Here is a 286,883-nt window from a genome sequence, read left to right as displayed (position 1 = left end):
CAAATCCAACTCCTTGGCTATAACCTGTAATGACGGCAGATCTCTGCAGAAAATAAAAAAACATTAAATATCTAGTTGTGTGGATTGACTCTGAACTTACCATTAAACCACATGTTGATCATGTCATAAAAAATGTAAATGTTGGTGTTGGTGTTCTGTATCGCTCCAGACATTGTTTTACATTTACTGTTAGAAAGAGACTTGTTTCACAACTTAAACTGCCAATGACGGACGATGCTGACATTGTTTACCAGATCAAAAACTGATCTTCATCCTCTTAATGTTATTTACAATAGACTCTGTAGATTTATACTTGGATGCTCTTCTTTCACACACCATTGCACAATGTTAGACATACTCAGGTGGCTCCCTCTAGATAAGATGTCAATTTCACTGGTATCAATTTATTTTTAAATGCATTAACATGAACTATCCTTACTGTCTGTTTTTTGTTCCGTATAAGCCAAACTATTTATTAAGAAGTTCTGATCCGATCCTCTGATCCGAAGCTTTTATGTTTCAGGCTCCTTCTGACTGGAATAAACTACCTGTTATTATCCGATCTTTGTCATCATTCCACTTATTCAAAAATGTTTTGTTTTCTCATCTTAAAACAAATTGCCTTTGTTTTCAGTAGTGCCATCACTGCTCCTGCCTCTACTGATTCATTAAAAGATTGATCATTTTTCTTTTTCTTGATGATTATGTCTTATCCAAGTTTGTAACATTTTGTCCTGTTATTTCTTATTGTGCCCTGTACAGTTTGTCTGGGACCCCCTTGAAAATGAGATGATATATCTCAAGGGGTTTATCCTGAAATAAAATTTCTATATATATATAGATTATTCCCTGTAAATTACTTTCACCTTCAAACCAACAGTGAGCTGCTGTAGATGGAAGAAAACAAGTGAACAGAAGGACACTAAAGTCTTGTCAGGAACAATTCATTTACCTGAGCTGTGAGATATAAGGCAGACACTGTAGGAAACTCCTCACTTCACTCTCTTCATCTGAGCAGCCTGTCAGCTCCACTCGTTTCTTCTCTGATTGGAGTTTCAGCACTTCCAGGAGGATGGAGGTCTTTCTCTCTGAGAGGTTTATGGACCAGACTGCAGGAGCTGACTGGAAAACTGACTGTAGTGATGGAAGGACACTCAAGCCTGTTTTAGGGTCATAAGAATAAAGGTCCAGCAGGAAATCACACCATTTCTCTTTCAGGCTGAATGACTCATATGTGCACACTGATGATAACAGCTCCAGTATCTTCTCTCCTGTCTGCTGTTCTCTCTCTGCTGCTGCACAGAACAGATTCCCACAGAACTTGACTCCACTTTTAGACCTGCGAGAGAAACTGGAACAAGAATTAAACATTTTGTTATCACATCTTGTCAACAGTAGAAGAAGAGCCATGCATTACTGATATAGAGTTTAATACTGGACCACAAGTTTTAACATCCAACATTCAGTAACACTCTATGAAACTTCAGAAATACCAGTGCAGTATAATAAGGATTCATAATAGTTAACTCATCACATCCTGCTATGGCAAGCCCTTTTAACATTTAATCAGCAGCAGTAATACCAATTGTAGATATCAACAATTGTTTTTTGAATAGTTTGAATTCCAAACCAACATATCTATATTGTCATTTTGACAAGTTGAAATTCTAATTAAAGATATCTACAACTCAGTTCTCACTAGTCAGATTGTACTGTCATGATATCAACAATTAATTTCTTACTAGTGGAAATGTTCATTGTAGATATCTGTACCTTAATTACAACTAGTCAACTTTTACCACTGATTTCTATTCAAACTCAGTTGCAGATATCTATAATTCAGTTCTGAAAAGTTATAATTCCAAGCCAACATATCTATAAAGTCATACTGACTAGTTCAAATTCCAATTAATGATATCTTTAACTCCATTCTTACTTATCAAAATGTTATTTATTGATAGCAACAATTCAATTTCCACCAGTGGCAATGTTCATTGTAGATATCTACAACTGTTCTTACATTACAGATATCATAAATGGAATACTGAAATCTGAAATGGATTTCGGATATGTCGGACATATCAGAAATGCAATTGTTGATATCTGAAATGAGAAAATGCAATTCCACTAGTCACAATCCTTTTTCAACATGTGGAATTTCAATAATAGATATCAAAAAGGAATTACTGATATCTACAATTAAATTAAAGATATCTGAAAATCAGTTTTGACTAGTCGTAATGTAATTTCTACATCTGAGAATATATTTGTAATATTTTGACATGTCATTTTAACTAGTGAAAACTACGTACAAGTCAGCCCTACTGATTAAATGTTAAAAGGGCTTGCTATATCCTGCTGACATTGTGTTATCAAGTTTGTTTATCATTCTGTTTATTGATCAGTTTTAATTTCAGATCAAATTCTATATTTTAGCTCTTTTGTGTAATTTACTTGTTGTCAGTATGTCTCTGTGTTTTTATGTTTCTGTGTACAAGCTGTACTGTGGCGAAGGTCTCTGTTGCTCACATTGCTGGAGTTTGTTGGATCAAGTTATTATTGCAGAGTCTCTTTAATCCATAGATGGTTGTAATAAAAACTACCTGACATGAACAAACTTGGTTCTCTGTGGAATTAACACGGATCAGATCATAGAACATGATCAGGACCCTGTGGGAGCTTTGTTAGGGGTGTTTTATCTGCTAAGAACTCTGGGTAATTTAGCAATAAACACATTGGGCTGAGTGGAATAGAACAGCATGCCGTCTTTAGAGCTATACACAGCTATGTAACGTTTGAGTGAACGGATTAAGTGAACACATTACCTTCACCTTAAAACCAACAGTGAGCTGCTGTAGATGGAAGAAAACAAGTGAACAGAAGGACACTAAAGTCTTCTCAAGAACAATTCATTTACCTGAGCTGTGAGATATAAGGCAGACACTGTAGGAAACTCCTCACTTCACTCTCTTCATCTGAGCAGCCTGTCAGCTCCACTCGTTTCTTCTCTGATTGGAGTTTCAGCACTTCCAGGAGGATGGAGGTCTTTCTCTCTGAGAGGTTTATGGACCAGACTGCAGGAGCTGACTGGAAAACTGACTGTAGTGATGGAAGGACACTTGAACAGCCTTCACTCTTGAAGTGTTGATAAAAATCAAGAAGGAGGTTTGGCACGTTGGTGTTAACCGAAAACAATGAGCGGAGCTTCTTCACTTCACTGTGAAAGCTCTCTTCTCTGTGAAGTGCTGCTTTCAGGCATAAATCCAGGAACAGCTTCTTTTCTTCCCTCTTAAGTGTCCCTGGGTTTTGCTGTTGTCCTGGACCTTCATTGGCCATCCTGAAGCTTCACAAAAACAAACAGATCAATCAGTGCATGAACTGTAAAACTATTTTGGTTACTTAAGTCGCCTTAAGTTATTAAGTCATCTCTTGAAATTAACCTACTGACTTATTAAACCGACTCACATTTATCACTACACAGTCATTGAGGTTTTTTCTCTCTCCCTTTACACCAAAAAAGGAGGATTTTCATATTTTCATTCTAAAGAGAAATGTTGTATGTGTGTTGGTTTAATAAAATCTACACACCTGAGTGACCTGATGTAGGGCAAAGACTCGAGGAGGGACAGGCACAGACTTTGGCAGACAGGAGTTGCTGTGTTGTCCCAGTGGAGGCAAACATTTACCATCATGGGAAACTTCTGCATGACGTTTACTGCTCTTTCAAACAGCTGTTTTTTACCCTGAACCGGAAGGTGCAGCTGATTTCCATCAAGGCCAAGTAAGCTGATGTCCTCCATCTGTCCTTTACTGAGAAGGACAATCTCCCACAGCTGTTGTGGCAGAGGGTCACACCTGTAATTTAGAGAATCATCAGAGAGGATGTCTTTATCAAAATGTAACAGAGTAGAGAAACATATCACAGTCTGTTCAGTTTGAGAACCTAATATTTTACATCCATTTATAGGGACATTGGGTCAATCTATTTTGTTATCCTCATCAATTTCATAGAAAGTAGTGGTCACACATGAAAAATATGAATTCAATTCTACTTCATTAGACATGCAGTAACAATTTGACATGTTAACACATACCATTGGACGTTATTAAGGCATCCAAATAGCTGTCTCACTCCTTGATCTGTAACAGCTACATCCTCAAGGTTCAGCTGTATTTTCCTTTCCTTTGACTGAGTGACCACGTAGGCCACAGCACAGCACGAGTAGGAGTCAAGAGTATCTCCGCTGAGATCAAGATGGTAGTCCAGTGTTTCAAGAAAGTAAACACATGCGCCAGGACACTGCGACTCATACAAACACTGGAATAAGAACAGTCTGTCCACATCAGGCCAGCTGTCCTCATCAGTTTCATCGTTCTTAGACACATCAGGCAAAAATGTGCTTATCATTTCCTTGAAGAACCAGTTAGATGTATTCTTGAGCTCCTGAGGTGGAATCAGATGCTCCATCAAACTAGGTTTCTTCTCTGTCAACAATCTACACATGAAAGGAATCAGATGTTTCATGTGCTTCCTCTCCTCAGTGAGGCATAGCTGAAAGACATCCTTAATTTTATCTGGATACCTCAAGAGCCACAGTGCTGCAAAAAACTCCTGCACTGTGTAATGGAGAAATGCATATGTGGTTTTTGTCTCGGTGAGGGCCACTTTGATAACAAGTTGTTTCAGGAAGGAAAGGACACAGCTGTCTTCACAGTGCAGATCTGTCAAGTTCACTGTTTTTCCTTCAGTTGCATGAAAAGCAACCTCAGCCAAAGACATTATTTCCACACTCTTATCCTTGATGAAGGAATTAAGATACTTATTTGTTTGGTTGCTGCTCATTTGAAGGCAAAAACGAACAATGTTGATGTATATTTCAGTTATACTGCATGGTCGTGGGGAGGCTTCTGGTGTCTCTGATAAAAGACAGGCAGCCACCATAAGTGCATACATCGGGACATGGCTCAGAGTCAACAACTCCATGTTGCTCAAAACCTTCTGTTTTTCCTCACCAAGGATCGCAGAGAAGTATATTTTAATGGTCTTCTCACTGAAGCCTTTCACTTCCACTCTGAGAAAGTCCCCCGGAAGGAAGTCTTCTTCATCATCTGCTCGGCAGGTTATGATGATCTTGGCATTAGGAAGTAGGTCCTTAGCTACAATTCTCCACACCGCTGAAGAAGAGAAATCTGTGATTCCATCAAAAATAACCGTAACATTGTCAGAGTTCGTCTTTATGTCCTGTAAGACCTCTTCTTTGCTTTCATCTGGTTCACTGTACGCACTGAAAAGGAGATCTTTGAGGCTCATTGCATTTGTGATGTGGGTTGTTTCTCTCATGTCAAAGTAAAACATGTAATCAAGCTCCTGGCTGTCTCTTTCTGCCCAGAGTTTTAAGATTTCGTGGCTGAGTGCTGTCTTTCCAATTCCAGGCTTACCAACCAAGAGTATGTTTTTATTTGTTTTCAGCAGGTCACTGGGGGAAATGTCTGGCTTGTCCTCGGGGATGTACGTCCTGAGCTTTTTGGGGCGACACAGCTTGCTTTTCTTGTTCTTATATTTCTTTATTTTGGATGGGGCTCCACTTCCTTGTGTGTCTAATACAAGGGAGGTGTATGATAGCTCAGGCTTGTAGTGTTCTTTTAACAGATTTTTGTATCTTTTCCAAAATTCATCTGATTTGTTTTGTGCTCTTAACTTCAACTTTGCTTGATATCTGTGGCACACTCTCGGGCCTAAAATAAATAGAACAGTGAGTGAATAAATGCTCCATGGACTTACACTAGATAACAGTTATTTGTACACAGACACATAAAAACTGAAAAATAAATAAATATCAATCATAATTCAGCCTCAGCATACCTTGTAAGCAGTGTGTATACATTTGTGGGTCTTCCTTGAAAGGAAAGCAGCTGATCCAGTAGTCCAGGTCAAACTTATCAGTCCTCATAGAAGTTACAGTGTTTTTCTCAGGGAGAAGAGATATCCTCCCTGAGGTCCTCTTCCTCGTCATATCAATAATCTTGAGGAATTTGTAGCAGGCTGCCTCCCCCTGTCTTGTGACTGAGTCCAGTATTTTTCTTGTTTTATCATAGTCATCTCCTTCTGCCTGTATTTTACCGACATCTTCATCACTGAAAACTTCTTGCTGATACAAGTTCTCCACAATCACTGAGAGATTCTTCAATTCTCCCACAAGATGCCATCTGGCATTCTTGACATAATCAGCGGCAGACTGTGTAGTGCAAGCCATGTGTCCTTGCTTCTGTATGTGCTGCACACAGACCCACCTTCAATGATCTGGAGAACAAGAACAAGGTTACATAACATGTTAATGTGTCTGGGATGTATTAAGTTTAATGTAAGCTCTCTTTAATCTGCAGACTAAAAGAAATGCTTTTGCAGCTGATGACAACATATACCAGTTTAAAGACCCCCTCCAGTGAAAATCAAGTGTTTAACCTTGTAAACATCTCCATGTGGTGTGGTTCATGTGCTACAAGACATATTAAAGACAACATAAGCAGTCATCTCCATGGCTGGGCCTGTCTGCTATTGAACTGCAGTGTACCACGGACAGGCTGAACAACACGTTTTCAGATTGGCAGGGTTTGAGATGTCACAAACCTAAGGAGCCAATCCCGTTAAAGGAGGGGGTGACGCTATGCATATCATTATGTGCAGCCTGTGGCAACCACTTCAGCGACGCGCGAGCCAGCTGTAACAGTCAACATAATTTCTGCAAAGTCACTACTGACTACTAACATTAACGCAGGGGTCTCAAGTCTCACGCAATGGCCGTGAGACTCACGCATTTAAGCCAGTTCTCACCGTCTCACGCCACACATGGTATTTCTCACGCTGAAATGCACAACACAGAATTAAGTGGGGAGTGAGACCTCTGCACTGACTTTATACTATCCCGAGTTAGCGCCCAACTGCCAATCAGAAAACAATACCCCCCCCCTTCACACACGCACTCAAGTATACATACAGACACGTTTCGCGTGGTACCACACACAACTGGATTTACAAATCCTTCCTTACTGTACTTAAGTAGATTTTTCAGGTATCTGTACTTTACTTGAGTATTTATTTTTCTGACGACTTTTTACTTTTACTGCCTACATTTGAACACAAAAATCTGTACTTTCTACTCCTTACATTGTTACAAATAGCTCGTTACTTTTTTTGTATTAGCTAGAGACTCACTGGGTGGCAGGCAGTTTTCTTGGTGAAAAAAATGTTAAAGTTAGTTTTTAAGCTTATATATTTTTATTAGGGCTGTCAACGTTAATGTGTTAACGCACGCGATTAATCCAGAGATCTTAACGCCTTATTTATCTATTAATGCAAATTAATCACATGATCAGAGACATACAGACTTCTCATTACATTACAGCACCGCAATGACTGACAGCATCAGACAGACAGAAAGCTGCGGTCCAGTCAGTCTTCAGCAGCCTTCAGTTTGTTCAGTAACTTCTATCTCCAGTAGAGTCATGTTACCTTCACTGTCTGTTGGATGAAACAGCTCCGTCACCTCTGGCTGCTGCTGCAGGACCGGTCGTCTGCTTAAAGCAGCCTCCTTAAGTGCACTCAAACATTGTAGCAAGTCCTGTTAATTAAAAATAGTAATCCGATGTTGAAATCCGAGTTGAAATCTTCAGAAGAAAAGCTAATTAGCGAACTAAACGAGGTGCCATAAGGTTATGTGTTCAAGGTCGGCTCAGAAAAATGACCATTAGGCGACGGTAAACAAAGAAAGTCATCATGGTGTGTTCAAATGCAAATTCTAGAAAAAGAAAATTTAGGTAGGCAACTAAATATAGTTGTATGGTGCACTTTAATGATAAAATTAAAGCAAATATTTAAACTGATGTAAAACTTAATTTTATACAGTAATAATCAACCTTTTTAATTGAATACTGTTTTCTAGGGGCTCATTTGGGGTCATAGTGTTGTCTGTTCATCTTAAAATGTAATATAAAACAGTTAATCAGCTGATTCAATTTGTCTTATCAAATTAGCCCATTGTTTTCATTCCTATTTGTGCTTGTCAATTATGAACAGTATGAAAAATTTAACTAGTTTTTAAATAGCAAAAATAATTGGGTGGGGCCGAGGGGCCTCTGGGGCGAAACTACAAAATTTTGAGTCACTACGGCCTGAACAGATGAAAACTCACTCTGAGATTTTGATGAAACTTGAGAGGTCTGATTAAAGTCACTACTTATAATTACTCAATTTGCTCGAGCATAATAGTTGTACAGTACAGAAAAATGGAGAAAGATAAACAACTGACCTTTAATTGTGGCGGCAACAATTTCTTTGCTAACTGCCAGACGAATTAAACTAAGCTAACCTTTCAAAGAAAAATTCAATTCAATTCATACAAATACAACACTTACTTTAATGGACATTAATTTAACTTTATCTGAAGAAAGAATACCGCATTCAACTTTCCCATGTCTTCTTAATTTAACATAAATACAATGAGATCCGTATCTAGCCTTACCATTAGCCTTACCTTTTCCGTTGGGCTACTGTAAATGTCAGTTAGTCACTTCCGGATCTGTTTCTTTCAGGAGAAAACCGGAGAAAACAAGTCATCCGTTACAGGAAGTAAGAACGTAAAGTGCCATTATATCAAATACACGGAACACGCAAATTTTTCACTTGTTGTTAAAAAAATAAAAGAAGTATCAGGGCCATTTTACCGCTTTGGTAGTGTATGAGTATTAATTTCAGTTTTTATAACCATTGAAGCTCACAGTACATTTTACTAAAATAGGTCCGAATATGAAATATACTCAAGTGTAAGTATGTAATAAAGCCATGGATGTAGGCTATTAATAACACCTTTAAGGTCAAATTCATCAACTGGTATTTTCTTATAAAGAGAAGGGCAGGACTGGATAGTCTCCCCTCGTCTCTTTCTTTTAATCTACCTTTTAATAACACTGCTGTGCTCTTCTTACATGAACTCACCCGATCGGCACAGGTCCACTGCGTCCACGCATATCCAAAACAGTTTTCCAACCACCAGTGAGGTATATTAGGTTTGTCTCAGAAGCATTTTTTAAAAATCCAACCGTAACGTCTAACACAGGTCAAAGCTGTCTGGCTGTTTTACTTTCACTTTTGCTGTAAACGTCAACATTGTCTGCCACTACTGGGCTCTCTAGCACCACCTGTTGTACATTATAATTACTGCAGCAATATTAAGATTTGTATTATTATTCTTTTAACAATTCTTTGGATCCAAATGCAATGGAAACATTCATTTTTACAACAATTTTTTTTCAATATATATATATATATATATATATATATATATATATATATATATCTACACAATCCATCAATGGTTCATATAAAATCAGCACTTGTGTGAGTCTTCTGAGTGAATTACTTTTATGTCACAATTTGCTGATTTCTGGCTTACAACACTAATACTCATTACCTGTCAGTAACAGGACCAATTTAGAGGCTTGTTTATTTCTAACTTTACAATAATTCCATCTTTAAAAATGTATTTTATTTTATTCTATACATTTGTTATTATGTCCCTGTTTTGCATGTATGCATATTTTGATACTGCCCTATATTTTATCATTGTCAGGTGTTTTTCAAATATTATTTTACGTCTTTTTTTGCTTTTTACTCACTGTTGTACCATTTACTTGAATTTACACAGCACTTTGGTCTATTCTGCTTGTTTTTTTAAGACTTGATTTAGTAAAAGAAAAGATGGAAAGACATGCCATAAAACATAAAGAATCTTATTGAAGATATTCTATGAAAGATTTTGGCCACAGACAACAACCTAGACCTTATCTAACATCTCCATGTGTGCAGATTATTCAGATTATTTCACTATTTTTGCATTTACTGCTTGATAGATTTGAATCTCCATCCCAAATGCAGGATTGGTCATTTCCTCACAGCACAGATTTTTGAAAAGAAATACAACTTTTGGACGCTCCAAAAAGTTCAGAACACTGTGTATACAAGTTTAATATATTGAAAAAGCTTTCCTACAGAATTAAATACAATATTATGCAAAATTGGAAAAGAAACAAGGCTTTACCATGAGAGTGTCTACAATACAGCATGGAAAATGTCCAAACAAGTAAAACCTGTCATTACGTAGCTCCAGGATTCAGCCGTAGTCTGTTAAAGATTCACATTTCAGATAAACGTGGTCGTTGTCGGTCTGATTCGTGGTAGCACTGCTGTGTTGGACACAGAAGGACTGACTGGATCCAGAACGTCCTGTTTGTTCCCTCCTCTGCGGTTGACATTCACTGCGGCGTCATCTTGGCTGCCTCAGCTTTTATTAGTGAGATGAGCTCCAGGTTAATCAGAAACACAAAGCGAAGACCTGCAATCTGAACACACAGGAACAGTATAAAGTAAGGGTCCTGTCTCACTCAGTGCCATCAGATATATAAAAAGCCTGTTCAGTATGAAACATATATAACTCTCCTGACATCCTCCACCCACCTCCACCACTGAGTTGTTGTTGAGTTTCCACTTGTTGCCCGACAGGACCGGTCTGCCATCAATGTAGATGGGTCGTCTACCTTCATTGGCGATGAAGAAGTCTCCATTGTTCTTCAGCTTAATAATTCCTGTAGACAACAATACAAGTAAGAAACATTAATTCAAAACTACATCAAGACGAGTGACTTATAACAATTTACTTTCAAGAATATTGCAGGGAATCAACTGCTGCCACTTGAAAGAATTACAAAGTTTTTACACTAGAATAAATCGGTAAAAAAAACAAACTAATGTAAGATCTGTTGTGTAATCAATACGAATAAATGACATGGCATTTTGAGATACAAACTCCATTAGACAACAATTTATATCTGAGCAAATGTTGGATATTTGTGACCCTTTATGTAACTTGGTATACTTTACTTATGTAACAATGGATTTTGTTTTCTTGTCTGGTTGAGGCCAAAGCAGCAGCTTGTCTGTTATCTTTAAGTTAAAACAAAGCACAACAAATCTATATTTCCCTCCCAGAGCAGAAATCTTTAAAGAACCCAGTCCATAAATAGCACCTTTTTGGGGTCAAACACCACAGCAGAAGAAAAATATAGACTCTGATTCCTATGGCTGAAAAATGCATTTAGGGCAACAGAGTTACTAAAAATGCTCCTGGTTCCTTAGAAGCTATTTTTTGTGAGTCAGTAGCAATGTCTATGGTTACTTTAGATAAGTCTGGATAACTCAAATAATTATATTACAACATTGTTTCAGTATCACGTTACAGCAGGACATTGTGATGTGTGTGCAGTGTTTTTCACCTTGTTTCCTTGATATTTTCCAGGCAGGTCCCTCCAGCGATAGATCTACATCTATAGGTTTGTCCTTGGTCGCCCTGCCCAGCGTGATCTGTGTGAACACGAATAAACACATAACTAGCACCAACTTGAAAAAAAAACAAAAACATCTGCTCAGATTACATTACATCTTCATTCCAAACATTTTCTTTTCACAAACAAACACCTCAAGAAGTTTTGAAAAGATTTCTTACCTCTCGTGACCTCATGAGGTAGCGTACCATTCTTCCTCGTAACGCTGCCAGTGTCTGGTTGTCAAAGTCGGGCATGCTCATCCCTGATGACAAACACAAAAGAGTTCAACCTCAGAACACATGCACGTTTAAAAGCTCTCTTTCCTTTGAGTGAAAGCTTACATACCCGTGATACTGTCCACGAGGACCTGCCAACGAGGCAGCTCCTGCTCTAACTGTCGGATCTCCCTTTTCTGGTGACGATCGGAAATCATCAGCTCTGAAAGGCAGGACAAGAGCAAAACCAGAAGAAAGGACATTTAAGAAATATCAAGGTAATCAAAGATTAGATTTAACTTTTTAATAATCCAGCTTCTTACCATGTTCCAACACCTCATCCCTGCTCTCCCTGTGTGAGAAGAAACACAGCTCGTACCGTCAGAGACACAGTACAGTGAGAAGATGAAAGACACTGCTGCAAAATTAAAGACCGTCTTACTTTAGCTTAACATCATCGACCATCTGCTCGGCATCAGAGAAGTTGAGGACCTGGTCACCTTTAGGGAGAGGCTGGACTGCAACACACAATCAAAGTCAAGATAATGGATACAAACAGAGCTGATGCATTCATGAACTTAATCAACACACAGGGCTTCCCTTAAATATAAGCGGAGTAAGGCTGAACTTTTTCACCTCTAGTCTTTACTTTATATGATTATATATTTTAACCCTCCTGTTGTGTTCGAGTCAAATCTGACCGATTTTCAACTTTCATCAGTCATATTGTGTTTTACATTTGATTGCCTCAAGGTCTTATGATATCCTCCAGACTAGGCATTTGAACATATAAAATTGGTGAGCACCACTTTCATTGATATTTCAGTGGTTTAGTCAACTTTGTAACACCTGGATGATGATGGATTTTGGATTACATTTTCAATGTCTATTCTTTGTATATTCACTGCAGTTATTCATGTCAACCACTAGTCTGAGACATTGTTTACAGCCTAAAAATGAGTTTGGTGATGATTGATGGTTTTTGTGTTAATGTAAGAGCAGTTAAAACAGACAGACAGACAGACAGACATCAAAGTAAGGGGGGAGAAACAAACACCACAGGAGGGTTAAATAAACTCTTATATAAAAATATCAAATGTTATGGATGTAGGTATATTGTGCTGTGTTTTTAATACTCATTATCAAATAAGCCCAGTTGCTAACCATATATTTATAAATCATTTCAAAAAGGATAGTAGATTATCCAAAGGTGCCCTTAGTTTGCTTAACAACTGTGGTAAATTAGGTGTAAAAAGGTAATGTGGAGAAATAAAAAGAGTTAATCGAAGGCATTAAGGCATTGCAAACCTTTTACTGGACTGTACTGACTGGGATGTTTTCAGGACTGCTACCAACAGTCTGTTTGAGTAAACAAAGGCTGTGACTTCATATATCAGCTTCTGTGAGAACTGCTGTATACCATCACGCAGCACCAGCATGAGTTTTAACGACAAAACCCGGTTCAAAGCTAAACTCAGACAGCTACGGTTAAAAGGAACGGGGACAACACTTAAGCGTGGTCAGTCATGAATCTTTAAGTGACAGATTCCCTGCAAAGCAGCCTGACCAGATTTTTTCTCTCCTACTTTCTTCGTAGTACTGCACTAATCAGCTGTATTAGACATTCACAGACAGCTTCAACACCTCACTGTAGACATGCAGTGCGTCAGCCTGTATCAAGTCCTTCACCCTCATCCCTGTCCCCAAAAAAATCAAGGACCACAGGACTAAATAACTTCCGGCAACAGCTGAAAAGAGAGTCTCTTCTGCAAGAAAAGCTCCTTCCAGAGATTCAGAAAGCTATAAAGTAAAACTATAAGGCAACAAGTACCAGCCAATAATGGGAAAAAACATTAAGCATCGCCATATGGTACTCTGCTGCCACTTCTAAGGACAATGGCAGGCTGCAGCACATCATTGGCCCCCCAAAGTAGGTGACCGGCTACAATTTTATATCTCTCCAGGACCGGTATGCCTACAGGATTCTGAGGAGAACAGGGAAGATTTTGGCCGACCCCTCCTCATCCCAGACGCAAACTGGTTAAGGGTCTTCCATCAGGCTGGAGCCTGAAAACCTTACGCCACAAGAACAGTTACCTCCTCCGTCTTTTTACATTTATTGACAATATTCCAACCCAAAGGGACACATTACAGTTTGCTTTGAGGACTCACAATTTACATTTGAATTTGCTCTGCACCAAACCAATTACTTTGTACAATGCCCTAAAGTACTATTTGAAAAAAAAAAAAATGTGTAGAAAACTCAACTCACCACTCTGGTCATCCAGAAGGTAGTATTGTTTTAGCAGCTGCCAGTGCACCAGTAGGCTCTTGGGGCTGCGAGACGGATGAAAGACACCGGGGTGTTTGCTCAGAAGCTCCTGGAACACGTCCAGTTTGGGCTGACTGGTCTGTTAAATGACAAACAAAAAACGCTCAGTACAACGGTCAACAGTCTAAATTTAGTATATTTATATAGTATATAGTTTATAGATTTTAATTACATTAGAACAACGAACCAGACAAAACTGTTCACCAGCTTACTTTTAATTTGCATTAAATTCTCAACCATTTGACTGGTGAATTGATGCTAATCAGTTTCCTTGATATTAAAAGTCATGTTTATGTTTCAGTGAAATGCTCTGAAAAAACACTTTTACTTACTGATCCAATCTTAGCCAGCAGTGCCTCCTCAGCCTGACTGAAAAGAGCTTTGCTTTGGATCGCTGCGATGGCTTCTGGGTGAAGCTGACGCATGGCCTGCCATGCCAGCCTTAACAGAGAGACAAGAGAGAGAATTCAATTACCGTTTGAATAGCAAAATAATGTAGAGACATGTCAGTGAGAGGTAAGGCTACTGCCGGGTAAGTGTCTTACTTTGAGATGACAGGGTCGTACAGGAGAGCGTACCACCTCTCTTTAATTTCCCGCAATGTGAATCGACAGCTGAACTTCACCCCAAGATGAACAGACGTAAGGTCTGTGGTCTAGAGACAAAAACACAGACCCATTAGATTGTAAACTGACTAACTCTCACTAACAAATGACTTCCATTTGTTCCTATAATTACCCATCTTTTAGGGCAATGATTTCAGCTTTTTACTACTCACCTGCAACACTGCATTTATGAGTAGCAGGTCATCTGTGGGTTTCCATCGTCCCAAGTCTTTAGTAATATGTAGAGGCTGCTTGCTTTTCTTTACTCTTTTAGTGATGGGTGCAGGGTTTACAACCATTGTGAGAGGTGGTGTGAGAGCCGTCCCTGACTTTGTCACCTGACACAGTTAAATAAAGGCAAAAAATATATATATACAGTATATCCATGAAACTTATGAAAGATTGTCCTCTTTGGCCTGAGATAGGATCTGTGGTCATATGCACCTTTTTTTTTTCACTAGATGAAGGTTCACTCCCCGAACAGCGGACAGGCTCTATGACGGTAGGGCCTTTGACTCTACTAGATGACTTCACGAGACTGCTCTCCACCAGCTCATCATCAAACTTCTTCCTCTTTATTGACCTTGAAATATTTCGTGGTGAAACATATCCAGCAGTTATTAAATGTTGGAAATGCACCACAGAAAAACAACCAAATATTTGTTGCAGAAAAAACAACAACGGATGTTTACTCTTAATCCCACCAAAAATCATTGACAAGAGTTCAAGCCAAACCTGGAGGAACTCCTGCGTTTGGGGACCCCACTGCCAAACGCTTGTGTTGCTGTCCTTTTCACATCTTTTACTCCAAGTGACTCTTCATCCTCCGACCGACTTTGAGCACCAGCACCTGCCATCGGTGCACCTACCACAGGGTCACTCGCCTGCATCTGTTCAGTCACACAGCGTGAAACACATTAATTAAAAATCCAGACATTTCACAGCTGACAGTAGTAGGATTTAAACATGTATGGTACTTTTTTTTTTGCTTAGGAGCCTAAAGTTCAGCTTGTTTCAGGTCAAATCAATTATTACAGTTGTATGCATCAGTTTAACCTTGTTTAAAGAACAGCTGACAACAAAAGACGGGTTAATTATGAGGTGAACTTCGGAGCATCTTTTCATTTGGTTCTAGTTGATGCTCGTTAAACCACTTAGAAATAAGACGATCTGCTTTCCCCCCGTTTGATATTCATGGTAGTATAAATCTTAAAACATAAATGTGTTAAAGCAATACAGCTTCACGTTTGCTAAACTGGAAACATAATAAACTTGACATTTTGTTATAACCAGATGGACGGATTACATTTAAGATTCACATGTGATTTGCTCACATTATAACTCATAGTTAGTATGTGGGACACATTTAGTAAAGTATGTTATTATTTACAGGAGTCAGGGGGATGGACTGGCTAATTATCTAAGCGATGCCTTTGTTTACATGTAATGTTAGCCAGAGGACTTGTCCTGTTGCCTTCAAAATTTAATATCCAGGGTGAAATTAATGGTCGTGGCGAGTAACACATTATACCCAGACAATATTTTACTATAGTCTGTTTCCTTAACCACCACAATTTGATAAAAAATAATGCTAGTTAATGTTGGCTACCTAGCATTAGCTTACCTATCACAACGTTCTTACGAGTGCTAGCGTCAGTAATCAGCGAGCTAATAAAATAAGCTACGCTGTCTTTAGACTCACCTTTATTCGGAATTTTCCTTCGTTTAAGTATCTGGTCCTTTATATGGAGTCTATATCGTCAATTTATGGCTTTTATTAACACTTTGTTAGCTAGCTACATGGCTAACTGGCTACAGGAATTTGACGTATGCTTGTAGCATTAGCTGCTCTGCTAGTTTGTTTTCTTCCTGCGAGGTTTTAGCGCGGTTGGTAAACAGCTATAGGGTGCACTACCGCCACCATCTGGACAGGAGTGCAGGCGTATGTGTTTATTATGTGAGTGCAGTCTAATGGTTGGCTATGTTACCCATTAGCATCCACATAAAAGATTAACACAAAAAATGTCTTTTAAACTGAAGTGGCTCCTTACGTCCTTAAAGATTTCCAATGTTATGTTATTTTTAGACTAGCTGGAAACCAGTAAGGAAACAATGATGTTTCACCTTAAACTCAAGATGCACTTCAAACAAAAAGGATGTAGTTTAACTTCAAAAGCTCATTCAGAACATGAAAGCAGCTATTTATTTTGGGTACATAACCAGTATAATTTAACATTTTTAGGGGGGCCAATGGAAAAAGTACTTAGAGGTTTTGGATAAAAGTAGACATGATGAGCCAATAGTGGTGGGATTTGGTCCAAATCATTGATTTTCACTTGCTGCACTACAGCTCACATTGCACAGCTAGCCCACATGGTCAAGTCACACAGGAACTTTGACACTCTGTTGTATTTCTTGGAAATTACTGCCTACGTGCGTGTTAGTTGAGCATTGGCATCAAAATTAGACCAATTAGAAACATGTTTGATCAATTAGACCTAATCTGATGCAGCTAATGATGTTTAATCTTATAGTAAATACTGAATTGATGGTACATCTTCAGGGCTTATTCCAATTAAAGAATTTACTATAGTGAAAGAGGGGATTTTATTTCTTTAACACACATGTTGGCATCATATTGGAAATTGAGAAGCAGGTGATATTATGGAATTTAACTGGATTCTCTGGGAAAAAAAAGAGCCAGGAAAAAGTCAAACTTGAAACATTTTAATGATATTTACAGTAACAGTTTCACAATATGTTAAATTATAATAAATAATAAATGGTATATCACTATAGTAGGTATAGATCTGTGAGGGGAAAAAAAGGGACAGATACACTTGCATTGTGCTGCACTCTTGAATCTTGGGATACGTTTACATTTGACGAGATAATATAGACAGGTTGGGATTTTAAATGCATTCTTACACAGGACTAATTTCATCAGCTGCCTTTTGTTTCTCAAGAAACACATCAGGAAACGTTTATCACCACACCTACAATACACTTTTAAAATATACTTGGATGAATATACTGAACATTTTTTGGACAGAGAACTATCACAGTGGCTCAGTTGGAGATATTAAAAAGCAGTGCCCATGTTCCAGCCTGAGACTCGCCTAATATTCTGAATTATTTACTGCAAACTGTGTAGCTCAGACTTAGGGATACATCATGTCATGTTCGTCTTAGCATACTGGAAAAACATATACAGAATGCTCTTGAAATTAAATATTTGCATGTTTGGGACACAGGAAACAGGAAATTGCTGATACAGCTAAAGATCACAGTTCCTAATCAGATTTAGGAAATGCTTTATCACTTTAAGGATAAAATGAGTGAAGTCTGAAAATGGTCTGCTGAAACGTACTGAGGGAGTTCACTGCTCTTGGCCTCTAGTGCAAATAAGTGCTTGATGGTGATTTTATAAAAAACACTAATAAATTTGGAGTAACACCGCTCCCAGTGGACAGCCTCAGTGATGAGCTGTCACTGCTCATCTTTTTACTCAAATGTCCATCTCCACACTTCAGCCTCGGCACGCTGGGTGACAGGTACGGAGGGCTTTGGCCCTTTGTCGCGTGGAGGGTTGAAGGTCCGTTCTATAACACGATCCACTGCGTGCAAACAGCCTCACGGTTCCTGTGAAAACTCCGCCTGCTGCTTCCGGGAGGCTCACATTCTTGTAACAGTTCTGCTCGGGAGAGTGGGTCATCGTTCAATAAACTGGAGGCTAATGACATTTTCAGGAACTAGAAGCGTCCTGGTCATGGGCTTCACGGAAGTCCCCTCTGCGTCCGGCTTCACGTCGAACTCCATGAGGATCTAATGTGAACAGAAAAACAGGTTTTTACTAACAGGAAAATGCTCATCAGGTGCTAAGAGCTGGGTAGTGACTCTTAACTGAAATCCCTGGATAAAGTAATCAAATTAATTCATTAGGAATTAGATTTTGCACAATCGCTTAATAAATAGAGGGAGAAAGAGGATTTGTTAGAAACACTGACAAACTGTATTTGATGGTAAACAATCACAATAATGTCTGACCAATGTGTTACATAATTCAAATAATCTGTTTACATTGTGCATTTAATGCCTGATTTCTTTGTCCACTAAAACTGCTGACTCAGCCTGGATTAAAACCGGATTTGGGTCCTGATATTTTTAAAACAGCTAATCTCTCATGTCAGCAAAAAACAAGTCAACTCACCCTGGCAAGAGCGAGGTAGAGCTCCAGCTCGGCGATACGGCGACCGATGCAGCTGCGCTTTCCCACCCCGAACGGCACAGAGGCGTACGGGTGATGAGTCTGGTCTTTGTTGAGCCATCGATTGGGCTGGAAATCATCTGGATTTGGAAACACTGCCGGATCCCGTGATGTTGCATAGTGGCACAGGGTGATGAGAGTCTGGATGGAAAGAATTCACTGTCAGATATAGTATTTGATACATTTAAAAAACATATATATCAGCACTGTACGGTGCTGCTAACAGTTTCAAACTGGTCTAATTCTTTGCACAAGCTTACATTTTTAGGTATGTGGTAGCCTCCGACCTCGATGTCTCTGTCTGTGATGACTCTTGCATTAGCAGGAATAACAGGATACAACCTGAAAAACAAAAGTTACATAGTGTAAGCAAAATTAAACCTGCAGATTCAAAACCACAAGTCTCTCTAAGTAGTTAACAGACCCTGTAAAGAGTGTTCTACCTGAGCACTTCTTTGACTATGGCCTTCAGGAGAGGCATACGCGCCACATCTGCTGCCACCGGTATCCTCCGACCCCCCAGCACACTCAAAACCTCATCTCGGAGCGCAGCCTGCACCTCAGGGTAACGGGACAGCTCATACAATGACCAGGACATGGTGCTGGAGATCTGAAAAGGCAGAGATACACAAAAATGGTGAATAATCCGCAGGACTGACGACAGAATCGAGCAAAGGAAGGGACAGAGCTATCAATCTTACCGTGTCGACTCCTGCCAGGAGAAGCTCTGTGACGTTGCTGTAGACGGTCTTGATGGGGAGCCCGGTCTGAGACAGGAAGTAGGTGAGGTAGCGACCCTCCACCTTCTCTCCACGAGCAACCTTCTCTGCTTCGGCCCTCAGACGCTGGTCGATGTGACCTTTTGCTGGAGGAACACAGATTAGAGGCTGTTATGGTGGTTTCACATCAAATTATCCTTCTTAGAAAGTGCTTCAAACCGTAAATGAATTCCCTGGTGATTAGAATCTAGACTTGAAACACTTGAAATCTCTGTCTCCTTAATTTGGGGTCAACTTGAAACTTGACACTGAGGTTGATATTAAACTCGGTTTAATCATCACGGCTTCCTGCTCGCAGATGATCTTGTAGTGCGTGAGGGTTAAAGACTTTAATCTCCTGCTTCCTGCTCCAGTTTGCACCAGCTTGATTATTTTAAACATGTTCGATTTTGACGTCTCAGATCGGGATAAGTCTTAATGTACTGCAAGAGTGCCGATAAACCAGTGCTGAGTGGAAACCAGCAGCAGCCAATGAGAACAGAGGAGGGGCAGACAGGAAATAATTACATGGAGTATGTACAGACAAACACTATGTTTGTTTTGATTCCAAGTTAAAATGAAGCGCTAGCTTGTGTCCTGCATCAGCAGCTTGAGCATAATCTAAAACTCCTTATAATATAATCTGCAGTCTTTTTAAATATATATATCAGGTTCTGTTTTTTTTATTATATCTCAAACCATGTTTGTACATTACAGTGTTAAACATAATATAATGACTTTCAGATTACGAAGTAGGCATACCATTTCCAATGCTGACACCCAGCTCTAACACTTTGAGTAGAAATGACCTACCGAAGTCAAACATGTAGTCCCAGCACTGACAGAAGATGTTCCAGGGTTTAGGAAACAGCTGGTGCAACCAGCTGGGCATGGCCATGGTGAGAAGCGTCATCACAAACATGGTGTTGATCGACTGGATGAAACGCTCCGTCTCTTCGGGGACGACCTCATCCAGGCAACCGATTCTGGACTCAAACAACACGGAGGAGATGCCTGTCGAAAACAAAGAAGAGAAATGAGGAGGTGAGAAAAACATGACACAAGGGAGGGAAGAAATGTATGTTTACAATAAAAACCACATCAAAAAGTCTGGTTCAAATGTCCTGCATACTAGGATTTAGTTTTTCAACATGGGTTCAGTGGAGTGCTGTTAAAGGTAATATATGTGTCAGAGACCACAGTCTCAGCCACTCAACAATACATCATTCAGATGACAGAGTTAATGTTTGAAAACCGTGCATGTGACCCCACAGTCACTGGATTGAAACTGTGTTTAGTCTGGGGAAATGTGGGAGAGGAAAAGGAATGAATGCATCTCTCTCTCTCTCTCTCTGCAAAAGTAACAGTTGAAGCGTCGTGGCAGGGACCTACTTTTCCATTTTTCCTGCTGGTGTGTGCATCCTCTCCTCTCTAATTTGCTTTAAAGCTGATCTGTTAAATTAATTAATTATGCAATAAGCTGCATGGCTGAAATGGAAAAAGAAGTCAAACCTGGGATGCTATATATAGTTTGCCACAGAGAAAAGTTACAAATGGCAGTACATTTTCATGAATATTTTACTGGTTATAACTTACTTGTAAATCAGTATTTTTTTATTGCAGATTTGCTTCTTCTATATAAGTTATATAGTCTATATAACATAAGTTATGACCAGCATGTTATGTGTAAAACGTCGCTGTTGTCACATAGCATTGCTTCCTGTAATTGGCTGGCCCTAATTACCAATGTTTACATGGTTAGCTTCCCCCTGCAGTGATGCATGACACACGTGAAATCTTACCCTCCAGGCCGAAGCGGTAGAACTCGCTGGCAATGTCAGTGACGAGGCCTTGAGAGCTCCTGCGAAGCCTGAGTTTGGCGACAAGGTCACTGACCACGCTGTTCAGGGTCTGATCGTACGCTTCGACTGCTTTAGGTCGCAGCATGTGCTTCCCCAGGAGGCTTCTCACTGACTGCCACTCCTGCCCCTCACTGGAAACACACACACAGAGGAGAGATGATAAAACACTTTAGCTTTACATCAGTTGTGCTACTTTAGGGTTTTCAGCTTCATTCACCAAAGAACTTGACACCAAGTTCAATAGATCATTATGGATAAAAATCATGAAATGTATCATCTTTGATTTGAATTAGCAAGTTGTGACTTTATTTTCAGTTCTTATTTCATTGTATCATTAAAGCTGAACGTTAAGAGGAAGTGGTAACACACAAAAACGAAAGGATAGGTGTGAAAGTAGAGGGACACTCACGATGTCAGGAGTCCGTAGTGGTGTCCTCTGAGCTTCCTGTAGTCCTTCCAGGAGGAGAGGTCAGAGCGCATGGGGTGCTGCCCCTCCTGCCTCAGCACCTGCTCGATGAGCACTGGGTCAGCCACATGAACTGTCAGGATGGGGCCGAAGCTCGCCTTCCACATGGGTCCATACCTCTGCACTCCTTCCAGCTGAGAGATGAGAGAGAGAGAGCGAGAGAGAGAGAGACAGAGAGAGGGTTGACCTTGAGAAAAATAAAACCTACTATAACAGGGTTGGCATCATCTGTGGATCCTCTTTAGTTTAAGGAAATGAAGATGCCTTCAGGTTTTTCTTATCATCTTATACTTATCCTACTGTCAAGAAACAAATAAAATATAAAACTATGTAAATAAAATAAAATTAGTGTAATAATAGAGTTATATAGTTTGTGCAGCATGAGAAATATGAGAGTGCAAACTGCAGCAAACTGCTTGAAAAGTGAATTACAGAGATAATGTTCTTTGTATTAAATGTAACGTATAAGTGAGATTTTTTAAAATAACTTATCGTTTGTTTTTAAAAATGTAACATGTTTTGTCTCCTCTTAAACTGTTGAAGTTCATCACTCTACCTGTAGCTCGTGCAGCCGGGACAGCCCCCGCTTGGCGAACAGGTCCCAGGCGAAGCTGGCGACCGACGGTCCGGGCATGTCGTCCAGCGTCTTCGCCGCCTGCCCCTTGGTGGTCCCCCCCTCCGGACCGGTTGACGCGCTCTCAACCCACCTCTCCATCCACTTGACCAGGGGGAAGGCGCTCCGGCCGGACACTCTCAGAGCTTGCTGCAGCATCCTCCTCAAGGTAATGAGCATGAAGCGGTGGCCGGTCGTGGCTCATTTTATTATCCCGGGCTGGAGGCTGTATTTATAACGCGCACGACCTGCTCCTCGAACCCGCGGAGATCAAGCTGTAAATTTTCTTATCCTGGGCCAATCACGGGTGTTAATCTACCGCAGGCCCCGCCCAACATGGACGGGGACTGTGAAGGGCGTGAGCCGAGAGTAGGGTGTGTCCAATCAGAAGGCAGAGTTTAGACCATCCCAGAAAGGAAAGCACACGTGGAGGTCCTGAATAAATACATGACTTCTGTGTTACTCTTTCAGGCTTATCTCTGCTCCCTGTATAGCACTTTGCTCTCTGATAGCGCCGCAGACTGTTAAGAGCTATCATGCACTTGTGGAAATGGTGTCTTGTGTGCTTAAAGGATCACTTACCCTCAAGGCCAATGTTTTATAGATCCCATGAATGTAGGCCAGTCAAAACCTCAGGCAGACAGCTAAATCAACAACCAAAGTGACAATTTGGCCAAAGAATCACAAACAGCCTAATTATGGAGTGAATACGGTTTTTAGGGGCATGTTTTAACAAAAACATCTGAACATTATTTCAAGCTTAACAGGCAGGACAGCCGGTGCTTTTGTCAGACTTACTGATGCTTTGTTTACCCAGCAGTTCTTTTGCTGACTGGGTAAGTTTCCCAGTGAGGGATAAAATCCTGACCTGATTTCATTTGAAGTGGAATTTGTGAAGTAACAACTGGGGCTGTACTCAGAATCTGCTTTCACATTCACTCCTGTTTTCTGTATGGAATTACTAGAAATCTTAGATCATCCAGTTTCACAGTAACACTGAGGATTAACTGGCAACCTCAGCTGTACATACATTAAGCCTGATGAAAGAGTGGTTTACACCTCAGCATTGAATTTACACTTGACTGAAGGTATTTTTCTTAATTATTATGGTACATTTAAACACATCTACAAGATAACACTCTAGAGGCGCATCAACTTATTTCAATAATGGACCAAAACATGACATGTATCTAATCTGTGACAGTAATGCCAGTCAAAGAGCGGGGCTTTGAAGATAAATCCATTTCTGCAGGGACGGAGAGAACCAAGACTCAAAGCGTAACACCTACTGTATTTTACAGAATCAACTTGTCATAATAAAGAGCTCTCAGTGCATGTAACTGAAAGTTTTTTCTTGGGATCAGCTGGCTCTGTGTTTTGTGGCAAAAAGAAAACTATTAAAAAAAAGTGAGTTTTAAACTTTCGTTTTGTAATTGTACATGCTCTGGAATATATCCCACAAGACCTGTATCATTATTAATCATAAATCATGACAGCAATAACAATTAATAAAAGCACTACTGCTCCTAATGCCTATAGGAGCATAAAAATGTGCAGCCTGAAGGGGAAAGAATTACGAGTTGGCGCCAGAAAATGAGACGGGCAGCCAAATACAGGTTGTTCAGAAAATGACACATTAGCGTTTTTTCTATTCGTATAGATGTGCATGACATTTGATCATCATATTACTTATGCAGGTGTATCCAGTACAGTTCTACAGACCTGCTGGCATGTGACGCTCTGACACAGAAACATAAAGAGCAGTGTATGTAGGTAAAAGGATCTCTTCTGACATGATTCATGACATTTTGATATGTAGTTAGCGTTATGGGATCTGGTGCAGAAAAATGTGACTTATTTTGTAGGCCACACTTGTGTCGGCGTTCTACAAAGGTCAAGCAAAGCAAGCGTGATTTATCTGGCTTTGAGCTGGAGGAGGATTCAGGCTCATGAGTATGACCTGATGCTTCTTATATAGATTAGATGTGATCAAATCTAATAGATCAGACTGAAAGTAAAAATGTCAGTCTGTCTAATAAATGTAAATGATGTAAACAACCTTGTAGTGCTTTAGGGTTCTCTATCACAAGATTTACTCAGATCTGGCGCTGTGAATTAATACAGCGATTGGACACAAGCAGGTAAGTGAATACTTGAATAAGCATGACTAAGGTGAAAAGCTACATTAAGTCGATTGTATAACAAAGTCAGATTAAGTAGCACAATGATGATCAGGGACACTAAAGTCGACAAAAATGAACCGCTGATCACACTCACCACTAACCCCTTACACCTCCAGGGTGACTAGGGTTATATTGACCATTTGAAAGCCCCGTAGAAATCATTATATTTGAACTCACTATTTACAGTATTTGACCTGAACATGTGAATCAGACTTGTGCAGCAGAAAACAAACCGTGATGATGTGATGCTGAGTTATTAGGGTAAAAGCGCAGCACGGAGCAAAGATCAAACCTGCCCGGTCAAAAAAACGTCTATACACGAGACAAGTACACACGACTTCCTGAGGGGAGGATGGAGAGTTATCTTCAAGTGTGAGAGATAAACAATGACCTCTGAAATTTACATGAACACATAAACAACTTTCAAACAAGGTCACCAGTGTCTTGATCAGACTTATACAACACACTGCAAACAAATCAAACCAAAGATTTTTTGGCTGAAACTCTGATAAGTATTTGTTTGACGTCTGTCTGTTTAGGACAGCACGTTTGTCTGCTATTAAAATCTAAAATATGTCAAATGTACCGCTTTTTCTTCTTAGCTTCCCAAAGAAAGATACAAGTGTCTTCACATTTTTCTCAGGCGCAGCAGCTCAGGTGCTCATCTTTAGTTTCTTGTTCAGCAGGCTGGGAATTTGAAGACCACACAAGAAGCTGACACAAATTGACCTCTCCCAAAAACCAGACATTTTTAATTAATCTGGCCTTGCCTGAGTAACGGGGGATTAATATTGATTATGAAAAACATAATAAGAAATCCTATGAAAGAATGACTTCTTTGTGCTGCGGTGCGAACTGATGTGGCCCAGTTGTAGATCATGCTATAGAGTGCAGCGGGGATAGCCTGAGAGGTATTTCCCCTTATTGTGTTGGCCCAGTGCCCAGAAAGGAGGCAGCTATATTCCCAGACTAGTGTGTTAAAGTTCATGGCTGCAGTCTGCCTGTCTGGGTGGTATCAGAGTGCCTTTATGTATACACACACACACACACACACACACACACACACACACACACGTATATGTAGCCAGAGGTGCAGCTGAATGGGTGAGTATGTGCCTAGTGGTTGTGTTAGCTGTTTTGCCTCACTCACCACACAGGCTGGTGAGGATGTTTTTTTTATTCCAAGCTTTCTTTTGGTGTTTCAGTGTTTGTTACCTGGTCACTCACACATGCATTAAGTCACTGGTTTTAAATTTGTGTTGTCGCTGTAGCCTATACCCCCACAATCCGATCAGGTCAGTACCCTGTACCAGCACAAAATAGCATATTCTATTAAGTTGTTATAAGCTATATGGGTTATAAACCGGATGTAATTTAAAAAGGTAAATTATAGAAATGTAGTATTACTTCAATTTTCTTTCCCCAACATTGATTTTTTTTTTAATGTTTCTGATGCTTTGGTCAAGTTTACTACCGCTTAGACTTGCAAAAGATGAACCAAATGCATCTTTACTGTTACTTAAGCCTACATACCCATTTCAACTTTTTCGTTACCTTTAGCTAACTATATTTCAACCGTGTTTAGCTTCATTAAAGGTTTTTTTCATAAATGTATCAATTATCTATGAATTCCCTGAAGCTAACTATTTCATATGTATTCAATATTATCTGCTCACCATTTAAACGTATTAATTTCTTGCACCTTTTAACTGATTATTCATTAGCCTACTTTAGCTAAGTATTAGAACATATTCATCAGGCTACTTTTAGCTAACTCCTTTAACTGTTTATTCATTACTTTTGCACAATTTTAACTCATACAGGACTCTCATGCAGGACTCTTAGCTAATTGTTTCAACGGTTTATTTAAAACTTTTAGATATTTCAACTTAGTCAGTACATTTAGCTAACTTTGAGCTGTTAATGCATTACTTTTAGCTAACTCTTTTAACTGTTTAATTCAGTTCTTTGAGACCATTTAAACTTCATCAGTACTGTTAGCTAAACTTTTCAACTGTTTAAAAGTAAAAGAAATCCAGATGGAAAGCCTGGATGTTTTCGTAGTAATCAGAGGGGTCACATAGGTCGCTACTGTACTGCTGCTCTCTCTAAAATGACCCTATATGATAGGAAGCAAGTCCAGTTGGAAAAACAGGAGCCTGCTAGTGAGCTAAGTCACACAAATCTAGGGACAAACCTTGATTCAGAACCAGATCCAACTGTTATGTCTGCCCTGGTGAGTAAGTGTCCAGGAGTGGAAGTGAGAATGGGAGAATTTGTGGTTTTCTCATTGGGGATACTGGGTCCATGGCCACAACCATCACAGAGAGTTTCTTTAACAAACATTTTGGTAACCTCACAGATGCTCAGTTACGTGATTGTGTATGGTTAGATCTCAGGGCAGGAAATGGTCTAAAGCTGCCGTATCTAGGCTATTTAGAGTTGGATGTCACTATACTGGGGAAATGCGTTGCACACAGGGGTGTCCTGGTAGTAAAAGATCCAGAGAACCCTCAAATGCAGCTTAAGAAAAAGCAGACTCCTGGGGTACTGGGAATGAATGTGATAAAAAGTTTCTACTATGAGCTCTTTGTGCAGTACGGCCCCAGCCTCTTTGATGATCCCAGACTAGCAGAGGCCCCAGAATGGCGACGAGCCCTGAGACACTGCCAAGTGGAGGAGACGGCAGCTAACTCCTCTGAGCCTTTCAAAGTGAGAGTAAAAGGTAGGAGCCCACTTTGTGTGGCGGCAGGTACATTAACAATGGTCCCTGTAACATGCCCCAAGGTTCCTTCACAACAGCAAATGGAGTTTTTAGTGGAGCCATTACAGCCAGAAGAGGGTGTACTGCCAGATGGTCTGCTAGTTTCTCCTGCCTTGGCGGTATCTGAAAAAGGGATTGTACATGTTCCAGTTACCAATGTAGGATATTTTGATGTTTGGCTGACCCCACGCAGGATAATAGCTACGGTGAGCAAGGCAATTTTGTTATCAGAGCAAACTCCTCATGTTGAGATCCACAGGGAGGCCAGTAGTAATGAGTGTACAGCATCAGTGTCCTCTCCAGGAGTTGAGGTCAGGGAAGGGGGGGCTGGGGCATGCCTACTTTTGAGGGGCTTGATAGATCTGAGCAACAACAAGCAGAAGCATTGCTCAGTAAGCACCACTCACCAATGGCAAAAGATGAAGCTGACTTGGGTTGCACTAATCTGATCCAGCATGAGATCCCCCTGCACGATGATAGCCCTTAGCCGTATGACTTAGTGAGAGCTCATATAAAACATTTGTTGGACAGCCAGATAATCAGGGAAAGTAGTAGTCCATATGCATCTCTCATCGTACTGATGCAGAAGAAAGATGGTTGAATCAGGTTGTGTGTTGACTATTGTCGCCTGAATGCTGAAACCAGGAAAGATGCTTTCCCTTTACCAAGGATCGAAGAGTCCCAGGATGGACTGGTAGGAGCTGAGTGGTTCTCTACCTTGGATCTAGCCAGTGGTTACGACCAAGTCGAGGTTGCTGAAAAGGACAGAGCAAAGACAGCCTTCTGTACTCCATTCGGACTCTTTGAGTGTAATAGAATGCCATTTGGGCTGTGCAATGCTTCTAGCACTTTCCAGCGCCTTGTGGAGCGTATGTTCGGAGACTGCCGTTACCAATCTGTCTTATTATATCTTGATGATGTGATTGTGTTTTCTTCTTCTGTTTAGCAGCACTTGGAGAGGCTGGAGGAAGTTTTCTCTCGGCTACAAAAGCAGGGGCTCAAGGTCAAATGTTCAAATTTCTTTCAGAGGCAAGTTAAGTATCTGGGCCATGTGATATCAGCTGATGGAGTTGCAACAGACCCAGACAAAAATAGCTGTTGTGCGTGATTGGAAGACCCCCTCGAACCTGGCCGAGCTCAGATCTTTTCTGGGGTTACTAGAGGCGCTTCATAGCAGGATTTGCAAAGATGGCTGCTCCGTGGCACCAGGGGGTGGCACAGCTGAACGCAGGTAGCAGAAAGGAAAAGACTCCTCGGAAGCCCCTGGCCTCAGCATGGACAGAAGTATGTGAGGAAAAGTTAAGCCAGTTGAAGAAGGCACTAGTCTCTGCATCAGTGTTGGCTTATGCTGATTTTCAGAGACCATTTGTGTTAGAGATAGATGCAAGTCATGCAGGTCTGGGGGCTGTGATTTTTCAGGAAGAAGGAGGGAAGCTCAGGCCGATTGCTTATGCCAGCAGGGCTCTCAAACCTACTGAGAGGACCATGCAAAACTATATATATAAAAACAGCAAGGAACCCGCACACCGGCGTGTTTAACAGCAGAACAGCTTCTCTGTGTTTGTCTGAGGTTAACGTTCACAGCTATGGAAACTTCAACGACTGTAGTGATTGTTTTAGTTACATTTCCACTCGCGGATCGTCCTCGCTCTGCTCACCCGGAACTGATAGGCTGCAGGAGCCGAATTTGTAAACAGAGCTGTCAATCATCATTTTGAAACCATCAAATAACTAACTAAAAATAAACTTGTCAGAAAAAGGAGCTTGCTTGCCAGTGGGGACGCCTGAGGGAGGAAGAGAAGGTATTATACCGCGGGTTTAGCTCCCCTGATGGTTACAAGGTGGATTATCAACTTCTACTGCCACAGTGTTTACAGAAAGAGGTTCTCACTCAGCTGCATGATAACCATGGGCATCAGGGGGTGGAATGCACTTTGCAATTAGTGCGTTCCAGGTGCTACTGGCCCAACATGTACAGAGACGTAGAGAGATGGTGTCAGCAGTGTAGAAGGTGCTTTCTAGCCAAAGCTGTGCAGCCAAAAGTCAAACCTTTAATGGGCAGTTTGCAGGCTTCTCGTCCACAAGAAATCCTAGCAATAGATTTCACTGTTTTAGAACCAGCTTCAAATGTTAAGGAAAATGTGCTTGTGTTAAGCCATTCAAACCAAGGACCAGTGGGCCAGTACAGTGGCAGACGTTCTGGTGAAGCATTGGTTCCATTTGTTTGGCCCCCTTCGAACGGCCTCTATTCAGATCAGGGGAGAAATTTTGAGAGTAACTTGATCCTACAGTTATGCAAGGTTTATTAGATCAGGAAGAGCCGCACTTCTCCATACCATACACAGGGAAATGTTCAGTGTGAGCGATTTAATCGTACACTGCATGATTTGCTGCACACATTGTCCCAAGACCAGAAAAGATACTGGCCACGACACCTTCCTCAGGTAACCTATGCATATAACACTACAGTGCATCAGTCGACTGGCATGACTCCTTACTTCTTAATGTTTGGGTGAGAGCCCCGCTTGCCGGTAGATTTTTTGTTAGGGGCTGAGAGAAAAGAGATGGAGAAGGGCCAGAGGGAGGACTGGGTCCAGGAGCACCAGGAGTTACTTGAGGAAGCATACAGCCATGTACGACAGCAGTTGGCTGCAAGAAGGCAGTACAGAGATCAAAAGCATGAGGATCAAGTGAGGGATCAGTCTCTAAGTGAGGGAGACATTGGATATGTCCGGAATCACGGTGTGAAAGGCCGGAACAAGATCCAGGATGTGTGGGACCCAACCCCCTACCGAGTCGTGCAGTGCCCCCCCAGAACGCGGGGTTGTCTACTCAATCAACCCTGCAGTCCAGGGTGGAGCAGTGTGGAAATTGCATCGCACTGAGATGAGAGGTGTTCCCACAGGCAGACTGAGGAGAGAAATGGGCCAGGATTCAGTAGAACAGGTGGAAATAGGAGTAAATGACGAAGCTGATTCTAACTCCCCAGAAGTGTTGGCATTCGAATTCTCTGATGAGGAGTCGATGTTGGAACCTGAGTTCTGTACAGGTGCAGACGTGGTTGTGGGAGAAGACGAGGACTCAGAAACAGAAGGGTCCCCAGCAATGGGGGGGGGCTACGGAAATCTAGTAGAATTACAGCAGGCAGACACACTAATCCTTACCGGTTGCCAAGCTCTGTAGGACAAAATTACGATGCATCAGTATAATAAGGTGCTCTTGGTGTTATTGATTTGAAAATAAATGTTTTTTAAGTGTTTCATTTTTTCTAGAATCTGTACATTGTCGGGGCGCCGATGCATTTTGAGGGGGTAATATGTGGCGGGTGGCACCTAGTGGCGTCTGTAGAATATAAGTCTACCTGTGGCGGGAACACAGGTTGTGATGTTTGATTCAGGTCAGTGGAGTGAGGCAGGTGCACACCTTATTCCACGCGGTTGTGCAGACGCCAGGTCCAGGATTAATTGGTAGAAGTAAAGCTATTTTTATGATTGTATTGTATTGTGTGTCTGGTTTTAACGTATGTCGCATTTGTTGTTTTCATATATTGCAGACCTGCTTCCCTGCTGGGTTGAAGGCGGCTGGCAGTCGGTATGAGATATCGACGTGCCAGGTATTGTAACGTTAACATTAGTTGTGTAGTTTTAACAATTCATTAGTTTTGGTTTTTTGACTAATGCTCTTTTGTTTATTTTAGGTTTTTTTTCTTGTATAGTCTGCCCTGGCAAGTGAGCTAATAGCGGGCAAAAAAAGATATGGGTATTGCTCTAGGGGCGGACTAGTTTTCTTTCTTTTTTTTCGTTTGGTCTGCCCTCACAGTCTTTAAAAGCTAAACATTTTTCTGTAATAAAGCTCTGTAATATCTACCCCCCTCGATTGGTTATTATCTATGCTAATTACCTGTTGTGGGTTGTTTTAGCTAACTATACAAACTGAGTCAGCACTTTTAACTAACTTTTTAAATGGATAATTCATTACTTTTAGCTAACTATTTGAACTTAGTCAGAACATTTAGCTTACTCTTTTGACTGTTCATTCATTACTTTTAGCAAAGTATGAGCTGTTCACAATTAACTATTTAATCTGTTTATTTGTTAAAGCCAGCTATTCAATAATCATCAATCATCAATTACAAAAACTGTTCATAACTTTTAGGTATTTTGACTGTTCATTCATTACATTTAGTGAAATAAAGAATCCTGTAAATAACTCAGTTTGTTCTTCACTTTAAGCTGGGCCTATATGTTGTGTTATGTTATGCTATTTAAACAATTTGTTACTTCAAGTCTTTGTTCATTGCATTTAGCTATTTCAACTGTTATTACTCTAAAACCTTTTCAACAGTTCATTACTCAATGCAACTTTTTGTTGTTGCCTGGCAGCTTACTGGCATAAATATAGTAAACATCAGAAATGTATTGTCCTTATGGCTGTTTCTATTTTCATTCTCTAACACAAATAAGATTGCCTTTACAGAAAATCATACATTGCATTTTTTTTGTTGAGTTCAGATGGGTTTGTTAAGCTTTCACCTAACATTTATAAAAGTATCCTCTGAGGTTAGCAGCCTACCTTTGGGGATCATTGCATTAAGTAATCACTCAAAGTGTGATTGAACTGATACTCTCCTAATCATAAACATGCATTTCCCACCATTTGTACATATTTTTAAAGTTGTTGTTTAAACAGTGTTCACAGTTGCGCATACACAACACTTGTGTTCATGATGGTTTAGACGTGTTCAGACACAACAAGTTAAACATAGCAATAAACTAAAGGGATGAGGTGTGCACACTGTGAGTTACTACATTTGCCAAATGCCCCACAGCTGCTTGTGAGCGCACAGGATATGAGGATGTGGTAATGAAGAATAAAATACAGCAATTAAATTACTGGATAATGATTTTTGTTGCCATACACATTGTAATTGAGTAAGACTGTGCAAAAACACTTTCATGTCTTGAATATAAAATAATGTTTAAAGTGTGGGAAAGGGCATCTGATAGATTAAGAACACATCTGGACACCAAATGTGCTCTGATTATTGCTGTATATGATGTCTGTCCACCACTATGACAGCATAGGCTACATGTGAAAGATTAGCTGTTTTTGTTAATGGGCTGAATGTTACAGGTGCAGACCTGGTGTATATAATGACTGATTAAACAGACAGTTTAATTAATGTACAATAACCCTCTGGTTTTATGTCATGTTTATGTCATTTTGCAGATGTTGACTTGCCTTTACATGTAGAACTTCCAGGGTTGCGGGGGGCTGGAGCCTATGCCAGCTGTCATTGGGCGGGAGGCAGGGTACACCCTAAACTGATCGCCAGTCAATCACAGGGCTGACACACAGAGACAGACAACCATTCACGCTCACATTCACTGCTAACGAGCATGTCTTTGGACTGTGGGAGATTTCTCCCCTCTGAGGCTTGTTTTTACGCAGTCTTATCTCTTATATAGCCTTTTAGCAACTGGAGCATCTCTTTGATCAGCAGTATATAAAACAGAAGTATACATGTATCTAACATGTATATTTATCTTTAAGATACTGTGAGATTTAATTAATCTCGACAAACCAATGTCTATGGTTACTATTTTCAGATTTAGCTGCATTTTTACAAAGCAGCTACAGTTATGGCTTATGTGCTTTAATGGTGGCAGGTAAAATGTCTAAGGGCAACCAAATATTTAAAGAAGTTTAAACACTTGAGAAAAACAGTCACTCATTTTCTGAGAGTGTGATGAGACTGATACCACTCTAATGGCAAAATAAAATCCAAATTTTTTATTTTTTTTTATTTAACCTTTATTTAACCAGGTAGTCCCATTGAGATTAAGAATCTCATTTTCAATGGAGACCTGGCCAAGACAGCAGCAAAAAACTCACAAAGTTGCAGACAGACGCACAAACAGGGACAAATTAAAAAAAGAAAGAGACGCAAATGAGACGCATCTAAAGCTTTAAGGTGGCTGCACACTGCCCAGACAAACGGCAACCAACTCTAACCAACACCAACAGTTGGGTCAGTGTGCACCGACTGTCAGTGTTGGTTGGAGTTGGTTGGATGGAGTTGTTCAAGTTTGATATGTCCAGGCGGGTTTGGTGGAGTCGTGGAAAGTCAGACCAATGTGTGCCTTTTCCCAACAAACCCCAACATTCTGAGAAGGCGTTCCCTTGACAACTAGCCTATACTCGCGTGCAGAACATCAGTACGCACAACCTTCTTCCATGCAAAATAAAGCAAAAACTTAAATAAGAAAAAGTAGGCAAAAAAAGTTAGCCTGCTAGCGACCTGTTGCTAGGTGACAGGAGCGGCGTTTGGTGATGCAAGGGTAGACCAGACTGTCTCATTTTAGTTCGGCTTTAACTGTCTACGCAGGCTATGAATGGGGCATCCTCCGTGGACCGCCTCCTTTCGAAGGCTGCAGCCCGTGGATTGGGACACAGCTAGTGTCTGGGCAGTGTGGAGCTAGCAGTTGGTTTTTTGGAACATTCTAAAGACTTCAACCAGAATCTGCCAACTTCAGAATGTTGAGGTGAGTTGGGCGCTGCGTGGGCAGCGTGCTGTCACCTTTAGAAGAAACAGTTTAGCACCCAAGACAGACAGCACTATCCACTCGTGAGCACTCTGGATTATTATAATGAGGACAAAGAACAGATTCAGCCTAACCTATAACCAGCGTGCAACAGTCTAAACATAATTTGGCACGGTGTCAAAGCTTGGTCATCTGATGCAAGCTGACTTGAATAATGAGCAGTCATGATGTCATGGGAAGCAGGTGTAAACAGTTACAGAGCTGCAGCTGCTCCACACTTCAACATAATTACTGGGTCCATCAGCAGCAAAGCTTACTTTGAGTTTAAACAGATCATATTTCCTGTTTATCACTTACATGAGGTAGTTGGACAAAAACGCACTCACAATAAAGATTACATTACTGTTTCTGTATTCGACATACTGACCATACTGACCATCATTTATAAATACTTTCGATTATTTTCTAAGAGGGTCTGGTTGGTCGCCTGGCTATAAAAATCACATTTGTTTTGATGTAAACATTAAAAAAAAGAGAAAACATTAAATATACAAAATTTGATTTGGGTTAAAAGACTGATGGCCTTTTTTTTTGACGTGAGTTTGAAAACAAAAGACAGAATGAGTTGGGGGCAACTCTTCAGTCTAGACGACAGTAGAAAATGTATCTCAGTCAGAGTGGAGCCGACAGGTTTTGATGATCGTCTGTGGTCGAGGAATGACCCAACTATTTTAGGACTCTGCCACAATGGACATTTTTGGGGGGCTATGAATTCCTACAGGAGGGTAAACATGAGGATATGTTATACAACTTTTCTTTGTTGAGTTAAAAAAGATTCAGTTGGAAACTCAGCTCAGTAGAGGTTTCTATTTAGTCCAAACTAAAGAGTCCCAAGTGAGAAAGGATTTTAAGCTAGCCTGCAGATTTGCGTTGATGTGTCTCTGTAGATTCTCACCATAATTGTCAATGCCGTGGGCAGAGACGAGTCAGGATTTTCTGTGGAAGTTCACCAGCTGAGTTGGGTTAAGGCGGAAGTTGAGGTGGTAGGCAGTCATCCAGCTGGAGATGTTAACCAGGCAGCAGAGATCCACGCCTACACCTGAGGATCAGGAAGGAAAAGCGAGCGCTAAGTGGTGGTGACTTTGCAAAAAGTTGGACATGTTGTGTGATGTGTTGATGGATCTGGAAAGAAGATCAGATCAGATACCTTCCTCATGATAAATGATGAGTTCAGCTGGATGGAACAATGAGTGTAAACACTCAGAGATCCTCTTGTCAACTTGTGTTGGAGGGTGGTGGTTGAAAGGGTATTAAAGGCTTTTCAAAAAGTCTGGGAGAGTGAAGAAAGACTGAGAAAGATGATGTAATTACAAAGTAATAGGTCCCTATTATGCGAAACATACTTATCTACCTTCTTGCTTGTTGATTATAGTCTCATGTTAGTGCAGTAAATGTTAGCAGGCAGCTGATTAGCTTAGCTTAGCAGACACTTGACACCGGCAGACAGCATGCCTGGCTCTATCTAGAAGTTACAAAATTAAGCAAACAACACCTTTAAAGCTAACTAATTAAAATGTCAAATCTTGTTTGTTTTAACTGATTAATAACTAAAGTATAAAAACTAATATGACCACAGGCTCCTGTTAGGGTATTTTGTTACCATGCTAGCTAGCTTTCCCCCTGTTTCCTGTGTTCGTACCAAGTTAGCCAACTTAACAGCCTTCTAGTTGTAGCTTCATATTTACTGTACGGAAAAGGAACTGGTATGAATCTTCTTCATCTAATCCTCAGTACAGGAACATCTCAAAATATCAGACTGTATTGCTTTAACTGTGTGCACTGACAGAAACAAGGTTAGCTTGATGCTAAATCCTTAGCAACTGGTTTACTTGAACAAGTAGACAGTTGAAGTCAATGACCATGATCCGGAGTTTCACGCACTTCACATAGCAGCTGCCTCCATAAGTGTATGTATGTGTGTGAATGGGTGAATCTGTCAAGTAGCGTAAAGAGCTTTGAACGGTCAAAAGATTAAAAGGTGCTATGTAAGTGCCGTCACAGTTACTAAAGTTTCATTAGCTGGGTGTTACAGGTTGTGAAAGTGGACACCTGCTTGTATGAGAGGGGATTCAACTTTGACTTCAAAACAATCTGACGTCCAGATGAAACAAATTTTTCATGTATGAAGCAAAGATAACATCTCATTTCCTTTGCTGGCGTTGCCAAATGCTAATCATTTTGTTTCTGATACTTTGATTTCCCTGCAGCTCTTAATTAAAACTCTTGTGTGATGACCTGATGGCACTAAAATGTTAAATGATGTACTTTGGCTGATTCGTTGCCACATGGCATTGATAAGTGATAACAGAACAGCGGCTCCTCGTCAACATCACAGATATGAAGCACCAGACTGTTTAACATTTTCACACCATAAAACAGTCCGTGAGTACTTCCTGTATTTACCAAAGGAGATGCAGACGTGAGGAAATGAGTCAGAGATTTGAGCTGTATGGTTCATTCTTGACCGTGCAGTTTGGCATCTCACGGTCCTCCTTCCGAATAAATCATTTATCCGTTGAGTACGCAAATTTGCTTTTCGTGTGAACAGATGACCACAGCGAGAGGTTGCTTCACCGTTAAAAAGGTTGAACTATTTCATCATAACTTGGTGCCACATGGACGGAGCAGACACGTTCAGAGTCAAGGGCCTGAGCAAATACTGCTGCATGAGCGAGCTTGTATTTTACATTATATGTTCTCAGACGAACTTTAGCCCTCAAGCACTGAATAACTACATTTAGTACTGTACATTTCATAATACTAAAAGATGGGAAAATTAAACGTACTGTCCTGTCAGCATACTGCAAAATTGCCTGCCAAATGTGGCCGATTGATGGCAGAGAGCCAATGACTTATGCAAAGAATGCAGTGATATATATTTTTTTAATATTTTCTTTTAGTTTATGAGTTCTTCAATTACTCTCTGCCATCATCTCAAGTTTTCCGGTGTCTGGGTTTCTATCATTGAGACATGTGCTGTCCTGTTCTTAATCACCACCCCCTGCAGCAGCACGAGAACTTCAAACCTGCACCGTCCCGTTTCCACACCTCTAACAGACCAACATATAATATACAGCTAAAATCATAAAACCACTGTTTCTGCAGCAGACTCAGTAGGATTTGGCCTTCTTAGGAATCTGATTTAGACACGGCAAGTAGGTGATAAAAAAAAGAAAAATGTCTCTTCTAATATTATGTAAGGCCATGTGGGAGCCACACCAGTAAATTTGTGGTTTTAAATAAGTATATAATATTCAAATTACATTAGTAAGAACTGCTTTTAATCTAAAAATGTCTTTAAACATATAAGTAAACAAGTTTGATTTATTGCTGACTAATCAACTTTCTAACAACTTTGTCAAAAAGGGAGAAGACATTTTAAAACACAATTTGATTTGTGCTGCTTTCACTCCTCACAGGACGAGCTGCAGCATGCAGGTTTATCTTTAAACCAGACAATGACCCACAGCACACACGCAGGATGTAGATTGTTGGCAAACTTTCTCTAATCCATTTCAGAGTCAGCTGCCAATACCACGGATTACCACCATGAAGCCAACACAAAGTTATATCACAGGCTTTAAGTTTTAGACATTTCAAACAGGTTTCACATTATTACTGAACACCAAGGCCCTGCCTTATGAAGCTGAAAAACTGTGCTCAGTCAAACCTCCTTCAAATCTGGGACATGGACTGAAGTCAAGTTGAGGCTGTTCTGTTATTCAGCACTGATCCGGCTAACTCTGTGGTGCTTTTAGTGATAACAGCCCAAAATAACTGCAACACAAAACACAACAAGCAATGAAAAACCCGACACTGACCTTTTGTTTTACTAAAAGAATTACAGGTAAATCAAAACAGCACTTTGGAGGTTTGCAAAAGAAATTTAAGAACATCATTAAAATTTAATTAAGAAAAACAACAAAAAATCAAAATGCTTCTCAAGTGTGGTCTGAATAAAGAGTATGTTTATGATGTTCTTCCCTTTTGCTGTCTTGTGAGCCAGGAGTAAAATATATAGTTGTTTTTTTTAATGATGTAAATATTGGTCCCTTAATACCAGAAAAACTGTTCATCTGCTAGGGAACAAGCCACATTCTCCAGCTTCACAGAGCAGCAACACCCTCTCTATAGACGGCTGCTTCAGACGACTGTTTCAGTTCACTTCATGTCCACACAGCTCGGTGTTAAACTGGATCCTCAATCCTCCGGAAAACCGCCAGGAAATTCTTCCCTCCATTTCTCTGTACTTTCTTTCCTTCCTCTGTGCAGGTACCCAAACGATTTATGATGACATCACCAACCTGTCAAAATCAGATTGAACAGAATTACATTAAGGGTGCAGTTAGGGATAAACTCACTTAGCTAGATTATACATTCATTTTAAAGTGACCACCACCATAGTGCTTATTATTGTATTAAATAGAGGTCAATTTTTTAATATAATGTACAATCTTTTGGGAAATATGTTTAGCGTTAGATGATAACTTTTCCACCACTTTAATGTCTGTGCAGTGAATATGAAGCTACTTGTAGCAGCTAGCCCACCAGCATGGCCACAATTGTTGGCATGCAACCAGCAATGTCTCCTGGAGGTTTCTGGCCGAGGAATCAGTGCAACACAAAACGTCTAAAATGTTGAATTTTCATTATATTATGGTTGTGTTTCCCCATGTTTCCAGTCTTTATGCTAAGCTAAGTTAGCCAGATCCTGGCTGAAGCTGCATACTAAGTGTACAGATAAGTATACTTGGTGTACTGCTTATGATATGTACACACATGAATGTTTAAATGTTGAAGGAGATATAAACTGTGTGTTTGTGTTTTCTTAAGCTTAACAATTGGACAAACCCTTTAAAAATGACCGACCGACCAATTGATTGAGGTTGGAGTAACAGGAGATATCCCTGTTGATCCCGGTTTTCAAAACAATATGTTAATGCAGCATAAGCTAGGCTAATCGGCTGCTGGCTTTAGCTTCAAATTCAGCATACATACACAAGGGTAGTTTTCTTCTCATTATGCACTGTAGTGACAAAAAAACTTATAACAAAGTTAAACTATTCCTTTAAAAGAATTTCAGATCATGAGTTTGGCCTTTGTGATGTCATGACCTGCAAACACAGGCATTAAAAGCTGCATGGCAACGTACCAGTTCTTCATCAGAGACACGTGTGAAGAGTGGATGTTCTGAGAAGTGCTTCACCATCCACAGGTGTACTTCCTCCACATCTGTGATGGTATACACCAAACCCTGACAGGACCAGACAAACACACTGAGGTTATTCTTTAAAAAAAAAAAAGATGATTATCCTTTTTAATTTTTCTTTTTAAACATTTCAGCCTCAGAGTAAAGCCGTTCATTTCATCACCTCTGCAGAGCAATGGTCAAGATAAAAATAACCTTCAGACAGCACAGAGGGTAATCACCTATGTCACTGTAGTTTACTTTGCAGACTGGACAGATAACACTCCTGGAAAAAGGGTTTCTTAGAAAATGGCACAGTGTTCTACGCAGGTGCATGTCGGCACGCATGGGTTTTTTATTCAGAGAAGGCAGGGTGACGCTTCGAGACACTGTGCCTGTTGTCGGTTTCAGGTGTGGTCGACATCAAAAGATATTAAAATAAACAACAGACTTTAATTTCTGTAGGAAACTGCTTCTGTAAATGAACATTTTCTTGACAGCCTCCCCGCCCCCCAGCACAGTGATGGCTCTGTGCCAATGCTAGAGGCCCTTGTAGAGCTTACACACACACACACACACACACACACACACACACACACACGCACATGCATCAATGCACACACCAGAGGAAAAACGATAAAGCCAAATTTAGACACAAGCCTTCCATTGTTCCCAAAAACCTCCATCGGCGTTCACGCCCTGTTGCAGTGTCCCACTGCTGCTCTGACAGGCAGCAGCAGCAGGGTGCGTGCACAAGTCAAACAGTTGCGGGAAACACTGTTTGCTCAATTTCATTTCAGTGAATTTTTGGATTGCTGCACACTGCAATCAATTCGTTAAATGATGAAGAAAAGGCAAGAAGCTGTGCAACCTATAAAAGGTTAGCTAGTGCTATTAAGTCAATAAAAAATGTCTCCTTGAAGATAACAAATCTTAACCATCTTAAAGCATGAGGGTAGTGAAACTCATTTTATTTAATTGTAAATAAATCCAAACTTAAAAACAGAACAGTGTCTTATTTTTCCTAAATCAATTTTGCTTCTTGAAACAAAAACAACCTGCAACTGGTAAGCTGAATACGGCAACTTCTAACAAAGATGAACCATGAAGATAAAAGGTAAATTACAGAAGGCCGGCTTGATTCTTCTGGTGAATGGTTTTAAAGTACAAAATGAATGTTAACTTTTTTTTTTTTGTTGCAAGGATTAAGCCATTTTATGTTGCACCAAAACAAGTTCCCTCCCAACAATATTTGGCAAGAGCACTTGCAAGTTGCATCCTTGGCTTAACAATTCCCAAGACAACTTTAAAGACAGAAAAACAAACCAGCGCGTTCATCCTTCTCATTAATGTGCAATAATAATGATCATGGGTATTACCAAAATGGTCTCCAGCTCTTAAACAACATGTGTAGATAGGTCTGGCAATGATAAAGTCTACTTTAAGTAAGATAATGCAGACCGATGTACTGGTTTTAGTCTTTTTATGGGATTGGTTCACAATGAGTGGTGCAGGTGAAGTGGGAAGAGACGTTTGGTTTACATCTGAGCATCTTTAATTTCAAGCAACAGCACAAACATTTTGAGAAGCACTGCTAAACAGTATAACTGTATGTAATACTGTTTGTGCTTTGTATTTTCTACATAATGTTAATCTTTGTATAGGACATTCTATACACAGTGCATCTAGTTTTTTTGGGAGGGGGGAGTTTTTTTTTTTACGTAATCCGAGTAGAGGGTCTAAGGATGGAAGGTGTCCAGTATCCAGTAATATCCAGTCCAGTATCCAGTAATATCCAGTACAGATTATAAAGCCTCCTGAGGCACATCGTGATTTGTTATTTAGAGCTATGGGGATAAAAAGAGCTGTCCAACAAACAGTCTCAAGCCAAAGGTATTAAATGTAACATGATGATGTATGCTAACATTTAAAAATCAGATGAAAAAAATCTGCAAATGTTTGTGTAATTTTTGATTGATTGTTTTTTTTTGGGGGGGGGGGTTGCCTTTATTTATAGGCTATAGCTGACCTATTAGAGAACAGACTGTGAGGATGACATGCACCAAATGATGGGCAGACTGGGAGTCGAACCTACGATCAGTGCGTCGAGGACTGTAGCCTTTGTACATGGGGCGCTTGCTCTACCAACTGAGCTAAACCTTTCTTGCTGATTCAAAATTGACTGATCAGCTAACAACTTCGACCAGAACACAACATGTGTTATTGACGCACATACCCCAACTCTCAGTGTGTAGGCGTACTCTGCCAACAGAGTGGAGCTGATGATCCTCCATTTGTGTTTGGTCTTCTTAAAGTGAGGGTCAGGGAAGAGGAAGAACATCTTACTGAGCTAAACGACACAAAAAGAAACACAGTAAAGTCAGCACACAATAAAAAACTGTTCTTTTACAGCCTAACCATTACTTCCCGCACAACAGATCAAACTAAAAAGGTTCTATTTTTATCTACTTTGATATTTCAGTGTTAAAATGTATGATTGTCATCACTTAAATGTGGCCCCCATTAGGTTTGTGGTAAGTTTTTAAGCACCGTGGATTGCAAAACTGGAATTTCCCTCCTTGATTTTTCCCCCCACAAAGTTCCCCATGGCTCTGTCTTTGACAAGCGTTCAAGTGAAGGCTCCATTGATATTAGTCTGGCTGATACATTAAAAACCATCCCAGTAACTTTTTATTAGTTAAAATAAATAATGTCAAGTATAGACAGAAAGATGTGGGTTTAATCACTGGGGATTGCCACCGCCTTGGGGGCCGTGTCAGTGCTGAAGGAAGATGGAAAAACCTTCACACTTTGAATTATTTTTGGGTTACAAAACATACTAAGAGGAAGAAAAAAAAAAGAAAGTATATGAGGCCCTCAGAAAATGCTGCTTCAACACTTGAAACACATCATGCATATGAGAAGGATTGAGACGAGATTTCGAGCATTTGTCTGGGTGGTCGCTTTTTATTTTACTGCTTTGAGTAAAGACAGTTTTGTTCTGATCATGAACAAGGGAGACAAGAACAAGTAAAGCAAGCGGGAAAATATCCACCCCTGGTGAATTAATAGAAGTCAAAAGCTGAAATTAAAGCCCCCTAACAGAAAACCAATCTCAGCTTGGCAAGAGGCCTGAACTGTAAAAGAACTTGTCATGACCTGAAACAGCATATTAAAATAAATAAATGTGTATGTTTTTAAATCACACATATATAAAATGTATGTTCCATATGTAAGAGAGTGTTAGTGCAGTTACTCTCCTCTGTTCAGCTCTCAGCTTATACTCACTCGGGGCATTTGAGGTGAAGGTCTTTTATCCAGGGTACCTAAATTTACCCTGGTACACTAAGCCCACTGTGTAATCTAATGCGAGTTTTAACAAGTCATAGATTACCACAGCTAATTGGACCGGATAAATGCACCGCTCTAGACTCAGCTGATGCGATGCCTTGCGTGTCAGTCAATGACCCCATTGTTGGGAAATCCTGGATTTATTGAGCAATCCGTATAAATTAATTCAGTCCATATGTTAAACATGAGGAAAGTAATTACTTTTCAGTCAGAGCTGTTTGGCCTGTTATTCTTACGGCCATGGTCGTGCCAGGACAGCCTGTCAGCTTTCATTGAAGGTTATTACAGGCCACGTCAGATGAGCTGTTATACGACCACAGGCCTTGTTGTTTTTGAGCTGCATTTTATATCCAATTAATATCATATGTGTTATTTCTGCATGTATAGCATGTACTTAAAGGGCCAGTGCACACAAAAACAATGTTCCTCCAGTTGTATTTGACCTAGAAGATATGTTTTTTAAAGATGCTGGTATACTGTTTTTTACTTAAACCAGGATAATAAAAAACATGGTGTTGAAACTCTTTGAGTTTCCAGCCTCTACCCAAATACAACAGAGATAAATGAGTTTAGTCTCTGGTGTTTACAAGACTGAAGAAATTACATACATTTCAGCAGTACAACAGTTTCATAGGTTGTTCCTTAGGCTGCATTATAAAAATGTATTTCATAGTTATCACATTACCAACACAAGCAGAAAACACATTGAAAAGACCACCTGACACACAATGAAAAAGAAAAACCCTTTTAAGCATGCAAACATTTGACCTATCAGACGTCTGGATACATTCCCGAAGCATTCCCACAATAAACTGTTTATATACAGTCTGTGATTCGCAACATTTCACTAAACAGGTAAAGCCCAAACTACCCTCAGAATAATTGGTGTTGATTTGCTGGTGAATGTGATGCCAGCTAGCCTGATGTGAGGAAGAACAGACGAGCGCAGGAACAGTGACTTATGGCAATTATGTACACCTCAAAGTCTTTATTCATCCTGCGTCATACTGTCATCGCACTTTTAACAATGTTATTGCTCATTGCATATTTTCCTCATATCATGCAGGCCTAGTAATTCACAGCACTGATGCTAAAAATAGATGTTACTAGTACGACATACTGTTTTGTAGTTTGTGTGAAACTTTTTTTTTTTTTAACCTAAAGAGCCAATATATATAATACAGTTTCCCTGTAGTCTTATCAGTGAATTCAGCTACTTAATTGTAACATTATACAGTTTGAATATCGTATATAATGGCCAAAGACACATCTCCATTCTGTATGGCTGAAACGTGTTGATTTACTTTAAGTAACCAGACAGTATAACCTGGAGATAGATAAAATAATGCAACATCATAAGCTCGTTAGTGAGCATCCCAACCCTAGAGTCTAATCATCAGGAAGACAAACCATTTGTTTTGCAGCAAAAACAGATGCTAACGTACCTGTCCTTTGGAAAAGAAGTTGGGGAGATACTTCATCGCATTGCTGCGAAGGCAGGCGATGTTCTGGTAGCTTCCTGGCTCCGAGGCCCGCAGTGACTGGATACGATCCTGAACATAATCAGACACTTTCACTCGGATCTCCAGGCCCAGGATGAGCTTGTCTGGGAAAAGTGGAGATAGTTCCACTGAAGGAAGGTGAAGAGAACAAATAAAGAGACATGAGGTCACACAGAGCATAATTATGAATTTGAAAACGTGTGCGGGGGGTCAGAATAGGAACTTTACCTAAAAGTCCCCCATATCCACAGCCAATGTCTGCAAACTCGACTCTTGTGGTCTCTTTCTCAGAGGGGTTTCCAGTGAAGAGGTCTGGATACAGCTCGGACCAGTCCATTTCCTCCGGACACACAGGACTGAGGAGGAAAAAGGGACTAGTTTATAGTTGAAACTTGAAAGCAGATGACAGTTTGTTGTGAGGATTTTACAGACTTTCTAAAAAAGTGTGTAATACAGAGTGATAGGGATTCTGCACAATGATGGCACCACACATTGTTTTACATGCCATCATTATGAGAACCTTCATTGCATTAAGGAGAAGTAAGCGAAATAAAAGACATAAAACAAATATCACAAATCCTAAACTACTAAAACAAACGTTTTTGCATCGCCACTAGGTTGAGCAGCTGCTCCATTTACTACTCAACTTCTACAACTAAACATGCACACAAGGGACTAAAAATCTTTATAGAAAGCTACATGTGCACTTTGTATAAGATCCAGACACATCGACGTCACTCACTAGTCAAATGAATGGTATGCCATCGGGTTTGAATGGGCTCGTTGTCTGTAGTAACGCTTCTGCGGCATTGACGAACTCATGTTGATTAAAATTTACACGATACTTTCGAAAATACTCAAGTGTGTCACGTAGTTATTGAATAAACAAAAATATCTACTTCTAAGCGGCGACTCACAGACAGTCACGCTTGTCTGAAGTTAGTTTACCACCGGTTGTGAGTCGCAGGGTTTTTACGTCATCACTATGCGTGTTCTAATAGCTCGCATGGTTGCCAGGTTTGTTGAAAGTTAGCGGTCTTAAACTATACAGTACATGACAATGGCTAAATATCTCCTCACGTCGTATTTGTTTGCACCTCCATATTGTTAATGCATTATTGTTTTATAGTCCTGCATTTGATCTTTATAAAAATATAAGGCAAATGTAAACACGAATCAGCAGATATGGGCCTACTTAAAGTAGGCTTTTCAAAATAAAAGTACTTACTATCCAGGGTTAAAAGTCAAAACCATACATACTGGTAACTTCAGTCACAAGTTATGTTGTAAGAGTTGTGATTTTTAAGACAGTAATTTTCAATCCTTTATTAGCAGTAGGATTGAATGTCAGAGAAAGCTAATTTTAACGACTTAAGATAAAAGTCTATACTTTTCCCCAAAATATTTAGTGTGTATGCAAACTCAAACTACAGCCACTAGATAAATGTGAGCCTTGCAGAGAAAATACATAATTTCCCTCTATTTTCTGAAGCCACTCAATCACCTTTCTCCTGACATTTTCCGCAGTTAATCATATAAAATCAAGTTTGTTTTGTCTTGTGCAGGATGAAACTTCACCTCATGATTTTCAGTGTCCAAACGGCTACACAGCCAGTGATCATTTTCACTGTGTTGTCTATTAAAGGGAAAAGCTGCAGTTACCTCGGGGTGTCTACTGAGTCAACTCTAATATCCTTCTCAACTCACTCTGTCAAGACTGTGGTGACACATTATATTTCCCTCCTGCTGTAAGGCTGTATGAGACACTTGTTTACATGCACAGAAGACGGCTGCCTGCGAGTTATTTCTTTTCATCCGTATTTAAACTTAGATACAATATTGATACATTTTTAAGATACACCTCTGGAAACATATAAACAAACATGATGTGAATGGATTTTTAGTCAGACCTTGTAATTTTTTTTTTTTTAAAGCTACTGTGAGGAACTTTCGGTTTGTGTCAATTTCGGTGCCCCCTGTGGACAAAGCCGTACCTCTCATCTCTTTGCTGATTTTGTCCTGTACATGCTTAAGTGGTGGTTTTTAACAAAAAATCTCATCCTGCTTTCTTTAACAGTCATACTGTATGTATCACTCACTTAAAATGTTTGCCCTGGAAAATGTAAACAAAGGCAGCGTGCAGTTAACTGCTTCTTCTGACACCGACCCCCCCTATAGAGTAATCTGAATTAACTGAAGTCTGTTTCATAACCAGATAAAAACTCCTCACAGGAGCTTTAAGTTAGCTCGCAGATAGGTGACAGTGAAGAGAGACAGATGGGGAATGACGTGACAAACTAATTAGGATATTTAAACCCAGCATGAGGGTTATTCGATTTTGCATATTTTTTTGTATATTTGTATAACATGTCATTAATTTCTAATTTATGAGGTTTATTTTGTAATCCCAACAGGACAAATCAAATCCCCAAGTGTTCAAAACGTCACATTTGTTTTTGAGCCACCATCTTGTTGTTAAAAAATGAGACAAATCAAAACAAAGAACAAAGTGTTTCTTTAATATCAATAAAGTTTTTATTACAAAACATGAATTGTACTTTAAGGGTTTATTTTTAAGAAACTGTGTTGTGTCTGAACCTTTTAGTATCTGATCCATCAGTGCACAATGAATAAATTAGTGGGACCCATTTATTAAATTAAACTTACATTTTATTGTGAGAGGAAACAAGAAAAAAAAAACTAGATTATACTTTGTAACACTGTTCAGGTGGTAAAAAATTGTTTTTCTTAAAAAAAAGTTTTTTGTTATGTTTTCAGAGTCTTTGTCAAAAAAAACTGCAAAGTTCGCCCCTTGCTCAAATCTCTGTTCTCCCCAAGCGAGTGAGATATGAGATTAGAGGTTAAACGGCAGTGTTAATGTGGCAGATTAGGATTATTTTTTAGTAAATCCCAATCAACACTTTGATCTCCTTCTTTAGCATTAGAACACTTAGTCTGTGTGACCCGGCCTCATACTGTGGTCACCCTCATGACCACCTCTTGGTTGGCACTTCGCAGGTTGTTGGGTCTTAACTGGCTGAGGATGTGCAAAATAGTGTAGCCACAGTGGTGCTGGAGTATAGTCCTGACATGTCGACTCGCTCTCTGTCCGCTGTCTGTGACGCTGTTAGACGAGGTCCTCTCAACACGTCCGGCGCCTTTACTGCTTGAGCTGACGGGGTCACCTAAGTCCTTCGCTTTCTCATAATTCAGCACTTTCCACTGCTGGTTCACCGCCTGCCAGCGCTTAAAGATCCGGTAAACAGACGATCCTTCATGGATTATAAGGCCTGGGCATAAAGGACAAAGGGTGGGAGGAAGCCGGGGCAGGAAGCAGGGTTACATATAGACAAATGCTTGTTTGTTTCAGTGAGAATCAGGAAGTACTGAAAGGTACAAACAGTACAGTTAATGAGAACTATATGTTCTCAGACATAACAAGATTACATCTACAAGCCTTGTTTGTTTGTGTTTTGGACTTTTCAGAGACACGTGTGGATTCAAATCCCTTCAAAAAAAGAGGCAGAAACAAAACAAATACATTTGTGCAAAACAGAAGTATTGTTTCATTTGTGTCGCGCACTAACGATAAACAAATACACACGTGGCTGCATTTAATTAGTTAGCCACTTAGCTGCATGAGCCTGTTTGTACTATTGTTGGTTGGTCCCACACTTTCAACAACTACTGGATGGATTGCCATAAAAAATGTGTGCAGACGTTCAGGGTTTAAGAATGTATTTCACAGACATTTCACTTTTCTATCGGACCACAGGCATCATGACCTTTTGAGAGAAATGTCTTGTCAAATTGATTATTTTGACATTTGGTCGATATGTCAATAATTCCAAAGATAAAGTTGACTAACTTTGACTTCACTTTTAACCGACGCCACCATGAGGGTTCAAATTTCTGTGTTTGAGTGAAGTATTATGAAATCTGGTTAGGATGAATTGTTAAAACTGTGATGATCTCCTGACCTTTCATGCAGTGCCATCATCAGGACTTTGACCTGCAAAACTCTTGACTTTCAAAGCTTTGGGTTCAATGCTTTTTACTGTAGCAAATGTGAGCATGCTAATATACAATGCTAAACCTCAGAATTGTAATTGTGAACATGTTAGCTGACTGACACAAAATCCCTGGCTCAAAGCCTCGCTGTGGCAAAGTTCAGCCTCACAGAGCCGCCTGCCGGGCTGTAGCCTGTTAATCTGGTTAATAAGGTGAGTAAAAGACGTGTTAATTGAAAGCCAAATTGGTAGCACTTTATTTAAGGGCCTTACATTTGGAAATCTAATAATTTCAAGTGCAGAAACTGAAAACTGTAATTAGGTGCTAATTGTTTGGTAAACAGGATTTTATGCCTGCACAGCTAACCTGTTGTGTCCTGACTTGCTCTCTTGACAGCAATTAATTGGAATTAATTAAAGAAAGTACGCCATCCTTATCGTACCAAATGCCAGATTTCTTTCTGGGAAGAGTTTAGATGTGTTAGATCAAAGTGTTAAAATAAACTCCCTCAAAGTAAGACAATAAGACTCACACAACCACCTGTAAAAAGACACAACATGGTCGCCTTAGCGTGTGTGTCTTACCTATACAAACTATGTCCATGAAGCCGTACATGCCGTAGCATATCTGGAAGAGAAGGTCCTGCCGCTGCCATTTGGCTGAAGGGCTGAGCGAGGACCAAACTAACCAAGAGATACTGGCGATGAGGAACAAAGAGCCGAGGATTATGGCTGCGATCTGCACCTTCTCAATCACAGTCAGGGAGATGGCCTGCCACTAGAAAAGACACAGTGAGACACTAAAATGGACTGAAACATTTAATCATGTAACATTTAATATTTACATTTAAATAAAATATCTCCCTGGAGATTGAGTTGTTGCAGGAAAACGAACCTCTAAATAGCCATGTTTATTCTCCACACGCATATATCTAAATTGTTTTCTATAGTGTTAAGAGCGGATAGGTGTGTTTGTGTATCATATTGTATCATACCGTATCTGTCGTACTGTATAGTATACTGTATGTTGTATCATATCTACATCGTAGCGAATCGCAGCGCATCATATCGTATTGTACCGTATCGTACGTTACTGCATTGTATCATACTGTATCGTATCTAACGTACCGTACCGTACCGTATCATATCTGCTGTATCATATCTACCGCATTGTACCGTAACATATCATATTGTATCAGACCGTATCATATCATATTGTATCGTACCGTATCATATCTGTCGTACCATATCATATTGTGCTGTATTGTACTGCATCGTATTGTACTGTATCATACTGCATTGTATCTAACGTACCGTACTGTATCATATTGTATCAGTAGTACTGTAATGTATTGTACTGTATGTCTCACAGGTAATAATCTAGTTTTGGTTATGCAGGTTTGAAACTGAACTTTTGAATAGTCCTGTCTCAATAATGAACTTAAACACACGTCTCTTGCCCTTCTGTTGCATAAAAAATGTTTTCAGGTTAATGTGTATCATGCAGATTGTATCATTGTGAAGCTAAAGTCATGCTCAGTGTGGTTGTTGCAAATAAAACTATATGTACCACGAACATGTCAAGTCTTTACTAAAGCTGCTATCAAGATTCATTCTGTATTTACAGCATTGCCACAAAGTCTGTTTGCTTTTTATAGTTGTGAGCCTGCTCTCACACTGTGTTGGGTTATATTTTATGCAGCTCCCAGTCTGGCATGTGGCATTTATTTGACAGTGTACGTTAAGACTGCTTATGCCTGTTTTTTTATTAAGAAAAGTGCTTTTTATGGCCCCAATTCCCTCTGGCTGTCTGAGTGTGGAGCTCTGCACCTTCAAAGTGATGTAACGACAGCGATATGTCATTGACTAACTATGTGCACTGCAGAGCCTCACTGCGTCTCTGCTGCTTCGGCTCATACACAGGTAATAAAACCTATAATATAGTCAGTTAATGATTTAAGCCATTACATGAAAACTATACCACATCAATCATCCAAAAACAAGTCAAGTCAGTGTTCATTCAGAGACTGTCTTGAAAAAATGAGCAACCGAGGGAATGAACGCATCATCTGAACATGTTCAGATTTGGCCACACTGTCTGTTTGTCTACTGTCCATGTGCTACACTCTTTGGTTAAGTCCTGTGCCAACTCTTAGAAATGTGCAGTTTCAAATAAATGTGTTTCTGGCAAGTCCTCGTCACTTTCTTCCTCTCCATGCGTCCATGTAAAACAGTGTAGATAGCTGTGAAAAGGGCCACTTGCTCTTTATCTGCCAACAGCAAGGAGGAGATAATGAGCTTTCTGTTAGAACTCAGTGCATGTGGACGGGAGAGAAACAGTCGCACATGTCTTAGTAGTTGGTGGTGTTGGTAATGTGGAAATTAACATAAGCCATGGAATTCACCTTTTCATCAATGACCGATAATATGATTCTTTCGCTTTTCTGCCAATGTACATGGCCATAAGTCTGGACATTTTCACAGAGTTCCTTTTAATATTTTTCTACAGTGAACTTTGAAGAAGAAGAACAGAGAGAGAGAGGGAGAGAGAGAGAGAGAGACTGTACCTGCAGGGGGTTTTTGGTGCTGATGGCCAGCACCTGGTACTTGAAGTAGCAGAGCTCACAGCTCCAGGAGCCTCTCTCACTGATCCAGCGGATAAGGCAGGACTGGTGGGTACAGCGTACAGAGCCGTCACAACGACAAGGGCTCAACAGCTCCCCCTGCAGGACACAAAGCAGAGCTGCATAGGACACAGCATTCACAGAGGCTGCTGGATGATCAAACAGCCGTTAAATGTGCCTGGTGCAAGATTTGATTTGATCTGATGACTGCTAAAATAAAGATGAAGATCTTCAACATAATAAGCCTAACTTCAAAACTGCTGTTGTCATGGCAATGGATTATAAAGATAAGTAATAATATTAGCTCTAAAAGCACAGACAGATATAATCGATATAAAACTTCACTCTGTATAGAATATAACAGGAATTAAAAGTTATGAATGGATGACATCATTGCAGCAAAGTCAATCCAAATGAGGGAAATAGTAAAACTCTGAAAGTTAAATATTATTAGGTACGTTTTGTTAGATGGTTATGAAGCTTGGTACTTGGGCTGCTTACAGATTTAGAAACAATAAGTGTCAACATATGCATGTCATTTGTTTGTATAGTTGGTATAGTTGAGTATGACTTAAGTCATTTTTCTATTTATTGACAGTAAATTTGAAATCCTGTCTCAGAGGTGTGATAGGTATATTTGTCAAAGAGAGAAAGGTCTTAAAAGTCACATTAAAGTAATAATCGCGAAGTTCTCACCTTAGGGCGATAAAAGGCAATAATGGGTGCATAAGTCCCAGATAACCATACGCCTACGGTTGGCTCCCTTTGCTCCGGTTGTAACTCTTGATTTTCCTCGCTGATGGTCGCTTTCCTTTTTGGACTGTTTGCTTCATCTGAGCGTCGAGTTTGTTTCTTTTTCTTTGTATTTTCACTTATTTTTGAAGTTGTATCTGTAATCGATCTTTTCTTTGTTTGTTCAGCCATAGTAGATTACTGTTTACAGAGATCGGTAAAGCAGCCGCTTAGCTCCGCCTACCCTCTCTGGCAGACCAACCACTGCTGGCTGATGGAAATCGCGTCACTAACTGGGCGCTGCTTGTGATTTTTTTCCCAATGTCGCACCCTACACCTAGTCCATAAATAATACTATATACTGCAAATGCAAAGGCTTTTCTTCAGTGGGCCATAGGCACAATCACCATTGTGTTACCTCATTCTGCGATAGATAGCGACTTAACAGACATTTATTTACATGAAAATCTTCAAGATTATATCTTTAAATAACAATAAATTATGATAAATTGGAGAGTCACAGTATTTCACATTGGTTTCATCACCTACACTGTATAAAGCTTTCTTGATTCAATCTGTCACTTAAAGACTTTTGGCATCCAAACTGTGAAACAGCTCTTCAATAAATCAGGTTGACACTCCTGTGCCTTTCAGGTTTTCTCTGGAGCTCTGACACCTTCCTTGGGTTGCTAAATATAAACACACGTATATGTTGGTGTTTACAGATCTTCAGTGACGATCACATCTTCATTCATTTAAAATCCAGTCTTGGTTTGTTACAGATAAAGTTATTTCCAGTCACTGTTGTTCCTCTCTGAGCTTTGTGTCTGGTTGTCAACAGAAGCTCGGGTGGTGAGATCAAAGCTCCCACATCTCTGCTACACTTACTGTTCACTTTCATGCCATCTGAGAGCGATTTTTATGGCTCTTTTGAATTCACCGGAACAAACGTGAGTTTTGGTCACACTTTTACAAGAATGTGGGACATCAGTCTGTTTCATGTTGTATAACTGAGATAATACGTCAATATGTGCTAAAATTAGCTCTACAAGTAACTCTTTGATTGTTCTGCTTGGTGCATTACAGTAATATGGAAGAAATCACTCTTGCAAAGTCTGTCATTCATAAATATGCATCATTTTCTGGCTGCATAGGTAGCATAATAGTGTTCATTTTTTCCCATCAGCATTGTGCAGCCATGTATCTCCATCTTCTGTCTGACAGCACCTCTGTAATGGCTGCAATTCCTTCATGGCAGTGAGGAAAGGGTTCAAATCTTGAGCTGCATACGTTAAATACCGGAAACAAAATGTAACAAAGGGAGTACACGCTCTACTTGTTTTGATACAGTTGACAATCTGCTGCTGAAAACCTTCATCTGGATACAATTTTGCCTCTCTTCTGTCACTTTCCTGCAGCCTGAAAAGCAATCACAGGACATCTGGCTCAGGTTTTTGTTGTCAGAGTGAGACTCCCTGAGGCCCTCGGACTGACAACGCTCTCGCACATCTCACTTTATTTCCCGTCTGACTCCAGGTGATGTGCACAGTCTTTAATTAGTTCTGGAGGGGAGGGAAAAAACTTTCTGAGAGGTCCAGCAAAGTCTGGCTCTGAGTGACGAAGACACATGTTGTACTTTGTTTGACCTTCCTGGAACTTAAAATGATCGGAGGTTTGATCCCTATATCAACAGCTCCAACAAAAGAGTCCCTCAGTTAGTTACTGAACTTGTACCGTCTCCGCCTCACTGAAATCCCTCTGAATGGTAATGAGTACAAATGTCTTTTATGTCGAGGAATCATTCTCACAAACTTGTCTTTCTTCCTTTTGTAAATTGGCCTAGTTTTGTGCATCAGATGCTGAATCTGTGACTGCCAGTAGGACTTCACAGGATCACACAGTAAATACAAAGCACCTCCTGCCTCTCCCCAGCCTATTGTTAACAGATGCCCTTCATCTGCTCGCTGCTATTTTAAGACCACTGCTGATAGATTGATTCCTTTTTTTAGTCTTTGTCATTCAGGACTTTTGCTTTACGTCTGATTCAACTTTATGCTCACTTGCAGATATTTGTAACACTTTGGTATTGATGTAAAACAAGACTTCATTCTGACTTTTTAAAAGTGAATTTCTTTTGCAGTCAATCACTTAAAGTTCCCATGAAACCAGATGGATGTAATGGATGACCTACGAGGCAGCTAGCAGTTGTGTCGTCATTGTGTTATTGCTTGGATGTTCTCACATTTAGCGTTACTTGCTGCTGTATATGCCACATTATCTTCCACATCTAGTCCCTCGCTAGCTTCCTGCTTTTAAGAAAACAAATACATAAATATGCAGAATTAGATAGCACTTGGCGAGCTGCTTCATGGGGAATTTAAAGTGGCACTTCCACACGAACATCAGTTTACATTTAATACATTTTATCTACTCACCCTGTGTGTTCTATGACCCTGTGGTAGCTTGATCTAACATGGGAAATAACCTCAATGATGTTATAATGATGTAATCAGGTTCATGACAGCTTAAGCTGAGACACAGCTTCTACACATTTAACTAAAAACCTGCACCAAAAACTGACATGTACAAAGGCGTGAACATTGACAAAGCAGGGACAAACTGAAAAAGATGTTACCTAGTTTGATTAAGGGAAATGTAGGTTCCAGCATTTTATGGAGCATGACCAATACTAAGGGACTCTTAAAGTCTGGTTCTTAAAACTGTTTATTAAACTCTGACGAGTTGACAACAAAGCCTGTATTTGTAGATGTAATGTAAAAATATTTCTTCAGTGGGTAAACGATAATTTACTGAAACACATCTACCTCTTTAAATGTTTCATGGTAGTAGGCATTAGTATGGATGCTCAAACAGTTGTGTAATGAACCTGGCCTGGTGGTGACCTGCTTGAACCGCCTCACCTCAGCTACATACCACGTGTTGTGAAGTCTCATGAATCAGTAAACACCTGAGCTGCTGAGGTGTCTGCAGTTTCCTCATGGGCACCAGGATGCTGTCGAGTAGCTGCCCCCCCTTGTCAAAGCACAGGAACAAACAATAATACCTTCAGCATATAACCATACCTTCTCCGGTCCCTGGAAACAGATCCGGCACTGCGGTGATCGCGTCCCGCACTCTGAAAGACTCGGGAGGGAAGCTGCGTCCAGGCCTCCTCCTCCTTCTGCTCCCTGAGGTTTGGCTCCTTCCTCAAACGCCAGGCTGCGTGGCCGGGTGTCAGAGCCGTAGTACTCCTCCTCATCGTCCCGGTGAGAGCAGCTCAGAGGCGGACATCCACAGCCCCCTATAGCGAGCCCTCTCATCCTGGTCTGCGTGCCCCGGTCTGTGCCTGTGTCAGTCCTCCTGCTGGATCCGGATCGCATCAGTACCAGCACTTTGAGTTCATTGAAAAACATCCGGATCCGATACTTTAACATTCTTTAGCAGCTGTACTACTCAAGCACAACTGCTCCGAGGAACTGCCTTCAGCTTGACTTCTCTATTATCATTATGATGATGATAATTATTATTTTTATGACTATTATTATTGTAATGGCATCTGGACCATGTAGTACTATGTTATATTAAATAAACAGCAGATCTCGGTCAAGAAAGCATGCGAGAAACATGATAGGCTATGAGATCAGCCCATAGCTCTTTGTATATCCTGTTGTTATAGCATGTGCACCGCCGTCCAGCCAATAGGGAGGGATTATTTTTCATGGATAGAGGCGTTTTCTGACGGGATTCAATGGAGGCTGAAAGCCATAAAGTGTGAGGCACCAACATTAAAGTCTCAGGGGTCCAACAGCATCCTGTTTGTAGCTTCTCGAGCTTCAAACTGATGTCTTAAATCAGCGCGAGCGGTCGCGAGCTTTGCTAAAAAAAGGTTGATATTTCTTCTTCGGGCGAAACAGCACAGAGGGTGTCTGAGGAGACGGAGGCTTGACACTAAATCCTTTTAACAACTAATTAAAAGGCGATTTGTGCTCGAGTTTCTCATTTACCTTCACGAAAGGTGAAATAGGTCGAGGTGACAAACGTGTGTCCTTTGGTTTCTCGCGGTGGCATCCACGTATTCCCCAGTTTTGTTTTCTTCTTCTTCGCTTTTTATGCTGGTCGATCAAACGGGATTCGTCCCACACCTTCCCGCCTAAAGCAGGTCCGACAACCCGGTTAAAAAGTTACACTCAAGCAGCATAACGATTTAGAGATGGACAAGAAAGAATGAAAATATCAATTGCAGTTAAAAACATTTATGTCACGACAACTGGCGACGATTCAATTCTCCTTTTCCCGACCATCGTTGCGCCAAAAATCAGGAAGAGGAGGGATGACAGACATGGTCTCCTGCAAACACAAAATGAAGTGACAGCAAAGAGCAACTGTCCCTTTCTCCGGGGTTGTTTAAAACAGCTTCACATCATCAGTCTCATCACGATCATCATCATCATGTCTTCACCAAGGCCCACATGAGTCAGTGGCACAATAAAATGCAACCTCACATGACTGAAGCGATGCGTTCAGGATCTCCAGGATGCTAAAACTTGTTTAGTTGTTATTTAATGCGTGTGAGCTCCAGCACAAACTTCTGTACCTGTATAATACAGGATGTAGTTTTCCATTAAAGCATCCTCCTGTGCAGAGAAGAAATGAGTTCCATCCACAGTCAGAAGCAGCGGAATGACAGAGGCTGCTGTCCAAGGTGCTGATAATCATGTGACGTTGAGGCCACGTGCTGATAAATAGTCATCGGCTGTAAGAAGATCGTGTTTTTGTGTGTGGTTGTGTGTTTTATGTACCATAAGACTTTAATAGACATGCAGAAGTGTTTCAGAGGAGATTAGGCTAACTGTATATGTTTGGTGGCGATCCTGCCAGATTGACGCTGTTCAGTGTCTCTTGCAGAAACCCAAACAACAGAGAGATGATCACATATCTTTCTAACATTGGCTCAAGCTAACAAAGGTGCAGTTAAAGCAGCTATGAAATACAACATGTCCTGTTTGAAGTATACAGATTGTAATGTATGGTTGAGATCATAGGATAAGCTCTACACAGTGGTTTAGGAAGTGTTCAGATCTACAAACACACTCTGTTTTAAGTAAAAGTCCTGCCCAAAGTAACATCTTAATGATTGTCCAAATAAGTGTACAAACCTCAAAATCTGTGGAGTTAACAAAGCTTTCAAACAAGAAAATATAGTATTATACATTAAAAATGCAGCTAAACACAAGAAACAGAAGAGCAACTTCAAGTTACAGGTAACACAAGTTTGTACTTGAATAAATGTAAAGTTCTGCTCCACCACTGGATGTATACAGTTCAGTTAGAAGAGATATGTGTGACTGATAGATGGGGCCAGCAATGCTGCAGAAAAGACTCATTATATTAATCCCAGCTGAGTATAAACACTGATCACAGAACAGGACTGTGGGATGTGTAGTCTGTCATCGTGTATGAAGCGTCGGAGGTTATGAGTGCATTGTTGTAAACATTATTACACAGCCTGAGGCCCATTAATGTCCCAAGTGAGCAGATGTATACAAGTCCCTTAAAGAAATCATCAGTTTAATGAGGATGTAAACACACATGTTAAACACACAGTAATTATCCCACACAGATTAATGATATCAGAAATCTGATTATGCCACTTTTTATCATTTCTTGTCATTTGTGGTGAAAAAAACTGAGATGTTTATTTCTAACATGGTCACGCAAAAAAAAAAAAAAATGTTATTAACAAAACATCAAAGCTGAAATGAGCCTTTTTCACACAAGACATGTTGAAGAGTCAGAGTAGTTAAAGAACGGATGTACCAGTTTGTAACACAATTAAATGTGGCCGAATTCCATTTAGCTGCTTCAGTTTTAGGGTCCTGTTGTTGTGAATGTAGGCTCACTCTTTCATTGTTATGACCAACTGGGATACTTGAATAGAACAGAACCATTGCTGATCTCCTCGGCTCAGACTTTTTGTCCCAGCCTCTGTCACAGTCTGCATGCCACTGTCGCTGAACTGCATCCACGTTTCCTGTAACAAGTGAGATTGTGAAACAAGTCCTTCATTGTGCAGGACAACAGAACTCATAAAGTGTGAGTGACCAGCGAGGGTTTTATTTATAGACCACGACAAGTCCACTATTCATGTTTTCCTGCTGTTACACGCTGTTTCCACGGCAGACAGACATTGTGCAGCTAGTTTCAACCTTAACTGAATGCCTTATGTGAACGGATTCAGTCCATTTGTCCCTTTTTCTGGTTTTGACTTTTTTAAGCTTTTACTCCAGCACCTAAAACACCCAGGAGTCTTTTTCTGGTGTCTGGTGCTCGATCCTGTGACGCTGGAGGTCATCAGGCTGGCTGTGCACTAGAGAGCAGTATAACCTAATAATAGTTCATGATGATTGATTACAAGGTTATAAAATCATATTCATGGTTAACATGAATCATTAGCCAACAGAGTAGCGACATTAACAATGGATAAGTGTTGTTTTTATTTCTTTAACTGATTTACTAATAAAAAATATATGTGTTTTTAATGATTTAAATACATTCTGCAGCTTTTATGGAAGTTGTTCTCTTCTTTCTCTTCTCTTTTTCTCAGATATCTGCCAGGCCTAAAAGCATTTATCCAAAGTGAGATGAAGTAGCTCCATTCATATTCATTACACTTTATTCTCACTTATATTGTTTTTATACTAATAAATGTTTTTTGGAATAAATACATGATTTAAAAATAAAAGAAATGTACAACATTTAGAAGTAATGAAACCTTTTTTCTTTCACAGTTGCAGTGGATGAATTGGATTTGTGCAAATGCTCAAAGATGCACATATATACAAAATCTTCCTTAAATCAGCAGCTCTCTCTACAGGTCATGGCCAGCCCAATCCAGATCTGAACCCCATGTGATTTGTGAACTCTTCCCGAGTTAAAAGATTAGTATTCTGTTGTTTAAATATGAATAAGAACTTGTTTTCTTTGCATTATTCGAAGTCTGAAAAACATATTTTCTGTATCTTTTTGTTATCTTAACCAGTTATCATTTTCTGCAAATAAAAGTCCTGAATGAGAATATTTTATTTGGAAGTAGTGAGAAATGTTGTATACAATGAAACAAAAGTTAATTTTACTGAAACACAATGCAATAAATAAAAGAAGCACAGAAAAACATATTTTTGCAGTGGTCTCTTCATATTTTCCAGAGGTGCTCTACACATGGATAATACAAGATGTCACATGTGAATGTGTCATAAGGGTAGCTATTGTTTTATTCTTTCCTCGTTGATGAAGTTATATTTTAGGTGTTTTTGTTTTATTTCTTATATAGTGAGATTTTTTTTAATAAGCCTCTTTGTTCGTTTCTAATCTCACTTTAACAATCCTTTTCACTCCCCTAAAATATTGTGCTTTCATATTCTGTTACTTTTTAAAACAAAAATAAACTACTAAACATTTTGTGTGTTATGCTTAATTTCATGTGTCCCATATACCGTATAAAAATGTACACTCTGAGTAAAAGTTTTCTAGCCTTTACTCTCGTGTTACCACTCTTTTCTCAAGGCAGAGAAATGTCTTTTTCTTTCTTTCTTTAACTAGAATTTTCGTAACCACAGGTGGTGCACTATTACACTTACAACTTTAAATATAAGACAACTTTGAAGTTATGAACCCACCAGAGACATAATACTAACTGTTAATGATAACCGTTAAAAAAACATCTGGCACAGATGAAAGAAATTGAGCAGTGTGTAGTCAGCTGGTGACTACATTTATGGCAAACATTTGTCAATTTTTGGTGTTGTATAAAATACCAAAAATAGACAAATATTTCCCCATTTTTCAAATATATTTCCAAAGTTTGATACTTAAATTTACATTGTGGCTTTCTTTCTCTGAACAGCTGCAATAACTGCCTGTGATAGGTAACTTTATTCATGTTTTTTAGTTAAATGTTTATCTTACTGATGATTTCTTGTATTTTCCTCTGTATGTTGTGCTAACAGTTTTTCGTTCTTGAAAGATAAATAACTTTAATGTCTGATGTTATTCTTTTAGGCCTATTTCCTTTTTGCTGAGATGTCTTCATGAGCCCATTTTCTTTGGTGTGTTTTTATGACACACCAGACAAAACCTTTGAATTCCCTTAAAATAAATCTATTTACATTTTTTGTTACAACGAATAAATAAACAAAATTAAACTAAGAAATAATTGGATAATCTGGCATACAGTTTTAGGCCTATTGTCTGTACTTTTGGTAAAAATCTACAGGCACAAAGCATTTGTCTCTCTTTGTAAAAGAAGTGCATATATCAAAAAATAAAAAACAATAATTCAATTTATTCTGAATAAAATGTTTACTGTGACTTTCAGCAGAGTTTCACACATCAGCGTACTGATGTGTGAGCTGATTTTAGCCCCGCCCCCTCCTGAGTTGCTAGAAGCAACAGGAAGCGACAACCCCAAAACTAGTGCGGGCAGGCTGCAAGAAAAAACAGAGGAGGCCGAAATCAAATCATCTGAAACTTGGCCTCTTCGCATCAGATCCACTGCTGGGCTGTAGAAAGCTCAGACTGGACCCGAGCTGCCCCTCCTGACCCGGTTCTGAGGGAGTCAATACGTGGCAGATTCATGAGCATGTCCTCCTCATAAAGCTGAAGAAAGCTTCACCTGCCGCGAAGAAGAAACAGACGAGGTGAGTACAGTATGTAAACTGTGTGTTACATGAAACTGACTGTGATTCGTGCGTTACACTTTACAGTTTATGCAATGTGGCACCAGATGTGGAAACGCAAGTTGTCTGGCGGTGATTCGTCTCATCCGCTCCTGCTCTACTTTTTTGACTCTTTATCCTCCGCGCGGTCAGTTAACGTGTCGGAAAAGGGGGAGAAAGTTGTTGCTTTACTTTGTTGAGCCATTTTGATTAACAAAGGAGCGCTATGGAGGAGCACCACGTGTTACAGAGGGCTTTCCTTTCCGTCTGCACTGGCCTGGTTGTCTCTGCCTCCGCCCACCCGGCCTCCACCATGTCCGGCTACATCTGCCCTGATAAAGAAATGCATGACATGTGGGGGAGAAATGTGAGCTTCAGTTTGTCTGAAAATCAGTGCTGACAGGTGATCAACAGGTGGTCAGGGTAATGACCTCAGTGGGAGACAGTAGGGAAACTCCCAGGTGCTAAAAATCTGTCCTCCCCTCCTCTGCTTGTGTAAGAGTCACATCTTGTAACACTCAAAAATGTTGAATGTTTTAAGAATCTCCTGAAATATCTTCAGTGTAATTTTAGACAGTATACTGTAGCTGTCAGAATCAGTATGAGCTCTATTAGGAATAAAAAAGGTCTGAACTCCCTTCAGGCCTGGTTATTCTCCCTGTTCACCAGGCCTCTCTGCCTTGTCAGGTTTTTATCTGTAATTCTTAAACTTGTTACATTTTTGTGGCTTTGCTGCCTCCCACAGCTTGTTGCCACACAGTCCTGTTTTCCAAGAGGAAGGTTGCACACATACATGGATTGAGCGATGGATGTTAAACTCCTGTGTCATTCAACATCTGGGCATTGTGTACTATTAATATATCATAGTTTTAAAGGCTTTCTGAAATAATGAAAATTAGAACATGAAATTGGCATTTAGTAGTTTTTTTTAAAAGAAACATATCAAACATTATTTTTAGATTACCATTGTTCATAATCAGATTATTATTAGTTATTAATGTAATTAATTTAAAATGATCTTAATCTCAATGTCAGACAGAATGTTTAGTCGTCTGTAGCTCAGTATTTGGTCACTTGAAAGGCACATTTAGTTCTGTATAAATTCTCTATTTTATTTAATTTAAAACCATACTATACTATACATAACTATACTAATATTAATTTATTTATGCGACTAAAATTAACCAGTGTGTTTTGCGTATTAATAAATAGGGATTTACCAAATATGATATGATGTTTAATAAAGCAGAAAAAATGCAATGGAGACAGATATTTCTTCTATATTCTAAGTTTCTTGTTATTATTGCGCAGAAAAAAAAACAGTTTGAGGATATAAAAATATATTTTATAATAAATTATGTGTCTATCATATTAATGTGATGGTTTAAAAACACAACAGTTTCATTGCCAATTATTTTTGGGGTTAAAAAATGCAAAATTTGCCCAAATTAATGTGACTTCTGTTGTAAACCACGCCCATTTCCTGTCCTCTATCCAGATACAGAGATTGATGATTTTGTTGGTTGAACAGATGCAGATAAAGATAATGACGTCCCTGCACATCTCTTCCAATAACAGCCTCACTGTAAAATTAAATAATGTAACAAATAATGTAAAACCGTATGTGGATGTTTTATTTCAAGTATTTTAAACTCAGCTCCCCGCCGTTTTAACAAAAGCTTATCAAACAAATAAATCTTAATCTTCATTTAATGTTTTTACTCTTAACGTCACCGGTTTAGTTGCAGTTAACTGGTTGGATTTGGTTTTTTTTGTATAAAATAGATAAAATATCTGTGAAGAGCAAACTCACAAGAGTTAATTTTCTGTTGAAGTATTTGTGATACATTTAAAAATCAGCTGCTAATTAATTAAACTCAATTTGAGCTTTTTTATGGAAGCATCATAAAAATAATGTCTGAAAATAAAACATGCAAGACAGGCATTATTTATTATATTATTATTATATTATAAGATCATTTTTTGGGTTTTATTTTTTAGGTTTTATTCACCGTTTATTTCTCTGTTCAGTTCTAATCTGAATATTTTTTTAGGAATGTGTATTTCTTGCAGATTCACAGCATTGCAGGCGGCTCTTGTCCGCAGACGCTGACTCGACGGTCTTTGCGTAAGAGGAGGAAATGTGGTGTCTTCAACATGAATAATGCAACTTTTCTTCCTCTTATTATCAAAAGTTAATATTGACCACTTCAATATTTGTGGTTTTGGCTGCGTGTGAAAATTTAAACCCTAGTTACATTTATGAGTTGTATGTCTGTTAATTTCATGTTCACTCCAACCCCAGTATTTTATATATATAATATCTTAAAGTATAATCAATCCTATAGTCAATAATTATCCCAGTGTGAACAATCAGTGAAATATGGTCTCAATCACTGGTTTTTACCAGTTCAGATTCAGAACATAAACATGTTTAGTTTGTTCACATATATTAAATTGAAAAATAAAATATTAAAAAGGCATTAAATGATCATATTTGAGAAACTTTTCTGACATATATTTTACCGTCAGTTGGCGTCTAAACTAATAAGGTCATTGTTAGAGATTTACTCAAGTACATTATGTCTGGTTGCAGTATTAGTTTGCTGAAAGACACTAACAAGCCCCTAAATATGAATTATAAAAGGTTGAAGGTATCAGTTAAAAGTAGGTTAAAAATTAGTGTTGAAACTGCATTTTAAGGCACATGTTTATTATTTCACATAGGGGAAAAATGATCTCATCTTAACATCAACAGCAGGGGTGGGGGGCTCTTGGTAACACCGTACGATACGTGGCCCACGATAACGACAATATCACGATACAGTGATTCTGCCGTAATTGATATATTGCAACACAATCATATAATGATATCTGATTAACTGAAGAATATATAATGCCCTTAAAAGGTGAAGTTCAGGATTAATGTATTTATTCACTGCAATTTGGTGTCCGTTTCACAGAATTTGACATAAACTATGATGAAACAATGTACGTGTTTCAATCTGTAAATTCAATTTACAGAACTGTAGAACAAATTAGGACTTTGGACCACCGCGAGGAGTCATGAAGTAGTGACGCGGTGAGTCAAAATCACAAGGAAATCTGTTTAGAGTGCCAAATATTTTTAAATTGAAATATCGATATTTGGCGCCAGCATAGCGATAATTATGTTGCACGAGTCAGGATGACGATATATTGCTGTCGATGTTTTGTCCCACCCCTAATCATCAGCAAGATTATAAAATATGAGACACAAAATCAGGTGCAATGTTTTTTTGAGAGGAGGGGTGGAGTTGATAAGAATAGAGATCACTGATGATATAAACTGCACGTTCTGATCCCATCAACTGTTCATGAAACAAAGCAGCAGGAGAAGGAGGAAGCATTTATGACTTTAAAGTGTCAGGTATGAGAACGGTTTTAATATGGAGTAAGGGAAAGGGCGAGCTAAAGATGGAGAGGGAGAAGCAGTGGGGACAGGAAGTGTACCAAACTGATTAAAGGCTGAGAATTGAAGGGAGGGATGTAAGGAGTGGGCTGATGCTCTCGCTGGTTGCCTGCTGACAGGCCGGGGATGGATGGAGCTGAAGAGGCCAGAGGAACGCTCTCTGGTTAAACGTGCTTCCTGTGCTCCCAGAGCGGCTGCCAAAAGTCCTGCGTGAACTGTTTGCTTCAAAATGGCGTCTCATTCAGTGAGTCATTGACCTTACTCATGAGCTCAGGTACCCGTTGCTCGTTGATTATAAAACATTTTGGCAAATGCAATAGAGTTGATGAATTCCTCATTGAATAAAAATATGTCACAAATTTCAGCACTTTGCACCCAAAGTACCTGAAGAGCTGTTAAGAGGGTGCACTGTAATAGAGGCCAACACATCCAGCCAAAAATGTTGTGCACTTAGCTCCAAGCACAGTTAACTCCTGCTGCTAGAAAGCTTAAAATATACTGAGGAGTGTTATTTATTCATCACCTCTATTATAAATAAGCTGCACCTTCAATATTTTTATATTAACAATCAGATAGACGACTCTGTAATGTGAAAGGTGCGCTTGAAGTGATGAACCAACAAAGAGTTAGTGCTCTACAATGCAGCTCCCAACAGCTCGACAAAGCTAACTTCATTAGCATGATAAAATAGCATTAGCTTGGTCATGGTAAAAACAGTATTTATAGTGCCTCTCTAGTCTTCTGCACTCTCAAAGCGCTACATGCCTTCACAGCATTCATACAGACACACAAACACCGAAGACTACACCTTTGGGAGCTATTGGGGGTTCATCATCTTGCCAAAGGGACCCTTGAAATGTCACTAGAGAGCTAGGAATTTAACCGCCCTTGTCCATCCCATACCTCCTGAGCCACAGCTGTCCCAACATGAAGGAGCATTTATCTGTCACAGAGTAAGATAGATCCTTCAGGAGTTGGTGGAGACCAAAACAGAGCTACAAGAAGAGCGAATATCAAACTTACATCCACCATGTGGAAAGAAGCACGACTGTGTCTGCTGGATGTGTAAATAAGCAACATTTAGCTTTTCTGTTTGCTCTGTTTAAAGATGTCTGTCTTCAGTATAATGTCTGCTTACAGCAGCGTGTGTTGAAGGTTCACCTCCTGGTGATGATGAGCTGAATTTACTGGCCCAGAGAGCCAATTTAAACCACCTTTGGCTTTATTTAAAATAGAAAGCAAATTATTGTCTGTTGTATATAAGGTGATGATCATATATAGAAATAATAAAAATGTATTTGGTTTTTATACTTAGGTTACTAAAGATTATCTGTAGATCTATTATCTGTGTAGTGTAGTGGTTAGCGTTGTCGACTCACAGCTTGAAGGTTCCTGGTTCGAATCCCGGTTCACTTTCTGTGTGGAGTGCATGCTCTCCCCGTGCACGCGTGCGTTCTCTCCGGGTATTCCGGCTTCCTCCCACAGGCCAAAGAAATGCTTGTTAGGTGACTCTCAAATTGTCCATAGGTTGTGAGTGTGAAAGGTTGTCTGTCTCAATTACGCCTTTCCCATTGTCAGTGAAGTATCCTCCTGTCGGTCTCTTTTCTGCTGCGTCACCGTCTGACGTCACAAACGCGCATGAAACAGGGTTAGTAAACAGTGAAGATGTTACGGTGGTTAGGTCTTTATTGTATCTATTACTCATTCAGTCTATTTATCAAACTCGGCGCCGACAAATTTGGAACGATGTTTGACCGCTACTTGTAGCTGAGATGATAAGGAGTCGCAGAAGTTACAGACGGAGCATAGCATCACGGCGGAAAGGGGGCGGAGATTAGTGTGCCGACACGGGTTTTGTGTTCCCATCAATGCCGATCAGAGCCGAGGCAATAATTACCCGGGTCTACTGCAGAGTCATTTGACCCGTGTAAGCGGTATAGATAATGTTGTTAGTTTAATTTTGGAGGATTTGCAGTAGTCATACATCAAATTATGAAATAGCTCATTCTTTATTTATAGCTGTAATTCATTGAAAATGTTGCACATTCAGCACAGAACCAAAGTGGTCCAGTCAGCTCTTTGCCACACGTACCAGGTTCCCCCTCTTTAGTGCAGTAAACAGCAGCCCTGTAATACACCTGAAGCAGTCCGTCTCACAAATGGACTTACTGAAGTAGAAAAACAGCCCTTGTCCCGCTTATTGAGTTCAGTGTTACAACAGCTTGTCTTGTTGTTACATTGTACGTGAAATACTGCTGCTGAGAACTTACATGACAGATGAGGGTCAGTGGTTTACTGATCCATACATCACAAACATGCCGCTGTAACTGATCGCTAAATGGAGCTCTACTCCACACTCATGCACTTCTTCTTCCTCCTCCTACTCCTTATCCATCTCCTCCTCCTCCTTTCACTGATCCTGATCCTTGCAGCCGAGGTGTCACTGGAGAGATCCTTGAATGGCAACTCTTAGCTAACGAGCTGATGTAATTTAGATGCAAAAAATGAAATGGAAAAAAATTGTTGTTCTGGAGTTGACAGTAAACACATCTCAAGGAATTTACACTGTAAACTTCCATGTGCAGAGCTCATGAGGACATTGATATTGAAGCACATAAATAGCTGTTAATTAGACCATCTTCTGCAATGTGTTTTTATTGGCCTGAGCACAGTTCTATTTAAATTTACAAAGCTGTGCTATTGGCCTGTTGGTTGTTCCACCAGTTTGTTTCAGACTTAAATATCTCAACAACTATTTGATGGATTGCCATGAAAAATATTTTACAAATAGTGGTCTCTAGATGATGCATTCTGAGAACTTAACTAATCCTACTACTACAACAACTACTATGCAATGAAGTTATGCCCCCTCAGGATGAAGCATCATAACTTAGGTGGCCTGACTTTTCATCTAGCACCAATCATGAGGTCAAATTTGTAACATTTCTGTCAGCCTCACCTGTATTCTGTGTTAGGTACACATACACATGTTAGCATGCTAACACGCTTAACTAAACGGTTACCCTTGTAAACGAGACCATGTGTTAGCATTGTCACTGTTACTACGTTAGCGTGCTGACATTAGTACAGTATAGCCTCAAAGATCTTTTATGCCTACAGGTGTAATAATAAGAAATGACACATATCAAAAGACATTGAAACTTAAATAAAACGTTATATGTAAAAGGGAGTTTTTTTTGTCCTAAATGTTTAAGCTTAAAGCTCCTGTGAGGAGTTTTTCGCTGGTCATGAAATTAATTCTGATGACTCTATATGACCCACAAAAGCAAACCAGACCATCAGTGACAGAATTGATGATTTCTAAATGGTTATTTCTATTGCCTGAAACCACTGGCGGGGGGGTAGGTGTCAGACGAAGCGATTAACTGCACGCTGCCTTTGTTTACATTTTCCAGGGCAAAAATGTAAAGTGAGTGATACATATGACTGAGAAAGAAAGCAGGATGAGATTTTTTGTTAAAAATCGGCTTTGTCCACAGGGGGCGCCAAAATCGACACAAACTGAAAGTTCCTCACAGGAGCTTTAACTTTTGTGATTATTGTAGTTGAATGTTTTTCAGTTGTTTTTTTTGTGCCTGTTTTTTAATGTATGTTACTGGGTGTTGATGTATCTCTTTTATGATAGAACAATAGGCTTTTTCAACTTAACTTATTCTATATTATTTGTAAATAGAAGATGCCCTTTTGTGTTGTTTCAAAATGGTGGTTAAAAAGACGCATACAAAAGTATGCTGTTAAGAATGACACAAGTCTTATATAAACTCTCTCTACAAACAAATATGACCTTTCATCGTCTCATTATTCTAAATAAAAGCATTTATGGCTTTTTCTTCTGCTCCGTCTCTCAGTCTGTTTGATCTTGGCCATGGCCCACGCCACCAGTATCCAGTATGAGCCGGTGGCAGAGATCGGAGGAGGCGCTTACGGGACGGTTTATAAAGCCCGAGACACGGAGAGCGGACAGTTCGTGGCTCTGAAGAGCGTGCGTGTCCAGACGGACCAAAACGGCCTCCCCCTCTCCACAGTCAGAGAGGTGGCTCTGCTGAGAAGACTCGAGCAGTTCGACCACCCGAATGTGGTCAGGTAAGACGGCTATCTATGTGTTATGTTGTTCAACTTGTGTTGTCTACAATTTGTTTGAATACCTCTCACAGAAGTCACTGTGTTCTTGTACGTGACAGGTTAATGGACGTATGTGCCACCCAGAGGTCGGACCAGGAGACTAAAGTCACTCTGGTGTTCGAGCATGTGGACCAAGACCTGAAGACGTACCTGGAGAGAGCTCCAGCTGCAGGATTATCCCCTACACACATTAAAGTGAGAACTAACGATAGCTACACTAAACAACATTTTTACTATTTTCTTTTAACTGTGTTTTAAAACATGTCTTTTTTAGAATATTTAGTCTAAAGTGTGTTTTTGCAGGACCTGATGAGGCAGTTGCTGTGCGGTCTTGCATTCCTGCACTCTAACCGTGTGATGCATCGAGACCTGAAACCAGAGAATATTCTGGTGACCAGTAAGGGCCAAGTCAAGCTGGCTGACTTTGGACTGGCCCGCATCTACAGCTGCCACATGGCCCTCACTCCTGTGGTAAGAACTCACCTGGAACAAACGTCTTTTTTTTGGTTTCAGCTCAACTTTACATTAACCCCCAGCCTCTGAAAATGTAGTTTCCCTAATGTTATCCTTGTGAATACAAGACACTATGAACCTCGCATAACCATTCATTTTAAACTAATGTCCATGCTAGAATGTGATGGTTTTTTTTCACTAGCTCACAGTTGAATCCTTGAATTCATACTCACAGTTTTAAAAAGACTTATGGCTCCACAGCCATGCTCACTTCTCTAAGAGGCAGCATCTCAGCTACATGCTAATCTCAGAAAGCTAACTTGCTAACAATGACAATGCTAAAATGCCTACATTCAGGTGGTATTACTAACCAGCTTCTCAATCATCCGTAGCATGTTAAGAATCACTAATTAGCTCCCAACAAACATTATTTAATTTGAAGAATTGGACCGATGTATGGAAACCTATCAGATGTCTTCCTATTTACTGTACATCACTGTGTGGTGGTGTGTATGTTCCCTGGTGCTATGATCTCCAGTTTAAATACTTTTATCTCCTCATATGTCGATGTCATAACTCCAAACGTCCAGCTCTTTATTCTTTTACAATACGGTCTCCACAAAGAACGCGTCACTGCAGGTTTTTATTAGTTCCGTATTTTTGCTTTCCTTTACTTGTGTCTAAATGATTTAGTCCTGTCCCTGTTGATGGACTCCATGTTTGTGTCTCCCAGGTGGTCACGCTGTGGTACCGGCCCCCTGAGGTTCTGCTGCAGTCCAGTTATGCCACACCTGTGGACATGTGGAGCACCGGCTGCATCTTTGCCGAGATGTTCAGACGCAAGTGAGTCAGCAGAAAAATGTCCAAACAAAGACGACTAAATTTATGATAATATATTCGTTATGATCAAGAGGTTATAATGTGATACAGTACTATGTGTATGCCGGAGTCAGTGATTACAATCAGTTTAGAAAAACACATTTGTCTTGCAGAAAAGTAACTAGGACAGATTTTGATGTAGTTTTGCGGGAACTATTTTTAGCTGGATTATTGGATTTCTTTTCATTCCAAAAAGTGTGGCATCTTTATTCTGGACATAGATCATAGGTAGGGCGGATAGGGCATACCAAGCACATGACTGAGGTCAATGTTCAGCCTCTTATTTATTGTTATGGTTTCCTTACTAAAACACTTGAATATGGTCAGACAAAGATTGTGGCTTTGGTTTAATATTGACAAAAGTCTCTGTGACTTCTTTGAAGTGAACCAAAATAAGATCTTTCCCTAGCCATAACTTAGTATTTTCTGTGTTATACAGTTTATGTTACCATAAAAAAGGTGCTTATTAGTGCTTAAGTTGACAGGATGTGGTAGAGAAAACAAAGGAAATGCACTGACATTTAACAGGTTGAAGATACGCACAAATGATCCCTTGTGTCAGAGCAGCTGTGATGAGTTTGCTAACAGTTCAGGCGGGTTCAGATCGTATCTGTAACTTGATCACATTATGAGGTTATCTTTGGCTCAGGAGAAACCTCAGTTACGCCCGCCTTTAACCCCGTCTACAGAAATTTACTCCAAACATGCTGAAATCAATAGTGGACGCCATGAATTTTAGATTTGATCTGGAAGTGAAGTGCATGATGGTAAAGCTAAGTGTCATCAGCACCAAAACTTCTTTGAAGTTAGCATAACAAACTGTTTCTGCTAACAAGAAGCATAATGTCTGAATGTAAGTCTGTTTATTCTGCTTGGACACCGTGAACATTTCCAGATCAGCTGAGAACGCTGCAGTGACCCACACAGCGGCTCCATCTAGTGGAAAAAATTACATATTGAATGAAGATAATGGTAACTTAAAGAGATTCATGCCATGGAAGCAGTTAGTATAATGGTCAATGTATTCTGGTATTCTAGTATCATGAACCTTTAACAGGTTGATCGGGGTGAAATGCTGCAAACTTGAACAAACAGTAGAAACATCGAGCTTGCCCTTCGTGCCAAACTGCTAGTCTGCTTCTAAAGCACATCAGGTTCCTGTTTGCCCTCCTGCACAAACAGGAAATTAAGAGTCATGTGAACTAATAAAACACTATCTGCTTCAATCTATTGACTCTGTGTCTGACAGACCTTTGTTCTGCGGAGAATCAGAAGTGGACCAACTTGGGAAAATTTTCGAGTGAGTAACAAACAGTTTTTTATCACATTTCCCTGATTATAAGATGTATTTGTTGATGACTCATATGAAACCTTTTTCATTGGAATTGTTCTGTCAATTCAGAGTAATCGGCTTGGCACCAGAGGAGGAATGGCCGACTGATGTTACACTCTCTAGGAAGAACTTCCCCCCTCTCTTACCTCGACCAATCACTGACTTTGTTCCCGAGATAAATGAGCAGGGGGCACAACTATTGCTGGTAAGATTTCACCATGAATTAAAAATTGTTGCAGTCCATCCTGCATCGTAAATGAGTCATTCTTAGCTGTTTACAGAGTTAAAAGCAGGCTGGTAAAAGATAAGTAACCTCAGACTCCAGAAGAATTTTGTACACTCATAGTCTGCTGATGTCCAACAAAAGCCACAAGAATTTAACTGATGCAGTGTGGGAAATTCCTGTGACTTATGTGGCTGAACCAGGTGGTTAAAGTAGAGGAGAGAGCAGTTTGAAGAATAGTAATCTCTCTGTGTTTAGATTCACAGGGCTGCTAAAACTGAAAATATATCCTAATATACAACTTTTCAGTGGATTAGTCTGTATTCTAACTTTTCTATATGATGTTATTATTCGCAATATAAGAAACAGGATTTGAAAGTTGACAAAAAATTACCCCCAAAAAACATCCAACTAAATCCATGTGAATAAAGAAAGCCAATCACTTATACAAGTTAGTTTAAACTGACTTTCCTCTGCCCTTGTTGAAATAATAAAGAAAAGGATATTACTCAAAAACATTTTCAATTCGGTGTTTTTAAACCTGGGCCCTATTTTTACAAATGTGTGTCGAAAAATACAAAAACTTTTGGAATCGGTCCAGTCGATCGGTCCTCCACTGTAGCCACGATAGAGTCATGATTCAAGATTCAAGATGTTTATTGTCACTCCGGTTATACAAGTACAATCGTGTGAAATACTTATGCTGATTAGAAAGGGTAAAATATTAAATATAGAGACATTAAATAGAATAAAAATAATAATAATAAAATAAGGAAGCAGTAACGAAACAGTAACATAAAATAAAAGTAATAATAATAATAATAAGGATATTTGAGAAATATTTAAATTTTTCTAGTATATACATTATAAGACAAAAACTACACACACGTAAGGCAGAGGACTATACACAAACGACTATATACCTAGGATACGGCCGCAATGGCTGCAACATAATCCCCTGGGGAAACTGCACCCGATCAAAGTACGTCCACTAGAAGTGCTTGTTATTGACAGAGTCAGATTTTTACCCCAGGTGTCCGACAACACTACGGAAATGATGCCTGTGAAGATCGTCCTTTTTTTAAAGAGTAACGTCCTTTTTCTGTAACCAGAAACAGAAGTCTCGCTCTGAAATCTCGCGGGTGGTGAGATGTTACCTGAACAGGGCGGTGGAAACGTGAGTTAGAGTTGGACGTATGGAGAGGAATGCCAGCAAGAATATATTTCAAAAGCCATGGCTGAATATTTACCTGAATTGGATGATGAAGATGAGGCATTTGAATTCAATGGCCCTCCCTTTTTATTTCAGCCAGAGTTCACGGATGAAGAGCTCATAGAAAGTGAAGAGAGAACAAGGAGAGAGAGAGAGGGGCAACAGGAACCTACGCTTTCTGTACACCAACACAGCAATCCCTACCAAAATCTCTCCCCAACTCTAACTCAGGTTTCCACCGACCTGCGAGATTTCAGAGCGAGACTTCTCCTTGAGCGAGACTTCTGTTTCTGGTTGCATTTGTAGTCCGAGTAGTATTGACCAATCACATATCAGCAGACTTCGTTTGCATGCAGGAAAAACATTGCATTTAGAGAGCGAAAGGGGCGGAATACAAACCGCCGTAATGTCATCACGGCTCCCGTCTGCATCTGGCGACAACTTAGTTTTTTATTAATCTCTATAAACAGAAATCTGCATGCAAGTGCAGCTAACTGTCTGTTCTTCGACGTCATATCTTAACTCCATTCTCGCTTCTTAAGTAATTAGCTGTTGCTCCCAGAGGCGTCATCGTCAGATGTCGTCTGTTTCCTGTCTTGATGCTAAGCTAAGCTAAGCTAACCTGCTGTATGCAGTTTCATATGTGCTGAACAGACATGAGAGTGGTATAAACCTCCTCACCTCACTCCTGTTAAGTAAGCAGTAAATACTTTTTCTGAAAAATGAAGCTGTACCTTTAAGACCTGACAGTGACGCAGTGCTAATATCCTGCTTTTCTTTCTCTCACAGGAAATGCTGACCTTTGACCCCTTTAAGCGAATATCTGCCCTGAATGCCCTAGAACACACATATTTCCGAGACGAGGAGACATTGACTCAGACAAAAAGCTGAAAAGATGCAGTGAAACATGCAGCAAGAGGTAACAGTGTCTAAGTTTAGACCTGGCCTAACCATAAAGGAATTAAGTTTCATTCAGTGCCTTTCAAGATGTCTGGGTTATGCTTTGGGATATTTTTTTGTCACTCCTGCATCAAAAAAAGGATTAAGAAAAGAAGAGGAGGGGGCTTAAGGATCACTGGCCTGCTTCCCAACATGTAAATGTCACTATTTAGGATGTTAACATGTCACGTCTCAAAGGACAGTACCAGTGTTTTTGATGTTTGGTTTCTGTATCGGCCTCAGAAACGCCTGTCATCTCCTCTGAAATGTTGCTCTTGTTATTTTTGTACAGAGTTTAGACGTCAAGATGTCATCTTCTCCTGTAATAGGCTGAACAAAGTCTGGCAGATGACACCTCGGGGTTAGAAGAGCCAGTTGTTAGTGATTTTACTGTATTTGTGTAAATATTTAACAGCAGAGGCCTTTGACAGCCTTTTAGCTGTACGAAAAATCCTGAGAAAAAGAGGATATAGCCTGAATAGAAAAAAAGATAAACGCACAACAAAGACACACGTCAGAAATCCTGGTATTGCCCTCACATACTCTCGTAAAGTGAAAGAAATGGTCTTCGTGGACGACTGTCGGGTTGGACTTCATTTCATGTTTAACATTTTTTGCTTAAACCATCTGAAATCGACCAGCACTGCAACAACGAGTAAATAAACAACAGTTTTAATCACAATCAGACTTCTTTGTGTATTATTATGAAGATGGCAGTTGACAAATAACTGATAAATGTGTAATATGATAACTGAAATATTTTGTCATAAAAAAACAAAAAAACAAATACTAACCAATTTAAAACATGTCGCCTCACTTTACTGTTCTTCCTCTTATAGTGACCAAAAATACTGAATTTGTGTGTCTTCTATTTTGGTTTCTGCAGGTGAATTATTATGGTGTGAACTTTTATAACTGCTCTTCAAAAGCTCCCTTCAAATAGTTTAAAACAATATAAAATTAAAGGGCGCTAGTTTAGCTCAGCGGTTAAATCATGCGTCCAACATAGGCCATAGCCCTTGATGTGACGGCCCTGTGTTCGACTCCCACTCACTTGCCGCGTGTCATCTCTAATCTCTCTTGCCCTGTTTCTGACACTAGCCACTGTCCTCCCTCATAAATAAAGGCATGAATAAAACAATATAAACCTAACAATCTGATGAATTATCTTTTAAAATAACTGGAATATTCCTAAATATAAAAGAATGTCATGTTAAATTGCTAACATTTACTACCCAGTTATTAGCTAGCATTGATACACAGTGACGACTTAATGGATACTAGAAAGTTAAAGAAGAAGTTCAACATTAGGTGAAATATTCTTACTCGCTTTCAAGCTGAGAGTTTTATAAGAATATTGATACAATTTTTAGCCTGTATAGTAAATTGGTCCGTCTCTGTTCAAAGGTAGAATAATCCACATTCTTGTACCGCTAAAGCTAGCTAGCATGCTATATCTCATTTGTGTAATCCACAACAAAACCAACGTTTAAAAACCAAAAGTTGTTCACCCATATCCTTTAAAAGCTTGTCAATGAATGAATTATGTGATACATGTTTGTTAATGAGCGTTAGAGGTGCCTATAGGCAAAACCTTTTACAACATATGGACAGAGCGAGGCTAGCTGTTTCTGCCTCCAGCTACATATTTAGCTTCTACATAAAACAGTATCTTCTCTTCCACACATCTCGGCAGGAAAGCAAACCACTGCATAACCCAAAATGTTGAACTCCAGCTCCAGCAGCGTTGTATGTTACACCGTTTTCCAAATAGACAATTCGTTTTCAAAGTAAAATCCGTCAACTGATCAAATGTGTCTATGAAAATAAAATGAATGGTGCAAACTGAATCTTCCCCCTGATGAGCTGCAAATCTTCACATCTAAAATCTTATTCTTTCATGTTTCTGACCTAAATAGGACTCCAGTTTTCACTTAAAATCTAATAGCGTTGCAGTGTAAAATATTCATGTGCACACATAATCTTTATCCATTTTGTAGATATTCACATCGTCTATTTTTGCAAAGCGTCTCCACCCTCTGAGGTTTAGTCTAATCTTGTTTGATGTGGTTTGATTGCTCCAAATATTCATTCGAAAAGGATGCAGCAACTCAAGTTTAGCTGAGGAACAAAAAATGCTAATTAACTTACATTTTCAAGCATTTTTTTAGACAGGTTAATGACGGGGAAGCGAGCAGAGATGGAAGAGACGTGGTTTGGTAGTGAAAAGAGATATTCTGTGCATGTTTTATTTGTAAGGAAATGTTTTCCTTCCCTCTTGTATGCTGCATTTTCACCTGCAAACACAACATTTTAACTACAGTTTTCTTTCCACGTAATTTGATTACATGCTTCTTAATACAGTGCCCCTTCTAAACATATTTATCCTCTTTTACATCCATCCTTTTTTCTCTCCTGTAACAATGACCCATAGACGTCCAGATTTCTCCTCCCTGCTCACCCTCTCCCTCAGAGGGGACAGGAGGCAGGAGGAGGAAGCTGGAGCTGCTCATAAATCGTTTTTGAAAAGGAGAGAGGGGCGAGCTGGAGACGGAGCAGATGCATTGGCAGCAGAGGCTCTCTCCCTCCTGTCTCTTTTGTTGTGTCGGCACAGATAAAAATCTGATGAGCATGTGCAAGGACCACCACCAGCACCAGCATCACCACCTCTTTACCGCGAGTGTCTCATCCCCAGTCTGGATCCAGTGAGGAGCTGGTTGTGAGACAGGCTAACGGCGGCGGGCTAGCGGGGGGGCTGCAAGGCTCTGTGGCAACGAGAAGAGGAGGAAAAAAAAGGAGGAGGAGGGGCTGTAGTGAGCTGGTGGGCTTCCTCTGCCTCACAGACACATTTTATTGACTTGCTAATTGGATGAGGCACTCGGAGGAGAGGATGCGGTGAACGAGAGGAGCTGCTCCCCAGAGGAAGGATACAGGCACAAGGAAGCGTTGAAATCCGGCTACTTTATCTCTTTTTATTTCAAATGTTTGGAGACGTAACAACAGATGTTTTTTCCTGCATCTCCCAGTGACCCTCGCACCGTGCATACATAATTTTATGCATGACATTGTCGAACGGAGGCTCCAGCTGCTAGACGCTTCGTGACAAGTGAATGATTTTCATTTTGGTCTCTTTTGCTCCCTGTTCCCTTTCACCTGTTTTTTTCCCCCCCTCATCAGCTGGTGCTCTTTTTTTCCCCCCTCAGCCTGGTTTGATATGAATGATATTCTGGTGGCGAGATAATCTTCATCACATCAAATATACAAGGACCTGTGCGATGGATATTCTTCTGGAAAAATGAAGGTACGATATGAGCCACAGCCAAGACACACAGTGGAGTAAGGTGGGATTAATCTGCCAATATTCATTGTAGTCGTCAAGAAATGGATCAAGCGAATGTATTGACTGTTGCATAATTCCAGCCTGACATCGCCACAGAAATGTCTGCTTATAACTAGCCGTGTGTGTGCATGTCAGATTTAAACAGAATAAATGAGTTTAGAGGGAAAGCAGAGCAAAGAGAGGGGAGGATCATGAATGAATCGGTGGTAAAGAGCAGTAGTAGCGGTGTGCATTGAGGAGGATTAATGGAGGCATTAAAAAAATCAGTCTAGACTTGTTCCATCACTGGGTCAGCCTTTTTGAATGTATTCTTCAAATTTGCAACCCAAGGCATCTCTCTTTTATCACTGACTCTTCGTGTTTTTATTTTGAAAGGACACTGGGATTCCTGTCAAGTGCACAGGCCTGATGTGAGACACCGTCATCTACCCAAGGTTTGAGCAACAGATTTTCTCTCTCCTCTTCTTCAGCCTTCGCTCCATGTTGCCGTGACTGACATGTGCAGGTCTGGCTAGAGTCAGAGAGCAGGTGTCACAAGTCTGCCGTCCCAATGAGCAAGGAAGGCAACCCACAGAGACGCACCACCTACCTCATCTCCCTCACTCTGGTGAAGGTTGAGGCTGTGCCAGAGGATGTAGCTGAGAACCAGACTGAGGCTCTTCCAGAGGGGGAAGGGAGCCCTAAGAAGGAGGAGGAGGAGAATGAGGAGGAGAATGAGAAGGATGCCCCTGAAAAGGAGGAAGGACCTGTGTGTACACAAGTGAGGGAGAAAGAGCCCACACAGGTAGAGGAAGAAGAAGTGGAACAGGTGCCAGTCAAGTTTGGCAGCCCTGTTGAGAGCTGGGGGAAGCCTGAGAGGAGGGAAACTCACGGACAACAGAAGGACGTTGTGTCAGTTGGGAAAAGCAAAGACACTTTTTTTGTGCACCCACCTGTCAGGCAGATGGTCAAAGTATACGGGGGAACTACCTCTGAGGGCCCTGTGCGCAGGGAGGGGCCTCGTTCGGAGGCCATGCGCCCTAAGACGGAGCTCTACAGAGAGCCCCCCATGCTGTACCTAAAGGGGGAAAACGGAGCAGACCTGAACAGCCGCTCCCGTTGCAGCCTCCCCTTCTCCGTCCCCCCACCGCCGGTCAGTCAGCGCCCTGAAGTCCTCATGAGGTCACATACAGGAGCAGGAGGAAACTCTGCCTGCTGGAGGGATCTCAGAGAGGCCAACACAGGCCTGTATCACTCTGCAAAGACTCTGGATCGAAGGGATAACCGCTTCGGGGACCAGTCCCCCCTTATGGCAGCTACAGCTCTTGGGCCTTACAGGGCATCCTGGGCGGACAGCGATGGCAGGGGGACCCTCATCCGCCCCGGAGCCCCAATGAGCGGGGGGTTTTCTGGGATCATGACCAGGGACAGCCCTCAGTCTGAGAGATTTAAGACAGTTTCTGTTTCCTTCCCTGCACCTCCTGCCACTGATGCACCCAGGCTTCAGAAGAAAGGTACAAGTCGTACTCTGGATAACAGCGACCTACATTCCCCCTCCGACGACCTGAGGAAGGGGAAGGATGCGCAGGGAGGAACGATCCAGCGAGCTCCTCCCCGAGACCGGAAGATGCTCAAGTTCATCAGTGGCATTTTCACCAAAAGTACAGCTGCACCTCCCAGCGCCAACGCTGCACCTCCTCTCTATCCGGCCGTGGAGAGGGGCTCGAGTGAGGAGGAAGGTAAGGCCACTGCAAGCATCTGAGCCTGTGTCTGCACAGAGTACTTGATGACAGGCTTTTAATGTGAAAACTTATGGTTGTTAGAATATTTTTAACATTCCTATCACATTATTTCATACAGTTTTTGCTTTATTGATTTGGTGCTCCACAGTTTTGCACATACTAAACAAGGGGAACAGTGATTCAGGGAGCACTAGGCTACATGAACCAACATGACAGCATTCATACAACCCGGTGGATAAGAGAGAAAACCACTCTTTTTTTAGAATTTGGAAAGAAAAACAGTTGAAATAAGCACCTAAGAAGACCATTTTGGTTGATATGATTACATAATAGCACATATTCATTGCCACGTTCATTGCCCCCTGGAGTTGTGTGCTTCCTCTTGGCCACGATAAGGTCCTAATGCTCATATTATTTCAAGTTAATCGGAGTTTGGCTTCAGCACATAAATATATGATATACCTTCTGCGACTGTTTTCAGTTATAATAAGATGTTATGGACAGCAGTCATAAATGAGATGAGTCTCTTTTTAGGAAGATGCATTCATAAACATGGACACCGATTAATGGCATCAGTGTTTACAACATGTTATGAAAGCATGTTTAAACTCCAGCAGCTGATGAGACTGAGGCCGGTCTCAGATCAGGTGCAGGTAACCTCTCACGTCTTTGAGAGATTCTGCGAAACTATTTTGCTATTTCATCTCTTATCAGACATCTGAAACTAATTATTAAGGCTTTATATAACGATTTAAATATTTTACAATCTTATCTAACAATCAGGTGCTCCTTTGAAATGTAACACAGGGAGCGACAGAGGGAGCAACAAAGCACACTTTTAAACAAAATCACATGTTTTTATTCAGCTTATTTGTAAGACAGCTAACAGGTTTCATGAAAGAGCCACATGTTTGAACAGCTATCTGTATTTTAACGTGGTTATAAGTTTCACTCTATCATGGCTCTAATGGATGAGCCATAACTCCGGTTTATAAACGATCGGGAAACAATTAGTTAATGATTATTTTGGCAAATTAATTCACTGTTATCATAATCCATTAATTATTAAAGTCATTTTTCAAACAAAAATAACACACAGTTTGTCATTTTGGCTTTGGCCTATGTGTTAGTTCTCAGTATTTTAGGGTTGTATGAACAAAATAAGCTCTTTGAAGCTGTCACAGTGGACTTCAGGACCCTGTCATGGGCATCTTATAATAAGGAAAATCAATGCAGCAATATCATGATCTCTACATTTACAATAAAGATGGGTCTAAATGCATCGAAATGTTAAGTTAAGCATCTACCTTCACACATTGCTGGATCTATTTCCAATGATCTTACAGGCCTCTAAGACGTCTGAGTCTTGCATGAGACATGCAACTAAACTTAAACAAATAATATTCTAACCTCATAAATGTTGCAGTGTTTTAAATGTAAGTACAGCTTGTACTTTCTCAGCCTCACTGAACATTTTAAGAGTGTGAAGGGTTAAAATGCTGTCAGCACCAAAAGTAAAATGTTATTATGATGTTTCAGTAATTTGACTAATGAACTCAATGTTTCTGAGCTCTTTGACAAGGAATTCTCCAAACTCTGACACTGAAAACAAACAGAAATGAGTCCAGTTTAAAAAATCATGAAAGACACTTTATGAAATATTAAAATCGCTCTCTTTGAAATAAAGGAAATGATGCAACATGATCAATCTTTAATCTTTATTGATATACAAATAAAATCGTCTTTGACAGAGAGTGTGGTATCGGAGTACGCTTTGAATAATTTGTCAGGAGTAAGTGGGACATGAATAATTAAGGTTGGGGATACACAGAGCTGTGTTCATGCTGAGGAGAGTGGGACCGGGCTACTTCCTGCTCTGTGCATGGAGTTAATCAGCCTTCAAATGGAGCCTATTCATTCATCAAAGCTGTGTTGTGTTTAAGCGTTTATAAGCAGCAGAGTCAATATTGAGCCATGTTGTAGCGGTGATGTTACAAGTAAATTATTAAATAATATGTAGAAAATATTTGTCCACAGTGTCAGAATGTCAGGGACATTTTTCCACCATCATCTGTGCACAGGTGGACATCGTGTCTCGGTGCCGCTCACACCCGTCGCTGTATCCGTGAGAGACCATTTATTGTATAGAGACCCCGGCTAGAGGCTTCTGGAAAATGGAGTTGCCATGGCAACAGCAAGCCGTGAGAGATGCTATTTGGTCTGTGGTGTGACGCTGTTGATGGAGGGAGGGAGGTGAGGGGCGTGGGGATCGCCCAAAGATGGGGATTTTTTTTAAAGTTAGAATGTGTGTCCCCACAGAGCGAGCCGACACCGTGGCTCCGCCCGAGCGCAACGTGACCCAGCAGCTTCAGAGTGTGTGTGTGTGTGTGTGTGTGTGTGCAAGAAAACAGTGTGCGTGTTGTCAGGATTTCTACACAGATTTTACATTTCTTTCTTTTATCCAGAGTATGTTTGAGTCTATTTGTCCACACTGGCAGTCATTTATCTTGTTCTGTTCATCCTCATATCTGCAGATGTGTGTGTGGTGTCCTTCAAGGCTGTGTGTGTGTGTGTGTGTGTGTATGTGTGTGTGTGTGTGTGTGTGTGTGTGTGTGTGCGTTTTATTGAATCTCCATTCACAGAGGCCGCTCAGCTGCAATTCTACTGAGGTTAGAGCTGAGGCACTCAAAGCAGAATGTTAAGTGCAGCCTCAATACAAAGATTTTCTCAGCAAGTCTTCAATAAACCTTTAAAAAGTAAAACATATCTGATTGTAGCAGAAAGTGTTGCAAATAATTTGATACATTCTTTTACTTGTTTAAAGGTTGTCTTCGTCTGTAAGCTTATCCGTATTATTTCACCTCGTCTTACTCTATACCACCCTGAAACTAGAGAAGATATTTGAGCATAATGTCCTCTTTCCCTTTGCAGTACGTAGCTCAGGATTGATATTGTCTGTAGAGAGTGAAGCTGACATCCATCCATGACCTCAGAATTAAATTCAACCGTGAGCTAAGTAAAAGTAATAAAAATAAGAATAAATTCAAGCCGTTGCTGTCAAGCTTTAACTCCCACACTGACTCCAGTAAAAACTGCATAAATGCAGCTAACCTTGCTGTATTCATTATTTAAGTGTATCAGCACCAAATCTGATAAAGCATGACTTTCCACACCTTCTACACAACAAACACGCACAGCTTGGGGATCGTTGTGATCACAGTACAGCACTGAGCAGTAGATATATTTGGTCTTAATGTTGCAACTATTTGTCATTGTGACACTGGGAACACAACGCAGGTTTTTAATATTAACACTCAGTCATCATATTGTCACTGCCAAGTGTAAGTCCTTATCGCTACAACCAGAACAAACACAAACACAGCACTATTATTATTGGGCTTTATACTTTCAGTATATTTTTAAAGATCATCTTAGCGACGTAGGCGCTCAAATACGATGAGATGAGGGGGATTGTGTTTTCACAGGGAGTTCATTTACATCCGAAACACTTCTCTGTGTTTGAAAAAAAGCTTTGTCTTGATAGCGCTGTTTTATATCTCAGTAAGTGATCAGATTTAGTAAAATGATGCAAATGAAAGCCATAAAGACTTCACAGAGGAATGAGTTTTTCTAATCTCTGGAGAGACTAACGTCTGCCTCAATGATGCTGTATCACCAGATGAGTCTCTAGACATCATTTATTTTCAATCATTTCTGAAGGAGTCTTTTCATTGTTGTCAGATATAACACAAAGTTTCACATTAAAGTAACAGAAATCCAGCTGCTGATCGTCAACTATACATACATACAGCTTAGTAAGTCATATCTGTATAAGCACATCATTTTTATTTGTACCTAATTTAACCTTTGTGTGGCGCAAATCTGCTCCTTTCTGAATCAGATTTCACCTTTTTAAGTAGCATATTTGTTCATTTACTAAAACTAACTTCTATAAAATATAATTTCTATAATGAGGGAAACTGATCTGGGAACAAGACGAATGATCTCACCACAGCTGACTGAGTCCTTGTTTTACATATTAAATGACTTGCTCGGATGCTACCATAATAACAGCCAAAAACGTGGCGTGTCTAGCAATGTTAGGTTAAACTTTCAAGATATCAGGGTGCTGGTTTAGCTCAGTTGGTAGAGCAGGCGCCCCATATGCAGAGGCTACAGTCCTCAACGCACTGATCACAGGTTCAACTCCCGTTCTGCCGATCTGTTTGGTGCATGTCAACCCCCACTCTCCACCCCCACGTTTCCTGTCTCGCTTCATCTGTCCTATCTAATAAAGACAAAAGCCAAAAAAATAATCTTTAAAAAAAACAAAAAAACAAACTTTCAAGATATCCAGCATGCTCATTAACTCATGAAGACTCACACATTTTTTCGCTTGAATGAATTCTCTGGGTGTTCAGTCTCACTGCTCCCTGACTCACTGTGCCCACTGACAGTCAGACCAAACCTGGCTAGCAGTCTCGATGCTACTCTTTAGGAACGCCACCAACATTTTGTGGAAATAAGGTATTATTCATAGACTGCATAAATAAGGTAGTATTTAATGTCACGAAAGTTAGACAAGGAGTCCAGTAGCAACCTTTTCTTTGTTAATTAACAGAAAGATGTCTGGGTCTTGTTAAGCTTAGCTTAACACAAAGACTTGGAGCAGGGAGCACACTTAGCCCAGTTAGCTAGAAAAATGCAGACCAGTTTCGACCGGGTTAGCATTTAATTCTTAGATATTGATGTTTTCTTACTAGAGATGCTCTGATTCAATAAAGGTATTTTTAATTAAATCCTTGGCTCGGTGTGAGTGTGCCTGAAGAAAGCCCAATGGCGTCCCTCCCTCGATAGCCCAGTTAGCTTTTCTAAACCAGTGACCAGAGGTAGTCCCCTCATTGTGAAGGTGCCTACATACACTCTCAATATGGAGTCACAGGTGTGTTTTTGTCTAATTTGGATGCTAACAACAATACATCATGTACGTAAATTTAAAGTTAAGTTGTATTTTTAGCTTTTAATGGAGGTAAACCACCTTAATTGTCTTGCTTACAGTGAGATAAGAAGGAAAAGTAAGATTATTCCAATACGTCAATGGACATAGAGAGTCATACAGTCCAGCTTAGCTGTTTGTATCCTGTTGTCTTTTTATATAGCAAGTTAAAAATGAATTAAGTCATTACAGACTGAGCTATTTCTTAAGTTTTTATGACTAAATCCTTTCTTCCCCTCTTTTACTGTCAATTTCCTTCCCTGCAGCTGTGTGCACGAGCACTCAAGAATGGACCATGAGCCAAACAATACAAGAGCTTCACCTGGTGAGCGCTAGGAAAAGATATAGTTTTTACAATCAAATGCTATTTAATGTTAAGTTAATATTTTCTGTGTGTGCGCCTTTGTGTTTGTTTTCTGCAGGGTGTTTTGGGAGGTCTGTGCAGTGGCAAGTCTGCTCTGGTCCACAGACACTTAACAGGAAGTTACCTGCAGTTGGAGAACGCTGAAGGTTTGTTTCTTATGTTCTCACCTACAATCTTTTTATTCTTTTACATTGTCAGTACACAACTGTCAAGTACCATTTTCACAGGGTGGCCATTTTTCTCCTTGCTTTAGGTTTGAAGCTCAAATGCTGTTATAATTTTGTACAGAGTGTGTTTCAGGTTTTCATATTCTATCAATGTAGAGGAATATGACAACTAACGTTAAGCTAACGTTAGCATTAACTAATTCCTAGCAAACATTTCAGTTAGCTAGCTAATGTGAGTGTTAGCTAGGAGTTCTTTCTGCTCCTAATGTATCGTGTTATACTTTCTAACTGTAATGTTAGCCAGGAAGTTGTTGCATGCTAACATTAGCTGTTGTCCATCTGTAGCTAATGAGTTGTCAAATATGTTGTTTCGACTTGAAATGTGGTACTTTGTCCCTCTGGTTTTAAAGGGTCAGAAACAGTGAAATGATAACCATAGGTCAGATTCCCAGATGTTCTTAAAACCAATAAGAAATGATGATGATGAATGAAATGATTAGAATTTGTCACCAGGCAGTTCTTCATTAAAAAAGGCATTTGAGCTTCCCAAGCTTGACTTTAGAAGAGAATGGGCGCTAGGGATTAGTCACTGCAGACATTTTTCTACTTTTCATAAACTGGTGTATCTAATATTTTTTACACTGGCTTCAAGATTATGTTACTAGTTACAACTCATACTTGTATATTTCGACTGTACTTGCAGGGCGCCAGTACATTAAGGACGTCCTGGTTGATGGGCAGAGCCACCTGATGCTGATCAGAGAAGAGACAGAACTCCCAGATGCTCAGGTTGGTTAGGAACTAATGTGAAAATGTGAAAAAGTCCTTCCGTTCGCCCTACGACTGTGTATTTTGAGTGCTACTCTCCTCCTTTTTTCGCTTCTCCTCAGTTTGCAAGTTGGGTGGATGCAGTGATCCTGGTCTTCAGTTTGGAAAATGAGGCCAGCTTCCAGGAAGTTTACAAAATCTACCACCAGCTTGCCGTCCACCGGCCTGTATCTGAGATAGCTTTCATAGTAGTTGGCACCCAAGGTAAGAGGCTAACACACAACATGTGCTTTGATTCAAATGACAGCAGAGGTGGACTTGTGTTGTATTTGTGTATTTTTCTAGACAAGATCAGCAGCACCAACCCCAGAGTAATCGATGATGCCAGGGCCAGACAGCTGTGCTCAGACGTGCGGCGCTGCACCTACTACGAGACCTGTGCGACGTATGGACTTAATGTGAACAGAGTCTTCACTGATGGTGTGTGTCAGGATTCTGCTGCAGAAGATACAGACATGAGAAGGATATCTGCCTGCTAATGTTTGGTTTTTTGTTCCACAGCTGCTCAGAAGATCATGGCAGCCAAGAAACAAGCTGCTCTGCTGGCTTCCTGTAAATCTCTTCCTAACTCTCCCAGTCACTCTGGAGGCTCCACCCCAGTGTCCGGTGTGTTTCCAGGACAGGTAAAACACTTCCACACTCTTTGAAAAATTGGCACTAAGCTGCACCATTTACATGTGTTGAGTGTACTGTAATTTCAGGGTTATTTTCGAGCGTACTGTTGTAACAAACTCAATTATCTCCCTTTTCTGCTCAATTATCTCTTCATCGCCCCCGCCTCCTCCTGCTCCGGCTCCTTCCTCTCTTCAGGCCAGCAACGGTGGTCAGAGCAGTGATTACTCCTCATCACTTCCCTCCACTCCTGTGATCAGCCATAAAGAGATTGGCAAGGCGGCCAGAGGAGAAAAACAGGAAGGTGCCACGCCTGGGTCAGTCCGCAGCGCCACACGGAGACGCACCCCCAGATTTGCGGTAAATAATAATAAGTCAAGTGTATTTTGGATGCTCAGGCCGTCATGCTTATGAACATATGTTATAGATTTTTCTTTTTTTGTTTTGACCTGGCATGTTACCATCTTCCGATTTAAAAAAACTAATGAAACTTGGAACAAGATTATTGGCACTAAAAGACAAACCAAGGCCCAGCCCCTGTGTAGCACTGTAGTCACGGGGTGAAATGTTCCATACAATTTATCTGTCCCTTTCCTTTAATCATGATATTTCTCTGGTTTTTATTTGTTAAAACAAAAAACATTCTCACCTAGGAAAAAATTAGTCACCAAGGTTTTGTCACCTTTCAAGTTTAGATTAATAAAATAAAATTAAAATGTAATGTTTAAAAACCAAAACCACCTTAATCAGCTGTATGTAAAACAAAATAACAGATTGGAAAATTTTAAATTGAATCTCTGTTCAGACGTAGGGGGCCTTTCTGGGTGGAGTTTGCATGTTCTCCCCGGGTGCTCCGGCTTCCTCCCACAGTCAAAAGACTAAGTGAATCTAAGTCTAAAATTGGCTATAGGTGCAAGTGGGAAAGGTTGTCTCTCTGTGAGTCAGCCCTGTGATTGACAGGTGTCCAGGGTGTACCCGCCCCTCGCCCAATGACAGCTGGGATAGTCTCCAGCCCCCCCGCGACCCTAAACAGGATAAGTGGTATAGATAATGGATGGATGGATGGATGGACTATAACTTGATTTGGGTTTTAACTTTAAAACTGGCTGACGTCAGGGGACTACTGGTAATCAATACATATTTATTAGTGCAGCTTTAAAGTTAGGCTGAATTTCTCTGAACTCCTGGAGACATTGCTTACATTATAAGCCAGCTTTTGCAGACAGTAAAAACACAGTAAATACTTTCAATGGTTTTTAAATAAAAGTACCTAAATGCATAGATTTAATGCATTTAATGCATAGCACCTAAATTACAGTTTGAAGCCAATTACCCCGTTCTTAATGCAGTCGTTGTGTCTCGTGTTCTTTTTCTAGGGTCGCAGAGGCAGTGACTCAAACAGACGGAGCGCAGACTTTAAAGGAGATCTTGGCAGTGGACGCTGTATTCCCATCAAACAGGTAGGTTGCAGGTGTGCAATTGATGCAGAAACAAATATGATATCTGTAATGACCCTGCGCAGAGGACATCACACCAGCAGTCACTTGAAATCAAATTTGTGAAGGCAGTTTCATCATGTGGAGAGATGAAGTGTTGCGATCTCCCATATTGGCCTGATGAAAAGGAGAGTGGGTGTTTTTTGGCAGCCGGCAGTCATCATGCTGCTGAAATGTGCAAGATGAACACACAAGACATTTGCAATAAATTCTCACTCCTCGGTTCTTTCATCTCCATCAGGGCATCTTGCTGAAGCGCAGTGGAAACTCGCTCAATAAAGAGTGGAAGAAGAAGTATGTGACGCTGTCCAACGACGGCATCCTGTCCTATCACTCCAGTGTCCACGTGAGTCAGTGTGTTAACACAGAGATCTGAAGCACAATGCTGCTGGGAGCACCTCTGATGGAGAGGTTGATGGTAATGGCTGTGGTTTTTCTTGGCAGGACTACATGCTGAATGCTCCGGGGAAAGAGATGGACCTGCTGCGAGTGACTGTGAAGGTGCCAGGGAAGAGGCCGCCTCGTGCCGTTCCTGCCCCACCTGCCTGTGGCCTTCCACCCGGGCTTAACGGGCGCGTCAAAGATGTACCAGGACCTGAGGGTGTCAGCCCAGGTCAGAGAATAAACATTTGTTTTTTTAATTTAAACTTGGATTCATCAAAAATGAATACTTAGCTAAACCTACCCCTTAATCTGTGCATGAAACAACAACAGAAAATACATTTTAAGTAGTATTTAGTATCTAGAAGTATTTTCCAACTTTCAGAGGAAGAGTACTAAAAAGTTCTGCAGTTATTTCTCTGTTTCTTGAATTTAAGGCTTTCTCTCGAACAGAGGTCAAGTATCCACGGTAGGAGGGGAAAAAAGTGCAAGTGTAGCAAAGTCTTTGCGAAAGAACAAAAGAGCTCACAAGGGATTTTTACTCGACTTCAGGACTTCTTCAGTCAGACGCTGTATCTTTAATTTCCTCTGGGGTTCATGCAGAATCAGTGTTAGATTTCTGTACTTCTCTCTTAAAGTTGATGTTTGTCTATTATTAACTACATGCTTGCATTCACTTATTTAGTCCCTGTCAGCGCCAGCAGCCTCCTGCAGGTGGAGGAGATGGAGGGGCTGGGAGGTGCACTGTTTCTGAGGAGTAACAGAGGCGTGCAGCGATGCCCCTCCAATCTGTCCAACCACGCTCAAAGTGTTGGTGAGCAAAGGACCTTCATTTGTGCATTTAATTAGCTTAAAACCCTTGCAGGTTTTGCCGCAGATACATTTAAGGTAATTCATTCTGTGTTTGTGTTGCCAGACTCTGCAGTCGAGGGTGTCTCCAGCTCCTCCTCCACCAAAGACTTCGGCTCCTCCTCCCCGGTGACGGACAGGAAGAAGCATCGCAGAAAGAAGAGCATGAACATGAAAGGAGATGCGACTCTTGGCCAAGCAGACGGTAAACGTTCAGAACTTCATGTGTTTTTAAATGTTAAAGGAAGAAATTATTGCTAACTTTATGTTAAGTTAGATGATAGTTTAACATTTTTATTTCCTCTCTCTCTTGTTGGCTGTTCTGTGACGCTTTCTGTCTTCTCTTGCAGCCAAGCGCAAAATGTGGAAACTTAAAAGCTTTGGTAGCTTAAGAAACGTAAGCAAGACAGGTAATGTTAATCCGTCAGGTTGCATCTTATTAAACTCTGTCTGACCCTCTGATACTGCCTGCTAGTGCTGCTGTTATTGTGCTTCCCCGTAGGACACTACATTATGTCAAGCATTTGTTGTAGAATGGCTTAAATTACAACTTTTCTAAATGTTTTATTGTCATACACCTGAATCTTACTAATACTGGATGTTTAAGTGCTGTGTTTCTTACAAACCATGTTAATACTAACATTAAGTAATATTGCTGAAATGTCTATATCTCTGTGACTGCTTTAACTTTCTACAGGAGCAGAAAATTATCTGATAAAAAATCTCTTGAATTCATGTTTCTCTGCGTCAGATGAGGACAACTTTGACTTCCTGGTCGTGTCGAGCACCGGCCAGACGTGGCACTTTGAAGCCCAGAGTGTGGAGGAGAGGGACTCCTGGGTCCAAGCCATCGAGAGCCAGATCCTGGCCAGCCTGCAGCTGTGTGAGAGCAACAAAAACAAGGCAAGAACAAAAGCCACACAGTATTGTATCTACACAGTATTCAGCAATTTAAATTCTTTTTCCACCTTAATTTCAATTAATTAACTTGATTCATTATGTCTGGTTTTGTGACGCCCTGAAACGTCATGATTTAGCAGTTGTTGTTGTTATTGTTGTAATCTAAAGAAAACATCATCAAAAAAATCAAATTTTTACGATGAGGCCCTGTTGACATTTTGCCCCATAAAAGGCAGGAGAGATGTGCTACACTAAATAAGATTTAAAAAAAGCAATCCAGTTAGATTGTAACATTTCACTTAATATAATATGTGGCTGCCGTTGGTCCCGTTTTCTCCACATCCCCTCCAGCACTTAGGGACGCAGATGAATCATAGTTAGCATATTTATCTGGTGTAATAAAATGCTGCATCTGTATCCAGGCATATTCGCTCCACAAGTGTGAAGCTATTGTGTTTTGGCCCCTCTACAGCGACGACTTAACTGACAAATGACAAAATATTATGAATATTGAGATGAAGTGTTGTCTCACTTCATCTCGGAGAACATAACAGGCTCTTTTACAGCCACAAAGCGAGCTCAAATACAGCTGCTTTTTCTGTACAGATGTGCCTTTGTTAGTCTAACATGGCCCAGAATGTACCTGCTCGCATTGAGGAGGGTAGCTGATACACCTGAGGGTGTGTTTATGCAGATCATGTAATGTAGCACAATACTAGCAGCCATATGGGCATGAAATTGTGTCTATGTTTCCATCTGCTCAGACAACCTCTGAGTGCACGTCGACAGAACAGTTCTTTAGGCTTTTGTTCGCAGAGGATCAGAGCTAAAAACATAAAGGCGATGCAGTGAAATCTCTGTGTAGTACAGAGTTGTGTGGAGGACAGGTGTCTGCAGGATGAGCGGAGCTATTAAAGATTTAAGCAAAACTCCAAACACAGTTTTATATCTTTAAGGCTTTTAAGCTGCTTAAACTAACTCTTGCTTTACTCAAAGTTTTATAGTAGAGGCGTCATTTTACATATTAAAATGTATCCAACTGTGACTACTAGAAGGCAACCTTACCTATCTTGTGGAGCTGCCATTACTGCGATGGCAACTGTTGCTGCCTGTCACAGCAGCATAGTTAGTTGTATTAAAGATGTTAGACGGCTGCCTCTCGTTACTGATGAAGGTACCTTAATCAGGCGATCTTACCATAATCTAGATTTACATATTAGACATCGGTTACAACAGCCAGATTACATAATGGAGAAATAGAGCCATCCGGCATGATGAAGTGCTGTTTAATATAACATTATTGTACTCGCTAGTTAGCTTAATCATTTACAGCTGCATTTAATCATCACAAACTAGTTGCATTGTCAAATATTTTAATGTTTTTAATAGATATTCATTCAGCACATATTTTCTATGTTTCTGCTCGTGCAGCTGCTCGTGCAGCTGCTCTGTAATGATTACATGCAGCTCTTACTTGGTTATGCTAACTAGCTAGTAGAGGAATGTTATACTAGATCATTTAGATAATCGCCTGGCGATGAACAACAAAATGCGTCTACAGGCCAGTCAGAGAGAGCAAAAATGACTGTAATAATAATATAATAATTATAATATTCTCCTCTGCGTCACCAGTGAATCTATGGAGACTGTCCGGTCTCATACAGGGGCACTCTTCATGACGTTAAAGCTTGTGTATTGTGCACCTTTTTTTTTCCAAAGCTAAAGTTTGTCACGATTGTTAGAGCAGCTGATTAACTCCACAGGTTCTTCCCAATGTCCTTACATCGTTGAAAGTGAAGTTACACAGAAAGTAGCGGTAAATGTAGAAACATGTTCACGTCTGAGGACAGCTTGCATTCAAACGCACTGATGTTGTAGGGAGACGCGGCTTGTCGACTTCCGGTTATTCCCCAGATTAGTGTATAGGCAACAGATTGTAGTTCACATTTAAAAGGGACATTAGCTTCCTTCAGAAGTACATTTAGAGGGCGGTATAATCAGTGTGATGTGTATTTGCACCTTGGGATCCTGTATAGAACAGTTTTCTCTTAGGGGAAGTTAACCTTGACTCTCTTCTCATCCTCTTAAGATACTGTTACAGCTGCTGCTTTAAAAAAGACATGAAGGCAGCTAATTAGACCGCCAAAACCTGCCCCTACACCACCCTGTACTGCCCAGACTGTCCACTAATAGGCTGTGCTGGTTTCTGTTCATGAATGCATCCTGGTGTGGAATTAGTCCAATCATCTCCAAAAATCATCATTTCCATTTATACTATGATTCTGAATGATTACTTAAATCCCACAATGCATTGCTCTATTAGTGTTATGAGAATTGTGTGTCCTAGAGGCCCAAGCCAATAATTTTAAAGCTTTTAATGGTCATAATAATGATTATAGCCCTCAACCACAGCCTGTTCACTTGAATTATATAATTACTATTGTAATGAGAGCAGCTGGCAGAGCTAATATCACAGAGGGTTAGTATGCTGGTGTTTCTCTTCTTCTAACCGTACACGATCTGTGTTTTCAGGCTCGCAGGAACAGCCAGAGCGAGGCGGTGGTTCTGCAGGCGATCCGTAACGCGAAGGGCAACAACTTCTGTGTGGACTGCGACGCTCCGAGTCAGTGACACACATTCAAAGCTTCTTCTCCTCTTTGTGCATGTTCAGATCTGAGTCTGGTGCAGGCTGATTACTCATCTCGTCTCATTTCAGCCCTGTGCGTGTGTCATCAGTCCTCCCACGCACACTTGTCATTTGCTCCTCGCCTTTGTGTTCCATTTCAAAGTCTGTGATGTCGAAATAATGATCAACCAGGTTTTCCACAATGACTAAGTTGCATTGTGTTAGGATACTTTATGAGGGGGGCAAGAAACAGCAGAATGTGGAGTTAACCGCATTTGAAGCTCTGCATATGATCACACTATTCTGTATCTCCCACGATTATAACATCTAAAGGGGGCTTTCCATATCGTAAACAGTCCAAGGAAGACAACTTACAGTATAATGACACTTAACATATTGTTTTATAAAATACAGCAGCATTGGTTCAGATGTTTGATAGATTTATTACATGCAGAACACAAAATAGTGTAACTTTTGAATGTTATTGTTTACATACTGTTAGTGTTGACATTTTGATAAGATAAGGTAGAGCTTTATTAATCTTGAAGGATCTTATAGTGCCAGATAGCTCCAAAAATATGTCTGCCAGACAACTTCTGCTTTGTAAATTGCAAACCAAATTAACCAGTTACAGAAGTTCAGACATATTGAGCAATGGGCTGCAAAGCAAAATAATAATGGACCTTTGTTTTTAGAAAACTAGTCAGCAGAAATTCACTAATATTCCCTATGATTAAGACCTGCTTCTTTGATATTTCCAAACCAAAGAAATACAAATGAAATGCTGAATATTGCTTCTCATGTTGGAACATATTCAGACTTTCAGGGGAACTCTTCTGTGGCATGACTTGGCCAAACTGGCCTATTTAAAGGGAGGTATTACGCTAATTTCGAGCTTCATATTTCTCTCTTTGACAGCTGTGGAGTAGCTTAGCATAATTTACAGTTTAAAAAAAACTCATACAGCCTCTGCCTGAAACGACTCAGGCAGCTCTGTCACTTTAAGAAACCCCGCCCCTACAAGCACACTTTCTTCTGATTGGCCAGCTCTCCAAAGCTGAGGCTGCGTTTTGTGACGTCACAAAGTGCAGCGTGTAGAAAAAACTGTGTGAAACCTGGCGTTCACAGCAGGCTGCAGAGTGAGCAGAGAAGCCTGGGGATTACACCAACATACTTTTACCTACAGATTTGAATCTTCAGCCACATTTAGTCTGGACATTGTAACATTATAAACTGTATGTGTCTTAAAATGTGAAACAGCATAATACCCCCTGTTTAAATACCAAGTAACAAATTAAAATTTAAAAAATCTAACAACTATGTTTGTCGTGTTCTGATCTAAGATCCCACCTGGGCCAGTCTGAACCTGGGCGCTCTTATATGCATCGAGTGTTCAGGGATCCACAGAAACTTGGGGACCCACCTGTCGCGTGTCCGCTCGCTGGACCTTGATGATCTGCCACGGGAGCTCACGCTGGTTCTCAGCGCCATCGGGAACCACATGGTGAACAGTATATGGGAGGCGCGCACGCTGGGCCGCCGTAAACCAGCACCTGATGCTACACGGTAAAGACTTTTGATGTGACAAAAGGCTGCACTCCTTTACTTGAGCAGTATGTAGGTATGAGCTGGATAGTTCTGAAGTGTGTGTTTTGAAGTTTCAGGAGAAAGACTTGAAATGTTTCACTGCATATTCATCGTGTCTCTGCTTTCTGTGCTCCTGCAGTGAGGAGCGGGAGTCATGGATCAGGGCCAAATATGAGCAGAAACTGTTTGTGGCACCGTTGCCTCCTCCCACTCCTGGCGAGGGCCCCGACATCACGCTCTCTGGTCGCCTTCTCCTGGCAGTGATGGAGCACAACCTCCCCAAGCTGCTGCTCCTTTTGGCCCACTGCACTAAGGAGGACATGAACGCCCCCCTCAGCCTGGCCATCTCCTCTCGGTCGCTCATGGCGCTGCGCCTGCCCGGCTCTGCCCTGCACGCCGCCTGTCAGCAGGGTGACGTGGTGATGACGCAGCTTCTTGTTTGGGTGCGTTTCATCCTCTCGTAGGACTTAACCAAACTTTTTTTATGGAAGGCCCGTTTCGTGTCAACCAATAAGTGCAATGCAAAGGAAGAGAGACAGAGTACAGAGCAGGTACAGCTCTGATAAGGTGTGAAATTAATTTAAAGATTTTCAGCATCATTTTTACTTATGCAGGACTTGCAATGTAATAAATGTCGCCCTTCAAGAAACTCTAAGTGATTCCCTCAGCAAAAACAAAAGGTGTTAAAAAGTGACGACGCAGCAGACCACTCAAGGGTGATCTATAAGTGTGAAAGGCACTAAAGCTCACTGAGTCGCACCTTGTTGGGATAATTTCAAACAGTCTTTTTAGGTCAAAGTTGCATTTTTCTTCACTTTTGATGAAACTTTCTTGAAATGTAACTAACAGGACGGTCTAATCTGTTTTTATGTCTCTTCAGTACGGCTGTGACGTTCGATACCGGGACGCTCAGGGCCAGACCGCGCTGGTTCAGGCCCGCAGTGCGGGCAGCCAGGAGTGTGTCGACATCTTGCTCCAGTACGGGTGCCCTAATGAACTGTCCCCATCCGTCGCCTCTGCAGTCAGCTTCGCAGCAGCCGCGACATCCAGCTTCCCTGTTGCGATGACGCCGAGCCTGACAGTCGCCACCACGCTGAGGATCTCGCACAAGAGCGGCGGCACCAGCCTGAGCTACAGCACCACCAGAAGAGCAGTGTCATAATGGAAATGTGCTGTGGTTTTGTGTGTGTGTTTGTGTGTGTGTGTGTGTGAGTCTGCTACAATGATTGAACCAAAACGAAAGTTTTCCTGACTATACTTTCTACGCAGACGCTGAGAGGAAGAACATTACAGACGGACGCCTCTGCGTTCAGATTTAAAAGGAATGTATTGCACTGTATACCAGCCGGTATGAGTCATATTTCATCATGCAGTCGATGTTCTACTTGAGTCTCAACTCAATTAAGAACGGGAATTTGCCTTCGGCCTCAAACAGCATAGCTGAGCATCTCGAGGCCAGAAGTAAAGAACTGCAATAAGTTTACAACTTTCAAGTCCGTCTATATCTGCTGAAAATCCACAAACAAATCCACACTTCTTAACTTTATTGACAGCGAATGTCAGTTTTCAATTCAGAGTGCTTACACTGTGTTACGTTCAACACAGCCGGTCGTTCAGTGCTTAAATAATGTTGTGTATGTTGAAAAAAAAAAACCTTTACCGTGGCTGAAAAAGAGGGGCTGTTTTAAAGATAATCAAAATAACTGTATAGAAATGCATTGATAAAATAATATAATTATAAAAATGCTTCATTTGAAAGATTGTTATTGTATGATTTGTACAGTTGGGTCTGTGTATAAAAGTCAAAGAGTTGCTCTTAAGCTGATCAGAGATTTCCTGTGCAGCGTCTTGGTTTCCTTTAACTGATTAACTCTTTGACGTCCCAGACTGAGATTTCTATGTTCTGTTTGTATCACTGTGTGCGACAGAAACACTGTACATGACCTGTGCATTACAACTCCAGCAGCAGCAGCTCATTATCGAGGCGAGTGTAATACTAGATGTATAACCGAACAAGCGAAATGCCTTGATTTTGATTGAATGTATACAAAAACAGATGAGTTCAAAAACTAGCATTTGTTTTACACTTGATACTGTTTTAGTGGGCTGTCAGGGCGTTTTAACTTTTATTTAACTAATTTAACTCCTTCTGTGACTAATTGAATAGTTTGGTTTAGTAGATTTAAACAAAGGCTCTAATATATAAAACTGGGACTTTGAAAGTGGCTGAAAAATCGACATGAGATAGAGGAATGTTGCCTGATTTCATACTTTAAAAGAAGGCATAAAAAACAACCCTCCTGCAGTACTGTATGTATTTTGTGTTATCTAAAGACTCCGCTGAGTGTACATGTCTGTGATGTAAGCATCTCTCTCATTTGTATTTTTTTACTCATGCGATGATTCATAGAGCATTCATCATCAATACACTGAGGCTACTGCCCAAGCTGTGCTGTTCTGAGCTGTGTCTTTTTCTGTGTCTGGATTCATGGAACAACTTATCTCAAACTGATGCTACAACAGTTAATGAAGGTGAGCTAGACTTCAGCAGGTAGAACACAGCACCATCACACATGCTGGTGCGCAGAGGGCTCGTGTTTTAAACCAAGCTGAGAGCAGGGGGAACGGGCACTCAGTGGTATCACTTAACACTCGACGAGCGTACAAACCGGAGATCTTCTGGATCAAACCGGTTCCTGTTAAAGGCCACTACTGGCTTTGACCTACTTCTTTCTAGGTCGAAGTCATAGACTCCTCATTTTTATATCATTGAACCATTTCTGTGGTGGCTACAGTTCATGGATTCACACTTAGGAAGTGATTTTTTTTAGAGGGACTAAAGAATAATTAAACGGCTACTTAAAAATTGATTCCAGTACTGACTTTTTGAGATTTAAAATGTTTATGTTTCCAAACAGAATTTTTCATACGTTCAATCTTATGATGGAAATATTTGCTGGATAAAATAAACATAGTTAATATGTATCATAGTAATAAATCAAAGATTTTCATTTAAATAAATGTCTGTTAAGTCACTATCGCCAAATGAGGTAACACAATGGTGATTGAGCCTATGGCCCACTGATGAAAGCCTTTGCATTTGCAGTATATAATATTGTCTGTTAAGGTTCTCAGTCATCTAGTAATTCTAAACTTAATCCAAAAGGGGAGTAAACAGTAATCTACTATGGCTGAACAAACAAAGAAAAGATGGATGACTACAGATACAAGTTCAAAAATAAGTGAAAATCCAAAGAAAAAGAAACAAATTCGACGCTCAGATGAAGCAAACAGTCTGAAAAGTGAGGCGAGGAAACTCAAGAGTTACAACCGGAGCCAACTGTGGACGTCACGCAAGCGACTGGATATCTGGGAAGTTTGCTCCCGCAATTACTGTTTATCATCACAGGTGCCGCCAAAGAGAACTCACTGAGACCTTTGAGATTACCACTTTAAGTGCCCTTCCAGTGAAGAAAACACCATACAGTGCCACAGAGGCCAGAAAATGCTCTGCAGGCTGGGGCCCACCAGCATGTAGCTGGTGCCCTTTTGTTTACTGTTTGCCCCTCAGATAGCCTCAGTTCATCAGGGCTTGGGACCCTGGGAATGCGTACCTGGGGAACATAGATTTGCTACACTTGCTAATAACCCATTAAGAGGGATGAGAAGAAGAATTGAATCGTCAATGTTAATCTTGAAGATTATAATCACTTCTCACAAAAATAGATTCATATGAATCTCATCAGGATTGTTTAATCCATAATTTATGCTATCTGAGTGGAGGTGCAAAACTGCCATGATACACGACTGCCGACCCTGGTGACCTCATGTAGGCCTCTTTACAAATCAACAGTCTGAACATCTTTGACCAGTCCTGGACTCTAACAGATGTATATTAAAACAAAAAGATATATAAACATATTAGCAAATTAAAAGTGCTACTTAAAGGGTAATTAATCAACATTTGTTATAGTCCACACAATATAAAAAACAAAGCACAAATGCTGTGCTCTTTCTCTCCACGTCTGATTTATCCAGTTTCATACAATCTATGAAATATTAAAAGGCATTTTGTACTTGATTTACAAACACTCCTGTTTCTTTGTCCACTCAGACATTAAAAGTAAAATCTTCAAGATAATCTCAGAGGGACATTCAGGAATGTGTGCCAGGAGAGCTGGGATAAAGGAGAGGGACTAAATAAGGACAAAGCACTGAGGACATGTTGTAGAGAAACACATGTGCTGTTAGATCAGGGATACCATGACTCACATTTTGCTTTGCATCACATTAAACTTGATGATACCTTTGATTCAGTGTGCATAATGTTAGTAGAAATTTGGTTCCATTCAAGGAAATAAGCCAGATACAACATGTGGTTTGGTCCGTGCTGAAACATTCACCATAAAAGCTCTTTGATCAGGTCACTGTTTAATATTTAGTCTGCTTTGTTGCCTTCCAGATGATGCAAGCTGGTGTAGCATCCACTGAAGCTAACAAAGCAATGCTAAATGTGGCACAATAAATACTGAGCACTGCTCTGAGAGGGGCGGTGGCTTTCAATACTAAGGGAACAAACAGAAGTGTTCAGTTTCTGGCTTTTCAAAACACAAACAAAATTGACAATTTTACTTTGATATTTACAGTAAAGGCAAATGTGCATCTCTGTCTCCAGAAGCAGAGCAGCCTCTAATGAAAAAGCAGACTCGTTTATTGTGTAGTCTTTGTGAAAATAGGTTTTAATAGTATATAATTATAATTTAAGAACTGACAAAACATTCAGTTAAAAAACATATTTGCAATGGTTTTACTTATTCATGTGTAATTACATTTTCATTCTAAATTTCAGTCTAATTTTCATTCTAAAACACAAATTAAGGCCATCAGTATGGAGGCAGTATTTAACAGCTGGTACTCATTTAAATTGTTTAATTTGTGCTGCTAATTTTAAATCTGCTAATGACCAGATTTTTCAGGAGATCGTGCACTGGTGAAAGGAGAAAAGAAGATTGTATTTTTGCTCATTAAGAAGCTGTACTTTGCCCTCCAGAAATATGTTTCTTGTGCCAAGTGCTGTCACTTGTAGGAGAAGAGGGAGACAATATATTCAGAGGTGTTACATCTTCTGTCTTTTTTTTTTAGCATCCTGTGTCTCGTGTTTCGACTCAAAGTCAAAGCAGTGTTGCCAAAGTTTGAAGCGAAAACAAAAGAAAACTCATTAATAACACGGGTCCCTCCCTCGTCTGCAAATTCCAGTTCTTCCAAAATAAGTGCATCCTTCATTTATAAATATAATGATTTCAAGTGCTTGTTTTTTGTTGACGTGACAGGACATCAGTATTGCATAGCGAGAATTAAAATGATAACCATGGACTAAATCCTTCAGCTAGGCAAAGATCTTGGTGATGAACTCCAGGAAACGTTTGGCATACTGCTCTGGATGAACCGTTGAGATTTCTGCTCCTGCCTGCAAAGCACACACACACACACAGTCGATCAGAGATAACTGAATGGAAAATGAAAGCATCCCCTCACACTTTGAACATTACAGATCTAAAGACAGCATATGCTAACCGATCCCTCTAAAGAGCGCTGGGCTCTCACCCCGTGTTTGACAGCCTTGGCAGCGTGAGCAGCTTTCTTCTTGGTGTCGTACTGCGTCAGCACGTCAATCAGACCCATAAAATACACCTCCCTGTGGGGGGCACCTGGAGGGATTCACAGCATTTGGTGAGTGATATTGATCTGGGCGTGTGATGTAATCTGCAGCATCCAAGCATGGCATGAAGTTTGGGTTGTTTTACAGCACAGGACTCACCTACAGCGCTCTGGATAGCGTACACGTCCACGTAAGGGTCGAACTCCCCGGGGCCCATTGGTTTAAAGGAGTTCATGTATCCGCTGATCCCCTCAGGTGAGACGGAGCCCGGAGTGGGAGCAAGGCCGTTTTCATCCTCTTCTTCCTCTTCGTCAGTCGACTCCATCTCCTCTTCTTCTTCCTCCCTCTCCGCCCGCTCGACGTCGTGGATGCCCAGCAGAAGGCTGTAGTCCATGATCCTCATACGCACCAGAAACTGCAGCGAGAAGACACTCAATTTATGTCAGAGAAACAATGGCTGCATGTTTCTTATGTTTTTTTCTCACCTCTATATCTCTGTTGAGCTTGTCCATGATCTTCTCCTTCTCCTCATCGCTCACATAAACCTTCTGCATGTTATTCCTGAAGTCTACGTCTTTGAATGTGGGCAGCTCCTTCACCTGGAAACACAGAGTAAAGGTCAACATGTCACGCTTCAAATTACAATATCTGGCAGAATTAGAATAGTAGAAGAATTAAAACACATCAGAATCCTTTCCAGTGACACAGAAAGTCAAATAATATCGTCCCCAAATGTTGTTTTTATAAAAAGATAAACACAGTTGGATTGATCAAAGGTTTCCACAGCTCTGCTATTCTTCAGTCTATCGAGGTCAGAGCAACAACGTGGGTTCTGATGTTATTTAAAGTCTATTTATGAGTGCTTTGTTTCTGTCACTGTTCTGAAGATGTAAATTTGTCACAATCCAGAAACAACAACATTTAAATACACTATAGGAAATGTGATTCGATGAGAACAGCATGAATTTCCATCCACACCTTCAGACAGACTGGCGGCACAGCTGCAGCCAATCAAGCTCGTTAAGTCGCCTCGATATGCAAACAGCACAGAGTTACAAGCTGCGTTCAGGGAACATAAACTCCGCTCAGTTAAAGAAACGTCCCTTGACAAAATTCCTGTACTCAAAAACATATAGCAACTAAAACATACACTATTCCACTAATACACTTGTGAATAAATGTGATTTAATTTATTAGAGAGATTAATATGATGCACATTATTTACAGATTAACTAATGTCAGCTGGTACGATTTAAAGTTATTATCGTCAAAAATCCATATGATGTAGACCTTTATAATTCTGATGTGGTGCACAAAATGAATGAATAATAACAGTTAAAAATGCTGAGGTGCAATGACTGATAGGTAATCCCGTGTGTTCTTCCCTACTCAGTTTTCCAGTTTGTGATCATACTTTGAATAACTGAGAACCTCATGCAGTCCACTTTTCAGGGGAAACAAGGACATCAGAGTGCACCTTAAGACTTTATTTCACTTTTCTCAATTTACTCTCATTATAAATATTTTTATTTAACAGGGTTTTAAAGTTTTTAAATGTTGTTTTTAGAATTCAAAAGCATCCAACCCTTTCAGCGGTTATTAGAGCTGCACAGACTGTTATATCTATCAGGTGGTATATCTTCACATACTGTACTGCACTAAATACTTACCTCAATATTTTACTGCACTATTTTATACTATTATAATAATTACTAGTCACTGTTATATATGCTGTTATATATATCACTGTTAGCAATAAAGTTATTGTTATTGTCACTGTTATATAGTATATTATATAGTGTATTATGTTGTAGTTTTCTATATGTATGTGTTCATAATGTATATAATTATATTATTACTATACCATACTGTATACTATATTATTGCTATTTTTACCATTGTATTACTTTTATACTGCACCTTATATTGTACCATATCGTTAACCTTTGACCTCAGACCATACTGCATTATCTCATCCTGCATATCATGTCACTTTAACTTGTCACTTTATCTTGTCACTTACTCCTACTTGTATAACAGCTGTATGTACCTCGTATTTTTATTTATTGTATCTATTCTTATTTTTTATACTGTATTTACTGACTGGCTATTTTGTCTTTGTGCTGCTGCAACACCTGAATTTCCCCCCTGGTGATCAGTAAAGGATTATCTTATCCTATTCCAACAATTTTGAATAAGATTAGAGAGTGACATTGGTCTTAATCTTAACCAGAAATAATGAAATCAGCTGGTGAAAGCAACTGACATGTAACTTCTGTGGCTATGGAGGAGTTTTCTAACGTCTGAGGTGGAGCTAAGTTATCAGGAATGTTGGATTCAACATCTGTGGAGACGTGCAGCAGAAATCACTGACGTGGCCCTTGAAAATTGCGAACCAAAAAAACGGCTTTAGAGGTCTAAGAAAACGTGAAGTAATAGTATGCTTAAATGATACTCGGCTGTGCATCCAGGATCGAATTCATCACCTTTTTGAGAAGACATATTACATCAAAAAGAACAGGTAAATGTGAATGGTTAATGAATATCTTTGCAGCATCCATTGCCAACTGCCTTTTTAACTCTTTTAGACAACACTCCTGAAAACAAATGTGACTGCAGACACTCAGGAAGAAAGTAGAGTTAAAGCTTGAGCTTGTTATACCTTTTTATTATCTCACCTTCTCTTTAAAACTTGCTTCACGAGACACCCGGGACCCCTGAGGAAAGAAAAGACCAACAGAGTCACTAATAGGTCACCAAAATACAACAGAAACTGTATTTATAGTTTCACAAAACTGGCTAATGTATTTCAAATACAGTCTCCTTTAAGTCATTGTCTCCATGCATGATACATCCAAAAGTCCTATTGCTACTTGGGTAGTTTTGGGTTAGGCATCACTTAAACTCCCAACCATTTAGGCCTTATATGAAGAATTATGTGATGGAATTGAACTGTCTTTCCAGTTGGGGAATAAGCATGCCTCATTTTGCTTTAACTAATTCTTGTGGACAGCATTTTCTTTTAATTAATTTTTGTGGACAGCATTTTCTTTTAATTAATTTTTGTGGACAGCATTTTCTTTTCACAAAACTCAAAAATGTATGAAGCCTCACGCCTCCTGCATGTTTTACCTTGAGGTCGTACTTCCTGTGTACATGCAGTCTGTGGCTGAACATGTTCCTCATCACTAACAGGTAGGTGTCCTCGCTCTCCACCGTGACTCTGTACATCGCCAGGAACTGAGGGAGCATCGTGTTGCCGTGGCAGGTGACGATATGCTAGAAGGAAACAGCAGATAACAGACAATGAATGATGGGATATGAAGACGCTTCAGCCCAGAGGCAATTAAAATGTCTTTGGTTACATGCTCAAACCTGGACTTGTTTTTTGTCTCTCATTAACTCGGCTCTGTTGCTGTCTACATAAGTCAGACGGTGCTCTTAACTGGTTGGTAAGTAAGCTTGTCATTGTCATTGTTTTGACCACTAGTAGCACCATGAGGAGATGTTTGGAGGAAGTGCGCACGCCTTTAATTTCTTGACGCAATTAACAGCCTCGCCATTGGTCTGACATTGTTCAGTAGGTGGCAGTAATGAGCGCAAAGGTGCAACAATTTGCCAGAAAAAATACAGGGAAGAAAAGGACTGCTAGCAAGTAAACATGGAAGTGCTGGATCCAACCTTCTTATAAACAGCTTTGTAGGTGTTTTATGTTTAACTGCATTCAGGCCTTTTGATTGACTGCAAGAATATGAACGTGTTTTGGTGAGTAGAACTGAATTAAGCAACATTTCACAACAGACTTTTTGTCAAATATTGTATGTTATGGGAAAGGCTTTGTTCGTGCTTTAAATTAGGGATGCACGATATCATTGCAGATATGTAATTTTTCTGCCGATAAAACAACACTTTAATTATGCCTAAATGCTCAATGATTCCCTAAAAAAAGAAAAGAAAATGTTACATACAAATAAATATGGCATTTTATACATTTTCTTAAATTTCCCAGTGAATGTGTTGATTTTAAAAAGCACTGTATTATATTATTTCTGCATCTGCCAGTGGGCCTCTACAATAGGAGTAGGCATGATATCAATTCCACTACAGGGGAGACTTGATGTTCTCTGCAATTAGGTGGAAAAAAACATGTGCCTAATATATCGCAAAAAAACCCAATATGGTGCATCCCTACTTTAAATACAAAGAGTTTTACTTGACCTTTTTCATAGAAGATATTTTAACATGTAACAGTAGTAGAAGCACAGGTTCACAACATAAAATGAATGAGGGCTGGATTCCATTTAGCTGCAGGTCCTGGTATTGAGCATAATGACTGAGTATCACGGCTTATAGGGACACCATCGTTAGTGTTATTAGTATCAAATGTGCATTTCCCACTATGGCAAGTCTTTGATGTTATAAAACCTTTGCCATGGCAACCAGGGTTACTACCAAAAGAGCAAATTTCTCTCCCAATACACAAAAGGCACAGGACAAAAAGGAAAATGCGTGACTAATGGGATGAATGCTTGAAGGCTACGGTAATAAATAACAAGAAAACAGATGAAATCTCAACGCAATATTTTAGTCACTGTAAAAGGACATTTAAACCTCCTACTTGAAATAAGCTTGCACCCTGTTTGTCCTACCTCATGATACTCAGAGAGGATGTTGTGCATTTCCTCCACCTCCTCACTGGAGATTTCTTTAATCACCAAGGTGCGGTCGTATGATATCAGCAGCAGCCCCACACACTGGCCGTCCTCGTCTTTGAACAGAGGACTGCGGGCCAGAGACACCTGTTGGCGAGAGAGAGGACGGCATGTCTGAGCAACATGTGGCAACCTCCTATACCATTACACTGGTGTCACGTTTTAAACAATTTCAACTGGAAAACAGTTTATAATGCAAACACACAGGAAATCTAGAGGATATATTTGTGTCAATATTATGACACTTGAACACATAAAGCTGCATTTTGTCCTGATGCACTCAATGCTTCAAGACATTTCTTTTGGCTCTTAATTGTGCAGACATAAAACTTTTATTAGCACAAATGTGCACATGCACTCCGCCTCCCACACAGTAATTGTGTGCTAAGCAAATGTGCACAGACCAGAGCGGATGATGACTTTGTTGGCCACCTGGCACATGCAAATATTACACAAAGAAATGCAAATTTAGATGGGAGCAGATCAATTCATGCAGACACGTGTCTGGCTTTTATAAAAGAAAACAAACTGAAAAATCTTGGACATTCTGCGTTTGTGAAAGTCTGTATCTTGTTCTATCCATCCCTTTATACAAAGGATGTGTTTTCTTTGTGCACATCAAGGTTACTTTGCTTGAGAGTTCATATAATCATACCTGGAAATCCTGGTCCTCGATTCCAAAGCGCTCCCGCAGGTTTCTGAACACCTGCGGACAGTAGTCTTTGAATTTGAACTGTCCTGGAAGATTCTCCCTGAGGAACAAAGAAGAACAGATTGATTTATTGCAGTGTTTTTTAAACAGCTTGTAATCAGCAGCTGTGCCTGCCTACTTCAGATAATTTAATGTGAAATATGCATCACTAAAGGTAAAGGTAACATGTTCAAATGATGTAAAAGGATAACATTATTAAAAGCCTGCTGCTCTGTCGAGTCCAACAGATATATCTGTTGAGCGATATTATCAGGCCAATATATCGGCCTACTGCTATGTATCCTTGTATACTGTATATTCTCCAATATGTGTTATAGTTATGTTATAGAACATATAAGACAGAGAACAACACTCTTTACAACACTACTAGTTTACTCTATTGGTTTCAAAAGTACCATGTGCTTATGAGCTTGACTGTTTTGCAGCTGTTTCTGGTATACTGAATCAAAATGAATAAAATAATTACAGTAATAGTAACCACTTGTAACAAATAAAGTTTATCAATTAACATTATGAATGTGTGTATTCTAATATACAACTAACACACAAATTCATGTGTGATTAATGGTACAATGTTGTCAAGTCTGCCAGTTGTTTAACAGCCAAAATAGACACCAGCATCATTAGTTATGTTTAACATCCTGCTGTTACGTTTGAGTTGTTTTCACATCGAGCGACATGAAAAACACTCGAGTATAACCTCTCCAAGGTAACAGCACTCTAACGTGAGAAAACATATTTTATTGTTCTGCCCACCTCTGTTTATAAGTCCCTACACGACCTGGATTCCTGAATGGATTAAAGGATTATTGAGAGCACTCAAGTTTTCTAGACTCCATCTGTATAGAAAATGAACCTTCAAGGCAAACAGAGTTTTTTCAGAAATAATTATTAAATCTTTCAAACACTCTGTCTGAATGAACCCTGTTTCAATCAACTATTTTCTCTTTTTTTGTCAGAAACAACTCGTGAAAATCATGCTGCATTCTAAACTCTGGTATCAACTTTTACATGGCCTTGACAATAGTGCTGTAGCTATTATCACTGTTTCTTTGATCTCTTTGACTAGCTTCACTGTTGTTTCGAAGTAAAGGCTGTGTTGTTTTTAATGGTGGCTATTGTTTGGGTGAAAAAGTGTTCTCTAAAGGGGTCTGCAATTTCTGATAAGCCGAGGCAGACAAATAAATCCTAAGAGCCACAATACAATGTGTGTAAATGACAGGCAGCGGCAGCATGAAGGTCCCAGCAGGTTAGCAGAGAGGAGCACAGTACTTGTTGAAGAGGTGGTTGTTCACTTTGATCTTGGTACTGGCTTTGAAGTCGTCTGGCAGTAGCATGACAGGTACGGGCACCTGGCTCAGGTCGTTAATCTGCGCATGATCAATGGATAAATAGTTGATGAAGATATTCACAGAAGGACCAATAGAAACACGATCGACTCATCGAGCAGCACACATACCCACCGAATGATTGACTCCCCACATCAACACGCTCAGCACGGGGTCACTGGCTCGGAAAACCTCCACTTTCTGCTGCACAAAGTGCTTCTTCTTCGTCTTCCTTTTACGCGCAAGGATGCTCAGAGGGTTAGAGGTGGCACTGGGGGAAGACATGGCACTTTTCACGCGTGTCCGTGACTCAGGGTTCTGGTTGTCATCGGTGGCGTCCTCCTGTGTATGTAAAGTAGCCTGGAGTCCGCCGTGTGGAGTCTCTGCCGCAGCAACACCTCCTCCTGCTCCACAGAGTCTTTGGAGGTTTTACGTCGATAAAACGCAACAACAATGAAATCCAACAGGTGCAGCAGAGCCCTGAAAGCAACACCGACAACCTCGGGACAAAATCTGCATTACAGTCATATGATGAAACAACAGGCTGCAATAATCTGTACTCATCCCAGGCATGTGATGTGTGACTGAGTTTTAACTAGAGATGAAGTGCACATTCACATTACACTAATGATAATAGTTAAGAGACAAGACTGCCTTTCGATTAATGATACTTTTGCAAAAGTGTGTTGTTTTTTTAATGACATTCAAGGCACCATTTTCCAACTGTTTAGCTATTGAAGGAGCATCTGCCCCTCATCACAGGTAATGTATGGCCTTAATGTGGACTTGAGTAATGAGAAGTTCAACCATGGCAAATTTTCTTTCTATTTTTGAGGCCTTATATTATCTTTACTGCCCCAAAGATTTATCCTATTTACCAAATTCACACAGCAGCCATTTTCCTCGGACCAGGGGCGGATCCAGACCTTTTCTGGTATGTGTCCACACAAACAGACACATGAATGAATAGCATTTATTTACCCTTTCTATCTCCACTTGCACTGAGTGGCAACATATACATCTTTTAAGCTTAAGTCTTTAAGGACTCAAAAAGAAGTTGTATGTCCAGTGTAACAATTTAAAGTACTATCAAAAGGAAAAGTGCCACAATGAAATGCAAAAAAAGATACTAGCAGCCTGTTGCAACACAGCCCAAATAGTTGATTTTACGCCCCTGACAAGGAAAATAGACAATCAGAGTTAAGGATTTTGGAGTGGCACCAGGTATGGCCAATCAGATTTCGAGGGGTGCCCATGCCACCCCTGGCCACCCCTCTGGATCCACCCCAGGTCGGACATCATGCTCAGGGTGGGAAGCTGAAATTCTGTTATAATGTGGTACTTCCATGTTCAGCCACTGAAAAGACAATCGATAGTGACTATCTGGAGGGGTATCAAACCATATTTCAAGTTAAACAACATATTTGACAATAAATAACGTTAGCATTCAGCCACTAGGTAACATTACTGTTTGAGAGTGTTGCCTGATAAAGGCGAATATTTCTTATTGGTAATGTTAGCTAATAGTGTTAGCGGTAATGTTAGCTAGGCTTTGGTTGAACGCTAACATCAGCTGTAGTGACTGAGCACAATAAGTATTTATTCATTTATTTAACCTTAACCAGCTGCTGATATTTCACACTAAAACAACATGATAACTCATTACATACCAACAGCTAAGTCGAAACTGCTTACGTTAGCATTCAACCTTCCCTACAAATATTACCGTAAGCTAGCTAAAAACATGTTATCTTTTAACACAATTAAACAGTAATGTAAGATGGAAGTGTTGAATACCTACGTTAGCTAAAGGTAGATAACAGCTAGCACTGAACTGTTGTGGTTTGTTATCCTCATAATTTACCTGAAATCTGTTTTTTATTGCCGCTTTAAAACAGCCATAATATTTTTGTTGCTGCATGAACTACTGTTTTGGATAAAAGTATTAAGTCATTTTTAAATCATTGTATTCGATCGATGCACTGACTCGCCGTACTAGTGATACCTGGTGCTGTGTTTTGGGCCGTGTTGTAGGCCTTTCTGATACTGGTATCAGTGTCCTTTTACTATAAGCAGGCAATGAACTGTCATAGTGGTTCTACTGAAGCCAAGTTCAATCACTCGCTATGCTTAAACCTGTCCTACAAAAATGTCATACAAGATGGGTAGAGCAATCAAAAGCATGCTGATACTTGAGTGTACTGAGTTGGATCTCAAAATAGTTTTAATCTGCTTTCTGTTTTTACAGGAATAGTTTTCTATTTGTTTTCTTTGCTGTAATTCTAATTCTATTCTTGTTTTTTCATGTTATCTATTACTCTACAACCCTTCAACTAAGTGACCACACACTGTATGAAGGTGAGATTGTGCTCCAAAGAAATGATCTGTCTTCACCTTTTTCTTACTCTCGTCATCTGTAATATTTCCTTTCAAAATCATGGAATCAATTAATTTAAATCTTTTTTATTTTAAAAAAGTACAAAAAATATTTAAATGCACAAATTCTACAAAGCATACACTATAAATCAGTGTGAACCTTTCTGTAACACAACTCATCTTATGGTTCAAGCGGCACATTTTCCCACCCATAATATAAGAACAATAATGCCCCCTCTGCTTCTGCTTTAGAAATTCAGGTTTTTAAAAATAATACCTCAGGTGCCTGCTTTAATCAGCAAACAATGATAAATTACTTAATTCAAATTATCATCAATATTAGCATAAATATAATACATTATCAAAGTAGCATAAATAGGATTACAAGAGATTATGTACAGCAATTATAGTAATACAATTACAGTGGTTAAAAAATACTGAGAATAGTCCCTTTAATACAATACAATGATTTGAACCTTTCTGTTCTTGAAATCTGGTTGATGACATGAAATATTATTTCTGAGTTAAAATGTTGTGAATGTGTCTCAAACTAATGGTACAATTTAAGTTATACATTTGTAATAACTCTCCATCTTACATAAGTAGATGTGAAGGAAATGCTAAACTAATACAGTCCTAATATGTTCAGTAGAGGGCGCAAGGAGACAAAGTTACACCTGGTTTCAGAGCAGCTTCTCATTGGTGGAGAGCTGCTACTGGCTGCTGGAGAATAACGTTTGAGACAGTGCTGAAGTCCTTAAAACTCTGCATGTTGTTCCTTCATCTGTATCTCATGTCGATCACAGAGCATCCTCTGCTTTGGTCCAGGCTCTGTGCTTTTCAACAGGTCAGGTGGCCCTTCTGTCTGGTGCCTGAGGTGACAGGCATGCCGTTCTGGTTCACACACCAGCACTTGCCGCGCTGCTTGCCTCGAGACGACCAGCACTGCACACACAGAACAAGCGCATTCACAAACGCGTAAGAACACATAACTTGACTTACTGCAAATCATTTCCTGCAACTCAAACTCACCTGCTTCTTCCTGAAGAAACCACGCTTGTCACAGTTGGGCATGTAGATGTCGTTTTGTGAGTTAAACAAATGGGCATTGAGACCTTTGATGAGTGTGGTTAGAAGTTTACGACACGGAGCCTGCAGAGAGAGACAGAGATCAACAGATACTTGTAAGAGAGAGCATGCTTTCGTGTCATCCATGTACAGTTTCTTATTAGATGAAGAGGGTGTTACCTCATTTGGATCCTCAGTCGGTGCTGGGTCTAAAATCAGATAAAGACAAAAACATTTAGAATGTCTTACTGATTATTGTGTGAATACATGTTTAAATATTCATTTTGATCTGAGGAAAATTCCAGATATTCTTGATTGTGGACTCATAAAACTTTCATGCTGAGGTAATAATAAAAGCAGTAAGAGATGCCTTAAAGAACCCATCTTGAAAAAGACATCACTTGTTTTACTGTGGTCACTGAGCCATTTAAACATGTTCATGCAACCTGATGTGATTTTTACACCATTGTCTCCTCATACTAATGTTATTATGTTCAGCTTCTCTGACCTGACTAAGCAGTTAGGTGTTAAAAAAAGAAACTGTGACTCTTTGTTAAACGCATGCTCACATTACAGGATGAATGATGGAACGTTTAGGTGTCGATAAAAAGTGGAGAATGTGAGGAATTAATCTGACAGAAAAACAGCATTTTGTGAGCGTTGATGTTAAATATCCATACATCAAAGCCTGAATGACTCTCCTGGCTTCATTCACATGCACAAAGTGTGATTCTTACCTGATGTGGGGATCTTCTCAGTCGGGTTGATGCTGCTGGCGTTGCTGCAGACTCCCCTGCCCTCCAGCAGGGCACGGAGGGGCCTGGGCTCATCCTCTGGAGGTGCGCAGCGTAGACCATTGGCACAGCTCAGAGTGTAGACCCCACATGGTTCTCCAGCAGCCAGGGCGGTGGTGTTTGAATCCACAGGCGGTTGACTCAGTGTGGTTGATTTACAGGTGGGACATCCTCTGGATGGCGTGGTCTGTGGTCTTGGGGTTGACAGAGCCGGCTGCAGGAGGATCAGCACCAGGATGTTTAAGTGTAGAAGCATCTCACTCTGAAAGTTGTCAGATGGCAGCAATCAAGTCTTCAACACCTGCTTTTTTGATCTCCTATGGGGACTTTTGCTCTTAGATCCACCTACTGCAGTGTGCAAGTATGTCAAAAGGTGGATGGTGTTGCCCTCAAGCCAGAACAGAGTGATAATTTGGCTGACAGACACAACTGGCAGCAGCTTTTAAAGAGCCCAAACCAGTGGGGAAAGGTATGGGAGGGTACGTGATGAAGACTATTTGTTTTCCCCGCTCATTTCCACACATCCGAGCACACCCCGTCCCCACACACACACACACACACACACACACACACACACACACAGTCACGCATGCTCATACCATTTGTTGTCTGTCATCTTGGTTGCAGGTTGGTAATGTTTTCTACACACAGTCTGACAGAAGTGATCGCTGCTCCATTGCTCTGCCTTTTTCCCCACTGAGAGGGTCATTTATTTACAGAGGTGACACTTTCATGTAACCAACCAATCGTGGCTCGGCACACACAAATCTCTCCATGTTAGGTTTAATAATCACTACTGTTCCCCATGGAAAAGAAACATTCATTTAAAGTTTCAGGTTTGTCCTACTATCAGTCATCAGGAGTCGTAGCTGCAAATTAAAAAGACCAACTCAAGGAGAGGGCAAAATCAATCCAGTGTTGTTTTTTTAAAGTACAGACAGGACACTTTTACTCCACTGTACTGTACCTGACACTTACATGTTAAGTTATTACACTTAAACTTGGCTCCACCTCAACCAAATACAACATTTGAATGCTTTAAGACAGGAAATTGCTCTATAATAAACAACATATAAATGCAGTAATAAAAAAAAGTATTATCATGCAAGTACTGTGAAAGAAGTAGATATTTACAGTAACAGGAATAAAAGTGGTTGATTAGTTTGACCTCTTTGTCCTTGTTTTTGTCATTGCTATGACTATTCTTTAAATAGCAACCACTAAACAAAAACTTCACTGAGCGTGTTTTCACAGTCTGTAACTGCAGGGCTAAAGATTCAGAGGAAACGGCCGACACGGAGAGGCTGAAGGAGTGCCACTCAAGGTTGGATGACTAAGACATTAATAGCCATGAGCAAAGAGTCCCACCCTGCAAATTCCACCATCTGTGAGTCACAAACAGATTAAATTAGAAGACAGGATCTCAAAAATCGGACAGCCTGTCCTCTAACATGATGTATTAATATCATGCTTGTGGCCCCTTTATCTTACATACAAATACAGTATAGTTATGAAGGCAGAGTATGTTAGTGTACTCCTACAGTGATACAGAAATGTAGATACCTGACTTAAATATCGATTTAGCAAAGTTAAGATCTATTTTTTGGTGAGGAACCCAACAATCCATGTATCTATTTTACTTTAATGCTTCCTACAGGTTTACTACCCCAGAGAAGAAATGTGCAAAGTGCACTTAAATGGACTATCCTTCTTAGTGTGACTATGAAGCACACTAGCTTATCTGTGACCCTTGCCTTTCCAAAAGTAAAACAAAACTTATATCTAATATGTCAAATATCACAATGAAGTATATATAATTTATATCCAATAACGTCTCCCCCTATAGGTTTAAACACCGTAGGCCTATATTATTTTAATATAGGCTACATTTAAATAAAACAAGGTGACAAGGTTTCTTTCCTTACAGGGTGATGAAGTCTTTTTTTGTAAGGTGATGATATGTGTACCCCTCATGTAAACGTGGAAAAAAAAACATGAAAATGTAAAAAGGTACCGTAACGACTGTAAAACGAAAGAAAAAACAAACTTTTCAGACACGCACACGGTCACACACACGGCAGTGCACAGGTTAAAGAGTACACGCTGTATTTATCCTGCGATCTGATTGGCTGAAAGGGCGGGACTTCCGGTAGCGCAGGTTGGACATAAAGTGTCAGACTTCACCTCCTTAAAATTGGAAGAAAACCCGAAGGACGACGCGATACAAGTTTTAAAACAGTAAGGAAACAGAAAGAGACAAATAGACGTTTGGTAATTTGTCAATAACCTGGGGTGTAGTCATGTTTACAGTACAGTTTAAACTACACAGCGCGATAATGTTGTGTCGCTGAAAGCAGCTAGCCGGCCAACCGAGTCCTGTCTGTAGTTTGGTAAATTTCATGTTGCGTTTAGAGTAGGCTCGTAAATAGGTAAATCAGAGAAACTAAACGCGGAACAAACTAGAATATGAAGTGTAGCGTACCTGTTGGTTTGGTTTGTCAAAACGTAAGAACATTTTGATCCTTTACTCTTTATTCTGTTGTTGTTGAGCTGAAAAATAAGTTATCACTTTAGGAAAAAATTGCTAATAACTTCCTGTCACTGTTGATGACTAAAGAGGAACAGAAAACATCAGGGTTTTTCCAATGAAACTCTTTAACTCCTACGCTAGTCTGTCTAATCCTACAGGCGGGTGTAAAATACAGTAGTCAAACAGTAAAGTACATTTGTATAAAGTTATGAATGGCCTACTAACACCTGGATTAAGTTTAAGAAAAGGTGCGTTCACCTGATTCACCCTGGCTGGGATTACATAACCTTAAAATCACATTAGATCATATGTGGTGCACCAGAGTTGAACTAATACGAATAATCGATGAATGCAGTATAAAAAAATAACGTGAAACTATCTTAATAAAAGATTAATTGTCAAAATCATTCATTAAGCAAACATTCTTTAGCTCCTGTGTTCAATGTTTCAAATTAGCTGTTTGAGCAAAACAAGCAACTTAATGACTCAACTTTGGTTATTATTACGTTGATCTGACATTTTACAGACTATACAATTGCTTGGCTGATATATCAGTCATAGAAATAATAATTGCTCTCAGCCCTACACCAGTGAGACATTGACTTCAAATGTTGCCATTAAGGGTTGCAGGTAGAGAAATACCAGACACACATCTGAATCTGGGTGTCTCTTACACAGAAGAGCCAACCCTTTCTTGAGTCAATCTTAGGTCAAGTTGGGTGGAGGACACCCAAGGGACACACCTGACCCTCACGGGACTAACACGAACGGGGGACTCACGTTAATGCCTGCCGGCGGTGTACAGTCACTGTCCAGGCCTTTGCTTGTCTTTGGAATGTGGGATTGAACGTAAATGGAAAAACACAAACCTACGCAGCAACTCCTTCACAGGAAGGGTTTGGCTTCAAAGCCGGGTCCGTCTTGTTGTCAGGCAACAGTGGTAAACATGTTGAGGTCAAAGATGTTTGCTGTGTTTTTAAGAAGGATCCGTGCTCTTACTGCCAAGGTCCTGTTAGGGTGTCCCTCCTCCAAACAGCTGTTATGACTATTATAACAATGGAGACATTTGTTTGAATATTTAATTGGGAAAAAACATCAGGCACAAGTTATAAACATAAGTACATATAAAAAAACAGATACCCATTTATAATGATAACATTATAAATCATTTTGATTTGTTTCCCTCTTCTAGATTGTGATGATTTTCAGACATGGAAGACATAAACCTTCATTATCGCTTTCTGAACTGGAGGAGGCGAATTCGAGAAATTCGTGAAGTGCGAGCAGTAAGATATCGGGAGCGGCTAAAAAAGATGCTGAGAGACGGCGACATACTCAGGTAACAGAGACGAACAGTGCAAACAAAAGGGTTTGAACTGGACATTTTATTTTAAAAGAGCCCTTCCTTCAAGTTCCAATTCCAATAAGTGCCGTCCACTGGCGATGACAGCACACGTCCTGATTTAACCGTCTACGGCTGGCTTCCTTTGTCATGCTTCTGACTCTTGATTTTCCTTGCTTTTGTTTGTAGATTGTTGGACTTAATCTCAGTGTCGAATTTGTTTCTTTTTCTTTGGATTTTCACTTATTTTTGAAGTTGTATCTGCAGTCATCGATCTTTTCTCTGTTTGTTCAGCCATAGTAGATTACTGTTTACTCACAATGCTTACAGAAACCGGAAGTGCAGCCACTTAGCGCCGCCTACCCTCTCTGACAGATATACTGCAAATGCAAAGGCTTTCATCAGTGGGCCATAGGCTCAATCACCATTGTGTTAACTCATTCGGTGATAGATAGTGACTTAACAGACATTTATTTACATGACAAAGTTTGAGATTGTTTCTTTTAACTGCTAAATCAGCCTTTTGCTGTCATTCATCAGAAGTGATGATTATAGTAATATTCTGTTTCTCTTCTTGCAGGTATCACGGGAACTCAGATGAAGTTGGGTGTTTTGTGGCGGCCAGGCCATTGTCAAAAAGAAATCGCTATTATGAAGTAAGAGTTCATTGCTTTTTTTTTTTTAAGTTATGACTGAAAACAACTCGTGACATCAGTCTAATGATGCAGCCTGGTTCACAATAACTATTTTTGTCATTTAATGATGAACCCAAACTAAACTCTAACTCTAACCTGAGCTGACAGACAAACAAGTTACAATTTGTGGTATTGAATCACACTTTATAATCCAACCTCAGTCACTAGAAAACCAACCTTATGTTGGTTTTCTAGTGACTGAGGTTTCAGCTCAGATACAGCTCAGAAAACAAACCAAAAATCTTAGAGTATTTGTTATGGATCTAGGACACAGCACTTTTCCTGTGTTGTTGAGAGCAGACTTGGCAGACTGTGTCTGACTTCTCGCCTTCATGTAGTTGGGTCGTAATGAAAAATAAATCATGACACTTCCTGGGACCAGTACTAAGATGTTTCAGCTTGGAAAAACATTTGTTAAATACTTGGCAGCTCTTTTTACATTGTGTGACTGCACTGAGCGAACAGAAACCGCTGCAGCTGATGCTGATCCTCTAAGTCAGATATGCCGAAATCATCTAACACAAAAGTCAGAAGCAGCGTCCGTAATTAAGTGTTGCTATTAAAACAGATTCATGTCTGCATGCTGCTTTGATATTGCCCCAGAATTACACACCGTTCAATTAACTGACAAAGGTCATTAGGGTTAAGAGAATATATATGATGTGTTGTGATCATGAAACTCTTTTGTAAAGCATTTGTGATTACGAAATGGACAAAAATATCTTTAAATCTGAAGAGAAACCGAGTAGGAAGAGTTTTATTCTAGAAACTCACTTCATGCAGTCACAAGGACCACAAACATGTCCTCTAGCCTTTCTGCAGGAAATCTGCACTATTAACACTGAACACTGAACACTGTAAACAAACAGTGTTTTAAGTTACTGTTGCTAAGCTGTCCAGCCTTCCATTGTAGCATGGATCACACGTGTGGCTGCAGGGCATCAGGTGCAGAGGCGCCCTAGTGGGTACCTTATTAGGTTTTCCACTGTAAAGTCCATTTGCCCCCCTGCCTCCACTAGAGCACAACTTTGATATTGATAAGGAAGGCAGATTTTAAAACCGCAACCCTTCATTTTTTAAAAACAGTGAGTCTCTGATTTCAGAGTAAGACCAAAGCAGACTTTACATATCTGAGCTCCCTGCTATCACAGCTGTAGCTGGCTGTAGCCGTGCTTGTTTGAAAACGTTGGACATTGTAGCTGACCTTTAATTCGGAAGCCCTACAAAAATATACGCTAGCACGACTTCTCACTTGTTTTTTTTACCTCATGAAACATCTTCCTAATGAGCTTATTGTCTCAAACATTAGTCTACTTCAGAACATCACGATGTCCATTTGGAAATCATGTTAGAGTTAAATGGACGTTAAAGCAGGGTATGCGACAACGGTGACCGGGATAAGAGTGTAACAAAAGCATCCACCCTCTCATGCAAATATGGTCACGAACACGGTGATGAGATTTCAAAGCAGTAGTCCACATGTACAGCCTGATACAAGTAAGAAGCCTCGACTAGCACCCAGTAAAACTGACTGACTACACACAGTAACATTAATGAGAAAATGGATGTACTGGCTGGATCTGAATCAGGGGCTTATCCTCTCTCAGCCTGACAAATCGGTTTCACAGAGCCAAATCAGTCACAGCCCAGAACAGATCATGTGTTGGTTTGTTTTTTCTCTGTTCCTGTTAATCTAGACACTGTAGAGCACAAACAACCCAAGACTGTGAGTGTTATTCAGAATAAACCGTGTTCAAACCTGCCTGAAACACACATCCTGCCCGGGTCTGACGTGTAGTGAAACGGTAACCAACCCTCTGAACCTTGACGCTTGCGTGTGCTTCATTGTTGTGACTCACTTTGTGGGAGACACGTAGGAGGAGGGAGGAAGCCGTTTGCGTAAATGGACACAAAAGCTCTGAAATGATAGGAAAGGGGATACTGAATGTAGATTTTAGGGTTCATCTGCATGTTTTACTCTATCGCAGAAAAAGGGAACTATTACTTCTCACTCTCAGGAGACCAGAGTTGAGGTCATGGGAAAGGACTTAAAAGTTTCCTCTCCTTCTTGTCCTGGATTTGGCAGCAGTGCTCCGATTTCAGTAGGTCCATGTAGGGCTCCCCAGGGATGATGTCATATGGTCAGAATTCAGTTATGATAACAATGGTGAAGGCACGCTCTTTACTCAAGGGTTTCACTTCCAACCAACATGCAGTGCACTACAAAGACACTCTGTACAGTTTCAGGTCGGTGTTGAGATTTCCTGCAGTAGAAAGAGAAGCAGTGTCCACCTTTTTCAAGCGAAATGTAACAGCATGTAATAATCTAGGGTGGAGGTGGAGGGAGTGGATAAACCAGCAGCACTCAAGTGGGCAGTTTGAACCCTTTTATGTCACCTCGTAGGATTTTACTACCATAAAATCTGTCAAACACTTTGACCAAAATATATCAACAGCTCTTTGATGGTTTGCCATTGACTGGTGATTCATTGACCTCTGAAGCAAGTATCAAACGATATATGGATCCCCTGGAAAAAGCCACTGTCAGTCAAAGCTGGTGTTCTCTGTAATCAATAGTAGCCATTATATTTTAAATTGTTGCCATAGCTGTGGAGAAAGTCGTACAGACAGCTCGTGGTTTCGCACATTCTACAGTCCTACAACACCCAGCGTGCATTGCGCCCCTCCCTCTGAAAGGAGCGGCCCAGCGAAATATCGATACGGCAATATATCGTCATCTTGACCCGTGCAATACAACTATCGTTCGGCTGGTGCCAAATATCGATGTTATAATTGACAAATATACGGCGCTCTGAACAGATTTCCCCGCTTCACTACTTCATGACTCCTCGCGGTGGCGTTTATGACATGAATTGGCCGAAGAAAAAAAATCCGATATCGTGATGCATCATTCTATTATTGTCTTGCAATATATAAATTATTGCAGACTTGCTGTATCATAATATTATCGTATCGTGAGGAATCTGCGATTCCCACCCCTAATCAGCCTCCTTACACACTAAACAACAAACATTATACCTGCTAATCATCGGCATGGTAGCCTTGTCATATGAGCATTTTCCAATGCTAGCATTAGCCTTTAGCGAGCTTCACAGAGCAGCTAGCATGGCTGCAACTCTTTTTCATTGAATTATGATGCAGTGTTAGCTTGATGAGCATCTCTCTGGCTTTAATCACCTTTGTCTGACAACAAAAGAAAAGAAAAGCCATATGTCTGTGTCTTTCATCCTCACTGCACCGCTCTCATACTCCTCCACTTCCTCTGTCTCAAGTTTTTTCAGCTTATGCTGTCTCGCAGTATAAAAGCCTCCCACACATGAAATGAGTAGTTCATGACTGGTTGCTATAAATGTCATGACAGCACTTTTTAATGTTCTGGGTTGACATCCAAAGATGTTTCAGAGGAAGAATACCATCTTGTATTATTTAGAGGAAACAGAAATATCTAAAGCTACCGGCTTTATTTATGATACTCACATCCCTGAGAATCAGGTTGTTTCGAGGATGTGATGACACCGTTTCAATTAAAAATATGTATTCGGTGAAATATCTGAAAATTCTGTTTTTGCAGCCTTTTGATAGTAAAAAAAATATACCACAGTGATACTCTTGTCTCTTGTTGTGGGTGATATTCATGTTTGGGTGTTTGCAGGTGACCATCATCGACACAGGAGTGAGGGGAATGATTGCTGTTGGTTTGGTGCCGCAGTTCTACAAGCTGGACCACCAGCCGGGCTGGCTCCCACAGTCTGTGGCTTTCCATGCCGATGATGGCAAGTATGTAATGATTTTTCTTTACATATACTGCAGACTAAACACGACATGTAGCTGTGTGAACGTTTGGACCGGTTCTGCTCGTTGTCTTGACTCCTCCTGTCCATACTGGTCTCTCAATGAGCTCTCATCATCGTTAGTGAAGAGATACCCTTAGATAAGAAACCTGCATGTTTCACAGAAACTGTTACTACTTTAAGAAAGAGATGCGTTAGTCATTGTGAGAGTAAAATATTTGGTCTGACATTTCAGGTTAGAGAAGCTTCCCCTTAAGTTGGACTGGCCATTAAGAATAGCTGTTGTGAGGTTTTGTCATGTAATGTCTCCGCTCTGTTTCCTGTTTTTATATTGCTCTAATACTCTACCCAAACATTGTAACTCATACACTTAAAAAAAGCCAGTCTGACAGCACACAAGAACCACCAGTGCTTCATGACAAAAACATGAGCTTATTTAAGGCGTCATTAGAGCTGTGACAGGAGAGAGGATAGGAGATGATGGGAGAGAAAAAGGAAACAACACAGCAACAATCGTTATTTTAGAAAAGTTCAGTTCAACATAAACTGTAACTTTCAGTGCATACACCAGCAGGTATAAATAATTATGGTATAATATTCCTTCATTTTCTATTACTGTACTTTCAGACACATTAAAAGGAAAGAAATGCAAATGAGCCTCTGATTATGTGCAATTTTTACTTTCACTTTCTTTTTAAGAGAAGCCTTTTTCTTGTGATGTTTCTCTGGGAACGTGCGAAACCTAAAAAATAATGAGCCTTAATGATGAACCAGTAAACCTCTCCTACTCGTCTTCCCTCAGGCTGTATAATGGAAACACTGTAGGACAGCAGTTTGGTCCAAAATGCTGCAGAGGCGACAGAATTGGATGTGGAATATCTCTGGACTCTGAAGACGGACAGTTAACAGTGTTTTTCACCAAGAATGGCAAAGAAGTAAGTTCTCCATACATCACTTAACCTGAGACTGAGAATGTGTTCAGTGTGATTTAGCAAGTACATTTATCCACAGCCAACTTTTCCCTAAACACCTCTGTATGTGTGCCAGGTGGGCAGTGTGGAAGTCCCAGGCCCTCCTGACAGTCTGTACCCCGCTGTGGGGATGCACTCCCTCGGGGAAGAGGTGCTGCTGGACCTGAACGCTGAATGGGGGATGGACGAGGACGATGGACAGATGATAGTGGATAGTCATGAAGAGGACTGGAGCCGTCTCCATGACGTCAAGGTGACTGGCACGGTAAGAAAATTATATATTTGACATATATTTACTGTGAGCAGGTGTGTCAGTCGGCCCCATTGAAGGTAAATATAAAACAGTTTTCCTCATCAAGGATCTTGCAGTGTAATAAATGGGTGGGAGAATTTGTGTACACCAGATTATTGGTCTGGAAAAATCACCTGTAGACATTAGCCATTAAACTCAGTCATATTGGGGGCGCTGGTTTAGCTCTGTTGGTAGAGCAGGCGCCCCACGTACAGAGGCCACAGTCTTTGACGCACTCATCGCAGACTCGACTCCCTGTCTGCCGGTCACTTGGTGCATGTCATCCCCCACTCTCTACTCCCCACATTTCCTGTCTCTCTTGAGCTGCACAATAAAGGCAAAACAAGCTAAAAAAAAACAACGTAATACTGAGCATTTAAAAGTATTAGAAATTTGTTTCAATCAAGTTACCCACATAAAGTACATAAACTGTTCCAGATTTCAACAAGGAAGATGAATGAACATGTACAGTATATATGATAGCAAATATGATATCTCAGATTCTCCTGCATTGATTTTGTTATTTTTTAAACCATCAATAGTGTCAATATTCAGACAACGTTATAGGAGTACCATGCTAACTTAGTTTAGTGTCAAATCCATATTGGAGATCAATAAGTCAAAGGTCAAAGTGTTAGAGTCCTAAACCAAGTCTCTGATAGAAAACATTTCAGAAATCCTCAAGTAAATATTTGCTTTAGCTAATTATCTAATAAGAAGAGACAAACAGTGCTCCCTGACCTCTCGTCTCTCACCGTGTTTGGGTCTCCACCCTCCCTGTGATGGCGGGGCTGCAGTGTTTGTGTCTGACTCAGGCGTTCATACACACAAAACCCTGAACTGAAGAGGATGGGCGGAGATCGCAGCTGACTATCCCTCAGGCAGGAGCGTAACCTGTGTGCCACCCGCACATCTAATTATCCTTTATTCCAACAAATATAGCCCTGTCCTGTGTGAACGCCGGGCCCACAAACCACCGTGTGATCTTCCTGAGACTCATCATCATCATCATGTCTTAACACTACATGAAAGTGGTCAGCACAAACACATGTTGCAAAGTTATAGCGGTGCTTCTCTGTGGGAGTTTAATGCTCACGATGGGTAGGAAAATGTTTGTTGTTTTGGATAACAATGTTTGTGACATCCACTCATGTTGTCTATTTGACCTGTTTTAGCCTCATTAGCAGGTTAAACTCATCGAAAATATATAATTGATAGTTGCATACTGAGTTTGGCTGACTCTTGTGATTGCGTGTTAGGTTTAAAATGTTGCCATGCGGTTTTGTTAAACACTCATTTATTATGACAGACAAAAATCCAAAATTGCCTACAAATAAACGGACACTGGCACAGCTGTTTAGAGATTAGTGAGTGATTTACGATCAACTTTCATCGCAAATGAGGTCAGCTGCAGTTACAGCGCGGGAGCGGCTGTTTACCTCGTGTGCTTGAGATTACATACCGACAAACGAGGAAGAGAAGGAGAAGAGGTGTGTTTTGTCGAGAAAAGCTCTCCAGATATGAATCAGTCTTAAAGAGCTGAAGGATGAGAATGGTTGAAATAGATTAAAGCGAGTAAAACAACATCCTGTTATTGATGCGGAAGGGACAAGGGTTAGTTTCACACTTTATCTCATGCAACCTGCTGTTGCTCAATAAAAGAGTACATTGGACACTGGGCGACACACTCATGTACAGTAGTATACCTCTTTGATTCCACTGATGAAGTTATCTTCAGACACTTTTTTTGTTGCCCCGTGTGCTCATTCACTCTGCTGACAGTCAGCAATGACTCTCTCAGTATCCAGCTTTGGTTGTGTTGATTCCCTGTGCTGCACGTTGTAAACACTTTTGTGTTCTCTCTGCTGCTGTCGCTTCGCTTTTAGTACCCAATTAGTTCTGTACAGGGCTGACAAATTCAAATCCTGCCCTATTTTTCACAGAGAGAAAGAATTGCATGACGTTGCAACCTAATTTTTCATCTCATTATCGAACATCCCTTACAGCACACTGTGTGAATAAATCATGCCCTCTCATCTTATTTAACTCCGGTCTCTACCGTACTTACCTGAGACGGGAGCAGAGAAAAACAGAGCGGAGTTTGGAGAGTTTTTGAGTCATTTTTAGAATTTTTAAATAAACTTTTCCATCACTTTTGTGTTCAAGCCTGAACATAGAGTCGGTCTAACAACCTGCTCGACAACATCAAGGTATTGTTATTCATTCAAGTAATACAAGACACCACTGATTATGATGTTTAGATAATAAAGCATGATTTTAAATGAATTTGCATGGTATAGCATAGGACAATCAAAACACTGTGCTGTTTAATAAAACTAAACAGTGACAGTATTGCATTGTGCTTATTCAGGTCAGTGGAACAGGGCTGTACTTCTGCTCTCTATTCAGGACAGATATGAGGTGTAAGGGGAGCTTATCTCACTCTTCGTACAGCAGCAACTGCAGCCATAAGAGACATTTACAAGATAGTGTTACACGCTAAAGAAATATTGAACAATAATTTAATTAGACTAGGGTCATAAAGATAAGATAAACTTTATTGATCCCCCACTGGAGGACATTTACTTGTTGCAGCAGCTCAAGAGTGAGAGTAAAGGAGACTCCATAAAGTCAGCCTCCTGACGTAGGTGCTAGATAGGTCATTACTAAGTCAGCAAACATTTGCCTGGTACATGACCTGGTATGGTAAAACCACAGTGTGTATGAAATTGATCATCTTTAAGACTATTGCCCCAAGGTAGCACACCACAGTGATATATTATCACCTTACAAAGTTGTGGCAAATGTGAAGACAAGGGCAACATCTGTTGGTAATAATCCCCGGGCAGAAATTTGGGCGTTACAGCTGCTCTGACACAGAGAGAGGCATGGAGAAATATATGGCATAAAATAGAAGAAAGAACAATGTCAAATATGTGCGTCATATATATATATATAATAACATAAGCAATAAAGATTAAATATGGATCTACGGTGGTTTAAATATGAATGCCATAATTATATATAATTGTCAGAATAAAGTTAAATACAAAATAAGAGTTATGGCAGTATTTATGCCAACGTATTGCAGTGAAGTATCTGTCCTGCTCGCCAGCTAGTTGCTTCATTTGTCTGGGCAGGTAACTTACAGTAGATTTATTGGCTTTTTTCTCTGCTGAAAATAGCTGCCTGCTGGGCAAGAAAAAAAGATTTATTTGCATGGACTTTGCGCACTGAAACAGAGAATATACAAGGAACGATCATTTGATCCATTGTTATTAAGTGCTGCGTCTTGAACGTAGCTGAAATAGGTGTTTAATCACTAAGGCAGCCTGTAGAAGCTAAATAAAGGGATTCAGTTTCAATGTTCAATACACCTCTCTGCGTTGTTTTCACAGCTGCTGGAGTACGTGGGTAAAGGGAAGAGCATCAGGGACGTGGGCTTGGCTCAGGCCCGTCGACCTCTCAACACCCGCTTCCACTACTACGAGCTGGAGATCACAGACGCAGGAGAGAAGTGTTACATCGCCCTGGGGCTGGCACGCAGGGTAAGAGGGTAGTCATCACCATAATGATCCCGGGCCATTATCATTGACACAAAGTGTAACTCTTAGTGAACACACTGTGTGGTTATTTGTCAGTAAAGAACCCCCCCCCCCCAATTACCCTCCTCACACCTCGTCATGGCTCGCCGTCATACGCACCGCTGATCACTGTTTCCAGTCTGAGTGATTGATGACCGACAGAGGAAAAGCTAACAACAAAATAAATATTGTCTCACTGTACCCCCACATCTGCTTTCCCATAGAGAGCAGCTTTTTCCATTTACATGCAAATCTACCACGTTAACTGGAGTAATGCAGTAAAGAACATGTTAAAGTATGATGTGATAAGATGAGTCTTATTTGTCTCATTTTCTTTCTGTCTGCTTCATTTAACTTCCTCTTTCCATAGAGCCAGGCAGCGAACGCAAGGGCAAATAAATAGGAAAGAATTAAAAGTATGCAGGACTTCCTCAGGCTAAACAATTTAGAGTTAATATCCTAATTAATTTGGCTCGATTAGGTGCTTTTAATCTGAAATGATGACAGCAAGTGATGATCAGTATTTTGGAAATAAGGGCGTGAGTGACGACTTGTTGAATGTTTACACATCACAGATACAATCGGCTGCCATTGGCCTTATTGGGAGCTAATTGATTGCTGATCACTCTGCTGTTTTTCCAGCTGTGTTGGCGCTCACAGCCTGGGAGGTGATGGATCATCCTGTACTGGTCCTTGACATTAAAACTCCCCCCCCCCTTTACTCCTCTGCCGTTAGTTCCTGCGTGCGGGCACTCTGCGCCCTGGGGTCAGACTGTTAGGAGAATACATGTCTGTCATTTTGCTGATCGTTTTCCAGGAATTGTTTTTCCCAACGTGTCTGCGGTTTGAGTGCAGCATTATAAATCTATCAAACGGTCATTCCTGAGGTTTTCTTCCTTCCCCGTCATCTCCTGCAAGACGCTTCAGCCTGCTGTTGCAAAGCTTTACAGAAATTCAAACAAAGATTTCTCTCTCTGTCTCGGGTAACACATGCTGAGCAGTTACTGGTTGCTCAATGGTTGTTTATTTTGGATAAATGAGCAATTGTTTATGGTGAATTCCTTTTCTCTTTTGTTGCTGCAGGGAAAAGTCATTTTGTTTTCTACGCACTAGTCATTACAGAAACCTTATCTCCGTCAGTCTGTGGTTTTCCTCGCTCTCATGGTCTGATTTTTTTAATGCTTTCTCTTTTCACAGCCTAGTTGTCCTGCTCCCAACATGACAACAGTGAACTTAAAACTTCCCTGAAACAATAACAAATGCAATTAAAGGATACCTTCCTGTTTAGACACCTGAGGGTTGAGGTGATTCAGCTTAGCGTACAGCTTGTTGTAAGATGGTCTTGGCCAGCTGTTTTTTAAACATAAAAACTGTGTTAGAAAAATTAAAGGGCCAGTTCCTGATTTTTAACCTCAGTCCTATCATGCTATTAAGGGGAGCTAATGCCGTTATGGAAGGAAAAAAAAGCAATTTGGCTCTGAGCTTTTGGAGGACGCTATCCGCTTCTCCAATGGGCCCTGGAAAACCTCCACCAGACTACGTAAAACACGTCATCTGGCAGAGGCCAGGAACTCGCTAAACTACACTTCCTCAATCTAGGACGCCCGCCTCCGATGTCATGTCTTGTTCAAAATCGTCAGGTTTGAAATGCAGATTGCAGACCTGAAGATGTTTTAGACGATCCACCGGTATATTCTCGTCGTATTTCGGATTCTGTACCGCTCTGAGCCATCGCCCTCAACGATCAATGTCCTGAAAACGGTAGTATTTCACTCCAGCATCTCTCGCTGGGTCGCTCCTTTCAGAGGGAGGGGCGCAATGCACGCTGGGTGTTGTAGGATTGAGAATGGGCCAAACCACGAGCTGTTTGAACAACTTTCTCCACAGCTATGGCGCCAATGTCAAATATTATTGCTTCTATCGAAAACAGAGAACACCAGCTTTGACTGACAGCGGCTTTTTCCAGGGGAGAACGGCTCCTTTAAGGGAGCTTACAGCTTGATAGAAAATGTGTGTATATACATTTAAAAAAGCCAATAAATTAGTTACATGCTTAAATCTAATTACACTTCATGTACTTATCCTCTCAATTCATTGTTGATTAAGTGATAAGACATTATAATAGATAATAAGACATTTATAATGTCAGTATTTTATTTCCTGCAGCTTTTCAGTTTTTATGATGTGCAAACCCAAATTCAATAAATGGAAATCTTTTCAAAAAACATGCGGTTATATGTTATACTCATAGTTACGTATACTTATGTCACAATATCCTGCTAAATCTAATCTATTAGTTTTTTTTATGAATGGAAAATCACACAACCTTATATAACAGGCTGTTTATGTTCCTTCTTCACCTGTTTGAGATCCTTCAGATGCTTGGATTTACATCTCTGATGCCAAAGGCTACAAACAGTGTTTGTAATACTGAGCATGGAGCAGATCTTTGCACGAAACCTGAGTCAGTTTTCTGTGGTCAAAACAGAGTTTCAGAGTGACTTCACGCAAACTCACTGTAAAATAAAAAGGAATAGATGAAGACAGTTTTCAGACAAGTTGATGTGCTAATGAGGTCACTGTCTCTTTTGTGTCACAGGACTACCCCAAGTACAGACATCCCGGTTGGAGCAGAGGGTCCATAGCTTATCACGCAGGTGAGGATCACATGATCATCTGTCAAAGAACATGTGTTATCAGGTGAAATCCATACCTCTGCCATTATAAGCAGAGCCAGTGAGTTTGTGCTGTACACATTTATAATGTCATGAGATTAGTCCACATTGTTCTCCATGTTTCTTGCAATGATAGAACATATAATTGTGTATTGTTTAAAATAAGTACCAATAAAGTTGCAAGTATTGCTCTTGCACCTTTAATATTTAATATGCCGGTTGCTCTGGTTTCCTAAATCCAAATCCTGTAAATCAGGTGAATTGGAAACTTTAAGTTGCCTGTAGTTGGGGGAGGGGATTGTCATGTATGTGTCACACAGCACTGATCAGCCTCCCTGTTTTTCTGTGTAGACGATGGAAAGTTGTTCCAGGGCAGCGGGGTCGGGGACCCGTTTGGACCACGCTGCTTTGAAGGCGACATTATGGGCTGTGGGATCATGTTTCCACGGGACTACAGCCTCGATGCTGGAGGTGAACGTCTTTTAAAATGCAAACTGCACTGTGCATCATCATGTACAATCATCCTCTTTCTTTCTCTTGTGTCTGGGTTATCGCTCTAGATGACGTGGATGACTGGGATTTTGAGGTGTGTCCCAAGCCCAGCGAGGTGCAGAATGACCTGTATGCAAGCAATGATGATGAGGAGGATGAGGGAGAAGATATGGAGGGGAGGAAAGTCACGGTGAGATGCTGTCAAAAACGTCGGACTATAAAACCAGCCACTCTTTAACCTTCAGCTTAAATATTCTCCTCCTCTTCTTTCTGTGTGCTCTTGTGTGTGAGCAGGTTTTCTTCACCAGAAATGGGAAGGTCGTGGGCCGTAGGGAAGTGTCCTTACCTGACGGAGGCTTGTACCCCACCATCGGCATGATGAGCACGGGGGAGAAGGTGAGGGTGGACCTGCGCCCCCTCAGTGGCTGACAAGAGAAGAGGTAATGAAAACCAGGGGGTGAAATCAGAGCGAGGACTTATGATTGGGCTCTGGCCCATTTTGGAAGCTGGGCAATAAGTCATACCTCCGAATCATCAGGCTGCAAGATACTACTTGAAAATTCACTCCAGTGACGAGGGTGAAAGTGGCTCCTTCATGTTGTAATAATGATCAGACATTACGGCCAACATTTTTAACATGATTGATCAAAATAATGTATTAAATCCTGCATGTGTGCCTCTAAAGGAGTGCTTTATAATGACATGGTTTTACAGAAAACTTTTTTAAAGGGGTTTGTAAGGGTTAACACTATTTTTACAACTTCATTACATAAAATGGCAAAAAAAAAAAGGGGGTCTCACCAGGATAATGAATGTAAAAGTCTCAGTTAGAGCAGACCCCAGCTGACCAGTGGACCATCTCATCAGCAGAGATAAACAGTATGTCAGCAGATACACAGCTGTAGCGCTGCGACTGAGCTCGCTCCCTGAGCTAAGCAGCGCTGACTTGAAAGATGGTGTGTTACTGACACTCAGTGGTGAGAGGGATCATGTGAAAACGACGTAAAAAAAACTACATTATTGAGTGAGGAGTGTGAAGGAAGGTCAGCAGAGGTAGCTGTGTTACTGCTGTGGTTCTGTACGAGTGTGGCTGCCTTCTCTGACATGGAGTCACATTTTGTACAAGCAGCGTACGTCAGGAATTATGGGACATTTAAGTATAATCCAAACCATCGTTATGAGTTTTGAAGTGTGTGATTCCAAATCAGGGTCTTTATATCAAAAAGCTTTTCGTCCTATTTAATCGGTTATGATTTTGACCTCTTTGTAGATGATGTGCTGTCATTAAAAACGTGCGGGTTATAAGCACTCAATCATCTTTGGGGTCAACATCTGCTCTCAAAGATGTAACAGTAAAACCAAAATCATGTCAGAGGAGGAACCCCAAACAGATTGAGACCAAAACATTTGAAGCAACAGTAAGGTGAGATACACTGCCTGGCCCAACAAAAAAAAAAGTCACACACTGCCTGTAGCTTTGATGACGGCATGCATTCGCTGTGGCATCATTTTGAAAAGCTTATGCGATGTCACATTTATTTCCATCCAGAGTTCTTGTATTGAGGATGGGAGAGTCGGGCCGCTGCGTAAAGTCCTCTCGAGCACATCCCAAAGAGTCTCAGTGGGGTTAAGTCCTGCACTCGGTGGTGGCCAATCCGTGTGTGAAAATGATGTCTCATGCTCCCTGAACCACTTTCACAATTTGAGCCCAATGAATCGAGGCATTGTCATCTTGGAATATGCTCGTGCCATCAGGGAAGAGAAAAACCATTGAATAAAAAAACCTGGTCATTAGTCAGCTGACCAAATTTTTTGGGCACATAACGTTTCTGAACCTCGACCTGACCGACTGAAGCAACCACAGATTATAACACTGCCCCCACAGGCGTGTACGGTAGGCACTAGGCATGATGGCTGTTTTACGATTTAATTTCACCAAACGTTTAAGCGATCGCCGCTTTTCTGACCCCATTTCTTCCTCGAAGATTATAGTTCACCTCTATCCTTTCAGGTTTTAATGTGTTGGACAGTTCTTAACCCAATTTAGTAGTTTCAGCATCTCCTTAGTTGTTTTGCTTGATGCAGACCAACAATTTGACACATATTCTCCACGACCACACGATATGTCGCCTGACATGTCTGTTTAAGAAATGAGAAGCTACTCACTGCATCAGTTAGGGTTAAATAACTTGTTGCCAGCTGACGCATATTAATCACTGCAGTCATTTTCCATTTGAGGCTCTTACCTATTTGCTTAGTTAAATCCAGGTGGTGACTTTTTTTTGGCCAAGCGGTGTATATCGGTTATCACATTGTTCCACTTCAAAGAAGATACAGTAGTGTGCAAGTGTGACTGCAGTCCTGTTCTTCAGGCTTTTATCTCACAGTTTGCTTTATGCACACAACAAAACAACAAAGAAAATAACTGATCTCTTTCTTAAGATTAATGACAATAATGCCAAAGCTCAGCGGGGCCTTTGTATAACAAAGAAAAGACATTTGAAGTGATTCGTTTTTCCCGTGGATTCTCAGGACATTTGGATCAAAAAGAGTCCAAATGTCTCAAAAAGGGAAAAAATCAAGCCCTGCCAGGACAGGAACAACTGAGGACTAAACATGGTATCGTAGTCATTTTTTACTAGTTCAGCATTTGAATATGTTGTTAAAGATCTGAATGTTAAAGAATGAAGCCATACTGTAACTAATATGTGTTGCTCTCAGGTGTATTTGAACGTCCTTGTCTTTTGTAGGGTTATTTTTGTGTTATTGCTGTTTCTTAAAGTCCACCGTTGATGGTCACAAAGCCGTAATGCTGTTTAAATGTTTCCTGTTTAGCCTCACAAACGGTTTCCTAATGAATCCATCTTTTTCATTTGATTGTCAAAGTAGAAGACTGTACTCTTTGGTCAGAGGTAAGTTAAATAGGAAAGAATTGATACAACACTTACTATGCCTTTGATCCAATGTTAGAGGTAAGAGCTTCATTGTCCACTTGTGACTGATCATTCATAAAGTTCTGACAGTAGGCCGCGGGGGACACCTGCAACTTTTAAACTTTGATCTGCAATACTGTATTTTATTGTTTTCCTTTTTTTAATCTGACGTTAACAGAAAGTAGTACCTGATGATGTTGTAATGAGACTTTACAACCACACAAGTGCCTGTGTGATCTGGATCCTGTACTGAAATACACCTGGGGACTATACTACGAAGCAAGTTCAACATACCAAGGGTCTCTTCTTCGATCTGGCTTCTCTTAACCTGAAGGAGATCGCGCTAAACTGTCACACAACCCTGGTTATCAACTCAAACAGAGTTTCTATGAGCTCGTTCACATTAAAGGGGCTTTGTCTGGAGCAAATGACCAGTCTAAAGACGAGCAAGTCTGCCGTCAGCTGATCCGCATATTTTACAAACTCAGAGCAAATTATGATTTTAGACAGATATGAAGAAGTTACACATAATCCAGACTGAAATCAACTCAGCTGCAGCTGCTGAATGCAGGAAGGACAAATAGCAAAGAAACGCACACTGTGTGAATGTGCAAATATAATAACTGTATTATAACACTTGTGTGTTACATTAGATTAATACGCTGCACAGATGTATTTTTATTGCATTTACGACAGATTTAGAATTATTCTCTCAGCCGTATCAAACTATGGAGCAAATAAAAATAAATATAAAACCACAAATTAGAGCAGTACGAATGCTTACTTTCATATCATTAAAGTACAAAAGTACTCCAGGCTTCATTGTTTTTATCAGTCTCTGTTGTAGATGTACATCAGTGAAGCTCGATGAATATCTTTCATGATTATCTTTCATGAATATCAGATGGTAAAGAGGAAGTGTTTGACCGCTCTCTCTCTCACGATCTGCTCACACAGCTCCTAAATCAAGAGACCTGATTGGTCAGTGGGTCGTGTGTAGTTCAGGTTGATCTCATATCTCGGACATAACCTGCTCCGGAGCAGGTTAGGTGTTCAGCATAAGTTACCATGGTGATCCACCCTGGTAAGGAGTGAACCACCTTCATAGTACTGAAAACTCAGAGTTATCCCTGAAGTTGCTTCGATAGCTGCAAATCCTGCTTCGTAGTGTACCCCCCCTGGTGGTAGGATCCAGGTGTTTGTTTTGGTCATTGGTTCCACATTCATGCTATAAAACCTCTATTTACGCCTCATCCCAAAGGTGCCACATGTCTGTAGTCTCTTCAGGACCTTAGAAACCTTAATTAGGAGGAATGTTTTTAAAATGTTTATTTGCATCCATGAAGTGTCTCCTGAGTCAGCAACAAATGTTAAAGACCGTGGTGTTCATGTGATGCTAACTGTGCTGCTAATTATGTGCAGAGGAAACACTCTGCACGCCATCACACCAGCCTGTACTGTAGACAGGATGTACTGCCACACTCTTTTTATATTGAACCTTCTTTTTGATGTAATTAGAATGAAGTTGAAAACAATCAGGACGTCTTTCAGTCTCCATCAGTCCGGCCCTTGTGTACATCCTGTTATGTTTATCTTCTTTTTGTCACTTTTCACTTAAAGCAATCAGATAAACATGCCAAAAATAATGTAAGTAAAATAAATATTTACTTTCACTGCTTCACTGTTTCTGCTCTTTTCTTTTGCATCATCATGAAACACTCTCACAGCTCTCTGCTGACTTTAATGCTAATGAGATCCTCTTTTTTTAAAATGCAGAACTTAGATTTAAAACCCTAAATTATGCATGTATAATGAATATTCTCCTCCAGTAGAATTTGGAGAAAAAATAGTCATGCCTTTTTAAAAAAAAGTATAATTTGATGTAGAAACTTTTCTAGTTCACAGAGGCTGTTAAGAGAAGCATATAAATGAAGACATTACTTATTAAGGTTGCAGACATATTGTGTTAATGTCTGAAATCTATTAAAATATGTTGAACTGTGCTTCAGTGTCGCTCCAAATCACCAGAAACTGAACAAAGGCAGTAATGAGGATACATCATGACAGAGGCGGGGTCGGCTTTGTGCAAATATTTCTTTTTGATACCTTTTAATTGTGTTTTGACAACAGACAAAACGACTGTAAAGCCCATTGTGTCATCATACAAATAATTAGAAAATATCCTGCAGTGCAAACATATAATCCAAAGCGCATTTTAAAATACAAAGTGATTTTCATACCATAAAAAATGGTTCACATTTAAAAAATGTTACACACATCCAGAAGGCCAGACGAGATGAAAGGATAGTTGTCAATTATATATCTGATTAATTATATTTTTAAACTGTTGATTTTGTTGAAATTTGCAACAAAAATAATCCCTTAAAAGTTTGTCCTCACTGCACAGCTGTAGTTGTAGTTTACCAATTCTGCAGCGCCCCCTGCAGGAGAGTGTTATTAATGCTTACTTCAGTTAGGAGCTGGAAGAAGGCGAAACCTCTTAACATCAAACCATGCAATCTATTCTCAGCTGTATCATTACAGTAGGGGGGTTTCTGTTAACCTTAACACGTCTAAGAGCGGATTATTACAAAAGTCCAATAAGAAAAGATTCAGTACCAAGGCAGCTGGACACGTCTGAGTGCCGACGCTTCATCCCTGAGAGAAGACGGACAGGAGGTTCGCGAAAAACCTCATCCAGCTCATTCTCATTTAGCTTGTGTTTTCTTTTCTGTAACTTACAATCAAATTAATACAAAAAATAGGAACATCTTACAAAGAGAGTTTTGTTAAGATATTAAGGTGTTTCTGCGTTATAGGAAAGGGCACAAATGAGCATAATAACGGCTGTTCTTGATGCAGAAGGGTAATGGCTGTCATTAAGAAGCACTTAAAATGCAGCATAAAGGATAATGGATTTTGGACACACTACCTGCAAATAAAACACCCCTGATGGTGCTTGTAGAGATGAGCTTCGGCTTTATGGAGGCCAAACTTCCAGTAAATTCAGGAGTCATATAAAAGCTGTATCAGATATTTTCAACAGTATATAATTCAAATTAAAAAACATATTTGAACTTAATAAAAGGCAAGTATTAAAACGTATACGCACATACATTATAAATGTTGCATCTCCTCTATCAACTATAAAATGCTGCAAAGCTATATTTGAGATCTACTTAAAACTGAGATGAGAAACTGACTGAAAGTGGAGAGTGGTGGATGGCCGTGACTTTTAGAGTTCCTATGAGTCAGAGTCATCCTCCTCATAGTAGCGGTTCCTCTTGATTATATCCTCTGCGCTCAGCTCCTCGGTGTCACTTCCTTCTTTGTCCTCCTCCCAGAAGCCCACATCCTGGGAGGCGCGGTTCTGTTTTGGCTGCACAGGTGGAGAGGGGGACGAGATATCTGGGGAGATGCTTCTCAGAGAGCTCTCTTCTGCTGCTGCTTTTCCTCTCTCTGCTTGTTCTTCCAGTCTCGGAGTCTCCACGTCCTCTTCTGAGATGGTCTCCTTCGCCCTCGCCGCATCTTCACTCGGCTCTTTCTTTTCCTGCTGTTTAACCTGCTGAACTTCCGGCTTGTTTTCCTTGGCGGCTTCTTCATTTGATTGTTTCTCCTCGAATGACGCTCTCCACTCCAGCAGGGATTTGAGCGGCCGGCGAGGTTCCCTGGTTCCTTGGTTGGTTGTGGTGCTGGGTCTGACTGCGATGGTAAAAGGCCGAGAGCGCTCCTTTAGAGAGGAGCTCCTCCTCAGGCTTTTCAGCTCGGCCCGCTCTGTGCTCTGGAAGGAAGATGGCACCTCGTCCTCCGGGGGCCACTTGGATCTCCAGGGTCGGGTTGAAGAAGCTCCCTCTGTGACCGGACTGAGCATTGCTGCCCCGGTTTGGCCCTCGCCGGCCGGGGGAGGCCAGGCAATCCTCAGCCTGCGTTTCTCAGCTGGCCTCTCTGCAGGTTTCTCCCCGGAGGAGGTGTGACTCTGCACGCGCGTCTCCAGTGCAGCAGTCAGGTCTGTGACCTTCACCTGCGGGGATTCTTCCTCAGTTGGGCTGAGCGGTTTGTCTGAGATACTCTCAGTTGGACTAGTCACAGCTGCTGGTTTCTCTTGTTCTTTTGGCTTCACCCCTTCCTCACCTTCTTCTCCCTCAGCCCGAGGCTCCCAGAGCTCCTTGTGGGGTCGTTTGCCAAAGCCCTCATCGTAGTTTCCTTTAGCTTTAAACAGCTGGTTGAAATGGGGCTTGCAGTACACATTACCATGCAGGGAGGCGTAGTTCCCAAGACTAGAAACACAGAGAAGCAGAGATTAGATTTCCTTGCTTGGTTTTGGTTCTGTGACAGTCACTGAGGAGACATGAAGAATGTCCCAACTTAGAAAAATAAGAAAGCACAATTATTCTATCATGTGAGACTGACCTGAGCTTGGCGCTGCAGTGCACACAGCGGAAGCAGCTTTTGTGGTAGACGTGCTGCAGAGCCACCAGTCTCTCCAGAGGATACACCGTCTTCAAACACGCGACGCACGTCTCCTTCACCGGAGGGCAGAACTTCTAAACACACAACAGTCACATATATATTTATAATAAACAAGGGGTGAAATTGGATTTCCTTTGATGATTCATGCGTGTTTCCTGCTTGTCGTGATGTCTTACTCACCCTCGATGCTTTGGGTTGCTCGCTGCTCTCCCCTGAAACAGACAAAACACACAAAATGTTCATCTGTACTTCAGAAGCTGATCAAAGCAAACTGTGTTGTGTGATAATATATTTATCTTCTAGTTATGTTACAGATAATACTGTATCCATAGCATTTATGTGGGAATGTGTCCTTGTAGTAGGACTCACCATTGCACTCAGGAGCAGGACTGTGTTTCTGATTTACGGGTGCAGATGTTTTTGGAGCAGGCACCTCCGTGGCCACACCCTGCAGGAAACACAAAGTGAAAGAAAAGAGGAAAACAAACACTTGTGTTAACTGGCTGTTACATAATTTACTGTTGGGTATTTTTGTTAATTCTGGTTTGGGCAGGAAGGAAGGAAAACAGCAAACAATGTACATAATTTAACAGACGGCAGAGCTGCAGAGAAAGACCCATAAATCACCGAAGTACAATGTGGAGTCCATAACGGCTATATGTTCAAAGGGGTGTACTACGAAGCGAGATTAGAGGCTTAACCCGAAGCTGGCTCTCTTTTTACCTGGCTAAATCACCATGGTAACTTACTCTGCAAAGCTTACCTGGCCGGTACCAGGTTATGTTCAGAATTTCAGCTTATAATCGGCTGTAAAGTGCCGCCCTGTCATTAGTAATGTTCTGACGATGTTCACCGCTGGTGATATAGATCCTCAGCTGAGGTTATATGTATTCTGTGTACTTCTGGAGCGCATGTTACGCATGTAGGCTAAAGACACAGAACTAAGCCGTGCATTCAGCAAGTGATGAATATGATATGCCCCCCCAGTCTCCCTCTTCTAGTTTTTACCTGTTTGCTTTGGGTGAAATTCCAGCGGATCATCCAAACAGTAAAGAACAATGGAGACACAGCATCTAAGGACACTGGATAAAGTGTTTTTGTTTGGTCCTAATTTCCTGCCAAGTCCGTTTTACACGGCAGGTTTTGCAGCTAAAATGCAAATAATACAATTGATGAGTCTGTAGGTATTTATCACAGATTAAATCAAATAAATTCATTAATATGAATTATATTTGGACAAATACTGAAGTTGTTTCCTTGCCTGTATGAAGTGAAAGTATCTGATCTAAACTGCCTTTCCTGACCGAAATCATATGTATCATTGTTACAGTGTAAGAGTTTACTTTGTGTAGTTAAATAAACAGGAGGCACTGAGGGCGTTTCGTGAGGTAAAATAAATTCATTAATTTATGTAAATTAAAAATAAACATTTCTGTAGCATTCCTTTCGTGCCTTCAGTGTTGGTTTTTACCGTAATAACTTTAACTTTCTCATTTAAACAGTCTGACTGAAGCGGACAGCCGATGATCGCTCCGTTTTGTGTGGTGTCAAATGACGCGTAAAAAACGCCCCTTTTTCTGTGAGCGTGCACAGAGCCTGAAGCACAAACCCGGGGTTAACAGAGAGAGGTCATAACCACCTTCATGATACCTGTTATCTCTAACTGGTGCTTCAGGCTTTGTTGAGCAAGCTTACACAAAGAAAGTCTGGGTATGTTGAACTTGCTTCGTAGTAAACCCCTCTGGGCTCAGTGTTTTAAAATCTAGTAAAGAAGAATTGACTTCTGAAATAGTCTTAAATAAAAAAGCATCATAACTAACTGTGGCTTGGCAAACTTCAGCAATCTGGAAAACACTATAATAAAGACTGAGTTATGATCAATCCTCTAATATGATTACATGTTTATTTATGTTCTTATTTGCACAATAATTGTGGCTCATTTGATTTTTTTATTCCCATTTAAATTAAAGTTATTTCAAAATAAATGTTTCTTAATAGAGAAAAACAGGCTGAAAATTGATGTGTGAAAACGATGTCAATAAGACTTTAAAAGCAGAATATTGTTACAAAAACGTAAACTTTTCACAGTAAAACAGGTTTGATATTTGATTTATATTCTGAACATGTCTCCTTGTGCATGAACTCACAGAGCGAGAGGTGCTTTGTTTGGAAACAGAGGCCTGGTACTTGGCGAGCTTCTCCTTCATGGATTCCACCGCTCGTTTAGACACAGAGGAACCTAAAGCAGGACACGAACACTTTAACAGCAAACTCACATGAAACGTGTGGATGTATTTCACTTAAACAACAATGTTGCTCTGCAGTAGTATTGTTCTGGTTGTGGCACACAGTGCTGTGTTGTCTAACTCAACACTACCATCCCACATCACACAGGACAAAGAATTGAAATAAGTGTGTTTAAGGGTAAATATCTGTGTATTGTATCAACTCCTGTTACATGTGCAAAATCTCAGTTAATTAATTCAAAGGACTGTGTCTATTTGTTTGTGTGTTTGTCTTTACCTCCATGTTGGTCCATGTCCTCAGATGAAGTACTGCGCAGTGTCGTCCTGCCTCCCTGTGAGAGTAAAATGATGACGTTAAAGCAGAGGTCCAGCTCACAAAACCAAAGCTGTGAAGTTGTACATGCACCAACCCAAGCCCGTTTCCTCTTCTAACTACAGTACATCTGTGTATCTGCCTTCCTGCCTTTCAGCCACACAAACATCACCATAAATCTTTTATTATCATTTAACACAGACCTTAGCTTTAAGCTTTTTTTATCTGATCTTTTTTTGTGAACATGATTTAGCTCGGTTTAAACACCAGAAGCACAAATTAAAAAAATCTTTGAACATTTAGATTGTGATGGTGCTGCAACGTGTCCATAACAGATTTAAGCAGGACTAAATAACAAATGTATTATTACAGAAACAACATATGGTAAAAGCGGTTCACTTTGTGTGTGTAAGGTATTCAAATATAACTGGTTGGTAAAAGTTTCACTGCCTGTAATGAATATACAAGTAAAAGCATCCCACACAGGTAAGCACCGTTTTGAAGAACAGGGTTAGAGCGTGACGCGTCATTGTCGAACAGGTAAAACATATGAAGTGGTTGCATTCAAACAAAAATAGGGATTATCCGACGGCCAAAAAGAGTGCAGAGTGCTCACACACACAGCGGAGAGGAGAAAAAGTTCATTTCTTTGCAAATTTTATTTAACTTTGTTTTATTTACTTAATAGAACTTCAGGAAGTTATTTATTTATTTGTTTAAATTTTCAATTAACTTTATAAGAGATGCTGCTGACCCTGGGAACTCCCTGCGCTTTATGTTTGTTTGTTTAATACACATATGCTTAAAGGCATCTAAACAAAGTTAAGTGTTGGAGTTTGTAATATTCAAAATTTTGACGCCAATATTTTCACTTTTACTGCAAATGAATATCGGCTCCAAATATCGGTTATCGGCCTCCTTGACTTCTAATATTCGGTATCGGTATCGGCCCTGAAAAAACCATATCGGTCTATCTCTAAACAAAAGTATCAAAATAAAGCTAAAACTCTACATTTCCAAACTAACTTGGAATACCTTCCGTGTTTCGGTATTGTCCCTAATTATTCCTGACAGATGTGCTGCTCTAAATGAAAGCCTTCAGGGTTGCTCGAGCTCAGTTCTGTCCCCTGTTTGACCTTTCCTGATCAGATGAAAGCCTTTGACACATCTTTGTCATAAGAATGTTGTTTGAACATACTTCCCAAACACCAAACTACAGGCTCCATCTCAGCAGGGCTGCAATAATGACAGCAAAATGTCAGGTATCTGCACGGACAGACACCAACATGCCCCTGACCTGAAGACCAGTGAACCAAAACCGTTCCATTGTGCTGTGCGTCACCTACACTAACGGCTGAACCGGAGTTTATCCCAGCAGTTATTCTGCACCGTGGAAAACATCCTGACCAATTAATAGAGATTTTTTTCCTCAGGATGCTTCAGCTGAACTTGTTGACAGCTTTATTAACCTGCAGTACTTGTGTTCACTGAAGTAGAAGATATCTAACCTCCTCAGGCAGTGTTGACTCCATGTAACAATACTCCACCACAAACCTTTCACTTCCTCTTGGTGATGCAATTGCGTAATATGATAAAGTATTTCTAAAATGGCGAAAATCGCACAAATTTTGCATAAAAAGTGGAACTCCACAAATGACGCAGGACTGTTGGAAAAAAAACTAAACTCTGTGCCTAAAGTGAAAAGTGCGACAAAGAGTGTTTGCTCCTCAGAGGTGACTCTGTGAAGAATGAAACAGCCCTAAGGTCAGGAATGTTCCTGCATTCCTCAGCTGAGGAAGGTGAAGAGTGGAGGGCTTGTTGTTTTGGGCTCAGAGGGAGAGAGACGCAAGAGAGAGTGAGGGGGGAGGACAGAGACGGGTGGGGGAGCGACGGCAGAATTCAGGTGGAAAAAAGAAGAAATGATGTGAGGGTTTTAAACATGCCATTGTTCTTTGCGCCGATTATTTCTGCGAAGACGACAGATCAAAGAGCGGAGCTTGGCTTTAAATATAAGGCAGTAGTGCTGCATAGTAAAAGTTATCATTATAGTCAGTTACAGGTGACCTCTTGTGTCTCTTTCTCATGTGTAAACTCATTACAAAGGCCTGTATTCTCAACAGAAATAACACTAATTATTGTGTTTTGTTTGGTTTCATGTATTTATGATTGGCTGTATGGCTGGATAATAAGAAGATAAACCTTGTAAGCACTGCAAATTCTGGAGATCAAAGATGCAAATTTATTGTGGACGCAAAAGCAGCTTCTGCTTATGCAACACAGAGTTAGCCACATGTGAAAACACTCTGCCTTTTGACCGTGATCAGTACAGTAAATCCCACTCATCAACATTGTGGTTACAGTCTAAGCCTGGGAGACATGGCCAGTGGGTGCACAGCTGTCTAAGCTGTCAGTAAAAAGGAGACTTAGAGAGGAATCGAGCACAAATAGAGAACTTTTGCTGGTACTTAAATAAAGATTAAAGGGGATGTCCTACATTTAGATAAAGTGCTAATTCCTGTGTATCAAAGCAGAAACTGATGCTCTTCTGCAGTGTATGTGTTTATATCTACCTTGCCCGCGGCGTCCTCTCCCCTCTCAAACTTCATCTTCAGGTTGTTCAGTGGCACTCTGGGTTTCTCATAGGAGGCACGGGGGCTGGTTGGAACTTGCTCGTCGAGCTTTTCAGGTCTGTCACTGTGTGTCAGCTCATCCCTGTCCATGCCTCTCTGCTCTTCACCTCTGCTGTCTTTTGGAGCCGCGAGTTGACCTCCCTGATCAGTCGGCACAGCGGGGCTCTTTAATGGAGGAGGCTGCTCGGTGATAGAAGGAGGTCTGGCCAGAGCAGGGGGCCTGCGGCGGATGCTGGACTGGATTGGAGGCGGGACTGGAGAAGACGTGTCCTTATCGTTGCTCCCTCTCTGCTCCCAGCGCTTCTTCAGAGAGCTCAGGTTGGCTGACCGCAGGGAGGGCGTCACACTCTCAGAGGCCTGTGAGGAAGATTTAAAGCAGTTTTAATATGAGGGCCAAAAGTAAAGTGAAAATACAAAAGTATGCAGCCTGTTCTCCTTCTGCTGGTGCCACTCTAGAATTAGAAGTATTTCCTTTTGGCAACAAAGCATGCAGCTCAGCACCGTGGAAGAAAGGAAATGCCGGGATCTGAACTTGGCTCATGACAGATGAGGTGAACAGCTGTTCAAAGCTGGACCAGGAAGTAGCTGTTTTGCTGCGGCTGCAGAAGGAAAATGACTGGCTCGAGATGGACATAGCAGGGCTCAGCATGCTTTTTTCTCTTCAGCTGCATTCCTTTCCACACTACAACTTCACCTTTTCCAAAAAAAACACACTAAAGAGGGCTCTCTTCTCCGTCAGCCATTCATGTCCACTGAACACGTGGAGCCGTAAACAGCACAACAGAACAACAGGAGGCGCACTGCTGCTGTGTGACCTCCACAAACTTCCTTAATTATAAAAAGAGGAATGACACGTTGAAGAAAGAGGATGTGGACATGCGGATAAATCAAAGTCATACAAGTAAAATAACCACTGATAAATCTTTAAAAAACAACTTGAGGTTGGCTGAGGTCACGACAGTGGAATTTAGGAATGGTTACAATGAAAAACTACAAACACTCAAAAAACTACAAATTAATTTATCTTAATTTTGAGATATTAACAAACAAAAACCCACATTTAGTCTCCAAAAGACGTGACTACCTTAAGGCAAATAAGTTTCATGAACATGCACAGACTGACAGACAAACTGAAGGAAAGAACATGTAGAAAAAGAAAGAAGAATATTGGAGTAAACGACTGAACAATAGGAACAAGAAAAACCAAAGTGGACAAAAAACAGACGCACAATTACTGTCTTTGTGAGGAAAGTCCGGATGAATGGAGAGAACTGCACAGTGGCAAGATTGTTCCTGTTTTTAAAGAAAAAAAGCGAAAAAAAAGACAGAAAGAAACCTCGGCTGTGAATGCGTTGGAGTGGCCAGATGAGGAGAGAGACAGCGAGGAAAGCGAGGGTCCTTTGCTTGTTTCTTCTCTACAGGTTCAGAGAGCTGACAGACAGCGAGAGGCAGAGCTCGAACAGATGTTAGCAGCTAGTCAAAAAGTGCTCATGAGGGCGAGTCCAGCCCCTTTAACAGCAGGAAAGTGAATGAGAGGGAGAGAGACTCAGATACCCAGGAAACCAGAGCAGGAAATGATACATTCAGGGAAAAGTTAACTCTTTGTTCACTGTGTCGCTGACAGTTGTCCACTCACGATGAATTGGGAAGATAACAGCCCCACTTCATAGTGCTTATCTTTACAACACAGGATTGTTTTGACATTGAATAATTATTTACAACACTCATCACATATTAGCAGGAGTCGTAAACGTAGTACTTTTAGTACTCAAACAACAAGCACTAATAAGAGAGGCTCAGTCCATTCTGTTTGTGTCTACATCAGGGCACCGTCACTCAATATTAAGTCAGATGCTTGCAATTTAATTTGTGGAGCCAGAGATTCCTGAGCTTTAAAATAATAAAATAGAAATTCCTGCAACTGCATCCTGTTCAAGCTAAGCTAATGACACTAAGCTAATGCTAATCATGTTAGCATAAAAGAGATAAAGCACACTGTAAAAGTTTGCATGCTCCGTGCAAATCACTTATTGATAAAGGTGCCTTGATTTTCCTGAAATCAGAGCAGCTTATTCTTTACTGAGCACACTGATGAACCGAAGCTGAAGAGACTATTGCACCAAACTCATCTTGTAGTTTAATTCACTGCTTCAATATGTGGCGATAGATGAGCTTGTCTTAGGGCGCTGGAAGACTGAGCAGAGTTATTAGCTCCACTAGCTGCACCGCCTGAAATCATGAAGAGAGATGAAGACTCACCGAAACTTTGTGGCCGTAACTGGACTTAATAAAAGTATAAGCAGACAATATGGATAAAACTATTTATCAATAACATTTATCAATAAATCTGGTTATATGCTGACCAGTAATCTCCCACAGTAAAGTTAAAGAATGTAATAATCCATCATATCAAACCGATAAAAGCAGCAAATCTTTATATCTAAATATATGGTTGATATTTTTAACAACTATCTGTCATGTATCTTTTTAATCTATGTAATTGACTAATGGTTTCGTTGTTGTATAACAACCCCCCCTTACCCACCCAACTCCCGCTCACACACACACACACACACACACACACATGCACAGACAGACAGATGGTCTTTTTACTCCACTCATTCAAATGTGCCTCAGACTCATCGGGGCATGGTTGTTATCCTCATGAATCTTAACTAGACTTCCGTATTGCTATAATAATGCCACCAGCTCTTGTCCACACATATGATTGGTTCCTGAAAAGTTTAACTATTATGACTCAACAAAAAATGTAAATTACAACCTGCACTTGCAGACAGAAATTTGCCTGCAGAGCATCTTTTAAATTCAGTTCATTGCACCTTACTAAATATTGCAGGAAATACATTCATACATCGTTGCTACAGGATAAAAACAAAGCCTCCTTGTCAGTGTCATTACTGGGCAGATCCCTAAACAAAGACTACAGAAGCTATCAAGCATTTACTCACACACTTAAACAATCCTCACATTTCATGCAGTTCATCCAAAGAAAATTACCTTGTATTTGCTCATGGTATTAGCCGATCAGTCACTCATATAATCTCAGTCCTGCTTTGTTTATAAGTGTTTCAGAGTGACAATGAAGGGAAGTACAGGGGGATTATACTGTAGTAGGATTATGGGTTTGATAGCCTGCCCATCGCAACAAGTGGCCAATGAGAGGTCAGCGTAGACAAGACATGTGGCCCAGACAGTGTGTTGGCATGGTGAGTGTGTGCGCGTGTGTGTGTTCCCCTCTTCTCAACATGCAACAATTACTTCAGCACCAGCAGCAGCCACTGAGCAAATGAAGCAAGACATGCAGCAAACACACACTTCATTTAATCATGTGGTGTGTTAGGAGAGGATTATCAACATGCTGTAAACAAGATGGACTGTGATTTCAGACTGTGACAAACAATTTAAGCTGTGACCTACTGTTTCATAAATAAGGATTTACTTTACACCTTACGATTTAAAAACAAACTCTCAAACATCTTACACATACTTACTCCTTTTTTCCTCTCAGCATTGGACTCCTCAGCAGCTCTCTGGTACCTGAGAGAGAGACAGAAACAACACTGACCTCTGCTGACTCAAACAAAAAAAAGACTCAAACAACAGTCAGTTCTTCTTTCAAGAACCTTGCAAGGTATATACACTTGTTTTGGGGATTTTAGTTTAAGCTCAATTTAGTTTCATTTATTATTTCTTACAGTTTTAGGGTTTAATATTATGAGATAAAGTATTCTTAATCTTTCTTAAAGCTACGGTAGCAAACCACAGACGTCTTCGACAAGCTAACAATCTACTCACCTAAATTTTCCTGCACTTATAGTCAGGCAGAGTACGTATATGTTAAGGGTGGGAGAAATAATCAATAATAGTTGTAATCAGGATTCTTCCTTTTGTGATTCTGCATCGCAATAATCGCTTTTCTTTGTCCACTTTTCTGGGCTTTGAATCTGTTAATTTAGCTGCCATCGTGTGTCAATTTAAACCCTCTAACAGTCAGTAACTGAAGTTAATTCAGTTAACTAGTTTTTAACAATGAGGTGTAACTACAATACTTAGCAATGTAACATGAACTGGTTAAAAAATAATTCAGATCACCATGTATTGAAAGGGATCGAATAAAAGATTGTGATGCACCGAGAAGCGTTTAATAATCAAATCACAGCCCTGATAATCGTAATTGCATTAAATCGTGAGGTGATGATTCCCAGCCCTAGTATACGTGTTGCCTTGAGTGGTTTTAGTATTTCTTTGTTTGGCTACCTTGCTTGTTTCTCTAAAGTTTAAACAAGCACCATGCAATTTAAACTAATATATTTATAGGTTTTATTAGCATTTATTTTCAATGCATCATCAGCTTAGTGAAATGGACTTAAGAACTGTTTGAAGTAGCTCAATGCAGTCCCAAATATAACTCTTTCATTTGGCTCCAAGTATTTGTAAATTATTTACATAAAACCATGGAACTAGAAATGTTGTTGATGGTGGCATTATCTACAAATGTATCGAACACTCATTTCGTCTGTTACAAATGTATAACCTTTCTAGAACGTCAGGTGTTACTCACTTGGAGAAGCGTTCAGCGATAGCATTGTTTTTCCCTCGACCACTCAGTGAGATCTCCTTTGCCGTGACACGCAGCGACTGTGTCGCCCAGGACCGTCGACTGAAGGGACCGCTTTCCATCTCTGGTAGCTTTATGGATACCTAAAATACAAACATAACCACCGTTAGCTGTGTTCAGTGCGACACCTCTGTAACTCTGCACTTCTCTCATACCATTATTATCAAATCATTCATGATACTTGATTTGTTCATTAGTCTTCCATGTCGTGGCTGTGCTGCATGGCAACATCAGAGTTGATTTCCATACACAAAACAGCTGTTTTAAATGGATAAACACAAATAAAATCTAACTTGACTTGTACAGACTCTTCAGAGTTCTCCTGCCAGAGTCCAGGTGTGTGCATGCAGAGGAACTATGTGCTGTCTGAGATCATTGTTTTGCAAGTTTGTACCATCCTCTCCATCAGTTTATCTCCTGTCCCACCCCCCACTGCCTGACAGGGGCTACATACCGAAGAGAGCATGCACATATGTATGCTCATACAGTGAAGCATTCAAACAAACAAGGCGGCGTGTTCAAACTTGAACTCGGGCTTCTGCCGCTTGATCGCCAAGATGGAAACTCAAACTACGAGCTTACCTCAGCGGGAGCACATTATCATTATGAGAGGAGGGAGGCATTTCAGAGAGGACCAGAGGAGCCGCACTGCGTGACACACACACACACAATGTTTCTTTCACTTCCCTCCAACAAACACACACCTAAGAAATAATAGCCACAGACGGATGACTGGCCTCTGATACAGCCTGTAGATGTCCTAATATCAGGCCTTGGCTCCCTCTTTCAGTGCTCAGACATTATGTTACAACCATATGTAATCACCACTGGTGATAAACTCAATAAGCTGTAACTGTCTGGGCTTTTTCACCCGGGTGCACCTGTTACATCACCCCCCAGATGAAAGTAACACTGGCAGCATGTAGGGAGAGGACTTTGGACTGAATTTCAACACAATTTCGAAACACTCGAAAACAATCAAACGCAACTATCATTCTGACTGTACCGCCGACAGAGCAACCAATTGAGATAAATACAATATCTAAGTATATAAATACATTACATAGTTATAATTCTATATAATTATATGTGATTACTCCTATCTATCGTCAGTGAAGTGATACTAGATGGGCAGAGGTAAAGATTGACAGACTGCTTAGGTGCTTTAACTTGGTGTCTCATATCTGAATAGCTTGGGGCTGTTTACAGTTACTACAGGTTTTAAGTCCTGATTGGCGAGTTAGTTTACACGGTCTATTGATTAGCTGTGAGACATGCACTGGTTACAGATACTATTGAAATTGTGCCTTGGTTTAAGAACAAAAAGAAAAACTAAAAACTAATCTTGCAGTTAGTCCTTTAGCAGGACATAGGACGGCTAAATGCTGCACCAGCATGCACAGCAAGAAATATAGGGACACGCCCCACAAAGATCACCCGTCCATCCTAAGGACAACAAAGGTGAACTAAGTTTAGACTCGCCAGTCCACCTCATTTGCATATCCTTTAACTGTTGAACTAAGCCAGCAACTTAGAAAAACAGGAACAAAAAATTGAGCTCCCACAAAAGCAACAAGGGTTGGGAGTCAAACCCAAGTTCTTCTCCTTGTAAATACACAAAGAGAACAGCCGAGCTGAACCGAGCTGTGAAATTCAATACACAGCAGGAAATGTTTCTGATTCAAATACAGAATAGGGTGAGGCCATAGCACGCTTTTCCTGTATGAGAAAACAGCCTTAATGCCTTACATGCTGCCTGTCTTGTATTAACTGGATTGGAAGCCTGACAGTAAAGAAACTAAAATGTTGAACTTTGCAGACCACCCTGCTTTACTTCTCTGGATCTAAAGAACACTGACTTCATTTTTAGTGATCAGAGGTAAAACAGGCAACAGAATGTAAAGAAAGCCATTGCAAAAGTGTTCCTGTTTAAGCAAAGAGGAGCCTTGAAACCATTGCAGGATATCTGATATGAGCTTTTGAAACCTGATAATAAGCTTCATCCCCATCACACATTATCAGTGAAAGGTGGATACTGACCTTTAACCCTTGCTTATATCGCCAAGTTCTCCTTAACAACAAGCTACCACAACACAGTCGTATACAGTATGACTCATGGGTAAGGAGGAGCCTGCCTTTCTCAACACATGATTGACCTGAGAAGCAATTATTACTTAAAACAAAACAAAAGCACATATGTTATTCATATGGAGATAATTGAGTTCAACCTGAAGAAGCAGTACTGAGGCGATGTAATAAGACATGACTCATGTTAAAGATTGGCAGCCCTGCTCACAGCTCACCATGTTATTAGAAGAGCTGTAATGTCAGGTTAGTTAAACTGTAAGCTCCTTGTAGACAACGTTTGTGACTTCTGGTTAAAATAGAGAAACTATATGGCTATATACAAATATAGTTTGAATATATTTTAATATATATACTCTTGGTGAGTGAGTTCTTAATTAGACTGAGGAGTATAAAGAGACAACAAAGCCTAGAGTACAGACTCAGCAGCTGGACTGGTTTGGCATCGATTTTCCCCAAAGACAGTGAGCTCTTTATGAGCAGGGCTGAATGTGCACGTGCGTAGTTATACAGATCAAAGCCAAAATCTAAACACTCACGCGCTCATTCTACTTTTCAACATACATAGGCCTACTTTTGATAATTTTACAATAGCACTAGCTCAAGTTATTAACATGTTTTCCCGTCCCTGCTTGGAGCTTTGTCTTACCTGTGCGAACTTCCGTTGACTCACTCTTTTTGTGAAACCTGGAGAGACACCTGACACTTGCTGCTGCGACTGCGTCACCGCCCGGTGTGTGCCCGCCAGAGGTGGAGTGAACAGAAAGGTGTCATGGGAGTGGAAGAGCTGGGTCATGTGGTTTTTATACACCAATGACCTTGGGTATTGCATTACCCCTACCTGGTACATTTATGTGTGTGTGAGCGCGTGCGCTCACCTAGCATGCATACCACTCACCCAAAAATTCCTGAGAACTGCAAGCATTACTCGCTCATTTTTCATGCGAAGAGAAAGCCAGAGGAGAGACAGGAGAGAAAGAAAGCTGACATACTGAACTGCTCAGGTTTCTTACCGTAGAGCAGCTTTTGATTCCTCAGGGCTGGCAATGCATTGATGTAGACTTTGACAGTTTGTGTGAACACTGCTTATTTATTGAGGTTAATTAAAAGATGATTTGAATTGCTTTGAAAAAGGATCGTAGTTTTAATTTGAAGACCTCAGATGATGCTCCAGTGATTGCAAGCATCCAGGATGCTCAACAGACCATGAGCAAGGCACAGTAATCTTTAGCCCAGGGGTAGGCCTATTGTTTGGAAGCAGATTTTTGAGTTTAAGGTTTTACTCTTAAGCCAACTAAATGAACACAATTCTCTATAACAATGCCTTTTGGCCAAATATCTAAACTTAGATAAAAGTCTTTTACACTTTCTTACTATTATTAGCAATACTATAATTACAGCCTAATGATAGTATAATAATGGGCCCATGTCACAAACCCCATACTACCACTTTTATACGTATCATCTGATTTTTCATTTTTCTGTAGATTAAAAAATATAGACTATAAAAATGCTACTTTTATTTTTTTTCCCACTGGTTTAGCAATAGTGTTCTGATGATTTAATGCAAGTAGTTTAATGTTGAAATGCTCACAGTTCAGTGTTATTAAAAAACGTGTATTTTGTTCCAGGTGAATGTACAAACCAACAACGAAAAGGAAGAAGGGTACATTCTGTGAACGAGATCAATTGTGACACGATTAATGATGACGCCATCGCCCGTTAAATTGCTTTTTGGGAGGAGCTTTCCTTTCATATGAATTTCCCTATTAAATTACAGGATTAAGCGATGACAATAATAGATGTCAGTAGCTTCATACATGTTATTTGTTTGGTCAGAGACACTTCAGCCCTACAGGGCAGAGCAAACCAGTACATGTCTGTACAGTGTCCACTCCTTCCTCTTCATCTGCGTCTTGTCTTTTCAGTCGTCGTCTGAAGCGCCTCCTAACCAATGACTGTCTATGCTCCTAACCAAGAGGCCAGCTCCAGCACAACAACATATACCGTTAAGAAAGCGTCAAATATCCACCACAGTATCAAATGAATTACTAAACAGATTTTGTGCGCACTTTGAGACCCTGCTCTCTGTTTACGGGGAGTTGAGAAGAAGATGAATCTTGTCTCTCCGGTGGAGGAGGCTGTGCTGCTGCTGTGTGGGGGAGTGGGTCACATCCTGTGGCGTTTCCTGTGTTTGTAAACTAGACGCTCCTGAAAACGTCGGGTGAGTGAGGCCAAAAGGTAGATAAATACATTTTTATTTTCTTCGATGCTCGGTGGATTTAGACTGTGCATGAAGTATCCTGCTGTTTGACTTGTAAATATTCATGCTCGGAAATGGCAGCAGATGGATTTACCTAATATTTCAGCGTCAATGTAAGCGACTGCTAGCTCGCTAACAAACGTTAGCTTAATCATCGGGAGGGGGAGGCAGCGACGGCCATCACGACTGTCTTTATCGTTCAATCTTGTCTTCAACGAGTGAAGCGTGCGTCTTCTAGTATTAAAAGAGTAAAAAGATTTATTGGCCCAGTCTGCAAAGTAGATACTGTTGTACAGCTAGTGTATCAAACCGATGACCAGGTGGGCTAAGAAATGCTCTATTTTCCAACATTAAAGTGGGCGAGGGCGCCAGCGAGCAGCTAGCTGCTGGCTAGCTGATGTTAGCATCAGCAAAACTAACGTTAGGTTGGGCTGTAGTAAGAAGGCCATGTCAGTTAGAGCTGAAAAATGTCATAATTTTTAAAACAACTTAATGTTACGATGTTGGCATTTCCCCTGCTTGCAGCTAACATGACGACAGCCAATGAAACGCAACTAACACTATACAACCTTACATTGTAGTGTTTTAATTAGCGTTAGCCAATGTTAGCTTTACGCTAGCTGTCTATTTTCATAGCAACATTAGCCTAGCAACGGGAATGAAAAGCACTGTAGCGTATAAGTATATCTCTGCCTCCATCGGGCTACCGTTAACTTATATGATTGCACACAAGTATAATAGTTAACTTTCGGCACAGCTCGAGAAAAGAGCAAACGATAAAAATGCAGCTTTAAACCTCAAAGAGTCATCACAAGACAGGGCAGTGTTTCTTTGAGCACATTCACGGCCTCCTCGTAACATAACGTTACTTGTTATAACACCATGTCTAAATGCAAAACCTACGATGTAATTTAAAAGGTAAAGAGGGGTTGGACCAAAATCTCTGCTTAATGGTGTATAACTATGTTTTTACAGTCCACGCACTAAATGTTAGCTTTGGCAGTCCCCTTCAACAATGTAGAAAAATAAACACTCCCACCCATAGAAAACGTTATTCCACGTTAGTAAGGCTAATACCTCTGAATGTGTTCCCATTAATCCAAACAGAGGGAAAAAAATATGAAATGTAACAATTTCTTACAATTTGTCCAGTAAATATTAATGGTTTATACACATTATTATGAGGAATGGGATACGGTTACTTCCACAAAAACAACAGGAACAGACGAAAAGCAGACAATGTTTTATACCTCCTACCTCACCATATTTACTTTTTTACACTTGTTCACAATTTAGTAATATTCAGTATGCTTTCAAAACCGCTGTACACATGCAGGAGTACAGCAACAGCTATACAGCAACAGATGTAGACGTATGAATCAAACCAATTTTACATTGCTCTGGATTTCACTTTAACACATTAATACAGGCTAAGTGATTTCAGATTTTGTCTTACCAACAATACTCTGAAAAGTGTTGATGTTTTGTAGTCTGTAGTCTGGCTGTGCAGTAGTGATTTTTCTCCTGATACTTTTCTCATTTTTACTTTCTCTCAGACCAAACTTGTCTTCAGCATCTTTCTACTTGTTTTCTTAATTACATACAACAGATAAAATGTTAGTTTACTGATGGCTAACTGGTGAGGTAACTTGGATTAAGCGTTAAGATAGGTAACTAATGTAGCAATTGTATGTTGTAGGGCTACTTATATCTGGATCTGAATCTTGAAACTGGGTCGTAAATTTATAATCATTCAATCTCAGAAAGCAAAGTTTTATTGTACTTCCATCTGCTTCAGTGGTTCTGCATTTAGTACATGAAGTGCACACTTCAGAGCTGGGACACAAAACTTTAGATGGACTCCACAAGTAATTTAGTATTACATGTCACTATGATTGTGTTTTTATTGTTTTTTTTAAATGTGACAAATAGACTTGATTGAACGTAATGCAGCAAAGTTTTATTAATGTGTGATTTCACATTAAATCTGCAGTCCAATGTGCTAAACAGTACCTAGACAGGCTTTTTTCCATACCTAACATTATGATCTTATTAATGTTTATGGAAGGGGATCCTTTGCCCATTGTTGTTTTTATTTTAATTGAATATATTTTCTTCAGTGTTTCACCCAGCCCTGAAATATGTAGGATGTTCAGCTGTAGTCCAAACAAAAACTTTATTTTGGACAGCTTTTTTTATGTGTAGGGGTTTTTCAGAAGCAGATATTTGTGAAAGTCCGTCCGTTGCTTCCAGTGGTGTAGCCACATCAGCGCCATTAAACAATCATATTTGTGTGTATCATGTTTTGAGATGTTTAAGTGTCATTTTGAAAGATTACCATCCTAACTGGAGTGGAAAATGTGATGATTAAGACAGCGAGTGATGCTGTGGTAATTTTAATGTTTGTCTGTTTCATCCACATCCTCCTCTTCCTCAGTTTTAATGCTAGATGAGTGAGGTGGGTGTGGCTTCCCACCAGCCCGACCATCCTGACTGACGGATCTCTGGATGACCTTGTCCCCACCCCTGTCCCTGCGCTCACATACACCACAGCAATGTCACATCTGCCCAGCAGCTCAGTCCGCGACCATATGAAATGGGTTTGTTTTTTTTGAGACCACCAAAGTGGTTACAAATAACTTTACTTGCAGTCTTGTGTCACTCAGGATGTTGTCGTTGAAGACTAGCTTGGCACATGCCATGTTGTCTGAGATGCAGATAGTTTCACATTGTTGACTGTTTTTCTATCTTGGGTATGGTTGGTGAAGTGTTGCTCTTTATTCTCTTTCTTCCCAGGCGGGGCTGCTCGGCTGCGAAGCGGTCCTCTCCAGCATGGCCCTGATGCAGGCCAGCTCCATGGCTGCTCCACCCAAAAAAATGATGGCTCCACTTGGCCATGGACCACCGCAGAGAGAGGGCCCTGACCGTGCTCCACAGAGTCACATGATCCTCCCATCAGGAATGAGCTGTCCGCCCCTGGTTAGGACCCTGAACCTGTCATCATGATTTATTACACTTTACACCCAACATGACTCGTTTTAGTATTTTCAACTTATAAATATGAATAAGAGTCCAAAGCTCCTTTAACACATGAACTCCTGACAATCTCAAGGCTGTTTTAGGACAGTTAGGTTCTGACATTTTCAGGAATTGCAGTGTTATTGAATTGAGTGTCAGGTTATATGTAAGGGCAAGTAATGTAAGCATATTCTTGTGTATAAAAAACATTTTAGATGGAAAACCCTTGCCCTAACAGGACAGTGTATTCATTATATATATCTTCCATCAACATTATTAATATTGTTTAAAATTCTGGTGGTTTTATTGAATTGAGAAGCACAATTTAAAAATGCACACAATTTAAGATGGCTTTCTTCCACAATCAAAAAATACATAAAATAAGTTCAAATTATTAATTAGAGTCATGTTCAGATTATCTTTTTTAGGTGTAAAGGTTAATAAAATTAAGAAATAATTGACTTTTTCTTGCTCGGCAGCTTATCCGGAAGGAAGGTGAATTCCAAGCTCCCCGCCTGCTGGACGAGAAGGACATGAGGGCCAATGAGGACATGCAGCAGAAAAAAAAGAACAGGAAATCAGTAACGCCCTGTAAAGTGAGAGAACAAGAGGGAAGGGGAGGGAAGGTCAGTGGCTGTGGTCGCTAAAAAGGGATTGGTCTCTGCTGTGCATGTTAATTTTTTTCCCCCTCTTTTAATTTTTTTTCAAAAAAAACATTTTTGCTCGTTACAAAAAAATGAGTTACAAGCGGCTTCCACACGTTTTTGTAAAAACACTTAACTTTATTCAAGTGCGCCTGACTTGGAGCTTTCATGTGTGCACTTTTTGTTTGTGTGGGGGTGGGGGGAGGAGTTGAGGGAAGATGTGGAGGGGGTGGAGGATCTCTAGAGAGGAAAGAGGGGGAGGGGAGCAGAGTGAAGCGGAGCACAATAACTGCAGTTGTGTGCATAACAGGGGGAGCAGTAACATGAGGGCATTAGGCCATCGGAAGGGATTGTGCGGTATTTTCTCAATTCAAATGTTAATTACATGTAGTAAAAAAAAAAACAAGCTTTTATTCCTTGTGTGTCCACACGGAAGAGAAAAAACACGTAAAAATATGCATGAAAATTTGGATAGACGCTTAATGCTTTACATTTCCTGAACTTTGACATGAATTCTAGATTTTCATCAGGTTTCATCAGCAGTTGTGGGTGGGTATGTTTGACAGACTGCACCATTGTTTCTTGATCAAATACATTATATCATCGTCTTCTATTATTGCACTGTTAGTGTGGCATTGGAAACCAATTTTAAACTTTTATTCTCTATTATCCTCATCAGGGCACAGGTGGAGATGAGAATGGCCCATCATCCAAAGTGCAGAAAAACTTTATTTGTGATCACTGTTATGGAGCATTTAGGAGCGGGTACCACCTGAAGAGACATATCCTCATTCACACAGGTATGGGTCACGCTTGGAACAACTCGCTCTTACAGATATACCATGTTTTTATGCCTGATTACTTGAATCATATGTTGATAGAGGCCCTGAAAGCTTGAGTTGGACTGAATCTAGGAGTGTGCAGCAACTGTAAGGTTTTGCAATGGCCTTCTTAAAAACCTTGTTTGGTAATAGCTTTTGCCTCACAGCTAATTGGTGGTATCTGTGGGGACTTGAACTAAAACTGGTGCTCTTCGGTTTAGGGGAGAAGCCGTATGCTTGTGCCGTATGTGACATGAGGTTTATTCAGCGTTACCACCTGGAGAGACACAGCCTCATTCACACGGGTATGCGTCCTTTAACCGTACCCATATTACATAAATGGGACTACGTCTGTAGTCCGTCACTTGGATCAATGGACAGATGCTTAGGGTTCATTTTGTCTGTGGACAGTAATTTCCAACAAAGCCACCCCCAAAAATCTGTTCACCCCTAAAATACAGCACAGTATTTGTCTTTTACATATTGGTCCTTAAACACCAGGAAATTTTACGGAGGATGATGTACAGTGGGGTCCAATGGTCCTGAGTCCACTATTAAAAACTGTTGTTAATCATTTTAAGATGGAAAAAATGTTTTTCCATTTTAAATATCCGCTTTTAGCCTTAACGATAGCTTACATATTACTGACATCAGCTGTAGGAATGTTGGGTTGAGGTCTTTCTTCAGCTGTGATACTTGGACATTGTTTGGTCCCTGCTGCTTTTGGGGGCTTATTGTTTGAGCTGCTTGGTTGTTAAAAGGTTTTAACAAGTCAAATGGGATGCTCTCTGTCGATTTGAATTTGCCTCGTTGATGCAAATGCTGTTCTGTCTTGTAAGAAGCTTGATACACTGAACCTCACAGGGTGTGGTTACTCAGAAGAGTAATTTACACTTGGGCTTATAATCCTGTGTGTTCTGCCATCTAGCAGTTGCTGCATGTTCTGTTACAAATTGCGCAGTAAAACACCTCACACTGCACAATAAGACAATGCTATATAACAGCTGGATATGTGCACAAGTACAACAGACTACATGTGATCACCCACGCTGATCGACCATTCAAAAGCATGTCTGTTTATGCACACTGGCTGCTTTATGATTTGAACTGCCCTTGTTTGGATGATTTGACTTGAGAGAATCTCTCCAGTAGAGTTGTTCCGATACATACCGATTAAATGTGGCATCAGGTGTTGGCGAGTATGCCAGTCAATGCTCTCATCCAATAACCAATTAGCCCCCAAAATCAACTGGTTTCAGGTAAATGATCGCGTGATAACAACAAACAAGAACAGTGTGGTGCTAGCAGAGAGCATAATGTTAGTCAAAGCTAGCAAAACCACAGCCATCAGTGTTTATTCCCTCCAATATTATGTCCATGTTTTAGTATCAGAGGGAAACTTTGTATCGGTCAATACTCAAAAATGGTATCGGAACATCTCCACTCACCGGCATTCAGCTCCTATAAAACCCTTTATTTTAGACGCAGATTAATGCTGGGAAACTTTCACACTACTCACAACACCAGTGTTGGTTTACACAAAGCATGTTTTCTTTTGAAAGACTGTCCTGTGACTTTTCATTCAGAATTTCTGTGATCTAAAAAGAATATAAAATAGAATATATTTTGTCAGTGGTAAATAAGATATATTTAAAACAGCTTAGAAAAACTAATATAATCTTTCTTAAGATTACAACCAGTCATTCTTGAAACAAGCCTTTTTGATAGTGGACTTGAAAGTGGACTCAAACTTGTGGACCCCAGTGTGCGTATGTAAAAGCCTCCAAACACAGGCTGCAAAAACAGGATTTGTTTTTTTTATTAAACTAATGTTTGTATGTAATTGTTACTTTATCAGTGGAATAACTGCATGGACATCAAAGGACTATGTTATTAATTGATTGGTATGAAGGGAGATTTTAGTTAAGAACATGTGTGTTGCACCCTTTCACACAAACTCTTTGTTTTTCATTGTTTAAGAAGTATGCTGTGGGTAAGTCAACTTCCAGCCTAACTTTTCCCAGTCAGTGACACCGTCCAGGTATTCACCAAACGATGAACATGCAGCATATATACATAGATTAAGTATAAGATGTTGCTCTTTGTAGCAACACTGCATCTGTTCTATTTTCAAAGTAATACATTTTGTGATTTTTGTCCTCCACGTTTTATTTAATAGACTGAATAGCTAATAATGTTATGCTCTGTGTGTGTAGGAGTGAAGCCGTACGCTTGTTCCATGTGTGACATGAGGTTTTTCCAGCGTTACCACCTGGAGAGACACAGACTCACTCATACGGGTATGCGTCCTTTTACCGTACCCTGTTCAAGTTAAAAACTCTTATAAGTAAGGTAGTTTCATGGACATTATTAATTTCTTATTCAAGTAAAGCTTCAGAACAAACATGTTGGACTGAATGGTTTTAATAAGTGTTCAACAGAATGTTTAAAGCAGGTGTGTAGGTTTACTACCCCATAACAAGCCATCATTTCTAAAAGATCAGTTCAGAGGGAACAAAAACCCACCGCTTATTGATACAGAGGTTTGACAGCAAGAGTTCGTACCTAAAACATTGTTTTCGGTTATATAGATATGGCCCCAGATCCCCTTAATCTTGTTTGTCCTTTAAAAAATGTAACCGTATAGAAATTGTCAGACACTGTGGTTATATTCACAATATCATGTAACCAGTATAATGCAGAGTGAGACAAAAGCCCTTCAATAAGAAATAAAAACCCTTTTGTTTAATGGGTTGACAAACTATTGCAACATTTGTCAAATAATCAACTTATTTATTGTGATTAACTGTTTGAATAGATGTAAGTAAACATAAACTCAAATAGCTTCTGTGGACCCCTCAAAGTGTATTATCCCTCTTGTACCATTGCTGCTCAACAGCATTTCTCTGGCACTATATTTTCTAAAGTCTCTGTTGTAGTTTCTGATGCTTTATCACTCTAGCAGTGTGGACAAGCTAAAGCTAGCTTTTAAGCTATCACACAGGCTTCTAGGTTATGTATGTCTACACATTTTTCGTTACCGTCCTGTATTAAATTAGATTACATTTTTTTAAAACCATTTTTTAAGAAGACTAGCTAATTTAGGTGTTTATAAAATCTGCTTGTGCACATCTTTACTGAAAGTTAATATTAGCATTAATTAAATGTTCTTCAGTGGGTAAAAGTCTGTGTTAATGCGCTCCTCCCTGATGCAGCCATATTGAAGTTGCTGTAGGCCATGGTATATTATGGGAATAGTCCTTTGATGTCCACACCTAACTTACATTCGGAGTAATGGCTGCCCAGCTCAGATGTCTTAGCTTTAATCGTCTGGCTTTTTTAAATTTGGTATTTCATTATATTGTTGCACAGTTGCTTATAAAGATGTAAAGCTGTAAGTGTATGGCGGAGATCAGATTGGAAGCTTTTGGAAGTTGAGGCAGATCTTCAGTTTAGAAGCCTGTTAACACCTCAAAGCAACATGCAGTTTCATGCTCATTAAATTGATGATTAAAATGGAATGAAGTTAAAACGCATATGCTCAACACAATGCAAAAACATGTTGTTGAGAATTGACATAATGAAGGCTGGAGAAGTGTGCCAATGTTTCCGCTTCAGCTGGCCAGTGTGATCGCCGTCATAGACGTTTCTTTGCCATTGCTGCTGACTTTTTACACATGCCTGGCTTGTGTCTTGCTGCTGCTTTTGTTTGATGTTCTTGATTATTTAAAACTGCTCTACATGAAAAAAAAAGACACATTTGCTCATAAGAAGTAAAACAAATCACCCACTGGCATGAAGCTTGATTGGAATGTGTAATGTTTGCCAGGTCCCAGTGATAAAATGTCTGTGAATCATGCTTTCCTTTGATGCCTGAGGAACGTCTTAGCTAATATGTTGATACTTTGTGTATGTAGGGGTGAAGCCGTACGCTTGCTCCATGTGTGACATGAGGTTCTTCCAACGTTACCATCTGGCAAGACACAGCCTCACTCATACTGGTATGCATCTGATTACCCGAGCTCATTAGGTGGTGGTGTTTTAAAGTGCGATGACCTTCCTACTCATAGCAGTGTAAACAGAGATTGAGGGAATCCAAAAGGACTACCAGATTTAAATATTTTAATTCAGAAACCTAAAGATGTATCCAGACATGTATTAGGATGATTACATATAAAACATGATTCTTAGCTCTTGAAGTACATTCATGCATACATATAGGGCCACTTTAATATACATGACTTCAGCTGAATGCTGAATGATCTTTGTTCTGTGCACATCACCTTTAATTTTTTGATGATTGATAATCTGGTAGTAGTAAAAGAAGAGCTATCACAAGGGAAGAGTTATGTGTTAAATTTGTTTTCCTGTTTCTAGCTTATATTTACGTACTTTTTATGTGTGTAGGGGTGAAGCCATACGCTTGCTCCATGTGTGACATGAGATTTTTCCAACGCTACCACTTGGCGAGACACAGCCTCACTCACACGGGTATGGGTTCCCCCTTCTTTGCTCCATTTGAGCCCAATTACCCAGTTTCCCTTGTTTGTAATGCTACTTTGACCTGGTTTGTAAAATATTGATAAGCATCAAACATTGTTAACAGTTAGGGCATGCTAGAGGAGAACATTTCAGTTGGTACTTAAGGCATTCTGTTATTATATAGTACCTCCATTGGTACTTCAATGTAGTGCCTTTAAATTGCACCTTAACTGTCTTAAGACTTGTTTTTAGCATCTCCAACAAACGTAGGCATTAAAATCGACACAAAACAAGATGAAATGTAGTGTTAGGTGATACTCGTGCTTCTGCTTCTTGGCATGTCTGGATACATGATATAAGTGAGTGTGTCCTGTTCAGTTTATTGTGTTGTTTTTACAAAATATTTTGCTCTGTGTGTGCAGGGGTGAAGCCATATGCTTGCTCCATGTGTGACATGAGATTTTTCCAGAGATACCACCTGGCAAGACACACTCTCACCCATACGGGTATAACTTTTAATTATCCCTCTCACTTAACAGCATCAGGGGTTGTACGTGTTTGCCCTTGTGTGTAGGCAAAGCCTACCTGTGAGAGTACTCTGATACAACCAAATGTATTACTTGTTCTACTCAGTCCATATTCTTGACTGTGAACGGTTAAATTTCAGGCACTATTTTCTTTTCTCTTCTGGTATACTCATTGTATTTGCTAACTGCTTTTAGGGTTGAAATGTTGTTTGCATAGACAAAATATAACACTGACTGCTGTATGTACAATGACATAATTGTGTTTAAATAGTTCATGAGAACACTTTTCTAAAGTTTGGTACTGTATGCGTTTAGGGGTGAAGCCATACGCTTGCTCCATGTGTGACATGAGGTTCTTCCAGCGTTACCATTTGGCAAGACACAGCCTCACTCATACTGGTATGCTTGAATTCATTGTTCCCCTTTTCCTGTGAAACGTTCCATATAGACACCCTTCACATGATTTTTTTTAAATTGATAAGTCCTTCTATATACACCATGATAAAACCATTGTTGGTAAACAAATTTCCCCTTCTAAAATGTTCAATAGAATTTGTAGGCTTTGTTGGAAAACTGTCCACTGAAAAAGTGACTCTCTGTCAGTTATCTTGTTTTGTGTTTAGCATTGTGAAGGTACTATGCATGTGTGTTGTTAATACTATGTTGAATATTCTATAAAAGGCACATTACACAAAAAGCGGTTGAAACGCAGACGCTTATAGTCTGATATGTAGAGAAATGAGGCTTATTTGTTAGTTATGTTTGGCCCGACTAAAAGGTTAAATGGTGCACATTGAACTGTGTCTCCTGATTTGATGATGCACCTTAACATGTGCAGGTTTTCAGACCCTTCTTGTGTAATGTCTCTAATAGATTCTTTTTTCTAAAGCATGCTTAAATGACCAACCTTAAAATCTTAATGTACTATTGTTCATCTGTGTATTGAAATGCATCTAACACTGTTGCGCTCTGTTTAGGGGTGAAGCCGTATGCTTGTACCATGTGTGACATGAGGTTCATACAGCGATACCAGCTGGAGAGACACAGTCTTACTCATACGGGTACGTCCTCTTCTTTTGAACTTTGACCCTCTCTTTCCCTGACTTGGGTCGTGCATGCGCTCCACATAATGTTTCTATGGCTGCTTCAAACTCGAGTTTGTCTTGCTTTCTGTCACTTTATTGAGAAGTGCTAATGTTAAACGTGTTATCTACAAGGAGCTTCAAAAGTGCTGGCATAGAAACACTTCCGCCGATACTTTGCATATGAAATGACAACTTAGCTAAAAGTAGAAATTGTCAGGACAAAAGCTAGATGCAATAAAGAATCTGTCTTGTGAAAAGGTTTGGATGACTTTTACACATTTATTTTGGTACACAAACATGACTAGATGTAAAATTCTCACATACTTTTTCATAAATAGTTACATTCCATAATAGCTGAGAAGTGCACAAGAAAGATTTCATAGGCATTAAAATCTCAAGTTTAGCAGAGTTTTTGGCTGTCAGACTCAAAGTGTTAGAAATCAAATTGAGCAGGACAGTTGAAAAGTATTCATAAAGTCTCATTATTATACACATGAGAGCCGAGCGAGGAAAGATTGTCACATAGATTTCAGAAATGCTAAAATAAATATGTTGGTGTTACTATGAAGCAGCTTTATGTTGTGGCGCTGAGACCTGTAGGGTCTTAGTTGATTTAATGGCGCATCATTCATAACAAGGCTAAAATTGCCACCGTCATTTATTGAGCTGACCGCTCACACTGTGTAGACGTGTCATTTCACATTCAAAGTAATGGTGAGGAAATAACATGTGATCCTCTGTTAGGAATAGTTTAGTCTCATTCTAAAACAGGTTTTATGGAAAAGCTTAAAACACAAGCTAGGTTCTGTGTGATGATTGTCAGAGCAGTTTTCTTTGTTAGCAGATAACTCACAAAAGTTGCTGTGCAAACAAATGTCCAATCTTCATGTGCTGTACAAAGTTGTTTCCCCAACTGCCTAAAATTGTCTGACTTCTGCAATCAGCGTGACAAAAATACAGTCGTAAGCTTGAAAACCTCGCCTGGAAATCGGTTTGCATTATGTTGAAATTAAATGAGGACGAGCACCTATTGGCATAGCGTGAAATATTTTATAAAGCTAGTTGCCCAAAAAGGATTTTCGCCTTAATTGTCTGGATGTTTGGTAGTTTGTAGGTTTGATGATAAGTTAATTTAGCTGTCTACACAATGTATATTTATTACCCCTCAATTCTTCTAATTGAATCTTTAGCCTTAGACCTTCAGAAGTTCACTTCACAGACGTAAAACATCACTTCCAATTGGAATAGCAGATTTTCTTGAAGCATGCTGGAATTTCCAGTGCAAACAAAGCGCTGATGAGTGCAACCAAACTTTACTAAGCAATTAGTAAAGTTTAACATCGATCATTTTTGGCAGTTGAGTGTTTTGTGCTAAAGTTGGTACTTTGTGTGTATAGGGGTGAAGCCGTACGCTTGCACCATGTGTGACAAGAGGTTTTTTCAGCGCTACCACCTGGCGAGACACAGCCTCACTCATATGGGTATGCGTCTGCCAATCTTAACCCAGTCTTAAGATTAGGTTGCTGCAACATCTGTATGCTTGATCTAGTCAAAAACATCTGTATTTTTACACATATTATTCAAGTGTGATACAAATAGATGACATCATCATCTCATGTGTTGTGTTGTGTAAGTGGATTTTAGATCCCATCTGTGAATTAGGTAATTTGAAACAAGCATATTATTATATCATATTGTGCCCTTTTTTACATTTAGGGTATGACATTGGTTATTAACCACAGATATCAATTTAGTCCAGATCAGTACGCTTAATTATAAATTACAGATTTGTCTGTTTTCTCTTGGTGGCAGAGACACAAAAATAATTGTCTTGATGCTCTGCGTTTAGGTGTGAAACCTTACGCTTGCACCATGTGTGACATGAAGTTTTTTCAGCGTTACCACCTGGCGAGACACAGCCTCACTCATACGGGTATGGGTCCGTGCACCGAGCCCATGACATTCAGTGTTAGAAATCAGTGTGCACATTTAACCTCAGACATAAACGTGTGTTACATGTAAAAGAAATGTCACTTTGGACACCTAGTCTACTTCTGTTAAGCATTATCAGATGAACAGGATAAATGTAATTCACTATTTTGTTTTTGTATGTTTGTAACCACAACACAACAAAATGGATATATGTAGTCTTTATAAAAAATGATTTGGGAAAAAGTTTTGTGTTTTTGCATGAATTGGCGATTGTGTGGTTAATAACCAATTGAGTAGATTTTAATTATCTAAATTTGAAAGTAATTGAAAGTGAGGCAATAAGGTAATATAATATTGCTACTTTGCATTTAGGTGTGAAACCTTATGCTTGCACCATGTGTGACAAGAGGTTTTTTCAGCGCTACCACCTGGCGAGACACAGCCTCACTCATATGGGTATGCGCCCGCCCACCGTACCCATGTCACTGAGATCAGACTGTACTGACATATTATATCAGAGCAAACAACCTAAGCTAGTTTTCAGTATTCTCTCAAACTGATCAATGGAACCCAACCTACATTATGTGTGTAAATACATATTCCATTAAAGCAAATGTTAATGTGTAAAGAAACACAGGACTGCAACATCATCAGCTCATGTGATGTGTTAAGTTGTGGATTTGAGATTTGGTTCACACAGTTGGATGTATACTGCATTGGATCTTGACATAAACAACCATTAGTCCAATGATTCATTTCCCCAAAGAAGGACAAATCCAAACAGTAGAATAAAGTGGTTAACAACCCATCAATTCTGAATAGACTGTGTATTACATTGCTTATTGATGGATTGTGAACACAAACAAACGTCTGAAAATAATACCTCAATGCTCTGCGTTTAGGTGTGAAACCTTTTGCTTGTACCATGTGTGACATGAGGTTTGTTCAGCGTTACCACCTGGCGAGACACAGCCTCACTCATACGGGTACGCGTCAGTGCACCTGCCCTTCTCACATTGTGTAGTTCATTATCCCATAGTCTTGTGGTAATTTGAGCAGCCTTTAACACAGATATCTTTGATCCCAAATGGTCAGAATGGTAGCTATACACCAGGGGTGGCCAACCCTGCTCCTGGAGAGCTACCTTCCTGCATGTTTTAGGTTTCTCCGCACCGCACACCTGATTTAAATGATCTGCTCGTTATCAACCAACTGAAGCGTCTCAGGGGATTGGTAACGAGCGAAACATTCGAATCAGGTGTGTTAGAGTACGGAGAAACCTAAAACATGCAGGAGGGTAGCTCTCCAGGAGCAGGGTTGGCCACCCCTGGTATATAATGTTTTTATATTCCTCTTATCTTCATTCTCATTATATTAAGGCACTTAGAAGAATAATAAAAGATGCCTCTGGGACATGTGTCCTTATAATGAGAATAAGCTGAAAGAATAAGGCACTTAAAATCAGAGTCATAAGCCCGTCTCTAAAAGGCATGATCACAAGTGGTTAAAGGCTCAATTACTTAAAGGTATAATGAGTAGGATTTTTCCTTGCATTTTGTCAACAACACATTCAAACTGGGCCCCTCCTCCTGGGCTCTTCGTCACCAGAAGCTCACTCTCACTCTCTCTCTCTCTTGCGAGAACACGCCCACCCCGCCGAGCTAACACCTACAGCATCACGGTTACCGTTGCGCTAGCATGCTAACCGCATGTTACCGTTGCGCTAGTATGCGAACCGCCGGTTACCGTTGCGCTAGTTTACTAACCGCTGGTTACAGTTGCGCTAGCATGCTAATCGCCGGTTAGCTTGTCCTATCCGTTTAAGGCCAACTCTGCATCGCTCTTTCGCCATGTTCGCCATCTGAATGGGGCCCAGTTGCTAATTTGAACTCCCACACTCACCTATACGCTACCTATTGGCTCATGGAAAACAACAGCGCCCCTCCTGAAAACATCCCGTGCAAAGCAAAACAACAGAATAGACGCAGAGGGAAGGGTCTCACAAGGGTCTGCACACACTCTCACCAACACACATGTATAGAGGCCCATAAGTATATATATTATATTATATTTGTAAAAGTCTATATTTAATTTTTCTAGGAAAATCCTACTTATTATACCTTTTAAGAGGGACTTTTTAAGGGCACAGGCAAATCAAAATACTTTAAAGAGGGGGTATCATGCTGTTTTACATTTAAACATATATATATAATGTTACAATGTTGGATGTCCATACTAAACGTGGGTGAAGTTTCAAAGACGTCACAAAGTTCAGCCTCAGCAGGCTTCGGAGAGCTGGCCAATCAGAAGAAAGTGGGCTAGTAGGGGCGGGGTTTCTTAAAGGGACAGAGCTGACTGAGTCGTTTCAGGCAGAGGCTGTATGAATAAATTATGCTAAGCTACTGCACAGGTATCACAGAGTGAAATATGCTTTAGATTAGCATCATACCCCCCCTTTAATGTTAGCATAACTCAACTTGGCTATTAACATGAGGCACTCAAAAGTAAATGTATGTTTGCTATACTCCCTAACTGAAACTGTTACTGTAACAATAATAATGGCTACTCATTTTGATTGGTGATTTAGCTAAACAGCCTGTTATGTAGTTCTATTTTCTGATTTAAAAAAAAAAGACAACATTTGACACATCTTGTTTTTGCATGAATTGGCAATGTGTGGTTAATAACCAATAGCTTAGGTTTATTTCTTTAAAGAAATTATAGGAAAAGTAATATAATATTGCTACTTTGCATTTAGGTGTGAAACCTTATGCTTGCACCATGTGTGACAAGAGGTTTTTTCAGCGCTACCACCTGGCGAGACACAGCCTCACTCATATGGGTATGCGCCCGCCCACCGTACCCATGTCACTGAGATCAGACTGTACTGACATTATGCTAGATTCAGGGTCTGTTCTGTGAGGCAGCTGTTCTGTACATGTAACATTTTCTTTATTAAGCTAGTCTGTATTATGAGGGTAAATGTCACATTAAAGCAAGTCTTTACATGTAAATGAATACAGGACTGTGACATCATCAGCTCATGTGATGTGTTAAGTTGTGGATCTGAAATTGGATCGATACAGTTTGATGTATTTAAAATTGGATTTTTAAAAACTAACATAGCAAGAGAAAAGTGGTTAACAACCCATCAATTCCAACTAGATGTTTAAAGTACATTACTGATGATAAGATTGTGACGCAGAAATGAATAGTCCTGAAAATAATGTAATGATGCTCTGCGTTTAGGTGTGAAACCTTTTGCTTGCACCATGTGTGACATGAGGTTTGTTCAGCGTTACCACCTGGCGAGACACAGCCTCACTCATACGGGTATGGGTCCGTGCACCTGCCCTTTCACATTACATAGATCTTTATACATACGTTGGTGTTTTTACCATTATTATCATCACGTACGCTGTTGTAGGTGCTCCGGTTAGCTGCTGTTGGCTGTTAGTTTAATTACTAGTGTTTACTCTTTATGTCAAGTTTTTGTTATTCAAAACTAGGTGAGGTTATTTAGCAGACATGAAATCTTGCCCTCCAGAATTGTTGGCAGTGTGTGTGAAGATTTGACGTTTACACCTCCACTGGTAAAAAATATAATCTAACATTTGCACATTAGACCTATGAAATATATCAAGTTTTTAGTTCCGTTATTCTGTCATTTTAATCAATGTAATTGTGTGTTTAGTTTGGTCTCTTGTGTTCACGTTAGCTAACGTATATTTAGCTAGTTCTCTTAATAGAACGCGGTGACGTAAAGTGGAAAAATGTGACTGAACATAAAGTGAATAAAACATTACCTCATCCATGAACATGATTTTTGTGTTAGTCACGTCAAAAAGTTTCTCATCAGCATTGGTGCTTGTTTAGCAATGAAGACAACTCCCAAGATCCCGTGCTACCTCAGGACATCGTCAAACTACATCTGTTATCATTTGGATTGTTAAACCCCTGGCGAGGGACATCATCCTCAAGAGATTTTTTTAAATGATGTGTAAAAAAATAAATGAAATGTAATGCCCTTTAGGCCAATATTGTGGTTTATACTCTGTAACGTTAGATTCAGTTCTTTGTTGAGCAAGTGTCAGGTCTAAAGTCTGCAAAGGCTTTTTTTTTTGTTTTTCACTGGTAGTTTGAAGTTGTTTTAGTGTTTAATTCTGGAGGGCAATTCAAGAACCGGTAAAACAAGTAAGAAATGAAGCGGGGGGGAAAAAACAAGTACATTAAAGGCAAAAAAAAAACACCTTTTCAGCCTGTTTGCTCATGTAACTTTGGGACTGCATATTCTGTCTTTTGTTTCATGCACACAAAAGTGCAATAACTAATAGGCAAAAAGTGAATAGGCATAACTGAAAAGCACAAAACTAAACGGGTGCACAATCCTTCTACTTTTAAAACAAAAACAGCTTCTTTAAAACCAACATCTACGACAGTGATTCTGAATCTGAATGGGCTATTACATTTTATCTGCAGATCAACACAGAACTCCCAAATAACACCATAAATACCCTCATTTTGTGGATGATTGAAGCGTTACATATTTTATCTTTATACAGGATTTTGACAGGGGGGAAATAAATTATTATTCAGTAATTACATGTCAAATTCAAAATTAAAGATTTGCAATGACGTCTGTTTTAAAATGAAAATTAATGATTTGTCTTTTGTGATGTAAATCTAGTGAGAGGATGCTGAAATGGTCTCGTTTTGCTGCGTACAGTGAGGATGTTAATGATGTACATTTAGACACAAATACAGTGATTAAATCACACACAGCACATCTCACAGATCCTGGTAATTCAGCAAAACATTTAGCTCCAAATTGTGTTAATATCTCACAGAACTTTACTCACAGTTACACTTGTGGTTGCATGACAACATTACAACATATTTTCTAAAAAAGCACATTATAGACTAAGACATGATGAGCTTTTCTCTCTGCCAGGATGTCAGTGTTAGCTTGAGCTTGTAATTTGTGTTTCTTGTACTTGTGGGTGGCAGGGCTAATATATTGCTCTGTGTGTGTAGGGGTGAAGCCGTATGCTTGTTCCATGTGTGACATGAGGTTTATTCAGCGTAACCACCTGGAGAGACACAGCCTCACTCATACGGGTATGCGCTCCTTTATTACTGCGTACCCTTGTTACTGAAGGAGGCTCTGGCGCTTGCCGCAGAACGGGGTCACAACAAACTCGAGTTTGGATTGTCAAGTCATTTGATGGGATGTTGAACCAGCCTCAAAATACTCGCCCCAGTTTTTTGGGGTCACTATGCTTCGTAGATCTGGGCCACGAAAACAAGAAATTCCACTCTGATCTGCACATAATGAGTTGATGACGAGGCCTTTTAGAACATCAATTTACACTGTTTAAATCTACTGATAGGGCAGTTTTTTTTCCAACTGTTTGTAAGTGTTGGAAATATAGTTTGCAAATTATGATAAGTCAATAAATATTGCACTCAGTATGTTTGTACAAGACGCTAAAATTGATGCATTGACTGTGTATTTGTGTGCTCTTTTAGGAGAGAAGCCATTTGCTTGTGACATGTGTGATATGAGGTTTATCCAGCGCTACCACCTGGAGAGACACAAGCGTGTCCACAGTGGGGAGAAGCCTTACCAGTGTGAACGGTGCCAGCAGGTATGTATCAATGTGAACAAATCAAGGGGACCATAATAAAATACTTGTGTATTATTTAAAGGGGACTATAATGCCTTTCTTTATGCTGTGCTAGAAGCCTCTCAAATTACAGTATTCTCTGCTATTAAAGAAACAGGAGCTATAAAGGCTTGTTTTGCTTGCTTGATCAACCATAAAGGGCCAGTATAAGATACAGCAATTATAAATAATGCACATGTAGTCTTGTGGAGTCCAAGGAATAGGTCATCTTTGAATGTTGCATTTGGATGTAAAGCTACAGAACACATTGAATTCACATCATGTCCAATTTGTGTTCAAAGAACTTTTCACGGACAGACCGGCTGTTGCGGCATCGGCGGTTGTGCCAGGGTCGCAGCGTAGCCAAAGTAGAGAACCAGCCGTGCTGCGAACCACGCCCATACCCCCAAGAACCCCCACCCGCACCCCCAACCTGGAGTCCCCTGCACCCCCCTCCGGGCCGGCTGGCGGTCTGACATTCCACCTTCCCTTCATCCACAACGCCGCCGGAGACGGGACGAGCCACAGGGTTTCTTCTTCTCAGCTCTGTGCGGAGTGACGCCACACTCTAGCGCAGGCTGAGCTCGCAGCTCCGCTCTCGGGATTTACTAATGACAGAGGGACATTTGTGTTCTTGTTTTGTTGACTTTTTACTGTGTTTACTTTTTCTCCCAGTTTTTTTAAAGACGAGACTTTTCTGTGATGAACAGTGGTCCTGTTTTGTACTTAATCTATTTGATTTTTGCAAAAAAAAAAAAAAGAAGTTTTTATTGTTGTTCAGATATATCTCCATTCGGTGGTACTCGGGAGGGGCAGTGGGTATTGTTTATCCTGATGTGTTGGCAACAAAATGGGACGAAGTGGTGAGAAAAACGTACTTGAGCTTGTTTCTAATTGTTTTCTGAGGTGGCCCATTTTGACTCTAAAGGATTGTCACTTACTTTCATGTTTAACAGAGAAACCACTCTATGAACGTCTCACGTGGACCAGATGTTGCTTTCATTTGAAGCTAACAGCGTCGAGCTTTCTTAGACTTGACTTACAGAATCTGGTCTTTATACGAATTCAAACAACGAGGTTTCTCTGACTTCATCACGGGACATACAGTCAGTGATTATTGTCTGTAAATAACTCAAAATGTTTATAATTTTTGCGACTTGAGTGGTGATTTTTTTTATGTACAAAATGGGCTAAAAGGAAACATATAATTAGAAATGCTTTCAGATACGGTTTCTTGCCACTGTTCCGGTTACATCCAGAGGAAACCTGAGTGACTTTGTGTGTTTATTAAAAAAGACTAATATCAAACTGTAAACCAGGACTTCCAGGAAGTGGATGATGAGAACCCGCAGTAGAGTGGCTCCGTGTCGGACATGAAGGTTTGAGCCGCAGGAGCATCACCTGTGCGTCTCACCTTCTGTGTTGTGTGTGACACGCTGAGGACTCAGGAAAAGGTACAGGACGGCTGCAGAGCAAGTCGTCCTCCCACACGTACTGAGAGTCAAGCTAATCAGCTGTGTGTATAAATGCAGTTTACACACACACACACCTCCTGTACTCTGTCCACACATCCTGGTCTAAAGCAGTGCAGGTTGGCCTCTTTGTGTTGTTCCCATTATGTTGTTTGTACAGATTCTCACATTCTGTGTGAGATTAGTGGGGGTATACAAAATCTTGTGGCCTTAGTGTGTTTTTTTTTGTTGTATTTCATTTGCCTTTTTCTCAACTGTTTATTCTTGTGGATCAAAAGTATTTACTAAGACGAGACAGCCTTTCATCATCATGGTTACTTTTTTTAATATCCGAACGCTGTCATGGTTACAGAATGTGGACGGCTTCAGTTAAAACAGACTAATACGGTTGTTTTGATGAAAATGCATAATCTGGGTCGTTGTTACTGATCACAGTGTGACACAGTTATAGAGTCCTTAAAGGAGGCCCCGGGAGTTCGACGGTCCTTGTGAGAAGTCGGTCGTGTTAAACCGCTTCTCACTGCAGAGCTCTGGCTGATCACCGCAGCCACGGCAGAATCAACACGCTTGACTCTACTACACACTAACAAATGCCTTTTTATCCAGATATTATGTGGTTGGTGTGTAATAATGGATGTCTGTCATGTCATTGGGTTTAGCCTTAAGTGAGTGCGGATACACAAATAATCATTGTAGTACTAAATGATATTGTAACGAACGATTTCTTTTACCTATGATGAACTTTGGTCGTACTGTGTGAAAGTCTTTTGACGGTCAGAGCCGGTTGATCAGGGCCACTTCGCTGCCCGCCGGGACATTTCTCAAACTTGATCCTTTGTGTGACTGGTGAGGTAGTGATGCTCCGTCAGTGCTGGGTGAGAGGATTAGTAAAGTGTATATATCAAGTTCTTTGCTACAGCAACTAAAGATGGCTGAAACCATCATGTTTTTTTTGTTTTTTTTAAAGGTCTAGATAAGCTTCAGACTCAATGTGGAGACGGAATATCTGATTTCTGATGGACATTTGTTTGTGTTTGATACAAAAAAAGCAGCTAATTTCTGAGTTATGTGATATTTTACCTAAAGTGTTACTGGGAAGAATTCTTTTTATGGTCCATTGATATCAAAGCAAAGTTACGGTTCAAGCGTGTACAGAGTTAGGGTTCATTTTGAACTGACGTGATGAAATCGAGTCAGACCCAGCCGCAGCCAAAGGGCCAAGTTTGAGAAACGTGTCAATTAGCTCTGGAGACATTATTTCTAATCTGTGGAAGGGAAGCTGCGGGCACGAGTACATACTGAAAAGGCTAAAGGGCAATACAGTATATAGATAACGTCACTTGTTAATACATTTTTGTCATTTATTGTTTTTTAGTATTATCAATCTCATTGTTTAAATGCAATAGAATCCTTGAGTCTCAGATCATTTGTTTATAAGATTGAGGTTTAATTTTTTCAGACAGATCCGAGGATTACTTTGTCTGGGAAATTTTCTCATCACATTTTGATGATTGTTTCAAGGACCTTTTTTATTCTGATGAAATTGTAAACACTGGAGTGAAAGGAAAGAAAGACAAAAAAAGACAGATGGATATTTTTTTTCCTTCAGACTGTACTAGATTTTAGGTTTTAGACAAAGCCTATTTCTCCTCAACTTGACACGGAAGGCGAACAGAACAATTTGGATCAGTACAGTCGAGAGCCCGCCATGTTTGGTAATTTTGACATTAGAGGCAGTAGTACCACAAGGAAAAAGTTTTCTTTCTTCTACGAAGTCCCTGGTATTTGTAGTAAATTATATTGATAATGGTATTAGATGAACAACAGCATAACAGTAGCTATCACAGATTAGTTGTTTTCTTTATTAGTCTTGCATGCAGAGTTATGGTCCTCAGTTAAGATAGGATCTTGATATTGATTATTTTGTGTAGGAAAATGAGTGCATAAGAATAACTTCCTAAAAAAATGTTACAATGATTATTGTAAAATGGGCTAACTAATATGTACCCTTGTGATCCAATTAGTTTCAAGTATATGAAAATCAGAGGAGAGGCTTCTTATTATGCTGAAATAAAAACATTTGTAAAGGACTTCTCTGTTCGACGGCTGGATGTGTTGACTTCATTTCATTTTGTAAGATCCTGCTTCACCAGTTGCAGCTTGAAAAAAGTTGACTTATAACTTCATTTATTCAAGAAATTGTGTTTAAAGCTGCTGTGAGGAACTTTCAGTTTGTGTTGATTTTTTTGTGACCCCTGTGGACAAAGCCGTACCTCTTATCTCTTTGCTGATTTTGTCCTTATTCTGAAAAATCTCATCCTGCTTTCTTTAACATTCATACGTATCACTCACTTTAAATGTTTACCCTGGAGAATGTAAACAAAAGGCAACATGCAGTTAATCACTTCTCCTGAAACCTTCCCCCCCGCCAGCAGTTTCAGGCATTAAAAATAACTATATAGAAATAATCAATCTTGTCACTGATGATGGTCTGGTTTGCTTAGGACAAATAAAGTAATCAGAATTATTTCAGTCTGTTTCATAACCAGCAAAAAATTCTCACAGGAGCTTTAAAAAAATACCAATAACAGTTGATACAAATGCATTTTGCACTGTGGCAGCAACTTCAACAGTCTTGTGTCTCCATCGGAGTAAATGGGACACAAATAAGACTCATAAGCATGATCACTCGTGTTCATACGCTGAGAAAACATTTAGGATTATGATATCGGTTTATTATTATTATTAACGGTTTATACTTAAGTTTCATTCTACCCCCCCTCCCAGAAATCTCCTGCGTGGTGGTTAATAGTTTTTAATAGTACTGAATGCTTGTGTGGGTAGATGTCAGTTTTGTGATGGTCTGTCTGCAGTCTTGCATTTCATCACACCATCTGTATTTTGCAGTTGTATTCCAAAATTACCATTCTTGTATCTATTGTTAGTTACATCATCAAATATTTAGAATTATATAGTTTCATAAAGATACTCTGACAATACTCATAATAAATTAAGGTAAGATAGCGCTTTGTGTATGAAGAGTTATATATGAAACATATATAAAGCTATGTGACCAAAATACCCGTTATTGTGTTACTTATTTTCAGTGAATACGTTCAATGATATTTCAGGTTATTTCGGGGACAAGCTGCTCACAACTTTCATTAATTTTCTATTTATACTTTTTGTTTGACAGCTGTGTCCAGCTGTAATGACACCTGTGATGCTGTAGAGGGCAGCAGACGCTTTAATGCGGCTAGAGGAGAGGGATTCACAGGAAGGAGCAGAGGAAGACAATACTTTGGTGGTTCATAACACGAGACTCTCCAGAAAGCTACCAACTTAGTATTTTGTCACTATTTAAGCGTAAGGGAAGCTTCATAGAGTTAAGTGAAGGCGTTTTGATCAGACAAAGCTGCCATCATTGAACAAACTGACAGCCAAACATGTCAGATGACGGTGCAGCCAAATCTGGTGAGCTCGCCAGTGGAGATAATGGGCAGGACCCTTTGTGTGACTCTGTGCAGCGGGGCTGTAAACCCGCGGACCCGGAGCTCAACCTGACCCCTTCCTCCAGGTTTCTGCAGGCTGAACTGGAGCTGAACGCCCACCTCCGCCAGCTCTCCTTCAGCGAGCCCGTCCGATACATCTACAACCCGCTGGAGTACGCCTGGGAGACACACCGCTGCTTCGTGGACAAGTACTGTCAAGCCGGACAAAAGGTCCTGTTTCTGGGGATGAATCCAGGACCTTTCGGCATGGCACAGACTGGGGTAAGCTCAACATTCACATACATGTATATTTTATTTTATTTAGCGTGTTTATAATCACAAAAGCTTGGAAAACACTTGGGAAATTGACTACGCACCGATGGTCTTCGCTCATTGGCTACTAATGCGGAAGTGAAACCAAACAATAACAAACCTAACCTCATGCAGTTTGCTGTATAATCTGTAATTAAGAAATAGAGACTACCAATAACAATCTGGTGTGATGTATACAATTGGCTAGTATTTAATTGCATTTTATGATAACAACCCATGGGTCAGTTGTTTGTGATATTACTCAGAAATTACTTTGAAATAACAAAGCCTCCAGAAAGCCCCACATTCTGTGTGTTAGTTGGTGGGTGAAATTGAAATATCCACCACTGTAGGAGGTGTGCTGGTAACTTTATTACAAAGTATCATTTCTGAGTTTGATGTGTTCACAAAAGTTGAAATAATTAACATTTCCTGGCACAGGTCCCCTTTGGAGAAATCAGAGCTGTTGTTGATTGGCTGAAGATCACAGGGGAGGTGGGACATCCTCCAGACGAGCATCCAAAGCGACAGATCACAGGACTCGCCTGCACTCAGAGTGAAGTGAGTGGCGCTCGTTTCTGGGGCTTCTTCAAGAAGCTGTGTGGTGAACCAGAAGTGTTCTTTAAGCACTGCTTTGTGCACAATCTGTGCCCGCTCATCTTCATGAATGCCAATGGGAAGAATTTAACCCCTCCTGAGCTGCCTGCAGGCGAGCGGGAGAAGCTCCTCGCCCTGTGTGACATCTTACTGTGCCAGGTGGTGAAGGCGCTTGATGTCTCCATGGTGATCGGGGTTGGGAGGGTGGCGGAGCAGCGGGCGCGGCGAGCTCTGACTGCTGCAGATATCAGTGTGAAGGTGGAGGGCATCATGCATCCGTCACCCAGAAACCCAAAGGCCAATAAGGGCTGGGAGGAAGTAGTCAAAGCCAAACTGATAGAACTTAAAGTCATGTCGCTGCTGAACGAGAAGTAAGCCAAACAAGCTTCAATGGCACGTCCCTTATCAACCACAGCATGAAGTCACTCACTCTGACAATGGATCATGATGTGAGGGGTTGAAGGAAGAGACTGTGTGCTTTCACGATTAGATCAACGCTTTAACGTGCTGCTAAAAAAGGACAGGCTCAGAATCATCCTCACAGTTCAGTCTGTGTGTCTTTTGTTGTCAGCCTCAGTGACAACAGAAGACAACCCCAAAGACTCCACTTCAGCCTTACTAATGCTGTAAACACTTAGTTTCAGCTGATGCACGTGTTCTGGTTCTTCAAAGATCTGTCTTCCTTTCATTTTGAGATGGGAATACTTTACGAATAATAGCATTAAGGGAAAATTACATCAATACACTAACTTAAGTACATGATACTTGGATAAGTGAATACTACAAACATAAGCTCAGGGTGATTGTAAAAACATTTTATTTTACTTTTTTCGGTGGGAAAGCCAGATACTTAAAATGAGTCTGTTTGAGTTAATAATGATACATGCTGGGACGCACATTCAACTCTAAACAAAGCTATGAAAAGATCATTCAAAATGCATCATAGTGTATGCACATATTAAAATTTTAATTTACTTTAAAGGTATAGATTACCTTATTAGGTCAATTGTCAGAGTAACTGTTCTGCATTATACAAACAAGGTTACAGTTAAAAGAACACTTTACGGACCTGCTGCAGGTTTTGCATTGCAGTGTTCAGAAATATTCTGATACTACAAAAAGCCTTTTAAAAACAAGCTTTATGTAATTGTCATGCCTTCGCTCTTCTTCATGAATTGCTTTTTAATTGTCTTTTTTTGTAAATGTGTTTTATTTGTTTAGGCACTGACTTTATCTCAAATGTTCACATTCTTTTATGTTTCAATAAACATTTTAGTAATGATATATTTACATGATCTTCTTCTACTGGTGTTACAAAGATGAAGGCTTACTGACAAGTAATGCTAACATTGAGCATTTCAACATGGTATATTAATATACCAACATTTAACATGTTACTAACGCATGCTAACATGCTGGAAAGGTACGACTTTCAAGAACAAAAAGGAATGTCTCGTTGCCTACCCTGATAGTCTTTAGAGCTTATTGTTTTGGATTTATTTCAACCTTGTGAATCCCTCATATGCACCAACACCACCACCGTTTAAACTACACTGCCATCATGTGTTCACACATGGCACCACAGTTATTTCGCAATCACAGGCGGTGCGAGAGTTAGTCTTTTTTCAGAGCAATTTGAAAAGAAACATTCAAATATTAAATAGGTCACATATTAAATAAATAAGTTTGTAACACATTGTGGCTGTTTAGGGCCTTTTTACTTCGTTACTTTGTTTTAATAAAGTTGTTATTAAGGGTGATGTTTAGCCTTGAGCCCAGTGCCCCCTCCTCACCTTACCTCAGCCCCTCCTCTGCCACTACTAAGAACTGTGATGTGCAAAAACCACCAGCAGCAGATCCTGTTTCCTCTAACAGTAGCTTGTAATGGGAGTTGAAGTCTGCAACACCACTCTGCCTTCTGACAACCTGTGTGCTCCTGAACTACATCTCCCATGAGTCACCCAGCATCACTAACTTTACTTTACTGAACCACATGGTTCAGGATAAGTTGTGAAACTGTTGCACCTGACAGGACTGCTCATCACTTTCTACAGACTGATGCACAGCTCTGTCCTGCAGAAGGAAGCAGAAAACAACTCTGTCATCTCTTGGTGGAATAAGGTAAGAAAACAACCCTGATCTTAAGTCATTTAATAAATCGCAGTTTACAATTATTAGCTGTTCTTAGAAAGCTACTTCATCATAGCAGAGAGGGATTCGAATTAAAAAAGGCAACATGTATCTCTTAACTTAAACAATGTAGAGGCCTTCTGATGTAAATATATATTTAAAGTCGTTTTGTTTCAGTATTGGAATATAAAGCAGAACTTTTACTTTGAAAATCTTATATCATAACTGATTCTAGAAACTGTTATATTACAATTTTGATAAAATGTATGCTGCAGGCTGAGTAGGTTGATAATATTTATTATTGAAATAAAATAAAAGTATAGCAAACAGTGTAAGTGTTCAGAGCCACAAGCAGTCCTCTCAGTATCTTAGGTTTATGACTGATTACATGGTGTAACCTCAGAGCTCATTAGGTATACTATCTTGTTGTTGATGAACATATTGCAGGCCCATAGGCGGCCAGTGTTATTATGACCGGAGCTGCATTCCTGGACTGACTCTGCTATCACCTTTCATCAGCTGTTCTCCTCCAGACTGAAAGTGGAGCACATTTTCACAGGATCCACATATGTTTTCATCCTAAACAGCACAGCTTCCTCTTACCATGGATAAACAGCCGGCAGTGGAGTTTCGAAATGTGGGGCAGCTTTACTTCCCCCAAACCAGAGTGGAGTGTCACTACAGCCTGACCTCTGAGCACCAGTGGAGCAGCGGTGACTGGATAGGCATTTTTCAGGTAGATTCACACAGTTTAGTAACATTCCTCTACAATCAACTGGAAACAACATTGTTTTAAAAAAACTTCTGGTAGTGATGTGACAAATATTTGTTATCATGTCACAGGTGGACTGGACTTCAGTGAAACAGTATTACACATACACGTGGGCCCTTGTTCCTGAAGGCTACACTGAGGGCACCAATGTCAACTTCTGCGCACTTTTCCATGGTGAGAATCAAGCCGAACATTTAAAACAATGACGGTTTATAATTCAATAAGTATAATTAAGGTCATACTTATCTGACAGATCTCACTTTCTTCTAAACAACAACCATTCATCAGACCACAAAAAAGTCAATTATGGTGTACCTCAGGGATCTGTGCTCGGTCCTATTCTATTCAGTATTTACATGCTGCAACTTGGTACAATTATCAATAACTACAAACTTGGTTCTCATTTCTATGCAGACGATACTCAACTTTACATCTCCATTAAACCCGATGCCTGTCATTAGCTCGTGAAACTCGAACTGGCTCAACAATTTCACAAAGTTCCTGTATTAGAAATATCCGTGTCCTATTTGATCCAAATCTCTCATTTGAAGAACATAACAACAATATCACAAAGACTGCATATTTCCACCTACGAAACCACTTCCAAGATCTGTCACATTCTCTCCATGTCTGATGATACATGCTAGATCTGACTTCAAGATTTTACTGTTAACTTCAAAATATTATACGAACTTACTCCATCATACTTATCACCTCTAGTCACTCCTTATATACCTGCCAGGGCTCTATGATCTGAAAATGCCAGTCTCCTGATAATTCCAACAAGAAATAAAACATCAGTAGGTGGTAGGGCTGTCTCATACCAAGCCCCTCTCCTTTGGAATCGTCTTCTTACCCAAATTCGAGAGGCTAGCTCAGTCGACTCTTTTAAAGGTAATCTAAAAACACATCTTTTTGCATCAGCATTTAACCTCACTTAGTCCTCCCTATCAACCCTTTTCTAACACCACTCATTAGTGCTTTATTGTTTGTATTGTGCGTGTTTAACATGCCATGTTTACTGCTATGTGTGCTAATGTTGTTTTTATGATTTGAACAGCCCTTTGAGGTATGCTTTGTGATATTTGGCTATAAGAAACTGTGACTTGACTTGACCTTCAATTTGAGTGTATGAACATATGATAACCCATGAGCTAGCATTAGCATTCAACCACTTACTAGCTAGCATTGCAGTCATAGTGCTGTACAACACAATAGGAGAGGAAAGGTATTAATACCTTGCTAACGGTAATGTTAGGTAGCTAGAAGTAGTGTAATGCTACAGTTATGTTAGCTGGGACTTTTTTTTTCAATGCTAATTCTAGCTGTGTTGAATTAACTCTCAGAAGCTAATTGTCTGTTCAGTTTCTGATCATTCAGGAAGCGGTAACATGATAATGGTTTGTCAGATTTTCTAAGATTTTTACTTACAAACTTAAAATACAGCAATAAAACAGAATTTAAGCTCACCCTGAGCATGATGTCAAAAGAAAATGGCTACCAGGTGAATATTGTGAACGAGCTGCATCATTTATGGTTGAGTGTGGTCAGTTTGTCTGTAGTACATGTAACCACACCCAACAATGATGTCACAGTGAACGGATGCATCCTGGAGTACACTGTGACATCACTTAAGCTGTGAGAGGGTGAAACCACCAGAGGTCAGCAAAAGTCAGATTTTCTTTGAGCAACTGTTGATTAATTTATCAAAAACGTGAAAGTGTAACTTTCAGAAACAAGGAAACAACAAATTTAGATATGTTTGTGTCTACTTGATGCAGCGTTCTACCTGCCCCGCCCCAGTACTGTGGAGTATCAGTTTGTATATGTGGGTAAGGATGGAGAGGTGTGTGCCCGCAGTCGGTCCTTCACTTTCTGTGCTCCGAAGCCGCTGGACGAGCTGGAGACTCTGAAAGAGGAGCGAGACGAGGAGGACGGAGAGGAGGAGCTGCTCCTCGTCATCCCGAGGGCTCAATTGCTGCAGGTGGGAATAAAACATCTCAACACCATCCACTAACATGATAATTTAACAGCTTCACATTAAAATGTTAGGGGGGAAAAATAATCTCTCCACGTGTTGTGAACAGAGTCAGCTGGATGAATGCTTAAAAAAACAAGCAGATATACAGCACGCTCTGGAGGTGGCAAAAGAGGAGACCGAACACGAGAAAGAGAACAGCAAAATAGCGAGGATGGAGTGGGAGCTCGAGAGAGAAGCGATGAAGGAGGAGATCTCAGAGCTCAGAGACAACCTGAGACACAACAGTGACACGCTGAAGAAGATAGAGGGCAAACACAAGGTACAGACATCACACCAGATCTCACCACTTTTTACCTCAAAAATATTTCACTGATACAATAATACGTTTCAATTCAAACATACAGATTTTAAAGAGTATATATAATCTTTTTCTTCTCCCCACATTATTAAAAGGATGTGAAATACAGTCAGGAAAATCTTACCTATGAGCTGAGTAAACTACTGACTGAAAAAGCAGAGAGTCAGCAGCGAGTCAACGACCTGGAGGAGGACATGAAGGTCCTGAGTGACCAAGAGAAAGAGGGAAACATGGAACTGGAGAGGCAAGTGTTTGCAATAGTTTCTCACTTAAACATTTGCCTTTGTATCATTTTTTCCCCTGGGCCTAAAACCTTTTTTTTTGTCCCACAGACTGAAGGAGCGAGTGAAGAAAATGTCCATTCAAATGAAACACGACGAGGAAAAGAAAAAGTCTCTGCAGGTAATACACAATATTCATAAGGTTTCCTATGATGTCACTTAGGGTGGGAAGCTAAAAGGCTGTAATAATGTTGTTTATATTTTTTGTAGTATTAAAGTAAGGAATCTGACAAATAAAATCTAGATTTATCAGCACCTAAAAATACAACAGAGGTAAGAATGAAATAAAAGCATTCAACCACTTCCTAATTAACATTACTATTAGCTACTTTTTTTTGTATAGTTCAACACTACTATGTTGGGATTCATTCACTTCCTAGCTAACTGAAATAAGTGCTAGTAAGTGGCTGAAGGCTAATTCAGCTAATGTAAGCATTCAGTCACTTGTATTTACACCCTTTTAATTATATTGTATAACACTATCAAATAGTAATGTTAGCATTTAGTCACCTCCAAGCTAACGGCATCATAAGCTGGTAAGTAACAGAATGCTAATTCAGCTAATGTAAGCATTCAGTCACTTTTATTCAGTAGTGTTAGCATTTCGTCACCTGCTAGCTAACAGTGACAATAGCTAGCTAGTAAGTGGCTGAAAGCTAATTCAGCTAATGTAAGCATTCAGTTACTTTTATTCAGTAATGTTAGCACTCACTTTCGGTAACGGTAGCAATAGCTTGTAAGTGGCTGAATGCTTACACTATCTGTTGATTGACTGTAGCAAACAGGTTATCAAACACATTGTTTTCACTTGGACTATGGCCCAATGTCTCTTTGGATTTTCTCTATGAATTGAACTATCTAAATCTGGAAGCGTTGAAATAATAATGATTTGCCAGATTCCCTAAGTTTACACCACTTACAACTTTGAACACAACAGCGTGAAATAATGTCGTTTTAGCTTCCCACCCTGAGTATGATGGCAGATAAAAATAGCTGCATAGATAATATGGTAAATTTTTTTGTGCTTCTTCTTCTATGATAGTTAACACAGATGGAGGAAAACCTTAAATAAAACAAATCAGGAGTAAACATGACATGTTTTTGTTGCATTTCCCCTCTGCAGGTGGAGAATGAGGCGGCTCTGGTGGAGGTTAGAGGCCTGCAGGAGCGTCTGGAGGCTGCTGAGCATGTCGCAGAGAGCCTGCGCAGGGAGCTGAGGGAGCTGGGCACCCGTCAGGGCCACGTCAACACTGAGCTGCACCAAGCCCGGCTGCAGGTGGCCCAGCTCACCCTGCAGCTGTCCGAGGAGGACCTGATCCTCAGGGAGGAGCGCGCCAACTGGGCCCTTGAAAGAGAAGCATGCAAACATGTAGCAGAGGTAAGGATACAGTAGAGCCTGACACTGCACTGGCATAAAGTAAGTGTCATCATGACATTATTGTATGTTTTTTTTATGCAGGGTGATGTAAAGAAAATACAAGAACTGAGCTGTGAGGTGCAGCAGAAGGAGGAGTGGCTCCAGGAGGAGAGGATGGAGAGGGAGAAACTAGAAGTAGAGCTTGGGAGAGAGAGAGACTGCTATCGAGTAAGTCAATCAAAATATATTGCAACACTATTATCAGCCACACAAACACATTCAGGCATCGGAAATAACCGCTCGCGTGCCACAAATCTGCATCATCAGTCGCTCATGTTACATTTTGGAAACTGGAGAACGATGGCAAAGTTCAGCTCCGTTCTTTAATAACTCGCACACAGGCGCAAATAGAAAGGCTTCCATGAACTCTGAGTAAACATTTCTTCTCACTCTAATGTGAGCCACCGCAGGACAGAGGACAAGCCAGGTCACATGTGTGGGTGTTCAGATGGTGTGAGTATACTGTGCTGCCCCCTGCAGGTGCTGCTGGGTGATGCAAAGCAGGAGCTGCAGGAGGTGAAGGCCAGTCTGAGGAGAGCCCAGAGAGAGAGAGAGGAGATGCAGGAGGACAAACAGGCAAGGGTCTTCTTATGTTACAATATGTATATTTATAAGATTGGTCTTTTAGCCGACTGTGTTAAATCCTTTCAGTTCACATTCTTTGTTTCGTCCTTTTCTTCAAACCTCCTCTGGGTTCAATCTCTGACCCTCACAGGACCTGCTGACTTACATTCGTCAGTTGGAGCGGAGGTTGGAGTTTGTGTCAGTAAATAAATCGAATGGAGAAAACCTTAAATGCATCTGTGAGTTATGAAGTCTCTTTACAGCATCACTATTTCACTGCAGTATAATAAGCACCAAAGTAAAGAGTCTGTACTGATTCAAACAGCTCCTGAATCTTCCTCTGAGGATGCCGAGAAAGCTCCCTCAGCGTCCTCCAGATCAGTGTGTTCTCCTCTTTTCCTGTCTGCTCACCTGGAACGACCCGACAGAGCCGAGATCCCGGCTGAGACACAAGACCAGAGCAGAGAGGACACAGCCACATCTGACACTCAGGTATGCCATCCTATTCAAAGCTAAACAAGGTGAACTAACACCTGCAGAGGGCAAATATTTGACTAGCTTCCCTATAGCGTCTCAAAGCCCCCTCCCTCATCCTGCAAGATTTAATGCTGACAGAAACCATGACAGTTTATTTGCTCTGACTGGATTTAAAGAAGGACACATGGAAGATGAATAACAATCACAAGAAGGTGGTTTTGTTATCTCTTCAGTCATCTATTAGTGATTTCATTATTTTGGCCATTATTTATACTTTGGTTTCATGATGTCAAAGCACACAAACTGTAGTAAAAAATAGGGTTATAGATTATAGATTATGGATGTAAACTTTAGATAAAGGTTGCAAACTACAAATAAGGTTCAATAGGCTATAGAGCAGGGCCACAGACTTTACATTAGGGTTACAGACTACAGATTAGGGTCATAGATTTCAGCATGGAGTAATAAACTATAGATTAAGGTTATATATAATATATATTACAATTACAGACAGTTTGCCTTAATTAACAGTCTTGTTACAGGCTAAAAAAAAGTTTAAACTGCAGTGTACCAAGGACAGGCTGAACAACACGTTTTCACATTGGTAGGTTTGAGACGTCACAAACCTAAGGAGCCAATCCCGTTAAAGGACGGGGTGACGCCATGCATATCAGTATGTGTAACCTATGGCAACCACTTCGGTGATGCACGAGCCAGCTGTATCCGTCATCGTAATTTCCGCAAACTCACTAATGACTACTAACGTTAATGTTACTACTACTAATTACTTCATTTCAAGCTAGCTACGTTTCAACAAGTTGCCACTAAATGACGGCAGAGACGTGTTTTGTTCTCGGCTGTAATTTTACGAACGGAGACACGTAGTGCATAGTAGGTGGGGACCGTGCAGATTAGAGAATTTTTAATGAGGGAGAAGGAGGAGATGCCTTGGGAGGATTTTTACAAGGTAATTAAACGTAATTTTCAGAAAAAAAGCAGAGCATTTTATCTGTCTGAAAACATGACTGGAGCTGTTCTTTAACATGATGAGCCGCACTTTATTTTGAAATCTGTTACTGGTTATATTTGGAGGTATGACGTTTAGATGCTAATACAAGCACTGCAGTTCTATTATAGATGTTACATTTAAAATCAACACACACTAATCAGCATTTTGAATGTTTAATTAGGACGTGATGAAGCAACACTGTGATCCCCGAGCCGATGTAGGGAAACAGCTGGTCCTCTTCAACCCCATCCTGAGGTGACTATTCTGGCTTCCTTCCAGGTCACAAAGTGCAAAACCTGTTTTCTCCCTCCGTGACTGGAAGCACCACTCCCAAAATATAATGAGATGACTTCACTCACACTCTGGCAGACTGGTTTAATATAGCCGTCGTTCCACTTGCTTTGCACTTTCTCTTCTTGTTGGAAAGAGTCATGAGAAGCTCTAGAGTGTCAAAATAAAAGCGTAATAAAGCTATGAGAGTAAAAATAGCAGCAATAAAACAAGCGATACATCAACAGGAGTACAGACGTTTGATTTATTGTTGTTATTAATTATTCTGTTCTCTTTTTCTGTGCAGTGAGCTGGCTGACGCCCCCATGTGGTAACACAGGGAAGGATGGACGTCAATGCAGGACAGAGGAAAACCTTGTAGCGTTTTGTGATTATTATATTGTTCTTTTGTAGCGTTTGTGTAGAAATTAGCCTTTAAAAAGGTGAAAACCTCTTACCTAATGATGCCTAATGCCTGTATTCAAAGAAATCATGGTGCCAAGTCTTAAATTTAGATCGTTTAATAAGGTTGTGTGATGGTTTTATTACTGCTTTAGGATTAGACTTTCATACACAGACGTGTATTTAACACTCTGTAACTTTCATATTGTAGCCTTTAGCTCGTTAAAATGTGGTTTGGTAACAATTGTTTTAAGGAAAGTGTCAAATGATGCCTCTCAAGGATGCAGCGAATAACTTGACTTTCATACATTACATCTTGTTTTGCAGCCTTGTAACCTCTGCATGCGAGTGTGAATCCTGAAACCCAGTCAAGCGCGTGGGCGTGTGTGTAACAGACGAGTGCGAAATGTTCTGCTGCAGCCTGTTGAGGACAGTGTCAGGCTGTTAATTTATGATGCCTTTGTGTGTTGATCTGAGCTTCTGCTGGAGAGACGGGGCTCTTTAATAAAATGTGATGATGAATATGTGCTCGCGGTGTTCTGTTTTCGAAGAGGAAGTTGTGTCTCCATCCTGAGAAAGAAAAAGACACGGAGGACGTGAGGTCAAAAAGCGCCTTTATCAAAATACAAGAAAGACAACAACGTATAACAAATAAGCAAACAATAAGCAACAAATGAAAATGTAACAAGAACAATATCAGCCCAGTCTTTGTTTTAACATGTGTATCAGAGCTATTTTGGTACATTTGAAATGAAACTCATGAGGTGTCCGAATCCCTGAACATGAAGAAAAGTTACTACAAAGATTGTAAATATAAAAAGTCAAAAAACAACAACAAATGTAACAACGATGGTTCCAGCTTCAAAGGTACAGAGAGCACGAACTCTCCCATTATACAAAGATAATATATTTCACATGGATGAAGTCATTTTATCAGTTTTATTATTGTTCCTTGATGTGACTTTAGATCTGTCTTTGGTCTTTTTGTGTTTTCTCATGCTGACACACAGAGCGGAGGCCAGAGACCCCCAACATGGCTTTTCTATTGCACCAGCTCCAATTCAAGAAATATACATTATTATGAGATATCATGGTAATGACAAGTAGAGACGTCATTAAATACTAAACATAATAGTAAATAGAGTTGGCTGTCTGTGCAAAATATTGACTGAGTGTGTGTGTGTGTGAGTGTATGGAAGAAACAGAGCGAGGACACTCTGAATAAAACAGCTGTTTTTCCACTTAGTAATGTGGTTGTTAAATTTCCATCCAGTCATATCAAATCACAATTTAACAGTCTGAAAAACATCATTTTGGTGCCTTTGTTAGTTATTTAAATCCACCTTTGTGTTCTTGCTGGTTTTGCATCTGGAACCAAAGACCTTTCTAACTTGTAACTTCGCTTCGTACGATCAGCCGATCATCTTTCTCTGCTTTATTAAGGAAGTGAACGTCTCCATATATGACTATCAGAATGAAACATGGCGTCTCATTTAATCCCTCCTTTGGACATTAAAAATATGCCATGAAGGACGACATGCTGATGGAGAATCTTTATCCTTACAACTATCACGCCGTTCAGTAAGACTCACGATGTCTCTCATTACACAAATAATGACAATCTTATACATCTCGCATTAAAAAAAAAGAAAGCTGTATGACTTCAATGAAAACAAATTATAGGTATTTATTTTACAAATTCCTCGTCTGCATCACACATGTACACGAATCATTTTAAACTATCCTCCTGTGATTCAGGAGGCAGATGTAAGCTTTTGTTTTTTATTCTGTTGGACGGCTGCAAACTCATTCTTGTCTTTTGTTGAGCGACTTCTTCCAGATTAAATTTGTTGCATTTTCTTTTTGGCTGCAAAACCTATTTTATGTGCATCTAATAATTGGAGTTGTGCATAAAGGCTTTCTGTGGATTATGGCAGTAATGACAGAAACACAATTCTACAACATCACTCCTTGTAATGATAAATGCTCTCAGTTACACGCTCATGCACTCACACACACACAAACAAACACACCTGAGGTTTCCTGTGAAGTAAACTGCTTTTATGTTTGGATGATTCTTTGCTTACTAAGATAAAATATTATGGCTTTCCTGTACCTGGTTCCTGTACCGCGGGGGCGTACAGCATGGTCAAAAGTCAAGCTTTAAATCATTTCTTCTGCTCGGTGTAAGGAGGAAGTTTGGGCACGTGCAGGCACACCAACATGTGTCTCAAAATACTGTCTGACAATCAACCTGAGATTTTGGGACATTGACATTAAATCTACCCTGCAGATTCTTTGTCTTTGTATTTTAAAATTATTGTAAGTGTTTATATTTGTTGAGATCTGTTGCTGCATTTGTTTTGCATTCTTTGTTGGAGTCTCATTTGGATCACAAGCACCAGATTTCCCTACCTCCGCACCACGCACACTGAGTTTGAGTCCTGCTCATGCCCTGGTGTCTCTTTGCTATTGCTGACTGTGTTTACTATTGCTTATCTTTTGTCCAATAAAGCATAACAATTAAAGACAAACACATATGTCCAGTAAAAATGTGAGAAGGACTGAGTGAAAAATATACAAAATAAGCAACAAACAGGCGTAAAGAAAGAACAGAAATGTGTACATGCTAACAAAAACCATACAATAACAAAAATAAGTAGCATATCTCTGAATGGTAATAAAAGGAATTCTGCGAAGACACATGGAGTTCTGTTGCTGCAATGTATTTTTACCATCAATTTTATACAAAGCATAGCCCTTATAGATAGCGGAGGAGTGCATTTTCTTCAGTCCACCTCTTGTTCCTCTTCAGGTGGACGAAACACGTGAAATATCTTTTAGTCAGTCTCATTTTGGCACAGTGATTTTTCATGGTGCTCTCCTCGGCCCACTGACATTTAGTGCTTTTTCTTCTCCTGCTCTTTGCTTCCTATATTTCCTGTCAGTCGACACATATAACATTGTCGTACAAGAGCCGTGTTCTATCGGGTTCGTAGGAGGTGATATTGCTGGGTGACTTATCAGAGGAAGCAGCATCATCTTGTCTCTCTCACTGTGGTTTCCCAGTCGCACCTTTCTTCTGCCCGCCCGCTGCAGCCTCCCCCAACACCTCCGCGTCACTGTCCGCCCCTCTCTCCTTCTCCTCGTCCCAGTAGTCGTCCTCTTCCTCCTCCTCTTCCTCCTCGACGGGCGACTCGTATGTTGCCTTCTCCTCTTGTTTGATGGCTTGGATGGCGGGCGGAGCGGCTGCTGTGCTGTCCCCTGAGTCACTGCTGTCCTCGAAGGCCTCGGGGTTTTCCAGCATCTCCCTGATGAGCGGAGGCATGGGGCCGGGGATCTCTGTCTTTAATGTGACAGCTCTTTCAGCACCTGAAGGCACAAATAAACATGTAGTGTTTAGTTCATGGATAACCTCTTACACAATGTCTACACCGTAATGCACTTTTTAAAGAATTAACAGGTTGCATCTCATTTCAGGAAAACAGTGCCTTTCTTCACTTCCATGTTCTCCCTATATGCAGATGATGTTATACTCTCTCTGACAGAGCTGTTTCGTAAAGTATGGGTTCAAAATTAACTGCTACCAAATAGTACTATGGTTTGAAACAACGCCATTCTTCTAATGCTAGGTTCTGATATGTAAAACTTCAGCTGACCTTTGGTGCTGATTCCTCGGAGGTCCGTGACTTTCATCAGCATGCGAGGAAACATGTGAGGCTTGTTGGGGCGTCTGCGGCGGGTGTAGATCTTCAAAGCCTCTAGTAGCGGCTCCTGCAGCTTGTCCACCTTCTGTGGCTCCTCCAGGTCCATGCGATCTGAAACAAAGAGAGGTAAGGAAGAGTTAGCAACATTTTTTTAAAGACTTTGAGCTAATGCTAGCATTCTGGTTAGCACAGTCTTACCTCCGCAGATGAGGCAGATGGCACTGAGTAGACCCGTCTCTGTGTCGTCCATCTCCAAAGGCAGCAGCTGGCCGGCGAAGGCAAACACCAGGTCTGTGAGCGGGCCGAAGCCGGCGTTATGCATCTGGGTCCTGTTGAGAGTCAGGCCATCTGAGAAGGTCATCGTGTCCTGTTCTGGGGTGTAGCGGGTGCATATCCTCAGCATCTAAAAATAATGAAAGAAAACAGCCATCAAATTCCGCCCGGATGAATTCATGGAAGCTGTTCAGAATCAAATGTCTACAAGTGAAGCAGCGTGACAAATGAGAAAGCGTTAGGGAGGTGGACGAGGAAGAAGGGGTTGAGGGTTAAAGAGGAGGAGTTATAGGAACATGTGGCAGGTACCAGGATGTCCAGACATGCAGATTTGAGGAGGGTGATCTGGTCAGCGATGGTGAGCGTAGTGAAGCCTGGTAGCCGCTTTGCAAACTCCACAATCTTTATAATGCACTTAGTGGACAGCTCACTGAACTTATCCCACAGGCCCAAGTCCAGCTGCACTCTGTGGTCGGCACTCGAATTCTGGGAGAGAGAAAGAGGGACACTTTAAACTGTGTGGCTCTGCAGAGAAGCGGTGAGCTAGTGTTTGGGTGGAGTGTTTAGGAAGTGAAAAAAACTCACTGTGGTGTATTTTCCTAGTTGGCACAGAGATGGGAAGGTCTCTTGGTGAGCTTTGCTGACTTTATTAACCAGCTCCTCCAGCTCTCCACTCAGCTCGTAGTTCTCCGGCAGCACCACCTCCTCCTTCACGTCCTTCTTCTTTTTGTTCCTGTCGTTACGCACCGCTACAAAGAAACACACGCAGTTAGTTTAGACCAAAACCCTTATTTGCTTTTCTTCCTTTGAGATCATTACATGTTATTGTACAAAGAAATCACTGTAGCCAAAATATTCTTCTCACCTTCTTTGGACATGCCGACCTCAAAGCATTTCTGCAGCCGGCAGTACTGGCAGCGGTTGCGGGTCACTTTGTTGATCTGACAGTTCTTGTCTCGGTGGCAGGTATACACCATGTTCTTCTGGATGCTGCGCCGAAAGAAACCCTGAAAGCCATCAAATAAGATGCTCACAATAAATAAGAACGTTTTTGTAGCATTGATGGCAACATTTTTCTAGCGTTACTTTGGCCTTTATAAAACCTGCAATCATACAAGACCTCTACTGAATAATCCACATTTGTATGTCTTCATTTGAAGCTCTAAATCTGGACTTTAACAACAGTTGTATTCAATAGGAGGAAGTAACCACTCACTGCTCACATAGAGCGCCTTCTTTAGCTCTCTTTCTTTAGCTATGTGCAGTGTTAGTTTGGATACTCTAGAGGGCAGCTCCACAGAAGCAAACACCACACACATGCAGTGCCGACATCTGTCAGGCTGCAGCTGAACATCAGGTTCTCACTCTGCTCTGCTTTTGGTGGACGTCAGCTGTTCATTTAACACACGTCCTGTAAACTCTTCATGTGTCTCCGGCTTCATTTACCTTGCAGCCCTCACAGGAGCTCACTCCATAGTGATAACCAGATGACTTGTCCTGGCACACAAAGCACGGCTTGTAGACCCGAGGAGGAGGAGGAGGGGAAGGGGAGCTGGGCACCATCTCCTCTGAGCTGGTGCTCTGCGTCTCCACCGCTGTAAGAGAGAGAGAGAGAGAGAAACATTTAGGGTGCTTTATTATATCAGGGCATCTTGTTTACACGAGTTCTTAAAGTCTTTGAAACTCTGATGAAAGCTAATACAAGCACTGATTAGGAGAGAGTGGTCAACAAACAACCCCCAACCCCATGCAGGCCACCCCTCGGAGCCAGAAGGCAAGCTCAAAGGCAGACATTTTTAAGAGAAAAGGGAGGAGGAGGGGGCTCTGCTGATTGACAGGGACTTAAAAGAGACACAATTAGCTGATGGCCAGATGGCCCTGCTGATAAAATGCTGATTGGCAGCTGAGATTTGATTGGCTTCTCCATTTACTGGCGAGTTGGGGGGAGCGGGCATACCTCTGTCGACTTTTTGACTGACATCTGAATTTTTGCATCTGTGTGTGTGTTTGTGTGCACGCACACGCGCGCTGGGTTCACATTTTTATTTGAAAGGCCGTCCAACCAGAGCTGCCTATATACCCCGAGCCCCATGTGAACAAACAGAGGTGGGATGTTTATGAGAGCGGGCTGTCTCCCTCTGTGCCTTCTCACAGCCTCGCTAAAGAAAATGGCACACTGTGTAACACCATTTGCTGGCCACAGGCAAAGTCATTCAACTGCTGCTGGTGAAAAACGTACGAAGCAAACAATGCAGAAGAGACGCAGTGACAAACACAGTCCAAAAAGTGTGGTTCCTGAAGTCGGATTAAAGCGGAGAGAGTGAACTAGTGAGACGCCTGGTGCACATTCGAAGGTGATGACTAAAGAACAACCGGATTCCTGCGAACATGCCTTTCAACTTTCACCTTCAGTCACCCCAACTTCACCTCCCTCTGCCCACTCCCACCCCCACTCCCTTGTTTCCTGGCCCTAAATTCCTCAGTGCAGGCTGGACAGGGTTTAATAGTTGGCCAGGCTCATAAGCGGCCCTATAAAGGTTGTGTCTGGGATGGGAAGGAGGCCCCCCGGCCAGGCTGACGGCCTCTTTATTGGGATCCAGTCACCTTGGGCAGCTATTCACATCAACAGCTTCATCCTTGGATCCCTTCCTTGTAAAAATAAAGAATCCAGGGGTCAAAAACCCCAAAGTCACAGCCCCTCCTGTCACCTTCAATGGAAAGCACAGGACTGAACCAAATGTGCCCCCCCTCCACCCTCCTCCAGCCCTACTGCAGCAACCCCAACCTGAACCCGCAGCTTGTCATTAACAAGAGTGGTAAGGTTTCAAAAAACAGAGAGGCAAAGGCACAAAGGAATAATGTAATAAAAACAGAGAGGGAGAAATGAAAAGAGAAAGAAAGGGAGAAGAGGAGGTGAGTCCGAGGACACAAACTTCCCAGTGGCCGAGAGGTGAAATAAAATCCTGACCATTTAACTTTGACCTTGACTGGAGAAGGCCATTACTAACTCCACGAGCAGCAGCTCGCCTTAGAGTTCAAAATGAGCTCAGATACGACCAAACATTCAGAAAGTCACAACTCACTTCATCATCACGCTCTGATCCTATAAAAACATTTAAACAAATTAAAAAATAAAACCTTGTTTTTCCCTGATGTTATATCCGACATTGACCTTAACTGGCTCCGCTGGTTCGGACTCCGTGATATGTAAGTGAGTCATTCTTAAACAGGAGTGTGTATTAATCTTTGGGGAGGCTGCAGCTCTCAGTGAGAACAATCTGAAACCTCAAGCAGGGATCACAGCTCACTGCTGGCCGTCTATTCTTTAATGACATGTGCGTATAACCTTTCAGATTTCTGTTGTTGTGAAGTCCCACAGAGAGCTTTAACAGCCTTGACGACATTTTTATGTTTTATACTAAAAAATATTCTTAACACACTGTAACTCAAAACCCCGATCTGATGCAGAGACGCGGCTTAAACGAGTTCGGCTTCTTCATATTAAAGTAAACAACAGTCAGTCTGCGCTCAGCTGCTGTTACACTGTTTAAAGCGACCACACTCTGTGCTGCTAAGCTCTTCATTTATAACTTAAAGTTACAGCATTTTTTGTGACTGATATCTATCGCACTTTCAAAAAGATACATTCTAAGAAATGGTAGATAGTCTTATATATAGTGTTTTCCCAACCACTCTTTACACTACATGTCACATTCACCCATTCACACACACATCACACACTGATGGCAGAGGCCTAGTGCCAACCTCCACTCAGGATCCATCCATTCATACTAGGGATAGACCGATTATCGGCGCCAATATTCGGCATTTTGACGCATATCGGCATCGGCCTTTTTTTCCCCCTTTTTTTTTTTTTTTTATCCGACGGCCAATAAATTTAAAACTGGGTTATTTTGGCTCTGATGCAGCCGCGCCTCTCTGTCTGCAGTCACTACTCTGTCTCCAGCATTGTCCCACCCACAGCACTGATTGGTTACACGCAGAGCCATGGCACGGGTAACAGCCAATCAGCAGTGAAAGCTGTGCATGCAGAGTGCTCACACACACGGCGGAGAGGAGAAAAAGTTCATTTCTTTGCAAATTTTATTTAACTTTGTTTTATTTACTTATTTAAAATTTCAGGAAGTTATTTATTTATTTATTTAAATTTTCTGTTAACTTTATAAGACCTGGGGAACCTGAGCACTTTTTGTTTGTTTGTTTAATAAACATATGCTTAAAGGCATTTAAACAAAGTTAAGTGTTGGAGTTTGTATTATTCAAAATTTTGAAGCCAATATTTTCACTTTAACTGCAAATGAATATCGGCTCCAAATATCGGTTATCGGTCTCCTTGACTACTAATAATCGGTATCGGCCCTGAAAAAAACATATTGGTCTATCTCTAATCCATGCACCAATCTGGCCCGTTTGGGGTTCAGCGCCTTGCCCAAGGACACTTCCACATGTGACTGTAGCAATCGGGCATTGAACCCCAAACCTTCTGATAGAGAGACGACCGACGCCACAGCCGTGAAATAATGCAAAAACATCACTTTGACAAAAACAGAGCCAGCAGCTCTTCCGATGTAAACACTCGTTTCCATTTGTATTTGTTGTATCTGCTGTGTGACTCCTCCAGTGGCCCCTTAGGAGGATTTCTTCGTCCACTGTAAGCATCAATTACAAATATTTGAGTTTTAAGAGTTAATTGTTGACAGGATATAGGGCTCAAGGGCAGTGTCAATATTTTTAAACTGTCATGTACCTGTCAGCCTACAGGGCAAAAAACCCTGAATGTAATTCCCATGTTTGGTCGGACAGAACCGGATTCAAATCAGGATTTCTGCAAACTTTTTCCAGAAAAAGCTTTAAATCACTTCAGCATGTTTGAACAATACATGACTTTAAATAATTCTCATTATGCTGAGACAGTGTCGTGTTTCACAGTGTAGTTTAAGAGTAAACAAAGAGCTGCCTGTGACACAGCAGGTAAATACTGCAGCTTGGAGGCCTTAGAGGCCAGGTACGTGTAGGAGGTGGAAGTGAATGATGGCGGCTGTAACCTGAACACTGTTTTCTGTTTATACAGAAACACTGACAATGTAAAAGTGGGAAAATAGCTCCCATTGAAACAGAGACGCTGCATCTGGCGCCAGCAGAGAGCCAGTGACTGACACCGTCTGAAGGTGCTGTGAGCGGGCGAGGAGGGGAAACGTGACAGGGAGAGACAGGGTGAGAGACGCTGGGCTGAAGGCAGCGAGCGAGGGGGAGGGGGCAGGGGGAGGAGGTGGGGACTTTACCTGCCGTGGAGAAAGAAGGAGAGGAGCCAAAACCTGTCAGCGGCTGTCATCACCCTGAACTGAGCTCAGCCTCACAGCGTCGGTTTGAAAAAAAGAAAAGAAAAACCCTCTCTCTTCTTAACCTGCGAGTCACCCCTCAGCGTGTCACAACATCAATCAGCACACCTCTGCAGGATGCACAGGAGACAAGACGACTCTGGATCAGTCTCATCAGATACCTGGAAACACGGACTATTCAGAGCTTCACATGCAAACAGCAAACTGTAAAAACAAGCTGTCACTGCAGGGCGATGATGAAGAACGTACTTCACTGTACAATAGTGCCCCTAAATGTTCCTTCACCTGTGATTGTGTGTGTTTCCCACCTTCCTCTCTCCCATTGACTAAGTGTTTGTTGTCAGATCAACACATCCCTGTTTAGACAACAGAAGCTCTCTGAAAGCAGACACCTTCTTATCAGCGCTGAAGCCGAGACAAGCCTGACAGACCTGAAGGAGTCGGGAACAAACACCCCGCCCACAGCGGTGCTTTGTCCTGAATCTACACTCCGTATAAATGTTACACAGACTGAAACGTATGATTTTTAAGTATTCATTCACGCAGTTAGTAGACGAGCAATCAACGTAGTAAACTAGTTCATACAAACAGAATATAATACTTCTTACCCAGAGCGACAACGCTATTTAACAACCATCAACTATGTGTTTTCAGCTGTGTTCAATTTCCAGTTTGAGTAGTCTATAAAAGGGGTGCGACAAAATATCGATATCGCAATATATCGTCGTCCCGACTGGTGTGATACAACAAATATATTTTAATTTTAAAAAAATCAGCCCTTTAAACAGATCTGCCAATTTGAGTCACCGCCTCATCATTCATCTCAGTTTGTGTCCAAATCTGTGAAACTGACACCCGATTGCAGTGAATAAAACATATATCCTCCACATTTTGTGTTCTTCAGTAAATCAGATGTCCTGATGTTTCATTATATAATTGTTTTGCAATATATCAATTATCGCAGAATCGCTGTATCGTGATATTATACTGTCACTCTCAGCAAAGGAGAGAAATAAATGACTCTGAGAGAAACCTGCATAAAGATACAAGTTCAGTCAGTGTGTGAGAGGTTCAAGGAAAGTAGGAATTAACAGCTTTGCATGCCCTGCTACCTAATCAAAGTAATAATACAGGCCATATTAAAGCAAATGAAATAATAAGAGAGTAAAAAACAAACATTATAATGTTTTCAAATACAGTTTGGACTGGTTTACTATTAGGTTGTATGTGTTCAGTAAAACGCTCGACACTCTTTAATTCCATAGATGTATTTTGACACGATCACATATTTTATAAAGGATAACAATCTGAAACGCAACGTTCTAACTGTGATCTGAAAATGTCATTTGCGTCAAACACATTTGCACAAACTTGAATTCTGATACAATTCTATTCTTAAAACCTGCTTAAAAAAACGAACGTAATCGTTTACATTTCTTTAAGCTGATTACTTACTTTAAACTCCATGACTGTACTGACCTGCATTTCCTTGTGAAACCTGATGATTTCATGACTTGCCTGTTTTATTCTGCTGTCTTTGTGAGGCACTTTGAAACTTTAATTTTGAGCTTTAAATAAAGATTATTATAATATTACTAAACTAAAGCTCTGCTGTGGTTAGGGTTAACTCAATATGTGGCATCTTCATCCATCTTGTTATGTATTTCTTGTTTCTGTGGGTGGGTAGTTTCTGCTTTCTAAAGCCGGAGCCTCTCTTTGCTTGTCTGTTCTGACACTGATGATCTCCACTCATCTGTGAGCTGTGAGGACGCTGATCTGTCACTCTGTAGCTACAAGCAGTACTAAAAACTAAGCATAGACCAATTATCGGCCGGGCCAATTATCGGCTGAGATATTCGGCATTTTGACGCATATCGGCATTGGCCTTTTTTTTTAATCCGACGGCCGATATGAGATCAATTTAAAACTGGGTTATTTTGGTTATTTTGATTTGAGACTCACATTTCTTTGCAAATTTTATTTAACTTTGTTTTATTTTCTTTATAAAACTTCAGGAAGTTATTTATTTATTTATTTAAATTTTCAGTTAACTTTATAAGAGATGCTGCTGACCCTGGGAACTCCCTGCTCTTTTTGTTTGTTTGTTTAATAAACATATGCTTAAAGGCATTTAAACAAAGTTAAGTGTTGGAGTTTGTATTATTCAAAATTTTGACGCCAATATTTTCACTTTTACTGCAAATGAATATGTTTTTTATACGTTGATATCAAACGTGTTTCCCTCCTCTCTGAGGGGCTGCGTGGTCGACACAGTGTGACATATGGTCTGTAGGCCTGCAGCCTGATGCAAGCTGCCAACATCACACATCTCATTGAACGAGAGTTTGGCCTGAGGGCTGCAAAACAAAACTTACCCCGGGGAGACGTGGAGGGAAAAGATGACCGTGGTATCATTACAAAGAGTTAAAAAAAAGTGTAGCTGTAATTATTTTTAATCAGTCACTTTCATGACTCGGGCACCAAAAGAGCAGTTTTTAATCAGTCACTTTAAGTCCTAAACATTTGTATTTGTATTACAAACTCAGTTTTTACATAACCTCTCGCCTCACAAAGTGTTCAGCAGCACACTGAGGAATGTGCGTGAACATGTGAATGTGTGTGTGTGTGTGTGGGCCGCCGCGCAGGGCCACAGGTCAGCTGGACTGTGTGTGAGGGGCTGCAGAGCCACAACAGAGGGAGGAAAACAGTGGAAGAAAAATCATTTATTACTGAGAAGTTATGTTTGAAATATCTCTGTCAAGTTGATTTCAAAGGGCCGAGTTATTGCGACTTGTAAATTAAATTCTCTTTCCTGCATTATAATGTGTGTGTGTGTGATTAAAATGACTGTATTGTAATGTACTTATATTGTAATTCATGAGCAGATAACCAGCGGGGGGGGGGAGCTACAACCTCAAATATGCTGAGTGAGTAATTACCACGACAGCAGGGAGGAGATGGGGGAGATCTGACTCACAATCCCTTTCATCAGCTGTTCTAAGTTCAATACCAGCGTCCCCCGTCCTCACCCCCCAGCTCGGCCCTCGCTAATAACCCTCTTCCCCCCTCTGTCCTCTCCTGCCTTCCTGCCCGGGCGGGAGGAGGAGTCCTTCCTGTCATTGGCAGCGCCTTGTAAAGGAAAGGCTGTGAAAACCAGGCTACTGTCCAGGAGATGGCTCAATAAAAGCAGCAGCAAACACTTAAAAAAGGGACGCAGACACACAAACACACACGCAGACAAACAACAGCGCACAAAGGCACGCACACACATTTGGAGAAGCTCACTTAGAATAACAGAGATCCCGGACATTTCCTCAAAGCTGGGATCTCTTACACACATTTAAACCTTAAATTTTGGAGGAAAAAAAAATCTAAATCTTCATGAAGTCAGACTTTAAATTTAGTTGAGCTCGACGATGTTTAATTAAAGATAAAGTTTAAGATTTTGGTATGAAAATAAGGCGTCTTGTAGCTTGTAGGGAATTTCACACATAATTTAGCGGACGCATAAGACGGGATAATAACTCTGATTCATCAGAGGTTTAATCTCAGCCAAAGTAAACGCGATGTCGAAGCAGCGACGCCGCAACCAGAGACGAGTTTGAACACGACTCAGTGAACCTCACAAGACGTTCGAGAGGTCTCAGTCAGGGAAACAAGAGCTGGAAATGTAAAAAAAAATATTCCCTTCAATCTACATTTCTGAACACAGCCTTAAACGGGATTTGATTAAGAAATTCAGTCTTGTGTGCAATCCCAACAGATGAGTCTGGAAGCATTCAGGGTCAAAGGTAACTGTCGTCTGTTAACACGCAAACTACAACCAGAGTACTGTGAAGAATCAGATCAGAGTAATAATTTGATCACATGATTCACAGGAACTTTAATATTCCGACATGAGTTTGTTTACGACCAGAGAGAGGGGAGAGAAAGATGTTATTGATGCCACGAAGGAGAGCAAAGAAGAGAGTTAGAACATGTTGAGACTGTTTTGTGTGTTGATGAATCCTCAGAGCACTTTGGGTCAGATTCTCTAACTTGCAGTGTTGGCTGTAACCTGAAACCTTCTCTTTTCTGACCACAGAGGCTCTGCTCTGTTTGCGTGCTGAAAATCTGCTTTGTCCTTTTAAACTTTAACCGTGACTTCTGTGGCTCAGTCTCAGAGACACCAGAGGAAATCAGACTAAGATGTGAAAACGAACTTGCTATCACATGTGCGTGACTTTAAATCTCGGCATGTCAGTCTCGATCTGTTTATCCTCTTGTTTAAAGTAAGATAACCCGGTGAGTGATATGATAACAATGTTGCAGCACTCTTTCCTGGTTTTCTAATTGAATCAGAATTGATTTTAAGTTAGTGCAAATGTGTTTGACGCAAATGACATTTTCAGATCACAGTTATAACGTTGCGTTTCAGATTGTTATCCTTTATAAAATATGTGATCGTGTCAAAATACATCTATGGAATTAAAGAGTGTCGAGCGTTTTACTGAACACATACAACCTAACAGTAAACCAGTCCAAACTGTATTTGAAAACATTATAATGTTTGTTTTTTAATTATTATTTAATTTGCTTTGATATGGCCAGTATTATTACTTTTATTACGTAGCCGGGCATGTAAAGCTGTTAATTCCTACTTTCCTTGAACCTCTCACACACTGACTGAACTTGTATCTTGCAGGTTTTCAGAGGTTTCTCAGGCCTCTCAGAGTCATTTATTTCTCCCCTTTGCTGAGAGTGACAGCAGAGAGAGAGGGCATCAAGAGGACAAAACTTTCATGACCCAGTGACACAGATTTAAATGTATTTATTTAAGGACGAGTGTTACTGCTGCAAGAAGCGCCAAAATGATGATCAGAGTCTATTTTAGTCCCAGAAATCAACAAACATACACGCCGATGTTTAGGCACATATCTTCTGTCTTTATCAGCTCCCTGCAGTAAAAGCACCACTACTGTATCTTTAGTTGGCCCCGTCCCTCCTTTGTGATGATCAGATGAAGAGCAGTATTGTTAAAGCAGCTTTGAAGAGCTCATTTAAAGAGAAGAGGGTGCCACAGAAAATGGAGATTATCACTGAATGAAGAGGAGAGCATTTCCCCTCCAGGCCCGAAACACCGACACACACAAAGAGTTAAAGGGGGGGGTTTAATCCCAAATCCAACTTCAGCCCTCTACTCTTCTACCCGCCCGAGCCCCCGCACAGAGCCTAATCTCTTAATTGAGTCTTTGTAATTGTAATTGAATCATTAAAAGCTCTCGGTTACCCAACACAAGGCGTGTAAGCCGAGCCATGTGTGAGCAAAGAACACACACACACACACACACACACACACACACTGAAGCTACACTACTGGAAGGGAAGATCAAGTGTAGAGAGAGGGGATCTTCAAAAGAGGAGAAAAACAAATGTCACCCCCACACTGCACGAGGAGCAGTGACAGAGAGCGGACAGACTTTGGCATGCCCCTCCCCGCTCGCTTTAATGCCTCCTGACGTTGAAACAAAGGAAGGCAGAGAGGTGCTGAACTGCCTCACATAAAAACACAGGAAAAGATGACCCCCCCCTTTAACACACACACACACACACACACACTTTACAAACACACACACACAGAGGAGAGAAAGCTGGTGTCAAAAAGACACAGAGGCCAAAATGTCCTCAGGAATTTATAGCCAAAGTGTCCGACCAAAAGCACATTTGTATTCACTTTCTAGTGATGGCTGCCGATAATCTGAGAGGCATTTCATGGGATAAAGATCAACGAGGTGTTTATTTATTAATGACAGACGTCAAATGTTCAAAGAAACGTGGTGAAGTAGGTTTTGTATGTGACAAATGGCAAAGACACAAGAGGTTAACCACGATGTTGTCAGACTAATATAACATGACATCTTAATAAAAGAGTTCAATCTTCATGTATTTTTATATAACAGACAACAAGTGAGCCAGAACATATTAATGCAGCAAAGTCAATGCAATAATTAGGGCAGTAACTATTATTTACCAATAACCAATTATTCGGTTGATAAAATAACCGATTAATCGTTTGATCGGTAAAACGAGAAAAACAAATAGTGTATAAAAATGCAGTTTTACGGAGCCAATCTTAATCAATCTTGTTTTGTTCAATTAACCGTCCAAAAGTGGGAAATGTTTATCATTAATGACTCGCTGTCACTGATATAAAACAGTACAATCACTCTAATGATCAAAGTCGTCACTTTTTACTGTCGATCGATTTGATTAATGAATGGACAGATCATTGAGGCTGTGCTTTAGAGCTGTGACATCTTCAGAGAGAGATCGGCTGAGTTTAAAGGTTGCACATGTGTTTGATGAAAAAAATAAAGGAATAAATATCAGAGGTGAGCAGAGAGGATCTGAACCCCCCTCAGATGTCCTGTGATCCCTTCCTCCAGTCCAAAGCAGAAAAGACTTCTGCACACACGCAGTCTCTCTGCTGATACCGGACCTGCCACCTTCACAGCTAACAATAGAGACTAACTCTATTTAATACAAATAAGAGATGATTAATGAACACTTGTGGACGTTTGTCTGTCAGGCTGGCATCTGGCGTGGCTCCTTAGCGAGTCGGAGCAGGCCCTGCTGTGGAGTTTGTCATCCTGACTGCTCATCCATCATCATTAGCAGCACTGAGGAGCTGACAGCGCCTGATGCCCCGGTATCTAAATAATGACCGAGGATGAATAGACCCAAAGGTGCTCAGAGGGGATGGAAATATTTTCAAAATAAAACCCTGTGAATAGACTTCAGCAGGTCAGTTTCTACAGACAGAGAGTCAATGTTTGATTTTCCGAGCCACAGAGTCGAGCGTAATCAGAGAGTGCGAAGTGGACTCCATGGCGATAACAAAAGGTCGGATTATTCTCGTATTTTCCACCTTTATCTTTGCGGTGTTTGTCTGTGTGACTGTTCCTGTTTTACTTCACACTGTATCATGATATCTGATGCAATCTGTGCTTTGTCTGCTCAGGTCTTTACAGGAGCTGTTTCATAATGTGAAACCTCAGGAGTTTCGAAACAGAGCGTGAATCAAACTCTTTAAAAACTGACATGTCATCATTGCAGCTTTTCTGTTGTGAAATTTTGCTAAGAGAAATTTAAGCTTTGGGAAATGTCCTCCAAATTGCATGCACACTTGATTAAAAACTAGGCAGGGATAAAAGCTTGTTCCTCTAAGTGTCTCGTGTGATTTTAAGGCCCATTTGCCTCCAATCTGTCAGCACTGTTTCAGCTTGGACGTTGGCCCTTGTTGTTGTTTTCTGGACGAATCGACCGGGGTCAGGTCCCCGAATTGTTTGACCGAGCTGTCAATCACGTGAAGTCATTCATAAAGAAAACAAACACGATGATGTATAAATATGCACTCCCCGGCTCACTCACTCACTCTCACAAAGCACGCTAAGCGCATAAACAAACACAACGCCGGGTGAGAATGGGTACACAGAATCGAAAGGAATCTGACTCTTCCTGTGGAGAGAGCTCAATGATAACAAAACCAGGACTCTGATAAGAACACACACACACACACACACACACAGCTGCTCTTTTCCAGTCTGATGGACAGGACGGAGTACTCACACTGAATGCTGCCGGCCCAGGCGAACGGGTCCAGGCCGGAGAAGTAAGGGGTGGCCTTGCCGAGCATGCAGGAGCCTTGCGCGGACACATCGAAGAGGGGCCGCGGGGCCAGACCGAGGGCCTCCATGCAGTCAAACATGCTCGTCTTAAAAATCGCACTACTTTTGTTCTGCAGACAAGCTGAGAGAGTCGAGCTGTGCAACTGAGACAAAGCTTCCTGTGAGTGAAGGTAACTTAATGCCCCGCTTGGTCCAGGTGTTCCCTGTCTGTCTGTCTGTCTGTCTGTCTCTCTCTCTCCCCTGTCTGCCTCTCCTGTCTCTAAACTAAGCTCTCTGAATGGATAAAATTCCTCCTGTCTTACCCTGTTTCTGCTCTACAACCCACTTTTAACCTCTCTGATCACTTGCACTCCTGCTGTAACTGATCTCAGCTCCCCTCTCTGCAGCTCTCTGGGCCTCTCACACTTCACCACAGACTCTCCAACTATCTGCATGCTCCCTCAGCACAGAGGAAAAAGGAGGCGGGGTCGGGGAAGAGGACATGGGCGGGACGTAGCGCCTGAGTGGGTGTGAACCGGCTTCCTGATTGGTTGTGCACCAAACTTCCTCTCCCTCCTTGTTTTTTTTTTCCCTCCTTCAAGTTTTCCAACTCGCTTCTTCATATTTCATATTCTGCAAATGAAAACAAACACTCCTCACCTCCCTCCTCTCTTTCTCCCTCTTTCTCTCCTTTTGTCTCAACACAGCGGGGAACGCTGCCTCTCTTACAAACAGAACAGCTCTGCCACTTTTAAGTCGAATAAAAAAAAGTCTGTTCGGGGTGAGCATGAAAGGTGCAGAGAGAGAGGCATTCTCTAATTGTCTCAGCTTTCACTTTTCACCAGCGCTCTCCTTTTAGTTTCTGTTCAGGGACATACGATTTAGAGCTTCTCTGAGGTCAGTTCCTGCACTTTCCCATATATCACAAGCCTATCAATGAGTATTGTCTTGTATTTTTTTAACTATGATTTGCATCTATTTGTATTGAGATAAGTGTAAATCACATTAATAAATCAGTTTAGTAAAACATCAGAGGAACAGAAGAAACAAATTACATATAACAAGAAAAAGAGACGAATAATGTTTAAATTTATTATTTCATAATTTGTTAAGAAGTTAGTCATCTTTTATTTCACTCCTACTAAGCGCCGCAGGATGGACCCAAATAGTCTATGTCGGAAATGTCAGACAGAAGCAGGAACATTTTTACACACAGTTCGGGAGAAAGTATTAGAATACATGTGGAAATGCAGAATATATCACAATATGACTCTGCAGTGATAAAGGTAACGGTCGTCACGGCTGCACGAGTGATCCTCAGATTATAGAAAAGTACATCCTTAAACATGGATGGAATATATGTTAGAATAATATCATGAACAGCTGCAATCACTGATGAAGACCTTTAAGAGGAGCGTCTTCTCTCTCATAGCGTCCCTGCGACTCTGTGAGGATCTGGTTGAGGATCTGGTTGAAGAGCTGTAATCGCTTAATGTTTGTTTATTTTGGCTTTAAATTCTTCACGGCCTTTGAATATTTTGTAACTCAAAGTTAGGACACTGTCGGGCTGTATATCTCTAAATAAATAAAAACCATGATAACAGAAATCTTACATGAGTCAAATTCCTTCATTATGTGCAATGATACTTTTCTGTATTATATTTATGGAATGCATAATCATGTGCGATACTTCCGCTTATTTATTAGTACAATGTGCAGAATCAGGAGCAATATAATCGCTTCTTAATTATTGTCAGTTTAACTGGCACCATTACTTCCTGCCTACTTTGTAGATAACTATTGTAATACTGTTTTATTTTAGACACAGCCTCTTTTGCATTAACCCATACACTCTATATTTTCACTTATATTTGAGTTGTTTTTTGTATTTCTCTAATATTATACTGTAGTTTTGGAGCTATAATTTCCTTTGGGATTAATAAAGTTCTATCTTTTCTTATCAAATATAAAAAATATATATTGTAAGCCAAATAAACATTCATTATTATGGCAATCTTCATGATTTGTTTGTGAAGCTGCATGCATGTATTTAAACACATTTCTAATTTTTGCATGTTTTTCTGACCTGCTGTGCACAGGCATTTAAAAGTATTATTATCTGTGTTATATATTATATATATATTATTATATTGTATTATCTCTATAACACTGTCTGTATTTACAGTGATATCAAGGACATGTCCTGAATTATATATTATACATATTATATTAATATAGAAGAAAGACAGGGCGCCTTATTATGTTTGAAATAAAAGCTAATTTAATCTGTTCTTTGACGAGGTGTCATTATGTCACCTCTCAAGAAGTATTTTTGCAATGTGGGCTGAAAAGTTATGACCTAGTTTTCGGGTGTTACATTATTCGGCCTCTACATCGGGGTGTCTTTCTCTTTCTTAAAACTCATCCATCTTCTCGCCTCTCTCTCGTGGAGTTTACTTCTGTCTTCCTCTCTCTGTGCGTTTGTTCTCAGCATGTGCACAAACTGAATTCAATCCTTTCACTTCACTTTAAGTGGATTCAGTTATTTTCCCTCCTGGAGCTTGTTGGATACTTCAGTCACAGTGAAGTGTGACTCCGCTGCAGGCCGACCACACGGGCCTCGAGTCTGGATAGTTTGTGTACAAGACAGCCTCCCCCACCTCCCTCCTCCTCCTCCCTTTCCTTCCCTCGTTCAAGAGGGATGAACTCTGGAAGAAACCCCCACTGGGGCTCTAACACCCCCCTTCACACACACACACACACACACACACTGACTTCCCAAACAGTCCTGCCTGTGGCTTCGCGTGTTTCTTCTGCTCTCGTGTGTTCAAATTTTCTTTGTTTTTATCCTGTTTTCTGTCTGTTTGTTTTCGATTTCTCCCCTGAATCCTTTTCTCTCGTTTTCTTTCACCGTTCTGCAGCTAATAAGATGCACCCTCTCCTCTTCACTTTTATTATTCATTTCACAAGCACTCTTTTAGTTAGCCCCTCTTCTTCTTCTTCTAGTGGGAGGACTTTTTTTTTTTACCTGTCTTTCAGCATCACAGCCAGGAGCCACACACACAAACACACTCTCACACGCGGCACAATGACGCCCTGCAGGGAGCACAGTTGCACAGTATCAGCCTGCTGAGCTCCATCCACACCTTGAGACAATTACCCTCCCCGCCTCGCAGCACCCTGCCCCCTGTTGAGGAGAGAGACACACAAATGCACGGCCAACGTGAAAATAAAGGGAAAAAAGTTTTATCACTTTTAACAAACTTCATGTTCAAGCCGTTGAATCTGCAGCTCTCTGCCTCCCTCGAACACACGATTTATAAGAGGAGCGCCACATTACAAGCATTCACAATCAGGTTCTTCATGTCAGACAAACACACACACAGAACAATGGCCTCCCTCTCTCTCTCTCTCTCTCTCTCTGTGTTTCAGCTCCTCCAGCTCGGCCGCAGATATTTGCACAAAGTCTCGCTGCGGTCATCGGCGAGCGCACAAATATAGTCACAAATGTGAAGCGAGGAGCGCGAGACTGCTGGTTTGTGAGATTCATGGGTGTTGGAATGTGCAGCCTACAGCGCGGCAGTGGAAATGTGTGTGTGTGTGTGTGGATGCATGAACAATTATATGTGTGTGTGCCTAAACAGAGTGCCTGTGATGAAGGACACAAAGAGCAACACACAAGCAGCGCTCTGTGCCTTTAGGTTCGAGTAACTAATATCACACACACACAAACACACACATCTCAAAGAACAAGATGTGACTAGTAGAGAAATTACGAGAGGACATTGTGTTCATTTTGGAAGAACATCTTTTCCTCATGATCAGTCAGACATCTTTACTTTAGCAACTTAAAATAGGATTCACATGTCGGCATGATTCTGATTCTATTGTCACCAGATAAGAGAAATGACATCGTTCCAAAACACTCAAATATTTACTTATTCCTGAGAAAATCCAGAGATGCTCTCGTGTATTTAATCCAGGAAGCAGCGAGCAGAAAAGGCTGAAGGAGTTCCGTGTGTGTTCTTGCTAATTCCCTGCTCCCCGGTGCTTTGAGAACAAAAGTGAACTCACTGTATGATTGAGCGCTCAGCAGGGAGCGTCTGATGTGCGTATCCTCTAATTTCAAGTCCAGAGACGTTTTGAGTTTCATCTCGTTAGGGAACAGAGTCCAGGCTTCCCCTCACGCTGATTAGGAGCTGGTTTGAATTCATCTGAAAATCCCACTTAAGGCTTGACTGTAATTTTGTATCATTTCGTTCACTTATTCTAATGAGAGTTAAGTCGTTTTATCCTTTAGTTTCACTTTACGCTGGAGACTGGGCTCATTATTTGCCTAGTTAGTGGTCCTCCTTGAAAATAATCAGAACTGAAAACCCGTGTTGGCTAACGGCCACAACAAACTATCAGTTTACAGAAGGCATGTCTGCAGAGTGAGCGAAATAACTTCTGAAAACGCAGCTGATGGAGAAATGTGTCCAGAACACGATGAACAAACTACCTTATTTCTAAGCGGGTGGCTCGGCCACTGGAGAAAGCCTGGGGTCTTAAACAGAAGTGTCTATGCACTGATCCATTACTACCATTCATTAGCAGTGGCGTACTCAGGCTGTTTGAGGGGCACGGGCAAATAAAAAGGGCACCAGTTGTACGCCATGGGGCACTAGTGTACAGAAAGTTGTGATGCAAATCAACAACAGGGGCAACTGGGGTCAACTGTAGGCATCCCATAAGGGGACATTGTCTCACGCATAGTAGGTGCGGAGTAGGGATGCACGATATTGGATTTTTTGCCGATATCCGATATGCCGATATGCCGATATTTTACAACTCATTTAGCCGATTACCGATACCGATATTTTTTCCCCGCACACCTTATTGCAGAGATCATCAACTCTCTTCTGTATTGGAATTAGCGTACAGTATACTGGTGATACTCTTATCATATTTGTCACAACGGTCGGGGTGACGGGTCTTGAGATGGTTAATCAAGTTTGTGGTGTTGAAAGACTTTGCCTTGGCTCCTCCTCGCATCACCGAAGCTGAGCAGTCATTGCAAATAGCAGTTTTGCTTTCTATTTCGGACACTTTGAAAAACTTCCACACCACGGACATTTTGGCTTCTAACTCTCTCATGCTGCAGGTAGACACACGTGACGTCATCACGCTGCGCCGCGCAGGTCTTCTTCGCGCCGGGGACATTGTGCCGAGGTCGGGCATTTAATCAAGTATGCAGCAGCCCATTATTTTATCGGTTAATTATATCGGCGGATATCGGCGTGTTGGCCGATTTTTAAGCCAATATCATCCCTAGTGCGGAGGCTGAGTAATTTTCCAACATGTATCAATTATCCACTGGAAGGGCACCCAATTGAATTGTATCCATTGGAAGGACACCTGAGAGGGCACTTTATCATTTTTACCTACTACCGGGGCATCCATGAGGGCACTTCTGCTGCATTTTTTCAAACATGGAGGCACCAAGGGGGGCGATTGCCCCCTCTGCCCCCCTTCTGAGTACACCACTGCTCATTAACCTTGTTATAAAAATCTACTTGTTTAACCAGAAATTAATTCTACGTCCTAAACTGCCACTGTAGAATTACTATAACGGTTTCCATCGACAAATGCCATCGTTTGAAAGATGCAAAGGAGAACTGGGTTCAGGTAATATATCACATGAAGATAGCAAAGAACAACAGCGTGGTGTTAGAGAGGTCGATGCTAGTCAGAGCTAGCAAAACATCAGCAATTTGGCAGGATTTTACACTGGGAAATCCCACCAGTGAAACAGTGATTAGCACGCAACGCTTCAGTTTCGAGGGGTGGCATTATTGTGTCCAAAGGGGTTAGTAATATAGGCGTACAGCTGTTAGATGAAAGGTTCAGTTATCAGAATAGGTAGCTTTAAGGGAAATATAACATTGGGACATTTCTGCCGGCATGTACGGCAGGTTTCGTGTGTGACCTACATGAATAATGCCATCAGAGACTTTCAGTTTCTGTTCGTCTGTACAGTGAGACTCATTGTGAATAATAAGGATGTCTTGCTCTGTTTTGGGTTCCGCCTTTTGGAGGTTTCACCAAATACAGAGGAGATGAATCATCAACGGGTATGAATCTCTGCTGAGTAAGTGGCGTGACTATAAAGGGAACAACTCAACTGAGATGGCGAGAGCGATAATCTACTGGTAGGACTGGTAGGTAGATGTTCCAGCTGTACTCCAAGGAAAAGGTCACTAATATTTTCACACCCAGCGTTTCACACAGCCGATTGATGGCAATCTGGACCCACAGACAGCACTAAAAATAGTTGTAAACATCCAGACTCACTTTAGATGAGTATGGCAGCGACTCTCGTCTCTTGTATGTTTTGTGTCTGCTCAGGTGACCTGCAGTAGTTAACCATGGGGCAGATAGTCGTCCAGGTGTGTGGACTTGTGCGAATGTGAGCTCCAAAAACTGTTTAAGATGGAAGCTACAGATTTGTACATCTTGTTTTCAATGATCAGGATTTGGTTGGGCAGAACTGACTCATGTCCACCACCGTTCTGAGTTCCTGTTTCTGTTCCTTAAATCTGACAGTCGCCCTGCTGAGCAAACAGTTATGACAAAGAATTTCATACTAGAAATGTGTCTTTTAACTCCTGCTATTTTTAACAGAGATAAAGTGACTGGACTTGACTTGAATAATCTGTGTGAACCTCGTTCTTTCTGAGCTTGTGTGTTAGCAGGTTTTTTGACCAGTGGGGAAGCTAGCTAGGTGGAGAGGCTTTTTTTTCCGCCTTAATGCCTTTATTACAAAGATACGATTTACTGTCCTGATAACAATCTAAATGTTGTGAAACAAAAACAATATTATGTAATCATAACACTCATGAATAAACCTGAAACTTACCACTTACATGTGTTATTCCAATACATGCTCAACATATATTACCAACATGCCCATGTGAAGGCAAGGAACGTCAGTGAAGACAATATCTACATGTTAATCATTAAATAAAGGTTATTCTGAAGTCTCCCTACTACAAGTTTAACAAATCCATCATGCCAGACTGTCAACTATCAAATGAAGCACAAATGAAGCAGATAAAAGTGCCTGGTTCAGACGTCCTGAATGTACCTGACAGGTTCCTCTGCTTTCTGTTTTGTCACATGTCTCTCCTGTCTGACACACAGCGGCCCCCTCATATCTCTCCATCTTTCTGTGTGTGTGTATAAAAGCCCCAGAGGCAACATGTCAGAGGTGTAATGACATTCTGCGTGCTACTAGCCCAGATGTCGGCCCGGCTCTGCAGAAAGAGACTGGAGATAAACAGATAACTGCTGCTCACTGAACACATCACTGTGTGCGCACAATGACACAGTGGGACTGACAGCAGTGTTCAGCAGGTATTTCTGCACCTGTAGACTTACAGGAAGACAGATACTCATCAAACATGTCTCTGTGTCAGGAGTGTGATTACGACAGCACAGTTTACAGAGTACTGATATATAAATGGATTTATATGGATGTGAAGGTTCTCAGTCATCCAGGTCAGATCCAAAACACAACTGGACTTTGTTGAAGTCAATGAAGACTAAAATTATTAATAAGATTAATATGGGATTCAACATTTTTGCAGCAATAACATTTAGAAAACTCGATTATCTTCAAGTTATAAGTAATTTCATTGTGTTTCAGCTGCAGGTCACTGCATGTATTTGTTCTGAAAATGTTAAAGTTGCACTGGACAGGAAGTACAGAAAATCCAGATATATGAAGCAAACTAAAACAGCTGCCTGTTAAGTTAAGAATGGGAAAAGAATGGGAATTTATCTATTGTCATCACGTCAAACTGCTGCCTTTGTTCCACTTGATATCGTTCTCTTTTTAACGCTCATGTTACTGAAGCAATTTTGTACATTACAATTCCACCACAGTGCCGTAAACGAAGCTCCGCTGTCGCACCGCCTTTGTCATTTTACATAGAACAACGTAAAGCCGCCCCAGTGCATGTTTTATTACATAGCGTTCTGACGTTGCTCAAGCAAAATGGGCGCAAGGTGTGTTCTGTTACTACTTCCGATACCGGCTCAGAGGAGGAATGACTTCGCCCCACCATTCCGCCTCTGTGCGTTTTACACAGAAGACGAAACGTAACAGAGGTCTAATAATCCAGCCTTGAACTGGCAGCGTAAAAGAGGATACAGTTTTGGAGAGTGAATCAAAGTAAGTATTTACACCAAAAAACATAATGTATAACTCTTTCATTGTTTCTATTTTAGAACATAAATTACTATAAATAAAGCTTTACACATGCAGTCCTTCTGATCATTTTAACTCTTTAACTTAAGAGTGAATATTTGTCTCTTGAGCTAAGAGTGTGGAGTGTGAGGGTCAGAGCTGTATTAACTCAAGGTAGATTTAATGACATGAACGCATGTCTATGTGTCAGAAAAAAAGTAACAAAGAAATAAGAAAATATTCAGGAAAAACTACATTAGAGCAATTAAAGGACAAAGTGTCCATCCCTCCTCAAACCAACTGATACTGTCTTTGTTTAAAACCTTGCAGTGACTCTCTCTGCGGTCCTGCTCAGTCTTAGTTGCTGTGAAGTGCAACAGCGCCCCCTGTGACTCAAAACTGTCTCTATCCAGCACAGCTGAAATAAGCAGCTCATTCATCTGCACCAACCCTGTTTCTCATTTAAGAAAAATGCAGTTTCTCTCTGTTTAGAAGTTTTAGAGTCTATGGAAAGCAGCAAATTACTCAAAGGGCAAAGTAATGTTTGCTGTTTCTTTCCAGGCTGCCCTCTCTGCCATCCGCCTGGTTTACCACACGGAAAAACCCTCCTCTCTCCTCCCTTATGTTCTGCTCCCTTCCTCTCCTCTTCCTTTCTCGATGCATGATTTAAAGCCTGATTAAAATCTCAAATTGGCCCTGAAGGCTTTTCCAGAATTGTGGCGAGTCCCCGCTGTTTTACATGAAACAGGACAGGATGCGAACATTTGGCCCAGTATGTTGTCATGTGCAAGGGTGTCAGATTAGGATTTCCTGCCTACTAACTGAACCTCGGGCGAGCTGGAACTCATGATTACATTTAATAGTTATAAACTAGTTTTGTCTGAAATCTTTCATGCTTAATTTGTCATTGAAGCTTGTAGGAGCTTCATTGTGCCTGATATGAGTTCAAGTGAGGTAACCCACTGACCTCAATACATTTCTTTTTATGCAATAGACTTATGAGTTGGACCAAATGGAAACTGAATGTTCAACAACTCTCCGATTTAAGTTGTGTAAATAAACACTAAACATCTTGTATTACTCACACAAAGCAGCCATCTCTTTAGGAAGGTCCGCCCCAAACCGGCCGAAGAGGTGGCTACTGGCCAGCAGGTCGAAGGGCGAGTGGCTCCGCATGGAGTTAAAGGTGAACGGGTACATGGCACGAGGGAAGCCGGTCATGTGACGCACTTGGTGCTCCCTGTTGGTTGCCATCTTTAAAAGTGCTGCTGGTGGTTCAGGTGACTTCTGTCTGGCTGTCTTCTCTAGTCTCCTCTTCCTGCTTCGTCCTGGTTAGGGGGCGACGGTGAGTTTGAAATGTGCCGGTGCCATTCAGCCCCTCTCAGCTGCTGTCGGGCTGCAGGGGTGAGACGGATGCTGAGGAGGAGGACGAAGAGCTGACCAGGTCCAGACTCTGTAGAAAATGAGGGAGGAGAAGACAAGAGGGGTTAGATTGGACATTCGTTTTCTGTTACCAAAACTAAACCTGAAATGACGTAAAGGCAGACCTCTAAAAATGATGAAGAGGAGAACAAAAATAGAGACAGAGTGGTGAGAAAGAGTTGACAGAGCAGAGACAAGACCTGTCTTGAGAGGGTGTACAAGACCTTTTGTCCGTCTTCAAAGTAGTGCAATGATTTCAGGCAGTGCCATATGATTTCAATCAGCAGCACTGTATTATAAAAGGAGCTCTCTGTTCCCTCTGCCAGCCTGACTCCAGCCAGCCTGCCAGAGAACAGCCAGTCACAACATGGGCACAATTAACCCTTTACAACTACGCACACATAACGTACTCATTCCCTCTGTACCCCCCACCGTAAACCAGAAGGTTCCTGTGTGGAAGCACACACACACCCGCCACTGAAGGCTTGACAGTGTCTCACCTTCTGTGTCTGTGGCTCTGTGACGCTGTCAATAAGTTAAATGAGGTCAGTCCTCATCTCTCTAGTTTCAGTATAACCTACTCATCCCCTTCAGTGATTTCATGAGTGGGCGGGGCTTAACTCTGTGTGGTGGAGCTGTGGTAAATACAGCTCAGCCAAAGAATGTCTTGTTGTTTTGGGCCTGCTTCGGCACGGGGATCAAACACCCAGGGTGGGTAAGAGACAAAGAGAGGGAAACTTATGAATTCAAATTACTACGATAAATATATACAGATGCAGCTGAGATACACAGTGAGAATAAAACAACTACAAAAATGCAGCATTATACACATAAATATTCATATACAGTCAAGCATGCTAATTTCCTACTTCAAGGTTTGCCCCAAACCTGATTTAAAGTAAACTCCACATATGGAGGTAAACATACTCTCTAGAAGAGACACCCTTTACAGGACAGACACACAAATGCACACACACACTTATACATACACAGTTCTAAATTATGTAAGATGACATTTTACACCTTGCATCATTAAGCGTCACTCAAATGACTTCGTTATGCATTTTATCTTTAGCCATGCAGCAATACAGATATCTTCTTCTGTGCCTCTAACCCAAAACAATAGAGAGACTTTTAGTGGTAAAAACAATCTCTCCCTGTTGATAATTCATAGACTTTTTTGTGAACAGTTTTAATGGGGACTATTTCTTTGTTAGAAATGGTTCCAATTAAAGTATTTAACCTCCATTGTATTAAACTGACATCTCAAGACCTGGACGAATAAATCTGAAACTGTTTGGATGGCTCCATACCTCTAACTAAATGACAAAATCTGTTTGGTGTGATAAAAAACATGCTTACAGATATAATGTTGAAGATTTCCATTTAAATACATTTGTGTTAAGTCTCTATCTATCGCTGAATGAGGAAACACAATGGTGACTGAGCCTATCTCCCACTGATGAAAGCCTTTGCATTTGCAGTATATAGTATTATTACAGACTGGGTGTCTGTGGCGACATTCGTGGAAAAAATCACAAGCGGCGCCCAGTTAGTGACGCGTTTTCAATCAGCCGGCAGTGGTTGGTCGGCCAGAGAGGGTAGGCGGAGCTAAGCAGCTGCTTTTCCGGTCTCTGCAAGCGTTGCGAGTAAACAGTAATCTACTATGGCTGATCAGACAAAGAAAAGATCGATGACTACAGATACAACTTCAAAAATAAGTGAATCCGTCTGGTTATCTGGGACGTATGTGCCCGCGACTTTAAGTTGCTGTGCCGTTTTTAAAATTGAATCATTAAAGATTTTTTGATTAAAGATTAGATGAAAAATTATTTGTTTTTTTCCAAATTGGATGATGTAACCATTTAAATACCTGCTAGTTCAAAGTTCATAATATATATTTGATGATCAATGTGTTATCTTCTTTTTTTTGTACCCTCGTGCAAATTAGTTATGCACACATTTTGTCTTTAGTTATCAGAGTATTTTAGAGCATACAGACAATAAATATCCTAAAATATCCACATAGTTGGCAGTTTATTGGGAACCCTTGTGCTAAAAGTAACAGAACTTTAATAAATCCATTCTGGAGAGTAAAATGTCCAGTTTTGTTCAAACAGTGGAACAAGGATAAAGGCCTCTGTGCTTCTATTATTAGAGTGAAACTCTTCTACATCCTTTTGTAGTCACAGCAGCCGTTTCTTCCCACACACACACACACGTGTGTACAGTACATACTACACATTCACACACAAAGCCGCAGTGAGTGTTGTTTTTAAAGTCATATTTCCCATATTGACATTTTTTCTGGAGCTGCTTGGCTCTGCTGCGGTTTTTCTTCACTGCGAGGGCCAGTCAGGGAGAGTCCCTGCAACTATTTTCACAAAGACCTTTTGTATTTGACGATCAAAGACTGTCAAACACATGTTGGACAAAGTGCGCAGTGATTATAAAAGCGATTACATACGTGGTGTGGAATGGTCACATTTTGCAAAAACATATGCATGCACATGCCTCTGCAAAAGCAGAACACAGAAACGCACAAGCACGGACATGCAGGGCGCAGAAGGGAACATACACAGATGTTCTGTGACTTTAATCACGTTCATGGGCAAGCAATCAGTGGAAAACGCACTGCGTTCACACATGCTGAAGCTCCATTGAAGGCTGCAATTGACCTTGAAGAATGAAGGAGTAAATACAGGACGGAGGATCCTTCCACAGACGCAGCTTTTGAGTCGTTCAAGTTGACTTTTTAACCAATCACGTTCAAAGAGTGAAAGGAAGACTATGAAAGCCAGATGTATAAAAGGATTGGGATGGAGAAAAAAATAACGTGTTGAAAGCCGAAAAAAAAGATGGAAAAAGACAGAGGGAAACAGAGGAAAAGAAAGGGAGGGGGAGCTCATGTGAAGGAGTTTCAAGCATCTGGCAGGCCATGTGTAAGAAGTGAACAGAGTCCTATTAATTAGAGGCGAACTCGAAACTGGATTAATAAGAGAAAGAACGGACCGTCGTAAAACAGCATGGGAGGAGGGTGAAAAAAACGGGCCGAATGGTTGCAAAAAACACACATAAAAACAGAGAAACGGTTTTATTTCCACTAATAAACTATGAAATAATGTGCGCCCAGGCCAGAGGAATGGTTTCTTTCTCTCTAATGAGTAACACCCCCCGCCCCCTCGCTCTCCCTCCAGGGGGAATACACCTTGGGTAGGGCAACAAAAGCAGTGCTGTGTCTCTGGGCCTCCAGGCCTCCAGGCCTCAATGCTGCTTTTATGAGACCTGGCTGGGTCAGGTCAGACTGGGTCACCTGGTGCTGTTCCTGCTGACAGACCAACACACACGCTCACACACCACACACAACTGATGCTCCTTTTTTCCCAGACTCACAATTAAAAACAGCTTTGGTGCATAAACGACGGGGCTTTCCATGTGTCTGTCTCCTCCAACAAGCCGCTGCAAACTGTTAACTTTGCTATTTTTCAATCAACTTCCATCAAACGACACTCCGGGGAGCAACGTCATTGTGTTCAGCGCATTGTTGCAACAGTTGTAAACAAGGGTTAGCTGTAAACAGATGAAATGACAAAAACAATTTTTTTTTTAAGTGCTTATTAGGAGCATCATCTGGTTCTGGTTATCCTGGGTGTAAATGTGACTGAACTTTATGGTTTTTCCAGCCCATATCAACGTGAGGTTACAGTTCTGAAAATATACACACAGACAGGGAAGGTCACTACTGAGAGAGTCAACGTAAAGCCGGTTAATGAAAACATCATTTTCATGCCCATTTCACCAACATGCAACCTGCATGATATCATCCCTTTTTCTTTTAATTGGACAGGTTTAGCCAATCACAACAAACGGCACACTTGAAAACCCTGCACGAGCTTTTGAAAGCCCCGTAGGACTCACAATCTGTGGGCAACAATCATTAGTGAAAGGTGACACTGCCATCATTTGTGTTCGGCATGTAAGCAGTACCTGAAAAGCCGCCCTAGGTTGTTTTCATAAGGATCACAACCAACTGGAAAGCTAAAGCTGAATCTCTTTCTTTTCATCCTGTTTTTGTCAGCAAATAGCACAACTGTCACGGCCCACATCTGGTCAGAAGGGGGACAGACAAAACCGATTACTCTGCTGCGTCCCAGCTGGTTAGACCAACATTCTGTCCCCTCCTGTTCGAGTACAGCCAGACTCATGATAGTTATAATTAACAAATATTTCTGTTTCTATCGTTAGACAAGCGAATGTACAAAAACGAATGATTTCTTCATAACTCCTTAATGCTACTGCTAAAGGTTGCTTTTTTCGTCATACAGTGCCAAGAGGGTGCAACACTAGCTAACGCCACAAACAACTGGTACCGACCACAACACACAGACCAACACAAAGCAAAGGGAATGTGACTGACATTGAGGAAAAACTATAGTGTCAGCATCAGGGCATTTGATTCATTCGTAAGCTTGATCGCTAATGTGGCCCAAGAGCTACCTAGCTAATGTAGCAAAATACTTACTACTAAGTGGATGACATCAGGTAATTCGTTCAGACTCCTAAACATGATCTGATAATATGTTTTTATTTCTAAGTTACTTCATAAGCTAATGTAACGAAGCGACCAACAACAAATCCATGCAGCGTGATGTTGTTACAGCCAGCTTGCTTGCTAGCTTACTTTAGCTAATAAAATAGCCTACTATCTGATTATTTTGGTTGGCTAGCTTGCCAAATTACTCCACCAGCTAATGCGATCCATGATACTTATGTATGTATTTATGTATTAGGCAAATATTCAACGCAAGTGTGTAAAAAGTATTTAAGGCCAGGGGCTGTCGATCGTGTACAATGTTTTGGACGATGCACAGGATGCTTGCTCGCACAGCAGCAGGATGCTAACTGCAGTTCACTTAATGGACACCATTTTGGTAAATAACAGTATCTTTAATGAACAAGCAACCAATACAGAGCACATCTATCCTGAGCAGGGCCCTCACAACTCTCTATGACTCTAACTGTTTTGCTGTATAGTGAATTGATGAACCATTTCTCTTTGTTGTAGTCACCCTTCTAACTCTGTAACTAATTTGTATATACATACACTATATACATAATTAAAGCTTGCAGGACAAACTCATTTGTGAGAAATCCATCACATCTCTGGCACATTTAGTGTTTTGGTTACATTGGTTTTCCGGCGCATTATGAAAAAATGTCCTGTTGGTGTGGCGATAACGTGGTGCAGCATTTTCAGGGAAATAAATGACTGGAGGATTACAGCCAATCTTCAGTTTCATAGTATAATGAGTTCACTCTTAAGGCAGAGAAATGTGCGGTCATATGGAGCTTTAGTGTCTTTCAGTGTAAGGTAATGAACAAAACCAGTTTCAGTAAAAAGTAAAAAGTGTTTTGAATATGGGGACTTAAACTAAACATTTTCACTCAAGGTATAAGACTGTAGTTAAAGGCCAATCTGGAATGGAGAATGCAGAATGGATGCAGATTGATAAAAGCATGTTAGCATTTAATCATGAAGACATGAGTTATTCCCAGCTCGCTGTATCCACGTGAGAGGACTAATAGCTCTGAGTTCCCTGCCCTGCTCTTACTGTTTGAACAGCGGCAACAAAAACTGTTGTGTTGCCCGTTGACTCTTGCATGGTGGCCGTCACGTCTGCACATGTCTGTTTTAACTAGTATTTGCTTTGGCCTTAAACAAGAGAAGTCAAATATTTGATTACACAAATAGCTCATTAAACATTCAGAGTTTATCTGTCTGTATTTTTACGGACTTCCCCTTATTCAGTCTTAAACAGTGTTCTACACTGAATCTGAAAGGAGAGAGTCTATAACATTTGAGGTGCAGGTATAGATTATTATTACACAGCGGTGTTAAATACTTGATTGTGATTGGTTAATAACGGCATTCAGAGGTCTGTTATTTCTTGATAACAGACCGTTGCTATGGATTCAGCTCTCACAATCTGGAGGACTAACTGTAAGCATATCAATCCGCTGAAATAAGTCCGGTTAATTCAGTCCTGCTCATTCCATTCTGCGATAACAACCTGCTCACAATACCTTATTCCTTACTGGGTTCTACTTTGACTTGTGTTTATGGCTTGACTTTGTGTCTGCGTCCGACCGACCGACCAACCGTCTGTCCAACCGACCAACCGACCAATTGATTTGTGTGAACTAAACCGGTTTAGTTTTGTTTAGTGTGTTTTGAGTATAATGTGCTGTCAATAATGCCATTGTGTTGTTTGCATTATTGTGTCCCTCTGTAGATAGTAGGAAAAAACAAGTGACATGCAGCAACCGATGACGAGCTTATTATCTGGAATAAATTCAAAACTACAACCAATCTCTAATTTTTCGTAGGGTCTCATTAGTTCTTTCTCAATAAAACCTGCAACCGTTGGACCACTGACAGCTAACATGGTATTTTTATGGTGAAGCATCATTGGAAAAATGTGGCATTTCTAAGAAGCACACTTCAGGTCAGAAACCATTCGGTACAGAGAAGCATGGAAGAAATGAAACAGCTCAAAAAGGAAATGTTAACATTTTCCATTCATCTGAAACAGTGTCAATTAAGTGTTTTCAAACTGGAACCAGAAGGTACAAATGCTGTGCTCCACGTCACATAATGATGTCCTTTGTTTTCTTTAATCATGTGGATGATTACTCCTCACTGTTAGCATATCAGATGGTTTACATGGTGATTTCTTTTGGTCTGTTTTCGGCCCAAGTGAGAGTGAGAAAAGAAAGAGTCTGATAATAAACAAACTTTGATCTTTTGACTGAAAAAAGAGTAAAATCTGTTTAATTTTAACTTTCTGCACATTTTCACCTGCCAGTAATTAGAAAGTATTTGTGTCTATTTAGTCATGTTTCTGCTTCCAAACTTCCAGTGTGTGGGTTTATTCTTAAGCCATGTGAGTCAGCTGGAAAACAGGCGGGTATTAACGGAAAACTGGTACGAGCTTGTCGTTTTGTGTTTGTTAGTTTCATTAACTGGTGTGTATGAGCTCCTTTTTGTACCTGCTGTTCATTTGTTCTGAAATCTATCTGCAATTGTCAGCGTTATAATAAATTAATAATCAATCTTTTACAGACATTTTTAACTTGTATAAAAGACAGAAAGTTTTTGGTTTTGTTCTGCTTGTGAGTGTATCTATGGAGACATTAGCATGTAATAGAGGGAAGAAAATGGAGAGGATAAAGTTGAATAGAATCTTTGTGTTTGAAACCACAAAGTTTCTGTGCGTAGAGCAAACTAAGAGGCAGAGCCTGAGTGGAAAGGCTAAAAACTCCCCGAAAAACAGCCAAATGCTAGGAAAAACATGCCTTCAGCGGGGACAATTAGCAGCAAACCATAAAACCCACAATCAAATCTGGCCTATTCTGAAAGAAGGCAGCCAAAGATGAGCTGTTCTGAACACACCGAGAGGAAAATGCACACATTGACACAGTAAAAACCCTTACAGAGGAGAAAAAACACATGCACCATCACACACAAACAACATAATTAGATTTTCCAACAAATTACAGTACTGTACTATATTTTATGTCAAACTGACATGTAAAAATGTGTTTTGAGGAATAAAATTATTGCTGGGCTGAAAACCCTCGGTGTCTGACAGCCATCATGTAACCGCAAAATGTTTCTGGCTGTGGCAAACACATAGTTTCAATTTATGCAAGCTATTATGTCTTTAGCCTGTCAATAATGTACACGCAGATGTATATAGGAGGCCTCACAACGACATTTGATATCTATTTTTCAAGCAGTATTACTCAGAAAAACATCCTTCAGAATGATTGCCCGGCCTTCATTTCAATAACATCATCCAGTAAACAGGATCTGATCCGCTCGCTCATTCGTAGAGGCTAAAAAACACAAGTAACTTAAGTTTAAGAAGGAAGTAGAAGTTCATCTCTTTGTGACATCTAAACCTGAAGGCAATAGTTTCATATTTTCATTAACTTATCTTTTTTGCGTTTCCGGAGAGAAGATTGACACCCATATCACGTCGCAACGGTAAAAATTAAGCCACAGCTTCCAGTTAGCTTAGCTTATATGGCTAACAGCTAGACTGGCTCTCTCAGAATCAGGAAGTCACTGCGTCTGGGCAAAGAATATACGCTAAACATAACACCACATATAAACCACATTTAAAAAATAGATATTATGCTAGCTGTAGAAGTGGGTGTATTTTGTTACCTTGTCAGAGCCAGGCTAGCTGTTTCAATCCTTATTCTAAGCTAGTTTTTTAGCATACACTCTAAAAGTGACATCAATTTAAAGCCAATAAGCTTACATAGATTTATTGTGCTGATAATAAAGGCTTTCCTTTCATCACAAAGAAATGTTTGTGTTACTGTCTAACTTGTCCTAGTTTTTGTCCTTGCTTTAAGTGTAGCATGTCTATTTGTTTGTCTGTTCATTGAGAGTAATTTAAAACTGGAGTCATATTCTGTGTATACATACGTGCCCACATACTCGGCTCCTAAAACTGATTCTGATTTCGATTTATGGAAACAGTGAATGGAAAAATTTACAAAAGCTTTTTTTTTGCATTATTTTGAGTTGATAAAACTACATGTTAATGTTGTTTCGTGGTATAGAAGGGTTAGAGCCTTATTAATAAAGCTAATAAGTGGGGATGCACGATATTGGATTTGTTGTTTTCAACCCTTTTTGCCGATTTCGATACCGATACATATAAGGCACATGTTTTTTCCCAGCTAATTGCAGAGAACCTGAAGTCTCCCCTGTAGTGGAATTGATATCAGGCCTACTCTTATTGTAGTGGTCCACTGGCAGATGCAGAAATAACATAATAAAGTGCTTTTTAAAATGAACACATTCACTGGGCAATATAAGAAAACTACTTAAGGTTAGGTTACGTACAAAATGCCATTTTTATTTATATGTTACATTTCTTTTCTTTTTTTCAGGGAATCATTGAGGATTAGACACAATTAAAGCGTTGTTTTATCAGCGGAAAATATCAGCATGCCAATATGTCATTTTTAAGCCATAATCTGCCGTTACCGATAACGTGCCGATAATTTCGTGCATCCCTAAAAATATGTTTTCAAATCATTACGTACATGCTCATTGTTATTACGTTCTTCTTGTGTTTTTTTGTTACTCAATTTGTTATTTGTCTTTGGCCATCTGGAATAATGTTATATAAGTGAAATGTATGTAAGAGAAACTTATTCACTGAAGTGATCAAAAACATTGATAGTTGATTTATCATTTAGCATATTTTTTATGAACTTACTGAAATGCCAAACATCCAATGGTTTCAACTTCTTCAACATGTCTTTGTTTTAAAAAAAAATGTCTTATAGTGTAGTTGATATTGAATGAAATTAAAAATGATTATTATTAACTTGGACTTTTAATGTTCTATTATCTTATTTATGTTCACCATTTTATTCTGCTATTTTGAGTCTTAACATTTGAATCGTACCTCCAGTGTTTCCTCCTGATGAATTTGTGACAGCGTTTCCTCAGTTTCATCAGTTCCTGTTTTTATTGAGCTCTTTGTTTACATGTTTTTATTTAGGCTTGTGCATGAATTGGAGGGGTGCTGACTGTTTAGTTTTTAGCATTTGAAATGTATGAAAAGTGCTGTACAAATAAAGTTTGATTGATGTACTAGTTGTTGCCTTTGCAGGAACTTTGCTTCCTTTGGTCAATTATCAAAAAATCCAGTATAATCAACACATATTCAAAGTATACTAAAGTACATGACAGAGTGACAGCATGTATTAAACCATCTTCAAGCGCCCAATGTAACTCTCCGCCTTGTTCATTCTTTACAACAAACCTTCGTTCAGCCAACTGAAACTTCACTCCTGTGCAGAGTTTTATACTGTTCCAACATACTTACTATAATACACTGTGACTCCTGTGTTAGCAGAGCTAATGGTAATGATGTTGATGATAGTAATGTTTCATAAAACACACAATGTTGTCATTATGTGGAGCCACCCCTGTGGGCTGCCGGGGGTCTCCAGGTCGGAGCCGGGGTCAGCCCCTGTCGCTCCAGGCTCAGCAGCGTGGCCACGGGTCAGGCTTAATTGAGGCCTTTGGTAGGCAGCTTTTCATTTAGTATTAAAGTGAAAAGTGACTCTAAAGACTGCCCGAAACCCCCACTACCTGTCTCACACACAGACACACACACACATGCAGAATCTGTGCCTGGTTGTTCCTCCACAGAGGGGATCAGAAGTGTGTTTAAAGGGCCTTGTAAAAGAGCAGCCCCTGGCCAGGATTAAACACACTCTGATACATTCAGAAGTTTGAAAGAGTGCAGCGAGAGCAACAATGAATGTTGCAAGTGACATCCAAAACTCTGAAGCCAATTGGGCATGTCAGGCAGAACCACAATCAGTCGGAGGCTCGCACCAAAATCTCTCAAAATAACTCTGCGGACAAAAAGCAGCTCTGCACAACAGGAAAACATTTGTGTCTTTGCCGCTCAAAAACAAGTGGCAAACGCTTCTTTGTTTTGGACGTTCCACAAGTTTCCATTTATATGAGAGGACCATGACAACAACCCTGTACAAAATCAAACTCAGCTGACACGTTCCAGCGAAGAGGATTTTTTTTTTTTTTCATATTGAGGAAATAAAGAAGAAAGAAGTCTGTGAGACAGAGAGAGAAAGAGGGAGAGGAGCCAGACGGCCTCCTCAGCCTGAGGGGCTGCCATTCTTGAAAAGTGTAGCGAACAAAGATGAGATTGCAATGCAGTTGAAGATGTCGAATGCAACCCATAAAAACACACACACACACACACACTCTTTTTCTAGAAGTTTCTCTTCCAAATGATGAAGGAAGAAAAATACGACTTAACCAAAAACAGATGCATCCACCCTAAATGTTGCATTTTAAACGCTTAGAAAAAACTGACCTGGGATCAGAGTGACAGAGCTCAGTCAGGAGCAGAGACTCTGTGGACGTCCACTGACAGAGAAAATGAGCAAGTGATGAAAATCATGTTGAAGTCAAACCCGATCACGAGAGCAGAAAACAAAGAAGAAGTTATATTTAGCAGGTCCGTCTCATTTCTAATCTACTGTGACTTGTTTACACTCAGCTGTTTATAGCCCTGCTTATAGACTTGTCCTGAGGTGCCGATGAACATTCCTCCAGACATTAAGGAAAATTAATCTGGAATAGATTTGTCGAGTGTTTGCTAGAAAGGCATTTGAGTGCATATCATAGAGAGCGGCCAGGTCGGCAGCGTGGTGTTAGCGGACGGATGCAGCCACCTCGGATCAGCTGGGAGAAACACTTGGCAGATAAATATCGCGACCATTAATCACGCAATGCATCTGTGTTTATTTAGCACGTGTCGCACAAATGATGCTATTTAAGCTGATTCACAGACTCTATAAAAAGGGCTTGTGTTTAAATATGAGGGGTCAGTAAGTTTATTCACACACACAATGCAAAGCAGCAGTGATTAGACACAGTGCAGGCTGTCTTGTGATATCCGGAGAAGCCTATTTCAGTGTTTCCATCCCGCTTATGTAATTGTGTGGATGGAAACCTGTTTACATAACCCTCAGGGGGGGGGACTGAGTGTGTACATACTCAGGTAGACCAGACCTACTCAGCCATTTGTGATGTTGATGGAGTGATCCATCAAGTCTGACAGCCCGTCTGTTGGCTGAGAGCCTGCAGGCTAAAGCAGCCACTCTGTCTGCTGCTGGAAAATGGCCCGAGATGGTGACTGAGCTCACCTGAAAGACCAGCAGTGGTATATGAAACAATAGAGAACAGTTGGTAGTGCGTTATTGTGCCATAACGTACCCCCCCCCTTTTCTTTTCTTTCTACTTGACCTCATAATCTTTCAGCAACCATGAATCACAGTTTATGAAGTCAGAAACAACCAGATGTGCATCAATCAACAATGAGGACACACGCACTCACACACACACATTAACACATATGTCCACAAGCGTTCTTGTCCTCACACGGAGCGGCCTCGGAGCACATGCAAGTGGCGATCAGCTTTCATTCCCCTCCTTTGCCGTTTCTGTTGTTCTTTCTCCCTCTCTCGAAAATCTCTGTTCTCAATTAAAGCTGTCCTCAGGAAACTCAAACTCCGCTCAAGCTGTCCCAGAAACACACACACACACACACACACACGCAAAGAGGGAGAGAGAGAGACAAGGGAAACACACATCTCACTCATGCTCTGACATGTCCTCCTCTGTCTGTCTTCTTTTCTCACAAACACACCGAAGAAGAAGTTATGAGGAAAAGAAGATCGTGGAAACGGGAAAACTTACCGGAGCTGGTGAGTTTTTGAAACGCGGCACACACTCGGGATGTTAGTGAGGAGCGGAGAAGGAGCGTAGTAGTTGTGTTTGTCAGTCAGAAGTCCCTCTCGCAGCGACGATAGAGCTCAGCCTGTTGCATTCCGCCTCCCTCTTCTTTTCCCGTCTCTCTCTCTCTCACTAACACACACCCTCTCTCCCTCTCTCTCTCTCTCCTCCTGGAATCATTGTGTACTTTGATTCACAAACCCTGCCTTTGTCACGTGATCCAACACTTCAAATATACAGCACATTTTTTACCAGCCACAGAATGCCCGAAGGAAGGGAAAACAGGGTCCAGAAAGCTTAGGTTTCAACTCGCTGCCCCCTCCCTCCCTCCCTCCCTCCAGCCCTCCCCTCTCTCTCTCTCTCTCTCTCTCTCTCTTTCTCTCTCTTCCTTTGTCTCATGCTCTCTCTCTCTTTACCTCCACTCCTTCTAAACTGTGCTGTCAGTCAACACTCTTTTGTTGGATTTCTAAATTTGTTCCTCCTCTGCTCACCGTCCAAAGATAGGCGACACTCACACTAATGAAACAGTCATTAAGGCGCAGACATACACAAACACACATGCTGCGGGGGGGGCAGGGGGGGGGGGGGGGGGGGGGGGGGGGGGCTGCTGCACACCTTTGGGGATATCAGTATCAGCTCTTGGCCTGCACTCTGTGTTTACAATGCCGTGACTTTGGGACCAGGGCCAGCCAATGTGGGAGTCCGGGAGCCTGGGGCCAATCAAGGGCCACTCGGTGCTTTATTGTGACTACATATCCCTGATGGGGAAGAAATACACCCGGTTAACATCAGTTTCCTTATGACGCAATACAATAGAACAATGACTTTTAAAGTGGATATGCAATGTCAGTTTAAATACTTGGATTAATGTCCAAAAATAATTGTCCAATTAAACAAAATTAATAAAAGCAGTAGCGACCCAATTTAATCTTTTCTTAACCTGTGTCTGTGCGCGAAGCAAAGTCAATTATAATTACTATTAAATGTACTGTATGTTCCATCTGTTAACATTAAGAACAGTGTACACAACAGACCTACAGTAAAGATATCTACTGTTAAAATCATACAGAGCCTGTTATATATGTTAGATGACCTCATTACTGCTCCAAAATGCAAACTAGCTATGAGCTGTTTTCCAGCCTGAGAAGTACAAAGGGCCTTTCTCCTTACAGTTTCCGCACCTTTAAATCAGTTCAAGTGAAACTCTTCTCCTCCTACAGGATTTTCCTAAGCAAATCAGCCCAGTGGTTTTCTGGTAAGGAAGCATTTAATGGAGATACATTTGATCCGTGATGAGATCAAACCTGGCCGCTCGGCCCCCGAGGGGCAGAGCGACCTGCCTCTTCATGTCAGAGATAAAACTGTCTGCTACCGTCTGACTGAGCGGACTGAGAGGAGGGTCAGAGCAATACGCTGCCTTTTAAATGTTTTTATATTTATCCTTGAGTGTCATTAGGAAAAAGAACGACACTAAATGCTTTAAACTATTTCCTAATTACTTATGAAGGACTACAATACAACATTACATAAATTTATACTTCCTGACACATGAAGGGCCGATACAGACGCCACATTATCACCCCACAATTAATCCCACTAATTGTGAAATGCACATTTTGATACTTTTTATTACATATTTTTCACCATCACCATCATACCATTGAGATGCTCCTGTGTTCCTCTCACACATGACGGGCTAACAAAAGATCAAAGCCACATGCTAGAGCTGGAATTTATAAATAAAATAAAAATGTGTGTTTTCAATAGTAGAACAAAAGAATTATCTGGAAAGTATTTTGTTAGTTTGGGACTTAATAAACAAATAAAAGACAGATTTTTTTTTTTGCCTACCTCAGGACTTTTGTAGGTTTTTTTGTACTACAGGGTGAAATGAATGTCATCGCTAATGATGCATACAGAGTGGCAACTGTTATAAAATGATTTTGTATATTATCATAAACACAGCGTTACATAATAAAACCTTTGCTTTTTTTTGCTCACTTTGTCCCCCAGCTCCACTGCTTTAACATCTGTGTTTCTGCCACACTTCTCACTAACAGTGTCAGCGCGGGGGGTGAAAGGTTAGTGCTGTTTGTGTTTCTGTGTCACTGAAATGCGCTAAGAGGAGGGGAGTGTGCGAGGCCTGGCTGAGTGTGAAAGAAGCGTTTGTGTATTTCTGACTGTAAATCTACGAGGCACTATTAAGCACATGCGTCCACGTGCTGATACACGCACAAGCACACTCTCACACACGTTTACAGACAGTCTCATCCTCCCCACACCTTTGCTCTTGTTTAGTGTCAGTGAGTGTCAAAGCAGATTGACTCGGAAAGAAGATTAGGAACACGAGAAGGGTTCGGGTGAGGCCTGCAGGTAGGTCAGTGAGGCCTTGGAATAAAAACAGAGTCAAGATGCACAGAGAGGAGAAAGAACAAAGAAACGAAAGAGGGGAAAAAGTGAGGAGGAAAAAAGAGGGGAGCTTATAACTTTCTGCAGAGCTCGAAATGGGGCCCTTTTTGGCAGTGAGCAGCGGAGAAAACCGCAGAATGGTGCGACTGTGGAGTTTTTAGGGGTGGAGGAGGCATACGAGGGGGGGTGGGGGGGGGCAAGCAAAGGACAAGGAAGCAGGAGAGAGCGGAGAAGAAAAGAAAGGGTGAAAGAGGAGGAGGAGGAGGGTGCAGACGGCAGGTTTTAATCAGCAACAGGCTGTTGGTAATGAGATCACTATCCCACTGCTCTCAGATTGATGTCATGTGAAGCTCTGCGGTGCATGGAGAGGCATGCAGAGGATGACAGGCATGCATGACAAGCTTCACAAACATACAAGCATACATGCAGGACGGCAAAGACGGGGTTACGCTCATATTACTGCTGACCAGTGCCCACGGACCAATAAACACTGGCACCGAGAGAAAAAAAACACACAAGACACAAAGAGGCTTTAATACGCTACAACTCCCTGCTGTTAATTTTCTGCAAGCAAGAGAAAGAGCTGACACAAATATAATCACACCCACACATACACCATAAACACGTTTCGGGTCCCCGAGGCTCCTTTATGTCTTTTCTGTCTCTCCAAAAAACAGCTAAACATGCACACAAAGAACATACTGTACCAGGGCTGAGGGTTGGCTGTGGACTTACGGGCAGAAAAAGAGGGAGAGAAAACGAGGACTCGGGGGGGGGAAGAAAAAGAGCGAGAGAAAGCGAGAAAAAGAGTGACACTCTGGGTAGCAGTTGTCAGTTTGGGGTTATAAAGTTTAACGCACAACCTGAGGGATGAGGGGAGCGTATTTATGTGAGCACGGGCAAAGTGTGGGGAAACCATATGCGTACACAAGTTCACGACACCGCGGGCGAAAATTAATTTGAAAGTGCCATCGCTGATTTGCATATTTGGTGTTGCTGGCGAGGATTAGGGTTTGTGGCCAAGTGGAGAAAGCAGAAAAGAAAGAGGGAAAGAAAGAAAGAAGGAGGTCGGGGGTGTACATGTGCATCCAATGAACAGCGATAGTTTTTCCTATATAAATGTTCCCTAAAATTCAACCATGATGTCACCATGAACCTGTTGTGAACCCAACTCTGTCAACTACCATTACCGTCTTATTCCCTCTCCGTTCCCCTACCGCTGCCTCTCCATCTCCCTCCACTCTGTCCTCATCTTGTTCCTTTGGAGCTTCCACTCTTTATCTTTCGCCATATGATGTTGTCTGGCAGCATTTTTCTTTTCAACACAAACTGCTTCATGCCTCCTCCTCCAAACCCAACCCCCCAAACACACACACAAACTGCTCACAGCCATTTGGAAAGTCTCTGGTATAACAAGGACAGTTTTAATCAGAACAAGCTGGCATATTTTGGCCAAGACCTGCACTTATGGTAATTCAATCAGAAAGAGAGAGGGGGAAAAGAAGGGGGGGGGGGGGGGGGGGGAAGCGAAAAGGGGCACACGGAGGGTAGTAGAGTGTGAGACGGGGAAATAAGAAAAACAGAGGGAGGAAAAAGGAGACAGTGGGCGGATGGGAGGGTGAGGTAGGGGTTGAGTGGTTGAAGCAGTTTGATCCACATGTGGGAATGATTGTCTAATTACAGCAGATATGTATAAGTGTTACTGCCTGCAGGACGCATGGTGATTGGAGGGCTCAGCAGGAAGAGAATGAAATGATTGGACGAGGGAGAAATCACGACAAGTAATTGGAGGAGGAGGAGGACAACAAGACGGAGAAAACCGTCATGGAGCCTCTCCTGCATCATCTCCCCTGCCTTCCTGTTTTTTTGGCCTCAAACTATATCTTTCCCAATTCACCGGCTGCCCATCAAAACAGCTCCTTCAGTGGAGCTGAAGGCTAAATGAGGCCTTTACAACGTCCCCAAGTGACACTGTCCACAAAGACATGCTCCTCATAAGCCCACACTGTCAGACAATGTGTACATTATCAGAACATATTGCCCTCAAAGTCCTGGCAGAGAGTAAACATCTGACTTAAAGGAATAGTTTGACATTTTGGGACATTTTGGTCGTGATCTTAGTAAATAAATAAGACGGTTAGCTTATAGACAAAAACTGGTAACAGCTAGCATGGCCCACCATTTAAGCATTTATAAAGCCTTTTAACATGTAATAAATGGTTTATAACACACTGTAATGTGTTTATAAAAGTATTTATTATCTCATACTTCATGTGGAAATTGAGGCTGCTGTATAAACAGATGATGAATAATAATACAGAAAAATACTGTTGTCATAATATATAATAGTTGACCTATACTACACATTAATAAACACTTAAAATATCCTTCTATCTGTGTAAGACCACCTTAGAGTGTGTTTTTTTAATTTTTATATTTTATTTCTTCTTTAGGTAATGCTTTATATTAAGGTCCCTGTAATAAGCATTAGTTAATAGTTAATAAGACCTGTATAAGTCCTTCTTAGATGCTAATTAACAATAAATATATGTTAATAAGACTATATAAGTCCATAATAAATGGTTTATCAACCTAAATAAGGGATTGTTCTCGCTTTAGATCAAGTAGCTGCAAAAAAGCATAAATAACTGTTTATAAGTGCATAGTTAATTACTGCATTATAAAGTATGTATTAATCCTAATAAAGCAGCTGTAAAGCTTAGTAAAAGCTTAACAATGGCATAAAAGGTAAGTGAGTAAGACTCAATGAATGAGTTTGTAATGCTATTATAAACACTTATAAGAAACTTAGGCTTTTATTAACGCTCTTAAGCCGTCTCAAGTTTCTTATAAGTGCAGCAAATGTGATCAATATCTGCACCATCCAACTTGGACAAAGGACATCAACACATATCAATAACTGCCATTTGCATTATATATCACGTTCATAAATAAGGTAACTTAATTTTTTTTTTTACCAGATTTCATGATACTCATAGATAAGAAACTGCACTTCATACATAGACTCCATGTGTTCATGTCTTTATCAATGACTGACAACCACCTGAGCACAAACAGTTTTAACACCACAGATTACATGAAGTAAAAAGACCTTTTAATGTTTCATCCGGCCTGCGAGACTTATCATGAATCTCTCATTTCCATCACTCTGTCTCCGATTCCATCACTGCACCATAACAAAAGTAAACACACTGCAGAGCTAAAGTAGGGTACAGCAGTGATGGAGGTGTCCATCTGTAGGATAACCGCAGCATATCTCAGCAGACATTGGCTGTGTCGTCTGTCTGCCTGTCAGAAAATGTAAAAGCCCTCTGACTGGAGGTAAAAAAGGGAAAAGAAGCCGACACAGGTCCTTGTATTGAATCTATGAGTCTCCTGAAAACAAAACAAAGTTTGTTTGGTATTATGATTAGTTATAAACAGAAATATGGCCTCTGAATGTTGCTTAGTGTCTTTGTGACCCGCAGACCTTCATGAAACCAGCAGTACAATATTAGTTTGTTTTTTCCATTTTATTGTGACCAGCTGTTCTCTACATACCCATCAAACCTGCCCCCAGGCTCCAGTGAAGGCCAATACTGCTGTGAACTTGAACCACTTTCTGCACAAATCCCTATAGTGCAGGGAAAATGTATTACTCAGCATAAGCACTGCACATAATCTAAATATGGTTGAAGGCTAAATGGGCATTTCTAGTGTTGACGCTAAGCTGACTGGACTTTTTGTCTCTAATTTCAATCACAACTTTGAAAATTAAATCAATAACATAAAGCCATTTAAGGAAATGCATATGTAATAAATATTGCATACACACCGTCCTATCTTCAGCTCTCCTCTGTTGTCATCTGAACGCATCTTCTAACGTGTTGAGAAGATTTTATCCTGGTTTTGCATTAATTCAATCTCATGTTGCAGGTCAAACTCATAGATTTTTTCACTCAAGCAAGTCACACAAACGTTTGAGTCTCTCCTACCGCCCTACCTGTACCCCTGAGGATACCACACTGGATCTGTCTTTAACTAGACAAAAACATCTGGCCTGTCATCATAGCAGTCCTCAGCTACAAGGGGAAAGTTCTACTGCAAAACGTCACATATACGCACAAACAGGCAGGTGTTTAGAGGCTAATTTGCCATTGCCAACCTCACCCATGGAGTCACTTTTTCCAACACTACACAGCAAGTCTGCTGCCTCTGGAATCACTACCGACCAACTTTTTTTAACTCTTCAATTTATACTCTCTGTTTCTGTCTGGAGGCTAATTTCAGCCTTTCAGACAGTAGCGCCTGGAAGATTTGTTTTTGAATAGAAATCTAGTCACTTAGTACATCCTTCTTTGTATTAATTGTCAATCACATTGTAGGCGCATTTTGGTACTGTTTGGGCTCACCTCTCCCGGCATGCAGGGTAGATAAATCTGCCTCCCTGATGGGTCACATCACCACGATAATGGTCAAAAAGCACTTCCTCTTCAGCCACCACATGGGAGAAAGCAGGGCAGTGGAGGTGTTTCTGCATGTCAGCTGTCAAAGGAAGGTGAGAGAAGGCTTAATATTACTAATCAAAGTGAATTAGAATACATATTATTAATGACGGCATTTATAATGTCACTACAATGTCACTGCAATTTAAATATTTAATCCAGTCCAATCCATTTTATTTATATAGCACGATTTTAACAAACACAGGGTTCCCAAAGTGCTGCACAGCAAGATAAAAAACACAATAAATAACACAACAGAAGCACAATAAAACGATGGACACAAAAGGGTAAAAGTAATAAAATAAGATAAAAACATAAGATCAACACGCTACATGGTATTAAAAGCCAGAGAAAAGAGGTGGGATTTAAGAATAGATTTAAAATGCGACAGTGAAGAGGCCTGTCTGATGTGGAGTGGCAGTTCATTCCACAGTTTTGGAGCTGCAACCGCAAAAGCTCGTTCACCTCTGAGCTTAAGCCGAGCTTTAGGGACTGTCAGGAGCAGCTGGTCAGCTGACCTGAGAGAGCGGCTGGGAGTGTAAGGGTGCAGCAACTCAGAGAGGTAAAGTGGGGCAAGGCCATTCAAGGCTTTAAAAATGATATGAGTGATATTCATACAACAAGATCTGATCCAAACAGAAGTTAAAGAACTGGTTGCCATCAAAACAGAGCAACGCTGCAGCACTTCCACAGAGTCACAAATGACAAAGACGCTGGTGCCAAAAACTTTCCATGTACAGTAGCTTAAAAAAGTAAGTGAAAAAAATACTTGCTGACATGAATTTTCCACTAAACAAACAAAAAATTTCAAAAAATGACAATGAGCAATATTAATGTAATGTATCAGTCAGTACTGGACGTGTCATGGAGGATTTGGAAGGTGATGGATGATAGCCCCGGGCGGAGCTGTACTCATTCTCTCAGGAGTCACTTGGAGCTTGAACAACATCGTAATAAGACAAAGAGAAACTGGTAAATTCCATAAGTCACAATATGTTTTCACAACCCTAAGCACAGTGCGTGCATACACTACAAACAGTTACAGAGGATTGTGTGTTCTAATTTTGATGGTTCTTTAACTTTAATTAAAGTACTAGTGCTAATGAATATATGTTTGATTTTGTCCTTTCTGTATATTTGCTGTTACACACCTATGATAAAGTGAGGCAAACATAACCCTTAACAGGCCCCCTTCCTCATATTCTTTTTCCTTTACAAAGACTGCCACCCAGTGGAAATAGTCCTGCAATTCACACCGGTGGCTCTGAAATCTGGAGGAGTCCTTCCTTGATGTTGCTTAAAACAGGGGCCATCATACAAGCCAAAATAATGATTCAATTTTCTGCATTTAGATATATATTTGAACACAACTGGAGGGAATATTTTAAGAATTCAGCAAATCTGTTTCTGTAGTTCAGTAGTTTCCAACTTTAAATTGGGGATAAAATGTAACTAGTTTTATTAACTGTTTTATCAGCCGTGAAAAGTAATGAATACAGTAATACATCAATAATTATAAGTACTTTTAAAAGTATATATGATGTCAATACTTTTGCACAATTAATTCAAGTTTTGAATGCAGGACTTTTACTTGTATTTTGATTATTTTTCAATATGAGATATTATTACTTTTACTCAAGTAATGTTCTTGATATTTCTTTACCTATTGAAATCACATTTTCCATGAAGAAAAAAGCCACTTAATCTTATCTCACCAAAGATAACCTTCATCTTCCACTATCAACCTGCTCCTGACTGAGGACGGGACTGGGGGGAGAGATTTTCCTCTGCATCCTTACCTGGAGATGGCAAGGAAATGACATTCAGTGTTTAATGGTAAAAACAGCTCAGTGACTCACTGTAAAAAAATTCACGCAGCTCTGGGCTCTCATTTTCAACATTATATTGGATGTTATATATGCTATCACAAGTCACAGTTAACGTTAGCTAGCTAGAAAGAGGACTTAACCACCTGGATGAGTGATGGCTAGTAAGTGTAACTGGCACAAAAGTGACATAAAACTAATTGTGCTTAATATTCACACAGTGAAAAGGGTTTTGAAGATATACTGACCACTTCAGGCACACAAAAGCTAAGTAGTCCGTGGCGACCCCTCCTGTGTGCGTGGCTGTGAACCGGCGTCATCTCAAACTTATGGCGGAAACCAACCATTTGGGGGAGGGGGGTTGGGGTTTTTTAAGTTGAGAATTAGAAGAATATGTTTGACTTATAACATAAAACGATTGCTACATGTTATAAATATAAGTATATATATATAAAATACATATTTTAAAAACAAAAGTCAGATATTTAAAATCTAGTTTACTTGTGCCCCCACCAGTTGGAATGGGCCTGACCCGTCTAACCTAAATAGTTGATGGTCACGGTGAAAGACGCTAAAGCTCCACAGAATGACGTTTCTGATAAACAGGGACTTTCTTCCAGTAAATAAATTGATAAGTATTAGTAGATGTACTAGTACTTCATGCTTCAAAAAACGTTTCCTGTGCAGATGACCTCAGTTTTCTTTCGTGGGTTCAAGTGATCCAAAAGACGCATCTGTCTCATCCACCAGAGATGTTCTGAACAGCCGATTTAAACCACAGGGAGGCGCCATTTAATCACTTAATACATCCACTGTTGGCGTTTCTCAGATTCAAGATCATGTTTGAGTTGAGGATCCCTGTTCTCTTGTGGAATCCCTGTAGGGCTTTAGATAAAATCTGTTCATTTATTTATTCCACTAAGAAATGTTGGGTGTATTCAGGTAAGGGACAAAAGATGGCCTATATAGAACGTTTTTAGACGACTGCTTATATTTCCTCACAAGATATAAGCTGGTGCAAATTTGTGGAAAGGGTTTTATCTAAACAAATTAATACATTTGGATGAATAATGTTGATTCATTTTTTACATATCATTCATAATTTGTTGAATTTCACCTATTAGTAAAAAATAAAAAAAAGTGCAGCATTTCATTGCAACAATAGCACAGATAAAATCAATTTTTGATGATCTATCTTTCACCTACAAAGACAATCTTATCTGGAGGATTTATGTCCAAGATAAGCTTGACTTTATTAAGTTGTTGAACAGGTTTCAAAAGATAAATATATTCATGTCAGAGGACTTGTCATGTGACATGAAACGTGACATGAAAACACTACTGTGTTTTAAAAGAGAAATAAGTCAGAAAGCCCATTATGACCTCTCTGAGAGTACAGCACATCTCTGTATGGTAGAGAAACCTGCTAGCATGTTTTAAGTCACTGGTAGTGTTACACTCAGTATTTAATGCCAAAATAATGTAGCCTACAAGATTGCCTTCATAAAAAATATTTGTTTTAATACTAGATTAAAAAGTGGTTAAAGTATCTCCACTGGTGAAAGAATTGCGTCAAAGGAGCAATACCACAAAATATTCAATTACAGGACAATGACCTGTTTGGTTAAGCAGAAAGAGACCTTAGAAGTTTTAGCAAACAAAATGTTCTTCAAGTATCAAATTACTTGCCCCCTGTTATAGTTAGAATAGTATCAGTATTTTCATTCATGAGTTAATATGTAAGCAGCTGTCTTATGTTGTAGTTATTTGAGGTGGAGCTTCCTATACTGCTTTGTAGTATAATCTCTTTCATAAACTGGTCCTATGTTTATTTTTGTAAACTCTTTATCTTTACCTGAAATTAACTAGTAAGATAGGAAAAAAGATAGGATCACTCAGCAACACTTGACAATAAAACACTAAATCATGAGTAGTTACCTGGAAAAAAATATGAATAATACAAAGGATCTTATTACTTCCAGACTGCTGGTTAATGAGTAAACCCTAATAAAATGTTATGAAGTAGCTAATGATAAGTTAATAATTTACTGATTTTGGAAACACATGTCAGAAACTCCAGTTATGGCCAACACTTCCGGCTCCACCTCTGTGCAGCCTCTGAAGGAAGAGAAAACAAACAAGTTAACACAGAACAAAAGTAAAAAAGCAAATATGACGTGTGGCTGCGGCAAGTTAGCACATGTCTGTATATTACTCCTATCTGAGCCAATTAAAGCCAATGGCACATTTTAAACTCAATCACAATATGTTAAAAGTAATCCGTGCAGAATGAAAACATTATAGAACCATTGCATGGATCTGACAGTATTTCAAAATGACTCGTAGCGGAGTATTAGCCTGCAAGCTAACTTAACTTTCTGTTCAGTGGAAAAGTAACAGCTTATAAGTAAACTACAGCCTGGCATGCACATCAGAAATGTAATAGTGGATAGTTGTCATGTCATCCTATGTCAGCAGAAGTTCAATTAAATCTCCCAAAACCACACAGGACACACACACACACCAGCTTGCTCACCATGTCTACTTGACTGCCAGAAGTCAAAGGTCATACAAGAGGCAACAATTGGTGCACTTCAGTGCTCCAGAGTTAAAAATACTTTGGCATGAGCAAGTCAAGTTCTTTTTCAACATATCTGGATATTTATGTTGAACCATAAATACATTTACATATGATTTATCTTATATTCAGGTTCTTACATTCAGCTTTGGATTGCTTTCTGTTTGTGAAAGTGATAATTTTTTCTTCCCTCTTCTAGTTCAACTTTATTCTCAACATTTTGACTTTTTTCTCAAAATCCAAAATAAAAAATATCTTCCTCCTCTCGTTATTGTTTTCCGCAGGCCCTCATACTCTTACGTAATCCAAACACATAACATAAAAGGACCATTGTAAGTCATACGGTAGTAGTTTAAGAGCTTTTCTTAATGGTGGTTCAATACTTCATGTATTTGTTTAATGAAGAAACACCCTGCAGCCTGCTTCAGAAATGTAAACTGTCAATTCTCATAAAAGAGGCTGAGTGGGAAACTTTAACACAAGAGTTGTGTTGTTTAATGCAGACAGCAGAAAGTCCCCGGTGTTGATGCGAATGACGCAACAACGGGGTTTATCTTGTGTCCCCGATTTCAAAGTATTTGCTGCGATAGATGCTTCTTGCATTTTTTTTTCATGACTATATTAACATCAGGTGAATCCCTTACACTTTACAAAAAGGTACACATGACTCTGAGCAGTAGCCAACTAATCATTACCTAATGATTAATAAAGGATCATCCAGTCTGTTGGTTAGTAACTCATCACTATAAAGTCCTCCAATAGGAATTATAGGAGAATTCAAGTCATCATAACTCAGGTAGTTCCCTATTAGCATTTCACTTGCTTACGAAAATACTAATATTTAACATTATTTTCTTATTATACATTTAATTATAGGTTATTCATTAACTAATAGTTCTCTAGTAAGTAGTTCCTTAATTGTTCCTCATTTGTTCCCTGGCATGTACTCAAAATGATGTGTACCTTGTTGTTAAGTGTTACCAAACACTCAAGTAAAGTACTGGTACCTAAAAATGTACTTAACTACAGTAATGTAGTATAGGTCGCCTACTTTCCACCACCAAGTGACCCTATTACCAAGTCACTGTCACTGTTGTATAACCAAACTTTGTTGGCTCAGTGCTGAGTCCAAATTTGGAGTAATGTTATAATAAAAATGTTAAAGCAACATTGCTGTAGGTCCATGAAAAGATAATGTTCCTCTTTCATTGGATCCCTGGCTGAAATTGAAACTGATACCTGGCTCGCTAGCAGGTGACACTGAAATCCAAAGCAGGTGATGAGTTTTATATGAAACACGTGGTGACCCCTTAGCCTAATTCCCCACAAGTTGAAGGCTGCAGTGAGGAGTTTCTCATTCAGGTCACCTATCGAGGAGAACGAACGGTTTTGAATAAAAACATCCCACCCAAACCCCACGGTTCAGTTACGTGACCTAAATATAATTCTCTATGTGCCTGCCAGCAACAGGCGGTCTTCTGAGTGCTCTCTGTAAGGACACTGCGGTTTCAGGCACATTTGGGCTATTTTACGATGCTCATGTTTGCACAAGCAGCTCCTGACCTACATTCACTCTGTCCCAGCCAATCTGCAGCGATATTTTGGCTTTCAGCAAACACAATCTGTGGAGAGAAAGGAAACGTGATGGTGAGTAGGAGGGGTTGTGGGAGTCACGGTGAGCACCGCCCTGTCCACACGTGCCAGCTTTTCCTCGAAAAGATCGTCTATGTGTAAGAAGACAGCCACACACGTTCTCAAAAGACGGCACCAGTTTCCGGTTGAATAGAGTGGGCGTTAGCTTTGGCACATGCGCTATGCTCATGCAGTTTACTCTGAGCGGGGAAGGCACGTGGACAGGCATTGACACAGTCACCTCACATGGTTGTATAGTGTTTTGTTTTCTTACTTTCTCTGCATTTGCTTTGTTAATTTAAAAGACTTTTTTTCTTATGTCGTTAGCGTATTTCTCTTCTAAAAGAAATAATTTCAAGGTACAGAAAGTAAGAAAATACAACATTCATACCATGTGAGGTGAGTGTGTCACAGCCTGTCCACGTGCCTTCCCCCTCTTGACAATACATAGCTGAATTAGGCGTATCGAATTGTCATTCTATTGCTCATAGGTCTACATGTGATACACATGAACCAGCATAGAATGATGCACTGTATAGCTTTATAAGTTTAATTTATTTATAATTTCCAATTGTTATACAATTATTTCGACTTTTTTTTAAATTTTTGTACTGCCTTCACTGATCAATTTTTTGTGTTGTTGTAATGTTGAATTTGTCTCCTGAGGACCAATAAAGCATAGTCATATCTTATCTTTTGAATAAATAATTAATTATTGAGTAATTATTTTTAAAATACAATTATTATTCATAGTTATTTAATTGTTTACTTTTTAACATTTCTCCCACTAAAGCCATCCTATCCATAAAATGTACATCAAAATGAAAATGTAAATGTTATAAAAGAAGACACATTAACACATGATTCTCTTAACCGGTAAAATATCAGCAAAAGGTCTGAAAATAAAACATATGAAACGGAATGATTGATTTGACAGAATGAACAATTTTCTCAGCTGAACAACAACTGTTTAATCGTTAGAGGTGTGTCAAAAATCTAAAAGTATCCCCCTAACTTGATAATTTCCTAGAAAATCTGAAGAAAGAAGTGGATTCGTCTCTTTGGTTGTGATTGCACAACCCGCCTTCTAAAAACACTGGTAAATTATTGCTAATCAATCGGTGGCGTGATTACCCAAAAACAGTTTCTCTCGTGGCATTAAAGCTTATTCTTGCCTGTCTTTACAAAACAACAAATCTGTAAGCGAACACAGGAAACGAGGGAGGAGTGAGACTTCTCGCGCTCTTCCCCGCTCTCTTCCTCGTTTTCTTATCGCCGAGCCCAGGCAGCTCATTAGCATAAAATGTGTGTCAGTAGGGCAGCGGGAGCTCACATGCCATGCGCACATGCTGTAGAGCTTTAACCAGCATTCCAATGTCGAACTAGTCCAATGTGCCGTCTCCACGCGGGGCTCTCGGCCAATGAAAAAGTGAGAAAGAGTAAAAAGAGTGGGGGCATGAAGAGAGGAGGTGGGTGAAATGTTTTCAGAGAGCGTGACAGAAAGAGAGAAGGAGGGGGGAGTAAGAGAGAGAGAGAGAGAGAGATCCCTGATACACATCAACAAACAGGCGGTTGACGGGGCACACAAAAAGAGAGCAGAAAAAACTGGTCACATTTCTCAGGCACCTGAAAACGTGCTGGTTATTTTAAGACTCGTGTTGCTTATTGATGAGTAGGGGAGTGTTTAAACTACTTCCAGTCCGGTCATGTTTTAATAGTGACTGTACATGGCAAGCAGCTAAATGCTTTGAGACCTCGGTCATCTAGACAACTCCTGTTCAGTGATATTCTACCACTTGGCATCATAGGTGATCAGACGGAGAGCCGAGCAGTCCTGTGCTTCTACTCACCTTGGAAGATACTTGGATCATTACGAGATCTGTTCTGATTTCCTTTAAAAAAGTGTTTTATTTTTTCTTCGCTGACGGGGTTTTCTCATCCCCAATACCCTGTGCACACTCCGGTTGGTCTGAGCTTTTGGATACACTCTCTATGCCTTGGCAGTTTATGACTCTTTCACCTATATCAACGAAACTCCTCGGTGGCAAGCAAAGGCACTCAGTCCAGCTTTAAGCGTCTACACGGAACAACAGAACCACAACGATCAACTGGGAATCATGGAGAATAGTAATAGCCCTGGTGGTAAGTAAGCTTTATACTGTACTCATTTTAATGTTGAAATCAACTTGTAATGTTTTTTAAATAGCGATAATATAAAGATGCAGACAATGGTGAATTATACGAGTAGATACCATTGCACTTCTCTACATCAGTATTTAGGCAATAGACAGGATATTAATTTGTTAATTCTATTGAGGATTTATCAACGCTGTCCATGTATAATTACAGAAATTAACATCTTCACCAACCAACTTGTTATAGACATATTCTCATTCATGCTCCTTGGCATGAAATGTTTCATTTCTGAAGAGCTGAATGGGCTGTACTTTCAACATGTGCAGCTTTTGGGGACCTTGCTGTAATTCACTTGCTCAGACATGGTATATAATTTGGGGTAGAAAATTGCATGGTTTTAGGTGTAATTCAGCTGTGTAACATATGGCATGATGCCAAGTGCCTCTGGGCTGTAGACAGGGGAGAGTTTTGAGTGAGTGAGCTGAGCATGGGGAGGGAAGTCCTCTCTCGTCAATCTTTGGGGTGGACTTCCGATTCTCTGCATGTAAACAAACTCACGCGCAACCCTAAATGCCTACCTTACCGGGGACGTTTTCGAGCGGCACAATCAACTATTCCACTTTACGTATCTTTTATTTTGGTTATTCTCATGTAACTGAATCTCACTTACTACATTATGTGCTTAAATTTAGAAGCAGCTGCCGTAGTTCCCTCGTATCTTAGCGGATGATGCATTTACGGGTAGTGGTAGAGTGTCGGTTATTTTTTACAGTGTGTGAGTCATTTAACTAGGCTGTTTATAATATAGTTGGCTGAAGTGCAACTTTCCCCCAAACACATGTGAGTATGTCAAGGAGCAGTCACGCCCACTGGGTCAAAACAAGTAACCAGTGCCAAGTTTTCCATCCATGTACTGGCCATGACCGGAAGAACAGTGCTGGAAGTGAACGTCCAGTTCAAGTCCAGTTACCAGAACCGGAAACGCACCTTTCAGGCTGAAACAAGCGAACACTTTCCCGTACATTTCGTGGCACGAAAACATATTTTAACTGTGGCTTACGGATATGACAGTTAATATTAACGTCTCCAGTAATACAGTATTTTTGGCAATATATACTAGGCTACTATACAGTCTGAGAGCGATTAAAAATTGAAATAGATATTATATTATAGTAAGGCATTTGGTGCAATAGACACCGATATAGAAATGTCATGTATATAGGGGCCACCATGAATAATTATCAAATTTCTAATATAAATCATATAGCCTATCTAGGTTTACTACTCAGACATTAAAACGTCCTTGAACAGCGAAAGACTGTTGTCGCTGTCATGTCTTTCCAAATGTTCGCCCAGTGCACCCTGGGTAGTAACCGTCGAGATGATATTCAGAATCATGCGCCTGATTTTTAATACGCAGTTACCCCGCCTCGGGCTGATAGCACGTGTATACAGCCTCAATATCCACGTGCAGCGCTTGATTCCCAAGCAACCCGCCCCTCTCGGTCGCTCCCCTCCAACGCGTGCACCCTGCTCGCTCTCTGCTCGCACGGGGATTCCTCTTCATCTGCGGATAGCTTGGTCAGTGGGTCAGAGAGGTTTAACAGTATTTTCTCTCGTACTGGTTACTGTAACTGGTTTTAAATGTTTTTAAGTAATTACAGTGGGCCATATTTAATGCGGATTATGACTATTAAGTGTGTGAAGGACACATTAACCTACATCTGGCTTCATTCAACCTGGGTTAAGGGTGACATGACTAACCACTTGTTGGTTTCATTTCACATTGTTATAAACACAGATTTTACATTTAACAAAGCTGAGGAGAAAAGAACCAGTGTGTTTTTGTAGGACTCAATGAAGATATAACATTGTTAAAATAAATGTAAATGTATTATCATTTACTCTTGCACATATTTATTTTGAAAGATAGGCTAAGGATTTTGTAGACTGCGATCAGTAACCTAGTCCTAGATGTGTGGCATAATCAATATAATGTTGCTTAAAAACAAAAGGGAGGGCAAAGGGCATAACAGAACAATTTCAAAATGGTTTCGAAATAATGAAAATAACAGCAGCATAAACATGATTCACTACCTGTTATTGGTTTTTAAGTGCAGGGCTGCTGCTCAGTCTATTCCTCATGTTGTTTTACTGATCTCATGTTATTTTATTGAGCCTGTTTTTGCACATATTTGGACTATTTTGAGTCATAGTAGTTTCAGCCACGTGCATTGTGTCCTGATTCATGGAGTGGGACTAATTGATGTCCCCTGTTAATGTAACCTCTAGTGCTCAGTGACCTTGTGACCTAAAGGTATGATTATGGCCTGACTGAAACCAGACTGACTGAAACCTGATTCCCTTTGATTGTCAGTGTGACAGACGGTCACACACCTAGCTAATTCATATTAAAAGCTGATCTTGATCCAATGACAGATCAAGTTTCTATTCAAGTATTCACTACAACCTTCTTTTAGTCTATCACTTATGAACGGCATAACCCAAAAGAACCCACAAGTAAAAGTCTGTTAAGCTTTGAAACACAATTCCAAAGTAGAAAAACATACAATGGAATCATAAATGTTTAGCAATAACGGAGGTTCATGTGACATAAAAGAATAATTTGCCCCGTTGCCGTCAGAGAAACACCCTCCTTCAAAAGTACTTCATAAATAGGCCCATGACATGAGGCCAGCTGTTTCACGTGTAGTGAGGCTTACTGCCCATGCACAGTTTTGTATGTTCACATGAGGACAGACTAGCTGGGGTTGAGAGGGTGTCTCCGCCCCAGACATTATAGGAACGTGGTGTCCATGCATGCATGCCCAGACATGAGAGAGGAAGTCATGGTAAAAAAAAGAAAAAAAGGGGGGGGCGGTGGAGCGTTTTGTTTATGCTGTAGCCCATATGGCTCTGTGTGTATCCACAGGTCACATGTTGTAACCTGTGCAGGGATGATATTCCCAGAGCTCGTTCTGGCACCCAGTCAAACCAGATTCCAGGAAATGCTTACGAGGAGAAAGAATATGGAATGTTTTTATGCCGTGGGGGCGGAGAATGTCAATGTAGAAGGTGGGTGTGGAGTTCATGTGTCAGTGGGGTGTGACCCGGTCCTCTGCAGGTGATACACATGACCATAAAGCTTTATCTTCCTCCCACAAACAAACCAGCATCCTGCACATGCAACATTTGTGTGTGAAGTGAGGTCACTGTCTGACACCACAGCTGCCACCACACACAGGCCGTCAGGCTCAGGGTACCTTGCATTCAGTGCTGACACGTGTGAGCAGTGGAATTAAGGAGGCACTTAGAGCAGAAATGCAGCACGTGTTGTCTCAAGGAGAGAAAGCACCCGAGCCGGGGGAGGCTTTTTTCTCAGATGAGTCAAGGTCCTTGAGAGGAAATGTGCACAGAATGAGTAAGAAGTCCAAGGATATTGTTGGAGATAGCACTGCCACTAGAGTTAGACAAACCCTTTACTTTACTCCACTGCAGCTCTGTAACCAAGGCTGCTAGTTCAAAGAATATATATTTATCTGTCCAATAGTAACCCAGGAGGTGAAATCGTGATGATCATGATATGAGGCCAGATTCTGAATGAAGATTGTGTTGCATGTAAATTCTGCACACGGGCAACATTTTAGCTGGCAGGATGATATGCTCCAGTATTTAGATACCTGACACAGTGATCTAATAGCAAATAAAAAGGAGGGCAAACCCTGATGTGAAGACGAGGGGAGCCTGAATGAGCAGAAATATATTAATTCTTGTCTAATGTGGCATCCTTACAAGAGGGTAAATTAGTCTTGATGGGTTTTATTTTGTGGTATAAATACATAAAATGCTCACTATAAATAACTAAAACCCTCAAGCAAATAATTTTAATGTGTAAAAAAATAACGGCCCTGAACAACGTGACTGTAACCCTCTGCTCAGTTCCTAGTGGAATGCAGAGGTAACTGTGCCCTGCTCGCTTCCCTCTGCGTCTGTAGTCACAGCATTAAAGCAGCTCTCTATTCCAAACGTGATCAGCCCCAGCTCTTGTTATTGTGCTGCTGCTGTTGTCTACACGGGACTGCGCAAAGAGCCTTGTGAGCCGGGCGGGAACTGTGTCAAGAGTCCATGTGAGCTCTCGGTCAGGTGGCTGGCGGATAGATGGGTCTGCAGGCCCGCAGCCAGTGAGGGGAGGGGAGGGGAGGGAGGCGGAGGTGGGAGGGGAGGAGGATAGAGAAGAAGGGGAGGAGGGAGAGGAGGAAAGGCTCGATGCTGAAAGCAAGCAGGCAGCTGGCTGGCTCAGCCTGCACGTGAGGGGCAGTCTTTCATTTTGAAGGGAAGAATACTGTCTTCAAAACAAGGGAGGCGGGCGGGTGGTGGGTTGAGGGGTAATAGGGCATTTCCGACTTGATGTGACAGCACCAAACAAAGGCTTGTTTATCGCCTGTTTATGGCACTAATTGTAAATGACTGTCATAATTTGATTTGATTTTATGGTATTGCACGTAGATTTGCTGTATTTAATATAATTAAATAAAAATACTTTTTGCTACACTGTGATACAATTTTAGCTTTTGTATTACAGATTAATAATTGTGGACATCCTCTCTTATCAGACTATAAAATTCATACTAACCTCAGTGTGGGTGCTGGTTCAAGCAGCAGATACTTGTATTTTTCTTGCCTGGTCTTTGTGTATTTAGCTTTTTTATTCACCTAACACTCTCCAACTGGCAACCCGCCCACTGGCATACAAAGCCTTCGTTCAGATATCCAGGTCAGAGTTATTGTTTCTCTAGCTGACATTTTTTTCTAAATAATTCATCAGATCAAATATCTGCCTTCCAAACATGATCAGGGTTGTGTGTAAGGTTGTTAAAGTCTGCCAAGTAAGCTCACTGAATCAAAGTGGAGCATTGCTCAACACTCCCATTCACATGAGAACTGTGACCTAGATGAAGATGATTGAACCGTGTTCTTGCCCCTCTCTGTTCCTCCAGGTGGTGTTATCTTGTATGCTGGCTCGACCGGCAGTGCAAGCCCCAGCCCTGGCAGCCCTTCAAGTGGATACCAGACCCAGTCACCCTCCTCCCACTCGCAACCTTCATCGCCAGAGAGCAGCTCCTTTCAGGAGATCGGGCCCGTGAAGCAGAGAGGGGAACAAGGGGGAAGAAGTCCTTCCAGGAGAATGGTCTTCCAGTTTCCTGAAGTAAACAATGCTCCGGTGGCCCACATAACGACCGTATCATCGGCCACCTACAGCCACCCCACAGTGGCCAAGAGACCTTGTGGTTTCACTGGCACATTCACCAGTAAGTACCCCTCACTCCCATCCCTCCTGTTCTTCTTCATGTTATTCTGCAGGCACTTTGTTATTGTACTTCTCTCTCTAATCATGGATGTGTGCCTCTTTTATAGAGACCGGAGGTATGGTGCTTCTGTGTAAGGTGTGTGGAGACATCGCATCTGGGTTCCATTACGGTGTGCACGCCTGTGAAGGCTGCAAGGTGAGCTTGAACAAAGATACTGTATTATGTCATGTCTTTGTATGCAGCAGGTTCAAGCACTTACACATTAACGCAAAAGACACTCCTCACACTCTTTTTCCTTTTGTGACTTCTCCAGGGTTTCTTCAGACGCAGCATTCAGCAGAATATCCACTACAAGATGTGTGTGAAGAACGAGAAGTGTCTCATCATGCGCATGAACCGAAACCGGTGCCAGCACTGCCGCTTTAAGAAGTGTCTCTCCGTGGGCATGTCCAGAGATGGTGAGAGACTCTTAATATCCTAAAAGAACATATTTACACATATGGCAAGTAAAACTCAGTGGATTTAGCTTTTAAGTGTAGAAAAGGGGATTGTAGAGATTCAGGTATACACAGTTGGATCAGGTGCTTGAATTTGTTACATTTAATTCCTAATTTAAAACGGGTCACACTCCCCAGCAAGAAATGTCTTTTCTTCGTCATCTTCTTCTCTCTCTTTTCTCCCCTCCTTTCCTCTTTTGTTCCCTCCTGTCTTCCTCTCTCCTTGCCCTGCTGTCTGATTTATGGCAAGAGGAACTCTGAGTCCCAGCAGTCATCAGTCACAGAGAAACTGTGCCAAATTTAGTTTGTTTTTGGAAATTGGGGCACAAAGTTGTTGATTACCCAGTTTGATGTAAAGCCTAACCCTTTCAATATTTTTCAACACTGACATTTACAAACAATAATGTAATTCTGTCATGTTAATCACCAAAACATACAGTGCTCGAGTTGAAATTTAAATATTATGGCTATGCTTCATCTGCTCGACTGCATTAGTTCACCGCAGGACTCTGATCTCTCGGGATGTGACTAAACTAGGTGATAATAAATCATGGTTTTAATGGAGCAAACATTTTTAGCTGACCCAAAAAAGCCAAATGCGAGAGTGAAAAATCACCTGCTAATTCCTCTGATCTCAGCAGACCTACTTTATCCTTTACGACCATGCTTTACATTTTGCCTATTTATTTAAATAGGCACACAAATTTAAGTTAAAAAAATGTAATTTCCACAAAGCCACTATTCATTTTCACATCAGGTCTTTGACTTGACAACATGAGAATCGCAGATACATTTTTGATCACTAATTCTGTCCCCTCCTCTCTACTTGTCCTACCTGCCTCTTTTCTTCTTGACCTTTCCACTTCTCACTCTGTTACTTTGCTAATGACATCATGTTCAACGCGGTCGCCCCAGTGACCTACTTCCACTGAAAAAAGAGAGTGCGAGCGCTTAACATCAAGACAGAGAGGGAGAGAGACGGGGGGAGGTGGTGTTGCATACAGCGAGCTATAAATAGGGCTGTCAGTGGAGGTGCGGTATTGAAAAGGGGGAAGGGAGGATTGTAATGGCTGGAGAGGAAGATGAGGCCATCAGATGAGATGAAGGCTTAAGTGTCTGTATTGGGGTGAAACAGCTGTGATGGACAGAGAATAGTCAGAGACAGTATAGTATCTCTGGATTAGTAATCCTCATAGAGATTACAGATCCTGCGTCAGATGTAGTATCCATATTAAAACAAGAGGTGGTTGTTTCTCTGCATTGTTTGAATGTGTAAATACTTTTAAAAGCCTGAGTGTTCTGCTGTATCTCTGCCAATAAGAACCTGGCAGCGATATTAATGCTCCATGCCAGTAATTGCTAACAGAGGATGCTCTCTTCTTGTTGTCCTCAGCTGTGCGTTTTGGGCGTATTCCCAAACGGGAGAAGCAGAGATTATTGGATGAGATGCAGAGCTACATGAACAGCCTCAACGAATCAGCTTCCATGGAAATGGAGGTGTCGCCTCCTCCTAACGCCCCCTGCAGTCCACAGAACGAGACAAATGAAGGAGCCGGCTCCATATCACAGTCTTACTGCAGCAACTTGATTGACGTGAAACCCCCCAAGATGGCTGCCAGCAATGGCAACATCGGCAATTCCTCTTTCAACAGTTCAGTGCAAGAAGCTTCCCTGTCACACTCAGCGACCCAGACGCAGCACACAGCTCGGGTGGAGCAGGCGAACCTCACATCCAACTACCACGTCCCCAACACCTGCCCCGTCGCCCCAAACAACAACGTAAACTCCACTTACGCTAACGTCGATAATGCCAAGTACAACTTCTCCAATCAGAATCAGTGCCCCTTCAGTGGCAGTCAATCATCTCAGTCCTACTCAGCCAATCAGTGCAGCTACACAGCAAGAGATTCCCAGAACCAGAGTCCTTGCCCCTGGAAGCTAAATGGAGGAGCCAAAGTGCTGGTAAGACCTTTTTTCATATCCAGTATCTCTATATACATCAATTAATGTCAATTAAAAGTCCATAACACTTCCTTTCCTACCTTCTCTCTGCCTCTCCTGCAGGCTTGTCCACTTAATTCCTGTCCTGTGGCTCCAGCAAGTCGTTCCAGTCAGGAGGTTTGGGAGTCCTTCTCTCAGTGCTTCACTCCTGCTGTTAAAGAAGTGGTGGAGTTTGCAAAGAGCATCCCAGGCTTCCAGAGTCTCAGCCAGCATGATCAGGTCATGCTGCTCAAATCTGGCACTTTCCAGGTAAATCCAGTTAAATTTGTTGGAGGGAATGTGGGAGATTTTCTGTAAAATTTTTCCTAACCTTGATAGTGTTTTCTCTTGCTTACCTGGTCTTTTTGTGTCGACAGGTTCTGATGGTGAGGTTCTGTTCACTGTTTGATCCCAAGGAGAGGACGGTGACCTTCCTCAATGGGCAGACGTACTCTCTGGCATCACTGAGGGCTCTTGGCATGGGCTCCTTACTGGACGCCATGTTTGAGTTCAGTGAGAAGCTAGGATCTATGGGTCTGGAGCCAGATGAGATGGCACTTTTCATGGCTGTTGTGCTGGTTTCTGCCGGTAAGACACATACTCATATATGTGACACTCACCTACTGTGTACATATATATACAAGCAAATATTGTTAGCTCAGTTTGCCTTGTGTCTAACCTGAATTTCCCCTTCCTTTTGTATTTCCAGATCGCTCTGGCATAGTGGAGGTGGGAGCAGTTGAGCAGCTGCAGGAGAATCTTATAAAAGCTCTGCGCTCTCTCATCACCAGTCGCCGCCCAGATGACAGCACCCTTTTCCCAAAGTTGCTGCTACGTCTGCCAGACCTGCGCACCTTGAACAACCACCACTCTGACAAGCTTTTAGCTTTCCGCATAGATCCATGAACTCAAAGAGCTAAAGCTAACTGAGGTGTCTGCTTTGGGGAGCCTCCCTTCTCTCCATGCGAGCCTGGCCTGCAACATACAGCACACTGGCCGATGCATGATGGACAGTTGTTGCGGGAGCTGTGCCAAGTCCGATGCTGTGAGACAGCAAACTTGGAAAAGAAATCAGTCAAGGACGTAGGCACAGCAGGAGGTGGAGGCTCCTGATCTCAAACTGATTCCTCCTCCAGTTGTTTCCAGGATTTCTAAACAAAAACCTGGACTGTGTTCTTCCTTGGGTTTGTCAAGTAAACATGAGACCACAAAGTCATCACCTCTCCCTCCCGGAGTTTGTCAGAGTTTTTGTTCTGAAGACCAAAAAGAAGAGCCGGCTGTTCCTCACTAGACTTTATCCTTTTCTGCCTCACAAAGCTAGCAAGAGGGAAGCACAAACTCCTGCCTAGAGAAACAGAAACATGTACAAACATTCACCAACAATGATTTTATAAAACTACATTCATGCTATCATGTGTAAAAGGGCACTTTCCATACATTGAGAAGACCTCTGAAATCAATATATAACATAGCAATAGAAATGTCTGATAAGCAGTTGGGAGGATGGTTTGTGTACGCCCTGTTGAAATGAAATAAGCTATTTTCACAAAATGTCACCATGTGGGGAAATCTTTAAGAAGATCATCCGTGATTGAAAAATGTGTAACATTTTTAAGAAATGAGAGTAAGACGCATTGTATTCTAATGCAGAAATCAGGGAGAAATTATTGGTCATTTTAGACCACGTATGATGGGTTATATGTTAAGGTGTTTTATTGTAAATTTTGTACATAACTTTTATTCTTGGTTCTTGTTAGTTTGCAGATTATCGGATATGTAAATGAAGTTAGTGTTGAATTATTGTATGATGTCACAGATAATAGATTGCTCTATAGACTGCAAAGAGAAAGCAGCATTTGAATTGTGCAGAGTATAAACTTTTTATTTGAAGATATATAATTGAAATAAATGTATTGTCAACTGACTGCATCACCTTGTGAATATTTTGTAAATGTTTTATGGCTACACCATAGAGTACCATTATTAAATAACATTATAAAGCATTTCTCTTGTGCTCAGTTGTTTCATTTCTCTCTTTAAAGTGATGATATCTGTAGTATTTCCAAGACGGCATACCATGGAGCTGTAGCTTAGCAACAGAAGCAATGAGCCAATCATGCTCCAGGTCGGAGAGCCATGGGAGAAACACCACTTGATTTTTGAGTGTGTGATAAATAAACAAGGAGCATTAGACTGCAAGTTATATTCTTTGCCACTATCAGAGAAAGATTCTGTTCAGTGACATAAATAAATATATATATAAATATATATATATATATATATATATATAATATAATGTGTCAGTGAAATCACACATAGACTGAAGGTTAATTCAGGACACGCGAAATGCTCTGGAGGTGAATAGTCAGGGTGCCAGACAGGAGAAGCCCCCTCCACTGCCATCACTACAGTCTACTGGAGGCTGTGGGTAAAAATAAACATAGCCTTAATGTTTGGGAACATTTGACACAGACAGCAACTCTGACCTTCGTAAGTCTCCATATTGTCTTAACATGTTTTTAATCATATTGCCGGAAGACCTTTATTTACTGCCATTATCAGACAAACACATACAGAAGAATAGTGAGGATGCATGCTAAAAATGAATACTCTTTCTGAGGTAGTAATGATTGACAGCTCTCCTTCCATTTTTTTCAAATTAGCCAACTTTTATTCTTAATGCAGCATCAGAAAAAAAAGGTCTGCTGCAGCTTAGACAACCAGTGTTCTAGATATTTCTATGGAACAGTAGAGGTCTTCAAGTGCCACCTGCTGGACAGAACGATAACAACAAGAACTAAGTTTGGCCATGACTTTAGAGTATAAGGACAAAGCTCTATTTTAATCAATGATAATATTACCTATTAGTACACAAAAACACAGACAAATGCAACACCAGAGGTGTATTTACTATTACACAGTGACAAGTCGGCATCTCTGTGGTTTATCAAAGTGCATCTCAAAAAGACATGGACAAGAAACAGTAGTCCTAAAAATTTGAATCAACTTTTGACAAAACCAGTGTAACCCGTTATAGCTTGTGTATACATCACATCAACTTAATGAGCAGATGGGTTAACACTACTTTAGTCTACTTTGTAAAAACTGTTGGATTAGAATTACCTACCTCACTGTCTAATATGTGTCTAGCAAGTTCCTTCTCTTCGAATAATATTCTAAGTAATATATTCTTATGCAATGACCCCACCTGGTGGTTGCAGGTATGAAGCACACACTGAGGTAAGTAACTAAAGGTTTACCTGGAATATAGATTTATTGCATCCTTAATATGACTCTGGCTTTAATGTTTTTGTCTGTTTTCAAGCAGTATACCATTTACTGTTGTCTTCCCTATTGTTTTGTATGGCCTGTATTATTTAACCTAGAAACATATTTTATAATTACAAAATCTCATGAATATTATGATCAGTGTTGTGACGTTTGCAAACGATCCGATTCTTTTGAATGCCTCTTTGGTGCGAACATTGGGAACCGAGACATAGGTGAGAGCCGATCTTTTCATAGTCGTGTCCAAATTTTACCCTGCCCGAGATCCACTCCCCTTTATGCTGAATTACCTGAGGTAACCAAACGAGTCTGACCACTCACTACCTTGTAGCTTTGTGACGTTTGCGAACGATTAACTGTTCTTTTGAACAGCTCAGGAAAAGGACCACAAGATCCTGCTCCCTTCGAAGAGCCATAATTCCCGACACTAATTATGATTATGTAAATAATTGAGAAGCTCCTAAGTGACTAACTGACATTCAACATAGGAGAGAGGATGTTCTGGGGACCTTATGTGACATTCCCTTAAAACTGCTGAGAGGAACATTCGGTTTGTGTTGATTTTGGCGCCCCATGTGGACAAAGCCGTACCTCTTATCTCATTGCTGATTTTGTCCTGTACATGCTTCAGTGATGGTTTTTAACATAAAATCTCATCCTGCTCTCTTCATTTGGCATTTGTATCACTCACTTTAAATTTTCTACCCTGGAAAATGTAAACAAAGGCAGCGTGCAGTTAATCGCTTCCTCTGACACCTACCCCCCACCAGCAGTTTCAGGCATTAAAAATATCTATATAGAAATAATCAGTCTTGATGATGGTCTGGTTTGCTTTTGATCAGAATTAATTTGAGTCTGTTTCATAATTGGTGAAAAACTCCTCACAGGAGCTTTAAAGTTCTCTAAAAGTATCGAGCATGGCAAACCTTTAAAGATCATTGATCATAATCATAAATTGTCCTTTTCTCTAGGTCAACATCCATATTTGACTTGTGGAGGACTTGGTGGAGACTCATATGGTTGCATATGAACATTACAAAGAGTACATTTGGGATATAACCACGACGTTGTCATATAGTTCCCCTTCTGGTCATAAAAGAACTTGTTGTCTAGACTTAGACTTAGACTCAACTTTATTGATCCCTTTGGGATGACTCCCTCTGGGAAATTCAGTCTCCAGCAGCTTATACAGTACAATACAATAGGAAAGAATCAGCACACAGAGGGTAAAAAAAAAAAAGAAGGACTTAATCCAAACGTTATTATATGGATCTGTGTTGTTTATAAAATAATTTCCATGTATGGCTTTTTGGTATGAGTTAAATTTTGATTATTTTAGGACCTCCCAGTGCAACAACAGACTGTTAAAAAAAAATGCACGTTGTCACTGTGACGTCACTGCCGTTAACAAGGCTCGACTTTGGCATTTCGGCCGTCGACATTTCGTTATTTTGGAGCCAAAAGTAACTATATTTGTACGAGAGGCTGGCACCGGACAGAGGCGGGGGTTGGCAAACCTCAAGTTATTACAGAAACCATACCCGTGGGTGGGTAATTTATTAGCTAGCGAATTAGCTTTTTAACCGTCCGTCGACTCAAAGCTAACAAGCCAGGTAAGGTGAACGCAGACAACACGGAAAGTAGCAGACAGGAATACTAATGCTAAACGGAATGCTAATGAAGTGCTACCACACCTCACCGAAAAAGCTTGAGCACAGACTTCTTCGACGGCATGGTAGTACAATGGACTGCATAGTGTGCCATTATTTGTTTGATATTGACATTAAAAAATATCCTAAGGGCATCAACGGCCAAGAGGTCAAGTTACAAAATTATCTGAGATAACACTGAGCAGAGAGCTAGCAGCACCCACCTGTCTCGCAGGGTGCCTGCGGGGTCTTAAAATTACTGGTCAGTCGTATGATTAACTGAATACTGTAACATCGTATATAACTTTTAAATGCTTAAAATGTTCTGTGTCCGTGAGCAACCTAACTGTTTGGCTTGACCGACTTGGATGTTACGACAGTTCAGGTACTGTTTATGTCAGTGTATCGTTTTACGCTCTTGGCAGTTGAGTTTGCGCGAGCCCTGGCGCGAATCCTTCTCTACAATATATACTACCAACGTTAGCTCCTCGCCTCAGGATGGGTATCTGTCGGTCTGGGATACCTGCCGCGAGCATTACTGTGTCCAGTTTCATTCAGACCTCAATGAGCTAACCAGCTAATGAACTAACTTTATGGACAGTGTTTCAAGAGGAGTCAACCTTAGCCACCATCTACAGAAAGTGGTTCAGTAGCATCAGCGGTCATTACCCGCATTACCCCTTGTTTCAAGTAAGTGAATAGGGCAGTAGCGGTGAGTTAGTCAGGTGACTTTGGATTGCTGTAAGGTAAGCAGTGTCATCCTCAGTTAACTTGTGTGTCCATATTTTTATTTTGTTTTATTCGTTTATTTAACAGGCACATTGTAGAGCTTCTTTACTGTACCAGAGTTATATATAAGCTAATTTGCATCTGTAGTCCCTGGGCAGGAAACAAAGAACAATTACAAGTAAAAAGAATAAAAAACACAATTACCAGACAGTACATATTCACTATACAACAACAACATTTCACAAGATTAAAACACAAAAGCTGTTTGCGTTTATGTGTGATGGGTACATTATTGGGTTGATTTTAGCCATGATTTCATCTTACATTTAAAATCATTAAAACTGCAGCACTCTCTAATATAATTTAGTACTTTGGTATAGCATTTTTTTGTGTGTTCCAGTGGTTTTCCCATGTGTATCCTAACTTTATTATCCATATCTTTAGTGGACAAAATTGGTATTAGAATACAAGATTTCTTTAGAGTCCTATATCAGGTTGTTTCCGGGTGGCCTCTTGTTCCCACAGAGAACGTTTAAATGAATTTGTAAAAGTAGATCAAAGGTGGGTGCTGCTGGTAAATCTCATTATTTAAGCTTATGTGTGTGCTCCACAATGTTCTTGAGTTTAATCTCATTAGTCTGATTTGCCTGTTACTAAACCAGTGTCGTACACAAAAAAAAACATGATGTCATATATTTGTCAGATTACTGGAGTCAAATTATATAATACAAATAGATACAAGGTATATATATTTTTTTATACAAATAGAAGTGCATAAAGGCAAACATTTGATGACAATGAGGACATTTAAGTAGTTCAAAAGTCATGCATCATAAGTTCTTATAAGACTAGATACTAACATTGTCAGTCAACATGTTAGTTTATTGGTTTTATTTTCAGATTTTATTCCTGTACAATATGATTTAATTAATTTAATGATTCAACATTATCAAATATACCAAAATAGTTGTGTAATGCACATGTAGTTCAGATATGTAAGTCCTATGAGTCATCCTGGTGGGCACGGGGGTGATTAAATGTCCTGAAACAATGTTGAAGGGATTTTTGCTTGTGTAAAGAGACATAAACGGCACCCCTGTTTAGCTACTGTAGTGGTACGGTCTGGCTTCATCTCAGTGTTTTGGACTACCTGGACTTTGCTAGAGTGTCCTCTTCAGACCGTTGATAGGGGTGGCATGGGATCAGGGTTAGCAAGAGATTAACCACATGCAGGCCTTTAAAGCTTCGGTGTAATCCGCACGCTGGAGATAAATTCAGAGCAACAACTCTTCTACAGACATTTCTGTTCGCGGCTTGCAGTGTTTCTGGCCACGCAAACTCTGTGAAACAAGTGAAGAGAAACTGGGACTTTTCTAGAAATACGTACTGGATTTACAGGACTACTATCAAGGAAACAATATTTGACCTGTGTCTTAAGAAGAGTCTTCCTCAACATCTGCTAAACAAACGAGCTTAAAGGAAAAAATCATGAAAAAGGGAAAGGTATGTTTTTTTCTGCCTTTATGGTTCCACAAAAAATATTGGAGCACATTTTGACTTCTCAAGATCCATAACATGTTAAATTATTGAGTCTGTTCTTTAATCCTTTATTATCAAATGAAAGCCAGGCAGATTCATCAACCAATAGATGAGATAAAATTGTATTTTTTATGTATTGTAGAGATTAACTAAACATAGTTTTTTCTGTACTTACAATATATTGCTATCTATAATTGCTACAAAAAATGGAGGTCCATCACATCATCCTAATCCTTTGAAGTAATCAAACATGGATGTTTTTTTAAGAACAATCTGTCGTGAAAATTTGTCTGCAGACGCTGCAAAACTTTGTGAATGGAAAATGCGTAATGTGTTAGATCTTGGGATTTATAGTTTACGCTATGTCTTTTTAAATTTGCTAAAGGAATGTAAAGATAGTTGTGCTTTTTATACATCTGATCAAATACTGTAAAAACCCTACTAACCGTACTTGTATCCCAGCAGGTGATTGATGACAAAGAGCCCCCTACCTACCAGGAGGCAACAGGAGGTAAAAAAACACATTTATTTTTGGTTTACTGTATTACTACTACTATAGTTCACTTAAAAACATACAAATGGGGGCTTTTATTTCTTCAAGTTCTTACTGCATAAACCATATGCTTGTTTCATCATGTTTTAAAGTACTAGGTAAAAATAGATCATTTTCTTATGTTACGATGGAATGCTTTTTTTTATTGCACTATGCAATCTTCATTATTATTCATAATAACATTGCCCTTTGATCAAGTTTAAAATGTGTGCCTTGATATCACAGGTTAGTACCAGTTAAGCCTGTCCCCGTATGGTGACCTAATGGGTCTGAATAATGCTGCAGCATCATAATAAGATTTATTCTAACGTCTCCTCCCTTCATATTTCTCCAGGCTACGATGAGATGGAGGCCCAGTTCGCCTGGGACGACAAGACCATCAGGCGGACCTTCATCAGGAAGGTACGAATGATTACATGGCAGAGAAGTGACACTCATACAAAAACACCATAATAGTTACACTTAGTGCACTTAGTAATAGTTCGATTTCTCTGACACTGTGTCCTCCTGCAGGTCTACGCTATTCTCATGGTCCAGCTGCTTGTGACTGTGGGAATTGTGGCTCTATTCTCATTTTGGTAACTACTGTGGCCTATCCCATCACCATTTGTTATACACATTTTGTTTTTACAGCTTTGAATCAAACATGAATTTGATGCATTTCTTTTTTGTGTCTACAGCGCACCTGTAAGGTTTTTTATTCAGACGCATCCTGGCTTGTACATGGCTTCTTAGTAAGTCAAAACATAAACAAAGTCACATTATATTGTGACCATTTTCTGTTACTTTTATTTGTTAAATTTAGTATCGTCACTCTCCCCTTTTCCACAGTTTAATGTTCTTTGCCACCTACATAGCACTGTCCTGCTGTGGAGAGCTGAGGTGAGCTTTCTTCACAATGTCAATAAACATAAATATTTATTCTTTCAATGATGTGCAGATGAAAATGTTTTGTTTATTTTTATTTACCTATACAGGAGGCAGTTTCCTTGGAATATCATTTTGTTAGTTCTTTTTGTAAGTATTCCTCACCATGAAAATGGCACATTTTGATAGAATACTTTATGCTCTGGTCTCATACACTCAACATACAAGCTAACCGTGGTAACGTGTCTTCATTTCTCCCATCAGACCTTGAGCATGGCCTTCATGATGGGATTTGTGTCAAGGTAAATAGCTGTAGTGATGCCAACATGTGTTATTGTGTTTTTTCTGAGTCATCCAAGCTTTTCAGATTTAAAGCCTCTGCCATGAATGTGACGAATGTCTTCTTTTCCTCCAGCTTTTACAACACCAAGTCTGTGGTTCTGTGTCTGGGGATCACCGCTGTGGTGTGTCTTTCTGTCACCATCTTCAGCTTCCAGAGCAAGGTGAGAAGAGCTGCTTAAACCAAACTTAAATCAGATTTCAAAACAGAAATGTAAGTGAGTAAAGTTTTATTTATAGAGCACTTTTTAAAACACCAGGTTACAAAGTGTTTCAGAAACAGGAATAAAAAGCATATAAACAAAAGGCAAAAATGAAATCCCATTTCCCCTTTCTTATTGCAGATTGATGTCACATCCTGTCAAGGCGTCCTGTTTTCTTTGTGCATGGTCATGCTGCTCTGTGCAATCACCATGTCTATTGTTGTCCCATTTGGATACGTAAGTTCCCACCCCCCCCATCCCATTCAGCATACACCCAGACCTTTCTAGAAGCAGCCTAAAGCAGTTAGCTAAACAGCATTTGCAGGTTAATGCCTCAGGTGCTGTTGGCTGTATTTGGATGTGCGAGGAGGGATTAGCCTTACAGATTATCTAGAAGAGTTCTGTAACGTTTCTGCAATTAGTAACTTGCTATCCCTCTTACAGTGTTTTATAATGTGTTTGTTTTGCACCACAGGTTCCATGGTTACATGCTATTTATGCTGTGATAGGAGCCATCCTCTTTACTCTGGTGAGAATAAGTCAAAGAATATGTCATCAACAATTTCTTTCAATATGTTTATTTTTTTACTACATTACTGATTTACTTTTTTCCCCCTCTTATGTCTCTCTCTCTCTGCCACAGTTCCTGGCATTTGACACTCAGTTGCTTCTCGGGAACAAGCGCTACACTATAAGTCCAGAGGAATATATTTTTGCTACCCTCAGCCTTTACCTGGACATTATCTACCTGTTCAGCTTCCTGCTACAGATCATGGGAGGAGGCCGTGATTAATACTTGTAGATCTGTCCTTGAGCTGCACTATCTGGACTCTTAGAAACTCAACTTGGATTAATACCCTCATAAACAAAACGACATCAGGGCTATATGGTTTACTGAATCATTATTTTGTGAGTGAGAGCAACCTGTTTGATGTTTGGTTAGGTAATCATACCCATTTAATCCTTCTGCTGTGCCCTGACATAGCCTACATACCTTACTGTAAGTGTTCACTTTACTCTGGCCATCCTTGTTCATCGGTTTTTATATTGTGGTGACCATGCCACCCATCAGCGTATTTTTTAAACACTCATTAGCCTCATTAGTGGATAACACCAAAAACACAATTGATGTATGAAAGAATTTATCAGTTTTCCTTTGTTGAACTACAATGTTTATCCATCACTGAGCCAAAAATGTGAAGATTCAAGAAATCTGAACGTTTAACTTCAGCAGGGACTGTTTGACAAAGTATGTAGAGAAGATTAAGTTTGTTATATAATTGCTTTTAATACATGTCATCATAGATGACACTTTAATATTTTACTGTATTTGTGTAAGATATTTTCATGCTAAAAGCTCTGTTTTAGTATGGGTGTGTTTTGTGAAACCTGAGCTAAGGTCAAGACACTTGAATACAAGATACAACCCCACCCACATAAGGAAAATAGCAACCATACTTTAACAACATACTTTAGTTATTAGAAATCTGTTGCAATTTTATTGTGACTTTAATGTGGCCTTTGGGATGTGATAGAAAATTATTGTTACTAGAAATGTACTTGCTATGTTGTGACTAGAAACACAATAGCATGTTACCTTTTTGTAAAGACAGAGCTGTGTCTATTTGATTCTTAATCAGTAAAAATATGAAGAAAATAAACTAACACAAGAAATACACTGTCTTTAATGTATAAGGTATTAAATGATTATCGTTATTATTAAAGTATTTAATTACTTACACATTTTGAACACAATTATTTTGCATTAGTTAAGCTCCTCTTCTCATTGTTTACCTGTGGATTAGCTCGTAATGGAGTTTTGACCTGTACAGGAGGAACCCTCCACTTCCCTGTTGCCAACTGGGATACATCCCATCAAGGGAGTGGGTTTTACATTAAGAAAAACACATCATGAAAGCAGGCTTTTCAAATTATTGGTTTTACAAAAACAAATTGATAAAGAAATTATATCTTAAGGTATCTTTTATGGAACATAAGAAAAAGAGAATATTGACTGTAAAAAATGTTTCTCACCAGTAAGTTAAAGAGTAACTTTACAGGATGTTTTGACAGTTAGGGTCATGCAGTCCCAGTTATAATTTCACCCTTGGACCTTGGTTCCCCACAACTTTAAACAGTGATCATCACTACATCTAAAGCAACAAGAGCGAACTCTGTCACCATAACACAGACAATTAAAAACAAAGTTCACCCGTTCATTGAAACAAGGCTTTTATTAAAAAAAGAAAAATTGACATATTCAAATTCAAAGAAAAAACCAAGAAAGAAAGAAAATCTTATCTCAATCAATAAAAAAAACAAGTTACAGACAATTTAGCATCTCTGGCACAGGAAGACAAAAGTAGCCAAGTGGCTTTGCAAAATAACCAAATATCAAAACCTCTTTCCTCTAACAAAACTGTACAAAATGAGTTCTTGTATAAATAAGAAAACTGTTCACAAGCAGGAAGTGAGACGAGCCCGTCGGATTTCCAAAATGTCTGGGATTCACAAACTTGGGTGCATACAGTTAGGTTTTCAGCATTTCATAAAAATGTCCTAACAAGTATTTAAACTGCAAGTTAACAAAATAATAGGTCACTTATTTCTGTATATTATTAACATGACGTTACCGAAAACAAACAACTCATGGATACAATGTATAAACCAATTTAAATGTAATGGGCACATTTTGAAAACCCAGACTGGGCAACATCAAACCGCCTGTTTGGAAATCCTGTTTTAGCAGCAAAACATTTTGAATCTATGAAACAAGCCATCAAATCGACATTATTGACAAAAATAGCATTTTCAGATTAGTGTTGACTAAAAAATAATAAGTGCAAGCAGTTGTGTGCTGTCTATAGAGCACACTATTGATCTTTGCAGTCCTAAAATAATGTTATTTAAGATTCTATGATTTTCATGATGCTAATTCAATTTGGAGCATCAATATTTCCTGTAATATAATCTATTTGTAAAAAAAACCAAAACAAAATAAATAAACATTGTAACAAGTGGTCATTTCATAGTTTCAAAATCCTGTTTGTATTAAAATTGATGGCTAATACATGGAATATCATTTCTATGAACATATAAACAATATCCATGACATTTTCCTTCATGGTGCACTGAATCTGAAAAACTTGCTTATCACTGTGTTATCTGGACAGGCCTTACATCATAAAAAAATCACAAAAACACACAAGAAGAAACAAACACAAATGGTGTGAAGAGGAAGTAAAAGGAGAGAAAAAAACACTATTTACAAAATTAGCTCTCGTGTCTGAACGTATGAGGGAAACTCAACATGTTTCATTAACATGTTCTCAAAACCAGATCCCTTATCGAGATGTTTGTTTTGGAAATCAGCTGAAATGTTTGGATCAGGTTGTGTTTTTATTACAGCAGTGCCAAAAAACAAGTTAAATGTAGTCTTAAAGAGGAATAGTTTATGCACATTACCAACCATCTGAACCAGAAAACTGCATTTCATTCAGTAACAGAGAGCTAAAAGATGGGTGGCTACAACATCTTTGGTTGTGGAAATGAACGATAGAAACACACAGCAAAACGTGAATAAAAAAAACTGAAGACAAAACAGAATCATCAAACTGCGAGCCTTGAGAAAGACATTATTACGCTCTCACTGGATTCAAACATGGATGGTCGAGGAGCGGGAAGGAAAGCTCCTCTCGACCCTACAGCTAACTCGACTGACACGACTAACTCAATGGCATTCAAACAAGCCTGTTGTCACTTCTGTAGTATATACAACTTAGTGTCAATCCTATGAGAGACGAGGCAGTTCATCCAGAGAGAAAACATTAAGGCTTAGCTTCAAATAGTTTTTGCAGAATTTTGGATCACTCACAAATTCATTCAGACGAGCTGTCTCACTAAAGGCTATAAGAATCGTCTTTAATGGCACTTCCATGGTCTAGTGAGCAGTCCTTTGTAAAACCATGATTTCTATTATCTACATATCTACAGTTTATGATGTCTGTATAAATTAAACTTCAACATATTTGGATGTACTGTTGAAACATACTCGGGCTTGCACGTACAAAGCCTCCCACTGATGCAGCATCAGCATGAATCTCTTGGATCAGCACTAAATGAAGTCATTGTTTGGTTTAGCTCTCCACTCGGAAACAGGCCGAACACAATATGAGGACAGAAGACGCGAGGTTAAGAATGGGAATTTGTGTGAAAACAAAACACGAGAAAAATCAATGTGCACGAGAAAACAGCGTCAATCCCTACACGGAGAAAAAAAACTAACATCTACTCTATAAAAAGCTAATCTCTACAGCTAAAATCCAATCTACTTCAAAGATAAATTCATCAAAAATAAGGCAAAAAAGGGTTTCAAGTGACAGACAAAAGACAAAAAAAATAGAACATAACATTTTCTACAAACTAAAAATCACGGACAGAGAATCAAACTCAGGTGACAACAGCAGCATTGGAAAAAAAAAAGACTTACCGCTCCCTTTCCTTTCAAACAACTTTTTCTCAGGGATTATGTTAGTCTTCTATTTGATTTCCCTCATTGCTTTTTGCTTAACTACATCTTAATTTAGTAACTGCATTGCTCTTTATACAATTAATCTTTCAGTAACTTATCAAATATGAAGCATGTTCTCTTTATTCCTACGGCAGAGGATGAATTCAATGATACCTGAAGGTTTGCCACAATAAAACCGCTTAAAACCACTTCTCATGGACACAACAGTCACATTAAAACAAAACAAGATGAATGTTGGTATGAAACAGTGTCTTCTGATGTCATTTTCATGAGCCAAATATAAGGACATAATTAATGTTGGGTACAGATCCACCATGTCTTTATAGACTTCAGTATTAAATAACGTCTTCTCTATAAATGTATGTTTCAATGATCTAAAAACTCTAAAAAATAGAACTATAATTCAATATAAATAGAAATAATTGATTGTCTTTTGTTCACTTATGGAAGAATGGTTTAAAGTAAAAAAAATAATTTGACTAAACTATAAACAACGTTAATATCATCTGTGCGTGAGTAGAAATCTCTGCAGCAGTTACAGGAAGAAGTAGCTTTAAACGGTTAATGACTCGACACATCAGACCACCAAAGTGTGTGTAAGTTCTGAAATCTGTACAAAGTGTTGCCCCCGCTGCTGCAAAAAGAACGTCAAACAACAGACATCAGGAAATAAAAATCAAGTTTGCATATTTTACAAAAAAATAAAAGACACTTTGTGTTTCAACTCTTCCTTGAATCACCCTGAAACGTCCAGAATGCTTTTTTAAAAATAAGAATTTGCTATATTACGTGCACAAAAATAATGCTCTGTGTCTTTTCCTCCTCTCTTAAATTTTTTTCTTTTTTTTTTCAGCTTCTTGTTATATTCCTTTTTTTCAGTAATCAAAATAGATCTTAGCTTCTGTGAGGAAGATTCCCAACCTTTGGTTGATCAACTCTTGAGGATGTGAGCAGAAAAGTCCAATGATAAGAGTGTTGTCCTTTTTCTGAAAAAAAAAAAAAAAAATACAGACATACACACACATACACACACACACACACACACATACAAACACACACACATGTTCCTTTTGTTATCCATGTTCAAGTCCGGGTGCTTGGTGATGGTATGGAGCACAGGTCTCTTCCAGCTGAATCCTGTTTGGTTGGATTCATCTCGTGCCCTCGGCCCCACCCTGTTGGGAGCTAGAAAATATGCACACACACACACACACACACACACACACACACACACACACACACAGCTCAGTATGGTATGGTGGTAGGATGAGAAGGTAAATGCCCCTCCCCTATCCGTCTCTTCAAAATGAAGCTGCACACAATTGGTCAATCATATGTTGTTGGGCTTCAGACTAATGATACCAGGTTTTGATGCAACAGTATCCTAATTACGTTTCAACATGAAGGTAAAAAAGTCAACTGTGAGAAGGGAATTATAGCTTTTCCAATTTACATTAGTCGTAAGATACAATTTTGTAACTAAAATTAGTTTTAAGTAACCATAAACAGCAGAAATAGAGTGCTATTTAATTCTGCATGTGTTTTCTTTAAAAAAAAGAAAAGTTGGGAAAGGGCTTTCCATGGATATTGATATCAATCGTTTACAATAGTTAAGCATTAAATCTGAGAACATTCACACAAAACAGTGATGGAAACCCATCGCAGACATCTCTTTACATGCAGGTTAAGCTCCTTTTGATTAACTCCCATTCAGACTAGTATATTTCCTAAATTGTTGAGCAAATAAACATAGTTTATATTAAATATGATCAATCGCATAATACGTTTTTTTTAATTAATATATGAATGGCTGTACCAGCATGCAGTTCATTGATTTGCAGGAGAGAGCAGAGAAACTTTCACTGTCCTACCTTAGTTTCACTTGTTGTGTTGGTACGAGTAGTTTGTGTGTTCGGCTGGGGTCTCCATTGCAACCTGTTGCTGTTGACCACCATTCTCCTGAAAAAGATGACGGATTAAAGACTGTTGTACTTGATAATTATTGAAAATATGTGAAAGTCAAAGCAGATTTTATTAAAGGTACAAAGAAGAATACAGCCTGTATTTTCCCACTGCCCTCCCCATCAAACAGATATGATTCACCTTTGAGCGGATAAACCAAAGAAAAGTCCCATTTTACAGGTTAAATTTGTTGACTGCAGGACGTATTTACTAAGAGGTTTTTTTTAAAAATGAAAAGGTGGCTGAAGTCCTCAAACTCTTAACTCTGCTTCCACATTTCCTTCTCAAACCTCCTTTCTTGATCTCATTCAACCAATCACAGCCTGAGTTCCTGGTTTACTTTTACTGTGCCTCTCCCCATTCATAAACCTGTCCTATTTTTTCTCAATCACTGTCTTGCTCATCATGCTGGCTCCCACCACTATCAACGAGCTCCACCTTCCAACAAATGACTCAAGACTCCCTGCAGGCTCGCACGGTCTGTTGCAGAGCGCACAGCTAGGATCTGATACAATACAGGAGTCTCACTGTGTCTTTGGACAGCACATAAGATGGAAATAAAATGGGAAAACATATAATATACTGTGTATTCAAACATTTATTTAGTAATAAGCAGCCCTCATTAATTAGTTTTTTTTTTAAAAAGAATGTGGGAATGACCCTGAGAAATCCCTTCTTAAGACAATTTCATTTAGCATATTTTCAAACTGTTAAATGTAAAAAAAAAAAAAAAGGTTGAAATTAAGTTACCATAAAACTCGGTGTATAAGAGAAACTTTTAAAACATTTTTGCCATCTAAAAAGTGGGCTGCGTCCTATATACCAGTGCGACCAATATACCAGTATAAAATGCAGAGAGAGGTATGTTATTGTGTTCCAGTATTTAACCACGACCATGGCGCTGTCCAGTTGTTAAGTGGTGATATCACACCTCCACATTAGACTGTTACCAGGTCCAAGCCGCTACAACGTCTCCTATTTTCAATATGCCGCAGTGCTGTTTTAAGCGATAGTTGTTAACCCTTTGTCACAGACATGCATTGTCATGATCGCAATTTCAGCCGCCACCCTCACAACAATCAACATTACCGTAGGCTGCCAGCTACCTCTAGCTACAGCCCCGGTAGCTAGCAGGATTGCTGGCGAAAACAGATTTGGCTGTAGGCTGTAATTTGTGTGTTTTCAATGTGTTTTAAATGAAAATAAATTTAAATAGTGTTGAAATAACCTGTATACACGTTTTTAAAATAAATATATATAGAAAACTCTTTGTCCCTCTGGGTGCAACTTGTATTCCGGATTTTACGGTAATTGAATATTTTCCCAGACCTCTGGTTTCTGCTTATGTAGTAATGTACTAATGAGTAGCTTATCAGGGCTTGCCAGTAACATTCCACATCTTCCAATAGCTAGTTGCAAGCAATGCTTTTGCTACAGATATTGAACATAGAGCCAGACTGGAATTTTAGCCCAAATTTCACATATGGGCCGATATGATTTGTTTTTGGGGGTTTTTTTCACTAAACATCTAAAGAAGGCTTTGTGTTATTTACAAATGTTGTCATCATGCAGTTTGTCCCGCAGAGTGTGGTGCAACTACACAGTTTAAATAACTCATACTCTGTGCAGCACATGTAGCAGGTAAATAACAGCTGGCCCAGTTAACTGGGTGGTATAATAATATTACATTTTCTTTAATAAAGATTAAAATATGTTTTAGACTACCTTTGCATAGTAATATTAGTGCAAAAATGGTGCACAATCCACAAAGAGGCAACTGTATTAACCACTATATTAATTGTTAAAATTTTCTTTTCTAAAAATAGTATTCTTCTCACAAATCCCATCTCTGTCAGTCTCTACTCTAACATTTTAGTAAGAGCTGTATTCACTGCCTGTTTAGACTAAAATGCTAATTTTATTTTAATGATGTCATTGTTTAAGAAACACTGAATATATGAACAAGTGTTGAATCAGAGGTTCATGCTCATTAACTAAACAACAACAAAAAGAAAATAGGGAAATAAGCCATCATTTCCGATGTTCAAGCTGCGGCAAAGACAAATTCAGAAAAGGCGTAACTTGTGTCTGTCTGTCTTTTTTCATTAATTTTTCCAAAGTAGGGCATGGATTGATTCTGTTTTTACACCACATTCTGGCATTAAAAATCTTTGATGAAATCTTTTTTTCTTGTATTTATAGAACACTGCAGAAACAATGAAAGCCAATACGCCTGCTTTTACTTGTCAGAAAATACCACAACACCTTTCAGGCACATAGCTCAGTAAATCAGTCAGCTGGGCTATAAGCAGCAGCTCTTCTTGAGCACTTTTATGCCTCGTGTTTTAGTAAATACGTCCCTATGAGAGTTCCAATCATTACTCTTCCTCTTCAAGGAAATATTAAATGTAAGCAGCTGAGGTTGAGACTAACTTCATACCTCGACTGCGACACTGGAGGGAGGCACTGGGGTGTACTGGGGGATGTAGGTCCCCTGCATAGATGTGTTGGCCGGAATATACTGTAGGGAAGGCAGAGAGGAAAACACAAATTGTGTGTAGAATTTGACAAGAATGATTAATCTTTCAGGACAGTTATCTACGGGGACAGTTTTCTTCCTTAAGCATTGTGTGTGTCCGTTTGTATCTGTGTGTGTGTGTGTGTCTGAGTGTGTGTGATTGGTACTGACTGTGCCCGTGCTGCCCAGGGACAGGTGGCTTAGCTGCTGGGTGAGAGGTCCCATCATGGACGTGGGCTGGATGGACATGGCGTGATCCATTGTTGGGGTAAGAACTGTACCCTGGGAGTGTATAGAAACACACACAAACATTTATTCCAGAGTTTGACAACTAATGAAATCAGAAATGTGTTTAAATTCAGCACTGTGAGCAAAACATACAAAACATGCTGTTGATTACATTTAAACTAAAGGGAATGCCACTGCTACTTTGGCTGGGATGCCTCCAACGGATTCCAATTTCGTCTCAGAGGCATCTTGCTTGCATTTACACTCGGCTTCTTTGCTATCGGATAACTATTCAATCTATACATGGCTCATTAAGTGGCTGGGTGTAAATGTGGTAAATGGGGGGAGGAGAAGGTGATGAAGGAGAGATACTCACAGCTGGCTGCATGAGGTATGACTGATGGTGCATCCAGGACGGGCTGTGTACCTATAGAGAAAAAACATATCATGAAACTTGTTTCTGTGTTATCTGTTGATTTTAAAGTCCTCTCAGAACGATATTTTGGTCTGCAAGCTATAAATGGCTTTGTTGGAATCCAATCCTATGTCAGCAGTGACATGCATGAAAAAAAGCTAAATATCAAATAGTCTGTTCTTCCTGATTTGCTTTTTTGTATGTATGTATTTGTCATACAGGGCATCAGCATTAGTTACAGTCTGTTTCATAACCAAATAAAAACTCCAAACAGAATATTTAAATAACATGGAAATATTGAGGGATTTGGCACAGAAAAGTAACAGATGTTAAAGTTGAGACTAAAATTGAATTTGAATCGTAAGTCCTACCTGGTAGGATGAGACAGGAGAATGCATGTAGGGTGAGAGGGAAGTCTGGGCGATCATTCGGTTTGGAGCCAGACTGTAGGGCGAGGAGTAGAAGCTGGCGAACAGACAGAGCAAAGTAAGAGAAAATATTTAGACAGCAGCACCATGTCAACAATCTGTCAACATTTTTGTGTTCCTACAATGCCCAGCAGAGGGCAGCACCTCCCCACAGTTTAAATACTACACTTATTTTCCTGGGGGGTTGGGACTGTTTTCAGTCAGTCCGTGCATACCACTCACCCATTTTGTAAGGCTGTGGGGTCATACGCAAGCGTCATTCCTCCCTGGGAAAACAATACACAGGATTCAGAACCAGTGAGGTCATGCAAACACCGGTGCAGTCTGTGCTGAAACAGTCAGCCAGCACACAGTCAGAATGATCACATTTAAAACTTTTTAACTAGTTCTTGTTATAATTTCCAACAAGGAGTCGAACGAGTTGGCTTGAAGTTCATTTGAGAATCACGTGTTCAAAATGGCCATCTTACCGTATCGCCATCTCTAGCCCAGGGCCTCCCATTCTGGAGATATTTCCCCTGGTTCTGCCTCTTCTTCTGACCTCCGTCTGCAAACTTACATAATAAGGGCTCTGTGGGCACTGTGAAAGCAACAGATCAAACATAAAAAGTGAACTCTGTGATCACAGCTCCAAGGAACAAAAACACTGAGCTCAGATACATCTAGCAACAATATCAGGTTCCTATAATACAAAACAAACATTCCACGCACCAGGCACTCCAGGTGGAGTCTTGATGAATTTGCCATTGAAATGCTGAATTATGGCCTCGCACTTCTCAGTGGACTCCATTCTGAAACACGAATCAAATTTAAGGCCAGGCATTTTATTTATAGCCGAATAATCCACCACCATGGAGTAATGATTATGTCAAGGTGTTACAGTCTTACCTGGCAAATCCCACTCCGCGGCTGGTCCCGTTAGCATCCCGCAGGATGCGTGTGGAGATGACCTGGCCAAAGGACTTGAGCATGCTCTCCAGCTCCTGCTCATCCATAGATACTGGCAGGTTGGAGATGTAGAGGTTGGTGGGGTCCTGCTCTTGTTGCTTTAAAGTTGAAAGACATTAAAGTATGTTTAGATCTTTTTGAGATCTCTAAGAGATTCTTTAAATTATATTCATTGCCAATATGTGCTTGGTTTGCTTTATTGGAACCTTTCAGGTGTCTCACTGGAGGATGTAAGCCCAAAGTACATCATAAAAAGGCATTTATTTTAGCAGAACACTTTCAAACATCTCTGCGAATGCATTTGCATTTGCAAATGGAAAATTTTCTTGTCACTTTCAAAATCTTTTTCACACTGCAGAAATTCCTGTGTAGGCTGCAGCATGACCTGTCTTTCCATCAACACCTGCCATCACTCCTGCCAGCACATTAATGCTTCATCATATCCGTGCACCATGTCAAGCATCGTATTTAATAGGATAGGATACGGATAAAATGTTTTTAGGTAATTAGTGCCTGACGAAGAAACTGAGAGCCTGAATAATCTGTCATCGTGTGGTGCATGTGTCGCTGCCTCAACTAAGGCGGTCTTCTTTTTAAATCTCTATGCACGCATGAATTAACTGACACATGCTAATATGAATTTGTAGGCAAAGATTAAGTCGCATATTTATAAGGAATGTCTTCTAATTAAGAGATCTTGATAGATGCAAGTAAATTAAAGCGGAGAAAGATTATTCAGAGACTTATTTTGTAGCGCTAGCTTGACAGTGAAACCTTGTGTGACTGTGCTGGAGCAGACAGGAAGCCAGGCATGAAGTTAAAGAGTACAGAGAGCAACAGGAGCCTGGCAACCAGGAGGAAAGAGGCCGGGCTTAAAAGAGGGTAAGGGAAAACAAGAGAGCGAAAGAAGAGCAGAGGGAGGGTGGGAGAAATGAGCAGCTTAAAAGGCTGATATTTTGTACAGAAGGAGGGAACTGACATGATAGGAAGTGGTGGGAGTCTTGAGTAATTTGGGTAATGAAAGAGGAGGATGACAGAGAACGAGCAAAGAAGGAAAAGGGGATAAATGAGTGCCTGCTGATTAACAGGCTCTTCTCCTTCATCGAAATATCTTTCATCTCTTTCATTTTGTCCCATCTTCCTAACACTTAGCGCTGTCAGATACATCTGCAGCCTCATGTTTGTGGCTTTTTTCCCCCCCAAGTTTTTCACTGTATTGACCAACACATCAAACAAAAGAGAACAGTCGGTATCCAGATGCTACAGACGATGAGACAGATTTGACAGGTGTACAGTGAGTTCGTTGATCTGTGAAAAAAAGATTGAGGCTGTCATTATTGATGATTTACTCCTGGAATGAGTAGCCTTTGTTCTTAGCTTTCATTCACCTGACGTAGAGGTAACCTATTTTCTGTGACTGTCGTCATTCAGGGTGCGGCAATACGACCATTATGTAACCCAGTGGCACCCTGCAGATAAGACTAATAGAGTTCAAGTCATAATGAGGAATAAAAAAAATACCTCTCTTTTTATCCTTATATTAACCCTGGACCTCCTCTTGTGCATACAATATTTAATATCATATTCAAACAAATAATCACCCTGCTGCAGTTATAAAAGGGCAGTTGGACTCAGGCCAGGCACATGTAAATGGGATTTGCTAAAACGTCAGTGCATTTTTTTCTGCGCCCGGCCCTAGGTGAGCCCTGTCTGATGAGGTGTGTCTCTGTGTGTTTGCCTGCTTGTGTGTCGAGGAGCGCGTGCGAGCTGACGTCTAACTTTGAACAGGGAGGAGCTAGGATACAAGAATGGGATCTATTTTTAACTCTGCCATGGTTCCCCTGCCCCTATGCACGCTGCGCCTCTGGGCCCGCAGTCTGGGGGCCGGGGTGGCCCACTCAGGGACCGAGCGTACTCTGAGGATGGCAAGTACAAGGTGTGGCTCGTTGTGTTTGTGAACAACAGCGTGCGGCAGCCATGGTGAAAGTGCAAACAGGTGAAACTGGCCTTAAGGGTTTGAAATTAAGCTGATTTTAGACTACAGCTAGTTTTTTCTGACCTGAGGTAACCCAGTGACTCTGAAGCAGCCGTGTATATTTAGGTTTTTATAGTGGCTATCAACACCTCTGACTGAGCACATTCTGTCTGGGTGAGTCAAGTCTTGGTGTCCAGTTGCACTTGTCGGGTATTGAGATACGCAGGATTGTGTGGCACTCTTACAGAGGAGGTGCGGTGAACTTAGACTCCGGGTTTAGTTGCACCGGACTGGTTCAGGTCAGCTGGCAGCGTAGATCTGTTACAGTTTTCCAGGGCCGGGTTGAGGGAGACCCTGGTGTTACATTGCAGTGGGTCTGTTTGGGTGCATGACAAGGGGGAGGGGGGCAGGGGGACACTGGGGTGGAGTGTATTAAGTGCTGGTGTCAGCCCCAGGCCTGGGCCCAGACGATGGACAATGCCAGCCCATTGTGCCGGTCCCATTGACAGTGGGTGTAGTGGCACCCTCCCCTGGGTTCCCTCAATGGGGAGCCTGAGAGCCGGAGGGATCAGCTTAATGGGCCGACAAGAGTTGCTTTGACTGCAGACACTTGGACAAAGAGCTCAGAACAAGCGGTGCGACAGGAGCAGGTTAGCAACATACACAAGCACAGAGACAAGGGCGGAACAGGGGGGGGGGGAGCAGGGAGGGAAGTTAGCGAGGAGGGCGATGAAGAGAGAGGAGACAACCGAGAAGGAAGTACAGGATTAACAAAGCAAAGAGAAGTGATTAAAAAAGGGAGTCATTTTGCTTGCAATAAGCCCAGTTTGCATCAAGGCAGACCTCTACTACTGTCCATTTTTGGCACAGACTCAACCAATGAAGTATGTCAGAGCACACGCCTCCCTATTAAACAGAGTTTACCTTGTACCCTTGCCAACAGATCATGTGGTGCCAATCAGGCAACTCAATGCAACCTTTTAAATGACAGAGGGAGATTTTGTGCTAGTGGAGAAAGGGACTATGACTATTAGGGGGTCAAAGTTTAGCAAGTGGTTTTTTGAAGAGCCAAATTTTAGAGAAGGATTAGACAAGACTGGATAATAAGGTGAACTTGGTGTAACCCAAAGGTGATAGATGTATTTGTGGATAAAAGTGATGTTAACTATAGCTGACCAAGAGTTCTCTTATTCTTACTTTAGCCATCTGAGCCTGGACCCCGCTGGACTTCAGGGCTGTAACAGCTTTCTGTGCTGCTGCTGGACTGTCAAAGTCCACAAAGCCATAGCCTGTGGAATAGAAACAGACAAAAGTTGCAGGCATGTTACTTGCTCTTGGAAATGATGTGCGTTCCTGCAAAGCTAGAGAAGCAGATCAATACTACTCTCATATCTGTCTGTTAAGCTAAAAACCAAGCAATGGTTAGCTTAGCTTAGCATAAAGACTGAATGCAGAGGGAAACGGGTAGCATGAATGTGTGCAACTTACCTTTACATTTGTTGGTGGTTTTATCCAAGATGGCCTTGGTCGACACAATCTTGCCATACCTTCAGAGACAGACAGGAAGAGAGATAAACAGGATCAATGACATATGAGGTGACTGTGGGCCAATGACAGGAATCTGCTCCTACCATACCAGTCCTGTCATACTTCAGCCTACACAGGTGTAAACATGAATACGAACTCTTTCGTGAAATCAGTTGTGTCAATCAAGTGTCACAGAAAACTTTGTCCGCCTCCGCCCTTTATAGTCTTTTGTCTGCCGGTGCTGGCTGCCGCGCTGTACTCTGTTCCCTGGCGTTGTTTTCAACAGACTGGAGACGGCACCCGAGGGCCAAAACAATTTGTCCCATGCCTGACTTTACCACACACACATACACACTAACAGACAAACACACCTCTCTCCTAAATACTGCTCTGCTCTTGGGTATTTTTGGTTCAAACAAGGCTTTAAAGTGTTGTCACTAGAAATGTCTGAATCACAAATAGATATATTGACTTTCAAGGCAACAGACTGTACGCTCGATCCATTTCACTGCACAGAAAAGAAGTGAAATGGTGTATGAATGATAAGCTGGTGTCCTAGCCTGTTCTTTCAGTTCTACGTTAATAGAAAAGCATGACAAAGGCCTTTACTAAAAGATGACAAATGAGGGAATGCATTGAAGCAATATTATAAAACATTCATGGTATGAAAATCACATTTAACGCAGTAAATTTGAGTGTTATGTCATCTGCAGAGACTACTGGAGTTCATAGTGTTATAAGCAGTGCATGTGCTACAGTTTTGCCTGGTGAATTGAGCCAGAGAGGGCGGCTGGTGTTCTTCTGTTTGGGCGACATGGCGTCTGGGCGGAATGTACACTGTAACCTGATGCTTCACCCCTCCGGTTCGCCTTCCTTCCCACCACCTCCCTCTCCCTCGCTCTGTTTTTTCCACCCTCGCATTGCAGCGCCGCTGGGTCCTACACTCCCACCTAGTTTCAGTGGACATTTGCCCAGATGACTTAGATCTGGCCAAACGGTCATACAGAAAACAAAACTTATTCCAGACTTTCAAGTTTTTATGCTAATATCCTATATAAACTAATATCCAAGCTTCTTAAATGTTTAAACACATTCAGGCCATTCATCTTTTTAAGAAACAGTAAAAGATCAAACGTCTTACGTTATAATCTCAAAATCTAATCATTTACACTGCCAAAGTATCAACGCAGGAGTCACTAATCCTGATTAATGTGAATTATTACATAGAGAATAGATACATAATAAAGGAAACTTCTTTGCTGCAGGAATTAATGATTCATCATCCGAAGCCAAATAGCCAGATGACCTTTGCATAGGCTGTTTATAGTTTCCCACTGTCATCTCAGAGCTGCAAAGTAGTCATTAGGCAAGAATATATACACACAAGCTTTATCTAATTTAACCCATTCGAGTCTGGCTGAGGTTTTCCATCATCCAGCATTTAAAATGAACCGCTTATCATTGTTCAAGCATCTGTAGAGAAGATCAAAGGGCGAAAACAAATCAATGGGTTTTTTTTAACACATGTGGAGCTGAAATGTATAATTAATATCAAAACAATTTCAGGAGCAATCTCTTCACTGATATTAAGCGTCAGGATGTTCAGTCTTGTTTTGGTAGGCTTTGTTCTGTTCACACTATCACATAAACACAGACACAGACACACACACACACACACACACACACACCCCTAAGCCAGAGATGTATTACTAAATTTGCCTGCTAATGAAATACACACAAAAAAAGTAGCTGAAACAGCATTTCGAGAGTATCTAGCTTCCGTATCGTGACGTATTTCCGAGTGAAACAGGACGTGCAGGCGGGACATATCATTAGAGGGATTTGATTCGATCGTTGAGAAGTGGGCGTAGACGGACGTTCTCCACAGCGCAGTAGCTAGCTAACTGACTGAGCGTTCTTGGTGCTCTGCGGCTAAATGTAGCAGATTGATTGGTTGAAATTCTTCGGTGCTAACTTACGTAAGCACGCGTGAAATTTAGTTTTACTGGAAGAAAACATGATCGGATTTTGATATAAGAATAGGAAGAAATAGATTTTTTTTTGGCCTATATTGTCAAATAGATGCACAATATAACCGGGGATGTGATCTGAAAGGATTAAAATGACATTTTTCATTTCACCTCGACTTTAAGGACAAAAACATACATGGATTCTTCCTGAGGCGACAGATAAGAAAGAAAAATTACGCATTGATGAGTCTGAGCTTTCACTGGCCGCACAACAAAGAAAAAACAAGCTCTTTCATGTTTTCCCTAACAGAGGTTCCAGAAGAGTTTAAAGGTCAGAAGGTATAGTGACCCTCCGTTTACCTCGGCTCCTCTGCAGCCCAACATCAGCGCACCACACTGGGGAGCCAACAGGGACTTAAAAGACAGTTCTGACCCATATACGGCTGTCTGACATTCTTTCCCAGCAGGCCGTGCTACTCTTTTCCCACTCATTTAAGTTTCCTTTTCAAGGATAGAACCCACCCACCCCTAAAGCCTCCGTCTCCTCTCCACAATGACTCCTCTGTTGATCCTCTCGAGTCCCTGTGTTTCACATACCAACTGCAGATTTCAGGTTTTCTTTGATTGTTCCAGGTTTGCGCGTCTGTGCATCAAAACTCAAATATTAACATAATTATAATTATCAGATGCTAGCTGTGTAAATTTGCTCTTTGGATTTGGCGGTTCGGAGGCTTCATCATGTAGGATCAGAATGGTTAAAATGGAGAATGAAAAACAAATATTATCAAGGGAAGGGCTGTTGTTGGTATAATTAAGTTTTAAATGAGTTATTGCCGGTGCTTGTTCAGGGAGGCGTGTTGTACCTGTAAATGACCCGTGGCGATGACATATGCATGGCTAAAGTTCAAAAATCACATCTCTGACATACAGTACAGCGTAGTCCTGACCCGAACCAGCCAAAACCAGTTTGGGAGCTTTATTACTCGGGTTTTATCTTGTGTGTGCGTGTGTTTGTAAAGCTGACATACTATAGAGGCTAGGCTGTTTGTCTAGGGGTGTGTACGTTCACCACAGCTGTTTGAGCCAAGTCAGCCTCACAGAAAGTGGAGGGTTAGATCAGGACATGAGGAGGCAACACTGAACCCTTCTCTGGCCCCTTCTCTTCTTCTTCACCCCCGGCCCGTCCTTCTCCCGACTCTCGTTTGTTCCTTCTTTGGTCTATTTCCCTTCTAAGGCCTTTTCCCTTTTGCTGACAATTTCTTGTGTTCCTGTGATTGTCAAGATTTAATCAATGTGACTTCAGTTGTGGTTATTCAACATCTTTATTCACAAACCACTCGTCCTTCCTTCCTGCCTAAATCGAGTCACCGTTTTAAAAAAATTTAATTTCATGTGTCCAACAGATGAAGAACACAGCTCCAGACAGCACAGATGTTATCCACTCACTCAAAGTTCATTTCTACATGACTCTTTCTGTAGAGCCAAAGATAAGAAAACTTGGACTGGCTGACGTGGACCTGAATGCATCTTTGCATCACTGATCTAAAGCTTAAATATGGGCATGGCCACGGCATACCTCATTCCTCCAAGTTTGATTTTATCGCTGCCATTATTGGCTTGAATGTCATAGTTTACATATTATTAACATCTATCTGTGTAAGATCTCCATTGAAGGAATAGTTTGACATTTTGAGAAGAAGCTGTGTTTGCTACAGCTCCTGTGACGCTGACTCCTGGAGGTGATTAGCTTAGCAGGAAGATTGGAGGCCGGGGAAACGGTATGCTTGACCCCCTACTGATGTCAAAAATGAATATGTTGTAGATACATTATATTAGGTTGCGTGACATTACGTTGTGTTACAATGTGCAGTGAGGAGCAAGCACCAGAGGAGGCCAATTTTGAGAAATTAGTAACCAACTCTCAAGCACTTTTTAACATATAAAAGACACAGCAACACTTGACTCCCAGAATTAAATACGTTTTTTATATTTGGTGCAAAAGTGATCTTTAAATATTGCTGTTACAGTATCAGCACAAAATGCTAAAATGTCTTAATTACTCAAATATAAGGTGACTGCATATTCATTCGAAGCTTAATCCAAAAGGCAACTGGACTTGGTTACGGTTCTTGAAGACGTTTCATCCGAAAGGCTTCTTCAGTTCCCAACTGACCAGTGGACGGAGCTAGAGGTGTAAGCCTCTGTCTCTGTTCTAGCTAGTTCTAGAAGCCTTTCGGAAAAGAGGTTGAATTTCTTTAAGAACTTCAACCAAGTCCAGTTGAATTAAGCTTCGAATTACCATGACCTGGATGACCGAGACGGACGTGACTGCATATTGGCACCCGTATTTTTTGGCTTTAACGACCTAAAGCTGGTTTCAGGTGCCAGCTTGCTAACCACTTTTAAATGTTAGTGTTTAGCCCTTTGGTGTTATGTTATGTTGCATCATTTTTTTCTTGCAGAGTAATATTAAGGAGTCTTTTTGTCAACAAATAATAATATTGAATGACAACCTATGCTTACAACTGAGCTTAAGAAATGTGTATTTTCAACCTGTGGATGGAAGGAGGCAAGCTTATTCCCTCTGCTTCCACTCTTCCCGCTGAGACAATGGTCTCCTTGGTCTAGCTTTATATTAACTTTCAACCAGGAAGCATTTGAACAAAATTTTCCAAAATGTAATGATGAAACATCCTTTCAATTTCACCCTGCCGTGCTGCGTCCAAAAAGGCATCAGTCCATCTAATTCAAAAAGTGTAATTGTTAAAATCACTCACGGTTGGCAGAGCTTGACCAGGTCTTGGTCCGTGGTCCCCGGATGAAGGCCACGAATATACAGGTTAGTTTTACTCAGCTGTTCCCCTCCCCCTCCGCTGCTGTTGCTACTGCTGTTGGTGTTGGGACTGGGGGGCGCCATCTGGTGGCCGGAGGACACATAGGCCTGCTGCAAAGAGAAAGAAACCTCAGAATTAGTTCACTTTTCATGAAGACACAACAGAAGTCACAGCCGAAATATTTCATACATTCAAACACCGGCAAACATTGGACAAGCTCATGATGTTACATTCAATTTAAAGTGTGAAATACTCAGAGGCGTGTTTAGAGATGTTGAGCGATAGAAGGTAATCCTGCATGAGACGGATGATTATGTGGGAGCTGCGAAAAATGATATCACACAGCCCTCATGTCAACACTCACCAATACTGCGTTCTGAGGGGAATGCGGGGCCTCTTGGCTGCCTGCTCCATATAGGGAAAAGGGGCCTCTTATGCTTTCTCTGAGTTGGGTAACTTCTTTTTAACTTTTTGAACCTCAAAAAAATCCTGCGGTTGATTTTTAAACCAAAGCTCCGAAGCTCTAAAACTAACATTAAATCAATCTGATGATGCAGAATGAAATGATGGACTCACAGTTTTTAATACTGCGACTCTTTCTCTCATTTTACTCCTACTTATAAAAGCATTTCTAAATGCGTCGCTGCCATCTGCAGAGGCCGGGTTCAACACTGTCCTTCAGTCATTTCCCTGTAAATTTCTGTCTAAAGTTAACAGTGAGCAAGATCTTAAGTGGGGAAAAGCAAAAACAGGGTTGACTTCAGCCCACATTACAAACAAAGTCAATTTATCAAAGCAAAGCAGACACAAAGAGAATGAGTAAAAGCAGAACACCAGGGTTAAATGACAGAGAAACATGCTCATGTTGTGGCCATCTGTTCTGATCAGATACCTACTTCCACCACTCCTCAACCTCCCTCTCATGTCTGAAGTTGGTCTGTTTTGTTTCATCAGTTTACAAGGACTTAGTGAGGGTGAATACCCGTCGTAAACTCTGGCAGTCAACTAGTCCATGACTCACGGCTAGGAACATGAAAGGCTCTTGCGCAACATCCAGTGCATCATCTCATCTCACTATGGGATAGTTGCCCTCCTTGGAGAAATCACACAAAAGATTGTGTAACCATACAGAGCAGTATTTTTTATTGGGATAAACGCGGTTTCATTATCACTTTGCCTGTCAAGAAGTCACATAAAAGAGCTCTCATTCCAGGAATAGATCTACTGGCTGTTTTCCAAATAAGACTGAGGTAATAAATAGCAGCACTTGAGTGCAGACCAGGCACGCCAGAACTGGCAAATGTTGTGTCTGTTTGCTTTGAGAAAAGGACTTAAACCCTATTAATCTAACAGCCAAAGGTTTAATTCAATGCTGGAAACACAGGAATGAGAACAAATATAGTGTATCTGCCTGAGCTCAGTGCCGTGAGGCTGTGGTGTGTCATCTGAAAGAGCGATTGGACTGAGGCGACAAGAGGACAATGGGTTAATTTCAGCAGAGGAGAGGGTCACTGATCAGACTGGTGCTGTTTAGGAAAAGCCCAGCAGGAAGCAGCGCTCACACCAGCAACATCAACCAATCCCACTAATTAGACACCACCCATAAGGCATGGAGGCCCTCTAACACAGCCCCGCTGACCCCTGCTCTGCCAGCAGCCATTCAACAACAGGCCAATTTCTGTAGAGATAATCCTCCCTTCCTCCGCTGCTGAACAAACCTGAAAAGTTTGCGTGTGTTTGTTCATGTTAGGCAACATGGAGACGCGACCTGCTCAAATAAAAACAAAGATAAAGAGGCGTGTTCTTTCCTTTCATCTCTTTTATTCGAGGAATATTGACACAGTCCTCGAGTATAAAGGCGTAAAAACAGCAGGATGTGCTGGGACGATTGCGGTGATATGTTGATTATAATTGCACGCATATAAACTTTTAGGCTACAGAGACGACTCATAATGTATGTTCTTGTTATAGTTTGAAATGTAAATGATCCAAACCAAAATGTGCTGCAAATGTGTCAACAAAATGGTCCATAATAAGCTTCTCAAAGAAAGTATTGTTTGCAAAGCTACTGAATTGCGCTGCAGTTTATTGTACGCGTTTCTTTTATGGTGTCAATTCTCCATCCCCTTTACACTAGTGCCTGCCTGTAGGAGTTTGTCTATCTTGTCACAGTATAATTCACGCTGAATACAATTTTTGGAAGCCGCTAATTTGTGAATGAAAGAAGAGGACAGCAGAGACCTATAATCTCATTCAAGCACTCTTTACCAGAGTGCCAAGTCCCAATCAAGCTTTAGACTGGAGCAGGAGAAATCACTGCAGCAGCACCCCTTAAATCACCACTCTGCAAAGACACATGCATTTATGCACCCACACAAACCACTCACACACGCACATGCTTATACTGCTGCTGCACGCCTGATTGTAAAAATTCTTTCGAGCTTCGTAAGACTGTATTATTCTTCATATCATGCTTGTGACCTTTACTTTGAAACAGTCTCTTATTACTAGATTTGGTATGTCAAACTAACTAATCCAGACTAATAACAGGTTACCTGTCAAGCAATCAGAGAGTGTTAACACACACTTGAAAGCTCAAATTGTACAAATTGATACAAACACTAAGGTAGACTTACTCACATAAAAGTGCCTTCATTTCATTGGTAGAGAGCAAAAGTAATTTAAACATAAGCTTCTGCTCACTCAGTCAGCCGTCCGCAAATTTAAAGCATTACAGGCAAAAAAAATATGACATTTTGTAACCTTCCCGTCAAAGCCGAGGCTCCCAGCATATGTCTTTTAAACCGCTTATGAACTATAATTATACACATCCCAAACAGAACTCATCTCATTTAAAGTATTAAAGCTCGCAAAGGTCTCTCGCTGCCCTGCTGGTTGATGATTACCTTTCAAGCTATTTCAGGTTCCTTCTGGATTTGCATGTTTTCTGTTAAAGACTGATGCACAACTTTACTTCCTTCCGTTTCTTGTTTTTTTTTCATTAGTAGATCAGCACTCAAAACTTACATTTTAATAACAGATAATAGAGGACTTCCTGCTCTTAATAGAGAGTCTAAGCATTTCAGTCAGGTATTTCCTACTGCTGACGTGAGCCTGGGAGCATCTGAAACCTGAACCTCAGGAAACAGCATATGGGTTTTTTTTTTAATGAGACTTCAGGACGAGCCACAAAACCAGCATGTGCTTTAGAAAAATGAGCCGGCTTTCCAGATTGAGCTAGTTTCACTCTTGAAAATGTCATACACAGATACATCAGACATGAGTGTAGGTCAGAGGTTTCTGCACTGTTAAGCACAATGCCGATGACTCGTTCAAATATAAACACTGTCGATGTTTCATTTATCTTCCTCTGCTGAAGCGCTCCGACTGCATAACAAAGGCTCAGAAATATCACCAGATATTTTTAGGACCAAAGTAAAAGTACAAATCAAGAACATTTCTATAAATAAAACCTCTATTTCCGCTATGTAGATGTTTCTAACATCGATGCCCAAATTCTGCTCGCCGTTGTTGACTTTGATCTCTTAATACATCAATCACATTCAATAATGACTTTTTACTTTGAACGATCGCTACTGTATCTTTGAACAATTCTGGCTTTCAGTGTCTCTCTCGCTCTGTTTTTATCTCCCTCTCCCTGTGGGGCTCTTCCAGTCGACCCCAGTTTGACCCGCTGAATTCCTTGGATTTCCTGGCTGTTGGGGGGTCTGCCTGCCTGCTCCCCACTGCTGGGCCTGTCTTCTCCTCAGGCAGGAAAGAGCCATGACTGTCTGACCAGCTGACTGACTAACATGCTAATGCACAGATTTATGGCCCGGACCGCTGAATGAGGACACGGCTTCCAGCTCGTATAGAATTACCCTGCTGAGCTGCCGCTTTGCGGCATCTCCACTTTAGGACCAACGAGGAAAGTGAGTCATGGGAGAAAGCATTCGATCCTCACCTCAGAGGCATCAACAAACATTTGGGATTTATAGATCTGAAACCAAATCATGTCCTATTTGCCATTAAGATCATACAGACAATAATCAGTCACCTCCTCCATAAAGTTGCGATGCTGCAATTGCAACAGTCCCTGTGCATTCTGCGCAACCTAGCTAACTTTTCTGCTAATTTGACCCATCACCCTGCTCCTTCCTTGTTATTCAAAATATGAATTCACTTCGGTCAGCGATGTCGTACTCAACATCACAGGGTGTCGTTTACCGTATCCTTTATCTCTGGAACGCTGCCCCCTTCTAATGAGGGCTGCAGTGCGATCGTGTCTCTTTCAGGAGCTCTCTGATCCTTCCTCCAGTCCTCAAACTAAAGTGCTTCTTCAGAGACTTTTTATAGTAAATCCACAATAATAAATCTAATATTTGATGTCTTGTCACTATTTGTCCAGTAATGAGCAGAACATGGTAAATCCTTGCTATTCATAGTGATTTGGTAAGGTTACTCAAAAGCCCACGAAGAAAATGAAAGTAATAGCTCAAGAACATTATTAAGGTATCTATGGAAAAAGGTAAAATGGTCTCTTTGTGTTAGCCGAGGGTGAAGTGAGGACTGTGTGTCTAGTAAAGCTGCAGTATGTCGGCAGGCAGGAAATCCTCTGAGTCTGCTCCTGATCTTATCACACGGCCATTTGAATGAGGAGCTCTGCATTCCAACCAGGTGACAGGGACACCAAACTCACGCCCAGACTCGCTCCTGAATCCTCCTTCCTTCCCCTTCTGTCTCCAACCCTCCCCTTCCCTTTGTCTTTTTATAGCCACCTTTTAATCCTCAAACTGTCTGCCTCTTAATGTTAATCACAACTCGATGTATAGTGCGAATGCAAAAGCACACGGCCTTCAAGCCGGGTCAGGAGGTAACAGATACGTACAAACGCCAGCCCTCGGCTCAGCTAGAGATCTGACGAACTGTGCGGCACACCGAGTGTCGGGCATCACTGCGGTACCTGGCATCAGATTTCTGACAGCTGTGCTTTCTCCAAGGGCTCGGTCTCCCTCTCTACCTGCTCACCTTGGCTGGTTCATGCGGTTGGCTCTGAAGTTGGGGGCCAATCCAAAACATCTGACACATTAAACAAAGAGATAGATAAACATATACCTGGCAGAGGGCCAGAGGGACAAAGGTGACAGTACAGGAGGGTTCAGAGAGGATAGACTCACTGCAGTGGAACAGCTGGTTTCATACGCAAATGCACAAGTAGCCCGGTAGACAGCAAGGATCTTTGTATGTAATGCATTTCCTGTTGTAGAGTTGATGCAAACATATATATACAAGCATGTTTGATATGTTTTCAGTGCCTTTAATACCCTGATTTTATCTCTGTTATATACAAAATAACAAAGTAACTAAACCAGATTGTCATGTGATTAATTCAGCCGGACCAATGCTCTATTTTTGAGGCAGGTACAAATATCTAACTTGTACTTGAGGTTTCCGTGGCAGTCAGTCACATTGTGCTCCTAGCTTAAACTTGTATTTAATGATTTTTGACAACCAAAAACAAACTCCTAAACAAGCTGCACAATCTTTTGGCATTACGTTTATACAGCTAATGTGTTGGTTATTTGCCAGCCAACACATCCAAAATACTCCCAACAACACCGTTGTCTTATTAGATGTATGTCGGGGGCAAAATGATAAATGTAAGTCAAATATTCAGGGTTTACACGCATCAGGTTTTTATGGCTTGGTTCAGACAGAAGGCAAATTAGATTTGTTTCTCAAATCAGATCTTTGAGACGGACTGTCTGCATAATAATTTGCAAGTGATCAGATCGGATTAGTGTGTCCAGACATCACCAACCTATTACCATGAGTTCCTGTGGTAACAATGTAGGTATCAGCAGCTACGTACGCTACTGACGCAACTTTCCGACACTTGAGTCAGAGACACAGAGATTAATCATCTGATCCTCCAAACAATCTCATTGTTGTGTTGCAGAACTCCCCCGTCACAGCGGACAAACTCAGCCAACACCTGCCCGGTAGAACAATTCTGCAGTCTCAACTTGACGTCTTTGTTTTGTGTCGTGTTGCTTCCGAATGTGGCCTAGGTCTGATTCGCAGTAATCCGATTTACGTGGTTTTCTGCTGTTTCCAAAGTCAACCGGTTACTCTCTGGACATGGCAAAAGTGGTATTAATCTGGCAAAAGTGGTATTAATCTGGCTATCCGAACAAGGCATACGTCAGTGTATTGATTCTGTGAGCATCAATTACAGCTATTCAGTTGCAAAAGGCAGCAAAATGCAGAATAAAATGTGCTACAGCATCTCTATATCACCTTACATACAAATGATTACACTAAGGTGGGAAGTTAGTACCTGAAATGAGTACGTGCCTTTGTCTTTAACTGCCATGTAGTGCTGGCCATGTTGTGTAATACAGCAGGTTTATTGGAGGTTAAAGAACAGCCACTGTGAGGACAATTTCACATGTATTGTCATTACATTTGATGTTAGTAAATAGAGATTGATGTCTTTTGACTTTTAAATGTCTGCTTAGCTTTTTCATTTTAGATTCAGAGTAGCGGTGATAATTGCACGAGGTATAACATGCTTTAAGATTGATTTCCTCCCTCAGTTGGTTTCAGTTCATGTCGGTATACTTGCACTGACTTGTATCATGTTCGAGCAGACTTTAGGTGCAGTAATCAATCACACTGAACATTTAGTTTGCTCTGTTTTTTGGGTCAAAAAAACACAATGGCTGCGGGGTAAAAACAGATACAATCAGGAAGTGTCTGTAAAAATCCCCGCTTTGGTGCATTTCAAGGACACTTGACATCTGGCATTTGACACGACTGATGGCTTTTCAGATTAGACAGTGGCTCGCTAAACTTCTGGCAAAAGCAATATCCTGTTAGAAAATCTAATTCAGAAGAAAATATAAAAGCACAAAGGGTCATTATTGGAGAGAAGGGAAAAGGGGGTTGCTGTGTTGCAGTGTTGGGAGTGTCAGATGTCTATAAAGCCGAACATGTTCGTAATACTGTAAATGAACTACTTGATTCTGTGTTTATCAAGTCTGTTTGAATTCTAATCATTTTTAAATTCTGATACAACATGGACATCCATGAACCATTTAGAATCATTCTTAAATCAATTACATTTCCAAATCAATGTTTTGTGTCAAATTATTATTTCTCGAGTTAATAGCCGTGTAATCAAAACTAATGTCTATGTCATTAGTGCTTTAACAGTCTGCCAAAGCTCAGCCTTTGCACACTTTCCAATCTTGACCTTGAAATCCACATTTTCAGACCTGACAGATTCCTGACAGATTTAACGTTGCACGCTTTTTATTTCCAGATCGACGGTTTTAGCTAAATATTATCTTAACGATGGTTTTGCTCATTATTGAGATAACATTTATTCATCATGATAATGAGTGACCTGTATTTTGTAGGAAGATGGTGTTTACTTGTTGTAGTCCTTAAAATGATCTCAGTGTTTAAACCGAGATTAACCACCACGTCACAAAATGAACTCCTGTGATTGGACGGTTTTCATTAATCAGACCATACCAAGGGACCTACGGTACAATTTTGCCTATATAAAACAGTATTTAGTTAATTATTTAAAAAGCATATTATCATTGTTATTTCGTTGTACTAGGATTTCTGTTGACCAGCAGCTAACATACAAAAAAGATCATCCATGTTAATGATGTCCAATTTGCCATGCCAAGCTTTTTAAAAAAGCCTCTGTTGTTTGAAAGTATTGTTTTAAATTCCAGCGCTTCCACATTCATCAGCCAAACTGTGAGTGCTGTTTAAGAGTAACGTCACACATTAAAAAAAAAAACTCTTGGTTCACATGAGGAGAGAATTATGAAACACTGGTGACGTCTGAAAGCTTCGGGTGGGTGAAAGGGTGGGAGACTTAACATGATGGGCCTTTTAAGTTAAACCCTTTAAATCCATGTGACAATTTCATGCACCGTGTTTTCCTTCCATTATTTCTGTGATGCATACAGTATGTGTTGAGGCATCTAGATTTTTAAATCACAGCAGTGAGGTGACATTTGTTGAAAAGGACTCCTGCCAAGATGGGAACAAAAATGTGATTGACGAGTAGAAAAACAAGGCATGCGACGAGGCCCTGAGCGAGACGTGTGATACCTTTAGACGCGACAAACTGCCTCCTGTTATTTTTCCATCCAGGAAGCTTTACACGTAAAACCGACCAAATTTGATTTGTGAACATTAATTCTATTTGTTTGAGGAGGAAATGAGGTGCTGAGTCAGGGGAGGAGCAGCTGGCTTTAAGCATAACCGAAACCAAACACCTTTTAGTCGGCCGGGTCAGTAATCACCTGGCAGCCACGGAGAGCACCTTTCTCACCCCACTGTGTATTTACTTTGCGATGAGACTTTTATTTTGTGTACGCACGCAGCTACGGCAGAATGCAGGCGAGAGATAACAGAATGAAGAGGAGGTGGAAGCAGGAGGGGGGGGGACATTAAAAATCACGACACAGGAACTTGACCTTTCTGTGAACTTTAGAGGAGCTCTGAAACAAGGAGGAGAAACACAACTTCCTTTTCATTATCCGACATTCTTCTTAGCGTATGTAGTCGAGTCACACTGGTGTCGGCTCACCAATGTTTACACTTTTTCTGTTTGTTTTTTTTGCTACAATAACACGACATCACATTTACTTAAAATATATCACTTTTGGTGCTTTCGGTTTCAATTTGCTCAGAGAAATTACTACTTATTCATAAAGGACTGTTAAAGGTAAATATACCATCTGGCCAAAGGAGCGAAGTTCTAATCACATTTAATGTGTCTGTAATGATCATACCAATAAAACCCAATAAAACACAGATAACACTATCATAAGCAGTTAACAACAGAAAGCATAAAGGTTCATTTTATAACCTTTGGAGAGGTTATATAAAGTTATCTCTCCCCCGTTTTCACATCTTTGTGCTAAGCTAAGCTAGCATACTGCTGGCCTGTAGCTTCGTAGCCTACAGAAGTGAGAGTGGTATCACCTAACTCCAGGCAACAAAGCAAAAAAAAATATGCCACTTATATAACTTCTGTTATATCTGACAATGAGTTATTAAAGGCTTATTAAGGCTGCAACTATATACTTTCATTATTGTATTGATCTGCTGATTGGTTTCTCAAATTACCAATTGCAACCTGAAACAACTCAGAGAGGCATCTTCAGATTGCTGCAAACTTTGGAAGCCTTAAGTGGACATGCATCCATACTCGTTTTTAAGTGATAAAGAGCAATTTCCGGTTGTTTTCTCGAGATCTCGACTTATTTCCCTCGTTATCTCGGGATAACAACGCTGGTTTTCCTGTGATAACGAGTTAATTTCAATAAGTCGGAATCTTGAAAATAACCGGAGTTTACTTGTTATCACAGGAAAGCAGGCTTATTTACATGGTCGATTGATCTGTTGAAACGATTAATCTGTTGAAACGATTAATCGATAAGTTGTTTGTTCTAAAAAATGCAGGAAAATCGTGAAAAATGTCGATCAGTGTTACCCAACAAAATAATGCCCTCGATTGTTTTGTTTTGTTCACAACACAAAGATATTTAATTTAGTAATTAATTACTTACAACTAATTGATTAATTATTTATTAAACGAATTAGATCTCATCGTGTGAAAAGAAACAAATGTTTGACTGAAATGATTAATCTATTATCACAACAGTCTATATTTTTAGTTAACTAATCTATCAATCAACTCCGATTTACCTCTGTAATGCTTTTAGAATTGATTTGATGTCTGGAGAGACATTGATGTTTGAAATGAGGACAGATCATTTACAGCGAAATGCTTCAAAAGAGTAATCTTGTCGGAAGAAACAGACACATTTTGAATCATTGATTCTGCTTTGGTTAACAACAAAAGGACACTGTGTCTATATCAAACGGTAACCTATAACATTTTGTTTAGATTTAGATTTATTTATATTACGTTATACATCTATTATACATATGGCCAGAAATGACAGGGACCAAATTACACCATGAGACTGCAAGTGCTGACACTCACAAGGCTCATCACCTGATTGCTCATACAGAACTTCCTTTTTAAAAAGTAACATTCACAGTTTTTATTGGTCCCTGACGAGCTAAAAATGGTTTGCTTTGATAATTTAGGGAAATTAATGTTTGTCAGTCTCCTCATAGCAACGAAATGAGGTCCGACCAAGTGATAGCTCTAATACAGACCTGCAGATACATGTCAATTCAGTAAAAAGACGATATGAGTTCATTACAATGAGTTGAAGCGGTATTAAAGCAAACAATTCAAACAATGCTGTTCTCCTCAGACAGGCACGAGTGTTGACATCATATCTGGGAGGATGAGCAGCCAGGCGGTGCCCAAGATCACAGGAAGACAATATGTCCATATACATTTTCAGAATGCCTTTCAGAGGCAGCAGCACACACAGTGAAACAGCCTGGACATGAGGAGCTGCTGGGAATGCAATGGATTTAAAATCACAACATATCTGCATGTACAGCCTTATGAAAGAGCTTTTAACTATTTCTTTTAGCCACCATGGTCCATAGAGAGAAAACACATGATACACATGTATGATCAAATATAAATACACAACATGGGTCAACGGATTTTAGTTCTTTAAAAAAACAAGTGGGAAAAAAACAGGTCTGACATCGGTTAACCGAATAATGTAGCAATTTAAGCAATTTGTAATCCAGGCATTTATTTATTTTCCTATTTGTTCGTGTATTTTGATAGTAGTAGTATCCTTCCCTGACATGTTGGTTTCAAAGGCGACAAAGTCAACATTGAAAGTAACCACGAGAGCGCGATTCATAATTCTGGGAATGTAGTCCTGAAGGTCTGGTGGGATTTTTCGAGGGGTGGGGCATATTCCGCTTTCAGATGGGAAACCAGGAAAAAAAAACTTTGCAAACTTACGCGGCAGCGGAGACAATGAAGACCTGATTTAACACCAGATATGAGAGTCCGGAGCTCGCGGGAGAAAAGATGCAGGAGTCATTTTGTACCATGTTTCCCTCTCGTGCCGCCTCTCACCCTACCCCCACTTCCACAAACACATCCAGGCTCAGCACGGACGCGCTATCCCGACGCGGCACAGTTACCCATAAAAGTTGCTCTCCACCATTGACTTTTTCAAATGAGTGAGCAGAGCCATATCGACATCCTTTACTGTACTACAAACACACACACAGAGAAACACTGAAAACACCAGGCGGCAAACATGACAGGACGGAGCGCGAGCTAATTTCCCACCTTCACTCACACACACGGAGCACGGCTGCTCTGTTAGCTGTGTTTTCACTCCACCAAGTCTTAAGTTAAATTCAGTACGTTTCGCTTTTCAAGGACACTGCAGCTCACTGTCACAAGCCTGTTTTAGTGGCGACAGACGCGGGCGACTTGTCCTGCAGGGCGAACAAGCCGAAAACACGGGAAAATGCCCAAAGCGTTTACCTTTTTGCTGTTTCTGCTGTTATAGCCGTTGTATGGGTTGATTCCTGCCCTTGGCGGTACGGAGAGCAGCATTTTTCTCGGCGCTATGTCCGGAGCCGCGAGCTCAGCCCAGGCTGCCAGCTGACGTCAGCAGCTGGGGAAGTGAGAGCTGGAGTCCCGCTGGCTGACTGAGAGTGGTGCTGCTGCTGCTGCTGCTGTTGCTGCGACAGGACAGACAGGCAGGGGCCCCCACTGCTGGCCCCTGGGCCACTTCAGGGGTCCCATCACGCGGCTCCAAGGGGGTCCACATAGTACAGAGGGGATTAGAGCAACATCATTCCCCGCCTACTAGATCTCCGGGGGAGAATGTAGAAGAACAAGGAGAGAAGAAGCTTCTCAAAACTGTGGCTCTTAAGACAAAAGGCTTGTTAAATCAGTTTATGGGTGACCATATGTTGGTTCTGGGGTCTTTAGTACACTCCCTGACCTCACTTCACCTCATTAGAGATTAATTTATTCTCAACGTATGCCCTTTAACAATAGAGCTGCAACAACAAATCAACAAACAGTGAACGTAACTTTTGTGTAAAAATGTCAAATAGTACAAATATAAAACAGTGTATGGCCAATTTCACATAAAAACAGGAGTTAGTAGATGTGTTTATGCACAGTGAAGGATCATGTCCTCCTATCTTGTGCCTCCTCTTCCATAAAAATAAGTCATTACAGGTTTATAATTCTAGCTCTGCTGATGACAGTATTTAGACTTGATATCTGTGATAACAGAGTAATATAAGTGTATAGCATCTCCACCATGTTGTAAGCAAACCGCAGAGTGTGTACGCTCTTTCATTCTCCCTCCGTCCTCCCCTCTGCTTGTCTAACCTTCTCTCTGTTTGTTTGTATTGATTGCTCAGCACTCTTTAACCTTTGTTGTTGAAATTTGCTTTACAAACACTATAATCTATGTAAAGTTAAAACAAGCCGTAGTTAGGGAATTCTGCATGATTGGAATTATCTTCATAAACTGTTATTATAGTTCATATAGCTCATATAAGCGAAGCCGGTGTTAGCTCCATATAGAGCCCTTGAAAACAAAGATAATCACCATAGTTACGATTCCCTCACGTCGTGCTGATCTGTTTTAGTAGTGCCAAAAATATGATTGAAGATCATTCTCCCACTTAATGCCTTAAATTTCACTTTAATTTCATATCATTTTGCCACTTTCACTGATGTATATATCACGAATTATCAGGTCAGCTTGAGCAAACAGGATAAAAATGTATGGAATCTGCTTGTCAGTGTACTGTAGGTATTAAACACTTCATTCCTTTTTCTTTTTTTTGCCTTTATTAGATAGAACAGCTGAAGATAGACAGGAAATGTGGGGAGTAGAGAGTGGGGGATGACATGCACCCAATGACCGGCAGACTGGGAGTCGAGCCTGCGATCAGTAGGCTGAGGACTGAAGCCTCTGTACATGGGGAGCATGCTCTACCAACTGAGATAAACCAGTGCCCTGCACTTCATTCCTGCAATAAAAAAACATACCTAATGCTTTAAAAAAATGAGTCAAAGAGAAAGGCCCTCTATAGTAGATAAAGTGACATTAGTGTAAATGTGCTCACTATAGACACAGTGACAAAAAATGAGCTTTTGGTTAATGTGCAGAGAAAGCAGACATAAAGACACAGCCATCTTTGTGTCATATATATCTGTAAAACCAGGACAGAAACAGCCTATATTTTCTTTATAAATATAAATTAAAAAGCTAAAACTTTTCAATCATGTTCTTGTCGCACAGGTATGTAAATACACCTGTAAAAATAATATTGTAGCTCTGACTTTGTATCCAGATATTCTGTAATGCACGCACACGAGTAGCAGATGATCAAAAGTCAGTCACATGCTTTGATCTGTGCTGATGAGCCCGCTGCTTCCCTCTCATTGAACCCGTCACTTCTCCCATTAAGATGATGATTTATTGTGCAGCACAACACTAATGCAGAGCGGTCTCACTCTAAATCAGACAAAGTAAGAACTCAAAGGATTTACAAACATAATGTCTTCTAATGCTGATCAGGTGATGTGGTCTGATCTATACTGCAGCAGGTCCTGTGCAGACAGTTCCCGCGCTAACGGCGTCCTGCAGTTTCCTCTGAAGGTCGCAGACTAATCAGGCTGTTAAAAAGCAGACACACACACACACACACACACACACACACGGGGCACTTAACCTAAACATTTGCCATCAGAGTGTGAATGAGTTGTGTCCTGAGGTTACCTCTCACGTCTCGTCCATGTCTGTCCAGTCAGTGACTCCGGCTTGTTATCCGCTTCTGCTATATTTAAATAACTTTTCACTTTCTCTGGTTGCAGTGATTGGCTGAGAGATGCGTCCCGACACAGATGGCAGCTGAAACCTGATTCTTGTGGCATTCAAAGTTATCACAACTGGTTACACTACACAGAAAAGGGTAATCAAACACACTGTAATGCACATATGATACTCTTGATGATACTCAAGGTGTGTAGCTTAGAAGTGATGTTGTTATTTATGCACCATAGGACTGTCATTTCATCATTTATAGTGCTGCATGCAAAACACATAATTATTTCACACAATTACAGTACTAAAGTTTTCAGAGGGAGGTGATACCAAACACAGCCTCTGTAAGAGAAGCAGACTGTTGGCTGGATGACGACTTTCTCTCTCTGCACTTTGATTTTTCTCGTACAAAAGGCAGGCAGAATTGACTTCCCCTCTGAATGTATGTGGCTGTTATTTAAATGAGGGATCTGAACTGGACGACCTCGCCGATCCTCAAAACAAAAGTTGGCCTGAAGCTCAAAACGTCACCAAAGAAAGGTGATACTGAAGATTATTAGCCCATAATTTTTACACTAAATCCAAACTTCACAATCCAGTAATCTCTGGTAATTTATTAGCTTCTTTTTTTCCCCATTTTTCTCAAAAACCTGAATCAGCAGCAGAAAACATCAAATCTGCATGTTGCTGCCCTGCTGAGCACGTCTTTCTCTTCCCTCCACAGAGCTGTGAGCTCTTCTTACCCTCCGTATCGACTGTAAAATGACAAATAAACCCGCGGAAGGCGTATTTGTCTGAATTAGCGCTGCTGCTTCATTCACTCCGGGCCGCCTGTCTGTGGGCTGCGTTCAGGAACACACCAGTGACATTGTTGCACTCAGCAGAACCTCGGTCTGGCACGACGCGCCACTTTGACGACATGAACATTGTTTGGACGTCAACAGGCTCGTTGCTTAGAAACCCAGCCCCCTCCATCCCAAGTGTTCAGGCCTTATTACCTCTAGGGTAGCTGAGCCTTGTGTGTGTGTGTGGGAGTGTAAGTCGCTGAATTGCTAACAGTGTTTATTAGGGATAGAAGAGATGCTTCATCGCCTCATTTTTCCAGCTTTAATTTATTACGAGCTTTGTGTGGAAGTGAATCCTTACATTCAAGAGTTTCAAGACAAAGGTCAAAGGTCGTTCCATAAAAGTGGGGCTTCTTTTAGTCCAGTTTGGTGCTAAAACCTGATTTATCTTCTTTTAAATAATATTTAAAACTTAATCCAAGACAAAAGTCGATCTAAGCTTGCAACTTAAAGTGCAGCAGAACAGCAACAACCTATTTAAGGACAACAGCACATGTTGAGGAAATACCACCCTTCCACCCTTTGCCTGCATTAACAAGCCAGCACACACACACACACACACACACACACACACACACACACACACACACACACCAGCATCAATGGAGTGGGGGTGAACCTCTGTCATCAAAGTGGGCTGTTGTTTGGGAGGAAGGGGAGCCTGTGTGTGTGTGGAGGAAGGTGGATGTGAATGGTGTAGACGGGTTCAGGGAGTTCATGTGTGAGTGAGGGGCTCGGTCATTGAGACTGTCAGTGTGGGGTTCAAGGTCACAGTGGCTAACAGAGGGGGAGAGACAGCAAACACAGGGTGGACATATAGATGGAGGAGAAAGGGAAAAGTTAGGATTTAAAAGTTAGTATTTGAAAGTTCTGT

At 40.6% G+C, this 286,883-nt stretch overlaps 17 protein-coding genes across 36 annotated transcripts; 8 read left to right on the top strand and 9 right to left on the bottom strand.

The window, feature by feature from the left end:
* Positions 1-10,010: 10,010 nt before the first annotated feature.
* Positions 10,011-16,382, bottom strand: LOC138605412 (microspherule protein 1-like). The gene is made up of 14 exons (XM_069677654.1): positions 16,231-16,382; positions 15,264-15,418; positions 14,973-15,111; positions 14,702-14,866; positions 14,469-14,578; positions 14,256-14,364; positions 13,864-14,002; positions 12,034-12,109; positions 11,915-11,943; positions 11,722-11,814; positions 11,556-11,638; positions 11,326-11,413; positions 10,511-10,638; positions 10,011-10,395 (listed from the first exon to the last, which is right to left on the bottom strand). Exons 2-14 carry the CDS (start codon positions 15,416-15,418, stop codon positions 10,309-10,311), a joined length of 1,401 nt encoding a protein of 466 aa, XP_069533755.1. The 5' UTR covers positions 16,231-16,382; the 3' UTR covers positions 10,011-10,308.
* A 1,857-nt stretch (positions 16,383-18,239) lies between these two features.
* Positions 18,240-22,665, bottom strand: cyp27b1 (cytochrome P450, family 27, subfamily B, polypeptide 1). The gene is made up of 9 exons (XM_069677655.1): positions 22,438-22,665; positions 21,825-22,015; positions 21,356-21,546; positions 20,367-20,567; positions 19,497-19,660; positions 19,239-19,405; positions 19,056-19,137; positions 18,739-18,936; positions 18,240-18,353 (listed from the first exon to the last, which is right to left on the bottom strand). Exons 1-9 carry the CDS (start codon positions 22,651-22,653, stop codon positions 18,240-18,242), a joined length of 1,524 nt encoding a protein of 507 aa, XP_069533756.1. The 5' UTR covers positions 22,654-22,665.
* A 14,921-nt stretch (positions 22,666-37,586) lies between these two features.
* On the bottom strand, positions 37,587-45,023 carry mettl1 (methyltransferase 1, tRNA methylguanosine). Its single transcript, XM_069678808.1, has 6 exons — positions 44,830-45,023; positions 44,316-44,443; positions 44,031-44,215; positions 41,471-41,584; positions 39,199-39,300; positions 37,587-38,350 (listed from the first exon to the last, which is right to left on the bottom strand). The coding sequence occupies exons 1-6, from the start codon at positions 44,907-44,909 to the stop codon at positions 38,234-38,236; spliced, it is 726 nt and encodes a 241-aa protein (XP_069534909.1). The 5' UTR covers positions 44,910-45,023; the 3' UTR covers positions 37,587-38,233.
* Positions 45,024-46,656: 1,633 nt separating this feature from the next.
* LOC138606265 (E3 ubiquitin-protein ligase MARCHF9-like) lies at positions 46,657-54,889 on the bottom strand. Its single transcript, XM_069678730.1, has 4 exons — positions 54,537-54,889; positions 50,665-50,820; positions 48,683-48,875; positions 46,657-47,377 (listed from the first exon to the last, which is right to left on the bottom strand). Exons 1-4 carry the CDS (start codon positions 54,885-54,887, stop codon positions 47,058-47,060), a joined length of 1,020 nt encoding a protein of 339 aa, XP_069534831.1. The 5' UTR covers positions 54,888-54,889; the 3' UTR covers positions 46,657-47,057.
* Positions 54,890-59,936: 5,047 nt separating this feature from the next.
* Positions 59,937-73,483, top strand: cdk4 (cyclin dependent kinase 4). The gene is made up of 8 exons (XM_069677756.1): positions 59,937-60,149; positions 67,488-67,722; positions 67,821-67,956; positions 68,065-68,232; positions 68,948-69,057; positions 70,343-70,393; positions 70,496-70,631; positions 72,652-73,483. Exons 2-8 carry the CDS (start codon positions 67,505-67,507, stop codon positions 72,751-72,753), a joined length of 921 nt encoding a protein of 306 aa, XP_069533857.1. The 5' UTR covers positions 59,937-60,149; positions 67,488-67,504; the 3' UTR covers positions 72,754-73,483.
* A 2,500-nt stretch (positions 73,484-75,983) lies between these two features.
* LOC138605427 (arf-GAP with GTPase, ANK repeat and PH domain-containing protein 1-like) lies at positions 75,984-95,125 on the top strand. Its single transcript, XM_069677675.1, has 20 exons — positions 75,984-76,102; positions 76,517-77,859; positions 83,125-83,183; positions 83,281-83,368; positions 84,093-84,178; positions 84,280-84,421; positions 84,503-84,637; positions 84,719-84,840; positions 85,028-85,189; positions 86,206-86,289; positions 86,567-86,671; positions 86,770-86,938; positions 87,392-87,520; positions 87,623-87,760; positions 87,906-87,965; positions 88,307-88,458; positions 90,988-91,078; positions 92,425-92,647; positions 92,808-93,111; positions 93,549-95,125. Exons 2-20 carry the CDS (start codon positions 76,692-76,694, stop codon positions 93,828-93,830), a joined length of 3,699 nt encoding a protein of 1,232 aa, XP_069533776.1. The 5' UTR covers positions 75,984-76,102; positions 76,517-76,691; the 3' UTR covers positions 93,831-95,125.
* A 2,929-nt stretch (positions 95,126-98,054) lies between these two features.
* Positions 98,055-105,364, bottom strand: LOC138606027 (phosphatidylinositol 5-phosphate 4-kinase type-2 gamma-like). 2 transcript variants are annotated; one of them, XM_069678486.1, is made up of 10 exons: positions 105,215-105,364; positions 105,024-105,121; positions 103,695-103,791; positions 102,977-103,126; positions 101,460-101,606; positions 101,006-101,044; positions 98,813-98,926; positions 98,487-98,742; positions 98,273-98,376; positions 98,055-98,135 (listed from the first exon to the last, which is right to left on the bottom strand). In XM_069678486.1, the coding sequence occupies exons 1-10, from the start codon at positions 105,362-105,364 to the stop codon at positions 98,055-98,057; spliced, it is 1,236 nt and encodes a 411-aa protein (XP_069534587.1). The 2 variants fall into 2 exon arrangements, with proteins under 2 accessions (XP_069534587.1, XP_069534588.1); XM_069678487.1 differs by lacking the exon at positions 102,977-103,126.
* A 2,479-nt stretch (positions 105,365-107,843) lies between these two features.
* Positions 107,844-111,837, bottom strand: LOC138606033 (insulin-like growth factor-binding protein 6). The gene is made up of 5 exons (XM_069678492.1): positions 111,800-111,837; positions 109,261-109,579; positions 108,704-108,732; positions 108,488-108,607; positions 107,844-108,400 (listed from the first exon to the last, which is right to left on the bottom strand). Exons 1-5 carry the CDS (start codon positions 111,830-111,832, stop codon positions 108,296-108,298), a joined length of 606 nt encoding a protein of 201 aa, XP_069534593.1. The 5' UTR covers positions 111,833-111,837; the 3' UTR covers positions 107,844-108,295.
* LOC138606032 (SPRY domain-containing protein 3-like) lies at positions 111,473-130,311 on the top strand. Its single transcript, XM_069678491.1, has 11 exons — positions 111,473-111,555; positions 113,040-113,186; positions 113,770-113,845; positions 117,558-117,682; positions 118,499-118,631; positions 118,744-118,932; positions 122,358-122,507; positions 125,143-125,200; positions 125,570-125,689; positions 125,779-125,900; positions 126,005-130,311. Exons 2-11 carry the CDS (start codon positions 113,059-113,061, stop codon positions 126,137-126,139), a joined length of 1,236 nt encoding a protein of 411 aa, XP_069534592.1. The 5' UTR covers positions 111,473-111,555; positions 113,040-113,058; the 3' UTR covers positions 126,140-130,311.
* A 412-nt stretch (positions 130,312-130,723) lies between these two features.
* LOC138605783 (LIM domain and actin-binding protein 1-like) lies at positions 130,724-145,737 on the bottom strand. Of its 2 annotated transcripts, XM_069678218.1 has the most exons (10): positions 145,676-145,737; positions 142,885-143,024; positions 141,815-141,860; positions 138,243-138,659; positions 135,637-135,691; positions 135,261-135,352; positions 133,483-133,561; positions 133,294-133,325; positions 133,054-133,187; positions 130,724-132,920 (listed from the first exon to the last, which is right to left on the bottom strand). In XM_069678218.1, the coding sequence occupies exons 2-10, from the start codon at positions 143,001-143,003 to the stop codon at positions 131,888-131,890; spliced, it is 2,007 nt and encodes a 668-aa protein (XP_069534319.1). In that variant the 5' UTR covers positions 143,004-143,024; positions 145,676-145,737; the 3' UTR covers positions 130,724-131,887. The 2 variants fall into 2 exon arrangements, with proteins under 2 accessions (XP_069534319.1, XP_069534320.1); XM_069678219.1 differs by lacking the exons at positions 141,815-141,860; positions 142,885-143,024; positions 145,676-145,737 and adding an exon at positions 139,639-139,710.
* A 1,423-nt stretch (positions 145,738-147,160) lies between these two features.
* znf740a (zinc finger protein 740a) lies at positions 147,161-169,026 on the top strand. Of its 14 annotated transcripts, none has more exons than XM_069677488.1 (21): positions 147,161-147,250; positions 149,727-149,889; positions 150,086-150,268; positions 150,787-150,933; positions 151,631-151,751; positions 151,994-152,077; positions 153,989-154,072; positions 155,690-155,773; positions 156,180-156,263; positions 156,677-156,760; positions 157,097-157,180; positions 157,759-157,842; positions 159,264-159,347; positions 159,716-159,799; positions 160,171-160,254; positions 160,701-160,784; positions 162,557-162,640; positions 163,048-163,131; positions 164,833-164,916; positions 165,328-165,446; positions 165,767-169,026. In XM_069677488.1, exons 2-21 carry the CDS (start codon positions 149,845-149,847, stop codon positions 165,938-165,940), a joined length of 1,965 nt encoding a protein of 654 aa, XP_069533589.1. In that variant the 5' UTR covers positions 147,161-147,250; positions 149,727-149,844; the 3' UTR covers positions 165,941-169,026. The 14 variants fall into 14 exon arrangements, with proteins under 14 accessions (XP_069533589.1, XP_069533590.1, XP_069533587.1 ...); XM_069677489.1 differs by having other exon boundaries at positions 147,195-147,267; positions 150,787-150,903; XM_069677486.1 differs by having other exon boundaries at positions 147,195-147,267.
* Positions 169,027-170,228: 1,202 nt separating this feature from the next.
* On the top strand, positions 170,229-172,290 carry smug1 (single-strand-selective monofunctional uracil-DNA glycosylase 1). The gene is made up of 2 exons (XM_069678732.1): positions 170,229-170,709; positions 171,181-172,290. Exons 1-2 carry the CDS (start codon positions 170,383-170,385, stop codon positions 171,709-171,711), a joined length of 858 nt encoding a protein of 285 aa, XP_069534833.1. The 5' UTR covers positions 170,229-170,382; the 3' UTR covers positions 171,712-172,290.
* Positions 172,291-174,070: 1,780 nt separating this feature from the next.
* LOC138605467 (calcium-binding and coiled-coil domain-containing protein 1-like) lies at positions 174,071-179,355 on the top strand. The gene is made up of 11 exons (XM_069677738.1): positions 174,071-174,202; positions 174,310-174,412; positions 176,020-176,222; positions 176,326-176,538; positions 176,673-176,821; positions 176,910-176,979; positions 177,982-178,236; positions 178,318-178,443; positions 178,756-178,851; positions 178,991-179,078; positions 179,165-179,355. The coding sequence occupies exons 1-11, from the start codon at positions 174,071-174,073 to the stop codon at positions 179,353-179,355; spliced, it is 1,626 nt and encodes a 541-aa protein (XP_069533839.1).
* A 2,239-nt stretch (positions 179,356-181,594) lies between these two features.
* rargb (retinoic acid receptor, gamma b) lies at positions 181,595-207,535 on the bottom strand. Of its 2 annotated transcripts, none has more exons than XM_069677739.1 (8): positions 207,299-207,535; positions 186,424-186,572; positions 185,843-185,984; positions 185,563-185,726; positions 185,287-185,463; positions 184,903-185,107; positions 184,657-184,815; positions 181,595-184,369 (listed from the first exon to the last, which is right to left on the bottom strand). In XM_069677739.1, exons 1-8 carry the CDS (start codon positions 207,465-207,467, stop codon positions 184,050-184,052), a joined length of 1,485 nt encoding a protein of 494 aa, XP_069533840.1. In that variant the 5' UTR covers positions 207,468-207,535; the 3' UTR covers positions 181,595-184,049. The 2 variants fall into 2 exon arrangements, with proteins under 2 accessions (XP_069533840.1, XP_069533841.1); XM_069677740.1 differs by lacking the exon at positions 207,299-207,535 and adding an exon at positions 197,946-198,228.
* Positions 207,536-234,533: 26,998 nt separating this feature from the next.
* Positions 234,534-244,831, top strand: LOC138606489 (nuclear receptor subfamily 1 group D member 1-like). Its single transcript, XM_069678956.1, has 8 exons — positions 234,534-235,091; positions 240,083-240,394; positions 240,501-240,589; positions 240,708-240,852; positions 242,285-242,853; positions 242,956-243,141; positions 243,249-243,459; positions 243,581-244,831. The coding sequence occupies exons 1-8, from the start codon at positions 235,067-235,069 to the stop codon at positions 243,775-243,777; spliced, it is 1,734 nt and encodes a 577-aa protein (XP_069535057.1). The 5' UTR covers positions 234,534-235,066; the 3' UTR covers positions 243,778-244,831.
* Positions 244,832-250,025: 5,194 nt separating this feature from the next.
* On the top strand, positions 250,026-252,831 carry faim2b (Fas apoptotic inhibitory molecule 2b). 2 transcript variants are annotated; one of them, XM_069678955.1, is made up of 12 exons: positions 250,026-250,040; positions 250,542-250,587; positions 250,964-251,031; positions 251,143-251,207; positions 251,310-251,363; positions 251,461-251,511; positions 251,607-251,646; positions 251,761-251,798; positions 251,912-251,999; positions 252,180-252,275; positions 252,514-252,567; positions 252,682-252,831. In XM_069678955.1, the coding sequence occupies exons 1-12, from the start codon at positions 250,026-250,028 to the stop codon at positions 252,829-252,831; spliced, it is 765 nt and encodes a 254-aa protein (XP_069535056.1). The 2 variants fall into 2 exon arrangements, with proteins under 2 accessions (XP_069535056.1, XP_069535055.1); XM_069678954.1 differs by having other exon boundaries at positions 250,539-250,587.
* Positions 252,832-254,257: 1,426 nt separating this feature from the next.
* Positions 254,258-282,972, bottom strand: LOC138605680 (RNA-binding motif, single-stranded-interacting protein 2-like). Of its 3 annotated transcripts, none has more exons than XM_069678079.1 (14): positions 282,854-282,972; positions 271,318-271,484; positions 266,532-266,590; positions 266,241-266,332; positions 263,009-263,166; positions 262,832-262,911; positions 262,591-262,700; positions 262,343-262,386; positions 262,064-262,157; positions 261,654-261,704; positions 261,221-261,331; positions 260,972-261,052; positions 258,441-258,528; positions 254,258-257,754 (listed from the first exon to the last, which is right to left on the bottom strand). In XM_069678079.1, exons 1-13 carry the CDS (start codon positions 282,923-282,925, stop codon positions 258,448-258,450), a joined length of 1,200 nt encoding a protein of 399 aa, XP_069534180.1. In that variant the 5' UTR covers positions 282,926-282,972; the 3' UTR covers positions 254,258-257,754; positions 258,441-258,447. The 3 variants fall into 3 exon arrangements, with proteins under 3 accessions (XP_069534180.1, XP_069534181.1, XP_069534182.1); XM_069678080.1 differs by having other exon boundaries at positions 271,318-271,481; XM_069678081.1 differs by lacking the exon at positions 260,972-261,052.
* Positions 282,973-286,883: the final 3,911 nt, after the last annotated feature.

The sequence above is a fragment of the Semicossyphus pulcher genome, unplaced genomic scaffold, assembly GCF_022749685.1.
Source record: "Semicossyphus pulcher isolate SPU_LCO1_2020_fin unplaced genomic scaffold, fSemPul1.0.p SCAF_3, whole genome shotgun sequence".
NCBI classification, from domain to species: Eukaryota; Metazoa; Chordata; class Actinopteri; order Labriformes; family Labridae; genus Semicossyphus; species Semicossyphus pulcher.
The sequence above is the reverse complement of the archived record's forward strand: the minus strand, read 5'-3'. Positions and strand labels throughout refer to the sequence as shown.

Coding starts and splice junctions, on each gene's coding strand:
- LOC138605412 (XM_069677654.1), bottom strand. CDS start 15,418: ATGCAGGCGAGTGACCCTGTGGTAGGTGCACCGATGGCAGGTGCTGGT. Junction 15,112..15,263: donor AAACGCAGGAGTTCCTCCAG/GTTTGGCTTGAA, acceptor AAATATTTCAAG/GTCAATAAAGAGGAAGAAGT. Junction 11,639..11,721: donor CCTCGTGGACAGTATCACGG/GTATGTAAGCTT, acceptor GTTTGTCATCAG/GGATGAGCATGCCCGACTTT.
- cyp27b1 (XM_069677655.1), bottom strand. CDS start 22,653: ATGCTGCAGCAAGCTCTGAGAGTGTCCGGCCGGAGCGCCTTCCCCCTG. Junction 19,138..19,238: donor ATAGTCAAAGAAGTGCTCAG/GTAGAACACTCT, acceptor TTTGTTTTTCAG/GTTGTATCCTGTTATTCCTG. Junction 18,354..18,738: donor TCTACCTCGCTCTTGCCAGG/GTGAGTTGACTT, acceptor TGTTCACATTAG/ATCCTCATGGAGTTCGACGT.
- mettl1 (XM_069678808.1), bottom strand. CDS start 44,909: ATGAGTTCGTCAATGCCGCAGAAGCGTTACTACAGACAACGAGCCCAT. Junction 44,216..44,315: donor TGGATATGGGGGACTTTTAG/GTAAAGTTCCTA, acceptor ACCTTCCTTCAG/TGGAACTATCTCCACTTTTC. Junction 38,351..39,198: donor GTGTCTCTGATGAAGAACTG/GTACGTTGCCAT, acceptor TGATTTTGACAG/GTTGGTGATGTCATCATAAA.
- LOC138606265 (XM_069678730.1), bottom strand. CDS start 54,887: ATGTTAAAGTATCGGATCCGGATGTTTTTCAATGAACTCAAAGTGCTG. Junction 50,821..54,536: donor GTTTCCAGGGACCGGAGAAG/GTATGGTTATAT, acceptor TGTGTCCTGCAG/GGGGAGCTGTTGAGCCCTTG. Junction 48,876..50,664: donor GCACCAAAAACCCCCTGCAG/GTACAGTCTCTC, acceptor TGTCTTTTCTAG/TGGCAGGCCATCTCCCTGAC.
- cdk4 (XM_069677756.1), top strand. CDS start 67,505: ATGGCCCACGCCACCAGTATCCAGTATGAGCCGGTGGCAGAGATCGGA. Junction 67,957..68,064: donor TATCCCCTACACACATTAAA/GTGAGAACTAAC, acceptor GTGTTTTTGCAG/GACCTGATGAGGCAGTTGCT. Junction 70,394..70,495: donor CAACTTGGGAAAATTTTCGA/GTGAGTAACAAA, acceptor CTGTCAATTCAG/AGTAATCGGCTTGGCACCAG.
- LOC138605427 (XM_069677675.1), top strand. CDS start 76,692: ATGAGCAAGGAAGGCAACCCACAGAGACGCACCACCTACCTCATCTCC. Junction 84,841..85,027: donor CCGGTGTGTTTCCAGGACAG/GTAAAACACTTC, acceptor TCCTCTCTTCAG/GCCAGCAACGGTGGTCAGAG. Junction 92,648..92,807: donor CCAGCACCTGATGCTACACG/GTAAAGACTTTT, acceptor GTGCTCCTGCAG/TGAGGAGCGGGAGTCATGGA.
- LOC138606027 (XM_069678486.1), bottom strand. CDS start 105,364: ATGTCTTCCCCCAGTGCCACCTCTAACCCTCTGAGCATCCTTGCGCGT. Junction 103,127..103,694: donor TCGAGGACCAGGATTTCCAG/GTATGATTATAT, acceptor TCTCGCCAACAG/GTGTCTCTGGCCCGCAGTCC. Junction 101,607..102,976: donor TCCTCTCTGAGTATCATGAG/GTAGGACAAACA, acceptor GTTTCCTTCTAG/CATATCGTCACCTGCCACGG.
- LOC138606033 (XM_069678492.1), bottom strand. CDS start 111,832: ATGTTCTTACGTTTTGACAAACCAAACCAACAG. Junction 109,580..111,799: donor TTGACAAACCAAACCAACAG/GTACGCTACACT, acceptor GACAACTTTCAG/AGTGAGATGCTTCTACACTT. Junction 108,733..109,260: donor TGAGAAGATCCCCACATCAG/GTAAGAATCACA, acceptor ATCTGATTTTAG/ACCCAGCACCGACTGAGGAT.
- LOC138606032 (XM_069678491.1), top strand. CDS start 113,059: ATGGAAGACATAAACCTTCATTATCGCTTTCTGAACTGGAGGAGGCGA. Junction 113,187..113,769: donor AGAGACGGCGACATACTCAG/GTAACAGAGACG, acceptor CTCTTCTTGCAG/GTATCACGGGAACTCAGATG. Junction 118,933..122,357: donor ACGTCAAGGTGACTGGCACG/GTAAGAAAATTA, acceptor TTGTTTTCACAG/CTGCTGGAGTACGTGGGTAA.
- LOC138605783 (XM_069678218.1), bottom strand. CDS start 143,003: ATGGAAAGCGGTCCCTTCAGTCGACGGTCCTGGGCGACACAGTCGCTG. Junction 141,861..142,884: donor ATCGCTGAACGCTTCTCCAA/GTGAGTAACACC, acceptor TCTCTCTCTCAG/GTACCAGAGAGCTGCTGAGG. Junction 135,692..138,242: donor GAGAGGACGCCGCGGGCAAG/GTAGATATAAAC, acceptor TTACTCTCACAG/GGAGGCAGGACGACACTGCG.
- znf740a (XM_069677488.1), top strand. CDS start 149,845: ATGTCACATCTGCCCAGCAGCTCAGTCCGCGACCATATGAAATGG. Junction 152,078..153,988: donor ACACAGCCTCATTCACACGG/GTATGCGTCCTT, acceptor CTGTGTGTGTAG/GAGTGAAGCCGTACGCTTGT. Junction 157,181..157,758: donor ACACAGCCTCACTCATACTG/GTATGCTTGAAT, acceptor CGCTCTGTTTAG/GGGTGAAGCCGTATGCTTGT.
- smug1 (XM_069678732.1), top strand. CDS start 170,383: ATGTCAGATGACGGTGCAGCCAAATCTGGTGAGCTCGCCAGTGGAGAT. Junction 170,710..171,180: donor TCGGCATGGCACAGACTGGG/GTAAGCTCAACA, acceptor TTCCTGGCACAG/GTCCCCTTTGGAGAAATCAG.
- LOC138605467 (XM_069677738.1), top strand. CDS start 174,071: ATGGATAAACAGCCGGCAGTGGAGTTTCGAAATGTGGGGCAGCTTTAC. Junction 174,413..176,019: donor CTTCTGCGCACTTTTCCATG/GTGAGAATCAAG, acceptor TACTTGATGCAG/CGTTCTACCTGCCCCGCCCC. Junction 178,852..178,990: donor AGATGCAGGAGGACAAACAG/GCAAGGGTCTTC, acceptor TGACCCTCACAG/GACCTGCTGACTTACATTCG.
- rargb (XM_069677739.1), bottom strand. CDS start 207,467: ATGGCAACCAACAGGGAGCACCAAGTGCGTCACATGACCGGCTTCCCT. Junction 185,464..185,562: donor AACTAGGAAAATACACCACA/GTGAGTTTTTTT, acceptor TCTCTCTCCCAG/AATTCGAGTGCCGACCACAG. Junction 185,108..185,286: donor CTGCATGTCTGGACATCCTG/GTACCTGCCACA, acceptor CATTATTTTTAG/ATGCTGAGGATATGCACCCG.
- LOC138606489 (XM_069678956.1), top strand. CDS start 235,067: ATGGAGAATAGTAATAGCCCTGGTG. Junction 240,395..240,500: donor TTTCACTGGCACATTCACCA/GTAAGTACCCCT, acceptor CCTCTTTTATAG/AGACCGGAGGTATGGTGCTT. Junction 242,854..242,955: donor ATGGAGGAGCCAAAGTGCTG/GTAAGACCTTTT, acceptor CCTCTCCTGCAG/GCTTGTCCACTTAATTCCTG.
- faim2b (XM_069678954.1), top strand. Junction 251,799..251,911: donor ATGATGGGATTTGTGTCAAG/GTAAATAGCTGT, acceptor CTTTTCCTCCAG/CTTTTACAACACCAAGTCTG. Junction 252,000..252,179: donor TCTTCAGCTTCCAGAGCAAG/GTGAGAAGAGCT, acceptor TTCTTATTGCAG/ATTGATGTCACATCCTGTCA.
- LOC138605680 (XM_069678079.1), bottom strand. CDS start 282,925: ATGCTGCTCTCCGTACCGCCAAGGGCAGGAATCAACCCATACAACGGC. Junction 266,591..271,317: donor CTGGTCAAGCTCTGCCAACC/GTGAGTGATTTT, acceptor CTGTCTCTGAAG/GTATGGCAAGATTGTGTCGA. Junction 262,387..262,590: donor GGGCTAGAGATGGCGATACG/GTAAGATGGCCA, acceptor TTGTTTTCCCAG/GGAGGAATGACGCTTGCGTA.